Below are 288,358 nucleotides of genomic sequence, written 5' to 3' on the forward strand. Positions count from 1 at the left end.
TTGCAAGAAGCTTTCTCACAGGTACACACACTTTTCAACAACCTCCTTACACATCACTATAAAAGAAATATATCCATATCATCTATGTATATCTTTGAAATAACCATAGGCATACCCTTCTTCTACTCATCACCATTTCTGAACCTACATTTTTGACTCTTTTGCTTCCCAGCCCTTCCAAGTCTCTTCAGAAGAAGAAAAACTGCTTGTCTTGATCTCTCAGCTGGAAAAATGAGAAACATCTGTTCATGTTACATAAGGGAAAAACATCAAGCAGTTGTAAATACAAGACCTTGGTTATTGACTCTACTTCCAGAAGTCAGATAACATATGATATCTTGTTGTAAACTCACAAGTCACTAATTCCCTCTCAAAATATTCTACTTATCACTGGGTGAGTCTAACTCAAGAGCTATTTGTTAGATTAGGCAACTTGTCATGAACTCATGACATCTGATTACTTTTATTAAACCCTGGATCCCATTGTCAAATTGTTATAGTCAAAAGTCAAGATTTGTTTCATCAAAAAGTGTTTTTTCACACCAAAACTGCAGTAATAGTAATTGCATCCATATTGCTCTTTTCAAAAAATAAATCTCTTATGATTCTTATAGTGTCATTATTTATGCAAGTGATTATGTGAGGATTTTAAATCTCATAGGCCTGAAGTAACAAAACAATTATCTTGTGTACAGTTCACAGAACAGAATACTTTAACAGAAAATATACAGTTATTATTTTTATGATTTCAGAAAGAAGAGGAGCTCCCTAAAAGGGGTGTTATCTACGCTTAATAACCTCTTAATTTATTTTGTGAAATCATATCCTTTTTTGAGTATCACTGCAAAGAAACACTGGCAAGTGGATTTGGTAATGAAAGTATTATAGCTGAACCATCTCATCTTCTGGGATACAGTTACTCTATGCCTAAGCCAAGAGAAAATCAGAAGGAAAGTGAGTGGTAAATTCAGGGGAGGGAAAATCTGTCTATTTTCTTAAGGAGAGGCAGATAAAATATCTACTCAAATTTATAATAATTTTCAATTATGACACCAAACACTCACTGAAAAGAGTATTGCAAGTTATGCCCCTATCACCACTCATAGCAAGCAGTATAACATGTGCAAGCTACATAGATTTTTGAGGATTCCTTTCTATAAGTTGTCTACTTCTACACCAGATGTGAAATACAGCTTGATACTGCCAAGGAACCCTTGATAGCAGAGTATGGTAAATTAAAATTAGGAAGAAATAAAGATGTCACATATGGCAACATGTCGGATTCTCAGACAAATTATTTGCTTAAGTTTTCAGTACTGAAGAGTAGAGCTGGGCTTCACATCTTCCAAATCTCAGATTTCACTGTTATGGGGGGAAAAAAAAAATCAAGTAAATTCTTTGCAAGACTTGGCAAGAGCAAGATAAAAAGTTGCAGACACCAGAACAAGTCAAACAGGGTACAAATGTGCATTTTATTATGTATCATCAGTTTAGTTACTATTGTCTGTTCATAATTTGCATGTAGTGTATATTAAACCTTACATTTGCAATGTCATGTTTAAATTAGTTTCTCTAAGACTATAATCATGTGATTTAAACTATGCTTATACACTATGTTTTCATTTATATACTCATATAATGTTAATTCTTTCAAAAAACAAGCAGAAAGCAAGTATTATTTACCTAGCAACACTCCTCTAGATGCCTGAATAACTGAGTGCACTAAAGCATACTGGGGGAAATATTTTCAAAGAACAGCAGATAATTGTTAGAGATAAATTAAAATGCATTAAGATAACAAGATATTAATAAATCCACTATAATAGAAAATTATTTGGTTTCATTGGAATTCGATAATGAAATTAAAAATACTTTATTTTTAATTGCAACTCTTCCTTGAAAAGCAAAATGAAAGCTTTTTTAATTGGTTTCCTTGTTTATTATCTCTCAGCAATTGATTTCCATACTGAGTTCTCATTCCACATACAAAAAGCATGTTTCCACACTTCGAACACTCTCATCATCCAGTCATTTTTTCTGTTCCAAATATTGTCAGTATTAGTACAGATACAGATCAAAGGGCAAACAACACTTGGGAAAATCTCATAAAACTCAATCACAAAATATGTGAATATACAGTTACTAAATGTACAATTGCTTTATACTTACAACATCAGCAGTCATTTCGGTCCCTGTGTAGACAAGGGAAGTATCTAGGTCATAACCTGGAAGAGATTTTTGTTTTCTCTCAAACGTCTATAGCCTCAGGAAACTAGTTTCCTAGTCTAACTTGATTAGACAATGAAAACAATCCAAGTAAACAATCCTGTTGATATGAAAAAAATGTTGAAACCTGGTTCAGTTTCAGCTTTGTTGTTTTAGTTTGTTGGATTTGGTTTGTTTGTTTTTTTAAGTCAAAAGACTAGACATTACTTTCTGACAGATAAAGACCCAATACGGTTTTTTAAATTTATTAAACACGCAAAAAATTTGTTACCATGAAAAGGGTGAGCACATTTAGATTACAATTGCCCTACACTCATTGTCAAGCTGGGTAAGTGGTGACCTTATATTACCTTTGATGCAAAATGGGCTTCTCCTATAAAAAAAAGATTTTTCAGAAACAGCATACGAGAAATTCTATTTCACTACTGCCAGGACTGAATGAAGTTAAAATACTATTTCTTATAGTCAGAATCTGTATTTCTTCAAAAGGCAGAATTTTTATCTAACATATTATTTGGATACTTCATGAGAACAAGACTATCCCTTGTATAATGAAAATGGCAGTAAAAGCCACAATAAATCTTTTTTACCTACATATTTTAAAATATTTATTGAGAGAACTGAAGTTGCAATTGAAGTCAGTCTTGCTCTCATTGAAAAACTGTCAAAACAATGTGTGGACTAGTTAGATAAAAGATAGATTTTTTTTTTAAATTTTGAGATATTACACAAAATATCTAAAAATTAGTAACAACATTTTTTAGTTATATCAATTTTCTCTTCCCTAATACATTTTAAAACCTTTTCTCCTGCTTTTTGTTTAAACAGATTCAGAGAATGGGTTTTGTAAACATATTTCATATCATAGATTAATTTCTCATGCATAATTTAGATGGAAAGCTTCTGGAGTAAAAGAAGGCCAAAGAGGAAGGATAGATTTAATTTGAACTGTAAGTGAAACAGACAGCTGGCCTTTAAAGACAAGAAGGTTGTAAGTGAACTTTTAAACTGAAGAGTGGGGAAAAGCTAAGATGTACAAAAGAGTGTATCTTTTACAGAGAAAGCAAAACAATCTTTTAATTTCCTTATGAAGGATAAGAAAGAGTCATACAAGAAATGCCAGAGTGCCATTCAAATAGGATGATAAGAGGACCAAAATGAATGCTTTAACCTCAGTGCTAAAAATCTAGGAAATGAGAGAACAGAAAAAGAATGTCTAGCAAGAAATACTAGAAACTTGTTGGAAGAAAACCACTGTCACACGGAAATATCAAGCTACAAGAAATGCAAGAAAGAGATTATGTGCTCATGATGAAACACTGCATCTTTAAAGGGCTGGTCTGATTATGACAGGAGCATAGAAAGTATCTTTATGATACTCTATCATCTACTCATACCTGAGGTGAAAATTGAAAGGTTCAGGGCTACAAGGTACAGAATGGCTTCTGGGCAAGGAAGAAGCAAACTGGGACTTTTTAGATCAGACAAGCAAACAAGGAGTTTTGTGGAATCAGAAGCTGCAAGAACTGCCATGCTAAGGTGGGCCAGCTATTTGTGTTCTCTCTGAAGTTAAGAGCTGAGAAGAAGCCAGCAGGAAGGCTCAAATCCTACAGAAGGAGGAAATTCTTCATGCAATAGAATGTTAGAGAGAGAATACACAGGTTCAAGTTCACAGAAGAAAATTATTGAGAGCTACTGAATAGATACAGATAACAATGTCAGCATTGTATTGAAGTATTAAGTATGCCTGCCTAATCTTACTTTTCCTCTACAAAATGCTCATGACCACCATTGGTAACACGGTACTAGGAAAATGATTTTTTCATCCAACTTAGTAGATCTGCTTTTCCAGCTGCAGTTCAAGGAGTGTTTTATTCACAAATAGGTGCTTTTTATCTGTCCTTGATCACTGGCCTCCCAGACTATTACACTTCTGTGTCTCTGATGAGCCCCAAACCTGAAAGAATAAAAACCTAATCCCCACAAAGCCTGCTTCCAAGCTGACATTCAAGTATACATGCAAATACACATGCATATATTATTAGGAATAAATATTATTAGGAATAAATATATTATCAGGAATAAAAATTGCTCCCAGCAGAAACACAAATGCCCACAGTAGGAAGGAAAGAAGACCATGCATCACTGTCATGTGTAATTTTTTTAAACAAAGGCTTATTTCTGTCAAGATTTTGATCTGTTTCTACTCCTCTGAACCTTAGTCCATGAGAGGAAAGAGGATATAAAATACAACCAATCAGGAATAAATGTCACTTTTCTTTTCACCAAGATTAATTTATTATAGCTAGATACAACAAAGCTAGGATATAGAACAAAGTGACTGTTCTTGTCTTCATCCTTCCTCAGTATGTCTAACCTACACCTGATTTCTCAAAATCAGTATTTATTACACTATTGGTTATTCCATGCAATAACTCAAAACTTAGGAGGATGTAGAGCAAATTTTGTTCCCTGAAGACTGTATGAATCACAAGAACGTTGCTACAATTTACTCATTTTTGTTAAACACCATTGTAACATATAAACTTTAAGCTGCATTTGCCTCTTATTTTAGCACTAATACAGACAGCAGCAATACAATTATCCTGTCAGAGATTAAATTTTTAATTTTACTCACTATAAAAGGAACTTGTATTAAGGAGTCACCAAAAGAGAGAGAAAACATGCCTTTTAGTCTTTAGATCACATATATTCAGGCAAACAATAGCTGTACTGTTCGCAGAAGCATTAAAAGGTGATCTAATACCATTATGGTCACCAGTTAGATAAGGAAAATCCAAATGATTCAGCTAGAAGACTGGCAGCTGCACCTATATAGGTCATTGTCTATTTAATTTCCTTTGTGTTACAAAACAGTCTTTGATGTAAGCTTTCTCTCACTTCGTGTATTTCTGATACCTTTCCACTTTTTGCATTTACAATGCCAGCAAAGAATATTTGTTACTGTCCCTGAGACACCCGAGAGGTGTACTAGCATCTCCCGAATAACTGTCGTCAGTATTCCAGTTACTTAACCTTAAACACAAGAATAGGGAAATTAAAAGAAAACTTTCTCAAATCCAACCTCAAAGCTAGGCCACTGAGGTAGCAAACAATCCACTGGTCCACATCATGACTGCAGACATTTCAAGTCAAGCGTCTCAGCTACCTGAAACCACTAGCACAATGCCTTGGTCCAAGACCCACCACAGTTCCTCATTATATGTTTGGGCTGATCTCTTTTATTTTGACTCCACCAATATTTCCTTACTTGCTTATTAGTTTTCCTAAACAGAACTAGACTTCTGTAACCACAGAATCACAGAATGGTTTGGGTTTGAAGGGACCTTAAGATCGTGTGGTTCCAACACCCTGCCATGAGCCAGGACATGTTCCACTAGACCAGGTTGCTCCAAACCCCATCCAGCCTGGCCTTGAACACTGCCAGGGATGGGGCAGCCACAGCTTCTCTGGGCAATCTGTGCCAGTGCCTCATCACCCACCCTCATAGTGAACAAATGCTCCACAGAACCCTTGGGAAGGCAAGGATGAGGAGGGACGATGCAAGTGGTGGATGTGTCCACCAAACAGCATATAATAATAAAATAATTATAAATTATAATAATAACTATAATAATTATATACTGTTATAATAAGAATTTTAATAATTACTATAAGACATATAATAGTAATATAAATAATCATAGAAAAGAAGAGATGCCATATAACAAAATTAGTTTTGCCAGTAAAATTTAATTTTGTGATTACAAACCTATCTTCAACCTCATATTTGTTGTCTTCTTCTTCTTCTTTGCTTCACTGGCCAAGAACCACCCTCCCACTTACTATTTTCCCATATTTTTCCTGAGTTTTTCCTCACAGGCTTCCTAAAATCTCACTTTCATGATGGGAGACAATTATCTCAGATTTATCTTTATTAAGATTTATGCAATTGCAGACCCCTTCTGAATTTCCCAGGAAAAAAATTAAAAAAAAAAATCAAATCCAACAAGGTAAGTGCCAGACTCTCCATCATCTGTATACCCTTGTGTCTGTATGTTCTGATCACCATAAACCATAGTTAGCATTCGTCTAACAACTGTCCCTTAGAAAAATAGTGTATTTCTGAAGACACTGTTAAAATCCAAGAGAAGCTGGTATAACACTATGACTAGGAGGATTAGGAGGGGGCACTGATATATAAACTGTGCTAATAATGCTATAAATCAAAATAATGCAATGCTGACTTCTGGCACAGAGGTATTAAACGGAGCAAATTCTCTCTAAGTCACTATAATGGGGCAAATGCATCAACATAATCTTGCTGTTACTGTACAATCAGCCACAGAAATAACTGCAGACAATTTACTCTTCCAACCCTTCTAACTCCTCAGTACTATAAAAGCTTTGTGTCTTTGCCCTTTTCAGATTCCCGTTCTTGACTACTGTTCTACAGATGACTTATTCTCTTTCTTTCTGTAACACAATCTTTTATTTATATGCAAGACTCTATTACAACAACTTGGAAGAAAGCCTGATTTTGTCAAGTATTTGATTTAAAGGATTAGCATTTCTAAACAATCTGTATGCATTTTAATGCACTTAAATAAGAAAACCATCTGTGCATTTCTTTCTTTATTTGAAACTATGCTTGGCAAATAATCATTACAATTATAAGTAGCAAGCCATTAAGCATATGGTTAAATGACAATATATTTGCTTATTTCAAGATTAATTCACTCAAAAACACTGTTTTGTTTAATATTAAAATTCATAAATCAAAGCTTAATAATAATAAATAGCAGCTACCTATATAATAATGCTGCTTTGCCTCAGGAGAAAATACATGACCAATGTGTCGAGAGGTTTAGAGTTGTACATAAAGTTAAATTCTTGACACAGTTCAACATCCCACTTGGCCTTTTGCTCAAGGAAACATTTGTTAAATTCTGAAAATCTCAGACATTGTGCCTGGAAATATTTACTACTTCTATAGAAACTGACCCCATCTGAGCTGCAATACGTATTACTGCTGCTCTTGCCAGCCCATAATGAATCTCATAGTCCCTAAAAGAAAGATACTGTGTGAATGTACGCAATATCCCACTTTTCTTTTGCTCTCAAAACAAACAAACAAAAAAAAAAAACAAAACAGGCAGGAGGTTAGGACTTATTGTATATATAAAAAAAAAAGAAACTAATTTACAAAATCAAGCCATTTATTCTTAGGTTCCCTTTAACATTTATTCCTTCTCTGTTTCATTATGAAAGATGGTAAAGTCTGCATTTTCTGGGAAGAATGCCCTCCTAAAAAGCATAATTGTGCATTATCTCTTAAATCTACTGCATTTAGAACTAAAAATATGATTCCATTGAGTTGTTTGACCTGCAAACCCGGCCCGGAATCTGATATTTAAATTACATTTTTTCTTGCTGCAAGATCATTCCCAGGTTAATATTTTCTGTTAAAAATTGGATGGGTGATGAACAAGCTGAAAAGTTTCCAACATGTTGTCACAATGATACATTTACTCAGCAGAATCAACAAGAAAACATATGGAAGTAAGAGAGGAAAATGGGTTTGCAACTGGTCTCAAGTACCTGTATAGGATCATAAGTAATTTTCTTAATTACACTCTTCATAAGTAAAAATTAAAATAAATTAACAGAAGTATATGGAGAAACATGTATTCTGGAGAGTGCTGAACAAACTCCTCTATAAAACAGATTATTCCATATTACCAGCAAGGGTGGGTAACAATGAACCACAAGGTTTCAGCTTCAAACAGGCAAGAAAATGTGTACATGAAAATAAAAACATTAGGTGGTCACAAAGGTGAGAGGAAGTGATATATCTGAACTTTTTGGTCCTGAAAATCCAAGTAGAAAGGACACAGCTGCCACAGTCGTGAAAGTTGCAGGAAGACTATGGAGTTTTGAAAGGAACGGCTGGAGACAAAGACTAACAAGGGCAACATGTACTTTTTTTGTATTAGTTACTAGGAATAAGCTACTGGAGGAAAAAGAAATCAAGCCAGATCATGTTCACCTTCTGTATCACTTTTCAAAAGAGACTAATGACATAAAGCAGAGGCAGTGTTTTGTGTATTTAGGATTTAAAATCTAGTGTGGTCAAGGGGAGTTGCAGTTTTCCATAACCGAATGAACAGGAGCAGAGTAGGGCACAAGCAGACCTTTCCTCACAAGGTGTTTCATACATAGAGAGCAAAAGATAATGTTTTGCAAGTTCAATGCATGAGAGTTTGGGCCAGTCAGCTCAATTCATCCAAGCAAATTGATGCAGCTTGTTTCCTTTCACTTATTTTTTCTATGCTCTTTGTTGGAAGAACAAGCCTTTCTTCCCTCTTCACTCTTCTTCTGGTCAATCTTATAAACTTACTAAGCTACAGATCCTAAAAAGGATTTTTTATTCATGCCAGCACGAAACCAAGGTGTTGGCTAAATCAATTTCTTCTCCCTTATTGTTCTCTGAAAATGTATTTATTTTTATTAGTAGTATCATCTCAGTAGCAGAACCTCAGAGAAGCTACCTTCAGGCTTCACTATAAGCCACCATACTAAAGTCCTCTTCTGGCATGCAAAACACAGGTTCAGACATAGCTCAAACCCACTAGACATTTTAGCTCAACCAAAACTCCAATATGATGTTCAATTAGAGATCTACCTTACTAAGAGCTGCAGAAGGACAAGAAATGAGCATCACAATATTTGGCCTGCTTTCACTTTGATCTTGTTTTCTTAACCCACTGTAGCATGACAATTGTTCTATGCTGCTTTTCACTGCCCTGCATATTTCTTCCATAGACTGCTTAACAAAACCTTGGAAGAAGTTCCATCTAGTTCTAGAGACTTGATAGCTTTCATTTGTGCTAAATTACTAAGTGCTTTTGCCTCACTGGTCACAGAATCATTCAGAATACCATATCCACAGACCATGTTAGATGACATATTTTTCCTGATCTCTTAAGTAAATACACTGGAGAAGCACCCATGTAATTGTCTGCTTTATCATTCCCTCCATCTTCTTTTCTAATCCACTCATCTGATATTTTAATTTCTTTCTTCAGTGAATTCTGCTTTGTTACCTAAAAAATCTTGTATGTGTTCCTATAGGTTTAATTTTAGTTCTCTTAGTGCTGCTAATACATTCTTCTTTTTTACAGCATTCAGTATTTTGTTTGAATTCTTTTCATTATTTATGGCCTCTTCTGTTGTTGCTTACACTTTTCACATAGTTGTTAACTTTTATTCTTGTCTAAATTGGTTTAGTGATTTTACACTATGTTTAGTCAGGATCTTTTCTTATGTTGAATAGATATGTATATAAATTAAGATATTTATTGCTGAGTCCTTCATAGTTCAGTCAAGTTCATTTCAGTCCACTGGAACTTTCAGATGCTTGTTTTGTTTGCTGTTACAAATAATTACTGTGTAAAATTTTAAGTCTGAAGTAAAGCAATACTAATAATGCCATGAATCTAAAACGGGATCTAGAGGTCCTATTTCCACCACCCCAACTCTGTTTACTTGGTAGGCATTGATTATTCTTTTTCTATAAAAAAAAATAATTTGAACTTTAATTCAACATCCATTGCTTTATTATCTCCAATAGTGACAAAGTGCAGTACTGTGCCCTCTGGAAGAGTCAGGCAGCACAAGTAACCCTTAAGACTGTCTCTTGACAAATGCCCAACTTCCTAGCCCAACGTGCAGGAAGCAGGAGATTCATGACACACAGCAATGATCCAGAAATTTCTGTTCTGATTTCTGTGCTACAGGAATCATTATGGAAAACTCGGAGACAACAAAGATGCTCCATGTCCAGAATTAAGGTCTCTTCTGCACAGCTAGAAATAGCTACGTTTCTAAATGAACAATGCATCAGTCCTTCAAGGAAGATTTTTTGTAAACTGTAAATTATAATAGTTTAGACTCCTTCAGGGTAATCTTTGATTTTGGCCATTAGTCATGTTTGTAAGCTCTGCTCCGAGCTGCATCCCTGAATCCAAAATACTCTGCAGTGTCTCCAGCATGGGCTTCTTTGATCTGTGCTGCTATAGGAAGACATAGTAGCATGGCAAAAATGTACTACCAAAAGCACTATTTATGCTGATACCAATACCCATGAATAGAACTGCTGCTTTCTTTTAGACAAGGGCTATCTGTTAGGTTAAGGTTGTACCTGGGTTCATATATGACACACAAGAACTCTTTACAAAAGAAAACACGGACTGAAAATTGTAGCAAATCATGATAAAGTAAAATTAAAGAGATGAGGGGAACACCACCCATGGCTTTGAGACACGAGTGTTTATTTACCAGCAAAAATAGTCAGAATTATTGTTCAAAGACAGGTTGGACAGAGCCTTGGGTGACCTGGTTTAGTGGGAGGTGTCCCTGAACATGGTAGGGGGATTGGAACTAGATGACCTTAAGGTCCTTTCCAACCCTAACTATTCTATGGTTCTATGATTCTATAATACCAGGGATTTCCTTACCATCAAATATAATCAGATATTTATAGACAAAGATTTGAGAGCTTGAGATTTAAAAAATGACTAGCTACTCAAGGCTTGTCTACTAAAAGGGAATACAAATACTCAGGAATAACACTATGCCATCAACAAATGACCACAAATATCCCATCATTAGTTAATAATGTCAGGTTGTTCCACATGGTCAATAGCAGCAAACATTGCCCATACAATACAATTGAAGCATATGTTGATACCAATGGCTGGGATCAACTTCTATCCCAAAGCAAGTTTGACTCCAGACTCAAATTAAAACTCAATTCACAGACATCCAGGGAACCAAGGAGTTGAAGAGGCTTCAGGAATTTGCCCAGATAGTTTTATGCAGTGGTCCTCCCCATATGGCATGGGCTGATAAACATCAAGTCTGCTATGAAATAGTGTTTTCAGAAACAGGGAGAGCATTTTACCTACCTTAGGATATGCATGTGCCAAGGCTTTTGTTTCAGTGGCCACACTGCAATGACCTTTCTCAGACAGACCAAGGATTTGACACAGACACCCCAAGAACATCCCAGCTTCAGTGAGTAACACAAGCACCTTATGTTAAGCTGGAATAATGTGTGGCAACAACAGCACTGATACACTGTATTTCTCACAAAAAAATACATGTATATATATTTCCTATATTAAAATATGTAGCTGTACAGACGTCTTTTATTCCGTAATCTCAAATCTGATTTCAAAGTGATTGACGGCAGAGCTGTGTGTTGATTCCTACCACTTACAGTAGGATTAGTACACAAATATATCTCGCCTTTTATACCCACTCATTCCTCTGTAATTTCTTTTCCTGACTGCATAGTAGTACTGGCACTTTCTCATTCAAGATTTCTTGTCAAACACCATTGTCAGATCTCAGTGAAAAAATTCCTTGCAATCTGTGGTGCTGGAGGAGTCACAAGACAGCAATTCTGATATATTTTTAGTGAGTTAAAAACGCTATGTATTGTTTATAATTGTGGGAAGCACAACTACTTTTATAATAAAAATTTTTAAAAAAATCTGTAACTCATAACTTGAAAGCCTGATTGACAGCTGTCCTCAAGAACATAAATCTGGAATTAATTCAGTTTTTATCGGAGCTTTCCACTTAACTTTTATGGCAGATTTTTCAACCAACAGCTAGTGGAAACCTCACTGCACTGTGGAGGCGGTCTGAGTGCTCACAGATGTCACCTACTTGGGGGGGATGTGGAGGGGTTTGTACTGCTTTCAGTTAACGTTGCCTCATATTTAAAGAACATTTTCTTGATTGAGCAGCCTGCTATTAAAACCTTATAAAAAACAACCCACCACAACAATTAATTATCTTGGGAAGAACATTTTAGTTATCTAGAACATTTTTCAATTTTTAGCTGAATCATTTTTTGAAAGTAACAATAAAAGCCTCAGTCTGGATAATTTTTTCAACTTTGTCCACTTTGCATAGAAAAGCCTGCATGACATTACATACTTTTCTGTGCAATATTTTTCAGAACCTGTGTTATACAATTGCAAGTCGCAGTGACTATTTAAGTTTTTCTACTTTTTTGTAATCATATATTGAAGAATCTTTCACTCACAGTTGCCAACAACTCGGTGTTCAGTGTTTATTTTTAGGCCGCTGGTACCTGACATTATACCTGCATTGAGGTACAGCAAGACAGCATGGCTGCTCAAGGAGATAGGAACAAAGTCCTGTGTAGCAGGACAGTAGGTTGAGATGAAACTTTGCTGTCCTTAGTCACACACAGTAAGCATTGGAAATCCTATACTTCCCTATAAAATCTACACCTGCTATATGACAGCCTTCAGAAGCTTTCTTACTTAAATCAATCATCAACCCATAAAGCTGTCCAAAAGGAACAGTATGCAGCCATTACAATGTACTCAATCAATACCGTGAGGAACAAAAGAAATACCAAAGAAGCTTCTCAAATTCTCTTTGCACACTGTGTCCAGTTACAGTCAGACCTGTACATAGAAGACAGAGAATATAATCAAAAACCCAACTAAATCTGTGCAAATTTAGAAATCTTCAGAAGTATAAACCAATATTCCACCAGAATACACAAAAGAGAATCCCAGAGATATGGATGTGCTCAGTTGTACATGGAGTGGCATGCTGTCACTAAAGACAAAATAATGGTGGGAAAAAAGATTAATAGTTACTGAAACATTTTATTGCACAGAAGTCAGATCCAGCTTGATGGAGATGTCAAACCATCCAATTGAAAGAGAAAGGGGTACTTCAATTACAGCAGTCATACTCAGCTGTCAGTTTTTAAGTTCCCCGCGATACCCATGGAATTTTCTTTATGTGCACTCAGGAACTTAGCAATAAACTTGCTGATAGCTGTTGAAGCTCATGTTCTTTCCTATGTAACTCACTTATATAGAAAAAGAGAAAGTGAAATCCATCTGAAAAATTCCTATCTCTTCACAGAGACTTTTTTTTAGATTTAAAAATTGATCTTGTTTACCCATCACAGTTAAAATGAAGATCTCCAAAATCCAAACTGTTCTTTGATATTCTGAAAAACTAACAGTAATATCTGCTCCTCCTCAGAAAAAAAGCTCTCTGGAGCCACAGCCTTTCCCACTGTCTGTAAAGTCTTTGCTGTTAATAATTATCATAATTGCCAACAAGAAAACACAGTGACTATACACTACTGACTTTCAGACTTGCAACTCCTATTTTATGGAAGATTAAGGTGGTTTTCAGACTGTTCTTTTGCAAGTAAGTTATTCCCCCCTTCCTTTTAATTTGGGGGTTTGATTCTCCTTTGCCTTCACAATTTCAAAATCAAGTTTAGAAAAACTCAAGAAACAAGTGGTGTGAGTCTTGAAGGCCATCACCTCCGCAATAAACATTTCCAAAGAGAAAACCTGGAGAAACCTGTAATGGGGTGTTGTATGTGTAATGCCTGCAGTTTGCTGGTGCTCTTTAACTACTTCAGGATCTCACTGCAAGAAGGAAAAATGGCATAAAAATTAAAATTGCCCCTTTCTTGTAGGTTCTGAATGCACTGGCACATCTAATTAAGGCATCAGTTTACAAATCAGATTACCAAAGATTCAGTGAACAAAAAATATCAGTTCATCTAAAGCAAGGTTCAGGAACATAAGCCTGAAATTATTAAAAAGGTTGTTTGAAACAGTCAGACCCATGCTATGCCTGAGTTCAAAGCTCCTTTGGCTCCAGTGTATATTGCTGTGGTATTAAAGCTGTCAGTATATTCAGACATGGGTAAAAATAAACCTCAACAAAACTGTTGAAATTACAAATTGGAAAAAGTATTTGTAACCATGCTCATATAACATCCCCAGTTACATGATCCTGGGAGACATACTAGCCTGAAACTATTTCAGAGGTGGTAATAGCACAAACCCTCATCCTGAGAAACAATTAATAAGAACATCTGATTTATGTTCCACATATCGCTCATTACACCAGATTCTATCACCTGTGGAGAGAGTTTGTTTTCTCTTTAACTGCATGGTTCTAGGATTTTCAATCTTTCTCCACATGCAGTATTTTGTCATGGGTTTTTTTATGTCTATTTTTCAATGCCCTGTATTCCTAATGTTTCTGTTTGGTTCGCTTTCTTTTTCAGGACTGTTACAGGAAGCAGTAGTCACAGGAGGGCATACTATTGATTTATACAATGACAGCCTATCAGTTTGAGTTTGACCTGTTGCTTTACATTACTGACTGCCAGACTCCACAGCTGAGTCTGATTGCCTTGTCTAAAACAAAGTATATACCAACTCAGCTGTCAAAGGTGGGACTGCACTTTGTGTATACACATCTGAACTACTTTTAAATGAGCTACTTCAGGTGAGGAAGGTAGAGTGGTTCAGCACAGGCTATAAATCCCACCTGAGAAGCTGTGTAAATATTCTGGCAATTAACCTGTGTGCTGCTGTGACTATACTGCCAGGAGTACCTGAACTAACTCTTTTTAAAATGAGGTTGGGTAATGGACATGATCTGGAGATGCCACAGCCCTGCTGGGGAGCCCTAATCCTCATTTCAAAAAGGAGCTGCAGAGCAAGGATGAGAGCAACACCTTGTCTTTTGTAACCTCTTCTGTAACACGCAGGTGGAAAATAGGAAGCTTTCACCTGCCAAGTGGGTCCTACACTGATTGAGCTCTCTGGAAAACAGAAGCCTTCATAGAGCAATGAGGGCAGTTTATATGCTCAGCACACAATACAGAGTGTGTGTAGGTGGCATTATACATAAGTGTTACACTTTAAATGCAGTTATCTGAGACCGTGCTGTTGTTTTGAAAATAAAGCCACATCTTTATATGTATAAATAAGGAAATAAATGCTTCATTTTAGCCATCTACTTTTTGTAATATTTTTATTTCAACTGTAGACTACATGACAAATGTCAAATTCCCTAATTCTGACTGCTGCTTTCAGTATGAATTGTTTGCTTATGCTTCTACTGAGATATGTAGCAAGGCTCAAGATAATATCTGAAAAGAGTTTAAAGAAAATGAGCTTAATTATGGGTATATATGTGGAATGCAACATTCAAGATATCCTTCCACAGGATGTATGATGAATTACTTACTGATAGTCCCAGTGAACAAGTTTGTTACCTGCATATCTTTGCCTCAGAAAATAAAAAAAAATACACTTTACACAAGTGTAGCAATCTATTACTCAATGATAGCTTCTGCTTCTGCAGTTTGGGTGTCTACTAGAACATCAGTCTTTGGTGTATACTAGAATATAAACCTTTGGAAGTATTTTTTAAGTAAAGGGAAGGGCACAAAGGTGAATTCTGAGCAAAACAACAAGTTCTGAAACACCAGGTTTAGATCCCAACAGTGAAGAAAAAAGGCCAAATCCAAATTTTTTCAAGTTATTTTTCCTGCATCATATAAAAGGGTCTTGTATTTTAACTATCATGCAGAAGGAACTACTGGATTTATGCTAAGATGTGAGTTGTACAACACAAGTCATAACATCCTTTGTTTTCAAATACTTGAATGAAAATGCTTGCAGAGAGTAACTGAAGTGGACATAGTTCATAACTGCAAAATGAGAGATGATTATGATTGCATATTTGTATCCACAAAGTTGGGGTATTTGTGTAAGGATTCAGGTCAAGGATGAGTAGAAAACAGCCATTAGGGAACTAATCAGCTATCTATGTTGTTAACATGTAACACTGAATTATCCATTCTACCAAGGATAAAAGAACATCATCCTTTTCTGCTAAATTACCTACTTAGTCTGCTTCTATAAATAGAGTAACATGATTACAAATATAAGGTTGGTATCACACCTATTGATATAGGTCTGAATATGACAGTAGTGTCTGGAGACTCCAATTAAGATTCAGGCACAATTATACCTGGATATTGTACAAACTTGCATATTGTACAAAAGTCTGTCTGTAAGACAGTCTTCAGCTGAAGGAGCTCAGCTGTATACAGGAGAGAGAAAAGCTGGGAAGAAGCAAATATTAATGTCCCCATTTTTTGGCACACAAAAACTTAATGAATTGACATGTCCACTGTTTAATGTCAGATGAATTTAGCTCTCAAATAACTGAAACTGCAAACTGAAATGGTGTGCTCTTGTCTGCAGTTAATTAAGGAAACAAATTGTAACCTTCTGAACTTGAGCTGACAAATTCAACTAAAAAACATTTAAATCTACCAAAACTGAGAAAACAAACATTCACATACCTGCCCCCCCAAATAAAACTCAGAAAAAACTCACCATCATTCATATTGCTATTCCACCAGTCATCTCCGTTGTGTTTCAAAAGATAAAACTAATGACATGCTGATTGACATAGTGTATTTTTGCTTGTCTTGAATTCAAGACAGGCAGTAAATGTATGATTTTGTTTTGGTTTTGTACCTTCTGTATTCAAAGAACAAGAACTGTCATTTTCAAGATGATGCACAATGAGGACACATTTTCTATCAAAAAAAATGACGAAAGACACATTTTTTTTTATATCTTTGCTTTGAACTGGTGGTTTAGGAAGCCAGCCTTGATGATGCAAGTATAAACAAATCTTTCAAGATTAAAAGCTGTCTTCATCTTGTGTTGAACAGAGCACAAACTGAATTTTAAAACCTAAGAGATGGGTCTATGCAGTTGTATTGGCAGCAAATCTAATTTTCAAGCTGCCCTCAGGCACCAAGACGAGCAGAATATTTGAAAGGACTGTGTAAAGGATTATTGTTTGATCCCTGTCTCAATCCCAGAATTTGCACTATGCTTCACTCACTGTTGATAAACATCTCTGCTCCCATAGGCAAAGCTAGGCACTTTCACTTCTGACTCCAAATGTCTTCTTTGAGATTAGGTGAGCTCTGTCCCAGGGAGCAGGATGAAGCTCAGAGGATTTGAAGACACAAAAGGAGCACAAAGAACAGTAGGAACACCGTCTTCTCTTTTGTGCTTAGTTAATTATTAATATTGTTTCAACCAGAAACACCATGTAGATGAATATATAGCATGCGAACAAAGCGACTCAGTTTTCTGAACTTACCTACATCTGAAAAGAGGAAAAAATTAATGATGCTGGGAAGGTGTGACTGAAATATAAGGGAAGGATAAGATTTACACCTTACTTCATAAGTTTAAGAGTTATTTAAGAGCTATTTAAGAGCTATATGCTTTCTAGTGTTAAGAATACATCTTTATTGTCTCCATGATACCTTTCATCACCTTTTTGTTATTTCTCAGGGAAATGCAATGTTTCTTCTCTCAAAATCAGTATGAAGGGGAAGAAATAGGTGGCAGCTCATCTTTGCACCATATAACAGTGTTTTTCTGTGATGCACTTCTTTAGTACTTCAAATTCAAATGTTACGAAAGGTAATGGAAAACCTATAGCTTTACTACTCTCAAACCAATCTTGTGACAACAGTTTTCACAGTGCCATTTGTTGCAGAAACAAAACACTAGTGAGACATTAGGCCTGTCTAGATCTTATATTCTTATAGCAATAATTTTTTGTAAACCACAGAAATTCTCTTTCCTTTTTCTTACTTATTTTTACCAGTGCTTTGTTATGTTTGCCCTTTTTATATATTTAATTTTACACATAGTTTTGCTTTACACATATCTGGGACTAGATTAAGACAGTGCTTGTTCCTTGCCCTAAGAAATAAATATAAACAAGAAGAATCAATCAATTAATTGCTTTTTGTTGATGATTATAGCTGTTTCTATAGTTTATACTGGCAATTAATTTGTTGTGGTTTAAGCCCACTTTAACCTCTTTGGCTAGTTTAGGTCAGGTGTCCTGTCTCTGCTTCCTCCCGGTTTTCCTCCTCCCTGGCAGAGCATGAGGCTCAGAAAGGCCTTGGTCAGAGTAAACATTACTTAGCAACAACTAAAAACATCGGTGTTATCAGCATTGTTCTCAGGCTGAGTCAAAATCACAGCACTGCACCAGCTACTAAGAAGAAGAAAAATGACTGCTACTGCTGAACCCAGGACATATTTATACTACAATCTGAGCTCAGAGACCTATGAAAATTAAATCCTGATTTCAGGACATGACAATTATGAAGGATGTGTAGAAAACTCTGCTGAATATTTTCTACCTTTCATGTTACTGCTTATAATGGAAATATGTAAACTGGTCACAGATTACAAATCTTGTCCCTAGCTCCTAAAAATAAGTCTGATTATTAATTGTAGGTTAATAGCACTGTTAATAACTGAAAGATAGAGGGAGAAGAAAAGACTTAAGAATGCTTTCAAGCTTAACTTTAAATAGACAAATTCGGCAGCTGTTGCTATTCATTGAAAAGCAATGTTCACAACAGTCAAAAAATGTGTTGCTCTTCACTGGACATTCAAAATAAATCCTTTGTAGAAAACACAGAATTGGCTTGTGATTAAATGAGAAATCTTACAGTGAGCAAAAATGAAGAAGGAACAAGAAGGATCTCAAGTAGCTTCCAAAGGCTTTGATAACTAAAATCATTTAACGAGGAGAATACTTTTTTCTCCCAAAGTGTTCTAGGTCCATGGTTTCTATGCTTACTGAGAGATTGGGCTTCATATTTTGCCCATGAAAATATAGAGAAGATCTTTATGAGAATTCAGCTTCATGACAAAAACAAAGAAAAAAAATATACTGAACAGAAAAGCTGCCTATATAAAGGACTTTCAAAGTTACCGTAATCCCTTTATAATAGACACAGGCTTCACTGACAGCCTGAAGTGACAGGCACGGTAATTGAAGAGACTTAGGTTAGAATCAATGATTGAACTTTAAAGTGCTAATCAGAGCTATAGTGTTGATCGATTTTGAATAATTTTAAGCCTAGTTATCAAAGATCTGGACTGACAATTAGTAAAACATTAAAATAATGAGTTCAGGAAGAAACAAAGGGTATTGATCAAAAATGGAGAGGGGTAGAAGTGAAGCAAAGAAAGAACACCTGAATTCCAGAGTGAAAAATGTTTCCTAGGTGATGGAAACACAAGTTTATGGCTGCCTAAATGCAGACAGTAAACAAAAGCTTAATTAGAAGAAAACCCTTATTTAGATGACTGCTCCAACAGAAGAGTGGTGGTGGGAATTATCATAGTGAATAACACACTCGAATTAATAAATGTTTCTGGCTGAACATAAATTATGCAAATAATGTACATATCTGCAGATATTATCTGGACTTTTTATAAGCATGTTAGCCTTTGGAGCACTACAAGGCTATTTTCTGTGAGTTTTCTGATGCCACTGACCACCTCATATTCACTGCTTCTATTGGGCAAACACTAAATTTCCAACATATTTCCCTGTGAAAAGGGAACTCTGAGGGCCCAGCACGTGTCCCAGAAAATGTTACCACCCTTTCGCACTATTAAATAGCTCAAAGCAAACACGGATGTAAAGAGGGGGAACTGTCTCAATATCTACTCAAAGAAAAAGATACACGTGTGTTAAGCAAATGTCTATCAGAGACAAGACAACATGAGTAACAGCTTCTGAGTGCAGACAGGAAGAAACTTAGAACCACTGAAACAGTTCAAGTGGTGAATGTGCAGATTAGTCACTTTCAGTCAAACTGAGATATGTCCACTCAACACAATGACCTGACTGATGTTATCCTTTGAAACAAGAATATGCTGTGAATACAAATAACCCCTAAATAGCAGCAGGTCTGAATTCCTGCACAGACTCTGAGCACTTATAAACTGGAGCATGAGGTTTAAAAATACAGCTTTAACTTAACACCAATGAGTCATCCCTATCTGCCCTAGCTAAAAACAGAAGCCAACAATAGCTTTGAGGAAGATTTGCAAAATCTTCAGCAATCACACCAGACTAATGACACCTTCCTGAGAAGATTAATTTTAAACAGCACGAGGTCAGCTTTCTGACAACAAGCACCAATTCAACTACTCTTTTTGCATCATACATATTGGAAAGTAACAGTTCAAAAAGAGAACATCAAATAGTACCCAACAAGTTATACTCTAGATTTCTTCTCGTTGCAGTTTCAGACTATTGACTGCAGACGCACATTGCACTTTTTATCTCTCTGACATGCAAACATGCTCCAAACCACTCAATGCCACTTGCACTTTCAATTATATTTTTTGCTGGCTTTGTAGGACAAAGTTCTTCATGTAAATGACAGAGCTTCTACTACATGCATCATTTATTCTCTGGCTACATCAGTAGAATCATCCCTGACCTACTTTCCTTACTTTTTCCATCTGTACTTTTGATTATGTTCCTATTTACAGGGCTTCCACTCGATGCCTTTCATTTCTTGTTTGAAAATGTCTTATATGTGGAGCATTTCTTTGCTACTGACCTTTCCAGATTCCATCATTTTGAGATGCCCCTACATATTTTTACAAATAATCATTCTGTTTAGGTTACCTAGAATGGGACAGCCTTGTAACATACTATCAAGCAGTAAAGGAAAATGTGAGACTGTCAAGTCTGAAGATTTAGATATCAAGGCACAACTGAAATAGTTCCCCTTACTATCCTATTTCAGAAAAAGAAAGAGGGAGGTTGTAGTTTAACCAAATGGAATTCTGTGAGCAAGAGACCAGCCTTAGCTAAGCTCTTCAGATATTGGGCTGATTGATAGTGCACAATGTTTTGAAGTATCTATAAACAGAAATTATCTAAAGCAACAGGAACAAATGGTGCAGGTTGAGTAGTGTTTTTCATAAACAGATGCTTGTCATGGTTTAACACCAACCAACAGCTAAGTACCATGCAACCACTCACCCATGGGATGGGGAGGAGAACAAGAAAAAGGAGAGTTAAGAACAGTTTAATAATTGAAATAAAATAAAATTAATAATAATAATGGAAAAGTAGATAAGAAGAGAGAGAAAGGAATAAAACCCAAGAAAAGACAAATTATGCACAATACAATTGCTCATCACCCACTGACTGATACACAGCCTGACCTGAACAGCAACTGATTTCTTCCAAGTAACTCCCCCCCAGTTTATATACGAGGCATCATGTGCTGTGGTATGGAATACCCCTTTGGCTACTTTGGATCAGGTGTCCTATTTCCTCCTGGCTTCTTTGTGCCCCTCCTAACTGGCAGAGCACAAGAGATAAAAAGTCTTTGATATAAGGCAAGCACTACTGAGCAATAACTAAAACATCATCTGTACTAGCTACTGGGAAGAAAACTCTCTCTCAGCTGAAACCAGGCCAATGGTACATACTCTTTTAGAGTGCATATCTTCTTTTTCTGCATATCATTGAAATATACAACCACTGAATTCCTTCCTCTGAGTTCAGAAATATCAATGTGTGCTCAGTAAAGGATCATTTCACAAAATCACTGAAAGTAGATAGTCACTACAGGCAGAATATCTTTACCTAAAGTTTCCCCATCCAGTCTAAATTAATCATTTATGCTTTAGAGATGATGGAAACATTCTACACCTTCCCAGAAGATGATTAATCCTGCCTGGTTTATGATGGGAAGCAAATGTCTGGAGAGACAATTTACTACAAAGAAAAAGAACATGACAAAAAGAATGTTAGTCCTAATTTACATATTCTGAAAATAAGGCAAATAATGGAGAAAGATCTATAAATTATACTGGCTGAAACAACAACAAAAAACCCCATGCAACAACACACATGGGGGAAATAAATAAGTTTAAGAGCATTCTTGGGATCTGGCATAGCCAATAGCTACAACCCAATTTTCATTTACATATTTATTTAAGACATAATGCCAAATCCTCAGCTGCTATAAACCATTATTATTCCATTTAAGTCAATAAGACTTCATTAATTTACACCAGTAGGATGTTTGGTCAATAAAATTTACAATCAGAGGAAAAATTAGAACAGATGGAAGACAGAAAGATTAAGGGACTTTGTGAATTTAGCCAAATAGAGAATATAAAAAAACCCCAAGACCTTTATTCTTTGAAAAAGAAACCAATGGACTTTATGCAGAAAATGATGAGGGAACAGGGACAGACACTTCAACATATTTAAACTTCTGTCACATTAAAGAACTCAAGGTACAGACTGAAACTTAAGGAAGCTTTAGGACTTAAAACCAGAAAAGCATACTTTCCTTCAGGGAACCTTTTAAAATATCCATATGCACTCAAGCAAATCTCTTCAGACTTTTCTTCATCTGGTTCCCATAGCCCCTAACCTACCTGTCCTTTTTGAACCCTGACATGATTGTGCTACTGTGCTTTCACAGGACACTGTGGAATTTTACATGCCAGGGACTTTGCTGTTGCTGTTTCAATAAGAGGACTATTCACCCAAGAACATGCCTACAGGGCACTATGACTCACTTTACAACTCAAGGAATTAAAATTCTACATTGTCAAATAATGTTTACAAGCAAATTAGTGTGCAGAATATTTCAGTCTCAACCTGAGTTTATAAAAATGTGTACAGTATGAACTATTTTACTGAAGGAACATGAGAGTGTATGGATTGGAATAACAGAAATATAAATAACTCCAGGCACAACTGTTAGTGCTCATAACTGTATTTGCAAGAATAAAATATTGTCACCTGTATCTAAAACTAGCTATAATTTCATGTACACAAACAAAGCTCCTTGTGAAGATTTGCTTTGAAAGGAGTATAAAAAGTTGAAAGGAGTGTAAGTCCCTCTGGGGACCTAGTCAGCTCCTCTTCCACGTGAGCTTTAATTCAAGCAGTCAACATGTCAAATATTCTTCAGACAAACCAGAAAAGTATTTATACAGCTATGCATATCTGACAAGCAAGAAGTTTGCTTTTCATCAGCATATTTTACCATGCCTTTCCAGGGATCACTGAAACACTAAGGAGTTCTAGTGCTATACATACATACATGTCTGGAACACAGGTCTTAGGACAGTTACACTGTAATTTTCTGGTCTAAGAAAAACTTGGTGTTTTAAATAAATCTCAGGTTTGTTATTTGTTATTATTAAGAAATGTTTCTATGGTCAGATGAACATAGGCAATGCTGTATTTCTCATCCTTTAAATTTAAATCATCATGGATATTTTTGGTAAATTCTGCCACTGTCCAGAAGGTAAGGGTTTATACATATCTATAAATATATTTGTATATTATAACTTCTCTCTCTCATTGCATAAATAATATGTAAGTATACATAAATCTTTATATAACTGCCATATACAAACCTTCTCACTCCCACAAAGAAAAACCCTTAATCTACAGTGCTGCTCACACGAAGATCCCCATACATCAGGAGGAGTGTCCCACCTAAAGAACAGCTGTGGCCTCCCCAGCTCATGAAATGCATCAGGAATGAGCAGCAAAGAGAAACAGCATTCTCATACCTTCCCTTTTACTGATTCCTGAAAACAGTATGCATTCTGTGTTTGTTTTGCTTTAAGCTTTCCCATATTAAACACACCAACATACATCACTCAGAAAGTGCTGCCTTGGGTATCACACTGCTGTGCATTCACAAGCTTTCCTTGGGTCTTCTCCTCCCTCCTATCTGTTCTGTCTTCATGAGTCTTCACTTCTCAGTTTCTTTGTCAAACAAGACAAGACAATACGCTGTTTGTCTCTGCTTACAAGATGAAAGCTTTCCACTTCCCCTTCTAGCCAATGCTGATGTGGCAGCACAAAATATACTTTCAAGATGAAAAACACGTAGAAAGCCAGCACGCACTACAGAATTTCTGTTCTGTTGATGACTACAAAAATCATTAATATGAGGAATTGCGAGCACCCAAGTGCATACAGAAAAGCCGTAGCTACCATGGCAGTTTCCCTTGGGATATCATGTATACAACAGAAGTACTTTATGGATTTGATTAAAAACAGACGATTACTGTGAATCACAGTATTCTGAATGTGCCAACATTTCCATAGTGTATTCTTAAATATTCAGAATTATTTGCCAGTGGTTCTTGCATGTACAAAGGTTTAAACCTACTATTAACCACTTTACGCAAACTATTTTACACTGACAAACAGAAAATCTGGGTGGGGAAAATGTCTCAATACCTAAGAATTATTCATAGGTCTTGCCAAAAAAACTAATACAATAAAACTTGACAATTGAAGAACATGATTGTATACAATATAACAAGGTACTAAAGAAATAGCTTATGAGTAAAGAAAGGCTCCCACCATTTGGAGGAGTTGCCGTTACACTGAAATAAAGAGAATTCCTCTTGGTATCTGTAAGGTTCCTTGAGAGCATATGAAAATACCTAAACTGATAAGAAATCTAGCTGAACATTTGCCAATTTATGCATTTGTCAAAGCAGCTAGCAAGAGCAATGGGTTGTTCATCTATGTTCTACCTTATAATTGTGTGACCTAACCTGATCTGACTGGATGCTCAGAATGGTTCCTTCTTTTTTTTTCCCATGATGGACTTTCACGTGGCATTTTCAGAACCAGATGCTTAGCCAAAAAGGAATCAACCACTCCCATTAATAGGTGCGTACCTCCAAGTCAAAGGAAGCAAAGGAGCAGAAATTCTTCTAGAGCTAAAGTACTGAAAGTATAGAACGATTTTACAAGTAAAACCTAGTCTCTGTAGCATCTCTTTCCTTGCCCTAGTATTTTCAAAGATTTTAAATACACTGACAGCATTATAAGCACTTGAAAGTATTACATTTAAAAATAATAATTTATAAAATGTCATCATATACCAAAAGAAATTAAGTTGCTTCCTCGTCCTGTATCATTTCAACAATATATGCACTATTAGAGCAACTGCGAACCGGCAACACACAGGCAACCTTCAATGCCAGAGGCGCAGTTGTTGCTGTCAGCAGAGTTTTAATGAAAACTCTTCCTTAGATTTTTCGTTCCTTAACATTGAGAGTTTCTTTAACTTCATTTAAATGAATAAATGAGTAAAATACTAGTGTGTGTTAGTGTCTCTTCCTCTCCTAAGTACAGCTGGAGAGAGCAAATAAAGAGCCATGTTTGAAAATTAGCCCAGAGGAAGGATGATTAGCCGAGTGAAAGAATTACTGCAACTAAAGATAAGCTGAACTGGTTCAGTTTAAACCAAGAGACTTTTTTTATCATGTTGTGTTTTATCTGAGACAACTGGTGCACTTTATGAGAAATATTATGCTTTCAAGTAGTACTAGAGAATTTGCTAAAATTTAGATTTTTCAGCTTTATTTTTCCATTCAGATATAAAGGGCTATTAATGCCTCGTGGTAACTACTAGTATCTTACAACTGGAAATATTTTGTGAATAACTGTCCTGTGTGTACTGGGGGACAAGTGTTTGAATCACCTCTTGTGTTTGGGATAAAATAAACATTTGGTTAAGAAGATAATACTGTTGAAAGGGCTGGTTATTGAGTACACTTGCACTCTTGTGAATTCTGATCATTTCTGGATTCTGCAGAGAATCTATGCTTTGTTGTGGATTTTTTTGTCTAAGTAATTCAGAGATATGCAGCAGCAAATAGAGAAACATGTATGATGCTGAATTCACTTGTGTTCCACCAAAGCATAAGGCAGTGCCAGATCCTATACTGTGCTTTAATTTGTCTTTACATGGCAACAGAAGTTACACTATACATAAATATCACAATTAACATTATGGCTTCAACTTAATCTAGCAAGAGGAGAAACGAGGCCATTTTTTGCTTTTGGTGTAACAGTCCCACAAAACAGCACTGTAAATAGCCTACAATATGTTCTTGATCTTTTGAAATTTCATCAATTTCCTTTTGATTTTGGAAGCTCAGCTGATAGGGCATTAGGAGGTTTGGACAGGAGAAAAAAAAAATGGTATTGAATTAGAGAAAAACTAGCTTGTATTAGGTGAGGAATAATTCACTGTTAGGAAGATGCAGCATCTTAGAGTGAAGGCTCAGAGCTAACCTTACAAATTCTCTTCCTGCTTTTCTGAACAGTCACCGTGGGATTTAACATAAACAGTGTAATACCTCTAGAATTGAATGTACAGTCCTAGTTTCAGCCGGGATAGAGTTACTTTTCTTCCTAGTAGCTGGTGCAGTGCTGTTCTGGATTTAACCTGAGAACAATGCTGATAACATACCAATGTTCTCTTTGTTGCTGAGTAGCACTTACCCTTATCAAGGACTTTCGATCATTCATGCACTGCCAATGAGGAGAGGCACAAGAAGCTGGAAGGGAGCAGAGACAGGATACCTGACCCAAACCAGTCAAACGGGTATTCCATACCACAGCACATCATGCCCAGTATATAAACTGAGGGGAGTTACTTGGAAGAGACCAATTGCTGCTCAGGTAGGGCTGGGTGAGCAGGTGGTGAGCAATTGAGTTGTACATCACTTAGGGTTTTTGTTTTTGCTTGCTTTATTCCTCTCTCTTTTTTTCCTTTTATTAGCATTATTATTGTTTATTAATATTATATTTTAAATTATTTTTACTATTAAACTGTTCTCAACCCATGGGTTTTAACTTCTGTTTCAATTCTCCCCATCGCACTGTGGAGTGTTTTGAGCAGCTGCGTGATGCTTAGTTGCCAGCTGGGATTAAGCCATGACAGGTACTTATCATTAGTATCCTGAAAACAGTAGTGCTTCTCTACCTCACAAAGGTATTGGAGCTGAGTGATGGTGATAATGAGTTGAAGACTGGAAACTCTTTTACATCATGAGCTCCTGCTGCCCTTATTGCTACATCTGAGTACACCTTCCCTTCCTGTAACTGCTCTGAAAATATTACCAAGTAACACCCGCAGTCTGCGGTTTACATCACATTTGCACTTCTGCATTGCAGTGAGCATACAATTAAAAAGATGAGAAGACCTGACATAGGCCTGACAGAGAACCAGTTTGTCAGTCCAAGAAAGATTTGCACCTCACCTAAAGCCTTCTTAACTGTAGCTTTACCCTTTAAACCAAACATACTGAATAAAATTTCCAGGACACAAATCCTGTATTTTTCCCTTGCTCAGAGCAGGCTATAAGACATCTTTCTTCTTGTGCAGGTTCTCTCTTGAAGCTTTTGCCTCCAGCTGTACTCAATAGTCTATTATAAGAAACATCTGAATCCTTCCCATCTGTCACTATTTCCCCTATCATCATGGCTCTATAACTAGAAACCTCAAAAAAAGGTCTACCTCTGAATAAACTTCGTTGTCTGAAGAATCAAACTATACCTTAAAATTTCCTGCTGCACTTATAGTGAATTGTTGTCAGGATTTCCATTCAGTTCTGAAGCCCAAAGCAAAGCAACAGGAAGCCAAATGTATGTGCAGAGTCTGGGATGCAGAGGTGGTACCTTGAGAGCTCCTGATATCGGATTCTGGCCAGTCATAGCTGTGCAATAGCTCTTGGTTTTGCATATTTTTGAGGTTTTTGAATATTTAATGACTTCTAGTCAGAAAGTCATTAAAAAAAACAACAGAAAATTAAAATGTTGTCAATGAACTTGTTGCTCATCAAAGCATCTCTTTTCATTTTTGAGAACATACTGAAACAGGAGGGAAACACTCTAAATCATTCAAAGGACTGAAACTAGTTGAAATAATATGTAATTCCCTGTTTGTGACAAAGTTTGTCCAAGATTAAATGAAAACATAGACAAACACACTTACTTCAGTAAGGCACCTCTATAGGTGCCTAAATATCCATAACCCCCCATATTAGCGATGGACAGATAACGAGAGATGGGCTGAATCATTACTGTGATGTGGTTATCTTGTTGTACTGATTGCAAGTCACTCTCAGGTGACTATGCTTCTAACCCAAGTTTTGCAGCTTTGTCAAATTACATTTGACAAATTTAAGCCAAAGTAAGGAAAGGTGTCAAGTTTTTAATACAACCAGATTAGTATGTAGTCCAGAGAAGAATAGAAATCTCTGATGTGTGTGGTCATATGAAGCACAGGGTCTACTCCTGGCAATGTGTCCTTTATGTCAAGAGATTTAAAGCTGAACCAGTTGTGTAACATGGCAGCATGTATAGGAGACAGATATTATTTTCTGAGCACTAAAGACTGCACAAAAATCCTTCATTATGTAGCAAAGAAATCCCTTTTTAGGAATTGTGTTACTATGCAATTTAAATCTAACTTTTAGTAAAGAGAGAATGAAATATAAGCAACAGGGGGAAAAAAACCTAGAGAATAAAAAGGAATGATTACTTTAACAGTCAATAAGACAAAACAATAACTTTCCTTGCTGGTGTGTCTAACTGCCTTTCTCTTTTATATTAGGATATGCAGTCTCAAATTAATTAAGGACTGCAAATTTCAATAAAACAAGAACGATAGAAACACTAAAAATATATAATAATTTCCATATTGCTACTGAAGGTATCCTGAAGGACAGGATAGTTTTTACCCTCGAGCCACCTCCTAACAACTACTGAGTTTGAACCCCTCTTGAATGAGTTTCAAGAAACAGCTATAATCTTAACTATTGTGCACTTATGGCAGGTGCAACTATGATAAAAGAAATATTGTGTGTTCTTTATGATTAGCTCCTAATGCATCCTACTTTATGTGAAACTCAATTCAAAGAGTAGCTGGGGGAAGCAGCTCCCAGAGCAAAATATCATTATCTATTATTGTTTGGGTTATGTCTAAACAAACATACAAATAAACTTGTCCTCAGTCTTAAACTGTGATTAACTTAGAAAGGCCGTATATTAACAAAAGCATTTTTAGTTTATGGGTCTTACTTGTTTCCACTGAAATAACTGCTAAAACTCCTGCTGACATGAAATGTGCAGTGCCTTGACCTTCACAGGAACACAAATGTCACCCAGTTTCACTGACTCTGGGAAAGGCCAGCCTTAGTTTCAAAAGGACAAGTTTCCCTTTTGTCATTAGAGGACACATTTATGTACCCATGAATGAAAAGGTGACTCGGAACAGTCAGCATGGATTTAGTATAAACGATGCCTGACCAGCCTGGTTGCCTTTTATGGTAAAGTGACTGGAGTTGTGGATGAGGAAAGAACTATTTTATTTACCCTGACTTTAGCAAGACTAAACACACACAATATTCTCCCTCAGCAGTCTTGCCTAAACCACGACACCAAGCTATGCATCAATATCCATCCAGTTTTTGTGTCCTCACTCAGTACAATAAAGGCATTGTGAAATAGGCAAGTTCAGGGAAGAACCCCCAGGATGGTTGGAAGCTGAAGCACTTGCCCTTTCAGGAGAGGGTGAGGGACTAGGGCTTGTCTGCAGTGGGGAAGAGATAGCTTCAGTGATGGGGGTACCTGAAAGCAGTACCCCAGTATCTACAGGGAGGTTATCCAAGAAACAAAGCCAGGGTCTTGATGGCAACGCATACTGCAAGTAAGAGACATATCTAATGTAAATTTAAATAAAAAAGGTTCAGACTGCATGTAAGGAAAAGCTTTTCCATCATGAGGACACTCAGGCATTAAAACAAGTTGCCCAGAAAGGCTGTTAGGCCTGTATCTCTGGAGGTTTTCCTGACTAAAATGCCTTAAGTATCCTGTACTGACCTAGCTAGCTCTGCTTTTATCAGGAGACTAGGCTAGAGATGTCCTAGGTCTTTTCCAACCCAAATTAGATTCTGGAATATGAATGCAGAAAAACAAGAATAGACAAAGCAGGATAGGTGGATGTCATGATTTAAACCAAGTCCCCCAACTCCCGGAGAGTTAGGAAGGAAAATCCAAAGAATGTAGCCCCCACGGATTGAGATAAGAACGGTTTAATTGCTAAGGCATAACACAGAATCACCACTGCCGTTACCACTACAAATAATAATGATACAGCAAACAACAAGTGAAGAGAATACAACACCCCACCAGCCACCGACCCATAACTCACTCCACCCTGCCCGGCTGAGCACCATGTGCTCCCTCCTCCATTTTCCTCTAGAGCTCCCAGTATGCATCCTGGGCATCACATGCTATGGTATGGAATACCTCATTGGCTAGCCTGGGTCAGGTGTCCTGTCTCTCCTTCCTTCCAGACTCCCCTCCTCCACCTGGCTGGAAAAAAACCTTGAACAAAAACACCCTCAAAACATGCTCAAACCATGACAGTGGAATTTCATGTAAAAATAGAGTGAACCTGGAACTGTGAAAATGTAACCAAGAAAGTATTTAAACAGACATTCTTTCAAAGTCAGGCACACAAGTATCATCTTCATAGGCCTTGTTTCAAAGTTTTGTCTCTTGCACACATGAAAAGATTCCGCCTGCCAAACCTTCCTTCTATCACTTCATAATCAGACAATTATAGTATGCTTTATAATTATCACACACTTTATAATCAGAGGATTATAGAAAAGTTAGCAGTTGTGATTCTTATTGACACATTGAGTCCTGTTACTGATATGCACAGATCAGTAATTTCACCACAACTTAAGTCTCTCAGACAGCAAGAACTGTCTTTCCAAATATTTCATGACCTCATATTCTATGAGATTCCTGCCTAGGACAGGCAGCTAATCAATTAAACACAAAGCTACTCTAAGATGAAAGATCTTTAAGGCATTAGACCTGAACAGTTTTTCCAGACTTTATCTTGTGGAGGTTTGATCTCCGTTCATTAGCCTGATTCACACATGCAAGTGCTAAATTGCTGTCACAAAGGAACCCTTCTTTAATTCCTCTGTGTTTGGCTTGGTAACCATAAAACTGCTTTGAATGCAGGAGATACATGCAGGGTTGGACTATACTGGAGCCAGTGAAGGTCCCAAGCACATGTCTGATTCACACAATGGAAGACAGACAGCCAATGCTGTCAGATGTAGTCTAGGAAGAACTCACGCAGCATCAGGCTTCATAAAATTGCCTTGATTGCTATCTCTCTTAAAATGCTTTGCTCATACAGAACAGCAAGTACCCTCTTGAAAATGACATGAGAGAGTGTATCCATGCCTGTCAGAATTGGCAATTTTAGAGAGAACAGAAAATTATTCTCTTCTTCATAAGCATGGCCCATCATGGAAGCATGATCCATGAAAATCACTTTGACATGCATAACAGCTTAATAACTTGCATGTATCTTCATGTTGTTTGATCCTTTTTGATATTATTCTGTTCTCCTTTTGATGTACTGAGATGGTTTCATTTTCAGTATTTCAAAAGTTTATTTTTCCTTCTTGAATCACTTGCATGTACAAACTTCTGTAAGGAAACATGATATTCTGCTTGCTCTACAAACAGATAACTTTTGAAATTTAAATCATACTCCTATGTAATGATTCACCCCAAAAAGCTCTTTCGAGCTCCCACTACATCTTTCTTCAATTTCTTCCTTGCTATTTCAATTATTCTCCCTTGAAATTATGAGCAATAAAACCCTAATATAAAAGGTAGAAGTGCACTTCTAAGGTGTTGGGTTTTATTAGATAACAACAAGAAAAATACTCTTTTAAAAGCAGAACTGTTCATTCATTGAATCATCTCTGAAATCAGGGTATTTTCTATGTTACTTGCTCCAATACTGTTCACTTAGTTGTTCCTCGACTATTTCAGTATCATATTTTTGACAAAGATTTTACAAATGCAGCATAAAACCCTCCAGCATTTATACAGCTTCAGTGCTAAACAGATGCCAAACTTCACAGAAGCCAGGTAGCTGTTGCAAAATAAAAAATAATGGAGGATATCCACACCATACACTTTAAATAACTTTGGTGCAGTTCAGAATCCAAAAGCTCTTTTGAAAGTAAAGAATTTAATTTTTTTTGTCACCAAAACTCTTAAGTACAGGCAAGTAAAATTAAGTAAAAGGAAATTCATATCATCTGTGTAGACCTAAATTTTTCATACCACCTACCTGCTGATGCTTAAATGCACTGAAAGTATCAACTATGCAAATCCAGAACAATAACAGTAGGAAGCCACAGAAAGCTTACAGGGGGAGAGCTAGTCAGCCGGTCTTCTAACCTGGGCACTCACTGGCCCTGTACCCTCTTTCAGGTTGACTGAAATCCTGTGGTATATTTAATGCATTCAGAACATGACTCTTGTCAACATCATCAGGGAGGGATTCTCAAATTCAGCACTCCAGACTATCTGAAAAGCCTTTCCAGGGCATCAACTGTAGGCAGTAAGTTGGCTCATGAGGACACACTCGATCATAAAACTTCAGGGTGCTCAGTCCCACAGCTCATTTTAGTAGATGCATATGCACTGCCACTAGCCAATTAAGGAAGACAAGTGTTCCAGGCATCTCTTTACTGAGAAGGCTGTTGTTTAAAATCATGCATTAAAGTATTCAAAAAATCCTTGAAACTTTCGGTTGTCATTTTCATTCACAATCATTAAAGAAAACTAATTTTGAAGCTTTTCACTGCTGTTTAAATGTTATGTCATACTAACCTGATGAAGCTGAGGAATTTTGTGATGAACATTAAAGGTATTGGCAAAGATCAAAGGTATTGGCAACCACCTTTAGCAGAAATATGGAAAAGGGAATATTGATGATTCTGCTAGAACTGAATTTTTTTCTTTAGTAAAAACACTTCAGACTGTGCCTTCTTTTATGCCAAAAGCAAAGTTCAGGAAAAATTGTTACTTGCCTTTATTGTCAAGGTAATAGGTACATATTGTTTACAGAATATTTATCAGTGCTCCCATTGTATAGTGTGCCATCATGACAGAAAGAAAATACAAAATATAATATACATTAGTAGCAATTTCATTTTTTTTCTGTCAGTAGGTAAATAGCAGGCTATTACACAACAGTGAAAATAAGGGTAATGTATCAAAATCCCTGCCTACGCTTAGAAGGCTTCATAGCTACAGGAAAAACACAGCACACTGACTCTCCCAGAGGTTCAGCTGTGGTGGGAAAGCTATTATTTTTCAGCTGAAACACCCCACCCCTACTTTGAAGAAGCTACATCTATAGCATCTGCTTTTCACTGTGGTATATGCATCTGCACTTGGGGCCTTGTACATCTCAGATGGGGTTTCACATCCTTATTCAACTTGGGCATGCTGACAGAGCTCAGTGCTTGAAACATAACCTAAGACACCTGAAGTACGAGGCAAATAAAACCAAAGCTTGACTTTCTATGATGAAGAGTGGAAACCTGCAGTGATGGATGCCACTGATTGCGTCTGAAGGCAAAGGTAATTCTACGCTTTAAATTTTGGATATTGCACAGAGAAAAGGCACTCTCAACAGCTTAAACACTGCAGCCTACACTATCCTGGAATGAGCACATGAGCAACAGGTTTAATTTCCATGAGCTGAGCCAACCAGAGAAGGCTCTGCATTTCAAGCGAACAGCAGTCCTCTCTCCAGGGTGCTGTGTGCTGAACATGTTAGCCTCTCACTCACTTCTATCCACTCTTTTCATATATCAAAGCGGGGCAGCAAAGAAAGTAATATTTTTAAAAGACATACCCAACCATTGTCTCAAACATCAAAGGAGAGCACAAGAATACTTATCTTGTCAAAGAGATGGCCTTCCTTAAGTAAAAAACTAACCATTTCCCAGCCTGTCATAGACAACTGCTACAGGAAGCAAGCACTTCTGACACCAAGTATTCAAGCAGAACTAAAAGGCTGAGCAAGCCTTTTTTGATCATAGATGAATTGCCTGATTTTAATGAGTGCTAAACACTTGCAGCTTTTATACAACTGGAAACTGTGAAGTCTATTTTTTTCCAGGAAAAAATAGGCTAAATTACGCTTTCTGAAAGTTTTTTGACAATAGATGCATAATTATCAAAATAGCAGCTTATCTGGAATATCAATACAATAAGATAAAACATTACCCATTTTTAAGAAGTCACATTCGCTTAATCATTGATCTTTAAGTGTAAGTACATAAAAGGGTTACACAAAACCAGAAGTAGTTTATGCAATAGATGAACCTCATTTATTGCTTCTGTAGCTCCTCAGCACAAGTAGGAAAGCAATAAATTGAGGGCATGAAAGCATGACAATTTTCCCAATTTCCATGACTTTCAATAAACATTCACTACTGTTGTTTTCAGACCTTTCCATTCTTCAATGCTATGTAAATGCAGAATTACTCTGGAGTTTGCAACTGTTATGTGTTCATACCAGGATATTTGAAACCTCTTCTGTTTTTCAATCTGAACATCTGAAAGTAAAATGTGGTTCTTTATTCCTCTGTGAGAAACAGGTAATTAAAAAACATCCTGCACTTATGAAAAAATACTTAAAGTTGTAATGAAAACACATAAAGAAAATGTATTCTCTGGCTTTGAAAAAAAGAATTAGAGCCTGTAAGTACATTCAAGTAGGGAATATTTCATTATAACCCTGGATAATTTACAAATATTAAGACCTATTTCCTCTAAGGCTTTTTGTCCAATGATTTCAATCACATTCGGAAAACTGCAGGGAAGATCTGTTTTATAGAAAAATATATACAGCATACAAGTATTCATAGAAGCTGCCCTCCTAGAATATGTGGAATCCCAGAAGCCCTCAGAAAACAGAAAAGAAACACAAAAGTCTTGAAAAATAAAATTATTCTCATTTTAACTGCATCAAGATTGTGAAAGAATGTAAGACAGCAAAGGAAAAAAAGAAGTATAGCAAAGGTGCTAAAATTATAAACCATCAGAAAAGTTAGTCAATGTTAAGTTTGTACTTTTGACTACAGAAGCTAATAAATGGTTGAGAGAACCTCCCCAAGAGCATGGCTGACCATCTGTCTGCTCCTAAGTGCTAGGTGTTCAGGTGGCTGCTTCTTCCCATGCTCTGCTCTGGCTCAACAAACAGCTACAGGCTTGGTGCAAAAGTTGAGATCTGACCTGCAGGAAGCCAGATTGGAACAGGTTTAAAACAGCCCACAGCCTGTGAACCTGTGACAACAGTGGACTGCATAATTGAAGGGAGTTTGACTTCAGAAAGTATGGAGACTGGTGTAAATGACTCCAGAGTCTTGCATCCACATAAGCACTATCCAAAGTTGAACTTTAAGTCCTTCTCATCTGGGGAAACATTTTAAGAGCATGTTACCTTCCAGGCATGCCATGAACTCCCTTGTTCTCAGTGAAGTTTAAGTACTGTAATTAAATATCTCTCTCAATATTGTCTTCAAGAGGGACATTTTCTTAAATTCAGATCTATAGTGGCTAAATTAATCTTTAGGAGCAATATCATACTCTTAGACTACACTGGGGAGGAATATGCTTCAGTACAAAACTTTCACTGACTAATAGCAGTAGTGTTTCTGGCTTTAACATCTCAGACAAATGCCTGTACTCGAATATCATTGCTTCACCATGTTGTGGAGTGGGCTATACTAAAGTCAGAGGACAGAGTCTTGCCAGCAGTCTCCTTGTTATCATCCTAGGGAATATATCCAAGTTGAATAAATATGCTGCAAGTAAGTGAGAATCTTCTGTCTTGTAATCACGTCATATAATTTCTTCATAGCAACAGTGAACAGGCTGAGAAAGTTGGGGCTGTTCAGCCTGGAGAAGAGAAGGCTGCGTGGAGACCTCATAGCAGCCTTCCAGTATCTGAAGGGGGCCTATAGGGATGCTGGGGAGGGACTCTTCATCAGGGACTGTAGTGACAGGACAAGGAGCAAAGGGTTAAATCATAAACAGGGGAAGTTTAGATATAAGGAAGAAGTTCTTTACTGTGAGCATGGTGAGGCACTGGAATGGGTTGCCCAAAGCAGTGGTGAATGCCCCATCCCTGGAAGTGTTCAAGGCCACGTTGGACAGAGCCTTAGGTGACATGGTCTAGGGTGAGGTGTCCATGACAGAGGATTGGAGCTAGATGATCTTAAGATCCTTTCCAACCCAAACCATTCAATGATTCTATGATGTTTGCTGTGCCACATAAAAAAATAGACTTTTTCAGTACTGAGGAGTTGCATTTGCAATTCATTGTACTGGCAGTGTTTTTCAAAAATCCCAGCAGGATTCAGTCAGTAATACGAAACACAGCTGAGAATATTTCCCCAAATGTCTTTGACTTTCCAAAGCTACTAGCAGATTGTTATTTAGAACATGCAAGTGGGCTAATCCACTCAGGTAAAACAGCTGTTTACAGGCATAGGGTCATTTCTGTGGGTGATAGCAATGAAATAGGAATTTATAATCATGTTCTAGAAATAATTAATATTAATATGAGTGGGCAAGGGAGACACTAGAGAAAATGTTCTCTCATCTGTAATAGCTTCCCAACACGTAACATTTCTTGTCTTGGTTTTTTTTTCCTTAGCACGGAAAGATTTAGGTCAAGAAATGTTGTTCATGGGAAACAGCTAATTCATTTGCAAATCCTCCTTGGAAAGCACATGCTCTTGGCAGGTTAACATTTGCCTACAGGGGTCTGATAAGAAACAATGACTTTGGTTTCCATCACAGTCAGCCCATTATCTTTAGCCCAGATGAACATGCACTTGGCATTCAGAAACGTGAGAACAAAAGTGTCCCCTCAGAATAATAATATACAGTAAAAATACTTCCCTCAAAATAATAATAATAAACAAATAGGGGAGGGAGGAAGAGATGGGAACCAACAACCAAAAAAACATAAAGCATGTAAGAGATTACTTTGATTTTGGGTTTTCTTTTGTTGGATTGGTTTGGTTTGGCTTGGCTTCTAATGGTGTAATAGCCTTTGCTTTTATTACCTGCCTGTTATGGTAAACTGACTGTCTAAGGAGTCAACCTCCAAGGAAGCAGCTGCTCTTTCAAGAACTTTACCTTGTTGCTCCCTCTAGTGTTCCGAGAAATCATGCAGTTTTACCTAGCCCTAACCAGAATATTGCTCTCATTATTTCCTTTCACACCGTGTCCAGCCAAAGTGATTTGATAGGAAAGGACCGAGATTACTTTATAATGGCAATAATTTGAAATGTAAACCTTCACCTGGCATGCAGCTAAGTAATACAAATGCAGCTAAGTAATACAAATTGTTGTAAGGTCTTTCACATTGCTCAAATTAGTATGTCTTTTCTTTTGCAGACAAAGCAATATTTGGACCTGAGAAACAAAACATAAGTATATGCATTACTACAGCTGTTTTTAAGCACACATTTTAATAATACATAGGTGTTATAGACCCAAGCTGTGACCATTTATCAAACTTTACTATATCCAGTGACAAAAAATGTGTCTGCATGTTGCACTCAGTTACTTCTCTGCGCTACAGGGCAAATACATAGAAAATACTATCAGCTTCAAGAAAACAAGTCTCTAAGCTTATAGGAAAAACAAACCTCCACTAGGTGTCTTAATTAACACTTATAGCCTGCTATAAATGGTGGTATTTCTGAATAATGAACACCTGAACTACTTGATTATAGATGAGAAGCAGTACTTTTCCACTCATGCAGGATAACAAGCAGCAAATTCATATTATTCCCCAAACACCACTGCTACTTCATTTTAAAGGCTCATTTCTATTTTCAAAAGGAAAAGTTGCAAAGCTCAGGTCTAAAACATGAACACAGCGTGACACATTGGCTGCCTGTAACTCCAGTCTATCTAAACCAATGCTGCTCCTGGGCACCTCAGTGGAACAAGTTAAAATCAAGTCAGAAACACCAAGCTAGCAAGGCAAGACTGTGTTAATTATTTTTCTGATAACCAGAAGTATTTTCAGTATAAGTATCTGCAGAATCTACTGTGGAAAACATTATGCCGTGATCAAAACATGGGCTGAGCAAGAAAACTAGCACTTGTAGTTTTTCCAGTCTGGCCTGCCAGTGGCAAGCTGGAAGCACCCCCATGGCAATAAAGGGTAAAGGGACCAAATTCTCTTCTACCACATCAGCACGATTCTCCTGCCACTGTCTAAATTAGAGATGTGGGAGAGGAGAGCCCTTGCTTCTTGTAATTTTCAAAGACATTTTTAAAAGCTATTTTTGCAACACACAGGAATATCTGGGATCAGAAAATTATCGAATAAAACTTCTCGTTTTCTGCATCTACAGATTACTGTAACAAGCTTGTCATTGACGACAGTGGTCTTACGATATATTGAATGTCATATATTTTAATGATTACACCAAGAGGGTAAACGTTTTCACTCTTGTACTTTAATTTACATCCTATTTCCTTCACCATGATACATGCCTAAGTTTTGGAAGCCACATGTAAGCCAACTGCTATGTAAAAGGAAAAACTATAAGAAAATGATGCAGAGAAAAGTTTAGTTTCATGTCATTCATGAATGACAGATACAGTGACAGCACCTTTTGATTCACAGATGTACCTTTTGAGACATCAACTCAAAACATTTTAAAAGGTCCACACAATGGTGTCTTAACAGAGTCATATCCTCTTCTTTAGAAAATCAGTTCAATGTGAATCGAGAAAATGAGTCATCCTTATTTTCTTACAGTCTTTCATGTTTGTGGTTGCTCATAGTTTCATTTCAGATCAAAGCAAGATAAAAGTGAATTAAAGAGTTTTCTAATCTGTTATTCATTTCTGACTAAAATACATGTCCTTTTACCTACAGCATAATACTTCATATATTTGATTTTATTGTGTTTGGGTAAAAAAACAGAATACACCGTGTTTGAGGAAATTAAGTTGTGTTTAAATTTGGTATATATCTGCACTTACTTACAAAGTAAATCCACAGAAAATCTCTACACAGATAAGTAAATGAACCTCAACAACCATGAATCTTATCTATTACCAAAAGAAGTGTTTATATGAATTTGGTTGAATTTGTAGGGTAAAAATGCACAGAATTTTCAAAGGCAGACAAGGGACTAATTTTCAGAGTAATTTTCATTTCCTAGATGAAAAGAAAAAAAAAAGTTGAGGCTTAATATTGCTTTAAAAGGTCTTCAATTTTGTTTGAAAATCTTCACAGCCAAATTTATTTTCTTTGTTCACTTCTGCTCAAAATCTTCTACTTTCCTACCCTACACAAAAAAGAACACACTCCACCACAGTCCTTCCAATCCACACTCCCCCCCCCCAGAAGAAAAGAGAAAGAGAAAAAGAAAGAAAAGCACGGGAAGGAGGAATAACAAACAAAAGAACAAGAGAATGGGTTGTATTTTATTAATTTCCTGTCAAAGAATATCTGTTATTCTTTGTAAAAAATATCTGACAATGCTTTTCACTAGATAAATTTCCTTAATTGCAGACCAGGTGACCTTGAAAAACCACATATTGCAATCAGTAGAAAGTCCATTTAAGGACTGTACCTTTCCTCAAACCAAATTACAGGGGAAAAGCACTGTTACATCTGAACAGGCACAGTCCTGTCTTTGCAATGCTGCTAGCTAACATAAACACTTTCTGCTGGAAGAAACTGGATTAAAGAAGAGGTCCTTGGTTCTTAATGCTCACTGGTATACTGCCATTGATTTCAGACATTTCTCCACCTTTTTTATGCCTAGCAGAATGGCTCTTCTAAGGCAGGTATTGTCCTTCTGAGATAGCTCTTGCCATCAGACTTTGCCTTCAAAATATGATTAAGACTTGGACCACTACACCCCCTCTAGACTTCATTAAGGCCAAAGGGCTAGATGCAAACACACTGCTTGCTTTTCATGTAACTCTTTATTACTGTGATCTAAATCAGTGCCATAACTACTTTATATACAGCTTAGCAAGAGAGGCAGAAACTTCAGCAACTGGGCTTACCTATAGCATTTTGTACATTTCTACATTTCCTAATAAGTTCAGAAGGTAAGGACTGACCTGAGGACATCAGTCAAATTGGTAACTGTAGCCCCAGCATTCTGTCTTCAGAAGATTCAAACCTTGAACAGAATTTTCAACAGTAGACTTCCCAAATCTGCTCAAGCCCACTGAAAAAGCCCTAAAACCTGTCCATAACTTTTGAGATACTTTTATTATTTGGGCTCTTGATTTTGTCAATAAGAATCTTTCTATGAGACAGGCACATTTTTCACCACTTCCAAAGTCATGTGAAGAAAGTCCAGTAGTCAAATTGACATTTTTCCCTGGTCAGTGCAATCAACGAAATCTTCTTTGCAGAGCTATCAATGAAAATTAGTTGCCAAAACCCCTCCATAACCTCCTGCAAATATTGAAGCACCGTGTTCAACCCCTAGCACTTAGATCTGATCAGACACATAGGCAATGTACATGAGAGTCATAGAGCAAAACCAGCTCTGGCTCTCACCCTTGAATCTTGAATGGCGTCTGTGATAGACTCAAAATGTGCTTTCTGTGAATGTTATCTAATGTTCATACACAGCTACTACTCTCACGAACACAGCTACTAGGAAACATTCTCCAGAATGGAACTTCATACATGTTTTTTTAAAACCAAAACAAAACAGTGCAGAAGCATCAGTGATTTCTTTCAGGTCTTGCTGAGCAAAGTGTTTTTCATGTGACAGCTACTGATGTACTCACTGATGGAAGACACTAACGAGAACCAAGTGTGAGATCTGGTGCTGGACAGAATAGATGAATGTCTTTGAGCTCTCCAAGAGTTGCAAATCTATTTAGAAAAAAATATCTAATGATTTAGCAGAAGTGAAACATAGTAATGATCCAGAGAAAAAATCCCAGCTCTTTGATATTCCCTGCTAAGAGAGTTTAGGAAAAGCTTTTCACATTCAAGAGCTGGCAACCAGTATAGTGAACAAAAGGCAAAGCAGTTATGAAAGGAAACAGCTCAGTCAGATGATGAGGTTGTTTCAGCTGTGGTGTAACAGTCAGAAAAACCCATGAAGCTGAAGCTTGACAGCAGTGGGTCCTATTAAAAGAATAATAATCATGAGTGAAGCCCTACCAAACACAATCTTGGTGCAGACAAATGCTCACCCTTCCTGAAAAACCTGTGGCATTTCCTGTGCTACATCTATATATGTGTAGTCAATGGTATTTACAAGGAAGTAAGGCTTACAGCAAAGCTTTCCAATTCCTCCCACAGTATGTGCCTTGAACTGTTTTAAAAGAGGGCACTTTCCTCTTGCTAGATACATGCACCCTTCAGGCACAAAGTAACATTAGATGTCTGCTGTCAGACTCCAACCTCGAGTTCAGACATACAGCAAATGTTTGGTTCTCCTGTTACTCTCACCTGAAAGGTACAGAAGTCAAAGAAAACAGAAAGTGCACAAAGGATAGTAAAAATCCAAGATGAATCAATTTACTGAGCAAGTTCAAAGCCATGGTACTCTTACTCTTGCCCTCTCAAACCTTTCTTTTTAAACACTATTGTTGAGAATCTACCTGAGAGAACCCATGTTTTATTGATTTCATGCAGCTAATTCAGTGAACTGTAGTTGCATATGAATAACTGAGGGCTTGTTAGTGTTTGGAGAAACTGAATGTGGCTGGTCTTTTTGCCCTATATTCCTTTTCATTATGTCTTTTTGTATGTATGTTAAAACTAATATCCTCTAGTAAGCTTTTAATAACAGCTGCATAATCAGTTCTTTCCCAAACACTGGACCACATTTCTTTATCCTTTTATGGACAAAAGCCACCTCCCTGTCATCTTATCTGCAGCCAAACCTTCATTAAAAATTTAATTTAAATTTACGGTTTAACATCTAAATTCTTTACATATAAAATTTAACTTAAACAGAGCATACACATAGGAATAAATACAATTCATGATCACACAAGCAGAAGCCAAGGAACAGGGTGTGAGGGAAGCAAGTGAGTAGAAAATTATATAATTTTGTATGAACATAGAGAATCATAGAATGGTTTGGGTTGGAAGGGACCTTAAAGATCATCTAATTCCAACCCCTTTGTCCAGGTTGCTCAAAACCACATCCAACCTGGCCTTGAACACTAACAGGGATAGAGGACCTACAGCTTCTCTAGGCAACCAGCTCCAGTGCCTCACCACCCTCAGAGTAGAATCATTTATGCTAGAAAAGATCAAGTCCAACTGTAAAGAATTTCTTCCTAATATGTAATTTAAATCTGTTCTCTTTCAGTTTAAAACCATGGCTGTTTGTCCTATCACTACACACCCTGAGAAAGAGTTCTGCCTTATCTTTCCCATAGCCCCCTTCAGGTACCAGAAGGTTGCTGTAAAGTCTCCCTGTACTCTTCTCCAGGCTGAACAAACCCAACTCTCTCAACCTGTCTTCATAGGAGAGGTGCTCCAGCCCCCTTATCATCTTTATGGCCATTCTTTGGACTCACTTTGGTAAGTCCATGTCCTTGTGTTGGGGGCCTCAGAGCTAAAGGCAGTATTCCAGGTGAGGTCTCCCTCAATCTTCTGGCCACAGTACTTTTAATGCAGCCCACAATGAAACTGGTTTTCTGGGCTACTAGTGCACATTGATGGCTCATATTCAGTTTTTCATCCATCAACACCCCTACATTTCATCTCCTTTCTCATGGCTGCTCTCAGTTCACTCATCCCCCAGCCTGTATGCATGTTTGAGGTGGCCTCAACACAAGCGCAGGACCTTACACTTGGACTTGTTGAACTTCATAAGGTTTGCACTGGCCCACCTCTCCAGCATGCCAAGGTCCTTCTGGATGGCATCCTTTCCCTCTAGAATAGCAAGCACAACACTCACCTTGGTGTCATCAAAATATATTTTTGAGACCATCTTAAGAACTTGAATGTACACAAGTCCATGGGACCAGATGAAATCCATCCACAGGTCCTGAAGGAGCTGGCGAATGAACTTGCAAAGCCACTGGCCATCATATTTGAAAAATCATGGCAGACAGGTGAAGTTCCCAATTACTGGGAAAAGGGAAATATAACCCCCATTTTCAAGAAGGGGAAAATGGATGACCCAGGGAATTACAGACCAGTCAGTCTCACCTCTGTGCCTGGCAAAATCTTCGAGCAGATTCTTTTGGAAGGCATGCTAGGGCACATGAAAAACAGCAAGGTGTTTGGTGACAGCCAGCATGGCTTTACTAAGGGGAAATCCTGCCTGACCAATTTGGTGGCCTTCTATGATGGGGCTACAGAAATTATGGACAGGGTTGGAGCAGTTGACGTCATCTACCTGGACTTGTGCAAAGCGTTCGACACTGTCCCACACAACGTCCTTGTCTCTAAATTGGAGAGACATCAATTTGATAGGTGGACCACTCGGTGTATAAAGAACTGGCTGGATGGCCGCATTCAAAGAGTTGTGATCAATGGCTCAATGTCCGACTGGAGACCAGTAACGAGTGGTGTCCCTCAGGGATCAGTGTTGGGACTGGTCTTGTTTAATATCTTTGTCGCCGACATGGACAATGGAATTGAGTGTGCCCTCAGCAAGTTTGCCGATGACACCAAGCTGTGTGGTTCAGTTGATACGCTGGAGGGAAGGAATGCCATTCAGAGGGACCTTGACACACTTGTGAGGTGGGCTGATGCCAACCTCATGAAGTTTAACCATGACAAGTGCAAGGTCCTAGACCTGGGTCAGAGCAATCCCAGGCACAGCTACAGATTAGGCAGAGAAGAGATTCAGAGCAGCCCTGTGGAGAAGGACTCGGGGGTGTTGGTCAATGAGAAAATGAACATGAGCCAGCTTCAGTGTGCGCTTAACAGCCCAGAAAGCCAACCGTATCCTGGGCTGCATCAAAAGGAGCGTGACCAGCAGGTCAAAGGAGGTGATCCTGCCCCTCTATTCTGCTCTCATCAGACCTCACTTAGAGTATTGTGTGCAGTTCTGGTGTCCTCAACATACAAAGGACATGGAACTGTTAGAACAAGTCCAGAGGAGGGCCACGAGGATGATCAGGGGACTGGAGCTCCTCCCGTATCAAGACAGGCTGAGAAAGTTGGGTCTGTTCAGCCTGGAGAAGAGAAGGCTGCGTGGAGACCTCATAGCAGCCTTCCAGTTTTTGAAGGGGGCCTATAGGGATGCTGGGGAGGGACTCATCATCCGGGACTGTAGTGACAGGACAAGGAGTAAAGGGTTAAAACTTAAACAGGGGAAGTTTAGATATAAGGAAGAAATTCTTTCCTGTTAGGGTGGTGAGGTACTGGAATGGGTTGCCCAGGGAGGTTGTGAATGCTCCATCCCTGGCAGTGTTCAAGACCAGGTTGGATGAAGCCTTGGGTGATACAGTTTAGTGTGAGGTGTCCCTGCCCATGGCAGGGGGGCTGGAACTAGATTGATCTTAAGGTCCTTTCCAACCCTAACTATTCTATGATTCTGTATGGGTTTTTTTTTTTTCATTATGTCTTCTTGAAGGTTTGAACCAACTCCCAGTTTTGTGGAAGAGGCAATATCAGCTATTCTGCTGAAGTCTTACTAAGTCCTGACTGAAATTTTATGGGAACACTGCAAGTAAAGCTCTTGAGAAAACAGATTTTGACTCATTCTTTGGAAGGATGTGTATGGCAACAAAAAACAGCACAAGAAATAGTGATGAATACATGGGGACAAGCTCTACAAAATGCTAAGTATTGGCTGTCTCTAAGCTCAATAACAAGACTGCATATGTGTTTTACTAATCTTAAAAAAGAAAAAAAAAGGGGCTTATTTTCCTAATTTTTCCACTATCCTCCTTTACAATCTCAGACTGGGATTTAGTTATTCTGTGCTTACCTTCTTGTTTTTTAAAGATGTTTTAACTGTTTATACTGAAAGATTTTGGAATCATGGACTGTCATACCTTCAGGACTCATAAGGTGACTGGATTGTAGTTTTCATTGACCAACCTTAACTACCACATTTGCTGAATATCTGGAAAATCTATATCAAATTTCAATTTGCAAAGACTTGAAAATATACTTTTCTGCATTACCTTTTACTATCAGTTCAACGAAAACATACAGTTAGTAAAAAAGAGACTGATAAAATGGGAGTATATGGTTGTCTCAGTGAGCAGCATGTAAACTATCTCAGCCCTGGGCCATCGATAAGCATTTTCAGTGACTAGTTGACCACTGACAAGTGCCACTTCTAATCATTCAGTTAGCTTTGGAAGTGGAAAAAAACCTCAACAAAACAACACTTCAGAACATTGTGCATGACATCAGTTCTTGCTTTTCATATACTAGAGAATACTCTCTCATCTAGATTCAATCTATTTTTGATTCACACATTGCTAACAGAATTATTCATAATAACAGACATCTAAGAAAACAATTTCAGATCCTTCTTATTAGACAATTATCATTAGCGATAAAGTACTAGATGACTACAACTCCTCAGCTAAATCATTACATGCATATTTGATTTAATTCAGAATAAATATCATGCTATAATTGTTGAAGTCTAAAGAACCAGCTCTGAATAAAATAAGAGAGGAAAAAAAAAAAAAACTAAGTCTCCCAAACTTTCGTATTTTGTAGAAGTTGAATCAAGCTCCATGAGTTTTAAGTCTGAGGGAAGAGCTGAGGGTTTTGGAGGGGGTCTGGTTATTGCATAGTAAGGTATGTAGATGAGGAATTAAGAGTGGTGTCAAAATGTTATGTGTAATAAAGTTTGCAATTTCTCTATTTCAGCACAAACTAAAAGAAAAAGCTTTTAAGAATACTTCTCTTGAATTTTATGCATTACCTTTAATTATAAACTAACATTTATTGACTCAATATGAAGTTGGAAGGATTCCTCTCTGATCTTATCTTATACTACAGCACTTTAGAGGAGCCTATTCTTTTCCTGCTGGGTACCTCATAGTCTGCTGAATCCGAAGACACTTCTTTAAACTACACCTGGCATGCACCAGCAGCCTAACAGGCAGCTAAATTATGTATGTATAGTGTGTTATAGCTGCAATAAATTAGTTGCAGATGGAAACCTTGCCTGTTGACTTAATCATTTTCTTATATAGGTAACATTTCCTTTTTCTCCATTTGCACTTTGAAAGAAAGCAGATATGAACCCTGGTAATTTGATGTTAAAGGTGTGCATACACTTCTACATATGTCTTTGATTAGTGCTTTTACAGAGTCATTGTGAAAGGAGCCAGAATTTACCCCAACGTGTATTTCCATGTAGCAATAGGCATATGGGTACTGCTGGAACAATATTCATTCTGACACAAAAAAGTTAACAAGAAGATAAATGTTTTGATTTCTTTCAGTGATCTGTATCATTATTCAGCATGGAGAATTCATCTGCTGAAACATTCAACTATACCTTGCCTACAGATAGCAGCAGACTGCTGCTATGAGCATGTGAGAACAAAGTAGCTGTGATTTCTGCTTTGTACCTGCTGCCCACTGTCATTACACTTGCAGCATCAGCTTCATTTGTAATGCAAGTATATAGCACACAGCTGAGGAATCATTTGCTATTTAGTTGTTGTAGCTCTCAGGAAAGCTGTCTGACCTAGTCAGCTCTCAGTCACTTAAAGCAAGATCTTTGCACTGCTAGCTTTGATCTCTCTATTCTTTAGAAAGAAAAATTGAATAGTGCTGACATAAAAAGATTAACTCACAATAAACTGAATCAAAGAAAGTGTCAGCTTTACTACCTGCTAAAAAAAAGACCAGGAAGGTAATATTCTTACCTATATTTGTTTTTGACTGATCTAGGAGTTGAGCATTTCCAGGAAGAGTCAGATTCAGCTCCCTAATTTATGAGATTTCAGACCCCAGTGATTCAAATATCACAAGGACAAACAAGCTCAAAAGGTGTCCAGTTTCTCTGCTGGAAATCACATTACACAACCTTCCATAACCCCAGGGGAAATTTGTCATCTTTGGGCATGACTGAACAAAACCAGAGAAATAAGTTCTTTCTTTTCAGGACAAAAATCTATACAGAAATTTAATATGTAGCCAGATTCAAAATGACAATTCATGAGTTTGCCATCCTATGCACTACCACCACCACCCCTCCACCCTCACTAAATTTGTGGTACTTTTACCTAATGTTCAGACCTACAGCTTATTTTTGCCAATCTCATTCTATAATTGCATGCAAACTCAAGTAGGGCCTGAACCAGCCTGCTCTGTTTGGCAGAAGCTCATCTTTTCCACTTAAGTGGAACAGTTGCTTAAAAACATGAAAATCACCTCCGCAGTTTCAGTGTTGAGCATTTCAGATATGCAGTTGATTACCTAATTTTGAGCTTAATTCTAGGTTTTCATTCAAGCTGAAGGGCAAATATTCACAGTAAGAGAAATTTCCTTTTGAAATAACATGAAGCTTTCCTAACAAAAATCTCACAAGAGAAGTTATTGTCTAAAATCCTCGGATGTCTTTCATTCAAAATCCAGAGGTGTTAGAAGAAAAGATATTTCTGCATGATTTACGAATTCAAGGACTCTGTCATAATTAACATAAAAATGACCTTCTCTGAACAGACTTCCAGTTTAGGAATTTATTTTTTTAAAGAAAATAGAAAGAAAAGTCTTCAAAAGTAGGAATGCAGCAAGTCAAGGAGAGGGAAAATATCCTCTGAGACAGAACCCAGGACACTGGAATGCAATTAGATTTTGACCTTCTTCGGCCATAAAGGATTGGTAGACAAGCATTATTTGCTACTTGCCTGAATTAAATTGGGTCTCTTGAGATGCATATGAAGCAATTCTAAAAAAGAAAAGCACTGTTAACTGAATTTACTCAATCATCAATCTGAAGTAAGCTTTATTTACTGTACTCATCTATTAAACTAGTATAATCTTTCACTTTTTAATCAGAAAAAAAAGACATTTAATTAGTGTTACACAGCCAAATCTTGGAAAAGCTCCCCTAGCTAGGCATTTAGCTAAGGTAGTCTTTTTCAGTCTCACCACAGTGAGTCTTGTACATTTTTATGCTTCCCTTGGTCTAAGCAAGCTGCAGGACTCTTTTATTAATTCAGCTCCCCAGCACACTTCCTAAGCAGGAATAAGCACTCTTGTCACAATTTCATACAAATGGGACCTTCTGGCTCAGCTGCCTTATACCCTGAGAACTGGAACTATCTCCTTTCCCAAATTTATCTTCTAAATTTCCTTGTGTGCATTTCCATTTTTTTTTTTTCAAGGACTTGTGATAGTTGAAGCAGAGATACTAGTTTATAAAAATAACTCAAAACCAAAAGAAAACCAATCTATCATAATGTCAGAAACTCACAGATCTAGACATACCAACAGAAAAAGCGAAAAAGCAAAAAAGCAGCACCCTGTGTACACGTTCTTGCCAAACATTCCTTTTTTTTTCATCTAAGAGCTACAGAAATGTTCTGTTAAGTAGTTTCAAATTATGACTCAAAGATGCTTGACCGTGTCTTGTACATTCAGTTTCTTCCATGCTGAGATCCTGAAATTAAGCAGGACACTTATGATAGCATAGCCCTGTTTCTGCCCAAATTTCCTGTGTCTTCCTTCTTTTTCTTTTACCTCTACCACTTCTTTCACATTGTTTTGCAAGACTGACCTTTTTCTGTTCTGACGGGGACCTTAGAAATTTTCCATTCCTGGCCTTGTGCAGAAATTAAGGATAACCAGTTTCACCTTAAACATGGTCATCTCATTGTGCCATGGCATTTCTACCAGGAGGGTGATTGTTGGGGTTTAGTGGCTCTTCAGTACTTTGGATCTTGAGGACTGCTACAGTTGAACCCAGGACAGGAGCATGGCAAAGTTCTGATATTAGGTACAAACTGAATATACCAAACCATTCTTATAATAAAGCAGTTTCATAAACTCAGCCACTGTTGTTCACATGTACATGCAGACCAAGTCTGTAAATCTTCTTTTTATTATTATATTAATCTTGCTTTTTATTATTATTCCAGGATTTAATTTCACCTTTATAGAAATAAGGAACCTGAATTCTGACTTTCAAAAAGCATAAAGGGCCGAAAACACACCAACAAATCAAGCCGCAATAAACAGTCTTGTGCATCAGCTTGCAAAGCCTAAAACTCAAATATAATTTTTTAATATTTCATCATTGCGCAGTAGCAAGTTACAGCAGCAGCACTACAAAATTTTCTATTTAAAATAGTTTTTCCGTCTCAGAGTACATTTCCATTTCCCCTGCCCACCCCCAGTATTAAATTGCAGCAACACAATTCTAAGTCACCATTTCTACAATTTCAACTATCAATCAGACAAGATAGTCCAATAAAAGCGACATCCACTGCTTTTCACAGGAGCCCCAAAGACATTCATTGGAAGAGGCAGAGGTTTACTCAAAAATGCTTTTGTACTTCTTTTCTCCCACCTCAATGTACAAGGAATTGAATGCTCACTCCTATGGGTGTAGAGGGTGAAGGATGTGACATGGTCTAGGCTGAAGTATCTAGCATCATAATATACATTTATTGAAAAGTTAATTGCTCAGTCTCTGAATGTGTATCTTATTTTCTTTTAACATGACCATTAAACAATATTTTGACATTCTTTTGGGACAAATAAGAAACAAAAAACATAAAACCAAAATAGGTCATTAAAAAGATACTTGAGAATTCTCTCAGCAGCAACTTGCAAGTACAAGGGAACACTCATTGTCAGGTATGATTTATGGAACCTTGTTAAATTTACTTAAGACAACTGGGAGGCAAACTAGTACACTAATCACCTCTTTAATATAAAACCTTATATAGCTCCTAATTTATACAATAGAAAGAGTAATTTAACTTGTCACAACACAGAACTGAATTAATACAGAAGTCAAAGGAATTTCATTTTGTGCTATTAAATATAAATATTGGGTGATAGCCTAGCTATTGCTACCATGTAATGGGGTTTTCTCACCTTGCCATGTAAAAGTTAAATATTAAGTGCACATGCAAGAGATTACTGTAGTCAAATGGATGTAGAGTCACCACAAAAATAATCTAATATATACTGTGACATTTCAACATTTCAAATCATTTTTTTTACACAAAGCTGCATTAATGAGGCCTTTATATTATAAAATTTCAGTTAATTAAAAAACTGATTTTTGGTCTGCATGTAACCAGTTTCATGTTTTACTAAGAACTGGCAGCATTTCTTCTGGCCTACAGATGCAAACTAACCTCTGCTTCTACTATTGGTTTCTCATACACAAACTGTTAACAGGTGAAAAATTATTACATATTAAATGTGCATATATATACACATACACACATATATGCTGCTGAAGCTGTATCCTGTTCTAAGTCTAGACTGGCACATGGTCTTGATGAACAACAGGAGATTCTTGTGAAGAATGTGAGACTCCTTGCTGCTGTGTAGCAAAATTAATGAATACCTGCAAGATATGAAAAAGAGTAGGACTTTCAAAATATAGTATTTGAACTGAATCTTTGGAGCCAATCTAATGATAATTTTCAGTTGCTTTCCTAAGCTTTTGTGACACAAAAATTAACTGTTTATGTTGAGAGAACCCCCTTAGAGATATATTTTGTAAACTCTAGAAATTGTCCCACTTCAACTCTCCAGCTATCACAGTGGCTGATGAATTAAAAAAATAATGGTAAAATGAGTTACTAACTTATGTACGAAAGTTATATTTTCTTGCTGCACAAGTTATTGGGAAACAGTTGTTTTAATTTGCATTGAAATGACACACCTAAGGAACTTAAGCCTGCTGTTTCTATCAATAACCATCACAGCTGAGGGTCCAGATATTTTAAGGTGAAAGTATACTTCTGAATATTGTAGAACAATGATTCAAAAAATGATGTGACTCCTTTGTTTGTTGGGTTTTTTTTAATAGATCTTACTACAGAAAGCCATGTTAGCTTTTTAATCACACAATTATTTATTTGACAGCAAGCAGTGTAGAGGGAAAGATGTTTTTTCTTTATTCAAATGATCATATTCAGATGCAAAAGCCAGTATGAATTATAAAGGCATTTGTTATTCAGAAGAGCTATTTTCCTTTTTAGAACTGTCACTCAGTCAGGGAGAGGAAATAATGGTAGGTGAGACTGAGGTGATGGTGAATCACCATGAATAGTGGCAAGGAAGTAAGATTGAGTGAAACATGCCCTGAATAATCAACAGGTTGAAATTACCTTATAGTCAGACATTCAGCGAACAGATCATTCACAAGCAGTTCATAGATCAGTACAGATCAGAATGCATAATTAATGATTTGCACATGGGAAAAAGAAATAAGCTCACACCATCTATCCTAGAGAATTAGTATTTTGACTAGATGCAACTCAGTTTGTAGAATATGTAACAAGAAGTTGCATGTGAAGATGCTGGAACATATAACATCTACACAGAAATACCATCCTTTCCATCAGGTCTGTTCTTCCTTTTGCCCAAATAGGATTTTACAGTCTCTGGTAGTGGGATCTCTTCTGTCTGCTTGTACGTTTCTACTGTTGTCTGATGTGCAGTATGATCAAAAGAAAATTCTCAAAAGAAAATATACTGTAAATCTAAGGTTTGCTGTAATTTACAGAGACTGGTTCACCATTTTCAAGGACACATGTAAGATCCCAACTTTTGAACTGTGGAGGTGGCAGTTCACAGTCCCACATTCTCTTTCCACACAGACTGGGGTGCTTCTAAGCACTGATTATGTTTGCACACAGCACGAATATCTGGCTTACTGTGACATTCCAGTGTAAAAGCAGCAGGGTTCGTGAAATTACTGTATAGACCTGAGATGGCCTGAAAATTATGGTTTATCACATACATTTGGGTAATCCAGCAAATAATCTAGTATTCCATTACAACAATACTTAAGATAAACAGCGTGTTTAGACATAAAAGAGAATAATATATATATATACCTGCTCTAATGTGGTTTGGCTGATGGAGTAGTGTTTGATTTGTAGAAAAGCTTTGTGATTCTCTAGAACTCTGAAGAGCTCTGCCAAGCATCCCTGGCTTCGTGGTACATGGTACTCAAGCAGGTTAAGATGCTGTCCCTTAAAACAAGAAAAAATGGTAAAACCAGAAAAAAATGAATGCACACTGTGATGAAGTTACATTTGCTTATAACCAGTCTATCTTCAATAAGCTCTTATTGCAGATTAACATGAAAAATATGAGCTTTTAAACAAGGATATATTTTGCCTAAACTGTTTTATTACAAAGAAATGTTCATACTCGGGGTACACGTTTTGTGTATGTTCTGAGATAATATTTTGTTAATCTCATTAAAAGATTGCATTAGTTTAAAACAGTTTTATTCTATGGGCTTTTAATCTAACAGACTAGTATTGTTACAATCAGTCTGGGTAAAGGTTGAGCAAGCACACACTTACAGACATATACACAATATGTGTATATGCAGCTTTCCTACGAAGACAGCCTGAAAGAATGGGTTACTCAGTCTCGATAATGGAAAGCTCTGGGAAGACCTTAAAACAGCCTCTCAGTACCTAAAGGAGGACTGAAAGAAAGCTGGAGAGGGACTTTTTACAAGGGCATGTAGTGATAGGACAAAAGGAACAGCTTTGAACTGAAAGAGGGGAGATTTAGATTAGATATAAGGAAGTAATTCTTTACTGTCAGGGTACTAAGGTACCAGAACAGGTTGCCCAGAGAAGCTGTGGCTGTCCCATCCCTTGCAGTATTCAAGGTCAGGCTGGATGGAGATTTGAGCAGGCTGGTCTAGTAGAAGGTGGCCCTGCCTATGGTAGGGGGGTAGGAACTGAGTGATCCCTATGGCCCTTTCAAACCCAAAACAATCTATGATTCTATAAAATAGGTTTGTAACTAAGGTAGCCATAGTTTTACATTATTTTTTTTTCCTAAACTTGGATAAAGTAAAAACCAAACCAAAATAATTAAAGGCCTTTGAGAGTTCTTGGAGTGTAATTACTGTAGGTCTTTTATGAGGCTTCGTATCAAATAAAAGACTCTCAATAAAGACTGAAAATTATCATCTGTGGATAATTTTATCATAAGTTCTTATGAGAAAGCACTCAAATACTCTGTGACTACCCTGCACTCACGCTTCAGGATACCACATACATGAGTTCAGCTTCATCAAGAATAAAAACAAAAAGAAATTTTTGCTCAGAGAAAAGGCCTGTTTACATTGCCTAAATGTTTGAGTTGCTTCAATCAATATCATAACTCAGATTTTTCAGATTTGCTTAATTGGAAAATAAATACACATATATAATTATTCTAAAAAGATCAACATATCCAAATGAGTATATATTGTTCCTACTAGCCCATACTTAATCCTGCCACAAATATATTACTATGATGAAGAGTTTTAACTGTACCTTAAAATGTGTTCCAGGAAAATGTAGCTGCAGACAGTCCAAAATCATTCTTTGATAGCTTATATCTTTACTAAGCCAAACCTTGACAGAATAACCATCTCCAAACCTGAGAGCAACACACAGAAACATAAATCCATTTGTATACACGATGAAGACAGGAAGAACATTTGCTTTGATTGATTTTTGTATGATTATGTCAAGTAATGTCATTTATACCTATTGTATTATCACTATGATTCCAGTATTACGCTATTGAACAACAAAATTTCAATGAGAAAGTTGTGAAATTAATGATAACAAAACAGCAATAAAAAAATGCTTATTTTTTAATTACTTGGGGATTTTTCACTATTTAATGTACCTGAATTTATGTTATCTAAACTATGCTTCACTATATTGCTTTGAATAGTTAACAAAATGCTGTGAAGGTTACAAATACAGAAGAAAAAATAATCCTTTTACTTTTCTAATAAGAAAAATGGGCATAGCTCTATTTTTCAAATCTGCACATTCATATGCATATTTCAGCAATGTGAGTATAACTGTGTTTTACAGATAAGCAGAGGCAAGTACAGGAGTATTTAGGGAGATGGTAAAGTTAATGAATTTTCTTTAGCTCTATGGCCACACAATCTCTCTTGAAATAATTTAGGAAATGAACTTCACTTTCTCAATATACATGTGATAAAAGTTAAGTACAGGCAATCTAACCAACACATTACCTTTTATTACATTTACTCACTGCTAATATTTAGTTGAGGAAATTGCAATAAGCCTATAAACACTGAAATGGCAACCATATTCTTATGCACATTTCTCAAGCAATGGAAGTTAGGCTGCATCAGTTCCCAGAGCAAGGTGCAAGGGCAGAGTTCAGCAGGGAAATAGGGTGACAGGGGGTTACTATGGCACCTCTCCCCTCTCAGCCCTCTTTTGCAGCTATGTGTCCTCTCTTTGGGTTCAACTCCTTGGTTAATTCTAGAAGCCAAGTCAGAAGAGCTTCCTTCTGCTGCCGCTGTTCCCTGTTGCTGGTAAGCAATGGAAAGGCAGATCTGGTAGAGGGATAGGGAGCTCAGACAGTACAGCCCACATCCCCTCAGAAACCAGCCACTTCCTCTGTCTTCCCACAGACCACCACTCCTATATCCTTCACTCTATCATTACTTCCTTTTCACTCTCCAGCTCCACAAGACCTTTACTCCAGTTATTTGGTTTCTAATGTCTATCCTGTGCATGTCTACCCTCCCTCATACCAGTACCCACCTCTCCTGTGTCTTTTCTGTGTATAGCTTGTGATTCAGGGAAGAAGCTGGGTTAATTGGATCTGACAGGAGTGAAGCAGTTTTTCATGTGATCAAAGCAGAAGTACATAACACAGCATACTCTATGATGCTGCCCTTTTCCAGTACAGAAAAATATCTACAGAATTTCAATCAAAATGTAATAAAAATTGGAAAGGACTATTCTAAGACATATATCCAGTTTAACCACTGTCTGAGTGACTTCCAGCAAAATACTTCACATGAAGCACCACATGTTCCTCATCAATAGTACATGTATAGCAATGTACAGCCTTTAACTTTTAATTTGCATTGGATCAGAACCTCTGATGGAATAAACCAATAAAGTCTTCGCTGATTTTAGAGCAGGGCAAGTTTCCAAAATTAAAAATTCTAGACTGCAGATTTTATTTTACTAAGAATTTCACATGAATTCAAGATATAATTTCTCTGTCTAGAATAAAGCCATAGCTGCTACACTTTTGGTATGACAGTGGCAGCTTCTGCCCCATTTCAAATCAATTAATTTAGGGTTTTTTAGTCTTTAGTTGTTTGGGTTTGGGGTTTTTCTGGGGAGGGGCGGGGGTGGTGGGATTTGTTTTATTGAATTCAAATGCAATCCCTGAGCTGCTTGAAATGGAGTAAGAACAAACATTCCTGACGCAGGGTCCTGTTTGTTCGTTCCTGAAGGACATTATATGAATAAAATCCTATTGGGTGCAAGCCACAGGGTACCAAATATACACTATGAAGTGTGACCTGACAGATGAACAGTGCTGTTACACCAAAAAGATCCAGAATAAGGTGGAATCTAAAGCAGTAGCTGGCTGATTGGCTTTGGAGTGATTTACTAAAACATAATATATCCCTAATTAAACGTTTTAAATGCATAGCATCACCTCTGAAACAATACGCGTGACAATGAAAAAAGATGTTACAAAGATAGATATAGTTAACAAGGGTGTTCAGTTTAGTTGACAGACAACCTGAGACAACATTTTAAAAGAGATTGATTCTGATCAGGTTTTTGGCATCTCTACGCAGTCACCATTGAATTATGGTTTGAAAAATGCTGGCTTATGGAGATGCTCAACAGTCTCATAAAATGAAATTGTTGTATGCAATGAAGTTTCCAAAAAAAATGAATCAAAATTCTGATTAGCAAAGACAGGCAGTCTGTGTAACTTGGATTTAATCTAAATTGTGAATGGCATAAACACCAGCATGGTACAAATAGAAAGCTTTGAAAGATTTTTTTCTTTTGACTAGTCAAATTATGATGCTTCTATACCTTGATTTTATAATTTATTTTAGTGTAAAAGCTCCCCATATAGAGTAAGCTGATCAGCAATAAACATTTCCCCTTGCTATGTTCAGGAAGCTACTTTCAAGAGTAAACTAAGGCAATGGAAATTGAGTTGACCATTTTTTTTTCACTCTGTTTTCCTCTCTGACTCAGACAATATAATTAGTTCAGAATCCCAAAGTGGAATTACAGAGAAAAGCACAATCTGGCTTGATTAGCACTTTTAGGATCAAACCTAACACCTGATAGTTCAAGACCTAAGGAGGGAAACATTACCACTAAAATGGTGCAAGTTGAGCCAGCACACCTGCTCAGCAGCCATCTGCTACAAAAGAACTGTCTCTTCAAAGCTATTCAACAAAGATATTTTCCACTGCTAATTTCCACCACATTATTTTAACAATACCTGCATTTCTATGTGTGTATACATACACACAAACCCACATATTCTAACAAAAAGTATTTTTCCTCTCTATCCTTCCTCTTCTCCCTCAAACTACTTGTTTACACTTGACTTTCACCTCATTAGTGGTTCTGAAGGTATTACTTATTGAGTGCTTTACCCACTAAAATGCCACCATGAGACTGAAAATGAAATATAAAACCCTGACTATTCTATGATTCTATGATTCTATAAATTCCCACCCTGATTGTAAACTAATTAACTTGAGCATTAACAACAGCATCAGCTGCAGAAGCATGAGCTTAGTTAGGACTACAAAACACATCCAAGAACTCCACACTTTTAATTGCACAGGTCCTCAAGCAAGCTGAGCAGTTCAGCTAGGTAACAAGGAGGAAAAAGGAACATAAAATGGCACCAAGGAATTCCATATCAGAAATTACAAAATAGATTAGAATTGAAGAAAGACACTGAGGTGGTAGAAAGATGTTTTTACAGAGCCCAGAATCATGACTGACCTAAGGAATGCAACTGAGGAATGATTCCTCACTCTCCTAAACTTCTCATGCAAGAACAGGGGGCATGAAACTAAATTATAAGAAATGCAATGCAAAATTGGTAAGAGGAAGTAATTTTCCTTACAGCACATAAGAAAACTGTACAACTTATTGACACAGGACATGCTGGATGCCAGAACATAATATGAGTTGAATAAGAGATTAGAGAAGTTCATTGGAGGAAGGGGCAGTCCACTAAGATCACCTCTGGTTAGGAAGACTCTAAGCAACAAATTGCCAAAGGGTGGTTAAGTAATGTGGAAAAGTAATTTCATGTGCTTATCTTGTTCCTGTACTTTTCCCTCCTGGCGCTGTCAAAGAGAGGATACTGTGCTAGACAGGTCTTTGAACTGACCTCACAGTTGTTTCAGTGTAAATATCACAGGGAGGAGGTCAGCCCCGGCTAAGCAGGCAAATGGCTCCTCAGTTCTCAAGGGTTTTGCAGCCCGTGATACAGTTTCACAGCCAGTAGTACAAAGACAGATGATACAAAACTACATCGGATAGGTGTCTATGCCACCTGCATTCACACACTAGAATAAAATGTAGCCATATCTATACTGACCAGGAAGTTCCCCTGGCTGCTTTCCTGGTTCTCATTCTAGGCTTGCAATGGAAAGGGAAGTGAATTTAGTTGCTCAAAGGCTGAGAATTCTCATAAATACCAAGTAAAGTTGCTGCTACTTAGGGCAGATCAAGTAATAGTAACTTCTTAATGTTTGGGGCATACAGGAATGCTGGTGAGGGACTGTTCATTAGGGACTGTAGTGATAGGACAAGGGGTAATGGGCTCAAACTTAAACAGCAGAGGTTTAGATTGGATATAAGGAAGAAATTCTTTACTGTTAGGGTGGTGAGGCACTGGAATGGGTTGCCCAGGGAGGTTGTGAATGCTCCATCCCTGGCAGTGCTCAAGGCCAGGTTGGATGAAGCCTTGGATGACATGGTCTAGGGTGAGGTGTTCCTGCCCATGGAAGGGGTTTGGAACTAGATGATCTTAAGGTCCTTTCCAACCCTAACTATTCTATGATTCTAAGATTCCCTTTTACCCATTCTTTAGAGGTCCTCTTCCAGAGATTGGAATAGGGACAAGAATAGTTGCTGAAACACAATGTCTTACAGAGACACAGCTGAACCTACACTTGGCTCCTCACAGGGGGTCCCTAGAAATACTAACCAAGGGTTTTTCTGAAGCTTGATCCATGAAATCCTGTTATCTGTGAAGGGTGAAAAAGAAAGTCTGCAGATGAACAAAACAAAACCTAGAAATCACTGTTCTTACAGCAGAGCCCTCCATGGAATCACACTCTTCCCAAAGCCCATTTACCATGTCTTTTCCACCCCAGCCAAAATTGCTGAGTATAACCTCAGGAAATCAAGAACATGGCTCTATTTCCTAAACCCTGATGAATAAGAAAAGCATCTAATCATCCATATGCTTTTATTCCACTCATCAAAGATTTCATTTCCTGAAGAATGTTGTGCTATATATATACACACACAAAAAAAATGTTGTGCTATATATATACACAGCTCCCGGCAAGTTTACTGGTAGAAATACAAAGTGCATACTTTATGTATGCACTAGTCTGATTGATCAAAAGATTACTTCAAAATTACATTATTGGATAACAAAATAAAAAAAAAAAACAATAAAGAGAACATTGGCACTTAATGTCTGCAAGGAAATGCATCTTTTTCAGAATATATGCCATAAATCAAAGAGGAGGAATAATTTGTTGTGCTGCTGTTTGCCCCTCTGCTTTGGTTTACATTCATTTGCAGACAGATACAGTTCTACTTTCCCTAAGTGAATAAGCCTCATCTAGGCAAGCTCACTTAGTTATTCCAATATGATTGCAGGAGCATGGCATACAGAATCAGGTCATTCTCCTTACAGCCCTAGAAACAAGTACAATTTACAAAGAGAACAAAACTCTAACAACACTGAAAATAAATAACTTTGAAAAACACTGGAAAAAAACCCCAAAATTGAAATAAAATTATTAAAACAAATAAAACAAATCACAGTTTAAGATCATTTTAAATCACTCAATAGATTTATTTTTTGATCTATTAAATAGGAGATAAAGTCAATATCTTGGAAGGAAAAAATGTTATTAAATTTAAAATAGTTGCTTTGGTTTGTTTTTTAAAAACTAAAATCAAATGAGAACATACTGGCACTGCAAAACATAAAGTCCTTCTGCAATTATTCATAACAATATCAGTGTTTCTGAACAGATAAAAATACAATTAGATGCAAACAGACATAAATAAATTATAAAAACTGGCTTTTATATACTACCCATAGTTTTTGTGTCATCATTTTTTAATTGATTATGATTTTTCCACAGTAACAACAGAAACATGAAAATAGTTATTAAAATAACAACTAACACTTGTTCAAGTATATTGTACATGCACTATCTGTTCACACACACACTCCAGGCCTTCATATCAAGCCATCTAAAGTTAATTTCAGTATTTAACATGAATATTGCTATACCAGTGACAGCCTCAGGTTATGAGCAATTTAACTTTGACTTGCTCTCCAAACACAGGCGTCTTGGAGCTTAGGTGTGATTTCCAAATATGTGATAAATCCCTCAGAAAATCTTTCTAACTGATTATACATGTGCACACAAAATCTGTCTGTGTATGATCTTGCATGTCTGCACATACAGGCAAGTATGAGAGATTCTGATACTCTTGTATCAATTATACATTACATTCTCAGAGGTACAGGAACAGCAGCATTGTAATTGTGGGCAAGGCTAATGGTCAGCCTACAAAGAACAAAAATTGCTTCCTCAAAGTACCTTCTTGGCCTCACAAGTGAAAAAAGTGGGAGGAAGTAACGTTATCATTGTGTTGCTGTCCCTGTTTTCTGGCATACTGTTTTTCAAGTGAGTTTCTTAAAAAAATAAGAATCAGGATACTACATACTAAAACATCTATTTTAAGGAGATTATCAACACTTCAATGTGAAATTCTCAAGTGCTAGAATGGAGAGCAACTGTGAAATTAAAATTTAAACCACTGGTATATTTGCATTATGTAATAAGCTTTAATTACATCATAACCTAGGATCTCTTCATGTATGTGGTATCTTCAGGTATGTGCTCAGACAAGCTGCTTTATTTGCCGCAGCATCTAGAAAAAGTTGCAAAGAAGAGAGTAGGTTGATGAGAAAAGGAAAGAAAGTGCTTTATGGTTCCGGTAAGTCCCTGGGAAACAGAATCCTACCCTTCCAGCCCAGTACACCTGTGTGACCTGTGGCAACTAACTCAGATGCATTTTTTACTACTGCTTTCCTATCTTGCTAGGGCTCACTTTGAGATCTAGAGCTCCTTTTTTTCAGAAGTCATTCACAGTATTTTCAGAAACGTCCACAGGTACAGGTGAAGGCAAGAGGCATGGAACTTTGAATGCAGTGTTAAACAGGAAATATTTAGCCATACACTGCTCAGTGTATTTAAAGTTAAAACCCTTTCAACTTTAGCACCATGCTTCAGTCACTCTCCTATAAAATGGGAATAATTATTTTAAACCCAGATTCCCAGAAATATTGTGGAAAACCTAAATATTGGTACTTATGAAGAATACTCCAGTGAATGTTGAAAATACTGTATTTAGAAGCAGGATTGAAAAGTGTTTACGAAAAAACTACAGAGATCACATACTGGACAAAGAAGAGAATATGAAATCTTTGTTAAATTAGCTACTGATCACTGAATGAACATGTACACAGATGTAATACAGCATCCTGTGGAAAACATGCTATAAAATTACCAAAAAAGAAGAGCAATCTAATACACACTCACAGTAGGGTTGAATTAATGTTGCACAAAGTTTTATAAGAGTGCAAAGATACTGCTCATTTCTGAACTTTCAATCTCTGTGTTTTTAAAGCAATAAGAACTCTCCTCTTCAAATTTTCCTCTGGGAAGAGAAACTAATACCTATATTACAAGAATACACATCCACTCCCTTGATACGTTTTTAATGTTCCAAACGAGTTTGTTTTCTAGTTGACAAGAATAAAAATTATATCAATTTCTATATTTTACAGTATGTAAAAAACGGTGACTATATCTGTTAGCATAACACTGTGCCCACTGGAGGCTTAAATACTGATGAGATCTTCAGACATACTCCTCTCTTTTTCACTTAAAAATACCTAAATGTGTGAGTTTGACAAAAGTAATAAAATATTCTCAAGAAACCTTTAAAAAAATGGCAGTGCAAATAGCTTGCGAACAGATTTCTATTCTGACTCTGCTATAACAAATGGATTAATTGTTAGGTAATTTAATCAGATGGCTTGCTGACAAAATTTGAGCAAAGACTTGATGTGTGTCCAGAACTTGACAAATTGGTATGAGTTTTTCAGTTATGATAAGTTTGTCCAGATGGCCCTAGAATGAAGGATAGTATTCAAACTGTTGTTCCCAGAGAACTGGCCAGCTGTATCTGACATGGAAATGCTTCTGTGAATTTTTAAAAAACCATTAAGTATAATGGAGAATACTGGAGAGAGCATTTAAATGCAATCCATTCACAATTTTGAGCAATTGGCTCAGTTGGCAGGAGTCTTCTGAAATTTTAACAGGCACAACTATGGACACATCTATCTCATACAAACTATAGCCAAAACTAAGATGCAAACTCTTTGGAAATTGCCCTTCAGTTCACTCTTTCCAGCTAACACCTTTCTTGGCATTATTCAGACATTTGGCACCTGCAACAGTAGACTTTTCTGGAGAAATCCAACACTTATGATTCTCCCGAGAAACATTTGAGAACACCTTAAATCTGTTTATACATAGATAAATATAGTCAGGGCTCAACAGTTGGGAGGTTGGGAGCTGAAACCCAAACACCTACATTTGTAGTGGGAAGGCATTTTTGGATGAGCATTTTGTAAGAGACACAAGAGCTGGAAAAATGAATCAAGTCTCACACATTAGAAGCTTTGTTACTTTTTATATCCCTATGAAGCTTTAATGTTTCACATTAGCATCTTTCTGGAGCTCGCCCATATCCTTCATCGCAGAATTTTGTACCATCTGACAAAGCTGTATTCAGTCCAAGATTATGGTCCTTCACATCTGCCAAGGGCTGAAAGCATCAGTGAGAGAGAAACCTGAATCCTTGAAATTTCTCACCACAACAAAGAATCAAATTTAACAGGGCCCCAAGGAAGACCCATTAAGCCTTCATCACAGATCCATCAAATAGGTGATCATAATCTAGACTTTACAGGCTGGAATGGTACCAAAGGACAAGCAAATAAAGCAATTCTGAGTATTTCCATCAAGACAGACAGTATTGCCAGGCAGGGAAGAAATAATGTCTTTTTAGTCACTGTAGCTACATTTAAAGGAAGAAAATAATAAAAATAATCTTAAGACATGCTAATGTGATCACATGTAATATCAAAATATGCTCCTGCTGCTAATTCTAATAATACAGGACTCATTCTATCATAAATAAATGCTATATGAAAGTTTTCTTTGGTTTAAGTGTTCATAGAGTGTTTGACTTTCTTTCCTTCTTCCAGTCTTCAAAGATAGATCAGATCACTTGCACTTGATTTTAAAATATTTGTTCAATTTGATTTGTAGAAATAAATTGAAGACAGAGAAGAGGATATCAAGAGCTGCTTATAGGAGAAATTAAAAGAAAAAAAATGAGGTCTAAAATCTAACAAAACCCACATTAATATACAAATATGGCCCCCATTAATCTATTCTAGTACAGTTCTTGCCTGTTATTACAAATATGCATATTACTGGCTTAATTCATTTACATATATAGAACACAAATACATCATAAAAAAAAATACAGTACAAGCAATTTAGATTAAATCAGATGTAGTAAAATCAGTTTTGCTTATGCATTCTTTCACTCACATTGCTTCACGGAACAGTTTTGTTAAGTAAAATGTCAGTTGATGGGGTTTTTACTGTGAGATGGTGCCAGACACAAATACACTAGACAGTGCTAATTGCAGGAAAACACTGAAAAATAGAACTGACTAGTGACTGTATCAATGGAGATGGCTGCTAAGGATAGAATTCTTCTGATGATGTGAGTTACCTAATAGTAGATTTAGAAATCATTATGGTCTCTTGCTTTCAAAGGAACGATGTTTTCCTCTGTATGGCAGCAAGAACAATAGGGCAATTAAATTATAGAGATGAAAGGAAAATGGGAAGGAAGGAGTAACTCAATACTTTTTCAAGTCCTGGAAGTTTTTCATAATGTTCATAGGTAGAGCAGAAAGTGAGAAAATGAAAATATTAAAATAATTTAAAGCTTAATTATTTCAATGGTTTTCTTTGGAATAGTAAGTAGAAGAATTCTGCTTCTCTCCTCCTTTCACATCTCATGTAGATGCAGAAGTCATCCATAAAGAACATGGCAGGTTATTTGGAAATTATCTTCAAAATAGTTTGGAACATGAATTACACAGAGGTACTGGGTTTCTTAATCTACTAAGAATTACTTTATTTATTAGTTGTGTGAACCTGGAGCTTATGGTAGAGTACAGACAGAGCAAATTCAGACAACTGCATGATTTTAATTAAATCCATTAAATCTTTTGATAAAGCTACTGATTATTTTTTCCTAGTAAAAGGTTCTAAAGTTTTAGAAAAAAACAATAGATTCCTGAACAATAAGTGTGAAAATCTGAAGACCAAATCAATCCATAAGAGTTAAAGGGATTTTGGTCCTGCCTTAAATGAAACATCCTAGTGCAGCTTCAGCTACACAGTTTCTATGGAAAGCCTCAGCAATACTGATATCCACTGTACATATTATCCCACATGAATGTCACTGACCTACATTAAAGAACACTCATGGCATTTTACTTTACAATGATTTTAAGCAAATAATTATTATGAATATGACTGTCAAACATTCTTAGCATGACCTTGCTTTGGAGAATGTAAAAGAGATGCTCATACAGCCTTGATGCTTGAATGGTTTATCTATGAATGTCTTGATACCTTCAGAATTAATTGGAAGATATTTCCAGCATGTCATATAGCTTATTCTTCTGCACTGTTTGCTTACTGTGATATGAAACAGGTGTATCTATAGAGACAGTGCAGCAAAATGAGAAATAGCTGTCCTATTTTTATGAGTATGTTGCATACATATGAGTATGCTTACAATGTCTTGCTTCCTAAGAAAGCAGATGAAAAGATGCTGCTAAAGGAAACATCATGAAAGGCAAAACACTGACAAAGTCACTGGGTAGATAAACGCAAAGGTAGCCTTTTTGGAATGTCTGATTTTATCCTCTCAAGGCTCAAGCTAAGAAGACAGAGGTGCATACTCACTCCAGAGGATCTGAAACATAAAAAGTGGAGGCATACATTTAACCCAGTTAACTTTATGTACTCAAGCGAAGTGCCTAAGAAATACAATTTTTCCTTATTAGGGGACATGTACATCTTCAAAAAGCATATTCAGCTGTCCAACATCTGCACTGTCCTCTACAGATATCTATGTCTTACTGTGAAAGTGTCTGAAACCAGGACAGAAAGGAATAAAGGGTATGTGCACTCCAGCTAAAGCACTCCAGCAAGTGGGACAACAGGCCACTCTATGCTATGAAACTTAGGAATAAGAGACAAGATGGCAAAGGCAAAAAGCTAGATACAAAAGAAGCAGAAGCAGTTAAAGAGCAATTGGCTTCTCAAGCCTCCAGAAACTGGAGCAACTACTCTCTCAAATGTACACAAACATGAAAAGAAGGCTATGATCACACAGAACAATCCAAAATAAACCTGCAGAGTTCAGTTTATTTTTTTACCATCTAATTTGTAAGATCGCTAGCTGAAAGTTTGTCTTGATAAAAAAAACAACCACCAAACCCTTGGAAGGAGAGAGCTTATTAAAGTAAATGTGAATCAGGCCTGTCATCCCAATGCAGCTGCAAAACAAGTGCCTAAAGTTCTACCCAAGGGGGAGGACAGAAAGCCAAAAGTTCCCTCAGGGGGCAAGAAGTTGTCTGAGACACAGCTAACTTCTGTCCTATAACCGCAGCAGACAGCAATTCCTAAACGTTTTTGTAGAGCTTGTTTACATTGCCTGCACTTAAAGAGTGCTAAATGCTGAGCTAGTACAAAGCAGTGTAGCATCACTGCTTGTAAATGAGCTGTATAATTTTACACAACTGACTGTCTGGGTGTCATAAAATTCTACTTATTACTGAATGTAAGTGTTATAGCTATAAGTTGCAGCAACTTTTCCCTCAGCTTCTGGTCTTGTTTCCTTTATGGTGGTTTGAGCCCTTCCTCTAAATAAACATCCTCATTAACAGATACTAAACTAATTCATGAACAGAATTCAAGCAGAAGAGAGGTTCATACACACCAGGAAAAGGATGCAGAAAACATAGCATAAATATCTGCAATTGCCAGTGAAATCAACAGAAAACAGAGATGGTTCAAAGCACCTTGTCTTATTGGCTTCTGACCTGTTAAAAGCACTTCTTCCTGTAAGAAGAAATCCTCTCAAGGAGCCAAAGTGTATTTCATCTCAACATGTTGAATTCTCACAACATATTTCTCAGGCTGAGTGCAGAAGTGCTTCATTTTAGATACAGATCTGTCTTTTTCAATTACCAGTTCAGACTACAAAGCATTTTAGCAATACCATATGTCAATTTAGCTTGCTAAGATATCCTAATTGGCTCTTTCTTAACTTCAGTTTATGGCAGGAAAAGAAATATGTGCTTAGTAGTCGTAAGTATTTATGCCTTGGCACTATTAAAGTGTCCAGCCAGCTCTTAAATTGAATGTAGTTGCAGAAGGTTTGATGTTGACATATCATACCTGTTTTTAATGTGCTGGGGAGAACCAAGGCACTTGAAACTTCCATTGACCATAATAGCAAGACGTGTGCAGAGGGCTTCACATTCTTCCATACTACAAAATAAAGTAAAAAAAAAAAAAATTAGAAAACTACAATAGTGAAAACAAGCAATGTTATTTATACCTAGCTTTGATTAAAGTGGGAAGATTCTGTACAGCTGCAAAAATGGGAACATGAAACCTTTGACTTTAAAAACAACAGTCCAAATTGTAACCCTTGTTCAGTACATACCAAAAGTTGTTACCACATGGCAGCTAGAAGAGAGTCCTGAAATGGAATTTATGGTTTTAGTCCAGAACAAGTTGGAGATTCTGGCCAAAATACAAGGTTTTACCACCACAGGCAAATACGTGATAAGCAGTCTCAGAAACACAAGTGAATGTGAGAGCTATGAACTCTATTATTACCTGTAATATCTGTTTGTAGTTATTCTGAGTTAAAGGATAGAGGGAGAAGAATGAAGTAAGCTTGCTTAGCTTGCCACTTGCATAGCATATACTTTAAAAAAGTAGTTACCCTTAGTCTAATGGCTTAAGAAGATGCAAAACACTACAATCCAAACGGAATTTGTGTAAATACAGCTGAATAGAAAAGCAGGATCCTGTTAGATGCAACTGCTGCAGATAATAAATGATAAATTTGACTTATAAAGCTTAGGGCAGGTGGGCTGCCATTCTACATACTGTGAAATATGAGCTCACTCTTCTAATAGATATAGCAGGGTTTTATTGAGGGACAAAGTCAATAAAGCAAAAGCAACAGCGCTGGGCGCATGACCATAGCCAGAGGTGCACTGATTAGTATTTGTTACACGTTTACATACTTTCACTATTGCATTAGCCATATACATATTCATAATTCCTGCATATAGGTGGGGAATATTATAACTAGCTCCAAGAATTTATTATCATAAGTCTCCTCCTTGTGGCATCTGCGCACTGCTCTCCTGTGATTGTGGGCAGGGGTCTTGAGGATGGAGTAAGCAATCTTCCTCTTGTGAGTAGGGGTCTTCAAGATGAAGTAAGCAGTCTTTCTCACTGTGTGCTTTTCACCTTTGGCACAGTTTGATGCCCCAGTAATCACAAAGCTAGCTGAAACCAGCCATATCTGTAATTCTGATAGCTGGCAAAGATTTAGAACAGTTGTGACCTTCCTGCAAAATTTATTGCAGGATGGGCAGAAAAGGAGTATCCAAATCTGGCAGATGTTTGGGAGGCTCTGTCTCTAACTGATAAGTAGAAGGATGGTGTGAAATAACTCATTCATGTTTAGTGGGGCCACTAAATCCTGTCATCTCACCACAGACTTACAACACAGGAATTGTTCTTTAAAGCTAAAGGTACTTTAGAAGAATGGTGTGAAACAATTTACCTCTGATCTTAAGGTCCTTTACAACCCTAACTATTCTGTGATTCTATGATTCTATGTTTAGTGGAGCCACTAAATTCCACAGACTTACAACACAAACATTGTTCTCTTTCTGCAATCTAAGTTAAGCTAAAAAGTACTTTAACCCTATGTTTTCAGGGACTAGCTTTTCTTATATCAAGCCCTCCACACACACACACTTTTTTTTTTACCTTTACAAATTCTTTTGCTATGTGACTCCATTTTATTCAAGAGTTCTGGACATTTTCAACTTGTTGTCTAATCTTGGGTCTTTAGCAAGCTTTGTTTCTGTTATTGTGAACTCATACAGTTATATCTACATAGCAACACCTATGATTTACGAAACCCAATACATTTATGTGTTTATCACAATACTATATAGAATAAGTAGTTCTCCCTAACCATTTCTTTAGACACAGGACATCAGTCAGGATATATCTATCATCTCAAAGAGGAGTCAAAGTTCTTTGTTATTCCTGCGTGCACTTCCCAGCCCCTCTGAGACAGCTGAACAAGGAATTCTGTTGTGTATCTCAGCCATGTGCCAGTCAAAATTCAAGTGTTCTTGCTGAACAAGCATGGCAATTAAGTACCCTCCTAGGAACAACTTCCATAAAATAGGACAGGGATATGGTAAGAATGGCCAAACCATGATATTTGAGAGAGATGGAGAGAAGGCTTGCTAACACATCTTCCCACAGATCAGGAAGTTAGCCAAGTCTCTCTAGGATGCACTAGCTCCTGATGCTCCCTTTGGCATAACACTCCCCAGGGGTACCAAAATGACATTAATTTAGGCCTGTATTGTCAGTTAATAAGATCTCACTTCTGCCTCCTTCACACAACCCTGCCCCATTCCAAACAAAACTGAAGCCTTTTCTCAAAAAATTAGGTAAATACACCCCAAAATCTAAAACCTGTTTTTTTACACAAGAATCCCTCTCTATATCTTATGTGCTTATTTACTGATATGCATGAATTTTCACTTATTCCTTTACTTATACAAATAGCTTTTGAAAGGATCTCAAGTCTCAAATCACCTTCAGCAAGTAATATAAATAGTATAAAATAATTTCTCCTTCCTCCAACCTGGCACAACAATGTCTCATTAATTAGAAATGAAATGTGTACACTATCACTGTACTTATAACTGCTGCAAGTCACTCATCTGTGGAGCTAAATGAGCAATTAGGAACAATTTTATGGATTTTGTTTGTTTGTTTAAAGCATATTAGTAATGAGATCATAGCCCTTTTCTGATTAACTTGTCTTTGACAACTAAGGGCTCTTGATCTGGACTGAATACCATTTCCTGAACATCACTTAATTCACAGTGTGTAACTTGTGCTCACTAACGCTTGCTAGCTCACTCATTTGGCCAAAATGTTACATTGCTGTTTTCACTAATGAATTCTTTCCTCTCCGGGCATGTTTTCATGATCTCTTTCTCATTTAAAACCATTTTATATATAATTATATGTACGATACTATATGCCTCAAGGGAACATTTAATTTATTCCATTTTACCATAGATGTTACAAAACAGAATTGATGTTTGCTCTATTAAACTGATATACCAATGACCATGCCAGAGAACTGACAAGATATTTAACTCAGATAGTCTCTTCTAAGAGGATGGAATCACTCCTACAATTTCTACTACTGCATACAGAAAACAGACGAGGCATGTGTCTATAGGATGCCATGGCATACTCTTTTCATGCACTGATGCATAACAGAATCCTTAATAAAATTAAATGAGGGTTTTTGACTCCCACTTCCATTTGTAAAGATTGTTAGAGTGGGCAGCTGTAAAAGGATATCTTGGTGCTCAATTATAAAGAGACACCACAGCATGGGATAGAAAGAACACGGAAAAGGAAGAATTCATTGCATCAGTTTTTCTGTGTCCACAGCTTCCTTGAGCCACATTAAAATCCTTGAAAATTAAATATAAAAAATATTTAGGATTTACACACATTCAATTTTCACAAGCTGAAGAAATTGACTTAAAATACTAAGATGTATCTGCTCACCCTCGTATTTCACACCAGAATGAGTATGTCTTCAGAACTTCTGCTCCCAGTTGAGTGCAAATGAAGAGAGAACAGGAATACACTGGCCATTAAGATAAGGATCTTACCTGTGGGATGTCAGTACAGCTGCACAGCCATCCTGAACTTCCTTCAGGATGGTTTTCCAAAGGTATCGTTTAGAGCAGGGATCCATCCCAGAGCTGGGTTCATCCTACAGGAAAAATTTAAATACCAATACAGCAGCATGGGAAAAACATACCACAGCTCCAGCCCAGCATGAAGTATTAACAAAGCTCACAATAACAATATATATTTTCTCTATTAAAAAGCTACATTTTCAGGAGGTCACTTAAAACACACTTGATCAGCTTTTTCTTTAACACATATAGTTTAATTTCTAAATATATAGAAGGCACGTTTTCTTAAAGAAATTTTTATATATAAAATATGCTTATAGATTATGTTATAATATTATTTAGAAATATATATATGTTTAATCATATATATTGATTTTTAATAGGAGAGACTTACAGGTGTTTTTCCTCACTTTCTGGGGAGATTTGGTGTCTTTTTCTTCTCGCATGCACATCTGTCACGAGCACAGGCAAGCGGAGAAGTAACTCCCAGCTGCTTGTGCTGCCCATCCCTTAGCAAGATATGGATACTATGTCTGGATCTGACATCCTTTAGCAGTTACTCTCAGAGTCCCTTTGAGAGGAGCTCACTGACAGTGGGGAGAATCAACAGGATTAAACAACAATCCAGTCAGTGCTGCCCAATGCAAACCACCTGGCAAACCAATTTCCCACTCCAGTGGGATAGCACCAAGAGGTTGATAAGGGGGATGGAGCACCTGCCATATGAAGACAGATTGAGAAAGTTGGGGCTGTTTAGCCTGGAGAAGAGAAGGCTACATGGAGACCTCATAGCAGCCTTCCAGTATCTGAAGGGGGCCTGTAAGGATGTTGGAGAGGGACGGTAGTGGTAAGACAAAGGGTAATGGGTTAAAACTAAACAGGGGAAGTTTAGATTGGATATAAGGAAGAAGTTCTTTACTGTAAGGATGGTGAGGCACTGAAACAGGCTGCCCAGAGTAGTGGTGAATGTTCCATCCCTGGCAGTGTTCAAGGCCATGTTGGACAGAGCCTTGGGTGACATGGTCTAGGGTGAGGTGTCCCTGCCCATGGCAGGGGGGTTGGAACTTGATGATCTTAAAGTCCTTTCCAACCCTAAGTATTCGATGATTCTATGATTTTCGTGAAGAAAGAAGTGCAGATACAAAAATTATCTCTCCCTTTTCTATCTAAACCTGCTGTCCTCACTAAATCAGCCTTTGACTACATCTGTTCTTGGAGGCAGGAGGAATGCTATCCAATTGTCAAAAGCCAGTCTCCGTTACTGCAAAACTAGGGAGAAGGAAACTCTTCCAGTTGCTTTTTATACTATGGAATTTTGTGAGGGGTGTCAGCACCTATTGGGGTGGTATAGCCTTTGACCAATATATTTGCAGCAGGGAATCACAGCTGAAACCTGAAAGCAAAGTTCCCAAGAAACAAAGCAAATGAAACATCCAGTTTGAGGATGAGTTTGATGCTTAGCTACCAATGGCAGAGGTGAAAAAGAATTCAGTTCAGTTTCCTGTTATATGTGGATAACTAACAAAAAGCAATAACAATAAAGCAACCCACACTAATCCCTAAATTAATAGCTATGATCCTGGATTCAATCTAAAAGCAGATTCAGTGGTTTATATTGGTGTCTGCTTTCAGACAAAGAAAAAAAAGAGACATTTAAAATACTGAGTAACTGCTTCAAATTCTGCTAGCTTTCTAAAGCCAGCCAAATATTTTAAAGTATTTGACATGTTTAGGTATTTTTCTTTTCTTTTGTCATTACATATGCAATAGTCTGTGCCCTGCAGCAAGAAGTTGAAATGGATACTTTCAGTAGCATGCTGTCATAAAGACATTAAAAAAAACAGTTGAAGCATTTTCTAAGATCAGGAAATAGCACCGACTTAGGATTTTCTCCTCCTTTTACTAACTGAACCAGGGTCAGTTTGAGCATAAAATATAAATAAAATAATTCAGCTCAGAAGCGAGACAATGGTAGGAAGTTAGAAGCAGCAAAATGTGTCTGATCTTCTGAAACATGAACACTAAAGAACACCAGTTTTATCTGGTTCTACTTGGCCTGAGATCTATTACTGGGAGCACTGGTTTCCCCTCCAGCTTTGGGAAGCAATATTCCCTCCCTCTGACAGTTCTGAAAGTTTTGTTCCACTATTGAATGGGTTTATCTTTTCTCAGCCAAGGCTTAAGAAATGGGTATTCAATATTCTCTAGTGAAACAATAGGCAATGACAATAACGAGAACGTGGTGTCATAATGATGCAGTTCCCAAAGCTTTGTAATTCCCTGATCTTCATTACAAAAGGCATTGTTTAAATTGGAAAGGCCAGTTTCAAGCCTAAATGAGGAGTTGGATGCAAGCACTGAAACGTGATAAATAATTCAAATTAATATAATTCAGAAGTATTAGTTTGATTGTGTGGTTTGTGAATCCAACAAAAATGTAAGAACAATGAATCATGAAGCATAACATAGGAAGGAATATGAATATCCCGAAAAACATGGGTCAGTCATTAATAACACTAGCTCCAAATTGCTAGTTAAAATAAGAATCTTCTTAAGAAGCCAGTAGAATGGTTCATATATATTTTTCTCATGTAGTATACAAATCAGAGAATACATAAAGCATTAATATATTTATATTTAAGTTTTTTCTTCTTCTTCGACATAAGGAAATCTTAAAAAAAAATTACATCTCCATTTGGGCCATGGGCCTTCTTTATTTTCCCTGCTAACCCAAATATCCTAAGGAAAAGAAAAAATTAAATGAAATACAACTTCACATTTAATTTTTGGGAGCACTGGAGAATAAGAAATTTTCATGCAGCAGGACAGTTGTACATCAGTGTATCAATTACTTCTTGACTGAACAGAAAACTACACGATTTTCTTTAGGGCAACATACAATACAACAAAACTGAAAGTAAACCATTTACCATAGGCACAGTATTACCTTTACTCACCAGTAAAAGTATTTGGGGTTTACCAACTAAAGCCAGAGCAGCAGAGAGCTTCCTCTTTGTGCCAGCACTGTATGTTCTCACCAGCTGGTCAGCATGGGCATTAAGGTGTAACCTGTTAACAAGGTCATCTGCAACCTGTGTTTTAGAAATTTAAAGGTCAGTAAAGATGAGCCAAATTAAGTCACATTTGTGCTTAGATAGAAGGAACATTCTGCTCATGCATATTAAACAAATGTACATGTTGCTGACTTATTTACCCCTATTTGCTGCATATTACTACTTCTGAATCCCAGACACACAGAAGAAGCTGCTCCAGGACCCTTTAGTTCTCCACACAGAATAAGGGTTTTATTATATAGAAAAGTTTGGTTTATCATTGCTTGTAACATTCGTGTTCATTTTGTGTTGATGGGTAAATGATCTAAAATGTTCCTCATTTCACCTCATTCTCTGGTATTTATTTGAACAAGTGTCTTAGTGACTGAAAATTCAGGAGACAAAATTCTATATGAGCCACAAAAAAAAAAAAAAAGGAAAAGCCAGGAAAGCAATTCACAGGTTGAGGATTTAGAGTTTCTTAAAGACAAAGAGGTATCTTAGGGTTAAATTAATACTCTTTTCTAATAACTGAGAAGGTTAAGTTGACCCTAGCTGGTTTGGTTGCAAGCTTAAATATGTATGTGCAATCTGAGTAAGTTGTACCAGCACATCAGCACAGCTGGAGACAACAGTCATGCTGTCCTCTATGGCCTTTCTTCCTTACCTGTCAGAGACAGTCCTAATGTACAAGGCCCCTTCATATACTGGTGAATTTTAAAAGAGCAAGAGCCTTGCTCCACCTCTATCAGCTATCACTGTTGGACCATCCAAGGAGACCTCATGCAAAAACAGAAGGGACATACCACTGACTTTTCTACTTGCCACTGCCCTGCAAAGCAGCAGGTGTTTAGTGGCATGAGGCTGGGTGGCTCTGTCATCAATGGATGATCAAACCTGTAATAGAGCCATTATACCTTGAACCTGTATGTACCACAGCTGGGAGATTCTTGTAAAATGAGTAGTTGGGTGGTACTCTACTGCCTGAGATAAAGTACCAGAACATCCCCAATACATGGTGCATTTTGCTCCCTCTGCACTACCTTCAGCTAAAAGCAAGGAAGGACTGGAAGGATTAGTCAGATCAGACAGACAGTCTCCAATTAATTCAGAAAATCCAATAAAAAAGAAAATCGATAAACAATACTGTGAATTAGCATTCACTATCCATTTCAAATAAACTGCTATAAGCAAAATGTCTTTAATGAGATGGTTTTATGCAAAATCCTTAGGAAATGATCAAGATATTTGTGATCCTTTTGCAAGATTTTTCAGTGCTACATGTAAAAATAAGAGACACCTCTGAGAGCAGATTCTCTATAAGCATGTACAATGCTGCAGTAATAAGAATATGCAGTATTCTAGTGTGGATACTAGCACTGATATTACTAGTCACTTGTGTTCAGTGTACCTTAATGTATAAACTGACAGCAAATGCATGTTCTCAGACAAAAGGTACATTTTATAAATATTGCTCTGAATACATTCAATCCAGGGAGGTTTGGTTGTTTTTTTGGTTTTGTTTTTTTTTTTTTTCCCTTTTAATCAACAGGCACTAAACCACAAGCAGGTAATCTTACATTGAAAAGTTCAAATTTTCTTCTCTTTCAGTGTTAATTCACAGTAGTTTACTTTCATTTAGACACTATTGCTGTATATCAGTAAAAGTGTTGCAGATTTAAATATTCTGTGGCTTTAGATATGGTCAAATGTCTAAGCTTTATTCTAAGATGTAACTTTCAAACCAAAACAGCCTGTAAAGTGAACAACTCCAAAGCATATGGTAGGCAGCTTATCTACTCTACTAAACTAATTTGCCTTTACCGCCACTGGGAATACATGCATGTTAGTGACAACAGGATTATCCTCCTACAAATCCACTAACAATATACAGAGAATTGTATAGAAAAGTTTACAAAAAATTAAGACCAAAAAGTGAAAAAAGGTGTCATCTATTGTTTTCATCAAATTTAACACATATTACAAACTATAACAGGCTTGAAGAGTTATTAAACAATAAGGAAAAAAGGACTACATATCACATCTGAAACTGTGATATGTAGTACAAACTACAGAGCTCATTCCTCTTTCAGGAGATCACTTCTATCCTCTTTTCTTTAATGTCTATTATATAGGTTTCCAGTAATAATAGACTCACCTTCATTAATCCAACCTAAACAACAACAAAACAATTATCAGAGTGAAATTACAAATATTATATATTAGGTATACTGTAGAGGAGCCTGAACATCTCCATTATAACTTCATTTATCTGTATAACCAGTGGTATCTTGTAGTTTGTATCATAGGACACTATAAAGTAAAAATGAAATCCCTCTTAAACTACTTTAAATAAGATTCAGAATTTAGCTTGTGAAAAATCTTCAAACACATACACATTTATGCAAGATATTTACAATTCTAATGGTTTCCTTCCTTTAGTGAATGTGAGATATATACACAAGCACCTTCTTTTCCTCTTTGTCATATTCATCATGCTGTTCTATGTCTGGTTTCAATTACTTTCAGCAGTGAAGAGTGAGGAGATACATTAATTTACTTAGCAAGCTGGTAACATTGAGACCAAATGAAAATACACAGTTATATGCACTTGAACCTTAAAGATGTTTTACATCTAGTCATGGCTGTAATAATTTATTTAAACTCTTTCCTTCCTCCCCTCTGCTCTTCCACCCCCCCCCCCCCCCCCCCCCCCAATCCAGATTATGACAGTCTTTACATCTACCATATAAGAATTTTCCTATTCTTCAATATTCCTTAAAATTATTTACTTTTCTCTCGTCAATTCTAGCATCTTCAGCAAAAGTTCTTTTTCACAAAATTAATCTGGACTTGTTCCCCTAGCTTGGAATAGGCATTGGAATGAGCCCTTCAATCTGCAAAATCTAACCCAAACCCTCAAAGATTTTGGTGCATTTCCTAAAGACTGCATTCATTCTAGAAGAAGCAGTAAGGTAACATGAATTTTTACACACATGTTAATATTTGTAAGTTAAAGGTTAAAGTAGGCTTGGTGTCCTTTATCCACCAGGGAACCAAGTCATATCCATCACACTGAAAAGCAGCAAGTGATGGTAATTCTGTATCCACTAATGCTGACGATTTTCTACTCTCTTTGAAAGTTACCATTAATATTCAAGTAAGAATTTAAGTGGTACAGAGAATTTTCAGTGTGTCTTCCAGAAGAACTTGGAGTTAGCAAAGACTCAGTCTATTAGAAGACTAGAAATGCAGTAGCAGGTCTAGCCTGACTTGAAAGGCTGCATGTATCAGTGTATAAATTTTGTATAATTTTGGACAAAATACAATGTATGACATCCTGTGATTTTTATTTTGAACAAGCCAAGCCAAATCACAAAGCAAACCTGACCTAGTACTGAAAATGTGTATCATACCTTGTACAAATGATAATGAACATGGAATGAATTCTAAAATCATCTGAGAAATAACTATACACTTCCAAAACAATTGTGCAAAGTGTCGTTCTGAGTAAGTGTACAAAGTACAGTTTCAATATCCTAAATAAGTAATTAATGAATTCCACACCAAGCAGTATTCATTCTGCTTCTGAGTAAACTCAGAACTAGTAAATTACTTACATTAGGAAAGTGTATACTTATGGTCAAATTTCTAGGCAAAACCAGTTCTTTAGCCCTATGTTGTAAAACTGCCCACAATAATTATTAGCGTGCTTGCTAAAAAAAGCAAGCATGCAAAGAATAAATAAATTTACAAATACCAATTTTCAGCAGCTATAGAATACATCCTGTAAGGAAGTCAACGAGATTCCAGAGTCAGCTCAAAAATCTGCTTGGAGAGTTAAAGAGAAATCCCTACTGCTAACCCAAGAGGATGCCTCTGAAGGGCTGATGAAACTTGTGTTGCAAACAAGTTCTAATGCAATTAAGAGGCATAAATGTCATTTAATGTGTTGATATTTCATATTTTTAACAAGTTGTATGCTGTCTTTTGGAACACAATGAGATATTGAAACGTGATCTATTAAAGAAATAAATATAAGAATTAAGACTATGATGTTATATTAATATGTCTAAATAGCACAAAAGCTCAACTTTAACAGTTTTGCAGAAAAAGAAACTTTCAGAACAGATTTGGGAAATAAAGTAAAACTGCACATTACATGAAGTTTAATATTCATAGCGAATGACCCATTTTTCTCCTCCTTTCCCATTCAGTTAATTACTGTTTTGGAACATTAAGTGCACTCAACTTTATGTCAGGCACTTAACTCCTGCTGCTGATGAATCTGTCTAGCAAAGGATTTGATCCTTGAAGTTAGTACTTCAGTAGATAACTTTAGCAGCAACACATCCTGTAAGTAACCTGCCTTCTTGCCAATTTATTAAAACCCAAAGTGAATGTATGCTTCTTTACACATCAAAATCTACTCTGTAGAATATATATTGTGTGTGCATGCTAGCATAAACACTCACCTGGCAAATGTTCAGAGGCAGACTTGGAATGACTTATCATAGGCAAGAGGGAATGAGAAATTAACAGCTTAGATTTCCATACAGATGCTATTCCAAAGCATTCCCAGGCCTTATTTTCTTTATAGACAACTAAAATTCACACTTTCTCTAGGCACCAGCCATCTTTGAGTTGAAACACAGCAGCTGTTCAGCACTCGACAGCAGTACCACAGTTGGAAATGCCCACTGACAAACACATTTATTTTTCTCTGAGATAGCTACATTTCAGTTTTTGATGAAGGTAAACCAGAGTAGGTAAATATTATTTGCAGGAGCCCTTTGATGCCTTGATTGCAAGCATATGGCAACAAAGTCTGCTCTACAATCTATGCAGACAAAAAGTTAAGATAACTGAAAAAACAGTCTCTATATCATAAATGTGAAAATGAGGCACAGAAGGCTGCCTGTAAAAAATAGTCTAAGCCTACACCTAGATCATCTTAGGTGCAGGATAATCAATAAGATTAATATTTATCTTCTCTCACTGCACCACAGTAACATAACTCATCTCTAAATAACGCAGAATCAATTCTATTCACCTGAAGCAGAACTCGTACACTGCCACACTACTTGAGGAACTGTTCCCTAAATGGTTTAGAGAACTGCTATGGCAGTAGCTGCTTACTAATTGCCCAGAGAATAGCTGGTTCTGAACATAAAGTGGAAGCTCTTATGTACACCAATTATTCCTAAATACTTCTGCATTTGAAATGGGTTTTATGCATGCTAGATATTTCAGAAAGCATGCTATTCTCATGTTATCTACAAATAAACTATAGGAATCCAGGTTACTTTTGTGGCTCCTCACCAAATACAGACAGGAGACAGCATTTGCAGTAGTGTTCATTTATATGTGCACGTGCAGAGGGCCACCCTGCAGGCACAGCACAGAAATCTGTTGATATGGTCACGCTTACCACAATGTGGAAAACTTCCTAGGCACCTGAGAAAAGCCCAGTGCTTCATGAGGCAGTTTTGACTATGAAATCCAGGTCCATAAGCACATTACAAATCTCTCTCCATTCTTAAGATTCTACATAGCTCCCAGTCCTGCTCCTCATCCTCCAAAACAGTTGCTGCTTGGAGGCTAGTTAACTTGAAGGAGTTACAAACCAAGTTATGACAGCAGGATTCATGTTCACAAACAAACCCATTCTCCTCTACTACCTGGTGTTGACAGGGCTTGCAGAGTGTAAGATTAAAGCATTACGAGTCCACTGTAACACATAGATCAGTTCACACTTCTCAAAGCTACTGTCTCCATTTGCCTGCAGAAGAGGTATTACCAATAAGAAGGTGTCTGCCAGTGCCACCTGAACAGCTTTTTCTCACAGCTGTGAGTACTAAAATAAAACAATAGCCAAGAGTATGTGGCTCCAGGAGTCAGAAAGGCAGCACAGCACTAAAAGCCCTACTCGTAAAAGCCCTACTCATCTCTCACTCAAAGACACCCTTCTTGGCAAATTCAAGTCAGTTATAAAAGTAAGTCTTCCAGCAAGGCTGAGGCAATTATTTTAACTGTGGGAAAGTCCTTCTTAGCCTACATCATAATCTCATTCCTACTTCATATCTCTCAGAGGATCACCATCTGCCTGGGTTTATGGCTTCAGCTTATTCACAAATGGGGAGTATGCTTATAGTCTGGACTGAGTTTGCTGACAGTAACACTGTATATGACCCAAAGTATGCAAGTTAAGCAAGTCCCACAAAATTTAATTAGAACTATGTACTTCTGTCATTCAGGTGCTTCTGAAATTTCCATTCTTAGGGTGCCTTAGAAACTGCTTCATTTATAGTACATGGTATACCATTTGGACACATGCATTACAAGAATATGTTATCATTTGCTATGATAATGAATAAAAAAGACCAAATAAAAGCTTAAAAACCATGCTTAGAATGCATGAAGAGCACTGCTGCATAATTAAACAATCAAATTTTGATTGCTGTTTTAAATTACACTTATGACCAAAAGCATTCAATAACATCTATGAGATACATAGGTACTTAACAGTATCTTTTTGAATGACTGTAGAGCTTTAGAAGAGGTGTTGCCATCTTTGTGTTTGTTAAAGAGCTATGACAGGTGGTAGTCATGATAAGCTTTTAGTCCAGCTGTTAGAGAGGAGCTGTCAGTTCATGGAGAAAACAGGTAATCAGAATTGAAGGATTTAATGCAATAACAATTATCCCTTAATATATATCTTCTAGAGTGAGAGAACCATATTCAAGTTTTCAGTACTTTGCTATCACAGAGGAGTTACAAAGAGCAAACAACTGAGCAAGAGACTGTATGATGATTTCTAAGCAGCCTGCAAGAAATGTTCTGTTCAGTCAGTCAAAAATCCAGCCAGGCAGGACACTGCCCAAGAGAAGGGACAAAGAGTGGTAAGAATTTTTTATTTCTCCCCAGTCTATCATCCAGAAACACCCAAATGATCAGCTTAACACAGGAAAAATTCAACATGCTGCCTGTCCTGATGCTATTATTGGGGCATGATGGCAGTAATCTCTGAATATTCAATGTCCTATTGCAGGAATCATACCTTTTTCTGGAACAGCACCTAGCTGCTGAGGAAATAAAGCTGCAAAGAATCAGAAGGTGGCCCTCTCAAATACAGACAAGCAGCTGTCTGTAAACCATTTAGTGGACCCTGAGGCAATAGCTAGGAAAATGCTGGATAGGTATTAAAAACAAGCAGTTTTCTTCTAGAAAAAGGAAAAGGAAGACAACAGGTGGCATTCTGGAGGTTATGACAACAATCCTAGAGCCATAGTAACTGCATGGAACTAAATTTTAGAGCAGGAATGACAGACACTCTTTCCATATCACACTCTGGTATTTTTATGTTAATATAGATGCAATTAAGCACAAGAAACTGAGCTGCTCAAGTCCAGATCAGATGAGAAACCTCCATCTGCAGAGACAGAAACCACCACATTTTACACTATATCTATTTGGTACTTAACTTTTGGAATTGACTGGCTGATTGTCTCATTACAGAAAAAGAACACTATTTGCTAGTCAGCACAGCCTACATCTGTATCTGTAAATTCAAAACCTTTCAGTGACATTCCCAGATATTGTCATCACCTGTGCTAGCAAGCTCTTAAAGCATTTTCTGACATGGATTTGGCCTCTTCTCCTTGGACAACCCCAGGCCTTGTATGGTAACTGGAATATTTTAGGGACTGCTTCTAGCAGGTGATTTGAATGCAGCCAGCATCTTGTGATGTTTAAGACATTTACTAGTAGTGTGTTGACAGCTACCACCTCAGTACTCAGATGTTTGGTTTATTTATATAATCATTCAACAATTTTTAATTCCTTCACCTTTAAATCCTATCTCTGAAGAAGAGTTTTTCAGAAGTGATTTAAACCCTTGGTGTTCCCTCCCAGTTCTCCAAGTGTGATAATGAAGGTGCTGAAGAATTCACAAACTCCTTTAGAGTTGGTTTATCATTTGCATTAGTGTTGTTTTACTGTCCTCAGTGATATTACTGTGTTTTGTACCTGGCATAACAGGCAGGGCAGAAGAAACATATCATTTACATAAAGTAGTAGTAATGAAAAATCTTATTACTAAAGCTGTTAAGTTGAAATATTAGATATTCCCTCATGCAAAAAAAAAAAAAAAAAAAAAAACCAAAACCACAAAAACAAAAAACTACAATTGTTTTATAAACTCCACTGCCCAGCCTGACTTCAGCTCCCCCTGAAAATCCATTCTGGGAAAGTACCTTATGGATATCATGTTTTGGAACTCCACGCAGTCTGCAGTAATAATACAGATGTTCCCAACCCGTTAAAAATTCATCCAAGGCATCTTGCTGTGGACAATATCCAGTGAGAATGCCTTCAGAGCTGGCAGACAATATATCAATTTCAGACCTGTTTAAAGAAAAAGCAAAAACGTGAATGGAGTTTAAAAAACACACCCCTCTGGTTTTCAACCTTGGGATTACAGAGACTCCCAAACAAAACCACTTGCCCTCAGACTCTATAGGTGAAGAAGTTTGAATCTCTGCACTGTGATTACTTACCATAGTTCCCCAAACACACAGTGCATGCTTTATGTCCCTTCCAGATTAGCACTGCCACCCATGTGTCACTATTCTAACAGCTTTTGCATGAAGGTGAACAAATCAGTGCAGGATGACAGATCTATGAGAATTAATTCTTACCAGGTTTGCCTCCTCTACCTCTTTGGTAGACCCTGCTCTAAGGAGGCATTTCAAAACCGTACTGCCTGCATCACATTCAGTAATGAAGGGATAAGAGTTGAGAGAGAAGGAAATGTTGTTGTGTATTCTTCGTGTGTCTGTGCACACACATATGAATGCATGCATTCTCTGAACAACAAGAGTAAAATGAAATGCAGAATATTACAAAGTCTAGTACATTAAAAGAGAATACAGGGAAAAATATAAAATGATCCTGATTTAAGAGACTTTGACCATCACTTTGTAGCTCTACAGCATTGCTTGAAATGACATTCATTGCTAAGAAGCAAGCTTGATTGCAAGGGTATCTTATTACCCATAATGACACTAATCTATCCAATTTATTCCAACATCTAATTCCACATTCAATGATGCCGATTTCTATGTACAGAAAAGACCTGTCAAAATTGAGATACTTAATAGAAAATCTGAGCTTTGAAAGAAAAAGGGTTCTAAAAGGTTCTGGGTAACAGAATGGTTTCCCTCTTAGTGGTCTTCTACTTTCCTGGTTAAGATAACTAAATACACGATTAATCATTTAGACATAAAGTAAATATATTAAATGCAGGATCTACAAATAGCAGTACTAGTGAAAATATAAATATGTATCTCCTGTTAACAAGGTTCAGGTGACTGGAGAAGAAAAGAAAACACAGATTCTGCATTTTACATAATCAACTATAGCATCAAAATATATTTTAATGCTATCAAAAGATAAGTCATGATTATGATGAACCTTGCTGGGGACTAATTAGACTTGTTCTCTGTTGTTAATAGCAAAGATATAAAATTTCAGTATGCTTGTAGGTTTGGGTGGTGCCAAGGAAGTTTACTGCCTGTAGACATCTATCTAGACAAAGACTTAGCAAAAAAGAAAATGGGTGCCAGGGGAAAGGTGTTAACAAAGTGTACTTCCTCAGTAATTTCTATCTGCTAATTGGTTATTTGAAATAATGTATATACAGAATTTTACCAGCTCAGTCTCCAGCCACACCTAAATCCAAATAAATTGATTTTTTAAGGTTATCTTTACCATAAAATAGGGATATATGAACGTTGATGTTTTTGCATAACTTGTCAGAAGCAGTGGATTCCTTATTTAATAAACACTAACATAGCAAACACTATCCACAGTGAAAAGTTATTTAGATTCTGCCGCACACAGGGATACGTGTCTGAAGTTTGTTTTGCTAGGAATATTCAGCCATAATAACAAGGTTTCCTTTTAGTGAAGCTGCTGTCTTTAAAGAAACAAGAGACTGGGCTCTTGGTAGTATGCCAGCTTCAGTCACAACAGAACAAATCACACTCAGGGGTAATGTAAGGGATATTCACTCAGCATGAAGCCCGTAGCTGACCCTGTAGCAGGATAGAAACATCTAGTCTGGAATGAGTCCATACCATGAAGAACAAAAAATAAGTATGCATGGCTGCAAAAAATAACAGACATCTAATGTTCTTTAGCTGGAACTATATTAGACAGAAAATTAAAGTACTGTGTCCCCAGTCCTAATTGAACAGATACAATTTTAGTGTTGTGCCTCCAGTGGAGCACACAGCCTTAGATGAACAATATCCCACTCACTGACCTTTAGCTTTCATAAAGGAAGAGTACAGTGAGAATAGATCATTTAATACTCTTCCTCAACTTGGTCCTTATCTTGAAACTCCATCCATTAGTGCTGACCTTGAACACTTAAAGAGTTCCCATTAATAAAGAGATTCTAATGTATTCACTAAAGAACTCATGGCCCTATCTTTTTTTCCATATCTCTTTCTGTCAAAGCAGAAAAACAACAAAAACCAAAACCAAAACAACCAACCAAACAAAAGATAGGAGGATTTCGGACATTTTTGGTATGTATAGTGCAATGCCTGTTCTTCTCTCAGCAATATCACTGAGTAGATTTCAAAATCAAAAAGCTGGAGATTAGCCTTTAGTTTTGTTTATCCAGGTCCTAAGCTTTTTCTGAATACTGAAGGAACAGATGAAAGAAAAAAAACAGCTTGATTTTTAAGGAAATTACATACCTTACAACAGAAAACTGCCCTCATCTCTGAAAACTGATTTTCCTTGAAATTCAGTTAATCTTTCAGATTTCATTTTCATGGGTCTAAACGAAATGAACGTTTCAAGTAGTGATGGCATGATACCAGAAAGCCTTTTCAGTAAATGATATCCTGTAAATGCTTTTCTCTAAATCATACACTGTAAATGTTTTTCCCTTTTAAAAAAATTCTGTTGCCACTCATTAAACCAATTATAATCCTCTTCACCTTCAACAAACACCTTCATGTATGATGTTATCAGAACCAAATTGGAAATATAAGGGGTTTAACATTTTCCGAAATATAGATTAGCATGCAACAAAATGATGATTTTTTTTTTTCTCAAAAAAAGTTTTTGTTTTCTGCACTTTTATTATCATGATTGCATTTCTCACTAGGTCATTCATCTAAAAAACAGGATGAAAAAAACAGGAATCAAAAAACAGCTTGTTTTATAAACAAAGACAGAAAGAACAACGTATATATATACACATTTGAGGGAGGCTGTCAAGGGGATGGGGACAGACTTTTCTTGGTTGTGCCAGGCAATAAGATAAGAAGCAACAGTCATAAACTAAAGCACAAGAAGTTCAACCTGAACATGAGGAAGAGCTTCTTTATTATGAGGATGCCTGAATGTTATAATAGGTTGCCCAGAGGAGCTGAATATCTCCAGGGAAGGAGGCTCCACAAGAGCTGTCTGGAAATCATCCTGCCCAATGTACTCTAGGTGACACTGCTTCATTAGGGACATTGGATTAGATTGGACTAGATGGCCTCTAGGTTAAGGTAGTCCCAACCTTAATTGTTCTGGGAAATAAATAGATATTCCAATCTCTCTCAGCCTTTTGTCCATAGTATAAAAAGACTGAGTAAATGTTATCTTTAAATTGTTAGTAACTTTGGTTTCATACCCTGATAAAGTTAAGACATAGAACTAACATGGAACACAAGTTTTCTCCTTCATAATGAAGACTTCACTTTTAGACTTCATTGTTATGCTCAGTCACTACTTCCAATTGCTATTTATTTTTTCCTTTAAGATGGAACAGCTGCAACAGATGAAACCAACAGAACATGTCCATAAAACTTTATATATTGAACAAAATTTTAAAGTTACAAAATTACATTTCTAATACTTTCAGAAAAGGTCAATAAAATGTATGGCAACCTCAAGAGAAATAGCAGTCTAGCACTTGAAGCATGGAAGGTATTGTATTTCATCCCTTTCTAAGCACTTTGGTCTCTATTTATACAGTGAGATACTTTGGTGCAAATAATACTGGAGGATTCGATTAAGTTTGGTGTGTTCATCTTACAGAGTTTTGTACTATCAATGAAAGAAACTCACCAGACTTGCAAGATACTGGGGATAATAAACTAAACCTTGAGTGAATGAAATTTTTGATTCAAAGTTGTTCCTTCACTGATCATTTTAAGGCCTTTTACATTGATCAATTTCTTTTGTGCATTGAAAGGAACCCTTGAAATCTGATTACAGCCCTGAAAGTAACATTTAGGTGGCACAAGGCACTCCTGTCAGAAAGTCTTTACTAGCACTGAAAAGAAACCAAAACACTGGAACAAGTGAGAATGACCTTGGACAAAAGCTGTTGCCCTCTCCCACTTGAATTGGACCTGTAGTTTCCAGAAGGATAGACTGGTTATTACAGAGATAGATTTGGTTCTTATTGTTACAGTGGATACCAGCAACACAGCTTATAGGTAGCTGTGGGTTGATCTTCAACAGTACACCTCAGTTTCAAGTTTACAAAAACAACTTAGTACTCTCAATATCAGCCTTTTGATTGTTTATGGAAAAATTGTTTCACTATAGACTCCACTGTGCACTTTGCTTCACTTTTGTGTGCTTTTTCTGGAGCATTTGAATGCAGTTAAAATAAAGGCAGTGATATATATGGTTCTTACAATGGCTTCTGTAAAGAGATAAATTCCATTTTAATTAGTCAAAATGAAATATAAATGTACGAATTGCAAAAGCAGCTAGACATTCTATTGTATTCTTAACTACAAACTCAATTCAGTGCATACTAATGCTTAATTAACATTATAAAAAAATCAAGGTTACAATTTAATTAATGTAACTATAGTATAGTTACAATTAAACTAATTAAAATATATACAGTGTAACAACAGCTATCTCAGCCATTGTATTGGTGTAAATTTATTCTGCCTTTCAAGTAAAGCTATTTGAATTACATTTTTAAGTATTTATCAAGCTGAATATCATACCTACCAAGAGTGCAAATTCTAGCTATAAAGATATATTTCAATTTCCCTTCTTTGGAGAGCATTTCTTTGGTCCTATGACTTTGTAATCCAACAGCTAAGATGACTGACACTTCATGAAAACAGGATGTGAGGCTTCTGTCATGGGGAATCTCTCTGTGTTGAAGGAAGATGGAAATTCATGAGAAGACCTCATAGCAGCCTTTCAGTATCTGAAGGGGGCCTACAGGGATGCTGGTGAGTGACTCTTCATTAGGGACTGTAGAGATAGGACAAGGGGTAATGGGTTGAAACTTCAACAGCAGAGGTTTAGCTTGGATATAAGGAAGAAATTCTTTACTGTTAGGGTGGTGAGGTACTGGAATGGGTTGCCCAGGGAGGCTGTGAATGCTCCATCCCTGGCAGTGTTCAAGACCAGGTTGGATGAAGCCTTGGGTGATATGGTTTAGTGTGAGGTGTTCCTGCCCATGGCAGGGGGGTTGGAACTAGATGATCTTAAGGTTCTTTCCAACCCTAACTGTTCTATGATTCTATGATTCTAAGACGATTGCCAAGTGCTTCAAGCCTCAATTGGGCAACTTATAAACAAAATTACACCCAGCTTATCTATTTCTTCCTCTATGCACCCCACAGCAAGTGGGGTTTTGAAGTATGAACTTACAGTGAGCTCTATTCAGCAAACTACTCAATATTCAGTAAAGAATGTGTGTAAAGAGTACAAAGTATGCAGTAAAGACTGCAAAATACAGAGTGCCAAAAGGCACACAAATGGCTAGTCACAGTATTCATTATTTTATGTTGATCTTGACATGATGATTGGAAGGATTTTGACACTCTCTCTTCCAAGCTGTGTTTTGCCCTCCTTGAGGAAGGATTTGTGACACAGAGTTACTGAAGAAGGTTTAGACACAAATATGGAAAGCAAAAGAACACAAAGACTGGCTAATGTACATTCAAAAAACAAACAAACATAAGGAAACAGATATACAATATCTGCTGATAGATAGTCCAGCAGAGATTCAAAGACTATGAGGGCTTGCTTTGTCCTCCTTTATTTTAACACTTTACTGTCATCCTTTTTTAGCACACATTTAATACAAACCTTACTTCTTCAAGCTATTTTAAAGAAAAAATAAAACAGAAAAATGTTTACAGTTTTACACACTTTCATTTAGCCAGCTCATGTACTGGTGGCAATCTATTTATGGCAGTAGAGCTAAGCATAAGCTAATTTGAGTCCATTTGTGCTCTTAAAGAGGAACAGCTGTGTTCCTCTTTAACACAAAAATACCCCTTCTAAATGTCAAGCAGACCATACAGTTAACTAGTATACATATTTAATCTTGACAACTCATTGTATGGGTGTTGTTCAAAAGCCAGTTACAGTGTCATAATGTCTTATAAGACCATACTTCATAAATATAGGCAAGCAAATTTTATTAAAATAGTCTCCTTTCCAGCAATTGTCCTTTCTGTTTTTAGTATTTCTGTCTTTTATGAAAGGGACTACTGGTACTTCAGTATTTTATTTCCACAACTTCCAAAGTAACTGTTTCAATGCTGCTTCTTACTTTAGCATTCTCATATTGGGGTTGCAAATATCCCTAATATGGAGACCCTCTGTATATGATAATTACTTTTATGTTTCATTTGGACAGACATGTCACTGATAATAGCAAATTTTATGAGGTATACGAAATAATTAAAAAAGTGAAGTCCTTTGTAATATCTTCACAAGACTGGATGTGGTTGGTGATAAATTCCTATTATTTCTCTTACTGGACTATCTTTACCACATTGCAGTTACAATCAGAATGGGATTGTAGAGGCCAGAAGTTGCCTAAAAACAGTTGCTGTAGAAGGATATGAAAATTAAAAGGTTTTTTGTAGACTGCCTAGCTTATGCACTACAAATGGGTATTTGCCATGTAAATGGTAAAATAGATAGTTTAAGTAAATAATGTATTTAAAATATCTATTTAATTTGTAGTGTATCAAAAAGGGAAAAGCTTAGTAAAAAGAAATCAGAAGCCTTCCCTTTCCCAAAAGAATGCCCCCATAAGTAGAATGCCAGGAAACCCGAATTTGCAGAATAGGTAAAGCTGGTTCTAGTATTAAATAAATATACTTGTGGAATAACAGCCCATTTTATGAATCTCACTGATACTGAAAAATTGACATAACATCTATATTTTATACATTTTACCAAGCTTTTGTTATGAAAACACTTTTCTCTTGCATTCTTAGGAATAAGGTCCTTTTTGAGGGATTAAGCATTCAAAAAAAAAAACCTAGCAGCCAACAAATTCCTTAGAAGTACTTAAAGATACTATGAATCTGTTCTTCTGCCCTGTTACCAAAGCAGCTGCCACTTAGAAATACATTTTTCTTTTTTTCTTTGAGAATCTAACAGGAATTCCCTGAATACAACTTGATTATCAATAGGTGAGGTTCTTTCTATGTAATCCCACACACTTCCAAGACGTTTTAGGTTTAACTTCCCAAAATTTTACTTTGCAATTCAACATGAGCTTTTTAAGAAGCTCATCTTCCATTTCTAGTCTCTATGTTGTCCAAAGGTGCAAAAACTGTCCTGTAAAATTCAAGGCTGTTTTCAGTGCACTTGTCTCACGGAGACACTTCTGACTTAATTTTAAATTCAGTTAAATAATTACAATAGCAATCAGGAAAATGTACATACGGTTTTGTCTGGGGTTTTCTGGAGTGGTTTTGGGGTCTGGGTTTTTTTTTTTTTTAAACCAGGAACATTCAAGCATACTTATTTAAGGAAACAGGAACTGCTATGAATTAAGGATATTCTGCATGGAGTTACGTCAGTAATGTTCTCCAATATTTATGATAATTTTGCATACTCATTTCATTATATGATCATGAAGAATGCAACAGGAAAAACCCAGCAGATAGTAGTATCTTGTCCTTTCAGGGTCACAGAGAACAAAATTTGTATTCTTTCCAGTCAAATCCAACACTTGCAATCTACATTTAAGCAGCTGCCCAAATTATTCATCAGGAATTACTATCAGAGGTAATGTCTGAATGGAAGATGCTTCATGACATACATTTTAAACAAACAAATCTAGATCTGCTGACCAGAAAATGGTTTGCAGCTGTGACCAGCAGCTGCTTTCTTCAGCTGTCTCTCTTCTCTTCCTATGCCAGGAATACCAGGCTTTTGAGCACACTACTGAAGTAATAAAAGACCTCTTATCATATGATCAGCTTTCCTCCATTTATCTTAGGTGTAAATATAAACCAATTCACTTCAAAGTCCCTGGGATGAGCAACTTTAGTCATTCCTCAACTGTTGAGGGATTCTCTAGACCTGTTATAATATCACCTGTGGAAGAGTCAATGCAGTTGGCCCCTAGTGATTTTCAGTAATTGAGCAACACAGGGCTCTATGATCTGCTTAACAGCAGTTGACAAAATATGAGGTAAGGAAAAAAAGTCAGGAATGACACAGATCTTTTCTCCTATCCTTTAAACTGTTTGCTGCCTCAAGTTTACCTACTGTTTAACTGAAGCTCTTGCTTGAGGTTACCTTCTCAAGTTAGTGATAAATTTTAAGAACTTGGGTATATACGGTTTTACGCCCAATTCAACCACTTCAAAACCATAAAAATCCATAACCTAGATTGACACCACCATAATGCAGGATGATAATTAGTGTTGTCAAGGTTTTTTGACATTTAAATGCTAAGAACTAGAAACCCTACTTCCCCTCCAGTTTTACTACAAAAAATGGTAAAGGTTGGTTACATCTAACCCAGAAAGTCTATTATTCACTTACCACTCCATCAGAATTAGCCTCAATACAGAGCATATTGATCAAGTAATTAATGAGTTTGAAGGACATGAGTGTCAGAAAACATTTTAAAATGATCCACTTGAACCACTGCTCATCAGCCTAAGCCTGGAAACCTTTCCATGCATCACTAATGTGGGGGATTATATGTTCATGCATCTGGACATACTGTATGCTAAGATTTTTGTTACAATTTTAAAAAGCTGTACATTAAGGCTTCCTAAAGCCTATTCATTTCCTCCCAGACAAGCTTATTCTTAATTAACAGACCTGTCAGATGGAATTAAATGATTCTAGAATGCTTTCCAGTAGAGACTTAGCAGCAATAAAGCAATATATATTTAAAAGGGAACCAAACAGGTCCTTAATGTACAGTACAAAGAACTGAAGACATACCAAGTCTTTGATCACCAGTATTATCAATTAGCACTATGCTGATCAAACTCTCTGTTATTTACCCTGTAGGAGTCTTGATAACAGCACGTCCTGCAGATGGGATGATATCTCCAGTCAGCATCTTAAATGTTGTGCTTTTCCCAGCTCCATTTGTTCCCAGGAGTCCAAAACACTAACAGAGATCAGAATTAAATTAAAAAAAATAAAAAATAAAAAATAAAAGGGAGCAAAAACAATCAATCTGCTATGCTGAAAGAAATCAGCAATATTAATTCTTCAGCAGTTTCTACCCTTTTCATATTACTTATCATAAGTCTGTAAGACACTATATATATTGTGTCTGCAAATTCCCTTTCCCATGGAAAACCAGTTTTCAAAAATAATCTCATACATATCAACATTTGATTACCCTCTAAGTCCTAAAAGTGGTTTATTTAGGATACTAGTCCTCCACTTAACAATCTGCCCAGTAACTAAATGCATCATTTATCCGTATTATTAGTTCTAGATTTGAACCTGAGGATCTCAAGTCCTATTTGAGGGCCCAGACTACCAGTCCATAGAGTCAGTATTTTTCATTTTCTCATGAGTGGCATTACTCTATACAAGGAAAAGAACACCAAACGCCCAAGACAGAAACTGACTCTGAACAGTTATTTTAAGCCCCCAGCTGCAATGAATACACGTTTAAAATAGGACAGGATTATATTAAGTCTACATATAGCACTTGGTAACTTTCAAAATAGTTGTTTCATTAACTTTCTTTTTGATAAATAGGCTGTAAACAGCAGTAACATCCTCATGGTTACTCCAGTTAACTAACAACTGGTATCTAACTGGCAGGATGTTACTGGATCTAGGCTGGTTGCCATGCACCAGTATCTCATATCTTTGCAATTAGCAACCATAAAAAAAAAATCTTTCCTTTAATAGTATTTCTGAAATAAATATCTGCAATTCTTAAAAGCATCAAAAGCATGAAAGAAACCCCAACCCAACCTAAACAAGTAAATGCTGTTCCGAAATCTTTGGAATTACCATATTGAGTGCTAAATTTCAGTTTATTAAAATAGCATATTACTATATTGTGCTTAGTTCTGGTTAGGATAGAGTTAATTTTCTTCCTAGTAGCTATATTAAAATATACTGTGATGATGTTTGCCTTAGTGACAAATTCAGGATTCAGTCAACGGTTTACAATTGAGCTAGGTATATTTTGCATTCTCTTTGGATATTGAACTGCTATGCCACATACTTGCTTTTTATGTTAGCCTCTAAAACTATAACTTGGTAAAGATAAGGAAGAAGGAAAATTAAGACTCTGATGAATGTATAACCCCCCCCCCCCAAGTAAGTGAACAGTTGCTTCTTAAACTCCACGAGAGCTTCTGCTTTTAAACAGCTATTGATTTTCAGAAATTGCTACAATCGAAAACGCTCTGCTGCTATCTGCAGATCATTGGTTATAGACACCCTCTGTGTGTGTGAATAATAGCTCAGAATGAAGTGTTATTTTCTGAAAGGAAAAAATAAAACAACCCTCTTTACCTCTCCCCTTGGTATTCCTATGCTTATGCTTTCCACAGCTGTGTTCTTCTTCTTGAAACCTCCATAACACTTCCTGAGGTTGTACAGAAGGAGGATATCATTACCAGTTCTTCCACCAAAGAGTCTCTGTCTCTCCATTTCTACATCAATATCTTCTGAAGGCGTCACCATGCTGTTAGACGGACAATGACCCCTAAAACAGAAGAAGATAACAAATAACTCATGGTAAATTGAATGCTGATGTACTCTGGATAATTCTGGTTTATTTTCCTGTTTGCAACCCATTAAATCCCTCAAATCTCAGCAGAATACAAGGGAGATAGCAACTACCCTGTATCTTTTCTGCAGTTTTCACTAATTTAAGTGATAATGTTATTATCAAAAGTATTTATGTTCAAGTGTGCAAAGTAATCCACTCTTTTCTTTCTTTACAAAACAGTCATTGTCCACTATGGCAGAATTCAACTAGTAACACACCTTGGTTTCTGGAGGAGATCCCAATGAAGAAAAAGTCGTAAAAGAAGGAATAGTGTTCCTTGCAGGGTCATTTCCACAAAAATCCAGCCCAGGAAATTCATCTCAAAGGGGCTCACATATGAATCTATTCCAAAATTGCTGGTCAGGTCAAATTTGATCTGATTGTATGAAAGCTCTATTAAGCCCTGGCCTAAGCAGAATTGTGGGAATACGATGAAGGCCCATTTGAGGATACTGTAGATGTTCTGCAAACTCTGTAGTAAGATTAAACAAGAGACAGGGGGAAGGAAACAAAATCAGTTTTCACCAACAGCATATTGAGCACACTTACAAAGCTGGATACAGAATTCAAATCTCATTCAAGGTGAACTGATTTTGAAGGAGCATATCGTGAACTATTTTGGGTCAAGGTTCATTTATTTCAGACTGCCTAGGGCCAGAGGATTCTAATCTTAGTGAGGTTCACAGATAGTAAAAAAAGTGATCATTTTATTTTCTTAAAATTTTAATATTTGAATACCATTAATTCTAAATTACCAACTTAAACCCAAGTCTTTTCCATCAAATTGCTTAATTACCATTATGAATAATGAAAATTACATACATGGAGTGAAAATGCATATTACTAGTCATACAGGGCATTGCAGATCCTAGGAATCTGCAGCTTCTCTCTTATGTCAATATTATTCAAACACATTTTATAATGCATATAATCTATTTAATGGACCAGAACAGCTCCTATTATATGACAATTACAGCTTAATGGTCTGGAAAATGTCAAGGTTTCAATTAACACTGTTTTTCCATTATTACAGCGTGTTTGGTTTGGGTTTGGTGTTTTGTTGGTTTTTTTGTTTGTTTGTTTTGGGGGGGTTGTTATAAACATGTTAAAATTCAAGATGGCAACAAGCAATACAGTATACACCAGGATAGAAAAATCACAAATTTTTAAAGTACATGTTTTTCTACTGGAAAAATTCTTGTCTGTGCCTATGTATAAACACATATGCGTACACAAACATACAGGCATGAATATGTGTACATACATCTTACTTATGAGTAATGTAAAGCAAAGGGTTTATACTGACCTGCACTCTGGAAATTATAGCTAACAAACGAGGTAAGAGAGTCACAAGCATGGTACACAAGCCAAACACAAAATTTAAGGAGATGTAAGAAATAAAAGCTACATCCGAACTTGAGAAGAATCGGGATACAAGATACATCCATGGCAAAGTTGCATATCTGAAAGGTTAAAGAAACAAAATTATTGCAAATAAGTTATGGGTTTACCTCAAAAAAAGCAGTTCCAACACTAGGGGAAAAAAAGAAATTACTCCTTATTTTTAAAATAAGCAAAACACTTTTTTGACCAAATTAGAAATAAGTACAAATTTGGGTTATGTTTTTTTTTATTAAATTATCTTATGATTCCATAGATGTACACATAGCTGCTGCCATGTGATGGGCAGATATGATCCATTTTTGCATATATTGACTGCATATCTTTATTTTCACTGTTCTAGGAAGATCACAACACAGCTTCGTGAATGACTGCAAAACCAGGCATCTTAACAAGCCTCTACACAGAGACAGATTTAAAACCAAGTATTTGAAGCTTAAATCATGAATGCTGAGGAATCAGCTTTTCTTAGAAGCTTTTTCCTAATAAGAAAAAAGAACCAAACAAGGAAGAAGAGAGTGACAGCGTTACCTGAGAAATTAAATTTTTCGGAGATTATGTAAGCATTTTTGTTACTTAAACCAGGTTATTGACTAGTATAGTAGTAGCCATCAAAAATGAGTGCATAGTAACTTCATAGCACAATGATGATAAGACAGTATTGTTCATGGCTACATAATTTTCAACACAAATCTTTAAAGAAGGGAAGTCATCCTCCATGCCAGCAAGCCAAATGATGCTTGTCCAAAATGGAGTGTTCATATTTTTTATAAAAAGTAAGATATGACTAGCCAGACTAAAAAGAATGCCCAGGCAATTTGATAAGCATGAATGTCACGTAAAGGAAGCTTATTTTCCATTTAACATAACGCAAGACATATATATCTATCAAAAACCAAGTATATAGACTGCAGGACGATAGTCATCAGCATAAACCATTCCATGATGTTGAATATATATGTATTATATATACATATAGTTGTATATATAAATGCTTCTTATATAGTATTAATATATGTATATATAATTCTTTAATAGTGAGCTCAATGCAAGAGAAAATAGACAAAAATCTGTGAATTTACTTCTTCATTGTTATAAACAGTAGATTATGAGCCTTTTAAATTTGGTATTGTGTACTTTGCAGATGATTTTTTTTAATGTAAAAACACCAAAATACTTTTCCTTGAGAAACAAACTTTCAAATCCTGCTGTGAAATAATAATGATGTTATCCTTAGTTTACAGGAAGATAAAGGTTAATTGACTTAGTGTTTGAGTCTCAAACAAAGACGGTAAGTATTCAAGATCACACTATACTTTTCAGAATCCTGTTGCCAGTCTTAATCACACAGTCTTTTCTTCCCTTCAGGCAGATGACAAAATTACTGTTCTAAGTTTTGCTCTGAATTATAATACCATAAATAGAAGACAAGTCCAACTTTGGAAAAAGCACAGGAAAGAGACATGATTTAAAGTGCTGTTACTCTGTGGTAAATGAAAGCAAAATTTGGTTTGTTTGTCTATAGCTGCTAAGAAAAGAGTAAGACTTTCAGAATACTAAAGTTGTATGATGTTCAAATGCAGCCTTTAAAGTAGCTGCCAGTCATGCCTACATTTCTATTGTAACCTTCTTTTCCTTCAGCTTCAGCTGTAAGTTGCTATTTTGTAAGTATCAAAGAGCATTTCAGACAAAACTGCTTAAGCAGTTGCCCTATAAAACACTTCTGCTATCAGCTAAGAGAGGAGACAAATGCAGCTTAGATAAGAGACTATTGTATTTTTAAAGGAAATCAGTTTTAAAGTAGCACACTAGGAAACTGTTGATTATTCTTTTGAGCACACCTTTCTGGAACATAATTTAACTTTTTTGTATAAATGGGCTATTTTTATCTTTATTCCAGATCAGAAATTTTGCACAAGTTCACCCTGATGAGAAAAATAAAATTTTTAAAACAAAAAAAAAATATTATGGAATGCAGATAAGTAAGAATTAAATGTACAGTACTGGGATAGGATAAAATTACCACAACAGGTTTCGTCACATTTACTTAGGCTGAGCAAAGGGTACAATGGGAAGCATGGCAACTCTGAAATTTATGTGTCCATGAGACATTTTAAATTTACTGACTGCTATTGTATCTTTAATACACGTTAATACAGATTGAATACATAGACCTTCTTGTTAAAAATCACTATAATATCTGTTATGTCAGCCACAGCTGAACAGTACAGAAGGGATTATGCTGAGATGATTAAATTGCATCTGCAGTCAACAAAAAAATTCCTGGAAGGCAGTCCAGCTTTTCAGCCAATGCTTCTTTCTTCTGAAACACCCAAACTTTACCTTAACATTTTGATTAAAATAACACCAGCATAACCCTTAGCACCTGGGATTTAGTAGCATGCTGTGGGAAGGCCCAAAAGCTATAGCACACCTCAGAAAGCACATCATGACCTCAGCAGACATACAGCTATATACTGTATGGTTCATTTGCTGTTCAACTAAGATCTTTATAGATATTCTTATGCTAGGGTCACAGCAGTCAGATTACAAGAAGGGCTCAACAATTGTAAAGGTAATAAAAACAAAAATGAGTATTAGTAGGGTGAAGTCTTTCCACAAAACTGGTAATTTCTACCTTTAACTTGCAGGAAACAATTGATAGCAGTGCAAAAGGAAAAGGAAGGTGAGAGTGATATAGAGAGAAAAGTATGAACTTTGAATGTTTCATTTGACTTATTTGTGAGATGCTGGCACCGTGACTTCTAGAATATTACATACAAGTCTGACCACTCATACCCAGGGAAGATGAGCTCAAACTGCAGTTTTAAGGAAAAATAGAATTATCCAGGGAATGGGAAGGGCTTTTTACAAGAGAGGACATAGCTTGTTTGGGCTCACAAAAGATGCTTCATGAGGGAGAGTTATAAGGTATGGTTCCAAGTACGCTTAGGCTGGGATTTCAAATAATACATCTAGCTATGGAGATATTGAAAGAGTTTTTTGGTTTTTGTTTGGGTTTTTTTTTTTTTCAAAAAAAAGAGCTGCTGTTGGTGTGAGATCCTGAAAACGGTTTCAAGATGAAATACAGTAAGTATGGGGTCTTTAAAGTGTTTATCTGGGACTCTTCCTGGAATGGAACATGTTTTGATCTTGCAGAAGTTACTTTCTACTTTTCTTCCCTATCATTCTTTCATGGAGCAGTTGTATTTCATTATCTAAACATCTGTCTTGCAAGATATGCATTTCTTCCCTACAAAGACAACAACATTTAACTGCTTGAGATAAGGGAAAAACTTCTCAGAATGCATATCCTGCAGCTATTCTTTTCTCACATCACCTGGAACTACACACAGGAAGAGTAAAAAGAACAAAGTAGACAATTATTTTTATGGAGCCCAGGGCTTGACATCTCTATCTCTACAGAGAAATAAATCCTCTGTTTAAGCAGTTATTTTAACTTTTTATAACTGTTTTTTTCTTCACCTGAAAAGGTAGAGCGTGGTATGGGAGGATTTTCCTCTCTTACACTATTTGGAGACAAAATCTCCAGACAGCCCAATACTCCACATAGGACAGACTTCTCATTGGAAATATAAATTCCTGGAGCTATGTAAAATTACAGGGTTACAGAAAATGGGTGGAACTGTAATAAAAGACATCCACTTCTTAACTTTTTGATAGTATTCTGCATAGTAAAGCACTGAAATTCTGACCTGCTTATGTTACCATTCCCTCATTTTCTTGAAGATAACATACAACTGATTTCTAACAACAAATGATTGTTATTCAGGCTAAGTACTTTCTGAGACATTTTTAGCCCTTTTTTGTTATTATTATTTTTCTTTTTTTGTTTTTAATTTTGTGAACAAATCTCCCTTCACTTTCCCTGTAGAACTTTCAAACTCGTGTTCCAGCCTGTACTCTCTCTATCTGATGCTGAATCATAATAATTTCAAAGGAGGGAATATCATGCATCCAGCAGCAAGTGCAAACCAAATCTGAAGATTTCTCCTTGTTTCTTATGAGCTATAATTCCATGGTAGCATTTCCAATCACATACCCAAAGAGTATCAGCAGGAGAACAGTGGCTGCCAAGTTCTTTCGGAAAGTGAAGGTTGATAGCTGGAAGGCGCTAATAACACCAACACACAGGGTGACTGGAACCATGTAAACCAGCTAGAAACAGAAGAAAAAAGGCACTTAGCAGGTGAGCATCTCTTACTGGTCTTTTTTAATTAGCATAGAAGTACTCTACAATTTAACAGTTCCAGATTTGTAATATAATTACACTATAAATAAGGAAGAATTAGGCAGAAGAGCTCTGAGATTTCATAGTCTACACTGGCTGTGAAACTGCCTCTTACACATATGCATATGAAACAGCCTGACAAAATAAAATCTGACTACAGAATATTCCTCTTAATTCCATTTCTATTGACCTTTCCAATACATCCATTTAACAAGCTAACTCTTCCAGACAATGAGTCCATACAGGGCTATTGCTCCAAAACATCAAATTATAGTGTGAATAGTCTTGGATTCAGAAGTAGCAGTTTCACTGATTGGTGCTTCAGCCATAGGAGAATAGTAAGGATACAATTTTAAAAGATACTTTTAATGAAGGACCATATCAATCGTGGCATACCACTTGGCTGCCTTTGATTCTAATTCATACTGCAGTTCTAACATGTCTGGCACGGCAGCACTCAATGGCAGTGTGACTTCATCCAGGCCACGATAGTCTACTGTTAGTCTCCACTCTCCGTTAGACTTTCGCACTGGCCATATGGGGCTATTAAAAGGTGAGCGGGTCCTGCTGATCACTCCCTGCCTCTCCAGTCTACGGATCAGATTATGGATGGGAATCAGGGAGTCTCGGTTGGTGCAATATTGCCTCCGGTGCACTGTTGTGGTCGCAATTGGCACTTGTTGTTCTTTGACTTTCAGCAACCCCACAACAGAAGGATCCTCTGAGAGACCAGGCAAGGTGGACAGCTGCTCAATTTCCTCAGTCTCCAAGGCAGCAATACCAAAAGCCCATCAGTACCCTTTTGGGTCTTTGAAGTACCCTCTCCTGAGGTAGTCTATGCCGAGGATGCATGGAGCCTCTGGACAAGTCACAATGGGGTGCTTCTGCCATTTCCTCCCAGTCAGGCTAATTTCAGCCTCCAGTACAGTCAACTCTTGGGACCCTCATGTCACTCCAGAAATATAGATGGGTTCCACCCCTTGATAGTTCGATGGCATCAGGGTACACTGTGCACCGGTATCAACTAGAGCCTTATACTTCTGTGGTGCTGATGTGCCAGGCCATTTGATCCACACAGTCCAGTAAATACGATTGTCCCCTACCTCCACCTGGCTGGAGGCAGGGCCCCTCTAATAGTCATCGTCGTCACAATCCTGGACACCTAAGTCGTGTTGAAAGGGATTATTCTTCTTTATCACAGGAGCTGGAGTAAAATCCGCTCTTCCGCTCCATCTGGGAACCTGTTCACCAGAGACTGAAGCTGCAGCTCTCATGGGACATCAGTCTTGGCCCTTGCTCCTCTCTTCAATTCACCCACACGTTCCTCCAAGGCTGAAGTAGGTTTTCCATCCCACTTTGTCATGTCTTCTCCGTGATCCCACAGGTAAAACCATAGGGTGGCCCGTGGTGTGTATCTTATATATTTTCTCTCTCGAACAATAGGACGCCTTTTGTTAATAGCTGAAACACGTGTTGGCACACGTGAAGAGCTAGATAAATCAGACAGATTATCCCTCAACTGTTTGAGATCCTGTTTGAGATCCTGAGACAGTTTTTCCACAGCTGAGATGATGGAAGGGGTAAGATTGTCTTCGAATTCTCAGAGTTTATGATCCATTTCATCCACTGTTAGTGGTGCTATGTCATTCCAGGTTACCGTTGCCAATGGATGGGCATATGACGACGGTGCGTTTCGTGTAAGCTTTCGCCACATGGGTCGTGTGCATTCGACTTCATCTGGGTCTATGGGTACATCCCCATTATTCGGCTTGATGTGATAGATCATCTCTACGATAGCTGATTCCCTCAGGGACCGGATACCTTTGTCTATAGTAGTCCACTTGGCCAAACGACTCATAACATCATCCTTGTATGGGAACCTTTCTTTCACAGCTGCCAAAAGCCGCCTCCAAAGACTGAGAGACTTTTATTCTCTTTCAATTGCTTTGTCAATTCCCCCTTCTCTAGCAAGTGATCCCAGCTGCTTGGCTTCTGTACCTGCTAGTTCATGACCATCAGCCCCATTATCCCAACATCGGAGCAGCCAGGTGATGATGTGATCCTCTGGTTGACGGGTGAAATTTTTCGCATATTCCGCAGCTCAGTTGAGGTCCGAGATCGAGAAGTCACCTCTTCTTCTTCGTCATGTAATGATGACCCCTGATCAGATACTAGACCAGGTGGTGAATACGTAGTTTCTTCATCCTGCCTCCTCCTTCTTGCCTCTCTTTTGGTTTTTCTCTTGTGTACAGGAGCAACCGATATTGGTACGAATTGGTCCTCTAGTTCAGCTGAAGTGATTATCACTGTAGTTTGAGTAGCAACTGTACTTGTTGCTGGAGTAGCTGCACTGTCTGCCGCAATCGAGGTTTGAATAGCTGCTGTACTTGTTGCTGGGGTAGCTGCACTGTTTGTCGCAGCTGAAGTTTGGGTAGCAACTGTACTTGTTGCTGGGGATGGTGTAGCTGCTGTACTCGGAGCTGGAACAGCTGTGCTGACTTCTGTGTTGCCCTCAGATCCAGGGACATTTTTTTCCTTTTGAAGGTGTTGGATAATGTCGAACAAGGCCCTACAGGCATAGGCCAAGCCCCAGCACGTTGCTGTAATTTGTCCATCTCTGGTATGGCCAGGACGACAGCACACCTCATTTAGGTGTTTTACTAATTCTGCTGGATTCTTCACTTGTTTGGAAGTGAAATTCCAAAGTACTGGAGGGGCCCACTGGCCTAGATGCTTGCCCATACTATCCCACACACCCTGCCACTCATGGCTGTCCAGCCTCTGGGAAAATCTCTTGATCCTCCTACGTCGTCGTTTAACCCCAATAAAGGACCAGACCTAACTCTGCTTAACTCTTGAAATCAGATGAAATAATTGCAGGCAAAACACACTCTGTATGCGTGCTACTATGGTGATCCCCATCACAATCAGCATACAAGTCTCAACAGTATTAAAAGGCCATTCAAAAACTTCAAAACTCTCAAATGATGCTGTAGACCATCTGGAGAGAGCACTGGGAGGATAGAAGAATGTCTCCTTCACAGGTTGACTACACGAGAAGGAGAAAAAAGATGTGAAATTGCTAAGCACTTCTATTATATACCTCCAAAAATATAAAGTTAGTGACCATACCGGGAACATAAACCAGATCAGTTTCATGATGAATGCTTCTATTGTATTACAAGTCATTAATATAAAGAACAATGAGATAAGATACTTAGCCCAAATCCCATGATTGATAAACATGAACACAGCTAATATATACTGAAAGTAATTGGCAAAATCCTGAAACTGTGAGATCAAGAGAAACAACAGCGAGAGCCAATAAATCAGCATTGTGACAAATAACTATAAATCCTGCCAGATTTGTTGTTATCTCAAGCCCTCGTGCCCCACGTTGGGCACCAAAAAGAACTGTCATGGTTTAAAACCCCACCTCAGTCTCCCGCAGTATCATGCACCCCTTTTTCCCCCCCCACCTCCCCACTCCCGGAGGGATGGGGAGGAGAACCAGAGGTATACAACTCCCATGGACTGAGATAAAACCAATCCAGCAATTAAGGTATAACACAAATCACTACTGCTACCACTAATAAATCAATGTTAGAGGAAATAAACAAGGAGAGAGAATACGATACCACCCGCCGAAACGAGCCCAACCCGGAAGAGAGCTAACCCTTCCCCTTACGGCCAACTTCCAGTTACCTCCCCGAGCATGACGTGCTATGGTATGGAATACCTCCTCGACTAGCCCAGGCCAGGCGCCCTATCTCTCACTCCTCCCGGCCTCCCCTCCTCCCTGGCAGAGCATGAGCTTAGAAAAGGCCTTGGACAAAACCAAACATTTAAGCAGTAACTCAAAACGTACGCACCACCAGCAACCGCTCCCAGCCCGAAAGTCAAAACACAGCACTGCACCAGCTACCAAGAAGGAGAAAAAATGACTGCTACTGCTGAACCCATGACACAATTTTTAATGGGAATAGACATAATATTTAGAAAAGTTACAATCATTACACAAGGGAACACAGTTTCCCTGTTTAGTCTCATGACATAATGATAAGCAAATACTTCAGGGAGGCAGATGTGATTTGTACAGGGGATTCATATCCAAGTATTCAAAAGAGATGGGTTCTGCATGCAACCAGCAATGGCAAGATGTGAAAATCTGTGCTCAGTTCAATTCTCAGTGTCTGTCTCCTTGTGCACTGAAGCTGAGCTCATTAAAGCAGTGGCTGCCTCCATTTCTGCTTGTACAATATTTAAACTGATAATAATATAACTAAGATTCTGAGATGCAACTGCAATAGAGGCAAAAAAATCAAGGTGTAGCTAAATACTTAGTGTAGAACAACAACATTCTTACTGTTAATTTGGGCTTTCATACTGAAGTACAATACAAATCTGTTCAATTAAACCAGAAGGCGTCATTACTTTGCCAATCGGAAGACAGAATTTTTCACAAGAGAAAGGCAATGGAATGACATGTAGATAGATGTAATATTCTCATCTTGCTCACAGTGTACCTTATTCGGTACCATACACAAATGTCATACCACTCTGTAAATGTAGGTTTCAGTTATCTTGGAGCTGTTTAAAAAAATATGGCAGAGAAGTCACAAAACATCTGAGTTCATGTATGTTTCATCAGACCAGGATTTTTTTTTCCCAGAAATAAATGGATAATTTTAAACATTAAACTCTATTAGAAATCTTACCTGAAAATGTATTGTGTTATAAAAGTTGGGCTTGCACAGACAAAATAACCTTAATATTGCCCCTTAAGTGACACAAGCTTAATTTGAACAAAACATCTCTGTTTGTCAAGACATTTTCTTGGCACTTATACATCTTCCATTTGTTGGACTATAGCAAAGAATACTATTCACATCTATAAATACAGTAAGAACAGCCTGATCCTCATGACAGCCATTTCATAAATCAAATACTTCTGCAAGTTTAATAAAGATTATGCTACCAATAATACAGCACAAAGCCTGTAATAGTTAAAATATGTAGAGGAATTTCAAATTTGACAGTTCATATATTCATGTGTTAGTGTCCCTAAATGATCAGCAGCACAATTAGCATTTAAAGTAGCATCTGTTCTTTCCTAGATCATGATTGATCATGCAGTACTGTGCTGAATTTGAGAGAACATTTTGAAAGGAAGAGATTGGCAGAAAATAATGAGGAGTTGACTTTGTTGCACAAGGAGACACTGTGTGATGAAGGACTGTTATAAACCAAATCCTCTTATCTGAAATGGCAGAAAAAGGAGTACAAAGATCGACCAGCCAAGTAAATAACATTTGGAGAAATGTGTTCCTACTTTGAGCTTGCTCAAGTGTGAACATCCTGATTTCAAGCATGAATGGGTGGAGCTCTAACGTTTCAGATTTATAACAGTCTGAATGAGAACAGAGTATTCCAGAAATCTCCGTTCTTGATAAGGCTAGTTCATATTTGCACTGCTTGTGCTAGATTCAAGCCCTTACTTCCATGACCGATGTGTGTTAAGCAATGTGCAGAATGTTTATGTCCCTTCACTGGGCCAGAAATCTTTTTACTTTTGAATAATCCAGGTAACTCCAATTGTTCACTACTGCCTCTGAAACCAATCTCTCAATCCAAAACAGTTTGAGACATGAATAATCAACTAATGGCACTCTAGTTCTTTAAAAATAGTAATTCTACCCCTTTCCCAGAAGCAGATGACCTAATCTCAAACTCCTGCCAAACACTCAACTAATACTATAGCTAGCCTCATGACAAACGAATTGTTAAAAAGCCTTTCGGTAAGAGATGTATATGTATGCCTTTTTTATATAGATACACAGAGATTATACATACATAGTGCAGAAAATTTTAATTTTAGTTTTTAAAGAGTCACCTTTGAAAAACATATTTGAAGATAATTTGTGGAATCCATGCTCAAATGGAACTCAAATGAGCTCCATTATATAGATTAAAAATTAGTGACTGGGGACTAGCAGTGAGTCTTGAGAAAGTTAATTCTATTTCACCAACTTTGGTTATTGGCCTGAAGAGAAAGCGACATCTCAGGCACGAGGAAGGTAAGCAAAAATTCCTGTTTCTTTTAACTATGTTGGCCTGAATCTGACCTGCCAAAATCAGGTCTTAGTAGTACTGCTGTCTTTACATTCCATTAAAAGGGTAAAAATTAGTGAAAAATAATAACTTTTATGGCATTTTTAAAAAAGCAGATTTTCAGATTTCTTAACCATATATAGGCAATCCTATTTGCAATGACAACAATTTTAGAACTTACTTGGTGTGAGAAAAATATTCAGGACAGCGACTTCACCCATTTCTGATCTAGGTTATTCTGTGTATGTGAATCCATAAATAATATTTTCTATTGTCTATCATGCCATAAATAAAAGTTACCAGTTAAGAGCACCTGTTATATTACCCACCAACAGACAACATTGTTATGCCTTTAAAGTAGCTAAGCAGTATATTCAGGTCTCTCCAGTAATCTGAAAGATTTTGCCAGTGGCAAATCAAGGCACAGAAACTCCTGTGAACTTCTGTATTGAAGATTCTGTCTGTCTAGGTTGTTTAGCCAGCTTTCTTTTATTTGTAAAATACTGCAGATACCTAAGGGTAGCATATGCTTTACCTAAAAATTCAACTTTGGAAAACAAAGAACACAATCCCTGCCTTCAAGTATTTTATCTAGCAGTACTAAAGTAGTAATTGTGTTCCAATGCTTGTTATCATGGCAGCCAAAAGCTGTGATCTGCATAATTAAAATCTCATTCATGCATCTTGTGACCATATCTCCTTTTCCTCATTTATGACAAACTAGTTAAAAATTCATACCTGAACACGTACTACCCTACATGTTACATACCATATCACAGCAGAAGTTACCAATCCAGTAAGTTTTGTAACCCAGGCCGGTGATGTGCTGCAGGCGCTTTGTGCCAGACACTCTATCTTTCACTATGGCACTTCCAATGGATGCAGTAAGGATAGAGAAACCCAGCATGATACAGAGTGCTACTCCACACTGACGAATGTTCTCCATTCTAGGGTACAAAGTAAAATGGCAAAATGAAAAAAACAATGGGAAGGTGAGGGGGGTGTGTGTATGAACAAACACAATTTTCAAGCCCAGATTCTCATTGAAACAACACCAGACATTAGGACCTTAATCCTGTTTACAAACACCATGTCTGTACACTGTCAACATCTAATTAGAGAACAGGAGCAAGATGATGTGTTAAGAGTTACAGAACATGGCATGTGTTTAAAGTCTGAATAGTAAAGTGAAGCTTTGGCAAATAGAATCATAGAATCACAGAATAGTTAGAGCTGGAAAGGACTTTCAGATCATCAAGTTCCAACCCCCCTGGCATGGGCAGGGACACCTCACACTAAACCATGTCATGTAAGGCTCCATCCAAGCTGGCCTTGAACACTGCCAGGGTTGGAGCATTCACAGTTTCCCTGGGCAAATACTTCCCCCCTTTACAGACAATTAAAATTCAAAAACTTGGCAACCTTTTGAAGCAGTTGAACTGTTTGAAAATGTCATGACCTGTTCACAAACACTGTAAAATGCAGCCAGTGTAAATTCAGTATTTTTCTCTACAAAATAGTGGAATAATATCTGATATAAACACTAGACATGGCATATAAACGCCAGAGTAGAAAAAATGCTTCACTCAGTGGAACTGAATCGCATCTGTCAATCAAGTCACAATATCTATTGCATGCAAAATACATGCTTATTGAATTAATATTTTCGATTGTTCATGCAGCTCTTAGGTATGTTAAGAATTATCTCACATTTTGTCCTCATCCAGCAAGGCTCCTCCATATGGTTGGCTGTAAAGTGTCATCCCTGTGTAAAGAAAAATACATATGAAATTAAAAATTCTCAAAAAAAAAAAAAGGCACACCTTAGATACATTGAAACTGTAACTGTAGAGCTTTAAATAAAAAGATACCCAGTTTGGGAAACCAGGAAAAATCCTTACTAGGCAATGCATTCTTAAGCTTATTTTGGTTCTTGGTACCACCAGCCTGTAACAATCTAGCAATCGGTACTTCAGAATTGGAACATAATTTATGGGTAAAAAAATGTGGCTTTTTTCTTTATTTCTTTTCAAGCAAAGAAAAAAAAATGTGTGTGTAAAATTTTATCAGTGAAAAAGCTGCTGTCAGAGAATCATGGAATGGTTTGGATTGAAGTGATTTTAAAGACCACTGAGTTCCAAACCCCCTGTCACAGGCAGGGGTGCCTTCCACTAGACCAGGTTGCTCCAAGCCCCATCCAGCCTGGCCTTGAGCACTACAAAGGATGGGGCAGCCACAGCTTCCCTGGGCAACCTGTTCCAATCCGTCACCACCCTCACCATGGAGAACTTCATATCTAATCTAAACCTACTCTCTTTCAGTTTACAGACATTACTGTCCAACTGGTCTAGATGCAGTTCCTGATTTATTTCTGCATGTGTACCTGATAGGGGTGTCAGCTGTAATGTTATACTAACCAGAAATTCTTGCTGTAATATCAAACTAGCACTGTCTGATTAGAGTATCTAAATAAATCCATGCTGTTTCAAATTTAAAAATAATTAATTTTAAAAACCCATCCTAGCAGTGTTATAATCTTCCCAGTATCTTTGGCAAAGAAATAAATTGTTGGTAGCCTTAGATGTATTCTGCAGGGTGCCATTTAATTGAACACATTTTATAACACTTTGATGCAGTCCAGTTGCATAAAGACAAAAATTGTCCTCATTCTAGTAAGAAGCACAGTCTGACCAAGTATATCTATACATTCATTTTTACTCCTTTAATTCTTCATTCCTCATCTTAAAGCCAAAGGAATTTAAACATAGAAGCAGAGAGGATCAGTATGTCACTGTGTGGTAAAAATCTGAACAGAAGATGATGATTAACTTGCACACAAAACTAGTACACGGCAAAGATTTTTTTTCAAACAGTTAAAAGCCATACAATGAAGCCCAATAGTAGTTAACAAATCAAAAGAAGATTCAAGCTGATAAAGTTTTGATTCATCACTAGTAGATAGATGTGCTATTTGCAGAAGTCTTTCATGTCATTTGCTTAGAGGGACTGTTTAAAGTTTTCTTTGTTTTTCCTTTGCACCATTTTTTTTAACAATAGCTGCTATTTGTTCTGAAGTAAAAAACAGCATATCAAAGAAAACTGGAACCAAGTATTAGCTGAAATTTGTTTTATGTAAAGGAAAAGTAGCATGATAGAAAAAAGCTTCATTCAGAGAATGTTTTTTCTAAGGTTTATCAAAGGTAGAATGGATGTGTGCATATTAGAAAGAGCGTCTTTAATCTATATATATATGTATATACAGTACCTATTGAATTAGAAATTAATAGCCAAAATTAGAAGCTTTTGGAAAATGGGAATCCTAATAATTTCAGAAGCACTAAAACAATAAGTTAACAATATTAAATGTTCTTATACTCACTAGTGTTCAGCTAAATTATCAAAGAGCAGAAGTATGTCTTGAGCCAAGTTCTAGCTAGAGAGGATCTTCCCACAGCTGTCAAGGTGTCTTCATGATCAAGAATTTGAATGCTCTAACCAAGCTGTCCTACCCAAAGTTTCAGGAGACAGAAATCCTACAGTAAAGTTGCTCCAGCTCAAGAGAGCTGATTTTTACAGATTGCAAATCTTATAATACTGCCCATGATTAGGAAATGCCAAGACTTGGATAACTCTAGATCTTACTGATTCACATCCCTTTTCCCAGAATTTAGACACAGATAAAACTGTCATGTGGACTGTGGTACAGAATTATTGTTCATAAAGTATCCAGGACTGAGACAGTTTACCAGGTACTCAGAAAGGTTCTCCAATATATTCCATTAATTTACCCATGCTGATCTGAATTGTATCCAATTGCTCTACTGTCATCAACTACCTGTTGTATGTAGTGAGAGGAATATGCACTAGCAAAAATGGCCATGCCTTCATGTTTGTGCAATTTTCTGTGCAAGTGAGTTCATGCTCATAAACATAGGTTTGCCCACTCGTACATTTTGGGAATCTGATCAATGAATTTTATAGGAGAGAATCACTGCTGAAACTTTTCAAAAGGAACCACAGGGAATTAATGAAACATGGAAAATATAAGACAAAAATAACATCAAATATTTTATAGCGAATGACATCTGCTCAGGAATATTAACGTGTCTGGATTTTATTTTTTTTTCATAAAATCACCATAGCCTGTCCCTATTAAATGCACAGATCCCAACAGAATACTAACAGAAGTTCCAGATTACTGCAATGCCATTAAAGAGTACAACAGCTGACTTAGGTTCCATACACAGAAATATATTGCTATAAAAATCTATAGTATATAATAAACAGAGACTGAAAAAGTTAATTGCTGGTGAAAATAATAAAAAAAACCCCAACATTAAATAACATAATGCTTATTGCAGTCTTGTATTGTGCAATACTAATCAAAAAGCAAATTGCACTTAACTGATTTAATAGGATCATAGAATAGTTGGGGTTGGAAAGGACCTTAAGATCAATCTAGTTCCAACCCCCCTGCCATGGGCAGGGACACCTCACACTAAACCATATCACTTAAGGCTCTGTCCAAGCCAGCCTTGAACACTGCCAGGGATGGAGCATTCACAACCTCCCTGAGCAACCCATTCCAGTGCCTCACCACCCTCACAGTAAAGATCTTCCTCCTTATATCCAATCTAAACTTCCCCTGTTTAAGTTTTAACCTGGTTCAATTTGTGTCAGTTTTAACCTATTATCCCTTATCCTATCACTACAGTCCCTCGCCAGCATCCCTGTAGGCCCCCTTCAGATACTGGAAGGCTGCTATGAGCTCTCCACGCAGCCTTCTCTTCTCCAGGCTGAACAGACCCAACTTTCTCAGCCTATCTTCATGTAGGAAGTGCTCCAGTCCCCTGATCATCCTCATGGCCCTCCTCTGGACTTGTTCCAACAGTTCCATGTCCTTTTGATGTTGAGGATACCAGAACTGCACACAATATTCCAGGTGAGGTCTGACGAGAGCAGAGTAGAGGGTCAGGATCACCTCCTTTGACCTGCTGGTCGCACTCCTTTTGATGCAGCGCAGGATACAGTTGGCTTTCTGGGCTTTGGGAGCACAGTGAAGCCGGTTCATGTTCATTTTCTCATTGGCCAACACCCCCAAGTCCTTCTCCACAGGGCTGCTCTGAATCTCTTCTCTTGTTCCTACCCAGGTGTAAGACCTTGCACTTGGCATGGTTAAACTTCATGAGGCTGGCATCAGCCCACCTCACAAGTGTGTCAAGGTCCCTCTGAATGGCATTCCTTCCCTCCAGTGTATCAACAGAACCACACAGCTTGGTGTCATCGGCAAACTTGCTGAAGGCACACTCAATCCCACTGTCCATGTCACCGACAAAGATGTTGAACAAGACTGGTCCCAACACCAATCCCTGAGGGACACCACTCGTTACTGGTCTCCAGCCGGACATTGAGCCGTTGACCACAACTCTTTGGGTGCAGCCATCCAGCCAGTTCTTTATCCAGTCAGTGGTCCATGTATCAAATTGATGTCTCTCCAATTTAGAGACAAGGATGTCATGTGTGGCAGTGTCGAAAGCTTTGCACAAGTCCAAGTAGATGATGTCAACTGCTCTATTTCCTTCAGTAGGAGAGTCCCAAAAAGTAATTGCTCTTCTGAAAAGTAGTATTTTCTACACTCAATTTCCATTCAAACCATGTAGATGAAACAGGGAATTGCATTTTTGAAAACTTACACATGTAACTAAGATTAAATTTCCCAGGGTTGTTGAATTACAGTTAAACAAAGTAGAAGCATGTTAAGCCAAGTTCAGTTTTATGTTAGAGCTAAAATTCTAGTAACGTACTAAATATAATACTTTTGCTACATTCTTTTTTTTTTTTTGTTTGCAATTAGTCTGCAGCATGAGGGTCTTCTGTGTTTGCTACCTTTTTTAGCAAATTATTTCTTCCTTCCCCCCATCATAGAAAAATAGATGATGAATTTATGTAAAGCCAGCAATCTGACTTGTGATTCACAGAGGAAAAAAGTCCTTTTGAACCTAAGGAGCAATAAACTATCTTCCAATAAGAAAATAAACCAACACATTTGATATAAGCTATTTTCTAGTGTCTGTATTTCTTTAATAATAATATAAAAGCTAAAAAAAAAATCTGTGTATTTTTATAATCTGTCTCTTTCTAGATTTCTCCTAACTACCTAGACCGTCTTTGTTTACATATATGTCTGTCCCAATATAACAGTTAAAATGATGCAAGATGTACTTATCAATGCTTTCTTGCCTTTATATGCCTTTTTACTATGTAAAGCTGCTATAATGATGCTCATTAAGTTGAAAACTAAACACAGTCTTCGAGGACTTAAAACAAAAACCATAAATGACAGATAAACCAAGAAATTCCAAATGACAAACCTCCTATTAAACAGATATATGTGGTATTTATGCAAGGATTTTTTTAAGGCTTATATTGGTAAGCCTGTATGAACAGCCTTCAAAGCAAATTTTACCAGATCAGTGTTCACAAGGGAAAAATGAGATGGGCCATATCAACTGATATGGTATGATTCAGTCCTAGATCTCTGCTCCTTTTCATAAGTTTTTCAGTATAAAATTTTTTCACATCTACAAATTGCCATTTCATTCTCCTGACTTAAATACAACCAGAATTTTCCCAGTCCTCCTAAAATATCCTTTGTTTATGTTCTTGACATAGAGCTGGTGACATTATTTTTACAGTGACAATTTAGGCTTCTTTGAGATCACAGGTGAAAAATTGTGATTGGCACCAAATCTAATCTTTCGAAAGCCCTGCATAAGCAGTGCAAGAACAGGGAAAACTGTGATGACAGAGATTCTTATACTGTATCAGGATTTTAATGCTGTACTCAGAGTGTAAGTGAACACCATGATGTCAAGACTGCTTTAGACCTTTTAACCTTCTCCAGTATAAAAATTAAGAGCTTGAGAAATGAGAAACACCGTTTCCCTGATTAGAATGATGTCAAAAATAGGGCATCTCAAAGAAAGAAACATGACCGTATACATGTTAATTGATATATGTGTGTGTGTAGTTCTGTAAATGAATGAGGCCAGATGTCAATCCCAACAGAGAACACAACAAATAATTCTGGTAACATATTTTTTTAGCTAGTTTTCAGCTAAAACCCTTTTTTGTTCTTTTGTCAGTTTAACTACATTTTTTGTGTGGGTTTTATTTGGGGGGGGGGGGTGTTTGTTTTTTCCTGGGGTGTGTGGTGGGCTGGGTTTTTTTTTAAGTAAAAGGCTTAGTTACTATCTCTTGGTTTGGTCAGTGGAAGACTTATCTTTACGTTACTGAGAAAAGGCATTTTTACCAGACTTTCAAGTCATATTAGTAAGGAAAAAAGAGGAGAGAAGTAGTCAGAGCATCACAGTTTAACTATAAATAGCACAGATAACCCAATGGGAGAGGTTAGGGAAGTATTTGCATTGGAAGCGTCACCAGGAGCTCCATGCTACATGCTTAATAGTAGAAAATACAATAAACAATTAATTGTACCCTCTTCAGCTTCTCTATGATTTCCCCTTAGTCTTCTCCCATCCAGGCTGAGCAATGTTATTCTTTTTCTAACATTGTTCTCACTTAAACTAATTTTAAATTCTAATGTATTAAAAAAGCATCCCTAAACTTGTGAAAAAAAAATCTTTATGTTATAAGCATTACAACATTCTGTAAAATAAAATACAATTATTTTACATTTTGGATAGGACATTTTACAGGAAAAATGAAAAAGTATTCACATTACAGACATTTGAAATGAACAGTAGCTTGGTTATAGTAGGAAAAATCCTGCCCTGTTACCATTCAAGAGCTGCACAACTCAAGACACCTTTCCCCATGCTGTCTTGCAAATGGTACCTTCAAGAGAAAGCGCTCTAGGTCTTCTATTTCAAATCTAAACCACCTGAGCATTTGTCTGCAAAGAAAGCCACATGCAATTTGGCATAGTCTTAGAAACTTGGCATGTTTCATTCCTATAAGTTATAAAAAAACACAAGTCACTTGTAGACCAGTCCATCCTGCCTGGGTGCAACTTTCTACATAATCACATTTATAAAATCTGTGGTTTTGGAGTAAAAATTATAAGAGTGATGTGAACCAAGCAGCACTTTTTCAGGATAAGGTGGGTGGAGAGAGGGAAAAATCTCAGCAGTCTTCAAGCTTATATGTTGTCACTATAGGCTAATCAGAGCTATCCTTGGGTATATTTCATGGCTCTGCACCTTATTTTGAGGGTGTCTGAGCCCATCTCTTGGCACTCTTTTGTAAACTATCTCTTTTTCCTGTCACATAGCATGCTGGGTGTTGAGTACATGGATCAATTTGTATCTGTACTACTAATTCTAAATATCAGGATTGTTACAGACTTGAATAGGAGACCAATCTAGCTTTTTTTATTCCACACATTTCAGTTCAGATTAGAATAAAACAGCTTAGAATAAAAGAAAATAGTATGTATAATAAATGGAGGTAGCAGGTATATACATTTTTTACAAAGTCTTCATTGTGGGGATTTAAAATTTATGATGAGATTTCTGTTTGTGTAAAACTAAATTGTACTATTTACTGAAAAATACATGAATAATTGAGAATTTCACAGGCAGCACTCTCAGAACTAATTTATAGTTTATTTTCCCCCCACTAACTAGATATGGTTAAGAAGATTGCTACTAAATGCCATTTCAGTTCAGTTTGAAAAAAGTTTTAAAGTTACAATTTGAAAAGCAATCAAGAAACTATACAGTCACTTTCCACCAAAACTCAGCTGAAAATGTGTCTCTTGATCCTTTCAGCTCTTTTGAAGAACTGAATCTGAAATAAAACTGGATGCTATATGAACGCTTACAATGAGCCCTAGGATGAAAGGGTTTTAAAAAAATCAATGACTTCAATAGAAGTCTGAGATGGGGCAGCTGCATCGCACAAGGCCTTTCTATATTGATACATTTCTGTTCTTTGAGCAATGATGTAAGAACTTCCTTTGACTGCCATACTTTACAGACGTCATTATAGATGACTACCACTTCTTTTTCTTTATACAATCTTACCCTAAGAGGAAGGTAATAGTCCTTCCCCTGTATTCAAGCACGATAAACACATTCTGACTCATTTCTACACAATTGTGAAAAATAACATAGGTCTACATGAGTATTTCTATCATAAGCTTAAGCAGAAAACATTGCCTTTTAGTTTTTTAATCTTCTACATTAATCCATTTTTAATTTGTTCACAATTACACTATCTAGTTGTAGGAATGCAGCATTTCAGAAAGAGATTTAAAAACATACAAACATCATTCACATAAGCTTGAAGATCAACCAGGACAGCTATATTGTCAAAATCCCAGTCCATCTTATCTTCTCTGTCAAATAGTCTTTCTCTTTTTTTCAATTGTTTAAAGAGCTTTTTTTTTTCCTTATCTGTCACTGAATTTATAACCACTAGAAAATAAAATGTATCTGGTTTCCTTTCCAATGAGTTAGATTTTTTTTTTCCACAATACAAACAGAGACTTCCATTATTATGAAATAGAGATGACTATCCACATAGTAGAGAAGACGAGGTAATTTTATACAAGTATTCCTGAACTGCTGTTCCAAAATAGACATCTGATCCAATAACTGTGATAAACTGATGTAATTCAATCTGGCTATCTTCTGTTGCTCTATCTACTTACATGCACCTCCAGCTGGCACACACATTTTCTTCAACAACCATTCCACTCATTACATGAAAATTACAAGACACAAACATTGTAATTTTCCAAGGATTCTCATGGAGAAGCTTACTGATAATCCCATATGGCAGGTAAAAGAGAAATTTTTCCACTTGCAAAGAAAGGATTTGAAGATCAGGTTACACAATAATAAAAACAATGTATTTTGATCACCAAACAACTATCACTTTCTGCTCCTGCATGTTCACGATGATCAAGAGTCAGTAACTTGGACTGACATAAGAAGAGAAATCATCTTTTTTTTTTTACAGTTTTTTGAACAGATACGAATCCATCAGGATATAAATCTGTACAAGATATCCTCTCTAATCCTGGGTTACAACTTCTTCCTTCAAACTCTCATACAAAATCCTAAGTCTAGATTCTCTGTATCCTCTTGACTGAACAAAAGACATTAAACAGAAACATTTAGCCGTCTTTTCAGCTTCTTGTCACTAAAAAATGGCACACACTGGGACCAGTGCTACTTGTCTGTGAAAGTTATTAGGTCCGTCCCTACAAGTAAAGCAGGTAGAACTAGGCACACTGTGTGTAATGACTTTCATCCTCCAGAGAACGTGGGAGAACTCCAGCTGGGTTTGTGCTCAAGTAGCCACAGGATATAACTACTAAGTGAAAAGGTTCCTCGGTATTTATATGAGCATTTAAAAAAACTGTTGACCTCTTCCAGAGTTGTTTCAATATCACAGTAGTTGCTACTCTGTTTACATCTTTGGTAATACCATGGTAATGTTACCTCATCAACATGATTTTTGAGCACTTCCAGAGACAGTAATTCCACCACTTCCCTGGGAAACCTGTTCCAATACCTAATAACCATTGCAGTAAAGAAATTTTTCCTAAACCTCTCCTGGTGTAGCTTGAGACTGTTACTTCTTGTCGTATCACTTGTCACTTGGGAGACCAGATGCCTCCTCACTCTATCCTCCTTCCAGATAAGGTCCCCCCAAGCCATCTCTTCTCTATCCAGGGTTTAGCACTGTCTTTCTTATAGTGTATCTATGTTATACAACAGTGTAAAATATAACATTCCACAATCCTTAGAACAACTATAATTTTATCCAACTTTAATCTGGATGGTAAATCCCCACTTCTCCATAACAGGTATAAAAATAAGGGTACCACTGATGGTCCAGAATGAGATATCTAACACTACAAGCCAGCATCAGTACAATTAATGAAGTGCATGTAAACTTGATTAAAAATCTATTTCTACTAAAAATTATAATTAAAATATCTGATTTCATTTAATTCAAAATATCTGCAGAAATATATGACCTTTGATTCATTTTCATAATTAATTTAGAAAGATAAAACCCCAACCATGTTGGAAGCAAATAATTATTCTTATTTCATTGACATTCTGGAAACTTTTCTTAAGAAAATTCTGTTTTCTGATACTTAAGATTCCTTTCCCTTTGCAGTGGCTTTCATCTTTTTACTTCCTTTGCCGTTGTAAACACACTGAAAATCATTTTACCATCACAAACAACTATCCTGCCTTTTAAAAAACTCTTAACCATTGGTCATAAGCTTTCTTTAAATTTCTCTAAACCAAATTAATTCCTGCTAAACAGAACTTTAAGAACAAAACAAATTGAAATGATCAGAAGTAAACCTGAACTACTAAACCCAGATTTCAAACTAGACTTCAACATCCTAAAAGTTCACCTGTGTCTACAGCTGATTCTTGAACTGCAATCAATTTTTTTAAAGTCAATTTGTAAATCTTTTGGTTTTATTAGTTCTCATACAGTTCAGGGGTATGTGAATCAGAGAATTCAGATGTCAAATATATAAATATCTTTTTTTGTTACATACAATAGTAAGATAAACCAGCCTTTCCCATTCCTTGGATAACAGGATGCTATTGAGCATTATGTTGCATGTGAATTTACAGGATACTCCAGGTTTAACCTCAATATTTACATAAGGAGATAAAGTGACAAAGAAGTTATAAATCCATAACCTGATGTCCATTTAAGCAAGCCCTAGCGGTGGTTTCACAGGGACTAACATGCCAAGTGTAGGAAATCAATTTACACTTATTCCACAGGAATGTCCTTTGAAAGAAATTCATATGGCATAATGAGCTATAAATTAAAATTCTACCTTATTGTATACAATGTTCTTCACACATACACAAAACCCTCTTCTGTTTACTTAAAAGTTCCACATTCTTATCTCCCAAGAAATGTTTGGCTCTGCAGTTCTACTTTATACTATGAAACATTTTAATACTTAAAATTATTTTAGTTTATTTCAAAATAATTTTTTAAAAGATATGAAAAAAGACTTAGAGAAGGACTCTTACCATACTGTCTCCAATCTACATCAGGAGGCAAATTCAGCCACAGAATGAAGTTGTTGAGTTCATTCAAGTAGGATGGCAGTGCATGGAAACCTTTTTGGTTGTACCATACCTGGAAGACAGAATGGAAATTATGAACCAAAACTAAGTTGAATCTGTATGCCTAATTAGAAGTTTCCCATATGTTTAAGAATTTCATAAAGATGTCTAATTCTCCTGTTATGACACCTGTTTAAAGGTGAAAGTTAACTAGGCAGAACAGAATCAGTTAATTTGTAGAGGTCTTTCAACAGCATGCAACAGTTTGTTTTCTATTGTTGGAGCTGTGCACCTATGTTAATTATTAAATTGAGATTCTCTGGTTTAATGGAACACTCTGTCCCTTTCTTTACACCCATTTATTTAAATAACTAGGGGAAAAACAAATCAAAAGGAACATTTTCCAATTCGATTGAAACTACAAAAAGATGAGTAAAACTAGTGGTTACAAGCAGAGAACACCTTTGAAATTCCAAAAAAACATATCTAAATAATACCTGCAAGCAACACACAGCATAAAATATCTAGGAAAGTGATATCCTAGAATGTGGGGGAAAAAAGAATCAAGGAGTCACTGGTTACAAATATTCTATAAAAGACAAAGCTGCATCTCTACCTTCAACAATCAATCAGTGATTTATTAGGCACGGATGACATTAATATAGACAAACTTTAAGGCAGACAAGGCAAGCCACTCTTTCTGTGGAGCAGAGGGAAGCAATTATCATGTAACATATAATTTATCCACAAATCATGCAGAATCACCCCAAGCTGATAAATATACCCAAATCCATAATTCTATGTGCTAGAAGAATCATTGCTGAGAGATTGATATGTCCCTAAACTGAAAATACTGAGGTCTGACGTCGGAGTTTTGCTTTGCCTTTGAAAATCGATTCCATGCCTATGCCTCATTGCTGTTAATCACAGTGCCTTTGAACCTGCATTATCCATAATGAAAACTAGGTCAAATTATTATGTATGTTTGTTTTCAGTTTTAGTGACATGTTTAAAATCATCTTTGATTGCTATCCTTTCCTCACTCTAAAGCAGCCTTTCATCTCCCTCTTTTTATGTACAGTCGAATGTCTCTTAACCTTTTCTTAATTGATATGAGCCATTTGCTAATCTGCATTTTGTACATCTGAAGATGATGGTGGGCAATTCTAACTTTGTGTCTGGATTCATACTGAAAAGTGCACAAGGCTTAATATAGTCCTTTCTTCCTTTAACGCACTTCTTCTAGGATTTCAGTTTTCTTAGATCCTTTGCAAAATTATCATATATACACTTACATTTGGAAACTTCCAGACTGGGGGTAGGCTAAGGTGGTGTGTATTTATTTATTTAATTTTTATTTATTTATTTATTTGTTTATTTGTTTGTTTGTTTATTTGCTTGCAGATAATTCTGTTTGTTCTTTCTAGTATCCAGCTACAATCATTACCTGGACACTAGTTCCAGACTTTGACAATTTTTCCTGCTGTGTTTTACTACATATTTCCCAGTGCAGGTTGTCCAATCTTTAGTTGTGTTTCCCTGTCTTAATGATTATTTTCTTCAGATTTATTTTCCTGACTACCTACTTTTTTGGATCTCTACATTGTACTCTACTGTGAGGCAAGGTTTACAACACTAATTGTCTATTCAGTTTCCTCCCATCTATGCTATATCATGCTTTCAAATTCCACGCAGCTCCACGTCATTTCTTCCATAACTCTCACCCTTTAATCTTCTTTGCCATAAGGTCTGTTAGTCATTATTTTTTAAATTAGCAGCTTTGGTCTACCAGTGCTCTTGCTTGCTTTCACATTAGCTACTCTTCTTTATGTGGTCTTCACATCTGCTTGAAATCTCAACAGCATCTTACATCACCACATTTAAAGAAAAAAGAACAAATCCCTAACTCTTTCCCCCTTTGCAAACTCATATGCAACTCCTTTGTTCTTCTCCAGTTCAGTTCCTACTAGATCTCCCATTCTTTAATCAATAAGAGTTTTTTAAAGTGAAATGGAACCTAAATGTCCTGAGGAAAACTACAAATCTGGATTTCCTGTGTAAATAGCAACCAGAACAAAGAAACATAAACAAGTGATCAAGAGTAGACACTCTTTTTCACACTCCCATACAACCATTTCTTACTCTATCTTTCTAAAAAAACATTTGTGCTGAATAGAAAGTTATACATACATAATGAAACTCCGCTGCAATTGTGTTCATTGTATTGAAAAGAAAAAAGGCAATTAAGAAAACAATAAAGCCAAATTCTGATGGCATATCCTCATTCAACTGAAACAGGGGAAAGGTTTCAAGTATTCACAGAACACATTATAAATGCAGTAATGTGACCAATATTCAAATGAAAATATAAAACCACAATAAAGCTTTGTGTGTAACAATACATTTCAATATCCAACATATTAATTAGATTTTTTTCTTTAAGCTGCATTATGCAACTGAATCAAACTACCAGGAAATGACCAAATTGAAGTTGGATATTGAATAGTTTATAATCTGACAAAAGAGGCATTTGATGTTGTTCACTTTATCAGAAAATAAATTGAAGGGATTTTTCCTAAAATCTTGTGGCTTATTCTAAATTGATTGTGAAAGTACAACAAAAAAAAATTAAGAAAAAAAGAAAAGTAGTAGTTCCAGCTGAAATATCTTTCATATTTATTGTGTGCCACACAGGTAATTATTTACAGAGAGCAGACAAGATATGAGGAATGGAAGAATATGTAGGTTAAGATGATAAATTCTTATTTTTATTTCACTATTTTATTTTGCAACTATGGTTGATAAAATTTCTTCCCCAGGAAAACACAATTCCTCACCAAATTAAATATAAATTCTGTAAAGACATGTTTTTCAATACTGCATAACATTTATACTTACTGATAATATTCCATAATAATGCTAGACTAATGTTCTGACTAATCTATGGATTATCAATTAAAAAAGGATGAGGAAGGGTGGAGAAATCACTAAGCATTCTTTGTCCAGATTCATGATGGGGAGATAGAGGCAAGAGGTATTAGGCTGGAAAGAAGTAACTTCCTCTGAACACTTAAACTATTGCTTTACAGTAAAGCATCAAATCCCAGCTTTTGAGATTGAAAAAATGCACACTTCAGAATGCCACATAAATGTAATAAAATGCCTTTGCTATTTCAAATTGCCACATGTTCTTCTTATATTTAATAATGTTATAAACAACAGCAACTATGACATCATTATGGAACAGGTTTTGCCCATATTTTCAAAGAAAAACAAAGAATACACAGTCATGAAGAACAAAAAATTTGAGGAATTGTGCTTCTGTCGCATTGCAGTGCTAATCAATGAAAGTCAATAATCAATGGTTTTAATCAGCCTCATTTAGAATCATAGAATAGTTAGGGTTGGAAAAAAACTTTGACCATCTAGTTCCAACCCCCCTCCCATGGGCAGGGACACCTCAAACTAAACCATGTCATGTAAGGCTCTGTCCAAGCTGGCCTTGAACACTGCCAAGGATGGAGCATTCACAGCTTCCTGGAACAACTCATTCCAGCTCCTCACCACCTTTACAGTAGAGAACTTCTTTATATCCAATCTAAATTTCCCCTGTTTAAGTTTTAAACTGTTACCCCTTGTCCTGTCACTACAGTCCCTAATGAAAAGTCCCTCACCAGAATCCTTGTAGGCCCCCTTCAGATACTGGAAGGCTGCTATGAGGTCTCCACGCAGCCTTCTCTTCTCCAGGCTGAACAGCCCCAACTTTCTCAGCCTGTCTTCATATGGGAGGTGCTCCAGTCCCCTGATCATCCTCATGGCCCTCTTCTGGACTTGTTCCAACAGTTCCATGTCCTTTTGATGTTGAGGACACCAGAACTGCACACAATACTCCAAGTGAGGTCTCACAAGAGCAGAGTAGAGGGTCAGGATCACCTCCCTTGACCTACTGGTCACGCTCCTTTTGATGCAGCCCAGAATACGGTTGGCTTTCTGCGCTGTAAGCGCACACTGAAGCTGGCTCATGTTCATTTTCTCATCGACCAACACCTTTAAGGCTTACTCCGCAGGCCTGCTCTGAATCTCTTTGCCCAATCTGTAGCTGTAATTTTGTCATGTGGTAGGTATATTCTCTCTTGTGCAGGCACAGATGCACATATTCTGTGTACAGGCATATAGTCTGTATAGTGTATATATAGCATGGTATGATTAAGTAAAGTAGAATAGGTATTTGAACAGGTATCTTAAATTTGAATGGATCACTTTTTGAGTGGAGAAGAATAATGCACAAAGGTTCAGAAATTTCTGAAAGTGAAATGAATCATACAGGAAGTCTCTTCAAATGCAAATTTTACATTTTCTTTCATACAAGGCTATGTAAATGGTACATTCACTGTCTCATGAACAAGCCTGAAAGGTCAAAGTAAAAGTCTGGTCATTAATTACTGAAAGGTTAATGCAATAATTTGACATTGCGTCAGTTGAAAGCCACTTCCAGGAGGTACTTTAGATAACACAGTGCCCTTTATAAATCTACTCCACTATTTTCTTTGGATCTGAAATATGAAGCTTACTCACTAACAGTATAACTATAATTTACCCCTGTGCTGATGGCAGGTGGAGCTCTATGCCAAAGACATTTAAAATGAAAGGACTCTGACAAAAACTACAGTGCAAGCATGTCAAAACAAGAGTCTAAAATGATTAAAGACATATAGGACAAAAACGGCAGCCAGAAAGAAACATCTTACTGCAATCCTCTAGGACTTCAAGTTCCTAATGAAAGATTGATGGAACTGGAGTTCAAAGCTATAAGAAATCTGGAGGTAGAAGGGTCACAAATGACCAAAATTAAAATATATCTATAAGGTATGGTGTGTATATGAGAGATTTTTTTAAAAAATACATGGAATGTGCATTGGAAACAAACTGTGATTTTGCAAAACTAAACATGAAATTATATTTGATTGGAAAATATCTGTATGTTATTTTAACACATAGCTAATACTTTATCCCAAAATGGATTTGGAGACAGAGCTGATTTACACTGTTCCTTCTCTTCTTCTATAAAAGTAAAAAAATCTAGTTTCTATACCCCTCCAATACAGTTTAAGGCAGAAGCATCTCTCATATTCTAACCTGGAATACAGAAATTCCAGTTTTCTCTTAACAAATCTGTTTTACTTCAAATAAAATGCTAGAGACTATTCAATGATATTCTTAAATAGTCCACCAAGACTGCTGTTCCTCTACTCACTCCTATTCTACATTTGAATGGATCTCAAAAGAGCCCTTCAAAACATCCCCTAGGAAAATAAAATCCCTTGCACTTATAATTGCCTCTTATGCTCTAGGTCACATCCCAAGTTATTGCAGTATGGAGATACTGTGCCTTTCCAGTGCATACCAAAAGGTCTCAAGGAAAAGCTCTTTATTTCAACTGCACTTAAAATAATCCTGTTTCTGACTTCAGAGGTAGCTCCAGACAGAAAACAATGGCTCTCTGTAGCATTACAAGACAGTACGAGTTGCTGTCAAACAGATTCAGATTTCACAACATGACTCATTTCAACATGGCACACTTCTGTTTCTCTAGGATAGAAATGGAAAGGTACTCATATTTGACAAGGGGTAGCGTATTTGTTATGCAGAAGTAACAAGTCCTGGAAGCTAAATCTTTACTTTGGGGCAAGAGAGGAAAGTATTCCTTGCAGGAATGTAACAAGCATCAATAATTACTAATTTTTTAGAAGTCCAATGAACTTTTGTCAATTCTGATATTGATTTTTTTTGTAAGAAAAAAAAAAAATAAAAAAGAAAGGAATAGCTGGGCTGACTACCTATAAAAAAAAGCTTTGTGGGTAAGCTCATTTAGACTCTGAAATAAGTTCCTAGGAGAAAACAAAAGCAGTATCATCTGATTCACTTAAAACTGCTTCTCAGAACAGCAGACAATACTTCAAGAACTGTGAACAGAGAAGTGAACTAGAATAGACAGAGGGGTTTTCTCCTAACTTCTAAGTGAAGGGATTTTATGTAATGATTTATTATTTGCTCAGTGTTGTGAAGCCTGAAGCTTGAATCAGTAAGCAATACATACATACAAATGAACAGACATACATGCAACTCTCACCTTAACCAGATGCTTAGATTTGGTGTTGTTCAATTTTTTATCTTGAAGTTCAAATGCTTTTCTCCTTCCAAAAGACCAACCACCATATCTGGTAATAAAAATTGAAGTAATAACAAGTTATCTGCCTTAAGATTTCCAGTCTTTTCTTACAGTGATAAAGTGGGAATATCTACATTAATGTTTTATTTTTCAACTGAAAGTAAAACCTCACTTGTCACAAATCCTTCCATGTTAAGAAAAAACAGGACCTCAATATACTCTTGAATAAGGTAAATGGTATTGCCCTTTTCTGGCAAAACAATTCCCTCAGATAAGAATTTTCACTTTCTGAAAACTGAAATGGAAGCAGCAGCTCCATTGTGAGCAAGTGAGGTATTACTGACATTCAGAAACATCTTAAACAGCTTAGCATCTTCTCATTTAGCACGTGGCATCCCTGGAGATATTCAGTACTAAGCTGGATGTGGTTCTGACCTGATCTAATTGAAGATTTCCCTGCTCATTGAAGAAGGGTTGCACTAGATGACCTTTGAAGATCCCTTCCAACCCAAACTAGTTTATGATTCTATGATATTCTAGCTCAAATCTTTCATCCTGAGACTTTTGCCACTATTTTTTTTAAACCCTGCACTTTTTCTGGCAAACACTTCCTTCTCCTTGATAAAAACATACTTGGTCTACTATTTTCACTTGTGTCAAAGGCAGCGGTACAGCTGCAAAGGCACATAGAGTAAAACTCAAAATACAGCATATAGATAACCTCTGCAGCTGGTATCACAGGATATGAAGTCTTTCCAGGGGTATACCAGCCTTTTTTACTTTGAAGAAGTGATTACATGGAGCACATCCACTTCTATTTGATTGAGTCCCTAAGGAATGGAAACTATATTGTTCATCTAATTTGTACGTGCATACAATTTTCTTTCTCAAAGACACTGAAATAACTCACTGTGTGGCAAGAAGAGAGTCAGGGCATGCCTAAAGGCAATTATCATGAAACTGCTGGAGTAAGCTCTGAGAAGTGACCATGGATGGGCTTCCGTGTTACCTTAGCCTGACCGTACGTCTTGATAACAACCAACAGATAAAGCCAATTACACTTTATATTCTCAGTGACATAGGTCTATGCTTTGGATCAGGAAGGATTTATCAGGAGGATAAATAGAGATTAGGTATTTTAAGGTTACCTTGCTCTGTTGGAAGGCCTCACTAAATACTCTTCTACAAGAAACCCTGAGAGATTATACAAAGTATGTCCTTTCTTATTCTTCATATATGGAACAGAGGCATTGAAACTTGGACACACCTGAAAAACAGCAAAAGCACTCCTAAATATCAGTGGCACTACGTTTAGCCATCTTTTTTGAATTTTGCTTAGATTTTACAGCATTATTTTTTAACTTGGCTTGCCTTTCTTACCTTTCATAACTTCTCAATAAATTATGCATGGTTTTATATGGCATCTCAAATAATTGCAAATGTCACCTACATATTAGAATCACCTTTGATTTCTCTTGCTATGCTGCCAGCCAGTTTTGTTCTGAAAACATCAACAATTGTATGCAAGTTTATAAACATTTGCAGCAATGAAAAAGGCAAGACTGCTATTCAGTTGTGCCAAAGAATATATACACACACAAAAAAGCACCAGATGTATATGAGATGAAGCTAAAATTCTAATTAAAGCAATATGCTTCTAAAAATTTAATTGATGGACTGCAGTGAAAAAGAAAGATGTTTTTTTAATGATTCATCAGGGTATTCTCACAACCAGAGAAAAGGAAACAGATATTATGATCTGGTATCTCAGAAGCCTTATAGATTATGCATATCAACTAAAAAATTTTAATCCTTATTTGACATCTCAGCCCTCCACAAATTAAAATTAATTCTCAGAGATTCTGAACATCCATACCCCAGATACAGGTTCTGCCTCCACTGTCAAGTGACTTCTTTCCTTTGAGATTTCATGGTTAATGAGCCTCTCTCTGTGTGAATTCCCATTTCCGTTTTGTTTAAGCTTCTCATAGTTTAAGTACACATCTGAGCAGTATTAGAGGCAAATCTGTTCCTTGCCCAAGCAGAGTAAAAAATTCATTTCCTCTTTCCACTTTTCCCAAAAAGGTCTTCCTATATTTCAGATGCAACTCAGACTAAATATTCATATATTTATGAAGGAGAGAACTTATTTGATAGAATGATACCATCCAGGGTTATGTATTTCTCCCTTCAGACAGTTTCACATTCTTGTTTATTACTCAGCCTCAGAGTAAGTCAGCAGGAAAACTCACTAGTCAAGGTTGTCAGAAATCCATTACCTTTTTAAAAATCCCTTTTTTCCTCAAAGGTTGTTTCATTTTCATATAGGCAATCCCACTCAAAATCAAGCTCCATCAATCAAATCTCATTCACATGTAGATTCCCTGGTACCTTCTATCAGGCAGGATCACTTGACCTTCCCTTTTGAAAGCAACTAGTTTTCCAGATATTATGGAAGTACTATGTTTTAAACTTGCTTTCCATGAGGATTTTTTGGTAACCAAAGTTCTATAACGCCTTTGAAGCAATGCTGTATTTGCTGAGATTAGTTCAGCCATCTCTGATTTCTGTTATTTCAAATCAATTTATAGCCATTTCTAGTGCATATATACACACACACATAAGTACATCAAAATTGTGCAAGATTTCCCTGAAGATTTCAGAACATGTAGCTTAAACATTAAACGAAACAGAAGGAAATCTCCAGTCATAACAAAGTCAGTGTTTTGGGGGTTTATTTCTTCATCCTTTTCTTTAGTCCTTCAAAAAGAAAAGTCAAGTTTTTATATGTAATACACACATATCTAATTTTTGCATACATAAGTAAATATGAAATAACATACCTGTTGTTCAGCCATACATCCACATGAATCCTGGGGTGACATAGATTCCATCTGCCAACATGAATTATTTTCTCTAAGGGGAATAAATATAACAATAGGAACAACCATTAAATAAAGGAAATGTATTACTTAACAGAAGAAATCCAAAGCATAAAAGCAGATCTGGCATTTTAACATTTTCTTTCAAAAAAGCATTTCGTCAAAAGAGCAGCTGTGTCTAAAACTATCTCAATTTTTATCATTTGTACCAAAGTGGATTCATTAAAAATATTTATGAAAGTAAAGCAGCAAAGCTGCATGTCTTGTGTTTGCAGCAATAAGTAATTCATGGCCACCACTCTGCATTCCTGAATTTGGAAATCTGGAATGCTTCCTAACAAATATTGTAATTATTGTCTAATATTCATTCATATGGACACAAGACTTAATCAAAATCCTCCTGAAATTAATCAGGAATTGACTTTTAAGGGATCTGGATCACAACTTTAATAATGAAACCTGCTTTGCCTAGATGCCAGCTCCTTCAACAGAACAGATTTGTCATTAACCTCATGCTGCCAAGAAAAGCTCATCCATGTTACACAGAAATATTGAATTTACAATATTTACAATTCACAATTAAAGAATTGTTACAGTTGTTACAGTTACCCTTGTTTTGAATGCATGCATGTGTGGTCCCAATCAAAGAAATATCTCAGTAGATTCTGGGAAAGGTTTCCTAAATCATCTTCAGTACTGTCCAAAGTGAGCCATGATGAGGAAAAGGCAAAGGAGGAAAGAAAAAAACAAAAACCTCCATGTTAGTATGTCTAGTTCTATTAACTTTCAGGCTCAAGATCCTACATGTTTACCAAGAAATTAAAGAACTATAAAATCCACATATAGGAAACATATCAAAACAGCAAACTGAACTCATTTCAATGACTATATGAAATTAGATACAATCATATTTAAACAAGTCTCAACATCTCCACGTGGTCAACTTTCTCTTTATAAACATGCATTCCTAACGGTTAGCATGCTTAAGTGCTTTTATGTTTCATTTATAAATTCAAACAGCATCATGTTATGTTTATGGCGATACCTACTGGATATTTGTCCAGTAGAGAAAGTGATCTGCATGTGAAATGCACTTGAAAATGGCTAAGCAATTAGTTAAAATGAAGCAGGCAAAGGCTTGTTTAAATACACTTGTGCATTTGCATATAAATGGCCATGGCTGGTTTTGAAACAGAATACCCAGTTCAAACTGCTCCAAAGTATTTGCCCGTTCCTTCAGAAAATCCTTTGCATAATGCTCCTCTAATTTTATTTCTCCCTCATTATAAAAATGTACTAAATATCTGAAAAATAAATAGCTATTGTAAAAAGTAACCTATTGTTCTTCCTAGTAAATGAATAATCTTTAAAAGATGAGAACTCAAGGGTGAAGGTCCCGAAACCCTGGATATTCCTGATGATAGATGAGCTCTTTACCTAAAGAAAGATTCTGCATCATCATAAAGTCTTGGTGTTAGCTTGAGAGAAGGGTAATCAATAGCCAGTGGCTTCACATTAAACAAGGCCATTGCCAGTGCAACAAAGAGGACAGGCAGCAGCACATTTGACAGGGTTCCTCTCCAGTCTCTCCTAGTGTGGTGAAACCTCTTAATCAGAAGTGCAACAATCTGTGCAAGAAAAAGATGGGCTCCATGCACACTTGGGGCCCCTGTAAGTGAGAAATGAGACACACAAAAAAACCACAACCACAACAAACAAGACAAAATCGACAAACAAGAAAAATAAAATTAATTTTAATTTGATATATTTCAAATATAGAACATAATAGTCTTTTTGTTTAAAAAAAATGAAAAAAAGAAAGAGAACACAAAAAATCTCCCACAAAACTACATAAACCAACAATGTTCTCCTGGATGGTATAATATAATCCCCTAAATACAGCTAATCAACTCTTTCCATAAAGGAAAACTGATATGCAGTTAGTTACACATCATCTCTATAGCTCCCTGTACTCAGCTAAAAGAGTACAGAATGCTGATTTACCCTTGGTCCTCATACTGGTGCAACCATTCCTTGTGGATTGCCACCTTTTCTCCTAGATAAATGACTATGATAAACATCATAAGTGCTAGCGACATAGATTCTCATAAAAGCATCCCCTTCGTTTACTCTGCACATACGGAACTGATAACATTTTCTAACATGTTAGTCAATGCAATTTTCACATAATCCCAGCTCATGAGATGTCCCTCATATTCCTATAAGAGTGGGTCCACAGTTTATTAACATCTCACTAACCAGACATTTTGCTGATAGACTTTCTCTTAAGTTTATTTTATTGTTCTTTGTTAGACACTTGTGAATCACTTTGCTTTCATTTTAGAACCTAATGACTTCTAGGAATGTGCAGGCTATTACCAGCTTCCTGTAGCCTTGCCAGATTGAACAAACTTCAGACTTTTTATTTCATTATAGCATGGCAGTGTCTGATAGATTTACTACCACAGGTATTTGTACTCTAGCAAGACTAAATACCTTGTTTATCACAGTGCTCAAAGAGATACCATATTTTACGATCCCTTGGGATTCTCTTGCCACCTCCCCTTCTGTATATTGAGACCACTGTAAGCAGGACTTCCATGTTACATTTTAACAACTACTTGCATGTGAGTTTTCAAGTACCTCAAATTGTCTTTCACATAGCACAGGGAGGTTTTTGTCTCCTCTAGAAAACACCACCCAGGACATGAAAAATTACTTGGAATATACATAGACTTAGTAAGATTGAACTGCATCACCTGAGAGTTTGCCATGAATATAGGACAGCTCAGTGAACGGAGGAAGAGCAGGGGATGCTGTTTATTTTGATTTAACAAAGCCTGTGGCATGGTCTCTCAGTTTCCTTAGAGCAAGTGGGGTGAGAAGGATTATATGACCTGCTGGCCAGGCTGCCAGGCCCCACACTGCAGAATGTGACCAGCAGTACTGGGTCCAACTGAGGAGCTGGTTACCAGGTCTGTCCTTTAGGGGAGATGATGAGGAAAACATTGACTAATAGTACTTGTAAACCTGCACCTGAACGGAATCTGTGCTGCTTGGAGGAGTCTGTAGGTCAGGCACTGAGGATAAAGAGAACCTATTGACCTCAGGAGCAGATCTCTGGCAACACCCAGGGACCGCAGTGGCATCAGGGAGCAAAGTCTCTGTTCATGGAAGGAGCAAGAAGCAGCAGGCACCAGCTGGACCATGGGAAATTTTGACTTAATATATTATAGATAAAATATTTCATTGTGAGAGAACCAAAACTCAAGGTGAGACTGGACAAGACAATGAGTAACCTGCTCTTACTTGACCTGCTTTTCCAACCTTAGTATTCACTGAGTCTATCAGATTCCAGTTAACTCTAATCAATTAATCTTGGTTTATTTCTGGTGAAAAATATTTCCAGTATTCTTTTAATTCTGCAACTGAATGAGTCTTTTTCCCCAGAAAATCACCTAGAATAAAAATTCTGTCCTTAAACAGTTCTGATCACAGCCATATCTTGCTAATTTGACAGCTAAAACAAATAGGATTTAGAATTTTGAATCTCTGGAGAGAAAAAAAGTAGCTGGATCAGCATTCAGGCGCCCCAGTCAAGAATGGTTACCTTCTGGGCTCGGAACCTTTTTTCCTCTATATATTGGACTAGGAGAAGATACCAATCTTAGCAAAAAAAAAGATTTTTTTTAAAGCAAACTTCTTATGAATGTAATAAGGTCTTTGAATTATTATGGCAAGACTTCAGATAGTTGACTCAGTACAGAAACTGAGACAGTTGAAAGCAGAGCAATTTTCAAGGGGTGTTTTTAGAATAAAAGAGGTACTTTAGGTGCTTCCAGATGAACATCACTGAAATTGTAAAATATACCATCTTTCACTCATTAAAGCTATGAAATGCCAGAAAAGGAGCATGGAATGAAGTATTTGCTGTAGTCTTGGACCTGTTCATACATTATAAGCAAGAAATGTGAGTGAAAGATGTTTCAAAATATTTGACCCTTTGAATCTCTGAAAGAGGACTATGACACCTACTTTCTGGGGACAGAGGGAAATCAAAGCTGTCATTCATTCTTTTTTCTTGACAAATAGAAATGATAAAGAATTCATTCAGGTTGCAATAAGAAGAGAAAATGTCATCCTGAATAAAAATAATTTTCCATTTTAACCAATAACCTGACTCTTATTCAATATTTCTTGTGCTGGCCAGCCAAGATACATCACAGGAAGATACAATAAACTGTTATATTAAAAGCATGTGTTTGCTGTAGGCATCACTTCTTTTAATTATTTTTTTCTGAAACCCAATATGATTATTATTTAAAATTCTCATTGACAAAGGTGTCAAATGTCTTTCCGAATCATCTTAAACTTCACTCTTTCTGACCTTGAATTCTGTCATTCCATTGTGTTTCAAATAAAAATTAAAAAAAAATTTTGGTTATCCATTTCAAATTTATTCTTCTTGGTGGTACTGGATATGTTCTTAAATCTTGATTTAAGAGGTAGGTTATAGAAGTTTTCAAGCTATCTTCTGTATAAATAATCTCAACCTTTCAGTCTCCTCTCATAAAAAACTTTATAGTCCAAATCAGCCTCACCACTTGCTTCAAGTCCTCTTATATGACCCACACTATTGGATTCAAGATATATTGTGTTCAACACAACTGTCTATCAGATGTGGAAACACTACAGATTTATACAACAGCATTATGCATTCTTGTACTGATCTGCTTGTCTTTTTTATGCATCACGCCATTTTGCCTGACTGCAGCCATGCTATGGAAAACAGCCTGCATTGGGTTTTCCATAATTGACTCAATATGGCTTTCAAGATTCCCAAGGTATTAAATCACCCTCTTCCCCAGAAAAAAAAAAAAAAAACCAACAAAAAAAACCCCACAAACTATTAAATACTATTCCTGTGTACACTTGCCATTTAACCCTTCATGTTTCTGAATCCTACATGCATAGTCTAGTTTAATTTTAACTAGAAACTACAGAATTTAGTTTTCCTTCATAACACTTCTAAGTAATTCATTACACCTACATTTGGTATGTATGTCAGGAGGCATAAAAGATGCACACATTTATGGCAGAAGAGTTCCTTATTACCACTGATAATCATAAAGGCTAGAAGACAAGACCAGATGACCTCTCTGTTATGAAGTCAATTTTTATGCAGAAAGCTTATGGAAATATTCTCATTAATAATTTAGATCACAAAATTAAAAATCTGACCCAACTGTTAGAAGCTGTCTTGCTTGACTTACGATTGCAATTATCCACAAGAAGTGCAATTATGTTCACAATTAAGCTGTACTTCCCAATTCATCCACTCTCCTTTGTATTATGGAAAAGATTTTTGCCACTTTCCAACTTGTGTAGTTAATACCAGGTACAGGGAAAGAGAGCGTTAAGTTCTAAAATCTGGAAACCAATATTCTAAAAATCCTTACCTACTGACTACTATGGAATTAGGAGCAAAACCAAATACTGTAAGAGTTTAACTGGAGATTACATGGTCCTTTTTGCACTTTTTGAAGTCCTAGAAAATTATGTAATTCTAACTTTTTTTTCCATAGCACAACAAAATAAGGAAAAATGGCCTATGCAATGGCTACGTTAACATCCAGGAGTAGACATTTCCAATTCTACTTCTGTAATTTTCACATTTAGACAAATAATTTAGGGGAGGTCCAGAATTTGGGAAGATAATCCTAGAACTGAAATACCCTGGCAAAAGCAGTTCAGCTAGCTCACACGAAAATGTTTGCATTTGGAAGCAATATATATTGACTAGCTTATTAGAAGTTCTGTGTCAAAAAGTAGTTCTAGACAGAGCTGGTGACCTGACATCATTCTGCATTTAATCACATGCCATACTGGATAAGGCCAGTGCTAGCCAAACAATCTATGCACAACATTCCATTAGGAAGTATATAAATTTCCTTCTTTTCATTACATATTTGTTTATTCATTATAAAATTCAGTGAATATAATATTTATTTTGTTTTCAGGAGGATTTTTAGAACTGATTTTCATGTAAGGCCTTTGAATAAAAGTAATTTTGTGTGTATAAAGGGAATACCTCTAGTCTGTGTTTCATACTATGATTGATTCTTGCTTATATGGAATAAGGTCATGAGCTGTCTCCATACAGGTCAGAAAAAAAATCTATATTTTTGGGTTGTTTTGGGGTTTTGGTTGGTTTTTAGGTGGTAGGTTTTTTTCACAAAACGCTATGATGTAACCTGAACAATGGATTGTGCAACATACAACATATGTCAATTTGTTAATAAATAAATGAGCTGCAGCCTTTCTGTTGTTGCTGGGAGAGAAGGAACAGCTTAAATGATTAATTTTCCAGTCATGCTTTCCTATGAAATACAACTGATAAAAACGCTAAGCACCAATCTAAAATACTCCACTCACACACTGATGTACCTTAACCCTACCTTCCACAGGATAGCTGTGGAATGACTAGCTAGCAAACTAAGAAATAATTAAAAGAAGGACCAATTTGTGGGTACTAAATAATCCAACTGAATAGAATACATTGTAATTATCAAAATAACAAACTGAATAGTATAAAAGATCTAGATTCTCAACAGCTCATTAAATGCAGCAAATGACGACCCCAAAAAGATTTGTTCCTACCTCCTAACATCTCCAACTTCTGTACAAGTCACTTAGTGAACCTGAGCAGAGCCCATCTGAATCTACCTGCTCTTAGAACAGTCCAACAGCAGAGTACAATGCTACAAAGATCTACAAAATACTCAGAACAGGACACTTTTAAAGGAAGCAAGAATCCAACTCAAGGTGTCGACTGATTTTTTTCCAGCCATACCATAGCCTCACTTGCATTACAAATATCATCCTTTAATTTCAAAACCTTGCACTTTTTTTCAAAGTTAGAACATACTATTGTCTGTATTAACAAACAGGTGAGCACCATTGAATGCAAGCAAAATATTTCTTAGCAATTATACTAATTAGACAGATAGAAACTAAAAAAATAGATCCCCACTTTTCCTTTATTTCTTCACAAACATCTGTGTCTGTTTATAGTAGACATTGCAACTCTATCATATGAAGTATTCATTTATATCTAATGCCCATACAAGATACAAAGAAGATAAACCAGCCTCCTGAATTCACATATAACTAAAACTGAAATACACATAGCATTTCCTGGCTGTTTTAACCTTCTATTTAATGCAAGAATACCCAGTCTCATACCACTGCAAAAATCCATTAAGCTTTTTTATCGCTCATATCAAAATAACAGAAAGTCCTCTAAAAGTAAAAATACCACACCATGCACCAGCACCTCATGTATGGTAATAGATAAGAATTTCAGAACAGATGTGCATCACAGACACTCTCTATTTTAAAGGAAGATCTGGGAAGTGAAAGAGTCCAAATGGCATTTAGCAAATAAATATGGCAGTTAGAAAGTCAGTGAACTGAGACCTGTGCTTTTAATTTATGGATATGATTTATAATCTTACCTTCCCAAACCTGTTTGTCAGTTTTATCTACTCATTGCATTCAGCCTTGAAACGACTGCGAGCTGTCAAAGGTACTGAGAAACTGTTTTTTCTTTACCCTTACTATTAGCCCACAGGATGTTGAGACAGGACTTGTCTTTAGGTTGTGTTTCCAACATACTGTGCAAGTATAATAAACAATAATAGCCACCACAACAGCTAGGAAAATAACACCCTAGTTGCCACTGAAGTGTTAGCTGATGTCAAAACACCACTTGTTGTTTTTACTAGTATGAAAATGAGCAGACATGCAGCCAAACAGAAACTTGACTGATTATATATATATATTGTTTGCAACACTTTTAGGGAATGGTACAAGCACTTCCTCTGGGTATAAAAACACTGTCATAATTTTCAATGAAGGGAAATAATTTTCTAGTGCAAAATTGTCAGTTTTCTTGTCTCTTCCAGTAAGAAGCACATAAACAGAGCTCAAGCATAAAGAAATAGGAAACAATGGTGCTGCCTTCCTATCCGTTACCCTACAGACACCAAAGAAAACCAAAAAGAGCTGTTACAATGACAGCCAACCTGATTTGATGACCACCCACCCAAATTAGTCCACCTAAACTAGTCTGGTCCTGATGAAAGGGGATAACACATTGTTGAATGCACTGTTCCCATAATTTATAAAAGTAGGGTTTATAAATATAGCATGTCCATCAGGTCAAAGGAGGTGATCCTGCCCCTCTACTCTGCTCTCAGGAGACCTCACCTGGAGTATTGTGTGCAATTGCGGTGCCCTCAACATAAAAAGGACATGGAACTGTTGGAACACGTCCAACATGTAGTGACAGGACAAGGGGAAATGGGTTTAAACTAAACCAGGGGAAGTTTAGATTGCATATAAGGAGAAGTTCCTTACTGTGAGGGTGGTGAAGCACTGGAATGGGTTGCTCAGGGAGGTAGTGAATGCTCCATCCCTGGCAGTGCTCAAGGTTGGCTTGGACAGAGCCTTGCATGACATGGTTTAATGTGAGTTTTCCCTGCCCATGGCAGGGGGGTTGGAACTAGGTGCTGTTAAGGTCCGTTCCAACCCTAACTATTCTATGATGCTATTATTTATTTATACAGCTGTGACTTTCAGTGTCTAATACAATCTCTGTTGCTACATGTTTTCTTCTGCTTTGTCTTGATTTGTACCTCTTCTCTACAGTTTAGTTGGGGGTTCTACCAGCTTAAACCATACTGAAAGAGAAGTTGGAGTTAAGCACCAAGTATTTTTTAGCTTTGTGTGGCAAACTGTACTGTAGCCGGAACACCTTCAACATGTTAAGATAGAAATATTATTTAAAAACAAACAAAAGACAAATATTCAGCTAGGTGAACACAATCTTATCATGCCCTGAAAAGGAAATTTACTCCAGTTTTGGGACACCTAATTCTCTGAATCTGAACTTCCGCATGATTAACTTGCAATATTACCAAATATGTTAATTTTCATGAGATAATTTTCCAAATAGATATGCTTTTGTTGTAGTACTATCTCCCCTGCAGTGATGCACCTGCAATGAACTGCAACATGGAAGAGGGTGCAAGAAGAGGAACATTTGAAAAATAGGCACAGAATGGTGGATACAAAATGGAAACCTATTTGCACTTTCAATCTGTAGTCTCTAAAAGTGCAAAAGCAGAGAAGTACAATATACCACAATTGCCAAAAAATATCTCAGCTAATTTCATACATAGATATATACATATATATGTATATATCTCAGACTTGGCAGAGAGAATACATTTGTTACCTGCATAGGCAAACAGCCATCAGATACATCACCTGCTCTAGGATATACCCTCTTATAACAATAAGCAGCACATATTTTGAGATCAGTTATTTTTTGTCCTTGGGTCAGCAGTAGCAGTCAATTTTTTCTCCTTCTTAGTAGCTGATGAAGTGCTGTGGTTTTGACTTTCAGCCTGGGAACAGTGTTGATAGCACCAATGTTTTTAGTTGCTGCTCAGTAATGTTTACTCTGACCAAGGACTTTCTGAGTCTCATGCTATTCCAGGGAGGAGGGGAAGCAGGGAGGAAGCAGACAGGACACCTGACCCAAGCTAGCCAAAGAGGTATTCCATATCCCAGCACGTCATGCCCGGGGAGATAACTGAGAGTTACCCAGAGGGTTCATTTCGGCGGGTGGTATCGTATTCTCTTCCCTCGTTATTTCCCTTATCATTATAATTATTGGTGGTAGCAGCAGTGATTTCTGTTATACCTTAGTTACTGGACTGTTCTTATCTCAACCCATGGGAGTTACATTCTTCCGATTTTCTTCCTCATCCCTCGGGGGTTGGGAAGGGGGGGGGGAGAGCAGGGGGAAGGAAAGAAAGAGGGGTGGGCTGAGAGAGACTGTGTGGTTGGGTTTAAACCACAACACTTTTCTCTATAGAAGTGGAAATAAATCCTCAGAAAGCTATTAGAATTCAACCCACTGAATTCAGCCTGTAAATTAAGGTTACAACATTTCAAGAGGCCAGGATGGATGAGGCTTTCAGCAACCTGGTCTAGTGGAAGGTGTCCCTGCCCATGGCAGGCTTGGAACTAGATGATTTTTTAAGGTCCTTCCAACCCAAACCATTCCACAATTCTATGATTCTATGACTGAATTCATAGAATCATAGAATCATAGAATAGTTAGGATTGGAAAGGACCTCAAGATCATCCAGTTCCAACCCCCCCTACCATGGGCAGAGACACCTCACACAAAACTATATCACCCAAGGCTTCATCCAACCTGGTCTTGAACACTGACAGGGATGGAGCATTCACTACCTCCCTGGGCAACCCATTCCAGTACCTCACCACTCAAAGTAGAATATAGAGGTATAACCCACCTTGTTGCAGATTTGGCTATGTCTGCTGAAAATTTGGAGAACGAGCAGGAACGAAATAAAATCTGAATGTTGTCTCTACCACAGTACTTGGGTGTGAGACTTAACGCTAAGTGTTTTAGCAGGTTCAAACTAGATAGATTAAATGTAGTAAGGGCTGAAGAAACTATATATTTGAACCAAGCTTTCTCAAGTACTTTCCATGGGTAACATGCTTTCCAGAAAGGGGACTTTTCAGTTTTTTACTGCAGATTACCTTTGTTATGCAGCTGCTCAGTTCACAGCGAGTAGCCTTTGGAGGCACTGTACAGAGCAATCTGTAACAAGCCTCCCGGAAACCTCCTCTGGAAAAGAGGAAACTGAAAACCTGGAAGCCTCCTCCTATGAGTTTCAGAGGAAACTCAGACAACAAATGGAGCAAACCTCTTCAGCAAGGTCAAGAATTCACCCTGACAGACAAAGACATTCTTAGCCAATTTAACTTTTACAATTTGTGCAAGTATTAATAGGAACAAAGTACTTGAGCTAAAATATTGCAACTTCCATAATCAAGAATATATTTAGACACTGTCTCTACTGGAGTTACTCTGTTAAAAATAAAATCATCTCAGTTTGTTCACAGAAACAGCTCAAAACTGAAAGATGACCAAGTTCTGCACAAGGCATGTTTTATTCAGCCACAGCTGTAGCAAACAATTGAAAAATGTATTTGATGAATAATCTATTTCCTCAGGCATTCTGATATGTCATAAATAGTGATATTAAGCAGCTACAAGGACCTTAACAGAACCAACTGTTCCATTTTTCCTAATGCATCTAATGGATATGGTAACCTAGATAAACTGCAAATTATATCAAGAAACAGCTAGAGAAAAAACGCCATAGGTAAAAATTTATACCTGTAAAAAAGTCCAACACCAGGTATACCTATCATAAGGTCTCACGTAACATTTCAAATGAGGAATTAACTGGCAACAATGTAACACATAAATCTTATCAAGGTATCATCTTGTGACCTATATAAGCTTATTGCAAAACAGCAAAAAGGATTTCAGTTCTGTCTTAAGTTCTGTCTGCTCAACATTCTGCCTTTCTTACTGAATCTGCTTTGGTTGTTGTCCCTGTAACTCCTAAAATAGGTTTTTCTTAGCTTTGAGAAATTAAATGTAACTAGTATTGGGAAAACAAATGTGTGACCATTGATAAGGTGTTTGTGGGCTTTTGTAACACAAATACATATTCTAGTGACAGAGCAGGAACACACTTTCACCAAATGAGATAGTTTTGAGAAGGTACTGGACACATGAAAATCTAGTTTCATGCGGAAGTATCAATCTCAAATACTGCCTTGCTAGGACAACTGTGTACCACACTGTCTACTTACAAATGGCCTTTTCTTACTAGATGATACAAGATGTTAAGAAGACTCCATTAAGCCCTTTCCCTAATCAATGTTCCATTTCAGAATGAAAAGTAAGGATACTTAGCCTTGATAAACATTTCTTAAAAAATTTGACCATTTGCATTACTTACGTAATAGAAGTTAAAGTATCTGTATTTGCTGATGGAAAAATAAAAAAAGCTATATTTTAAAATATTTGTGTGCATGTGTGCACATACACTATATTCTTCTATAAAAAATATATAAATATATACATGGCCAGGAAAACTTGTAAAAAATATTTACAAAATACATCCTCTACCTGTAACCTGAAACAAGGCAAGGAATGAGCAGAGTTTACTTTGTATATAAAACCTAATGACTAGTGATTTGTTAGTATCAAATACAATATTCTGTTCAGAAGACATTATAGATTTATAAAAAACTTATGCATAAAGTCATCAAAAGTTACATGCATATCAGTTCCAGTGACCCTTCAAATAAAAGTCTCTCTGATGATTCTGTTTCTTCTAGGCAGGATATAAAAGGCATCACTTCTTCCATCATAAGATGGAGTGATGCAACAATTTTCTTCATTCATTTTCAATTAGGTAGAAACTGGAAATACTCAATAAACCTCAGATCACAATTTGAAATCTGGACCTATATAGCATAACATATTTCTTCAAGTATACCTTGCAGTCTAAATGAAGTTCTTTCTTACACTTTAAGAACAAAAATTTACTAAATTACACAACCAAGAAAAGCAGCTAAGTCATATGGGTGACCTACTATGGAACCAACTCAATTCCATCTGCATGTTCATGGGCAATTCATACAATTTTCAAAATAGAGATTTCAGAAGGGATTATTGTTTTGTTCTGTGATGCTTTGGCACTTGCAGAAAACTATAGTCTTCAGCTGAGCCCCCTTTTTGGCAGGTACTTTACTGACCAGCTGCTTTAATGACCTTTTTCTTTAGAGCAGAAGGGAACAAAGTGCCTGTAATAGGAAGGCAAGAGGGTTCACTTCTTTAATTTTCTAGCAGTTGAAATGAATAGGAGGACAAAAATGTGGAGAACAGGAAGTGGATCAGCTTCTTGGCATTGTAAGAGTACTTCTCTTTATTAGAAAACAGCACTGATTTTTAATAGCCCTCTGATGTTTAAGCTTTTCTAGCGAAGAGCCCATGAAATCTATACTGTGGATGAAAAGTGGAAAAGGACCAGGCATTAATCACAAGGAAATTAACTGGTAGGGAAAATGTTCAGATGAGAGAAGAAAGTAGTGGATGAAAAAAAGTGAAACACACTTGAGTTAAGTGGAAGAACATGACTGCTTACTTTCAGGAAGACAGGAGTTACAGTTATGCGCTTACTAGGAAACTAAATTAAAGGTAAATGTATTTAAGGTAAACCTTAAAAAAGGTGATATTATTTTTGAGATCAAATGCCTTTTTCTGATTACTTATAGGTAATATAAAGGTGCTTCATCCTCATTCTATGCTTTAGAGAATCCTGAAAGAGGAAAAGGAAAAGGAAAAAAGAAGCAAGGTTGAGGAGTATTAAAACAACAAAGAAAAAGCTGAAGGAAAACATAATGTATCCAAGATAATGGAAGATTGAGATGCTGTATTTTCTCCTTATCAGCAGCTAGCAAAAATTTGAAAATTTTAGTATCAGTCTTCATGTCATCAGCCACTTCTAAACTGGCTAGTAAGTAGCGACTGTTACTTACTGTCCAGTTTTCTACTCAAAAGTCAAGTTACATTTTGCAAGGTGAAACACTGAAATAATTCTTATAACCTTTTAAGAGAATGTTACAGGGAAATAAAAGAAGAGTGTTTCACTTAAAAACTGATGTTATAACTTCAAATATATTATAAAAAAACTGTCAACCTTCATTTTGTAATTATAACAAACTCAATCTGTCATAATGTATTAAAAGCTCCTCTCTAAGAACAGAAGAAACCACTTGATCACGGATCAATAGACAGCAAATTCCACTCACATGCAGAAATCAGTAACAGCTTTTACTGTCGCATATTTTCTGCAAAGGCCCCAGGCATATATCTCTTGATGAGAGGGAACATACTAACTGCAAGGTAGACAAACTGCAACTGTTAACTAACCTACAGGAGAAATGCCTGCCTTTAACTTCCAGATATTTGGTTCTCTTAATCCTTCCTGTGTTCCATTTATCACTTTTGTCCCTGTAAAATTTAGAACTATAACTTAATAGACAGTATTCTCCATGGATTTAAAAAAAAGAATTGTACCTTTTTAAGCAAACCACTTCTTCATCTTTTATTCCATAAACTACATTAACTGACCCCTGACAGTGCCTTTATAAGGAGTTATAAGGACTTCATTTCCAGCCTCCAGTGTTAACTCTTCTCTGTTCAATTTCCAAGTTCTCAACTTTCCTTAAAGACATTCACACTTAAAAACATGCACACAAAAGTTGTACATGCTTATTGTAGCATCAGTCTCATCAATTTTGTTCTGATAGTCAAAATGACCTCTTCTCATCCTTTTGTACATTAAATTGAAACATAAATCATCTCAGCTATACTGTCTTAAAGTGCTTTTTTTCTAGGAATAGTAGGTAACTTTCAAAGTCAATGTTTTCTAGGATATTACTCCTCATTACATAGATTGCCCAGCATTTAGCTTAATTAAACCACACTTTATTTCGAATAGATTTAGCTTTTCAAGTGATCTAAGTCACTCTTCGGAATGACTCATTACCATTCTAGCAATACCTTGCAGCAGCCCTCCTTTTTTTTTCCATAAGCAAGATTATATATACTTCAGTGTCACTGATGATAATAATCCAAAGGCAGAGTTGAAACCCAGTTAAAATTCACTGAAAGCTCTTCAGTGTGATGTTTTACTATTGATGACTGCTTTTTTCAGCTACAGTTGCTGAATTAAATTAGCTTTCAGATGCGCTTTATTAAGTGCTCTATGTTGTTGATCTCTTCAATCCTAATAGAAGTAATGCAATATTTTTCCTCAAATCCTTTAAAATAGCTGACAACAGCTACAGCTGCTTCAGCGAAAGGTGTAAGCAACCATAAAAATTAGTTATGCACCAATCTGCTTCCACTCCAACATTCTCAGTGGCTAACTTATTGAAGAAGTTGATGGACACTTAGCAATGTAATTTTTGACTGTGTGAAAAATATAATTTTATCCATTTTGAATTTTCTACAGCTTAGTTTTCAATATATATCAGGTTCCAACTGCACTTTTTTGCCAGAAGAGATTATAATCAAAGTTGGTAACTTCCAAACATCTCTGAGATGTAGAATGCTACAAAATTTTGTCTCTTTAGCATGATATCTGAATATTCTAATTTTGCAGCATTGGTCCTTTAATGATCCAGTGAGACTATTCTTCTAGCCTATTGCCTGCTTTTGCATATGCTCAGAATACTTTGTTATTTACCCATGGTTAACTAGTCACACCTTAGACTTTTCTCTTAGCTCTCCTGATTATTTGTGTACACAGACTGCTTGCTGTAATTTATGATACTTTTATTGGACTCCATAGGGTTGGCTTCTTCATTTTCTCAAGGCTATTTGGCTCCAATGATCTTGTCATGCAGCTATTGAAGTTTCAGTCCAATCTTTTTCCTGCATGCTCTGTATATATCTACAAAATAATAACCATCAATTTTGTGCCCCAGCAGTGTAGAAATCAATTATGCATGCATTTATTTTAATATATACATGTATTATGCCTGCACTCATAGGCGTTTCCTGACTTAAAATTGTTAACTATTAACACCAAAAGGTGAGTTTTATTCTGTTTTTTTTAATTGGAATAAAGCTAAATATTATGAGTTAACCTTCCACAGAGGAAACTTAAACCTCTAGAAATTACGAAGTGTGCTTTGCATATTAAAATGATCAGTGTTGAAATTGTTATATAATTTAATGAATAGACTACTATTTACCTCTAATATTTGCATTCAGAATGTGTCAAATAATTCTGAATTTATTTTACATGACTGTGGTATGTTGCCCCTGGCCAGCAGCTAAGCACCACAAGGCTGTGAGCTCACTCTTTCTCTGCCAGCAGGATGGGGGAGAGACTAGGAATAAAGCAAGCAAGAAAACTTGCAAAGAAGAAATGAATGGAAATAAAATCAAACAAATGAAAGAAAACAAAAACAACCAAACAAGAACAAAACCACAAGGAATGTAAAGGTAATCACATGAGTCTGGTAGCAATGGCTCAGCTGTCCAGGTCATGTCTCCTCCCAGCTTCTTGCTCAAACTCAGCCTTACTCACCACAGGGAGGAGAGTCAGAATGGGAAAAAGAGCCTTGACACTGCAAGCACTGCTGAGCAATAACCAAAACACTGGTCTATTACTAAGACTGTTTTAGTCAGAAATTTGAAGCACAGCACCATAAGAGCTGTTATGCAGAAATTAACACCATTCCAGCCAGACCCAGTACAATCAGATACTGTAAAACTTAAGCAGAAATTATCAAAACTCCAACTTCAGTGAAATTCTGTCATAATTTGCTGAAGTGATGGCTTTTGCCTGGTTTTGTCACTGGTCATCAGCCTAAATAATTTACTGCTTTTTGTAGATTCATTTAAGATGGCACATGTACACTTCTATTCTCTGGGAAACAAGAGACAACATTTTGGTTTCTACACAATCCTGATGCCTCGAGGGCTGGGTACCAGTAAAGGATAGACAATATCTCTGCTTGTGCTCAGCTCCATGCTTTGTCAAAGCAGCTCTCTATTCCAAATTCCTTTACAAATCAAATAGCAGCATCCTGTGATCTTCTCAATAACCCAGCTGTTTGCTAAAGGGGATTTTGAAAATTCATTTGACTACTTTGACAACAGAAAGTTTGACTGCCTTTGAATCTGCTTTCAAAGACAAAGTTATACAGGTCAAGCTATTGCCCATGGAGTATTCTGTTTAGCTTTGACAATGATGGATACCTTTCATGACCATTTCCCAGATCCCTTATGCCTACACTTCACAACTGTCCTTAATGATGAATGACAGTCATCGGCATGAATGACAATTTTCCACTACACTCAATACACTCATCCCCAAAGAAATGGCATTATCATTACATTTCCTTGCTATAATTTATCAGACTGAAATACTACAGAGTCTCTGATTACTAGATTCTTTATTAATGTAATAACTTGAACAAATAATGTATGTTTTGCAGATGGTGAAAAATAAGAAGTTGTTAGGTATACCATATTCTGTTTTCACTACTTTAGGAACTGTAAATCTTACTCTTTAAGGAAAATGCAATGTGAAGAAGACAGACTGTTTTGATTTGAAATTGGTTTTGATATCCTAGCTGAGCCTTGATGAAATACATAACTGATGGTTATAAAATTAAGGGATATTCAAAACTATATTTTTAATGGAAGTCATCTACTCACCACTCAGTGGGGTTTTTTTTTTTGCTATATAGTTACATCTTCATTGATTCAACAGGGACTGAAGTAGTGTAGCAAAAAGACCCTCTGGAAAAATCATCAAGTCTTTGTACTAAGAAAAGTTCTCAGATCACGGTTCTTGGCATTGATTACTCATTACCGACAGATTCAACTGAATTTATCTTAACAACTAACACAAGCTTTGTTCAAAATTATTATTTCCATTACTGTAACAATGAAGGTCCTCAGTCACAGACCAGAACCTCTCTATACCTGTGTTCTATAGAAACAAATTAAAAAAGACTGTGTATGAAGTTGTGGGCATCCCCGGAAGTGTTCAAGGCCAGGTTGGACAGGGCTTGAAGAAACCTGGTCTAGTGGAAGGTGTCCCTGCCCATGGCAGGGAACTGGAGCTGGATGATCTTCAAGGTCCCTCCAAACCCAAAACATTATATGATTCTATGATATAGAATAAAATGTTTGACATCTAACAGAAGAGTATAACCTAGATGTAATTCATCAAATAAAAAGGAACATGGTAAGTATATAAGCATGAGAATCGCAGAACCAATAAGAAAATATTGATCAGCTTGGTGGGCACTGTTTTTAGAGAACTTCAGTCTTGCATTTGGCAAGATATCACATTAGTGATTTATATAAGAAGCTTCCTAAGGTTTCAGAAATGTGAAAGCTTGCAGGGCAGGAAAACAGAAAGCGTGAAGGAACTTGTTTTAAAACAAACAAGCATGGAAGGGAACCTGAAATAACATGCCACTTGAGAGGACAAATGATCTTTACTCTGGGGGGCAACAGCTTTTATTTATTTTTTTTATTTGCACATAGATGGAGATGAATACACTTTTCTAATAGCTTCCAGATTTTACATCAGTGGTATACCTCAGCAATATTTATCCATTGTCAATATGAGTCAAAGAGGGTAATTTTTTACAGGGTCTAGTAGGAAGCAGTACATTAATGCTGATACCTTGAGAGAATGCTTGTGTTCACATTTATACATGGCAGAAGGGTGGGAAGACAACTCTAACGTGATACAGAGGTGAACTGCAGTGCACATAAAAACTTACTCTCCACGGCAGATCACTTTACACAGACAAAAAAAGAAAAAAAGTATTACTTTGATGCCAGGCAGTATTCTCAATCTGCTTGTGCATTCCTCAACTTTGGGATCTTTGTGCATTTTTACCTTTGTATTTGTGATCTTTATAAATCTGTCTGCTTCAGAAGGTACCTAATTTTATACTTACAAGATGATTCAGCACCACTTGTTTGGTCCAGGTGTGCTGTCCGTGGAACGCAGGGCATCTTCTCTGAGTCCTGTAGTAGCTTCAGAAAAACCTTTAATGAAATAGGAAAAAAATAAATTAGAATCCATTTTCTAAGAAACTACTTTACATATCCCAAACATCCACGTTGTCAGATGTTAGTAGTGGCTGCTGTAACCATATATATGACTATAAAATTAATCAAGCTCTCCAGAGGAGGAATCCTAGGGATAAGGGAAAAGGAAGAAATGGCAATAGATGCAAAAGCACCTACGCAATGTATTGTTGGCCCATGCACACTACTGTCTGCAAAGATTTTTCAATAGACTGGCTGCCCTTGGTTGATATTTTATGCTCCTAAACCATTATATATTTCGGAACTCAGTTACTAGTTTTTACTAAATGCATATTGACAGCTTCAAGTTTTTTCTGATACGTTAGATGGAAATCTGTAGGCACAACTGGAATTGCTATCAAAAAGTTCTACATGTACCAGTACTAAATCAAACATACAGAATTATACAGAACCAAAAATCCACAGGGCTCTAGGAAGGGTCCATACTTTTATGCAAGCATATGTGCAATAACATTATTGTTATTGAAATATATTTAAAGAACAATGCAATCATCAGGCATAGTCAACATTAACAAAGACCTGTCTAATTAATACTGTGGAGAAGACTGGGCAACAATGCGTGTTCTGTAGCAAAACCATCAGCATTCATATCCTGAATTGGAAGAATATAATAGGAACCTGTTACCTAAAATTACTATGGGAAAAACTGAAGTAATTTCTTATAAAAGTATCAATCTAAAAAACTGCACTAAATTGTAAGGGTTGAATCTTCCTAGGCAGGCGGACACACATCAGAAGGGTTTTAAAGTTAACATTAAAAAATCCCAGAAGAATTCATCAACTTTATGGTCATGAGATCTGTTTAAAGGTGTATACACTTTGTCAAATAGATTTGTGTTTGACCTGTTGCTTTTTGCTTAATCCTGTTTCACAGTTCTGTCCACATAACATCCTTTGAATTTCATAAAGCTGTATTTGATTCATCAGTCCCTCAGCCTTGCAGAAGCTTGGAACAGCTTTCATAGGGAGTCAGTTACTAACGCTTACCCCACTTTCTGTAAGCTCAGATGAAAAATAAAATTAACATATTTTTACCTTAACCTTAACTGCAATTTAAACAGTGATCTAGATATTTCAGATAAAAAGAAAAGAAAAATTAACATAATTACCATGAGCATCTCTAATCAAACAGCAAAAGTACAAATAAATTTTTGTTTTCTTTTGATGAAAGCCTTCTCCTTCTTTTTCATATCTGTGTTGAGCTGCAAGACTTAGATTATAACCACAGTGCAAATTTCAGAAATCATTAAGAAACTATTTATTTCTTCCCACAAAAGAACCTGAGAACCTGATAGCAGTTATAACAAAAAAAAAAATCCTTGTTTCCAAGGAGCTTATACAATAGAAAATAAAAACAGTCAATGTGAAGTACTTTATAGTTACAGAAAGATATTTCTTGACTTGCTAAGGTCTGACTGTTACAATAACCATATTTTCTGTAGTCAATGTAATTGCTATTTAACAGTGATTATTGATTGCACTTGTTACCTGCCAACTTTCAGAGAGCACTTTTGGTCATTAACAACTGCAAGGGCAGAAGAAATTAATACCTCCCGACATTTTATTATCGGACTCTGGAGGGAAATCCTAACTGCCCAAAGCCACATTCTAATTTGTTGCCTTGGGCCTGCTTGCTAATGGTTCCTCTGCCCACCAATTCCATCAAGCAAACTGAAGTGAACTCACTAAAACCACAAAGGAATCAACCATCTCTGGCTAGGATGAAGGCTACACTACAAAAGTGTTGCCTGCATATACACAGTTCATATCCAAAACTCCTGCTGAAGCTGCAGACAGACTTTTTCTTCTTTAATCACTTAAAGAAATAATGTAACTATGCCTTAGAAAAGAAACAAAACCACCACATACTTTTCTAATATGGGCTGTGTCCACTGCAGCTTCACTGACACAGCTATTCTGGCAGAGCTCTAAAGACAGAAGGCCAACTGCTCTGCCCAGTCCTCCTCATAGTGTCCAGGCATCTCTCAAACATCCCATTAAACATGTGAATCATTAGGGACTTGGTTGTACAGCAACATGACACATTTTCTAATAGTGCCCAAGATATTGTGGACAGAAGTAGTATTAGCCTAACGAGGTTATTAGCAAAGTACCCTCTAAAACACACAGATCTGGAAAAGTTAGGATTAGACATGATGACAGAGAGACAATGTGTTCTTGCATACCTAAAAGACTGGAAAAATTCAACAAAAGAAGGTGTATCCTAGCCCTCAGCAGAGCATCCTTTTCCCTACACATCTTAGCTATTTCTGCTTAATTTCTGCTCTGGCTTGCAAGTCCACATCTAACAAAGGGTTTTTCCAGATGGCTTTCTGTAGAGGAGAACCCAAGGAAATGCACATTTCCTGTAGCCGAGATGTACTAGGCAGCTACTACTTCATTTCTTTCTGATTCCTTCTTTGGGACAGCCTCATAAAAACAAGCCTGGTCCACTGATACAGTGGCATAGTATCCCTGACACTTCACTGCAATTATCATTCCTAAAATACATTTTGACCTGAAGGGGAAAAGTGCAGAAAACCAAGGTGGCTGAAAGAAAGAGAAAGTGAAGGTGGGAAAAAAAAAAAAACCAAGAGCAACAAAAAAACTAGCCAACATCTATAGACAGTCCTTTATCATCTAAAAGCACTGACTGATATTTTAGCAGCATTTCTGGGCCCTACTGCATTTTCTATTCACATTGGTTTTATATTATCTTCCAGGAAGTACATGCTGAGCATAGCCTTCCATAGCTGTGGGCATGTTTGACTAAGCAGAACAATGCAGAAGCAGTTTTAGAGCCATTCACTGTGCATGACTTAACTGAGGAACTTTTGCAAGCATGTCAATTGTTATCTGCTAAACAGGAACATTTCTGATTGTCAGACTGAGTTACGCACTCAGAGGGAGACAGACACTTGGCACAGTTCAAAGCCACAGGAAGAAACTATGTTTTTGAGGAACGTGATTAAAATAGGTAAGGAGTAGCATGGCTCAATTCTAACATTTGCACTTGCCCCTGCAAGCTTGCCCCATGCCAGACACTGAAGGACCACCTCAGCCACTCTTGGGGATGGAGAGAGCAGGTAGCCATACCGGCTGTTGAGGACTGCCCTACCTGCAAGTAGCAGCCACTGCCCTGGCTACTTCTTTTGAAGCACCAGAGATGTTTAGAACATCCTTCACAAAATAGAATCTCCTTAGAAGCTGCATAGGTTTTAAGACTAAATTATTTCAAGGAGGTATATGGCTTTCCCTGGAAAGTTTTGGAGCAAACTCTCTGGTCATTTCAAGGATGAGAATTGATAGTACAAAATTAGCAGGTATTTAGACACACCTTATTTTGCAAAGATGTTTGAACAGTTTTATTCTCTCCTCAAATCAAAGAAAGAAAGACATAAGCTTTGAAACCTCCAGGGTTGTTCCACTCAATTTAATTAACCACTCTTCCATCCTCCTTTTAGTTCTGCTAACACTCTTTGGATTGCAAGTATTATAAAGTACACAGATACAAATGGCTGGAAAACATATTTAAAACCAAAAATTAAGCAAATACAATATTAACGAGATATAAGGTTTCAAGAACTGATTTTGTTAGAACATCATGATTTTGAAGTATACTTTGAAGTATGAATGGACTTTTAGAGAGTGCAAGTGTCCCTCAGACTGAAAAAGAATAACGGTGAGTGTGTGAGAGAACAAAAAGAAAGGATAAAATGAAAATTGGAACACATTTCTTCCTTTAAAGTAAGAGTTCTTTGTTTCCAGATTGAATTATTTGAATAGACTAAATAGCGCTATTATGTGCTATCCATTTAGTTGCCAATGAAAAGAGGCTTTTGATAAGAAAATGGAGAATAGAGATTGCAACAATAACTAATGATGAGATGCAGAGATGACAGAAATCACCCCAAATTAATGTATTAAGTCCTCAAGCTGAAGAACTATATATCAATATCTAATACCACCTTTAATCCTTTTTTTTAACCTTCCCTGCAGAAAACAGCCAAAAGAAAACTCTCAACTGAATAACAGATACAGCACACTGAGGAAGTTTCCTGTATTCCATGACAACTTCACACTTACTTTACACATGCTGGTTCCACAAAGTCCTATGATATCCCACAGGGACATAATAAAAAAGGTTCTCAATACATACATTAACTCACAATCTATGAAGTTAGGCACTGAAGTGCATTCTTTCTTATAGCATGTTAATCACCCTACATAATTTGAAAGAAAATACTAATTTTTCAAGAAGCTTTTGACTTGTCGCATAGAATTGTGCATCAGGAACGTGATTTATAGCACCATATAACATGTTTATCAAACTTCTGTGATTTATCACCCTGCCACAGCAAATGCTTACTGTGCTAGCTTTGTGCACTGTGGTCATTTATAAGATAAACACTGAAGAGATGCTTTTTTTTTTTTTCCTAAATGACTCAGCCGTATAGAGCTTAGCTTCAAAGGAAAACACATACTTGATAGCAGATGACTCTTTGGACTCAGTTTCCAAACAAGTGTGAAAACAGAGATTGCTTATGCTTGTGAAGGGCCCTAAAAACCTATGCTGCAAATCAACATAGTGCCAAAGACGTCTCCCAGTGGACCACTTCGTGATATAGAAGCTCCACATAGTGGCATATTGGTTCAATAAATTTCATGAACAATTGTCATTTTAGGTTTACTTGCATTATTTGAGTTCTATTTATATCTTTTCCCACAGATATGCAACATGAACAAGTTTAAACTTGCAAAACAAACCCAGAACTACTGATGCAGTTTCAAATATCACAAATTTCACAATAAAGTTATGCATTATGGAAGATATAATTAAGAGTAGCTGCAAGCTAATACAGGTTTATCTAAACAAGAAAATGCCATTACGCAGAAAAACTTAAAGTACCTCTTCCAAGGTGGTGTCAGAAATGCCATAGCCAGTCACATGTAGACGATGCAGGCTTTGATCTAAAGCTTGAAAAAGACTTTTAAAGGAAGCCTTATCTGCCGTTTCTGGAATCACATAGGTCAGCTCAGTCCCACTATTCTCTTTCAAGAAGGCTTCTGGGATGTGGGTCTGTACAAGAGATGTGATCTGAACAGTATGTTTAGGATCCTGGATTTCAAACACAGAGGGCTATGAGAAAGAACGATAATAATGCACAAAAAACAATTAATATCACCAGAAGTATCAGACTTGGTAATAAAATTCATAGAGGAAAATTTCCACTGATGAAATTGCTTCAAGCCTGGGACACAGAGACTACTTCCCAAGAATAAAAAACACCGAGACAAGGCACTTTTCAGCTAAATATTGAAATTCATAAATTTCAAAGATGACATTGTGATCTTCTAAATAATAACAGTAATAATAATAATAATAGTGCCACCCACAAAAAAACTACCAAGAAAGCTAATAAAAACATATTTTCAGGCTTTCTAATAATCTGTATCACATATTACTTCCTTTCAGGGACATACACCTACTTTAGAATATACACAGCCATTACTTGGCAAGCACTGTGAAATTCCCCACAGTGCCTTTTTAACATACCTTTTTTGTCAGTGTTAGACTGTGTCCCTGGCCATATGTTTCTCTCAAATAAGAGGGAGAACCCCAGCACTTCAGCTGGCCACGCTGCAGGATAGCAATGTGATCACTGAGCACCTCTGCCTCATCGAGATGGTGAGTGGTAAAGATCAATGTGCAACCTGCATCAGAAAGAATGGTACATGTCTACAAAACATGGCTTCTAGAGAAACACATCTTGCTTTCACGAGGCTCCTTTAATTAAGGGAACATGTTTTAGCTCTCTTCGAAACATAAATGCAAGACACAAACAAAATCTCCATTCAGATTTACAGTCTGTGTTAGAGTCAAGTCTAAGCGTGCACTGCCTTCTATTATACATGTAAGCAATATTAAGCATTACAACTTCAAGCTGTTTTAAGAGTGTAAGAGATGCCTTAAAATCACATAAAAGCTGTGTCTGTTTTATAAATCATTCACTGTGAGTTATTACAGCTAATTGAGTCCTCACTAGCTGAAAAGTTTGCTTCCCACAATCAGTTTTTTACCCTATGGAACTTAAAAATTAATGTAGCAAACCAACTGATGATTCTATTTTCATTAGAAGTATATATGCATCTCTACACAGATACGTAAAAAATGGGAAATGAAAACCAGAAAATGAAGCTCAAAATTCTGTCTGAACAGGCATCCTTATGTGAGATAACAGGTAATTTTTGTAAGTTCGTTTGGCTGCTTTGAAGTTTCTCAAGTTTCTCAAGTTTCTCAAGATTAAATGTTACCTCTGAAATGAATGTATTTAGTTACTGAATGGTACTAGTAATATTCTGAATAAATCAATTGAAACAGAATTACAGAAAGGAAAGTAAGCAGCAAATATGTGTATAGGTTTTGTACCAGCTTTATACTTCAGAAGAATGTCCCAGATGCTACGTCGAGAGCATGGATCTATTCCACTGGTGGGCTCATCTAGAACAACTGTCTTTGAGTTTCCAATGAATGAGATAGCAATTGACAGCCTCCTTTTCATTCCCCCAGAAAGAGCTCCAACTGGTTTGTACTGGTGCTGGGATAAATCCACATCTTCCAGAGCTCTGAAGTTCAGAAATATGAAACATTTTGGAAAAGTTTACCTCCAGTCATACCATGTGCTCTCACAGCTGAATTACTGAAAAGTCATTGTAAATAGACAGTGAAAAAAACACTGCCTCTGACATTACACTTTTTGGTGGCAAGAAAAATAGGGGGAAAAATTATTTCACTACCTTTGCAGTATAAACACTCATCACCACCTGAAATACAAATTCTGGATAAATATTGTGCAGGAAAGTATTGTGCAGGATAAGAACAGACAATTTTGAAATTAATTCCAATGAAATAAATGCCAATTTGTCTAACAATTTCAGCAGACTTTAGAGTATAGCCTGTGAAGCCCTGGTAAAGATTGTTATTTCATAACTCAAACAGTGCTTTAGTTTTTGTAGCTACATATCAAATCTTAAAAGTTGCCTGAGGTTTTAGGAAATGTATAGTCATCTAAAGTAAATAAGGTAGCACTGCTGGTTTTGGGGTTGTTTTGTTTTTTTTTTTTTTGAAGACATGCTTCTGTGATCTAAGCAAATTAGTGATCTCTACGTAGAGTAATACTACCTAATCCAACCTAATGTGATTCCTGTGTTAAGGACTTAGAGATACCTCACGGACATTGCCTTTTCAGCCCCTCCCCTCTGACGAACTTGCCTCTGAGCAGTGTGCAGAAACACAGTCAACAAAGGCAGCACTGAAAGACCACTGATTTATTTTTCATCACATGAACATCCACACATTGACCTAAAAGGTTTCAGTTTCTATTAGCCTGACAAGCAAGACAGAAAAGATTCAACAATCCTAAGCTAATTCCCTGAATCATCTGAATGCATATGCAGTCTGTAAACCATGCCAATTAACCTGAGAGAATTCTTCATTTTAAAGAAAACAGATTCCTATAATTATTGTATAGGTATATATCCAGAAAAATTCTTAATCCCTTTGGAGTCCTTTTTTTTGCTTAACGAAAAGCAAATTTTTTTCATTGTTTTGCTGCATTCCTAGTTTGTCTGAAATATTTTAAAGAACTCAATGCCTTCAAAATAAATTACTTTTTTCTTAGTAGCAAGGCCTGTAGAGTTCAGAATATTCTTGTATGTCATTAGTATGACAGACTGCTGCTGAAACAGCAATTCAGAAGTCTAAGTACAATAAAATACAGGATAGTATTTTGCAGAAATTTTAAACCAAAAACTATGTTTGAGTTGGCTTTATTGTCCTACAGAGTTGGTTCTGCTTTTCTAGAGAGAATGCAATGTCCCACACCAGAAATTTTTCAGATCAGACAGAATTCAGATCAGAATAATGGGTTTTTCCGATAGCTACTAAAAAGGAAAGCCACTTTGCCACAAATGTGCCTACATATGCCTAATTGTACATTCAAAGAAAAGTCCCATGAGCTTGGCATTCTTTTCTGTTAAAGCATGGAAGTGCCCAGTCCTTCACACAGTCTAGCATGATTTAGAAGGTAAACAGAAACTATTTACACTGCCACACTATTAGAAAAGCATATATTTTATTCCTAAAGTCCAGTGTCGTGATTTAAACCAAGCCACACCGCTTGTTCATTCACTCCCCCACTTTCTCCCCCAACCCCTGGAGAGTTGGGGAGTAGAATCCAAAGAATGTAGCTCCCACGGGTTGAGATAAGAACAGTTTAATAACTAAGGTATGACACAATCACTACTGCTACCACCAATAATAATAATAATGATAAAAGAAATAACAACTGAAGAGAATACAACACCTCGTCAGCCACCAACCCATAACTCACCCCACCCTGCCCGACCGAGCACTGACCAATCCCTCCTCCATCCCCCCAGAGCTCTAGCCCTTCTGGGTAACTCTCGGTTACATCTTCGACATGATGTGCTGTGGTATGGAATACTTCTTTGGCTAGCCCAGGTCAGGTGTTCTGTCTCTCCTTCCTCCCGGCATCCCCTCCTCCCTGGCAGAGCATGAGACTCAGAAAGTCCTTGGACAAACCAAACATTTGAGCAGTAACTACAAGCATAGGTGCTATCAGCAACCGTTCTCAGCCCAGAAGTCAAAACACAGCACTGCACCAGCTACCAAGAAGGAGAAAAAAAAAAAAAAAAGACTGCTACTGCTGAACCCAGGACATCCAGAAAATGAACCAGTTTGCTACTGGTGAACAAGATCTCACTTTGTATGGTCTACTAGCTGTTTAATATACATGATGCAAAAATGATGAAGATCTACTCCTATATCAACAAGTATAGACCCACTAGGAAACATTCTCTGCCTGACAAGTGTCAAATCCTCTGAGGTGATGTCAGAGCTCTGTTCGTTTTTTTTTTTCCTATTGTTTGTTCTCAGAGCCCTTCACTTGTTAAACACATTTAAAATCTGAATTCAACAAAGGAAAAAGGTGATGGCTTATTTAAAAAGATTATAACAAGTACTGCCTTTACCTGCCTTTTCTGGTTTTCCAATCTTCCCTTTATTGTAGGTGATTGAAAACAGGATAATAAACACACAGTCAGTGTTGACTTATCTGAAAACACAGGGTGAAGTCACAGCAGTTTATACTTTCTATCTGCCTCTCCAGCATGGAGGGAGGTAAGGCAGACAGTATGAGGCAGGAACCACTACAGCTGCTACCAGGCTTGCCATCTCCACTCCAGTTGGAGTGTTTATTTGATGGTTCTTTATATCAGGATATCAAATATTGACAGTTTCACTACAAGCACATTCAAGTAAAGGTTGGAAACTAGTAAATCTATTTTCTAAAACTCATATAAAACCTGCAGTTTCTGTTTACTTCTACTTGCAATTTTGCTTTAGCACTTTCTTGTTTGACGGGCTTGCAAGAAACACTACCAATCTACTTGACAGTTTTCAACAAATGAAGGAAAAACTTACCCACTGACTTTCTGATTCAACTGTTCTTTTGTCCAGCCAGGTGCCTTCACTGATCCATAAAACAGCAGATGTTCTCGCACAGTTAGTACGTTGAACAGGACATCATACTGTGGGCAAACGCCCAGCTCTGTCCTGATGGCAGCCAGATCACTATGTATGTCCTTTCCATTAATAATAATAGTACCAGAGCTTGGTGGATACAGACCAGTCAACAATGACCTGACACAAGGAAACAAAAAATTCAGCAAGATCACGTGTAATGACTGTATTACATAGCTCACACTTGGATTTCCTGAGGCATTCAGCTGAGAACAGATGCAGAAACACTGCTTTGAGCTTTTTTTGATTTTTTTCTGAGTTTTGAACATTTTTCTTTAAAATCTCAACAATCCTTCTTTTTATTAATTCCAGAACAAAATAACAGAATCCATTTTTTCCCAACCAAATATAACAGACCATTGTTTGCTTTTTCACATGTGTATTCTAGCTGAGGACTAATTCCAGACTGGGTCACATTCTGCGTCACTGGTTTTATTAAAGCTGATAATAGTTAACATAAAGGTAAAAATATATAGAGTCCTTATATCGGAAATTTTTAAATGTCATTTTCATTTCGTTATTTTTGTTTCTGGATAACTGCCAAGAAAGAAGTCCCTTGCAACCTCTAATAACAAAGCACAAAACCCCATAAAACTTCATACTCTGTGTGTGATAGGAGTACACATGGAATGCCAGAAAAGGATGCCAAAAAAATACTTTCCTGAGGTGTGTTTAACTCCACAACTAAACATGTTCAGCTCCTACTTAAGCTGCTCCTAAACTATTACATCATGTTTCTGTGGCACAGAGGACTCAGTTCTTTATTCATTACATTGTTTTTGTCTTAGATATATAGCCTTCACTTCCCATGTGCTTTGGAGAATTTATTAAATATTTATTTGGGGAGGAAAAGAAAAAAAAGACATAGGAAAGAATTCACAAATATTTTGAAGTGAGAAAGCATAGCAGAGATCAGAGAGGAGTGTAATAGCACTGAACAGCAGACTTACTTACATAATTGTTGTCTTGCCAGCTCCATTAGGTCCCAAGAGTGCTGTTATCTGACCTCTGTGGAAAGTGAGGCTGAGATCTTTAATCGCAGCCTTCTGCCCGTCCATGTGCTCTTTGGTGAGAGACAGTAGCATGACGCCAATAGCAGCTTCTTCGATGCAAGGGCCTTTCCAAACTGGAGGTGCCAGGTCTGTATGGGAAAGAGCAGCAGATCAAGAGGGCTGCTGAACCTAAAGATATGAGTATGTGTATATATGAAATAACAAATTAGCTTAATCCCTGTTAACATTTACCAAAACATGCAATAGATGTTCAGATGGTCTAAATGGACATAAACCCACTGAAATCAAAGATACTATGCCAGTTAATATTTGCTAAGAATTTGGCCTATTTACAGTTTTAAAAAGCAACCAAAACCAGCTATACTATATTATACACATGTCCACATATGTCTCTATCGAGTCATAAAATAGTTATCTTTTATTTCTAGTAGATGAGAAAATGGAAATGAACCGGCAGCTTGCACTCACAGCCCAGAAAGCCAACCGTCTCCTAGGTTGCATCAAAAGGAGCATGACCAACAGGTCGAAGGAGGTGATCCTGTCCCTCTACTCTGCTCTGAGGAGACCTCACCTGGAGTATTGTGTGCAGTTCTGGTGTCCTCAACATAAAAAGAACATGAAACTATTAGAACATGTCCAGAGGAGGGCCACGAGGATGATTAGGGGACTGGAGCACCTCCTGTATGAAGATAGGCTGGGAAAGTTGGGTCTGTTTAGTCTGGAGAAGAGAAGGCTGCGTGGAGACCTCATAGCAGCCTTCCAGTATTTGAAGGGGGCCTACAAGGATTCTGGTGAGGGACTTTTCATTAGGGACTGTAGTGACAGGACAAGGGGTAACGGGTTCAAACTTAAACACGGGAAATTTAGATTGGATATAAAGAAGAAGTTCTCTACTGTAAAGGTGGTGAGGAGCTGGAATGAGTTGTTCCAGGAAGCTGTGAATGCTCCATCCTTGGCAGTGCTCAAGGCCATGTTGGACAGAGCCTTGAGTGAGCTGGTTTAGTGTAAGGTGTCCCTGCCTGTGGCAGGGGGGGGGTTGGAACTAGGTGCACTTAAGGTCCTTTCCAACCCTAGCTATTCTATGATACTGTGAATAAACTCTTATAATAACATTGCTTGAATCATTGTCTTATGCCCTTAAATATGCAAACTACTCCATATATTCCATCTGTTTTCAGGCACATTAGTTAACAGGCATAGCCAGTTAATCCTATTTAATTGCCCTCAGTCAATAAAAGAAACCAGATCTCTTTGCAAAATGATTTAGAGCAGCAATCTAATCTAAACATCATTCAAGGTCTTCAATGCAGGTACATATCCATCATTTCTCTAACTGTGTGGTAACAAGCTCAGTAACCTGAGATGACCATATGACACAGATTAAGCTGACTTCCTTTCTGTTTCAGGATGAAAGGTTGGAACTGTTTTCCAAACATGAGCACAGTCAATCACCAGCCCCATAAATATATTATTAATATGTAATATTTTAACCTATTGCAAATATGAAATCTTTTGAGATGAAAATACTCGATATAATGTATCAAAATACATAAATTACATATTAATTTATGATTTTTATAATTTATGATTCTAATATATGTATAAAATCATATATCATTAAATAAGATAAAAGTAAATGTTACCAAGAAAGAGACATGCTTTATATAAAAATACATAAAAATATATAATCAAATTATAAGTTAAAATATTTCAAGGATTGGTTTGTTTATGAATATGGGTTTGCCCCTTTAAAAATCAATTTTAAGTTTAGAAAACAGTAAAGGAAGAGAATCAAACTGGAGGAGAGATTTAATAAAGTACACTTTTCAGATTCAGTAAGAGTATGAAAGGGTCCAAAGAACTTCAGAAGATCCTAAGGCAAAGAGGCAATGCACTGCAACAGGAGGAACTTTAGAGATACTTATTTTACATTCTTCAAAGAGTTTTATTAAATAGTTGTGTACAGTAGTTCTCATTCAATGAATCAAGCATTACAGGTGGCAGCTCAATTAACATTTAGTATATAATATTCATATATATATATATATACTAATATAACATATACTACATAATGGAGGATAGAAAGGGACAAGATCTAAACACAAAATACAATATATGTACCAAGCAATGACAAAAGCAGGTTGATAAAAATCAGCACACCATTTGAAAAAGAGCTGTTGTTAAAATTGTTATGACCACAAACCTTTGTCTTGGAAGTTTTCATTGAAGTAAAACATATTAGAATTCAAAAAATGTCTCTTCCTCCTCTCTGCACAACACAGGTTCTTCCAGTAGGAAACAGTAAAGGGAAAATACCATCGATTCTTTAATCCAGATTTTCCTAGATGATAATTATAATAGAAGCTGTTGCAAAATTTGTAGTGATTTCATATTTGTTTGTAGACTACTGACGTCCTATCATTACTTAAAAGAGCTAGTTAGGCCATTTAATCAGCTCAACCTCTCTACTGCACTTAACAAATGTTAGTGAAGTTAAAAAAAAGGCATTTGGCCAAAACACCAGATCCTGCCATAAAATAATCAATCCTCAGTGATACTGTGCTTTACCTTATCTCCAGATCAGCCTTAAACTGCAACAGAATCATAGACTTAACAATATATAGGCACAGCCTAATATATTCCTGTAACTTAGAGGAATGAAAACGCATCAAATGGCCTGCCAAAGCAAGCATCTTTATTTTTTATTATAACAATAATCTATTGCAACAATAATTAAAGATTATTCTCTCACTACTACCTACACAATTTAAGCAAATCAGCCAGCATAAGAAACATTTATTGTAGCATGGAAACAGAAAGGGCAAAAATATGCTCCTACACACAACCTAAATTGCATTGCCCAGTCTTCCAGGCTTCACTTACCAATCACACAATACACTCTTGTGTGTTTGGAGTTGCATTTCATTGACACTGAATGACAGGTGCCAATTTAAGCCAAAGTTTGTAAAATTCAGCTGTATGGTCCACATACTCCTCTCTTTCAAGGCAAAATTATATTTTTATATTTTAAAACAAATGCAGAGGAGCTGGAAGAAAAGGTGACTTGCAAAATCAAAAGAAAATGAAATTTCAAATAGCTAGTGAGGCATTAGGCTATGACTAAAAATTCATCAACCGACTCAATAATACTCACTTGGTTAATGGCAAAAATCTAACTACTTGCTGAAAACATATTTCTTAATATTCTAAGTTAGTTTTCTTTATGCATTTGTCTGTGGACTGACAGAGAGTAAGATATAGTCAGCAGGCAGTTCGAAGTCTTTGTGATCTGAAGACACATTGTTCTTCATGGGTTTCAGCCTAAGCAGTGAGTTACCCTTTTCACAGTAAGTTTTGCTACTAGACTGAGCTCTGTCACTGTGAGGTACCAGCAAATCACTGTCTTTCAAATATTAGTCATCCCTGCAAGCTAACAGAAGGTATTTTATGCCTGGCTATAAATTCTAGTCCATGTGTTAGCACTACTCAACATTTATGTATGTAGGAAGACTCACCAAGTCCCTAAAGGTAATCACCCAGTTTTGCCCATCAGAAACTTAATTCATGAAAAGGTCAGGTTTTGGTTTGATTTCATACAATGAAAGAAGCCCATTTTATAAATCCATTCAATAACTTCTTCAAAAACATGAAATAAAAATCACACCATAATCTTACCAGTAATGATATTGCTGAAATACCAGCCACCTACAGAATATAAAATGGAGTCGAAGAGCATCATCCAGCACAGCCATCCAAAGGTCATGCCTCCTCCTTGTGCCACTGCCTGGTGCATATTATTCCACTGAATTCCTGGTAGTAAGAGTAACAATAACGATTTTTTAAAGGTCAAAGCTAAATCAGCAGAGCATTAAAGATCACAAACACATCAACATCACACATTTCTGGGTATTTAAATGCTGACACAAAAAAGACCATAGTTAATCATAGCAATCCTAATGAATAGAAATGAATTGCTATGCCTTTTCAAGCTGCTGTTTAGAACAGCAGGTGACACTGCTGCTGGGAAAACACAGAGAAGTTGTTGTAGAAAGGGCTGTTTATGAAGTTTTAGCTGGCCCTTAATTTGGCAAAATTAAAAACAACTGATAAAATGGAACACTGATCTCTTCAATGAATCAGGCTTTACACCACTGTGCTGATATTATCAGGAAATGGGTTACACAAAGTTTAAAGTAATTTCTACTGTGCTAAATTTGAAAATATAAATCTGAATTCTAACTAAGGAAGTATTTGTGTGCATTGACCATATTCAGAGGTAAACGGAAACAAACTCAATGAGAAATTGCGTCATAAAATTGTTACGTTGCAGAAGACATGAAAGGAAGAAAGGAGGTGCAAAACACTAGCACTACAGAAAGCTATCATATTGCTAAATGGAAAAGTAACCAAATTGTAAACAACCAAAACAAAATAAAGCACATTTTGCTCTTTCTCCAATAAAGATGACTAATTTTGATGAAGAGTCTGGTGGGAAATTTAAGTAATATTTTCTGCAACTTTTCTTCTGCAATATTTTCTTAACAACTCTTGTATCATTATACCTTTTCAATGCCTACTGGTTTGGAGCATCCACTCTCTCAATATTGATCTTCCCAAAGTAGTAAAAAAAGGATTGCATCTCTTTATATATTTAGATATATAAATGACACCCTTCGTAGATAGTTATCAAGGGCCCAGACATTCACCTGTTACTTTTCTAAAAGCAGCTACAATAGGGACAGCACTTAGCTTGGAGATAGTAGTGATCACAGTGTTAAAACATTTAACAAACTGTTAGAACATTTAGCCAGTTTCCAAACATGTTTCTCTTCCTGACATTTAAAAATAATAGAGTGTTCTCGTGCATTTCTACATCTGCACAGTAGCTCAGCTGGGATTTTTCTACTGCACCCAAGCTTGCAGAAATCCCTGGTCCCAGAAACCAAGGATGATGTATCTTTGGTGAAAGAGGATCAGATTAGGGAATATTTAGGCAAAATGTGCATACATAAGTCTCTGAACCCTGATGGGATGTACCCAAAAGCACTAAGGGACCTGGCAGATATCATTGCAAGGCCACTCTGAATCTTTGGTTGATCATGGCAACTGGGATACATGGCTGAAGAAACAAATATCACTTGAAGAACAAGGACTCAGGGAACTACTGGCCAGTCAGCCTCACCCCAATCCTTGGGAAGGTGATGGAGCAACTAAACTTGGAAAAGATTTCCAGGCATATTAAGGACAAGAATATCATCAGGAAAACTCAGCATAGCTTCACTGAGAGGAAGTCATGCTTGACCAACGTCATTAAACTTCTATGATGAAAGGGCTGGGCTGCTAGAGAGGAAACTACTGGGTCTTGTCTGCCTAGAGCTTTTCTTCTAACCAAAGAGCTTACCTGTCTCTTGGCCCTCAAAGAATGTAATGAAAAATACTCCGTGCCCAAAGGCAGTTGTAGAGAGAAGACACTACAACAACAGAGAAAGAGGATGCAAACATCAATAAAACACATCATTAACAAGCTCCATGAAATAAAGTATTTTCTGACACAAAAAGCAAGCACAAAATATATAGAGGTTGCTTTCACATGAGCAAATGGTCATTGTTTTATATTTTAGCAATACTCCCCCACATACTGTAGCAGTATTTGCTCAATTTTAAAGAGCTCCGTCACCTAGCTATTAAAATTGGAAAGCATTGTTTAACTCTGTAGCAGGTTGTAGATCATCATAAATCTATCACATACTAAAAGCATGCAATGTCTAACACTGTAAAAGTATACAAAGGAATGTACATTCTGTGAAAACAGCAGTCATCCTACTCATTTTTGTAAGACGAGAACTCAAAGGGAGACAGCAGCAGAAAGAACACGTGCACTGAGTACTATATGCTTTGACAGCAATTTGTGCAAGAGAATAACATTGGACTTCCAAAAATGCAACACAGTCATGCTGTATTGCAAAAGTACATATAGAAAATTAGCAAGTTAGTGATGTAGTACAAGGAAATGCAACTGATAGTCAGTGTAAAAACACTGGTAAGCTCATGAAGACTAATGGGGAGATCCAAAACATTACTAAAATTGATAACCATAACTCAGTGATAAAATTCTGCAGTCTGAAAGTGATCTGAAATTGTTCTTTTTATCTCTTATTTTAATTAAAGAAATTAAGTAAAGTTTCTGACAAAAAAGTAATATATCCTGCCAGCTCTCTGAAGAAGGAACTGCGACACAGGCTGCTACTAAAAAAAAAATAATTCAAAATCATTAATGGTATGGATTATGTTTTTGTACAGAAAAGTTTGTGTTAATTCCCATCAACTAAATCCCTGTGTCTTAAGTTCCTAAGATTTCACCACATCACTTAGTGGCATGTCCCTTCTCCAAAATTATTGCCCTTTTTACATGCTGTTGCATCTGATTTCCAGTAAATGTAGGATATCTGAAGAGTTATTTTGAAATAACTGATTTTGAAGTGTGACGGGTTTCTGATGCATACTTTTCCCCCTCTGTAGCCCAGAGGAACAGAAAAAAAGCAACAACAACAAATTCCACCCTGCTTATTTATTCCTAAAATCTACAATCTTATGCAAAGAATCAAGATATTTTATTTAACCTACTGACACTGAAAAGGTGTCTTTTTTTTAATAGCATATGAATTATTCCACCAGCTTAATTTGGCAGTTGAGTTATTTTGAAAGAGTGAAGCCATAACATGTGAAATATGGTTTTCATTGCATGATGGTGGTATCTGATATCCCAGTTGTAGATATAGTGTAAGATAGCACAAAGACATTAAACAGCCTATGGCATTCATTAAACAGGAAATGGCATGGAAGAGAAACATATACTGCAGACTGTATAGCTAGATAAGCACTCGACAAACGTCTGATCTAATCTCCAGCTATACTTAACAGAGAAACAATTACTATTTTTCCTTCAAACAAACAATGACTTTCAGGAGAGGCATATCATCAGGTGAGCTTGAAGGTACATTACCATTACAAATATTTTTAAGCCAAAACATAAAGAGAAACCATGAGCATGAGAAATGCATCTTCCTTGGGGTTGGGGTTTTTTTCCCAGTTTCACAAAATTTCCCTGAAAATTTATTTTTTATTCCTTTCTACATTCAAAACACTTTCTTCATAGGATAGCTATTCATGTAACGTGTTTCCAGTGAAACAAAAGCAGATATAAACCTGGGAAAAATAAGCAAATTATAACATATGGTTTCAAAACTGTGGAAATCTACAGGATGTTTGGAGAAGAAAAATTGGAAAAGGAAAAGAAATATTTACCATTATAATCTGGTTGGCGAAACTCAGCTGGTTCTGCAAGACCAATAAAACTATGTAGGGTAAAAAACTGATCACATACACAAGGCTGGCGCACAGAGCTGCTGTATCGGCACTGCTAAAAAATACTCCCCAAAAATAGCTTAACATAATAACTGTAACTCCAAAGTCCAGGAGAAAAAGGAAGATGAGGAAGCCATTGCTATAAGAAAAGATACCACTTGTTTTTAAAATGATGGCCAGAGTACAGCTGCTTATTGTGAGCACAATTACATTCTCCAGAAACCAAGCAAAGAAATGAATGGCTGGATGTACACCCATTGTCTTCATATACTGCAAGACAATATAGCAAAGAGAGTTAAAGTTAGGAAACAAATTTTCTCTGTGTATATTTGTTTTTTTTTTTTTTAATTTCAGCAAAACATGTTGCCAAAAAGAAAATCCCATCTCCCCAAAGGATGTAATCTTCTCCTTAAATGATTCTTCTCTTTTACCTTTTCTGTGCTACCCCTTCTGCTCCTCTTCTTAAAAAATATATATATATATATATATATATATAAAATGCTTTTGGAAACAAGCTAATACTATTTCTGAAGCTTTGTTTCATAAGATGAACAAAATTAATAAAGTTGATTTTATACTTTGGAGCATTAAAAAGGCCTATCTTACAACAGAAAGTTTATAGAAATTAGATAATTTCCCAAATTAAATAAGGCTTACTCCAGCAAACAACCAGTATAATTCCTCCAAAAAGAGTATATTTAGCCATACAGAAAATGTATCATAAAATCTCATCCTTCCATATGTTCAGCATCTCCTAAGACTAGCTGGAAATATAAGCAAATAATTATGGGTTTTTTTCTATGTCATCCTGTCTTATACTTCTGACACACAGTATGCGGCATTTTTTTTATCTGGTTTAGGAAGTTTTATCATTGTAGACCACACATAGCAAATCAATCCAATATAAAAAAACATTCTAATCACAAGGGCTTTTCCCAAACCTTTTCCAGCTTCAACTTTTATGAATCTTTTGCTCCTTGCTTTTTGTCCTAGGGACAATGTTTGCATACCAAGAGGATTGATGCTCAAATAATGTTGCGAATCTGTATTGGCAGCTAGAACTAGAACCTACAGCCCAGAGGAAACAAACAAAAGCAAAGCCAGCTGGAATGCAAGTACATAAAAGTACCTCAAAGTTTACATTTTGTATTTCAGTAGGCTTTAATAAATAAATTTTATTTTCAGACAGTAATCTGCCTCTTACCTCCTCAAGATGAATTTCTCTTTCATAAACCAGTCTGCGAACCATGCCAGCAACTGAAACCATCCATGTTAACATCATCATAAGTGGGAAAAAAAATCCTATATTGTTCAAGAATCTATGAAATTAAAATATTTTTTAGCAGAATGTTAACATGTGAAAACTGGGACTATTCTCAAAGTATGCACAAAAGAACGTCTGACATGAGCAATAAGACTTGTTCTGGTTTTTCATGTAACAAGTCAAACATATGTATTGTTACTATAATATTATAACAGTATTTGTCAACAATACAACTAATGCAATCACTCTGTAGGGCTCCAAAATCAAACAGAATTCAGATTTGTGTCTATGGTAAAGTAATATATTTGGACAGTAAAGAGTACCATGAGCCAGTCGACATTAGCTCCACTTTAACAGAAATATTATCACCAATTAATTTTAAATTCTAATCCTCAGGATGTTTTGATTGTTTTACAAAGAACAGTCCTACACTTTTTCTTTCACCAATTTTATGTTGTATTTCAAGACATACCAGGCACCAATTCAGTTTGTATATAGGGAAATTTAAGATGGAAAGTGGGTTTCTTAGCATAATCTAAGTTAGTTGCACAATATGTTGACAGAATCTCTGCGCAGCAGACTACTACATAGTATAGCTGCAAACAGCTCTTAAGGGGTCATTTGCCAGACAGATGTTGTATAATGTGTTGTGGTCACAACTGTTAAAAAACATTTGCTATGCTGTGATATTCTGGTATTGGTTCAATCCTGTACTGAGATATACAGTCACCCACTACAAAGACCTAGTGGTTTCCAAAGTCCTCTAGCATTAATTTAATAAAGATAATATACTGAAATAAAAAGCTGAGGGTTTACTTACAGATCACTGGTATGACAAGGGTAAGGCATGGCTTGCACCTGGATAGCTGGCTCTGAGGTATCTGTCCCAGTCTGTGCTGAAACAATCGCCCTTTCAATCATGTCTTGAAGAGGGATAAAGATATGGTTGTATTTAAACCCATCAGCTGGTAACTTCTGGGGATGGGATTTCCACACTGGGTTTTTAATCAAATCCGTCCTCATGCTATAGAGAATACTGGTTCTAATTGTATATGAAATGTGTCGTGGTAGGAGATTGCTAGAATCTTGCATCTTATTCTTTGGTGCATCAAAGATAATACCTGACACAAGAAGAAAAGGAACTTCGTATCCAAGCTTATATGATATATGCTATTTACATAGCTAACTCATGGCCAATTCTCATGCAATAGTAGGCTATGCTCACCTGCAGGGCAGATTTCATGACCTTGCAACACAAAAAATGGTAGGTTTCTTAGAAATTTACATTTATATAACATTCATGATTATGAAATGTAAAAAAAAATAAATAAATTCACATTATAAATGAGTTTGCAATAATCATTCTTAACAGAGAAAATTGCTTCTGTGATTTGTTTAGGGTTTTTATTGCAGTTTATTCTCTTTGTATTCAGATTTAACCCCTTTTTTGAGGACCAATCTCAATTCCACAGTGAAAGCAGCAGCCATAAAATTCGTTGATGAGAGGATAACAGCTCAAGGAAGTGGGTGACAAATGAAACAGTACCAAATCACTAAAATTCCCTCTTATTTTTAATTTCTGAGCCAATAATAATACTTTTGTTTTAACATAGCAGAATTTGTATGTCTATATTTCTAGCTCTGTATGAAATTAAGAAAACAAAAAAAAGGCAGATGAAAGCTTTATCTGTAATTGGGAAAATTATGTTGAATACAGCAAAATGTTTGTATATTTTTTTGTGATGACCCAGACTTTTTAGGACTCTGATGAATGTGAAATGTTGACCTTTTTCCCTTAGAAAGGGGAGAGATGTTTTAATCAGCACCAGGCTCTCTGGAAGATAATACGATATAGAATACTTTGCTATAAAGATTTTATCTTTTTTCACTGGAAAAAAAATCTCATTTTCTCACTTATGCAAACATTTAATTTCCTAAGACATTTCAAGAGGTTATGAAGGCTTTAAAGACTACAAACAAAGCAAGCAAGAAAAAATCCACTTTAGTTTCATATCTTAGTCTGTAAACGAATGTATGCTTATATGTGAACATATAATATTGATGTGTTGGACACATTTGATTCCTTAAAATGCCATCTTCCTTCTTCAAGCATATGAAGAGACTGTAAGGCCACAGTAATGAAAAAAATACCAAAATATATCTTGGCTTATGCCAGCATATGAACCTTCTCTATGCAAGCAGAAACAAAATAGACTTAGAATTTGACAATTTGATTTTCTGAGGGCCAGCAGGCATCTGTTTGTTTCTTCTCTTGAAGTGGAAATTTCACTCCCTACCAAGTAGTCCTGAGAAATTTCCCTTATCTCATGTTATGGCTTTCTGGTTTTACATGGGTGGAGGGCTGTCATACCCAGATTGTGCAACAAACATGATTCCAGACTGAGTAGTTTCATTCTCTAGAACTGCTTTGACATGCCTCCTGTTGTGTACTTACAGGAGTCTAAGAAAATAAAACACAAAACAACAGGGGAAAAAAGGGGAAAAATATGTGGCACACTTTATATAGGCTTAAATTGGGCTCTCATTTGGAGAGGCTACAAGCAACTTAAAGCATTTTATGCAAAAGGAGAAAGTGTGCGTAATAAGAAAAACAGTCTTGCTTTTGGAACTATTTGAAACTTAATTAATTCTCAGTAATAAGGATACAATGCAGAAAAAGGGTAGAGAGTGTAATCCAAAGGAAGAAAATAAATACATCCATAGTTTAAGAACTTATTTACTTTGAATAAACAAGCTAATTTCTCTAAGATGTTGGTTTAAGAGTAAACCTTACCAAAAAAATCCTTTTCTCCTTTTTGTAAAGCAAAAAATATAAATGTTAAAATTCAAAAGTATGTAAATTAGATTATTTTGTCATAATAAGTAGTCAAATTTACTCAGTATCCTGCATATTTCAGATTTTTTTATTCTACTTTAAACATTTTTGGCTTTTTTTTTTTAATTTATTTTTGCTGGAAATTACTGACCACAAGGATTCACTTAGCAGCTTGACCATTAAAACAACATAATGAGCCTTTATAACATATATTACAGTATTCTAATACTGGGGAGTAGCCCTAAGGTAAATGTGCTTTATGTTTTATGTACTGTATGTGGTTTACTAAATACTCTGAAATAGATAAAACTCAACCTACCTTATCATACACACAGACAACAGTTGAAAAGTCTGACATTTTCCATCAATATACATTTTAACTAAGGCACTTACTAGCCAATAAATTATTTTGCTGCATGAGCTCATGAGCCTTCTCCTCCAATTTCTCAACAGATTCAAAAGGCTGGAAGCGGTCCAGTAGCACACAGGAAGATATATTTACTAGAAGCTGTGACAACAGGTCAATCTGTTTACTTGCTGAGCTGTTAAGCATCTTGTTCATCATAGTTTCTAAGATAAGGAAACAAATTGGACTTCCTCAGTTTTAATGAGCAGACCAGAAAGGTTTGTTCTCACTTGCGCATCCTATAAGAGTAAATAACTTTTTTATTTAAAAAAGGAAGAAATTTTTGAAACATAAGAATTGTAATGTGAACTTGTGGAGCTGTAGCTTATGTTTCAATAGCTTTTGGAAGTCCTCAGCTACATTTTCCTTCAATTTCAGAGCAACAAAAGTGTAACAAATTCTAGAAAAGTTCTAGAAAGAGGCCATGCCCGTGAAGCTGTAGGACTTTTAACATTTCCTTATCTTTCCATAACTACTTCCACAAATACCAGTGAGTTACTGTACTTTGATCATCACAATAGTGATCCATTTCTTTCATTTAGTAATGTATTGGCCAGTTATTCTGTCATTGGCATAGTAAATATTTCTAGCACTCTGCTTGCATATAAGGCATAAACATTTTGATACAAGCCCTGCATTTAAAAAGCATCCAAGAAATGCCTACAGCTCCTCCATTCAGACTTTGATCTTATCTGTGGATCCAGGATGAATGTGTACCTCAACCAAAGCATGACTTCCAAAAACATTGAACCCTTGGAGAAATTCAGATCTTCATCCATTGACAGAAAATGTAAAGATAGTTCTATATAATTGTTTGAGAGAATAACCAGAATAGCATAATCTAGAAACAATCTTAACTCATTTTGATTTAATGGAAATATCTGATTTTCTCAAGTAAAATACAATGTTAGAAAACATCCACCACAAGTTTCCATCTTAAATTTTTTAAGACTCACTTGAAGATATTGGATTTAAAAAGGATGGGTGATGACGGCATTTAATTACAGTGGTGACAGACAAACCCTGGATCATAGGTGTTATTAAGCATCAGCACAGGAAATATTACAATAGGAAGGCAGAGAAACGGAAAAATATATGGAGCAGTCTGAAGACAAGATTGTGGGAATTCTTAAAGAGCCAAGGCCACGTAGTGAGCGATCCCGATACCCTGAGCCTTGTTACTGTAAAGTAAGAAGATTTTTGGCAGGCATAAGCAAGATCAATTGTCTTGTTAGGCCTCTGTAATTTTCCACTGAAAACGTGCAGAGAATGATCCCTGCCAAGGCTGTAGTTTCCCACTGTATTTTTAGAGTAAGATATTTAATCACAATTATAACAAATTGTAAACATTAGCTCTGTAAATGATAGTAAACTCTAGACTAACCAATTAGAGCTCAGTATCCAAGGCTGTTACATAAGGGAGTAAGGGTATAAGAAGAGCACTGTATCTAATAAAGTTTGGCAATCGTTTGATCACATTGATCGTCTCCACGTTGTCCGAGACTCCTGCGTCAACACAAGATTAACAGTGAGAAAGGATTAAGATCGTAAGAAGAAAAAGTAGAGGAACTGATAGCTGGAAAGCTAGACTAGATAGCCTAGACAGGCAAGCAATGACAGGGTGAATTCATGGGTTGAAGGAAAACAGCTCCAAATATTGACTCCGTATGTCTTATTTTCTGCTATCAATCCCTCTGTGTTCACAAGACTCTAGCAGGAGCAAATAGGGTGAATAGCATGTTTCTAAGACTCTTAGCAATTTATAAAATCATAGAGAAGTAAAAAACATACAAACATAAGCACCTTGGATTTCAGCATAATTGGAAATCAGCTTAATGCAAGTGTAGATGGAATAAACCAAGGGAAAATTTGCTTTAATTAGTTAGAAGACAAAATACATAATCACACAGATCACATGATTTTAGAAAATTTGAGCTTTGGATGGAATTAATCAGATTGTGTGTGGTAAAACCAATAACATATATGAATACATTTAAGACTTTAATTGGATCCAAGCAAAATAATTACAGGACTAAGAACCTGATGCAATATGAGAGTAATGAAATTTTAAAAAACATAAGAGTTTTATAGTAACAGCTGTACATGATTATAGACTAATAAAATGAACAAAACCCATACAAAATGAATATAATAAAAGGACTTAGCCATTTTTTTTCAAAAAGCAAAATGACAAAGCAAATCTATAAAAAGAAGTGTAATCAAAGTGTAACTGTAGAAGAGTGCTCTGGCATTTTGGACAGATCAGCTTCGCAAAGGCATAAATGTTATTGTGATCTATAGCTCACATTGATTTTTACTTTTTATATGATGTTAGTTTTATTGACTGTGTTCCATTAAAATAAAGAAATTCTAGTTTCATTGCCATTGTACTTAAATGATATCCTGTATTCACCACCAAAACTATTAACCATTTATTATACATTTTTTAAAGTTCTTAGCTCTGTCAATGAGCTGCAGCTTCAGAAACCCATACACAGATTTCTCTGATGATGTCTGCAACATGGAATAAGTACCTGGTAACTCCAGAGATCTTGATATCTATTTAATGACATATTGTTTGCCATAACCCATGAAGTTCACAGCGTTAGATCTAAACAAATAAAATTAATCTATTACTCAACTAATATAGGGACAGCTATTTTTCTAGCAGACATAGCAGGTTAAGAGACTTGCTCTTTCCTCCCTCTTTTCCAAATGTGTAATTCTGTGGAGCTTTTTTAGTTGTATTGTAAACCAGCTTTACCATGAGGGGTGAGCTATGACTGACCCAGATACAGCAACAGTTCAGTGTTTAAGTAAATCTTCCAGAGAGACAGAAGATTCAAGCTTGAGTCCCTTGCCTAAGGACAATACTGAGCCCAGATTCTTACTTTCTGGATTGAATTTGGGATATCATTTGCCATGTTTCTTATTGAAAGTGTGAGCAGCTTTCAAACTGCTAAACTATGTTTAGCCTTCAAACATAGCATTCAAATCAAGACCAGTTTCAATTAAAGCTTCCTTTGTACATGATGCCACACCCTCCCTTATTACATTTTTCCCACCTTTCTTTCTGGTCCTCAAAATCACGAGGATTTCTTAAATTACTTCAGACTCTGCTTTTATATGGACAGCTCCTTCTGGCACATACTAGCAACCATTTTAATTATCATGCACCTACCCTACTGGCAGCAGGCATACTGGAGTTTTTCAATTATTAAAATCTCATAAAAACTCTAAGTAACTTACATTTCCAGCATAATCCCCTTTCCCATCAGAGCTACACAGAGCTTTGGCTGGACCTTCCCCAGGCTCTAGTTCTCATCACATAGCAGCCTGGCTGTGGATCTGTCCATGGTCCTGCTGATCTGGGCCCAGACCCCTACCTGTCCTGGCCCCAGTATCACCCTAATAGTCCCACCTGGCCACTCCCAGGGCTGCATCTGACTCTGGTTATTCTCTAACCTGAGCCAAATCTTGGTGCTCCCTGATTATAACTGTATCTCAGGCTTTACTGAGGCTCAAGGTTACCACACACAACTAATTCTCAATAAAAGAAGAAAAAACAATACAGACAGCTTTTGATTAAATGTGTATCCAGATTATTTTTCTATTTACTTCCATTTAAAGTATATATATTCCTTTCAAAATTTACTACTACCTAATGGAACTGTTGCTACATGAGTTTACTTCTCCTCCCTGCTTTTAAGTATGGCTCCTATGTTTATAACTCTCCCATGACAGTTTGCCACTTCTAGATTGTTACCAGATTTTTCAAGTCTTTCATTTTGAAATTAAAATTATCCAATCACTCACAAGAAAAAAAAGAGCTAGAAATATTTGATATTAACTCAACAAGATAATTTAAAGTCTGTTACTTTAGTATCATTTAAGTAGGCAAAACATTCAATTTCAACTGTACATAGTTCTAAGTTCAAGTTTAATGAAGGTAATCAGTACATGTACTTTTATGTACATACCATATACTTGCATTTTTTTAAAGAGTTTTTCCATGTCAATATCCAAATTACTTTCTACGAAGTGCTTTACGAAATTGCTTTGCAGTGCTTCCTAAAATGAAAAGTGTTAGATATTACATCAGGTTTGTCTTCTTTAAAGAAATATAAAATATATGTATGCATTCATGTTCAATTCCATTACCGAGATTTCCTGCATAAAACTGGAAAAGTCACTTAGCTGCTCCATGTCTTCTCTTCTTAAAAGGCTAACTCCACACATTTCAAGTAAACAGCAGAATATATACTCCCAATTGTTTACATCCCTGTCCTCCTTTACTGCCAATACTTTAACTGTGAGTTCATTTTAATGTCCTTGCAAGTCTGCTAGGACAGGAACCCATTTTCTTTTCCTGAAAGACTTTTGGCCCTTTATACTATTATCTTTAACAGTAGTAAAAAAACACCTTTAAAAACTGGCATTTGAGAGTTCCTTTTACATTACTTTATCTTCTTTACCTCTTTTGTCAAGTTCTAAGTGGAAAAAAATCATTAGCTCTACAAGAGCATCCTGGCATCTGCAAGTCTAATGCATGATTACTAGCATCATCCCTTAATCTAACTTAAAAGTAACAGTTCGATTGATATGTATGGACAATGACAGGATTGCTCTTATTTTCCCAAAGTGTTCCCATGCATGTTTTCACGAGTCAAACATGGTAAAACTAAATTTTATTAGGGGAAAAAAGGACACAAACATGTAGGATTGGAAAAATCCCAGTAACAAAACTACTCTTTTGGTTTTTTAGTCAATATTTTTCTCACATTTTTTTTATCAGTTACACACACTTTTTTGGAAAAAAACAAGTGATAAACAAACAACTTCCATAAATAACTGTGTAAAGCTTGTAGGTGTACATATTTGTTTTATTTCCCGTTGCCTGGTAATACTGGACATAGTGAGGTAATGTAGGTCTTGACTATTTTCGCCTCAGAATTTTCTCAGTACCGCATTGTAGGCTCATAACCTAAAGCTAAACTGCCTCCTTTTCAGCAATTTCTAAACCTGGAGCCAATTAGATGGGCAGTTTTACATGCATAGAAAATCTGTCTACATTGCATAGAAAATAACCAAAAAATAGGAAGCCACCCCAGTTCACCAACCTGCAGGTGTGAGACTGTAAGGACATTTCCACTGGTTCTAAAAACCTCAGACATCCTAAGCCATGTCTCAGAATAAGTCTTCAAGTTTTCCACAAAACTAAAAGTGAAATTAGCCTGGAAAAACAATACGTAAAGACCAATGAAGTAAAAACTGTGCATAACAAATCTTAAGAAAAAAGAAAAACTGGCACACTTCAGATCTTCTGCAACTCTTTCCATTTAACTTTGATAATCATCAGTAAGGATATCTATGTTTTCTTTTTCCTACTTAAGAAAAGTATTTGCTGCAGTCTCTGAATTCAAAGCAAATTAAAGTCTTCCTGCAGCATGGATACTTCCTACCTAAAGTATTATAAAGACCTCTATTTTATAATATCTCTTTCATACAACCACAGACATGTTTCAGAAAGATAGGAAAACAAACAAACAAAAAAAAACAAAACAGTTAGGACATACTCAAAAGAAAGCACTTGCAGACCCTGTGGACCTTTCCTTCAAACTACTGTGACTAAATATGTAACAAAAGTGAAAGTTGGAAGCATGGTCTGAACAATGAATTGTAAACTTCAATTTGGACCACACTTTGCAGTAAGTCCTATTGAAATTACACCATTTTTTGCCTTAGCATTATAATTCACTCTTGCAAAATAGTAGTCCTAGCACAACATCATAAAACAATTTGTGGTGATTATTTCTTCTTGTTTGCAGCATAGAAGGTCTCAAAGGGACTTTTGCAAATATTTTCATTTTCCTGAAAGAATTTATGCATTTAACTTCTATGAGATTCCCCATTCCTGTTCCCTCTAAAAAAAAAATCCAAATAACAGAAGAAAGACTCAGACGAAAGGGAATTGTTTAAATTTTTTCTGCTTTCCTATTCACCATGGTGGGCCTGGAGGTTCTTGTATCAGAAGCCTTCTACATAGAGAGGACTTCAGAGAATGTCTCAAATTGAAGCTTAGTTAAAAAAGGTCATAAAGTTTAACAAAATAGACAATAAGTAGTTTCCAGGAAAAGATAATACCTGGCCAAGAACTCTAGGAGCACTCAAGGATTAAATGTTTGAAGAATTCCTTGTAGTGTAACCTCCTGACTAAAAATAATCTGTTATCGGGGACGTGGAAAATTACAAATGCAATGCTATTCATAGGAAAGATGTTAGGAGAACCAGAGGAATACAGACTAATCATACTGAAATCCATACTAAGCAAATTTTAAATTTGCTATAATAATAATAAATTACAATAAAGAGTAGTAGTGGAAGTAAAGAAAAGAAATAAACATAGTTGGGAGACTGAAACAGGATTTTAAAAAATAAGTTGCCTCTGCTGAAGTTGAACAAGTGAGGAAGAGGCAGTTGACACGGAAAACCTCATCAAAGACACTGTGAATACTTAAAGTTTATATAAGCTGAAAATGCAAATGGACAAATTATAACAATACACTCCTGGCAAGCCTGAACCTTAAGGTTTGGGAAGCTGGGACAATTTCTGGGGGAATATCACTTTACTGATTCTCCAGTTCTTCTCTATACAACCTTTACAGATTACAGCATTAATCAGAACCTAAGGCAAAAAGAATGTTTAATCTTACATGGTAAAGAAACTCCTGTGAGTTTGTATGCTAATGACTAGCTGGACTTTGATGTTTAATAGAAATTCTCATCAAGTTCTCTCTAATCAATGAAGATCCATTAAAATAAATATTCTTCATAACATCTAGGCTGAATATTGCCTTTGATTAAATTAGAGTATCAACTTTGGTCATGGATTGAATATGTCTAAGCCTCCTCATGATGTAAGAATAAATAAAATTGTATCTTAAGCTTATTGAACTGCTTTTATAATGACATCTTTTAAGAGGCTTACAAGTCAAGTGTGTTTACGATGAGCCAGACAGGATATGTAAGGTTAGAATAAGGAATTACTCAATTCACTATCAATTTTTATAATTATACTAGACAAAAGCCAGGAAACTGAAATTAATGAATTTGCTAGTTTTTTTTCATTCTCATTTGTCTTGCCGCTTACATATTTTCTTATATATATATATTCTTTGACTGTTTCAATTACAAAGAAATAGCACGAAGTTGTTCTAATGTGATTGCCTGAATATAAGATCAACTCTGAGACTCTTTTGAAATAAGAAATGCTTTCATAAGATCAGCTCAGTGGCAAAAAGTTCAGTAGTAAAAGCAAGGATCAAAGACATCACACACTGTCTTTGAACTCCTGGATGCCAGTTGGCAGTGAACTTTTTTGCCCTGTTAGCACTACAGGCTCTATCTGTGATGGTCAGTTACTCCACACATTAGAACTGTTGACTTCCCAGCAGGTAAAACCAGCAACCTCACAAGTTATTGAAGAATGATCAATTACACAGTCTTGATATAAAATAGTCCATGTGAAAAACTTGAAGAATATATCCTCTTATACAAGCATCAATGTTCATTTTAGCTTTACTCTTTTAATTCTTTCTTTTAGGAAATAGCTGCCATGTGGTCACATAGTATAAAAGCAATTAGTACTTCTGTTCCAATTCCAGCAGAATATTTGGTTTTGTAAGGGCTACATGGTCATTTTTAGGAGCTATTTTTTTTAGTAGGTGTGTTCAAGACACTTGGGACAATATTTTGTGTTTAAATTTTGTTTTTGTTCAAGCAATAGCAGATAGACTTCCGTAATAAATGATAAATTTGTTGAAGAAGCTCTCCTATTACTCGCATATTTACACATAAACAGATACACATCCATATACTTGCTTGTTAGATCTACATGTCTGGGGGAAGGGTGAGAGTATATTAACACAGATTCCTGAATAGGATGGTGGAAATTTTGTGAGCTCAAGAACACACAAAGCAAATTAAAAACTCTGCTAGAGGTACCTACCAGAATCTTTGTACTTGTCCAGAGCACTAAAATAAAACCATCAACCAAACAACAACAACAAAAAAAAAAACCAAGGAAAGAACACAAGCAAACTTCATTCTGAACTGTATTACTGAGCCTAGATTTCACTAGATCCATAGGAGAACACAGTGTATGTCAGGACATTTATCTTTCTTACAGATGCTTTAGGAACAGGGTTTTGGCATATTAATTGGCAAAATAATGTGGAAATATCTAAAGTGCCTTATTTTAAATGTAATTGTAACATAGAATATAATTACCATTTCTCACATCTCTTTCCTTATAGAATTTCCATCTACAAACATCAACTACAGCTCCATTTCTAGCTGACTTAAAATTTAAAATTAATTATACTCAACTCTAGGGAGATGGCCTGTTGCACAAATTAACGTTATTTAACAGCAAAATATGGAAGCACTGAAACCTTATTTCCGATTCACAGCAGAAACCATAAAGTTACCTAGTATCTGCTATCTAGCATGTGGGGTTTGGCTTAGTTGTGTTTAGGGTTTTTTTACTAACTTTTTAAAACAGAAGCCCAAATACTACAATATGATCCATTTGCATGGAAAATAGTTACCATCATATTCAAAGTAACTACAGTGTTTTGTTGTACCACTTACAAGCAGTAATGTTTTTTCTACAGTTTAAACTAACCTAATTACCATTCTTGCAATTGGTAATATTCAGAGTAAAAAACATACAGATGCAAGATAAATGCAAAATTTACACAGAACTATACTTAAAACAATTTACAATCCCTCCTCTTAGAGAAGCCTTAAAGCTAGTCATGAACAATTCTTTCATTGTGGATAATCATGCTAAAGACAGAACAGCTACCATATCAAAACTGAAAAGACAGTAAAACTGTTGAATAATATCAAGTCATCAGCATCCACACATATAGCAGCTCATTAATATTGCTGGTGTTAGAAACATAATGAGAAAGGATGTACTGCAGATTTTTTGGTTGGTTGGGTGGGGGTTTTTAAATGCAGCTCAGTGACTCCCTCATAACAGACTTTCGTTCCTGGAGCCTTCCTTCCCCACAGCTCTTTATTCTCCCCCACTAGAGTTCACATCATAAGAAATGTTTGTTGAGGGCAAAAGCTCACTTGGAATATATATATCCTACACCTCACTAGAACATGATTCACATGCTGCTTCTGCTAATGTTCTCATTTTAATCTATCTATTCAAGATTTAAGGGACTTTGAAAAAAAATCTGCTTTTCACACTGAGGTGAAACCACTATAACAAGTAGGATAAAAGATAAGATATATTAAGCTGACAGCAAGAGCCAGGTGAGAACTCAGGGGTCAGAGTTGATCCAGTTTTCTGAAAAGCAATTATCCAATTGCTTCTACCTATCCTTAAAGAAGTGGACATTTAAAATGAAGTACAAAGACAAAAACTCAATAAACAGAAATAGTGTTTCTTTTGATACTCACCTTCTTCATCACCAGGTCAATCATGTTGATGTTTGAATTGTACAGTATCTTCCCATGCAATAAAGGTTTTAGGAGAGTCCAGAGCAAAGCCCCATTAGAAGACTGCAAAATCTCTTGATAAAGCTTCAAGCAAAATGGAGCTGCAAAAGCAGAGATTCACTCACATTTAAGACATAAAACAATAGCAAAGTTGGATTATTATTATTACTATTATTAATTTCAAAGAAAAGCTTGAGTCTTAATTTAGCATCTGCTACAGCACCATGCCAAATATCATTGAATTGCCACTAAGCAATCAGTACAGGTCCCTGAGTAGGAATTATTTAACCACAGTCTGTGATAGTGTTGAGGATGCAGAACTCTGAACATGAGTGTCCTGGGCTCAGCAGTAGCAGTCATTTTTTCTCCATCTTAGTAGCTGGTGCAGTGCTGTGGTTTTGACTTTCAGCCTGGGAACAGCGCTGATAACACCAATGATTTTAGTTGTTGCTCAGTAATGTTTATTCTGACCAAGAACTTTGTGAGTCTCATGCTCTGCCAGGGAGGAGGGGAAGCCGGGAGAAAGCAGAGACAGGACGCCTGTCGCAGACTAGACAAAGAGGTATTCCATACCACAGCATATCATGCCCAGTATATAAACTGGGGGCAGTTACCTGAAAGGATTAGATCACTGCTTGGTCAGGCTGGGTATCGTTTGGCAGGGGGTGAGCGGTTGCATTCTCTCCCCTTGTTATTTCCCTTATCATTATTATTATCAGTGGTAGCAGCAGTGGTTTGTGTTATACCTTAGTTACTGGACTGTTGTTACCTCAGCCCATGGGAGTTACATTCTTTCGATTCTCCTCCCCATCCCTCCAGGAGCAGGGGGAGGAAGGGGAGGGGAGTGAGCGAACAGCTGCATGGTTCTGGGTTGCTGGCTAGGCTTAAATCACAACAATGAGACAAGCAAAAAAGAATTGCAATCTGAAGAGGTTCTCACATTTGTGAAAACCAGCCTATGAACCCCATCTATCCTAAAAGTTATGTTAGTGAATTTTAGAGTGAAAGGACGCACAAAACATCTGCCCAGAAAATGAATGCTGAGGGAAGAATGACTTTGAAACATTCAGACTTACTCCCCACCCTTGGATGTCTGTAGTTTTCTATTCTTACTTAAGAAAGTAAGTATACAGGAATTCCTTCACAAATACAATTTTTTTTATTTGTATGATTTTGCGAGAACCTACTAAAAGCACAAAAGAAAAATAGCATGGCACAACTTCTTGATTTGAAAAATCTAATCAGTTCATTTTTCCATTCCTTAATGAAAAACACATGTTCCTACATTAGATGGGGTTTATAATGCTTTAGAATGTATGTCCTTCATAACTGGGATGCAAAGAATATCCCACTACATGACACAAGATATCCAACTGCACTTGCACTCATGTAAAGACATTGAGTTTACTATCAGAAACATTTAGATTTTTATGTCCAACTTATGTGTTTTGGGGTAGAGTTTTTTATTATTTATTATGAGTGGATTTAGAAATATCACATTTCCAGTGCTGTGAAGAAATATTAAGTAATGTCATTAACTCCTCAAGGAAGACAAATTATTGTACATAATCGAAAACTAGGACAAAACCATGTAAACTCCTGCCAAAAGTTAAAGAAACAAGTGTTTCTTTGTTCAATTTTTTACTTTCCTCAAGGAAACAATCATTACTAAACACAATCATTGCTAAATGAACAAATTAAGAGGCTTCAAGCTGGTCAGTCAGAAATATCAATACGCTAAAGACACAGAAGTCTGGCTAATTTGAGTCTGATTTTCAGAAAGTCATTGACAAATGTCTAGTACACAAAATAAGTGCAAGTTAATCACTGTGAAGGAAGACAGACTAAGTTTCTGTGGCCACCTAGAATTGTTTCTACTTTGATTTTACAATGTCTCATTTACCAATTTTTTAAAATAAAAGAAACAGGATTCATTCACTGGAACTAACACGCTGTAAAGGTATTTCAAGGTCCTGAGGTAAAATGGCTTACAATACTCCAATTGTGGCAATATTCAAATAAATAAATAAAGAAATAATCAAGAAACAGATAGCGCTTCTAACCTAAACAGCTTTGAAAGAGGCTAAGTCACAAACAATCTCCCTAATCAGTCATCCTGCTAACTCCATTCTTCAAATAGAAAAGAAAAGCAGAGCTGCCTGATTACTGCTGTCCCCCACACATAAGTGAAGAAGGCTAGGGCAGAGCTCTGGCTCCCTCCCCAGGGTACCAATCAAACCAGAATCATTTTCTGGCTGTAGAAACTGATAGATGAGAGAGTCGTGATCCGCAGTCACAGATCCTTCCCTAGTGACACTCTATCACTGTATTCTCTCACAGGGCCACTGAGGCACTAACAAGGTTGTTAACATTACTAAAATTAATCAGGGCAAGTCAAATGTACTGAGGAAAGGGAGCAAAGGTGAAATTATGAAAGAGCCAGGAGATTTTCTAGGCACTTGACAAAGAGAATAGGAGTATCAACTATTAAAAACATTTTGTCCAGAGGGCTTGCATATTTTACTGCACAATCATACCACAGTTTTGTGCTCACAGAAGAAAGGCATGCAGCAGTAAATTCTCAATCTTGTATCTGAGAGATACCTTTTTAATACCAAGTACTCTAAAATGCCTAATAAATATGTCTCTAAGACAGGAATATACTTATTTATTATTTGTAAAGATAGAAAACAAACAGAATCACTTATGTCTCATCCACAATTATCTCACAGCCATAAAACTTCTATTGATTAACCCTTGTGCTCAGAATTACAGAGTCAGCTGAGATATAAGCATTTCCATTTAGAAGGGAAAAACTTCTCTAAACTCTGAATGCATACATACAATTTCTGATAGTTTTTCTTACTTGAGTTATCAGGAATGCCATATTTTGCCATATCATCCTCCAATAGTCTCTTGATTCTGGGCATGTCAATGAACAGGTTTGCATTGCTGAAAAATGAAGATTCTTCTTTACACACTGCCTTGATTACAGACTCTAGGGACCCAACAGCTGAACTTCTGAACTGCCCACCTTGCAAGAACTAGAAAAAACACAAACAGAAATACAAATGAATTAAAGTTGCTTTTAGTAGCTTCAGGGAGAAGCCCTGGTGTTCTCTCAGTATTGGTATCCAAGGAGATTGACAAAATTAGATTGCTGTAACTGCCTACAAGAATGAGGGCCTGCTGTGTTCTTTTCTGTTTTTCTGATCACCTTTATCATGGGGGGGGGATGAGAAGAGGGTAATGCAGTTTTAATTGCCAGAATACTTGATGAAAGGCAGTAGCATAATGTACTACATTAAACTTTGAAAAATACTGTGTATCAGGCAGAAAAAGAATGAAATTATCAAGGCAACTGCTCTACAGTTTCCTTGACTATCATGTCACTTTTCACGAAGTCTACTTTTCTGGTAGATTAGACTTGTGTCAAAGACAGCAGAAACAACCAAAACTGTATTGCATATGAATGTTTGCAGTGAAAAGAGTTGCAAATAAAAAAAAAAACAAAAACAAGAGCCCATGCCCTAAAAACCTATTTTTCAACTATATTTTCTAACTTGTTAGATATGTTTCCAGTTTTTGCACATCTTGACTCATACCAGCATTTATTATTGCCATTTGCTCATGACTAGAGTACATCTAATGAGCACCATCATTCACCACATTAAAACAAACAAAAAACCAAACCAAACCAAAAAAACAGCCTCCTTTGTGCAGCTTCATTTTTCAAACAACATCCTCAGTTGTAACCAGTATCATGGAAGGCTGTACAGATGCAGTTCTAAGAGAGGATACAATTGCAAGACAAGATGCTGCTAGAGTATAACTGAAGGTTGCATTGGACCACATGTTCCTCATTACTGTTGCAGATGCCTGTCAAGAAAAGCATGATTAGACTATCAGATATCATTTGAAGACTGCACAACTGGCAAATAGTAAAAAGACTGTGATATGTCAACCAAATAATTTTCACACTGGAATAAATTATCATTTTATCACTGATTTGTTTTGTTTCATTTTGTTTGTTGTTTTGTTTGTTTTGTTTTGTTTTTTTTAATAGAAGAGTCAATTTTCAAAATAGTGCAGCACTTTATATAAAGAATAAATCACAGTCAGTTTAGAGATTGTGCTGTTAGAAACAGTTTATCCTGATCAATGCATTTACTGAAGTGCCAGGTGCTTCTTTAGTAATCATGAAGGAATATTAGGAAGTGTTATTTACAACTCAGTGTTGGCTACAAAAATCTGAGGTTTTGCATAGTTTCAACATACAGCATAGTAAATAAATAATATCCAGATTTTGTAATACCATTATTTACAGCTCTTGAATGAATCTGTTGGCACGGACTTCACAGGGGGAATAAAGTTTATTTATGCCCAATGCTGAATAAAAGTGGGCTTGAATCCTTATTAGTCACTATTTGCACTAGAAGAATAAATGAGGCTTATTTCAGTCAAAGAGTACAAACTTGCCAATTAATTCCAATTCCAATCCCAATCAAAAATAACTTGAAATTTAAATATTGAATATTTATGCAGTAAGCTGCCAGCAACAGACTGAATCTACTTACTGTCTTTCGACTAAATATCCACTGACTCAGTAAGATGTTACCTAAAATTTGGCTTTGATAAAGTGGGAGAACTATCTTGGATGGATGTCCACAAAAACATCGTCTTTGATCCTGTTGTTCTAGTTTAAACTAAATGAAGTAGGTTTGTAATCAAAGCTGATGACTCCAAACAAGCAGCTTCCTACAAAGAAAACAATTCGTCAAGTCAGTTGCTCCAACAGATTCATGGCAGAGGAAGGCTGCCACTGACGATTAAAAAAGCTATCTGGAACTGGATTCTCAAATGGAGAAAAAACCCTCATAGTATAGAGGCTTCTGATCTAATTGGACAGCTGTGTGCTTTAAAAAAAAGCATTATTAGTAAAACCAAATTCATGTGGAGTAGAAATATCAACTATTCAAAAAAAGAAACCTAAAAAATCAAGCCAGGCTACAGCTCGAACATAAAACTAAAATAAATTCAGAATCATTACATTAAGAGAGAGAGAAGAAAAAGGCAATTTTCCTGCAAAGCTACAAGGTGGTTAAAGATAATTCAAAATCTGGTGAAACTAAAGGGATAAAAGTAAGAAATACAGAGAAATAGATATTCCTACTTCTGAGTAGAGCCATAAACAAAACAAGGTCTTTATTGTAGAATCAGGTTAAGAAATGACAAAATTGCTGATGTGGTTGAATTGTTTTTCATGTCCATCAAATTTAGATGGCAATAATTAAATGAAAAGTAGAAAATCCAACCGTACTCATAATGCTCCAGGAAATAATGGATATCTTGTTGTGATGTTTCATAAGGCAAGATATACAATAAATTTTAAAGTAGAGAGCAATTAAAGAAAGAAAGTACGTGAGGAGTAGAGTTTAACGCATCATAGAATCATTCCAGACTAAAACAGTATATTTATGCATTAAGGCGAGTGCTTTTTCCTAAAAAAGACATATACTATCTCTAAACTAGGTGAACTCTAATAACTAACTAGCGTTCTTGTCCTTGAAAATATTAATCAGAATTAATCCAATATCTATGTTTTGGGTGAAAAATGGCATTAAGAAGATATTGCAGGGATGCCCTTAAAAGGAAAGAAAATACTTGGTCATAGAGAAGTTGACAGTGTTAGTCCTGTGAGACTGAACTTAGTGATCAATTATTGTGATGTTTTTTAGCCCTGAAAGAAGCAAATAACTGAAATTTGCCCATAATTTAATAGCAGAAGGCATTTCAGGAGAAAAGATGATCAGAACACAACATGACAAGAAACCAATTACCTAATTTAAAGTAAATCAAGTGTAAAAACAGAGACTGCAAAACATTATTTATCAACTCAAATCATGAGATGCCATTATAAAATGGAGCTTACCTGGGTATATTGTTGATCCTTGATTAATTAAGAGACAAAAACATATGCAGATTACAAAAAAGGTGAATACAAGATTAAGAAAGTCATTTTATGAGATATAGACATGAATGAGCAGAACTACCAGTCATCAGCCATAATTCCCTTCAAAGATTGTACACATTTCTTGCCCCAGCATTCTACATAATCTTAACACAGTGGATGAAGATGACACTAGGATGTTTGAGACAACTGAGAGCCTGTTACAAAAGGAAATAAAACTAAACCAAACAAAATAAATATAAAAATAAATCTATTTAACTTATCAGAACAGAGAAGGTCTATGACTGGCCTTACACAAACACACAGGCAAGTCGAAGTTATAAAAGCTACAGAACATTTTTGATACAAGAGTAAACATACTAGTAATGGATAAACTGAAGTCAGAATTTTATACATTTAAAACACCTTTTCAGTAATGACACCTTCAACAGAAAACTTGTTCAAATTAGTGGAGGGATTACAGAATGAGGCCACATTTCACAACTGACAGCATTCAGCAAATCAGCAAGTCCCATCCAGCATGTCCGTTCATGACTGACATATCAAAAATTAGCTATGGAAATATAAGGGAATAATTTCAAATAGCAAACAAGCAAACAAAAATCATGATTGAAATCAGCAGTGCTTTTCCTCAGGGAGTTATCCATTCACTCAGGGTTGTTAACAGTTGAATGCAGTTCTGTATTCCAATTACCACTGACTGGTAGATATTGAGGTTTTTTACATAATCTTTTATTGCACAATATGTAACATGGCAATTCAACTTCACATTTTACAGATATTTTAAAGGTATTTTAGCTTTGTCTTTAAGATAAAAACCCATGTACATAATTGAAAATTATTACCTCTTTTATCATAGAGGTTTTGGTGTTTTTTTAATCAACTTCAAAATAACTTTTTCAGTTAAAAGTTAATGAAGGAGACAATCTGTCTTTCCCTATGCTGAATATCCACATATTTTTACCTTAAAGAATCTTTGCATACATTATTTGATAGTCTTTCTAGGTCTCTGAACTACTTTGCTTCAAGATATCATGAAAATAAAAATCCAGAGGGATAGATTTCTTTGGAAATAGAAAAAAAATATTTAAGAAGGGAAGTGTATAAGCAATATTTTCACTTTAGTAGCACACTTACTCGTAGCACAAGTTTGGCCACTACAGAAAAAGAAGCAAAAAAAATAATTAATAATCAATGGTATTATTAGAAAGTAATAAAAACATCCAGTTAAACCTGAAAAGGAAAGGATACTTTATAAGGATACTTATAAGGGTAAAAGATAAAAAGGAACAAAAATTCCAAGGTTAAATAGTTGCTATAGCTATAGAATATGGATTGCCATGGAGCAAGCACTATAATCGTAACCAGAAGGCCCTCTACTGTTCGATTTGTTCCTTTGCAAACTCTTTTTGAACAGGACAGCAGGACCTTTTAAGAGATTCTGCAGTCAAATAAGCAACTTTGAGATTTCACTCCAAAAAAAAAATACTTAATTTGTCCAGGAAAAATGTCTGACACATACAGAACTAGTTTCAGAAAAGCAGAAAAGCAGTAAGTATCTGATGAAAAACTCCTTTTATTACTTAATCCAAAGAGCTACCCCAAAAGGGAGGCTCCAAACCCAAACTAATATGTACAGAAGAGCATTTAACAACATGCCTCTGGCAGATCAGAAGATCTTGAAAAAGATTTATATCACTAAAGAAAATATTATTTAAGGCAGTGTTTACTCTGTACTGCAGTCATAAACCTGTCTGTATCATCTAACATAGAATCATAGAATTGATTCTGAGGAATCTCTTACAGATTTGCAATTTTAGAACCAGATAAGGTCCTACACTTTCCACAAAGAATAGCAAATCCAGAAGGTAAGGTATGCTATCAGGTTCAGCAGGTCTTCTTAAAGGATTGAACTTATTTAATGTTAGATCCACCACTATGCTAGCTGCATAGATGTTCATACAGCAACTGTAATTAAAGGCAGCAACAAATGAAATATGCTCACTCTCACCTCATGCCACATTCAAGTGCCAAGCAGAACTATCACACAAAAACCTGAAGTGACACAAACAGAAACCCATGGCAGATACAACTGCACATCCTACCTTGAAATCTTAGGCCTTAAAAAAGCAAAGCTATTTCTGATAAACAGAATAACAATCTGTTTATTAAAACCCTAACCCTTTATTAAAACAAAGAAACAAACAAAAAACTACAGCATTAGCAGAAAAGGCATGGCTATCTCCAAATCACAGATAATACATGCTATTATTATTAATCAGTAACCTAATAGCCTATTAATTTAGGCTATGATCTCCTAAGCTTAAAAAAATAAATAAAACTTAAGAGATGACAGAAAAAACACCTCAATAATCAATAGTCTCTAAATTACCAGATGAATCTTCATAGGATCTGTGGACTGCTCTCTTCTCTCCAAGTTCCTGACTTTCTAGGACACAATTTCTACTAGTCTTGTTACTGAGCACACATCCCTAACAAAGTACATCATAATAGGAACTAAGTTTGTATATAGAAACCATACACATACCTGCTGTAATGAAGAGATGTCGAGCACACCAATATTTTGAATTCTTTGGAGGAACACTGGAAGGTTTTCCATGACATAATGAGCTTTATTGAGAAGAGAGCTGATACTAGAAACCACATCCAGTAGCATGTTTAGCACATTGCCTACTTCAGATGGTATCTTAATCTTCGAAAAGAAGGGGAAAAAATTACAATAACTTTCCTTTAGAAACACTCAAAATTATCCAGTCTTTTACAAAATTGATTTTAAAATGTTCTTGCAAACCATGTTCAACAAAACTCCTTTTAGCATAACTCCCCAGTTACTCTCAAATTCAGCTAAAGACAAATTTTTTGTAATGTTAGAACTGACCTATGACAAATCAGGAATTAAAATCCAGATAACATGTTTGTACCTACTGAGCTGAAAAGAGCTCTCCTGCCCAAAATGTCAATGTTTTTTTTATTCTTTGCTAGGAATTCATTGTGCTACAGTGAGACTTCAGTAGAAAAAAAACATAAGAATAAACATTGGGTCTTTTCTCACTCTCCACCTCCTACCTGCCCTTCCCCCTCCGACCTCACCCCCCCACACACACATTCCTCCTCTAGGCTGGTAGATAATTCAGAAAGCAGAAATCTTTTCTTCTTCCTCTGGTATCTTAACATATTCTGGGAAACTGTCTTGTTTTTTAAAGTGTGTGGTCAACCTGTTTACCTGCACATGCAGCAACCGGAATATGGATGAACAAAATATTCTTCCTCACAATGTTATAACTGGTTTTCAACTATTTGTACTTACAACATTTTATGTTCTGTCAATCCATTACCCCAGAAGAACTGAAATAAATGTCTGCTAACTGTCAGAAATCTCATCTGATAATTTTGTTCTTACAAGCAAAAATATTATCTCACTGAAAACCCACACTAGCTCCCAGTTTATCAGCAGTTGCACAGATAATACCATTTTGCTACAGACTTCTACATCCCCTTCATTATAGTTTTGGCACTCTATTATTTTTGTCAAAGTCTTTTGACTTGGGTCATATAAAATACAGGAGGCTTGTGCATATGGAGAGGTTTATCTTGAGAGTTGGAAAACTCCTTCCTGAAGGAGCTACCTGAATTTCCAACATGATTTCTACAGCAAATAAAGTGCATTTCGGAATGCTATGATTTTTTCTCCAAAAAACAATTTTGTAATTCTTGTAATGGAAATGCCTATGCTTATTTATATCCAATGATGTCACATCAGTCTTTCACACTTTCACATTAAGAAGTTATTAACTGCAGGAATTGCAAACTCTGCTAAAGATTAATAAAACTCTGTCTTCTATCTCTTGTGTTTTCTCTAAAGCTTTCATAATTAATTCCCTAGTGATAATTTTCCTGAGGAAGAAAGAAATGGAATACAGTATCATCTACCAATCCCATTCTTCAACTGTTGTGTTTATTTTGTGGAGTTAAATGAAGACAGAAAAAAAATGCCGTACATTCAGTGTTTGTTTCACAGAGAAAGAACATCTGAAGAGATAATAGAACCATTTAATTTATCTAGCTGCATGTTTTAAACCACCTTCAAAAGAAAATTATAGGAACTGCATGCTGGTTTTCCCAATCTTACCTTGTAAAAAATATGACGTACGTTCAAATTCTGTATAATCAGTACAAACATGGTATACAAGTCCAGTGCTGGTAAAGAACATAATTCTTCCACTACCAGGGAAGTTTTACTGTTTTCAGGTAGCTTTAGCAGCAGGCTAAGTACTTCTTCATCGCATTTTCCAGTTAAAGCTACCACTAAGGCACTGTAAGAAACCTATCATAATATATATGTATTAAAAATGTTTCTCCCTGAAATGCATCGCCTTCTTCTATAGCCAATAATTTGTGTCACAGTAACATGATAATTTACAGTCATCCACAGACCTGAATTAACTATACAGCTCTATATCAGACTGGTATGTTCTTACTTTGTATTCTAGATACATATAAAGAAATTAAGCATATATCTTACAAAGATTTACTTTCATTTGTGAACAGGTTGATTGTTTATTCTATGAGCATTCATACCATAAGCAGGCACATGTGCAATGCTGAACATATCCATTCTAGCAGATACATATAGGGGTTTGTTGCAGAAACATTTATGGATAAAAATCCAGATGTACAAGTCACTAAAATAAAAAATATATGGACCTTCCTTCTTTCAAATGACACACAGATGTAAGACTTGGGATTCCTATATGGTACAATGCTCAGTCTGAGCTAGCTCACACTTCTTAGTTCAATGCTCATTTGAAGTGTTATTTACCAGTGGATAAAGGGACAAATGCCTAAGCAGACCTAGGGTGAGACCACAATAAAACCTCCTAGGGTAACGCTAGTTTGTTTCTTCCTATGAAAATGTCCATCAAAAGACAAATGCTTGAAGTCCAGATATCTCGGGAGTTCTTAGCTACCCCTTCTCCTGAAATGTCTGAAAGGCAAATGGCAGCAAATCCAGAAAAAATAGAAGTTCAGAAGAGCCAAAGTACTGTACTCAGGGCTCCACCATACTCCTTAGGAAAGGATCTATCTGTACTGCCTCTAGAGCAGTACATGCATCTGTAACTAGTGACAGTACCCAGTGAGGAAGAGGATCCCCAAGAAAATTAAATTAGGAGCCAAAGTTGGTCAAGATATCCAATTTAACTTTTTAATTCCTATGAGCATTTTAATTTCCAGCTTATTAATTTGACATTTAGATTTAGTTCCCAGGCCTTTGTGATTCCAAAGAATTTCTTATATATTTAAATATTCACTTTTTTGTGCCTGTGCAAGAAGCACAGTATGAATATAAATACAATTCTGTTATCAGCATAAAGGAATACTGATTTGGACTACTTTTTGTGGAAGAAATTTGACACTAGGATAAAATTTTATATTTATTCCCCCATGTCCCCCATGAATATCATAATTCCAGTAGGGTTTTAACCCATTCAGTATATTATCCACTAAATTAAATTCCTCTGAACCTGCCTGGCAGATTTGCAAATACCAGAGCTAACCCAAACTCCTATGTTCAGTAAATGAATGCTTATAGTTTAAAGTTTAAAAACATTTACTCACATGGCAATGGGCATGGCAAAAGCATGATATTGTGGTAGAAATTAAGGATAAGTGAAGTAAGCACAATCAACTCACAGATGTACCATTCCAGAGGCAAGCACAGTAGTAGCATGGAATCACAGAAATATAGGGCTGCAGTGGGCCTGCAGCTATCGTTAGGGTTATCAGACGGTGGCTATACATACAATAAATGTAATAGGTATGCCTAAACTCCAGCTTTAAAGAGTACTTGTACATCTTGCATAATCAGTAAGAGGCATAAGCTTTAATTTTCCAGTTGGACTGAGGGAGGATTTAAGCACTTAAGTAAACAAAAAATACACTTCTGTATAGATAAGCAAACTTGAGATGTGTATATCTATCTAAACTCTACATAGGGCTCTGGCAAAAAATAAGAATAGAAAGTCACTTGAAAATACAGTTAATCAGCATTATAATTCGAGAAAATCGAAGGTGCACCAAATCCCATTTAACTGAATCACTTCCAGATGACTTCTCTCATTACCATTTACTGGTATCCAAACAAGCTAACAACAAAGGCAGTCACGCTGCCAGAGATGCAACAGAATAAATCACCTAGAAGTAGTTATGATGGTCTGAACTGCCTTTTTAATAGCCATACTTTTCATGAGTGTCTTACAACTGTTTCTGCAACTTAAAGAGGGGAAGTTTAGATTGGTTATTAGGAAGAAATACTTTACTGCAAGGGTGGTGAGGCACTGGAATGGGTTGCCCAAGGAAGTTGTGAATGCTCCATCCCTGGCAGTGCTCAAGTCCAGGTTGGACAGAGCCTTGGGTGACATGGTTTAGTGTGAGGTGTCCCTGCCCATGGCAGGGTGGTTGTAACTAGATGATTTTAAGGTCCTTTCCAACCCTAAATATTCTATGATTCTACGATTCTAAGTGGAGCATCAGTGACACCCAGTGGCTGCTTGGTTGTCCTGATCAGTTTATATCAAATGTGCCCCAACTCTTTTCAGTCACACAAATATTAACAGGATAGAGAACACATAAGTTAGCATCTTTCATTATTTTTACTAATTACTGGGACCACAGGAAACAGAAGTAGTCATAACACACCCAGTCCTTTACTCAGAAAACTTACACAATCCACCCTTTAGACAATAGTCAAGGGAGATCAGATAAAGTGGAGTTAAGGCAAGATACTGGTAAGATAATGTGAGAACACCAAGAAGCACATGAAGGAATTTTAAAAAATATAAAATCAGAGAACTCCATACTGCAAAGATCAAAACTGGGAAGATACAAAAGGTTTTCTAAAAAAAAACTTCACTTTTTCTACAGTACCAAGATAGCAAAGCTCAAATTCCATGTCAGCACACAGGGTAGAACACTGCTGAAAGTAGTGAATCAGTACTGTTTAGACCAAAAGATGTGCTGCTATTAATTGATCTCTTAATGCTTCAAATTACTATTTTGAAGGCATAAATCTTACAAAATGTCCTGCATATAAGTGAAAAGCTGTAAGATTCCACACAAACAAAGTGGTTTGTTTTGTTTCAGTTGACACATCAGGCCATATATAGGTTGACCTGTTAGCATAATACCTTTTTCTGATATTTTACCTTTGAATGAGAGATACTGGTTTCCAAGATGGCACTGATAGTTTCCTCAGAAATATTCACAGAAGAACCAATATCCAGCCTCAGCTGAGTAAGATTCTGCACACAGTCTTTGACTTTCATACCTGAAGAGAAGAAAAATAGTGCCAACAGTACCAATCTGCTTAATTTAATTGCCTACAGACTGTATCCTTTTCATTAGATTTATTTTAAGAGGTGATAAAGGACACAAAAACTTCATATCATGTAATTCACTTTCACTTCAAAAGTAAAGGTCACTCTCCTGGAAGACTGAAGGGCTTATGTATCCATTTGCATTATCCTGTAGGAGCATGGGTTATCTCGCATCGCTGCATTTTGAGAACATCTGAAATTAATTAAGTAGCCTTTAGTCCTTTAAGATTTTCTTCTTCCACTAAGTTCCCTCTTCTTTCTAACAAATCTGTGCATCTTATTGGACAAGATCTGACAGAGTAACCTATGCTGTCCTGTGTCAACACCAGCATATGTATGTATGGGCACACACATACCATGAAAATACATTGCATTAAGTCAGTAGTCTTCAGAAGCTGCATCCCTTGAAAGTCTGAGGAACAGACTTCTCGTACAAAATTACACAGTAGTGACTTGTAAAAAAAGAGAAGAAAACTTGAACCTACCATTCAAAAGATTAAAATTGCTGAGAAACGCTGCTGCAGGATTTTCTGACAAATGTAGCTCCAAATTTTCAGCCACCCTGAAATGATAGCCTTAGTTTCATAGTTTATCAGAAATTATTGACATTACTCTATATAATAATGTGAATAATGAAACAGTCACTAAATGAGGCAAAAGGGTCACATTAGGCTCTATGTGCACACACTGTGCATGCAACCTTACAGACCTTCTCAGGCTGTATTTATATGGTGTAGGGATCATCATCTTTCATGCCTAAGTGAGATTGCGAATATAGATTTCTCCCTGTGATGGCTTGGTGTTTCTGACTGAACTGATCTGAATGTTTAATGTTTTGCAAGAGATATACAGCTGCTGAGAGGTCAAGACCATAGAAAACCACCTTTAAGTAAAAAATTAAGATATCAAAATTTTGATTCAACTGAGGTCATGGAAGACTCAAATTTTTCTTATTTGTGATCCAAAGCATTCTACTTGTGGAGCAGCAAACAAAAAGTATACGGGCTTTTAGAAATATCCAGAATTTTGCTCAGTTACTTAAATAATTTGTGCAATGCATTCATTTCATTTTTAGTTAAATGAACAAAGCTTAAGAAGACTTTAATAAACAGCATTTCTCCTGTAACTGCATAATTTAGGACACAGATGTATGCACAACATAACACCTCTAACAAGAAATGTTTAGGGTACCAAAATATAAAAGGTTTTACATTTGCAGTTGTCTCTGTACATTCCCCAAAGTTAGTTGACATTCACAGTTGCCATTGCTGGTATTCCACATGGTTCTCAGGAAGCTCTCCAAAATAGTGGAAAGTTTTTGGTTCATATATGCCATACTCTCACAATCCCCCTTGCTAAAAGCAGGCCACATTCTTTCAATATCCTGCAAAACACAGTGATCATAGGGTTAGCAAATCCCTGAGATGGTATTATTGTTTGAAGTAGCAGGTCTTGGTGACTAGATGATGCATATTTTCAAATGAGAATATGGGCAAGGTAATACTCTTTTACTCACTGTATTTGTAATTGAAAGTGGGCAAGAGATTTTCAAGAATGAAGGAATATTCAAAGATTTAAGTTTTGGAAGCAACCAAAAATATTTGTGAACATGACTTAGCCTGTCAAGGAGATTCATGCCTTAACATAAATGCCCACATTTTAATTTAAAATTTAATTTCAACATTAAATAAGCTTTGCTTTTTGTTTATTTGTTTGGTTCAGGCTGACCATCTTATCTTTTTTTTTTTTAAAAAAAAAAAGAAAACAAAAGTTCTAAACAACATCAGCTTCCATTCAGCAAACAAAAATATCTGGACACCCATACCAAAGTCTTTCTTGCGTTATGTTTTGTGTAGTATTCACCTTTACCTTTCCTCTTGCACATTTACATTTTTGATTTTGCAAGATTTTTTTAATATTTGCAGAAGCAGATCATAGAACTGTGGTGACTTCAGAAATACATTTGTTCAGCAAAAGTTTACTTTGAGATATGTGATGCCTTTGACATCTGTTTACATCAAAACATTGCTATTCACATTGGCAAAATGTCCAGGTAGACAAAATTGAAGAGCTATTTCCTAAAGAAGAGGTAAATTCTATAATGAAAGTATAATTTTAGTATTTTGTCTCTGTGTGCATGCATATATGCTCTATCCACAGGCATGCCTCCAACTCTGGATGAGTCTCAAAATGCCAAATGTTACTCTCTCCTGCTGGTAACTTCACACGCTGTTAAAGACAAACAGACTAACCCCAACTGGTGACCACAATTGCTATTTTAGCTTGAATAACTCTGATCAAGAAGTTTATTTGTATCTAACTTGATTTCACAGCTGTTCTTGTGAAGTTTTCAAAGTATAAATGTCATCTGATTTATGAAATTAGCAGGATCACAACATTTAAAGTAACAGGCTGCTGCTTGGTTTTTAATGGCAATTTCACTATTCAAGTTACAGGAATTCCAGTAATTCTAGTTATATTTACAGCTTTCAAAGCTCACTAATATTTACATTGAGGAATTCCTTCTGGGTGTCACTAGCAAAAGCATTAGAGCTATACACATACAAACCTCATCTTCGTATAGCTATTGTCAGAACTCATCAGTTAAACAGCAGAAAAAAATAAAATACAAAAAAAAATTTATCAGTTTCCAATGTTTAATGCATGTTGTAAAGAATGCTTTTTCGTCTAGAATCTACTCAAACCTGATAATGATCTTGAACCAGAGTGATTCCTTCCATGACAGAGAGGAGTAAGTGACCCATTAACCCATCTTTACATTTTGTAACAACACAGAAAAGGTTGCTAGTGACAGCTGGTTCTTCTGTAAGAGAAAATGTCCAGGCTTATTATTCTACAAAAAAAATAATAAATTACTGTAATCATATGAAAAGTTAACCAAATAATAAGGGACAAAAATAATTTAAAAGCAAAGAAAGCCATGTGTTAAGGCACTGAGACATATTTCTGGATAGATTTATCATTTTAGGGAGCAAGAAGGGCTAGTTTGATTCAATCTCCATTACTCTTCTCCATTACATTTTTCTGATCAATAAGAACAACAATACTTGCTACAGAACCAAAGAAGAAAACTTCATTTTTGTTTTGTGAGCAAGAAGCATAACTCTGAGAAGCTGCACATATTAACCACATTTAAACTCTTTCTCAGGCAGACTGTCCTGATCCTATTTCCCTGTGGAGACATCAGGTTGTTATTAACTCTCCAGTGAGTAGCAAACTTTGTTGGTTTAATTTTCAGGCATGAGCATGCTTGCCTTGATTGGCATCACTCAACTTACTTTTACAAAAGGTTGCTCATACTAAAGCCTCACCATTACCGTACAAACACGTACGGTAACCCATACTGTTACTGCTTTGGTAACCAACCTGAAAAGATTTTAAGAACATTCAAAATGGTAAACTGTAATTTCTGTAAGAGTAGGACACTAGGAGGGCTTAAATGTTCCTGAAGAATCTCGCAGATTTTAGATGCTCTGTAGAAAGATTAATAAGAAAACATTATTTCCATGACAAGGGTACCACAGAAAATTTCTAACAAGTGATTATGAAAGGTTGCAATATTCAGTGGACCATATGAGGATTTCAGCATTAACAGTTTTTACATTTGTCTGAACTATTTAAAAATCAAAACATACTTTCTTTTAAAACAAACAGGTTTTCTTCATGATAGCAAGTCATCAGCTTTCTTAAGACCTTAGAAGTGCTAGAAACTGCTTTTCAAAATAAATGAAATCATAATAGCTTCAGAAATACTGAAAACTCACAGCATATACTGACTTGATGTCAAACAGAAAAATACCCAAACTCTCTGATAATCAGCGTTTGAGGGAGAGAAACCACTTTTCTAGTATTTGCTTTCAATTTTTCAACAGATTTGGCTAATACCTGGCTCTTCTGACTATTGTTTCTGCATATTTGCATAAAATTAATTATAAAGATCTAAATAACACATCAGAGTCATGCATCAGCTTCAGTATGCCATTTCTCAGCTGGTCTACAGCAGTAGAATCAGTAGGTCCACCAGCAAGACATCCTAAAGCCGTTTGGAGCAACCGTCCTGTGGATTCATTCAGTGAATATTACCCCAGTCTAGCAGTATTTTTATTTAAGAAGTTGTCAGTAAACATTTTCCTGAAGCAGAGTTTCATCTCCTGGTGGTTATGTTTGATCTGAGCAATCTGGCATAAAAGATCTTTGGCTCAAGATTCCTTCAGAAATTGCATTTGTTAAAATGAACAACTTAGCCTTATAAGCATAGACCTAAAAGGGTCATCTTGTTTGCATAAGTAATTAACACATTATTTAATCTGAATACACTTCAAATACAGTATATCTACATCTGGATATAGAAAGAAAGAAAAATCAAAATAAAACAAACAAACAAAAAAAAAACAAAGAAATGCACAAAGAATTAATCCCAAGCATTTCTTAATACTCAGCTCCATAGCCAAAATGACTGTTGTCCACTAATAACTGTTGGTTCAATGTTCATGCCTGCAAGGATTTTAAAACACTAATATCTTCAAATATTTTTTTCTGTAGTAGTTCCAAAGAAACCACCTTGAATATCAATACAGATGAATTATCACATCTGTAACCTGGCCCACAAAATATAACATCATGTCAAATATGTCTGGTCTGAACAATGTAAGTTCATACAAAATGCTGTTTTACCCAAAGACATAAATCTGAAATTAAACTGTAATTAACTTTAAAGTTTTGATTGAGCTATTTACAAACAAGGACCACTTCTGTCATAGTCAGTACACTGTCAGAGTACATAGAAAACACTCACCTAATTTCTGCCATATCCTTATGAAAATCTTTTATCAGGAAGGTTATTTTGTTCCTGTCATGTCCTGCAGTAGACTGATATATCATTTGCAAGATCTCTTGCATAAACTCCAGAGTTCTGTTTTGGGACTGAAGAAAGAGCTCCCTATGCTGTGTGTTACCAAAAAATGAATCAATGATGTCAACTGCCTGAAGCTCAATATTGTTTGCATGGAGAAATTCTTCTATAGCAGCAAGATCAGCAATTATATGAAGGAGACCCTTGAGCAAAACTGAATTAGCAGTATGAGTATAATTCATTTTTTCTCTGCTAAGATGACCATCAGCAAACAACATACTAGTGTAATCTTCCTTAGACTCATTTTGGAATATCTCTAGAAAGTCAATAATATCTTTCACAGCCAGCAGTAGGTCATTCGATGAATTTTCGTTAGTCATGAAGAGAATTAGAGAATGTATTATTTTAGAATAATTTTTACTGTTACACTCACATACAAAGCTGTTCACAATCTTTTGTAAGTCTTCAAAATTTCTTAACATAGGAGTTACAGATGATGTGTTAAACTGCTGTATTAAAACATCAAGATCCATTGAAGAGGACTGTCCAGTGACTAACCTTAATAATTGAAACTCTTGGTTTATCACTGCAAGTAAGTGTCTAATATTAAAATTCTCCAATAAATCTTCTATGCTTGTAAATATAGGAAACCAGAAGTTCTCAAAATTATCAGTCATATTACTGTTTCCATTTAAAGCTGATAATACCATAAGTGTTGAGTATGTCTGGTTCCCAACAGAAGACAGCGTCATGAAAGGCTGAATTAGAGAAAGAAAAGAAAGGGCAGCTTCTGTATCCAGAAGCCCAGAAACTTCACTGGTCATATTCTTAACATCAGTAAGAATAGTCTTTATAAGTGATGTTCTTGAATGTCTGTTCCAACTTAGACCACCATAAAGATCATCTAGCTGTTCAGTAACACTTTTGGCCATCTCCATTTCTGCCACTGCCATACTGCCCAGTGTTTCTATAATTTGTAAAGCCACTTGTCTCTTTGGTGTAGAAGAACAGTTGACTGAATATGTATTGTTCACCTGCAGTGGCACAGCATAGAGGGACAGCTCATTCCAAAAATCTAGAAGCTCTTTGAGAACTGACCCATTTACATGATGAAGCTCAGAAAACTTCAAAAGAATAGAGTTCCATTCTTTGATCTGATGAAAAAAGCAAGTCAGATTCCGAGTGATATCCATCTGAAAGTCTTCCATAGTGCATGAGGAACTGTCTTCCAGAGTGATAAGTTTCAGCTCCTTAATTACTTCAATGACTGCATTGTAATTAAGGGTATAATTGGTATGCACTAAGTCACAAGGTGTAAAAGTGGGAGGTGTAGCTGTTGTGAGACTCCAGCAGAATGCTGCAGAAAAACAAACTGAGGCTTCTGCAGGTTCATCAGACATATCTGTCAGTGTCTCCAGTAACATCAGAAGACTTTCTACTTGATTAGAGAACTCCTCTTCAGCAAACATTGGCATTTTTTCTTCCTGAGTCAGTACAAAAGCATAGATTTCAGTTAGAGCTTCTGTGATGTTTCCATGAGCTACTTTTTCTGTAAGATTGATGACATCAAGGAGAAAATGGAACATTTCTTCTACATCATAGAGCTCATCTTGTTCAAAGAGTGCTGTTATTTGCCATAAGCCAGTCAGGTTCCAATTACATGAATTGTTCTCAAATGCATCCCACCAGTCTCTTAACATTCTTAACTCAGAGTTCTCAATATACAAAGGTTTGATATTTTTAAAGAAGTTATCCAGGCTCCTCTGGACTTGTTTGAATTGACTTATCAAGAACTCAACATCCATGTTCTTTGTGTTTTGCACCAAGGCTACCATATGCTTTAGAAACTCTTTATCACCTCTTAATGGAAAGCCAGTAAAACTAGAAGACTTGAATATTTTAAGTGCCTTATTTACCAGTTCAATATTTAGAGCTGCTGATTCTATCAGTTCCTGGAGAAACGTTTTGTATTCACGCTTTGAGTCAAGTTTACTAATCATATATTGAAAGAACTCCATCAACAAAGTGGTATTTTTCTGATGCAAGAAAGGTTCAATCTCAATATCTAAATGAGAGGAGCTGTTTTGTTGGACTTCAAAAGTTTTATTTTTCAGAAAAGTTTGTATTTCTGCCAAAAGATCTACTGATGAAAGCTGATCATGGTGAAAAGAATTAGGGAACATCCCCAAAGTCCTGTTAAATCCATTAATTGACTGAATAAAGTGGGTCTTATTTGAAGTATACCATGAGTGTCCCACTAAATCATTGACAGACATCTGCCCTCCAGAGTTATTTAAAAGCATAAAAATAAATTCAAGCACACTAATGTAATCTTTTACATAAAATTCAGGGCGAATATCTTTTAAAGTTTTTGCTATAATACTGAAATAAACGTTTAGGCAAATCACATCAGAACCAGTTACAGAACATTCAGGGAATATCAAATTAAAAATCAAATCAACAATGTCCATCACATTCATTAACTTAATATCTGTCTCATTGCTTCCTAGAGATTTCAGCAAAAATAAAATATGTTTTACACTTTCAAGGTGGGAAGGCGACTTGTAATTTTCACTGAGATTACGGAATCCATGTATCCATCTGTTACAATCCTCTGCTTCATCCACTGTACTATAAAAGTTAAGTAAGAAATTGAGATGAGATGAAAAATTTGTTTGCAAATGGCTTACGTCTTTCAGAGTATTGTCCAAAATTAGTTTGGTAATATTCTGGAAAACGCTGATGCAGACTATATATTTTCCTTGAAGTACACTTTTAAAGAAAGCAGATGTGTCTTTTATCTCAGTGAGAATAATTCCAAGTTCCTTTTGGGAAAGCTTGAGAGCAGTAGAAAGGGAATTTCCAATGGAAAATACACCAGAACCCCTATCTTCTACCTCAGATTCTCCTGATCCCTCTGAAATTAAAGTATCAAGCCAAGAATTCAAAATCTCTCCATTAACAACCTTTAGTACAGATTTCTGCAATTCAGTTATCATGACTCCCATCATTTCTAAAACACTTTCTAAACTGTTACCTTTAAGTGAGTTTGTGACATCAACTGCATCATTAAATAAATTTTGAAGATTGGCAAGGAAAGCTTCAAAATCTTTCCAGTCATTTAAATCACCACCTCCTTCAAATATTATATTTAATAGATTCATTGTCGCTCTTGTCGCTTCAACAGTAACCATAGCTGTACTATTGCAGAGTTTATCATGAGTTGCATTTAAAAGACTTTCAGAGAGATTTGCTAAATCATCTCTTAGACAGACAAAGAAGGTCGAATTCAAATTTAAGATTTTGGATGCTTCTTCAAAAATCTCTGTCCAGGTTTGAAGCCATGTGAAAGTGCAATGCAAAGCATAAGGCACACTTACCTTACCTCCCAAGTTTGTCATATTAGACAGAACACTGTCCAATGAAAGCAGAAGTAAGCTGTAAACCTCTGCTGAATGATCATCAGAAGTAATGTTTGAGAGATAAAAATCAATGCAGTCATGTGACAGGCATTCTGGGGAGATATCAAGAAATTGTTCCAAATAACAAAAGGCATCTCTTTGGAGCTCTTCATCTATAAACAAAGTTTTAAGGCTGCTCAGAGTGCTATAGACAACATGCATATCTTTTTTTCCTTTCTGTGCAAGAGACTGGGCCTGAAATTCTGTGTAGTTGTAAATGTTTAGTAACTTTTCACAGAGAGATTTACTAGTGAAGTTCCAGAGAACATCAAAAGTTTCAGACAGCAAATCAAAAACTTGATCCCTATCTTGGAAATCATGCCATACTTGAAAAGATGATATATCTTTCAAACTCTCATAAAGAACTGTTAACAGAGTGTTATTGCTTTCAAAGTTTAAGATGAGATCTTCATTCTGATACAGAGAGAAAAGCATTGTAACAAGTGAGGCCACAGTACTGCTGTTTAGTTTTTTAATGTTTTTGAAGAAATCGTGCACAATTTCTCCGAATTCTTGTACTTTGTATATAAAAGTTGCATTTGAGAGTAATAAAGAGGAGGCATTACTAACCCCATGAATTCTGCTGAAAGAAACATTGACATGATCATCAGCCAACAATCCAACCTCATAGAGATTCCTTCGGAAGTTTTCACTTAACTGTTTTTGATGGTTCAAAGCAGCAATATTTAACTGTGGCCAACCAGTCAGGATATTTTGGAGCAACAGTATACTTCTATTATGGATTTTATTTTCTGTAATGGAAAACATAATTCTAGATAAGGCCTCCAATACCTCCTCTTCTTCCACTTGCCTCAAATGAAAGAGCCTAGTGAATACAACTTTCACTATATGCCAAAAAACTTCTGTCTTTTCTTTCATCCAGGATTGCTGAAGAGGCTGGAAATTTTCTTGCAGCTCATTAAGAAATTCAGAAACTGCAGATTCCTTCCCCTCACCAAAAGTTTTCATCCATGTAATTGTATTATTCAAGACATTTTTGATTAGAGACTGGCTTGAAGCTGAGAAATCAAGCATTATAATATCTTCCATGACTTCTACCAGATAAAAAAGATGATCTATTTTCTTTTCACCAGAAATAGTTAAGTTTTCTTCTCTCTTCAAGAACTCTTTGAAAGATGTCAAAATCCTGAAAAGTTAAGCACAAGATTTTTCTTATAATTTATGTAGCAGGCAGACAAGAATTGGTTAATTAGACACTACATAATTTTAGAGTATAGTTTTATTCACTTAAAAGTTCAAATATCATTTAATTAGCAGTTATGAAACAATCAACACAAAAACTAAAACAGCACAAATGACAATTACTTTGTTTTACAAAAGTGTAAGAGGACTCACTGAAAAGTCACAGACACATTCAAATCAAAACCTCAATGTAGGCAGCTAGGTTAAAGAAGCGTGCACTGGTTAGTAATGTTAATCTACCTTATAAGCCATGAGAGTCAAACATCTTTAATTTAAATATGTCACATTTTCAGCTGCTGAAAAGAGCAAAGCTTTTATGCTTCACAGAATAATTATTTTAAAGAAAGGAACTATCAATAAAATCAAACAAACCCTCTAATTTTCCATGAATTCAGAATGAAATTTTGGGGTTGGTTTTGGTTTTTTTGCTTTATCATAGATATTGGAAGATGAAACATTCCAGTTGACTGATTGATAGCTGAACAGTGTTATTTTAAAATTGGGGAATGGGAGATGAGACACACCAAACAACCAACAAGAAAAAAAAACACATGAAATTGCAGAGAAAATTCTAATGATGTTTCCATTGTCTCAATACCGTCTATCAAAAAAAAAAATTTTACTAGTTCTGTCAGACTGGTGACGATTTGGGTGTAAGGAGAAGGAGCATTCCAATGCAAGAGCTCAAGATGAAAATACCTTCTGAAATATGTTTTCTTTTAATTGCTAAAATGCAGAACACCACACATGACTAAAAAGCTTTGTGATGGAATTTCTGTGTCGCTTACTGGTATGGCTTCTACAAGAGAGAAACCAAGATGCCAATAAGTTTAAAAAAGTATTCCCCAAATAGAATCTCTCTCCTAGACCCATCCAAATAAAAGAAATACCTCTGCATGTATAGCAAAAAAAAATCCAAACAAGTCAGGTGATTTTGTTAAGCACTACTGTGTAAAGAAAATAGCACATACTTTCGAAACAGTGTTTAAGACCATATCCAAATCCTGGTCCTAGCAAATGTGGCTGTATTTCTAAGAAAGTTGAGAAAGAGCACAAAAGTGATTGAACATTAGAATCATAGAATCATAGAAAGGTTAGGATTGGAAAGGACCTTAAGATCATCTAGTTACAACCTCCCTGCCATAGCCAGGGACACCTCACACTAAACCAAATCACCCAAGGTTCTGTCCAATATGGCCTTGAACACCACCAGGGATGGAGCATTAACAACTTCCTTGGGCAACCCATTCCAGTGCGTCACCACCCTCACAGTAATTAACTTCTTCCTAATATGCAATCTAAACCTCCCCTGTTTAAGTTGGAACCCATTACCCCTTGTCTTACCACTATAGTCCCTAATGAAGAGTTCCTCACCAGCATCCCTGTAGGCCCCTTTTAGTTACTGGAAGGCTGCTATGAGGTCTCCACCCAGCCTTCCCTTCTCCAGGCTGAACAGCCCCAACTTTCTCAGCCTGACTTCATATGGGAGGTGCTCCAGTCCCCTGATCATCCTCGTGGCCCTCCTCTGGACTTGTTCCAACAGTTCCATGTCCTTTTTATGTTGAGGACATCAGAACTGCACACAATACTCCAAGCGAGGTCGCACGAGAGCAGAGTAGAGGGGCAGGATCACCTCCTTTGACCTGCTGGTCACGCTTCTTTTGATGCAGCCCAGAATACGGTTGGCTTTCTGGGCCTGCGAGAGCACACTGAAGCTGGCTCATGCTCATTTTCTCATCGACCAACACCCCCAAGTCCTTCTCTGCAGGGTTGCTCTGAATCTTTTCTCTGTCCAACCTGTAGTTGTGCCTGGGATTGCTCCCACCCAGGTGTAGGACCTTGCACTTGGCAAGGTTAAACATCATAAGGTGGGTTTCAGCCCACCTCACAAGCATGTCAGGGTCCCTCTGGATGGCATTCCTTCCCTCCAGCATATCAACGGAGCCACGCAGGTTGGTGTCATTGCCAAACTTGCTGAGGGTGCACTCAATCCCACTGTCCGTGTCACCAACAAAGATGTTGAACAGAACCGGTCCCAACACTGATCCCTGAGGGACACCACTCATTACTGGTCTCGAGATGGACATTGAACCATTGACTACAACTCTTTGTGAGTGGCCATCCAGCCAGTTCTTTATCCACCGAGTGGCCCGTCTATCAAATTGATGTCTCTCCAATTTAGAGACAAGGATGTCATGTGGGACAGTGTTGAATGCTTTGCACAAGTCCAGGTAGATTACATCAACTGCTCTACCCCTGCCCATCAGTTCTGTAGCCCCATCATAGAAGGCCACCAGATTGGTCAGGCAGGATTTCCCCTTAGTGAAGCCATGCTGGCTGTCACCAAGCACCTTGTTGTTTTTCATGTGCCTCAGTATGCCTTTCAGGAGAATCTGCTCCAAGATTTTGCCAGGCACAGAGGTTAAACTGACTGCTCTGTAATTCCCTGGGTCATCCATTTTCCCCTTCTTGAAAATGGGGGTTATATTTCCCTTTTTCCAGTCATCAGGAACTTCACCTGACTTCAATGATTGTTCAGATATAAGGGACAGTGGCTTAGCAACTTAAATATACATTATAAGAAGTGTATTTAACTCAACATTGTAGTTAGCAATTTGCATTCTGCAACCTGTGGGTTTTTTTACAGTAGATATCAAGAACATGTAAACTTTTGATTCTTCATCTTTCACTGCATTGATAGTGGCTATTTCCATTTGATAAGTTAAAGAAGGAATTGGATCAGCAAAGAGCTGAAATATCAGCACAATGAAAAATAAAGTTCAAAGTCCAGAAATTTAATTTAGAAAGTATTCTTATCTATTAACAGCTGTGATCACCAGCATAGCATGGTAAATAGTTACTAGCACTTAGCAGCAGAGGCAACACTCAACAATTAGTCTAAGGTTGTTCAACTAGGAATATTTTAGTTCTTTTTTTTAACAGAGTGATGATTAAATGTCTCTGGTTTCACTGTTCATTCAAGCATTAGGAGGGCTATAATGCAAGTAACTCAGTGACAAGAAGGCCTTGTTACACTACATTAGAACTGCCAGGAGTATACCACTTTGATAACACACCAAAGATGGAGATGTCTTTTTTAATGCTTTTGAACGACAGCCACAAAATCGTAACTTTCTTCATAGGATTCTGTTTCTTCACAGTAATACTGAAAATCACCAGTCATTTGGTGAAAAGAGGCAGGGTAACTACTTTCAACAATTACAAAAGTCCAAAGTGGGGGTAGGATAAAGGATTTCTTGAAAACAGTTAAATAAAGAAATTAAATTGGACCTTACCGTGCCCAGGAAATAAATGAGGAATAATCTGGTAAGTTTTGTAGAAATGATAAGTAATGGCTTAAGATGGTCACCAAATTGAGCTTTTGTCTAGAACATAAAGATGCTTCTAGTCCATCTGCAGAAAACAATAAAAATGTCAACATCAAGAGACAGGTTAAAAAAAGTAGACACTCCACAGGTTCAACCAGTTGGAATTTTCCCAGTAGAAATAGACAATCCAAAAATTTTCTATCTGTCACTAAAACCACAGCTGTTTACCAGAGTTAGGCTCTGTATATTATAACTTTTCCTTGCTAAAGTTTCAGTGAGCTCATGAATCCTAAGATTGATGGAAACACAAGCAAGCTTACAAATATAAAAATCATCATTTCTCTTTCCAAGGAATACAGTACCTTACAACAGACAGGAAACCGTCAGAATAAAACCTATGATATGCAGTAGCTCTTTCTTTACCTGACTGACCTTCCATGCTGTCTTCTGCTTTTTCATTCATGTATTGAGCTACCTCACACATCCAACTGACAAAAGCTGCTAAATCCTCCCAGTATGGGTTATCCTCAAAAGCAAACAAAAATTCTTCAAGTGTATTATTAATTCTGAAATGACACAAAAAATCAAAGGTACCATTATTAAACCAGTGATTTCTTTTGAAGTCAAATTACCTTGTGAACACATGCCGTTTCTCTCCAAAATCTCTAGCTAAATTCTGTTGCTACTTTCTGGGTACAGACAGTCCTACTGACTTAAGTGGGAACTCAAGCAGGCAGTCCAATAGCAGGGTCCTTTGCTAAAGAAATCTGCAGCACAGGTATTACATCATTCTAACCCCAAACCAGAAACCAGTCAGTCAAACACCACAACAACAAAACATAAAAATAGCACTGAGTTTTTCTTGGTCTTCAATGTTACTTAAACACAAGCATCTATTCCCAGAGACCTTCACTAGTCCTTCTGGTCATTTTGTAGTCTTTTAGTAACAAGGAGAGAGAAAGAAGGCAATCAGTCATTGACCAACAGTAAGAGACAAGAAAAATGACAACAATTTTCTAACGTCTGGGATGTTATTAATATCTGTGGATTTAATCCCTGCTGCCAAAGCAGCTTGTGGAATTTCTGATAGATGCTTGAATGATTAGAGCTAATAGTTTTACTGCTATAGCAGGAAACTCTTCTGTCAAGTATCTCATGCACAGAAGAAATGTAGATATTTGTCTTCTATAAGTTTGTGACACAGAACATGTGTCCAATATAAATGCAATTTCACATTAAATGTATTATTCTCATGCTTTACATTGCCAAGCAGGAATAGTAAAACACTACCTTATTATAAAGTCCTTTATTGATATAGGGATTTGTCTCTAATATAGTTTGATTTAGCACCATTAAAATTCAAACCAGTAGAATTACTGTGTCACTGAAAATGACGATCAACTTAATAAAAAGATTAATGGATTTTCTGCCAAAATAGAGGAACAGCGACCACTTGATGTGTTGAGAAAGCAACTTGAAGCTTCAATACTCCTCTTATTGTGCTTTCCTAACTACCCTCTTTTTGATATTTCCCTGCATCTCCCAAGAGCCTTTCAGGTCCAAGTTGCTAAGCACCCCTGAGCAGCCCAGTGCCAGAGAGCAATACCAGGAAACAGGCTGAAATGCAGCAGAAAATATGTGGACGTGAGAAGGAAAGAAGAATAGATTTTTAGAATCCTAGATACCTGCCCATCCTCAACCTGTTTCCACCCTTACTATTCCCCAATACTACTGCTGACTAAAAAAAAAAAAAAAAAAAAAAAAAATCATCCTCTACCTTCCTATTTGTGATTCTAGGGAATTGCTAACACTTGGTGGCAAGTAAAAGCAAAAAGCAGGATTTTAACATTTTTATCTATTCACTTACTGGTTATAATACCTAATTCCAGGCTGGTACCAGTCAGAACATTTATGTATTAAAAGGTACACAAGATACATACAGTGATAAGAGCAGCTGTTCCTGACAGGAGCTGAAATGGACATCCTCTTCAGATGGTGCCTCTGTGCTCAGCAATTGATTAATTTCACAGTAATAGGCATAATTTTTGGTTAGCTGTTCTTCTATTTCTTGCCACCCCAAAGAGTCATCCATTACTGGATCTGGCAGGCTCTGTAGTCCCTGAGTTACTTTCTGCAGAAGCAGGACCTTTCACAGTAAAGAAAGTAATATTTGAAAGCAGTAAAAAGGAAATTCACCTTTGGTCCTGCTTCTTATATTTGTAATCTTAATGATATTGAAATACAATGCAAAATAGATTAAATTAGCAGTCTTTCAAACATTCAATTTCTTTTTCTGCAAGCCACAGCTACTTAGCAGGTCTAAAATGTCACATCCACTCAAGAGACATACCAAGACCACTTGTGCCTAACCACCAAGCACATTTTGATCAGTTTAAATGATCAGTTACCCATCCACCTATTATTAGCAAACAGGAAGTAATAAGCTACAACACCTGCTAATTCATTTTATTTTGTAATAGTATTATAAGTAAGGCACTGAAAGCTTTAAACACAAGAATAATCAGAACTACTTACAGATTCCTTTAGTGACTGGAGCTGGTTACCTAGCTTAAAGGTCACCTCTGAGCCATTGCCAGGGCATGTGTATATTGCTAAAACGCCAATGCCATCTGAGCCCTGTGGAAGTCTTAGGGTCTTCTCAAACACTGCAAGCAGGTCATTGCAAACATAGGAAGCATTGCTCATCAACATCTAAAATTTAATTAATATACTGTCAATTTAAAAATTAATTCAGGATGAAGGAACAGATTTTATTCACACTCCATATTAATTCTTAAAATGAAATGTCAAAAGACAAAAGAGTACAAAGTAAAGTTGGACCAAAATGATGCCGAATAAAAAGTGAAATACTTAACAACTTCTTTTTATCCCCCATAATAAGCCTCTGGAGCTTTACGCAAATTAACATACAAACATCAAATAACAGCATACCTGTTTTAGCTCCACAAAGAGCTTTCTGATGTCAAGATGAATGAGTCCATCTCTTTGGGCAAAGGGAATCAGTTTTTCCAGGCTACATAAAGCGTCTGTAAGACATTTTTCCCACATACCCCATAAAGAAAATATTTAACCTGCACAGTAATTTTGGGACATCACAGTAGGAAACATCCTTATGTGTAAAAAAACTGTGCATGATAGAGTTTAAAAATACAGCAGTTAGAGAGGTATAAAGGTTCAATTTGTTTAGATGACATCCCTGCCCCGAGCTCTCCATTTTGCACAAAAGATGTACGCAGTTGTACTCTGCGCTTCTGGGCAGCAAAGACAGCTCCCCTCATGCACCACCACTGAAAAAGGCTCATGCAGCCAAGGCAGGAAGAAGAGACAAGTCTTCTTACACCAGCAAAAGCATGATCCTATCCGCTTTCATAGTTATATCAGAGTAGCTCAAATAACTTCAGTGATCTTTTGTGATTTCCAGGAAGTAAATGAGGTCCTGTGTGGGCTTCTAGCTATGAATGTTATAAATAAACTCTTCCCATGTGTAACTGTTGATTTAACCAGCAAAATTTTGTGGAACACAGAAAGGTTGCCTAATTCCTTAAGCTCCCAAGCAAAACTAATCTCTCTCTTCTCAAACGAAAGACAACCACAGAAATGTTACCAGGTCATTTTATTGAGTTGTGAAATTCAGTAGCCCTACAAAGATCAAGCTGTCACAGCTCCATGTCCCCTGGTCCAATGAGCAGCAAGGCTGGGAGGCACACAAGCCAACGCATGCACAGTAGATGCACATGGCCATCCACGCAGATCAACATAGACCAACACACACAGCACTTGCATGCCCAACAAACAGCACCAAAGGCCTCATCCTGTTAACCTCCCTGGCTAGTCAGGGTGAAGGTCTGCTAGAGACACAGGGATATATATATACACACACAGTGTCAATCCCCCCTAGCAGTTGGGCTCCGACAACCAGACTGCCCAGCACATGCCCCTGGCTCTCAGTCTCCCTCCACAGTTGCTAACATCTGGGCATATGAGCCCAGAACAGAGACCTCACCCAGGAAAACAATTAGAAATGCAGTTTAGAGAGAAAGCAGGACAGACCTACAATGGTCAGGGGCACGGCCAGGCAAGCAGCCTGTTTATTATGACAAAACCCTCTTTTGTCACCTTATTGCTATATTCCCATCCTAGTTACTCCCCAAACCACCTAAATAATCTCATCTCCCCACTTTTGGTTCCCCTTCCAAACCTCCCATACTGTCTTGAGCAACCCCAAAACACTCTTTCCCTGCTTCCCCTAATGAGTCCAATACCCCCAGGCAGTAATACTCTTCAGTCTGTAAGGTGGCCATTTTGATTCACTTGCAATGACCAGCCAGAAAAGCCAAGCTACACCTAAATCTAAAACCAAGACTTCTTGTTCATACCTATATGGCTGGATAGTCAACACTCAAAAGGTTGTGGTCAATGGCTCAACGACCAAGTGACCAAGTACTACCAGTGAAGAGTGACATTCCTTGGGGGCTAGTATTAGCACCAGCACTAACATGTTTGTGGGAGACATGAACTTGGGAATCATCAGCTGGCAGTGTGAGCTTGCAGCTCAGAAAGCCAGCTGTATCCTGGGCTACATCAACAGGAGTGTGACCAGCAGGTCGAAGGAGGTAATCCTGCCCCTTTATACCACTCTGGTGAAACCCCAACCTTGAGTACTGTGTCTAGTTCTGGGGCCCCCAGCATAAGGCCAGGTTGGATGGGGTTTTGAGAAACCTGATCTAGCAGAAGGTGCCCATGGCAGGGGGTTGGAACAAGATGACCTTTAATATCCCTTCCAATCCTAACCCAGGGCACATGTATTACAGAGCCCAAATGCCTTCCTAGAGGTAGAATGTTATCAATTTTACATGTTATTCTGTGGAAGTCATTTGAGTGACAGTAACACGTAACCACCATGCAGCTTTACCTTCAGTGAAGTATAAATACTGTGCTATTACATTCCTCATGGCTCCATCTACCAGAAGCAATCTCTTTGAAACAGGCCATTGAGGTACATCCTGAAGTACAGACTTCATTCTCTCCAGATGTCGGATTCTGCAATCAAAAGAGGTGGAGTACAGTGGCATTGTGTACTACAAACAAAAACATAAAGTTGCTAAAAAGCTAGGGGACAATTTTTTTGTTGTGCAGTCATTATATCATCTACTTTGTAGTTTCTTATAACAGCAGCAGTATAGCAGTTTCCTTGTATAAAAGAAGAACCAAATTACAAAATGCACAAATAAATTATTGAACAATTTGGCTGCAGGCTCTCCCTTAACAGTAGATAGTGGATTCTATCTTTCAGATTAATCCTCAGGTGTTGATTTGTATAGTATAGATCATCTCTCCTCTAATGAAGAACAGGTTTTGATATGAACAATTTATTACAAATATATAGCCAAACAAATGCCAAATTGAGGCCAATGTTATAACTCCCAGAAGGGATATAAATCATCCAATATGCAGTTTGAAAGAGAATTATCAGTTTCTGTGTTCTGCCACAGTCTTTTCATAAGCCTCTGACAAACATTAGCTCCCTGTGCCTACAGCTTAAGTCCTGTGTAGAGTCTTTCAATTCATTTATAAATCAGAAAACAGTGAAGTGTAATGTCAAAGTAAATATTCAGTTGATCTGAATTTTATAAGACAAGTTGCAGAAAGATAACTTACAGATCATGAGGTGCAGTATATCCTTCTGAAAAGTAGGCATCTGATTTCTCATTCCATTGCTGGATCAGGGTACTTATCTCTGCAAAAACTTTCCCGACTTCCCTGTCATCTAGAAACTGAGATATTAAATCATCTATGATTCTTTCAAGTTCCAAAAGGAGTTTCTGAGAGAACCTGTTGTTGCTGAACCATTGCTCAGATACCTAGAAGATTGAATACAAAACAGAATGCACCTTGTTAGAAAAACAAAGCTTTATTATTTAGAAAATACACTGAGCTTGCATGTCTAAAAAAACCCCAAGCACACACACACAATTAATAATGATAGCAAATTTTCTCCCTAACAGTGTGTCTAGACTCTGAAATTACTGGCCTCACAAAGGTTGATTTACAATACAGTTTTGACTGACCTGCAAGTTGGCCATATAGTGTGCTACATCATATGGAGAATGTTGTGCTGTCAGTGCCCAAAGACCCAGGAATGGTTAAAAAAAAATGGCCTGAGGCTGAAACCAGTTAAAAGCAGGTCTCCAGTCAAAAGCTTGCTTTCCCTTACAGGGCTTCTGCCTACACTAACAAGAAAATGGAAGGCAGCAGCTTCAACGTTTTTGGTGTCCCATTACACAAAGAGATAAAAAAAGGGCATGCATGCTCCTGTTGTGTACTGTGGAATAAATAAGGCATAATAAGGCCTGGCCAAACCTACTGACTACTCTCTTTTTTCCACCATTAATTTATTTAATGCCAAGTGGTCATAACAGAATTTTACTATGAGAGATGTTCTGTTCCCCAAGGGAATTCCTAGTGGCCAGCAGCTTACAATACTTCAAGTTGCCAGCATAAGGATGTCAGCTCTTCTGAAAGGTTTTTAAATCATGGCTGAAATTATCAATGGATTTTCCTACAGCTAATAGAAATTAGGGCATTAGTTTTGGTAATCATATTATTACTTCAAGTCATACATCAGTGAAACCTTTATCAAGAGAGAAATCAAAAGCTCAATTTTTGAGGAAACACACAGTAAGCTCTACATGCTTTCTTCAGATACTACAAACATCTCCACAGCAGCTTGATACACAACTTCTATTATTTCATTTTAAAAAAAATCTCATATTTCAGTGAAAAAACAAATACCAGCGTTAAGACAGCTGGGGAAGTTTTTTCATTCAGAAACATCTGAATGGTTTATCCTTTTCTCTATGAACTACACATATGTCATCATAGAGACTGCATGCCAAGTTGTTCTGCCAGACCAGAATTTTGAGATGCTAGAGATGTACTCATGCCCTGCAACATGCTTCAGCTACTATTGCCAGAGATAGTGGAGGAAAAGTAAAAATAAATGAATTGCATACTATATCAGTGAGTCCTGTAGTCTGATTTCAGTTTTGCCCTTAATTTAGGCTCAGGTCAAACAGTAAACTTCTTTCTGCTAGGCCTCTGCATCATATTATATTTCACCATATTCCCTACTAGATTTCAAATCTGTATTTGAGTTAATGACAGAATCTGATTAAGTGGACACATGGTGATAGATTAGACTTCCATTGCAATAATTCTTCCTATGAATTAATTTGTCTTATTAACAAGATGAAAATTTCACGAAAGTAACATTTAATAGATAACTCAGAGCTTTATACTGAGTTACTGTTGACAACTACATGCAAAAATTAGGAATTTAATCTATTAACTCATTAGTGTACATGTGCATAGAGTCTGAGCTTGCTGACAGCATGAACAAGATATATTTTGGCCTCGTGCCATGTATAAATACAATTGTCTTCATTATTCTCTTTATTTGCTTCATCTTTTGGCACTCTGGACAGAGCAAAGCACACAAACTGCTCCAGTGTCTCTTCTGTGGGAATCTGGCAGGGATATAAGAAATTGATGAGTATTTCAAGATAGTTGTTGAGTGTTATCTCTGCTATCAACTTACTCATCTGGTGACGAAAAGAATATAGCCTCCTTCAGTGAGAACAAAGCCCACTTAATCCAGCCTCATATTCTAGGGCACATACTTCAAAGTATTCCAGGTGAAGAGTGCTGTATAATATACCAGTGGCCTATTAGGGTACTTGTAGGCCTGGCAGAACAATGAGACTAGTATATGCAAGGAATTTTCACCATGTAGATATGGCAGCATTACTACTTCTACAGTCGTTTGCAGGCTGATGTTGAACAAACTTGACAATGATACAGTACCCCTATACTAGAATAACTGTATCGAAGCAACTTCACCAGTATTAAAATTACTGATGTAGAAAGCACTCAGCACAGTGATACATTTGAACCAATGACTGCATGCAGCAGACCAATTTTAAATTGAAGTTGGCAGGTTTCAGCAATGTGGCCAAGAGGCCAGAATTTTTTCCTCACAGACTGACTTCTAGATTTTGTGTTGAAAGACTTATTATTCCCAATCACATAAATGTCATTAAGGTATACAAAAATAATATAGCTCATTTTAATTCTTCTTGTTAATGTCTTTCTAAGGCACTTTACACCCTCACTCCTCTTGACTGTGACTAGAAAATTTATTAAAAGTTTTGCAGAAGTTTTGCCCCAAAGTACCTGGGGCTTCAGATACAGAATTAAAGTGTTCAGAACAGATATTTCCAGGTTTCTATATTTCCTTTCATACTTTCTGAAGGTCTTCAATGCCATCACACAAATCAAGATATTAGCTTAAGTAGCTAGCAAGTTGCCTGCAATTACACAGCCAACAATATTTACCAGGCTGCAGTCAAAACCCATTCAGTTGATCAAACTGTCCATCATTGATATTTCATTAAAAGGCCATTCAAAAGTGAATAATTTCTTAATAATTCATTCTTTTGTGTAAATAAACTATTCTTATACTGAGCTCTTCTGGAGTACAACTCCAGACTGCACTGGCAAAGAACAAACAGATTTCAGATAAATATCAACATGTTCTATTCAATCACTGTGGACTTCAGCTGAAATCCCAAATGTTTCAAGTGTTTTGCAGTCAAACCATCACAACAGGTCACTTTGATCTAGAAGGTTAGAAAATCTCTTTCCTCAGAGAGGGCTTTCTTCAAAATTTGATACATCACTGGTATATTTGAATAGTCCCACTGAGAGACTCATCAGTCAAGTATATTGATATCAAGACTGCGCAACTGAGAAGAAAGGAGTCTTCATGGGCCTTAATTTACACACAGAAGACACAAGCATTCTTTGTCCAGCAAACCAGATGAAAAACACTACCTGACAAATTAATCCAGGCATCTTCAAGTCTAGGAATTAGTTTGAAAGCTTAGTGAAGCAAACACCAGAATTCTCTACAGGATTTGGTAATAACCTCAGGACCTTGCTATACTCAGTAACAACTTCATAGAAGCATAAATTCATTAATGGATACAACTACACTTATCAATATCTTCATATGCAGAAATTTCAGCTGAAGCTAAATACATTTCTGTTTTGGTGGGGGTGAAACCAGGCTATTTAGCAGAGTTATAGCCTCCTCATGAATGTAAGATATGACTATAGCTACTATAAAGCATTAAAAAAAAACCTTCAGGGTAGAAACAAAAACAAAGATGAAAAAGAGCGACACTGAAATTTCCAAGTGATTTACCTTTTTTAATTGTGCTGTATAACTTAGTAACTTCTCAATGTGAAGATCATCAAAACCAAATCTGGATTCAAGTTCTGCTCTCACTGCATGTGGATTCCACAAAACATCCCAGAGAGAAAGATTGTAGTGAAAACCTGAAAGAAAGAAAACCTTCTGCTTACATCATTCCTGCTTTTTGTTCATGTTGTTTCTTGATGACATCCAAGTACCATGCTCTTTTCAAAAAAAAAAGAAAAGAAAAGAAAAAAGAAAAGAAAAAAGAAAAAGAAAAGAAAAAGAAAGGAAAAAAAAAAGTGTGGTGCGTACCTGAACACTAGTTTCACTAGGATAAAATTCATTAGTGCATTAGTATTATGGCAAGGCCTGTAAATCTGACAGTTGATATGACAGTGGTGAGATGCCCCTCTACAGTGATTGGCAGCAGACCAAGCAGTGTCCCATTCGAAACTGTGCATCAAATTCTGCAACTAGTCATGAAAATGTGTGTGCATGGGCTGGATACGGATCATTGCTGAGAGAGCACATCAGAAGAATGCCAGAAGACCCAAGGAATTCAAGTTCACTCTCTGTCCAAGGGCTCCAACATAAACACTTTTCTACTTCAGTCTTCATTTTGGCAGGTGAAGTGGGATTTAGACCACATATAATTCTTAGCCTGACCTTACATGTAGAGCAGACAGCCATACCTAGAATCTCATCACATGTTACCAGACAGTTTGCCAATGAAACTTGTTCCTGACCTTTTCTTGAGGAGTTGTTCTAGGGCCAGCCTACCTTCTCTAATTAAACTCATCTCCTATAAACAGATGGGGAAACATAGTGCTTCAGGTGAGACCAGAATTTATAGCAACAGAAAAGCTTGAAGAAAACAATAGAAGCTTAAAGAAAAACATCCACAATGCTTAACACACATGTCCAAACCAAGAGGCTATCCTATCAAATGGAAGAAATTGTCCTTTGCAGTGACTTAATCACTTTCCAAAATTTGTCACTGAAAGATCATTCTAAACTGAATATATGAGACTAAGGTGTTTTAGTTAGCAAATAGTTGCCAGAGTTTGATGCACTTCAGTTTTTAGTATTTAAAACACAAATCAATAAAGAAATGGGTGAACACTACAGCAATATAGCTCATTCTTAGACCTTGTACTTCAAGAATTTAACAGAAGCTTGGATAGTTACTTCTATCGAGTATTCCCAGCATGTTTGATGTACTTCAATGAAAACTGAAGTAAATTACTTACCTTCTAAGCTCCTATCCTGTACTGCTGCAGCAGTTAAATTCAATGCTGTTTTCACCACTTCATAGAAACTTTGGCCCAACGGCACCATAGCTAAATCCTTCAATGATGCTAAGATACTGGAAGTGAAAGATAAAACAAAACTCAAGATCTCTCTACACCTGAAGAACCAGAAAGGGCTTGGAGGAAGAAGATGATGCTCCAGCATTTGAATATTAAGATACTTTTTTTTATCGTTGAAAAACTGATGTCAAATTAGACTTTTCATGCAAAGAAATACCATAAATTGAGATTTTACTGTTAGAGTCTAACTCAATTTTAAACAAAAATAAGGAAACGTTTCCTGAGAGGACCAATGTCTTCTAAAAAAAAAAAAAAAAGGGAAGGGAAGGGAAGGGAAGGGAAGGGAAGGGAAGGGAAGGGAAGGGAAGGGAAGGGAAGGGAAGGGAAGGGAAGGGAAGGGAAGGGAAGGGAAGGGAAGGGAAGGGAAGGGAAGGGAAGGGAAGGGAAGGGAAGGGAAGGGAAGGGAAGGGAAGGGAAGGGAAGGGAAGGGAAGGGAAGGGAAGGGAAGGGAAGGGAAGGGAAGGGAAGGGAAGGGAAGGGAAGGGAAGGGAAGGGAAGGGAAGGGAAGGGAAGGGAAGGGAAGGGAAGGGAAGGGAAGGGAAGGGAAGGGAAGGGAAGGGAAGGGAAGGGAAGGGAAGGGAAGGGAAGGGAAGGGAAGGGAAGGGAAGGGAAGGGAAGGGAAGGGAAGGGAAGGGAAGGGAAGGGAAGGGAAGGGAAGGAAAGGAAAGGAAAGGAAAGGAAAGGAAAGGAAAGGAAAGGAAAGGAAAGGAAAGGAAAGGAAAGGAAAGGAAAGGAAAGGAAAGGAAAGGAAAGGAAAGGAAAGGAAAGGAAAGGAAAGGAAAGGAAAGGAAAGGAAAGGAAAGGAAAGGAAAGGAAAGGAAAGGAAAGGAAAGGAAAGGAAAGGAAAGGAAAGGAAAGGAAAGGAAAGGAAAGGAAAGGAAAGGAAAGGAAAGGAAAGGAAAGGAAAGGAAAGGAAAGGAAAGGAAAGGAAAGGAAAGGAAAGGAAAGGAAAGGAAAGGAAAGGAAAGGAAAAGGAAAAGAAAAGAAAAGAAAAGAAAAGAAAAGAAAAGAAAAGAAAAGAAAAGAAAAGAAAAGAAAAGAAAAGAAAAGAAAAGAAAAGAAAAGAAAAGAAAAGAAAAGAAAAGAAAAAAGAAAAGAAAAGAAAAGAAAAGAAAAGAAAAGTTTAAAGTGAGAGCAAAAAATGAGAGCAAAACCACAACCATTATCCCCACTACAAGGCAGGATGGACACAGAATGCATCTATTTTATTTCTACAGAATCCTCAGAGAAAAAATGAAACTTTTAAGCAACAGAACACTTTCTCTCAAATTAAAGCATATTACAGAATGCATTGATAAAATTATATTGAATTTCTTAGAAGTCTCAGTCACACTAGCTGTGAAACAAACTTCTTTGTTAATATAGCTGTAATTTGCTGTTAAAGGTTTATGTTAACTTATCAGTGATTGCCTTTATTACTATGCAAATAATCCAATTTTGTTAGAGTGGATCAGCAATTTCCAACATATGTGAGAAGAAGAGAAGCACTACTTAACTTCACCAAGTGGGTGTGAAAAGTCTCTATTAAGTATCTCCGGGAGACACAGCAAACAGTACAGTCCAGGAAGTGGGAGAAGTAAATTTAGGAACCTTTTTGCTGCCTAAATTCTGCCCAAGATAAGACCTCAATGTATGTTAGTACTACAAAGCTAGTCAAGATTAAGCACTGGGTTTTGTGGCTGTCTTTCCAAATTGCATTAATTATGACAAATTTGGTCACTGAAGGACACCAAAGTCTTTAAAAAACTCAAACCCCAAGTCTCCCTTTACTAATCACACCCAAGCTGTCAGCCAAGCATTTATGCAGCTGCGCACTCACTCTCTTCTCCCACAGGGCAGGAAGAAAATAAAACTAATGTGAGAAAACTCATAGATCAAAAGACAGTTTAATAGGTGAAGCAAAAGTTGTGCATGCAAGCAAAACAAAACAAGGACTTTCTTTACTACTTGCCCTCAACATGCAGATACCCAGACACTTCCTGGAAAGCAGGGTCTCAGCATGCAAAATAGTTGCATGGGAAGACAAACACCACCACCACAGACATTCTCGTTTTATCCCATTCTCACTCCATCTATGCCTATGAGCTTAGAGGAATCACTGCTGAGAGCACATTAACAGATTAGTAACTTGACCCAGCACAGCAGCCAGTAGTTACTACTATATTTGCTTACTGCTGCTGAACAATAAAGCAATAATCATAAACTTATGATCAAGTTCCACTTTTACCTCAGGAACACACAGAACCTTTCAGAAACGACTACTGCTTTTGGGATATAAGCACCACAAGCACAGCTAATACATCTTTGCATGCTAATAGTTCAGAGAACAAGTTGGAATGAGGTTACGCATGACTCATGCATGGGCCAAGGGGATCAAGCCCCAACACAGTTGCAGCCCACATATTGTAAGAGATTTATTTCCCAATTTCAAAAAATATATGCCATCATATACTCATATCTTTTTTTTTTTCCTTAGGAAAAAGACAGTGGGATGCTAAAGGGTGACAGAATCAGCACAGTAATTCTCCATTCAAAGACTATGGACCCCTGCCTCCCTATGCAGTAAGGCTGGTGAAGATGATGCAGTCTTGCACAGGCAGCCAGGTTCAGTGGCCTCCTCTAATCTTATAAATATGTTGATCGACTACAATGACAATTTACCTATCAACTGATTACAACCAGCTATCAACAAATACATTTCTGATTTTTTTTCCTAATAATTCTATTGTTTTACTGAAAATTCCTGTAGATCATGGTCAGTCTGTGCTTTTGACACCATGCCTTCCTCTGGATCCAGCTGTCCTGTACCTGAGGCAGAACACCTCCATATTCAGAATAGTCTCTGTGGGTTTTTTCTTACTGCTTCATTTCTTGCAAGAGAACAGTCTAAGCTATTTGGATAGCAAGAGGCTTGAGAAAACAAAATGGAGACATTTTCCTGATATGGACTAAGTGGTACATACATATTAAGTTAATAAGAATCAAAAATATCATTTTATTCTAGTCTTATGTAAATATTCTGTCTTTCAAAGCACATTACAATATTTAAAGCCATATTATATGATGGGCAAATTTCAGACATTGCTAACATGAAGATACTTCTTGAAGACTCCCAGGGAATCTTTGCTGAGTTTGAGAGACAAAAAAAGTATAGTTATAAAGGAATGAGAATGGGCAAAAACTCTTACCACACTTCTACAAAAGCAGAATCTGGTAAACAGAAGAAAATTTCATCCTCTTTACACTGATAAGGATGCTTATTTTATTAAATAGTCAAGAAGAATAACAAGAATTGCATGTAAAACATTAAAACAAAGCACTTTCAAGAATGTAAAAGTACTTACTTTTGAATAGCTTCTAGAAATTGTGTTACAGCAGCTACCTCATCTTCTGTATAAAAGCTGTTTGATTCAAGGTGAGGGAGTGAATGCAAAAATTTCCAGAAGTATGGTTGCTTGTACAGGTTTTCTGCTCTAGAAATCATCTCCTCTGCTTCATTCAAATCCATCTTTATGTGAAGAAAACACATTTACATGGAACTCTTCCATTAACAGAAAAGAAACAAACAAAAAAAAGCAGGTGCCTGTTATTCTCCCTACCCCTGCCCTTCCCCTTCTATATTTTAAACCATTTAACTTTTTTTTTTTTTTTTTTTCCCAAGGGGAAATATACCTCTAGCTTTGGTAATTTGCCACATCATTTTAGTGGCACTTTGGATTTATGTCAGCTTTGTTTCAGATGTCTTTTTCTGCTCTGATGGAAAATGGAACTGGGAAAAAAGCTGAGCAATCTCTTCTTGCTCAGAAGCATTGACTCTTTCCTAATGACAAGGATCATCTTTGAGATCTCAAGCACAAAGAAGTTCTTTGGCCCTGAAATAAATTTCTAAGTCTAAAGACCAGGGGACCTCCAGGAACATGCCATATTTGCCTCAATGCTCCTTGCAGCGAGTGTGAAATGATAAAAATGGCTCTTTAAAGATGAACTGACTGGGGTAAAATTACCTCTTTTATAGGACTACACTGTCAGATGCCTATGCAAAACATAGCATCTCTCACATTTGGGTTTTATTCAATCTTTGTTTCTCTAAATTAATGTTTCACTAGGGCACCTTTGGAATATGATAACATGAGCAGTGTTTACACAAAAGGAGGCTTATGTGTACAAGCTCTGTTATTAATAATGATAAGCTACATTCATCTAAATATTTTCCTAATGTTAATACATTCTTTCTATTCTATGTTTCATTCCTGATATTAAATTTATATTGATACAGCTCCTTTCAATCATCTCATGAGCAATTTGAAAATGTTCCTATAAAAATGCCATCTAATTTCAAGTTACAGATTGGAAGCCTAGGCTTCATAAAGTAGCAGTTACCACCAAATATAGAGAAAATTAATTTGAAAATATTTTTAAACTGAAACCAGTGATCTGTAAAAGGTACAAAAATGATAGTAATGGAGATCTACTACTGTGCCCATTCAGCCTTCCTCTTTTGTTGAGAATGCAGGAGTGAAAGACTAATGCATTAGGGACAGCACAAAGACTAAATTCATTTCACAAACTGCCAAAGAGATTCTGGGGATAATTTACCACATCTTGCAAGTCTGTCTTCCCTCATCCCCAATTGAGCATGCTTTCCATATTTACTGGATCAGAAATCTGAATTCAAACTAATCTAATCCAAGCAAAAGCCTCACCTTTTCAGTCTCACTGTCCTTTTTTTAAGTGCTGGGCTGTTGAGGGAGGATGATTAATAATAAGCAGACACTAGGATAAGAGTTCCTTGCAAGACATTTTGTAATATGTTATACAGCTACATGGGGTCTGGCAGATGCACTTTTAAATTGCTCCTAATGAATGACTAGCCTTCAAACAGCTGAGGATTTTAGTTACTAAAAACCTAGCCTGGTTTAAATCAGTGATCTAGAAAGCACTGAGCCACTGTCAAATTTACATGCCATCATTTTTTCTTTCAACAGCATACCAATTTTCTTCTTAAGATAGTTTACTAAAACTTGACAGGATACAAATTTCTAACCATTATAATAAAGATGCCTCAAAATCCAGAACTGCAATTTAGAAACAGACTATAAATATACTTACATTAAGAAAGGTGGTGATGTTACGGAGACCTGTAAAATCAAATATTTTCCTTTACACAAAAGCCTTATTAACTTCAGGCAAATCAGTTTTATAAGGAATAGCAAGTAGTGCACAAAGGGCATTTCTACAGGACTAAAGGCATATGAAACAATAATAACCTACAAAGATAGCAATCTGCCTGATTTTCTATGCTTTCCAATACTTTACTATTATCAGAAAACAAAAAAAAAAATCAAATCCCAATTTAAAAGAAATTGCTTACCATTCACTTCTCAGTAAAACAAAATCATCACATCAACACTAGATGAACATACTAGCTCCCAGACAGCCAGGCATGAAAATTACTTTTGCCTAAACCTTTCAGCTTGAAAACTATCCAGAATGGCAGGATAGTAGTAGGTCTTAAATGCCCACCTGCTACAGCAGCAAGACTGCACAGCATGGGTGAGAACATAGCAGGAGCATCAGACCTTGATGTTTTCAGTCTCTTTTAGTGTCAGACTGAATTGTTTGTCTAGTAGGGAGCTACTGAGGTTTTCCCACCCCTATACTCTCTAGTGCAACAGAAAAACCTGGGGAAAAAGACTTAACTACTGATAAGTTACTTTGGAATGTATCTTTCACCAAGTAACTATGTATCCAGGCTATTAATCCTTACCTTTAAGCTTTCCTTTCATAGTATTTTGTTAACTATCAAATAGTAAAGCAAGTGTATAGTTTCAGAAAATGAGCTTTTATTTCTGATAATTTTGTGATGGCCACAGTAACAGCAATCATAAAAGCCCTTCTTTCCATTCTTTTAGATGGGCTAAAAATTTAGGTTTTACATTTTATTTTCAATCTAAGAATATTGCTTTATTTGCTGGTTGTCATTACCTGGTAGACAAAGAAATTCAGTATTAGAAAGACCACAGCTTACCTGAGAACTTTGAGTTTTCTTCCCATAGCTTTTCTAAAGCCACAGCTTTCTCTGTGGTCTCAATAAATTCCTCTGCAAGTTCCTCTATCTCTTTCATGAAATCTAGATCAGGTCCTGTGAATCTCTCTGGACCCGTCTGGATGCCTGCAGTACTTTTCACAAAAAGGAACAGGGCAGGAGAGGTAATTACAAACTGGAAGTAAAGAGCTGAAAATGTGTATAGGCTCACAGTAGTATTCTGATATTTTATTTTTTTAAGCTATTATGCATTTACCAACCTTTACTTAGTTCAGTTCATCAGTGTGCAATCTGCAACACCAAGCCTCAGAACCTCAGGAAAGAGAGCAATTAAAAATTGCTGAGCTGGAGCTGCTCAGCTGCACCAGGAATCCAGTTCTGGCAGCAGCCAAGGACAGACACATCCAAAAAAGTCTTTTATGTCTCTAAACATATATACATCTAAGCAACAAGAACAGGTGAGTTGGTCAATGTCACTAGATGAAATATAGGTAAATTCCTCTTTCTGGGCCGTGAAGAAAGTTGGTGCTTGCTCTCTAGTCAGTTTACTAAGCAACAGAAATGTGATAACAATTCCACCACCTTAACAAAATAGTATCCACATTAATGAACATACACTGATTCCAGATGGCATGCTCCTCAAGATACCCTTCTACTTGAAAAGTGAGAAAAATTGACTGTCTGCCTACATATTTCTGCCTCATGCTGACCCACACACAAAGTGTCGGTCATTAGGAAAACCTATATAGTTTATATTCGGGATATGACAGCTTATTTTCTTTCAAAACACATGCAACAACCTATAAACAGATCATATTCTCACTACTGACTTTCCCCTGATTCCAGCTAAACTCGTGGTATATGTTATTATCTCTATCATGCTACCATCTGGTGGCTACTCAATAGCACAATGGTTTTCTATCAAGATGAAATCAGTTAAATATCTCTTTACAGGACAAAATACTTAGACCCTCCTAAGATACCATAAACACTGGAATAATTACTTTTAGCATGTTACTAGGCAATTGAATTCTGTTTTATCTTATAGTAAGTCCAAGTGATCTTAAGTGAAATCCTAGGTAGCAAAAATACAGTTATTTTTCATTAGAAGCACAATTAACTGCCACTTAAGCCCCACTTACAAAAGCATAATAAAGATTTGCATTTCTTTCTTGCCAAACTTGTAGTTTGACTTGTTTTCGGAACAGTACTTACTTATTGGTAAAGGAAAACCTAATGAGATAAGAGAGATGAAGCAAACAATAAATCAAAGCAAAAACATCAGCCACTGCTTTCAGGTTCTCTCATTTCTCTTTCTCTCCCTCCCTGATCCTTGTTTGTTCAGACACTCATAGAGCTGCCTGTAACTTTAGACTAGGGTATGAGAAGAAAGTCTAACGTTAATCAATTTCTTGATTGTTTCAGTGCAGCTTATTTTGATCCCAACTTGGTCACCAGCCAGTAGGATTTTGAAAACTCTTTCAACAACCTAAAACTTCAATGGATTAAAGGCAGGACAATTCCTCACTATTTTTTATTTTAAGGGAGTTTTAAAAAGCAGGCTTCTGTTGTTCAGAGGGAGGCTTTTAGGGTGATTAATTGCTGCAGTTTACCTGTTGTTCTTGAAAACGTCCATATAAGTTCCAAATTTACTGCCTGAAATTCCAGGCAGCTAGAAACACTGGAATATGGCAAAGAACATGAATAATAACTGCATACTGAAAACTTTCAAGTACTGTGCTTTTTAAGCATGAACAAATAGGAAGCACTTGGCCAGAATAACAACCCCTACATTGGTTAAGACACAAATCCAGTCAGAACTGTAAAATAACAGTATTCTGGCTCATTTTTCACAGACTTTTCATCAATATAAAGGATATAAAGCTTTGATATAAAGCTTCCTTTGAACTAAGATGACCAGCAAAAGGCCTTCAGGTCATGCTGCCCTAGGCACTGTGTGAGGTGTCTCCAGGCTTGAAGGCTGGGAAGACAAGCCATGGTCCTGCAAGGGGTCTCACATAGAACATGAGGGGGAAACACAACTGGGAAAGGTACACAGACTAGAAACATTAAAGAAAAAAGCTGGCAGCACTTGGAGCATGGTGGCTCTGAATTGCTCCATGGAGAAGTGCAGGGAAAAGCTAGTTGATGGTGAAACTCCCAAGCACAAGGATAAGAGCAGGATGAGAGCAGCCATTTTGACCTGCTGTTCCTGAACCATTAGCTTTATGGGGATTTCCAGGGCAGAAGCGATGTCAGCCAGCTGCCACTGTGCCCTTTTTCTTGCCATCATTGCCACAGTCCTTCATCTGGTCACTCATGGAGCTGAGTGCAAACTCCTTTGGAAGAGGAAATGGCAATGGGCATGTTAGTTATCAGGCTGTTTTGTGAAACAGATGGAAATATTTCAGAGCTTCTATCTGCTGAATATCCATGCTAAGTTTGAAAGGATTTTATATCTTTTCAACATGGTAATAGGGAACCACAGTTATCTCCTAATAACAATATCACGAGATACTACTAGTTTCTTAGCTCAGCACAAACTACACAAAATTGCAGGAAGATGTCATTATTTTGCCAAAGAGATAAGAAACTAGACTTCAAAACCAGGTGCAGCAACACTCAAGACAAGCGATTTTCAGAAAGTGTGCCAAAAAAACTATTTAATTGTTGCACTGTTACTTTCCCAAAGAGCCTTCAATGCATGCTTTCTGGAACAGAAGATGTTGTGCATGTGTAAAGGAAGTCAGCAGCAGGGGTTGCTAGGAACAATAAAGAGGATAAGCAAGGGATGACAAAAAGGACAAAAGGAGGAAGCCAGTAATTTGTAGGAGAGTATGTACTTACTTAGAATTGGGGTGTTAGGAGAAACTATGTGTGTATGTGTGCATATGTAAATGATATTATTATCATCCATGGTAATTCTTACTTTAATTGTGCATTTCCAGAAGTGCTTTCATGAGGGCAGAAATGAAACTGAAGACATATATTCATACAAGTCCTGACTATAACAAAACACTGTTAAAAGGCAAAAAGACTGCATCTCTCTGAGCACGTAAAAGCAACCGTCATTTCCTAAAGTCGTGACTCAGAAACAATAACTCTGTCCAAATTACCCAGTTACTCAGGATGACAATAAGAACATTTCAGAGTTGATCTGAGATCTCAGCTCTGATGTGCAATGCCATTTAGACTGGTGATTTTCATAAGCCTCTCAGGAAACTCTTCTCTCAGCCTCACCCGTCACCACATTAAAAATTAGTCTCTAAAATTGCCAAGCCCCAGCTGCTCTGGCTCCCATTCTGCAGCATCTCAGGACCGCCTGGAGACATGACATCTCCATCAACACCAATACACATGCTGGATAACAGCTTACTGTGTGTTTGTCCCAGAAAGATCTTTCCCCTCCTTGGGTACATACTATTATAACCCTTGCAAAATGCAAGGAACCACAAAAATATAAAGAACCATAAAAGTGTTGTTCCTAACTGGCTATCAAATGGAGAAAACTCATGTTTAAAATTCCTTTTCTCCCCAGCTCTCTGGCAATCTATAAGCAAGATCACAAAAATTGCTCAGGTTTCTGTTTTCCAGCTACACAGCACAAGACTACAAAAATCGGCCCAGACCACACAGGGTTATTGTTCCAGTAAACTGCTGTAGAAATGCAGCTATCTTGCAGAATTATTACTTTTTTCATTTGAAGATACACATCATTATAGAAAAAACTGACCCACTAATCAATTCTCATGCAAGTGCATATCACTGTTGCTTGGACCTTCCTTGATTTTGTTTTTCCACACCTGCTCTTGTACATGAGCTTTTCTGATACTACTCCACTAGAGGAGGCCCAAGTATCAACAAAACCAGTAACAAGAAAGGGACCAGAATGAGTGGGGCTGGTCCAGGAGGGGGGACTAAGCTAGATGCTGAGTCCACCCTGGAGGAGGCCATGCCCTCACTAATGGGCACTGTCCCTCAGCATCCTAGCCAGCAGGCAGACCCAGGGGTGGGTCACAGGTTCCAGTGATAGCCCCTACACAGAAGGATGAGGGGTTTTTTTCCAAAGACAACTGTATTTCAAACTGAGAGCAACAATATGGCACATACTATGAAAACAAATGGGCTAAGTGTCCATGCAAACTATGCAAAGTCTCTGATTTACCATTAATAAACACAACATTGTTAATGCAAAAATATCCCTGAAAATTACTATAAAGAACCACCTATGATTTGATATACATCCTCAAAGGGAAGATAATCGGTACTACTGTTCCTGTGCCACCCCTTCTCTCTCGTAAACACAGGGACATTGTAGGATTCGGTTATGCTTGGCTGATCAAGCTGACAGTCTGTAGTCCTAAGGCTCCTGGCAGCCAGCATAAGTCAGAGCAACCCTGAGGTTGATTTAATTTATACTGATGGACCTGCTAGAATAGACTGACCTTAGAATGAGCTTCATCCTACCTTTTTATCCCTTTTCCTTACCTAAACTGTATATTATTCAGTGTAGCTTATTGAGCATACAAATGTGCATACATACATGCATTTTATTTTTCAGTTGAAAAAATTAAAGCCATTGAAAAACTTCCCTAATTCTTAAGCTGGTCTAAGACTGCCTCCAGGAAAATCTTTTCTGCTTTTCTTTTAAGCTGAAATATGATTCGGGCAGTTCAGTTATAGCAGTGTAAATAATCATGCAGAGAAGTCCATATAGTTCATAATTTCTAGAGGTTTAACACACTTAGATGGCAATTGGGCTAGTGATATAAATAAAAACTATCCTTTTAGGAAACCGTTTGTAAAAAGATCAACAGCTATTGTAATTCTATAACCCAGTAATACAGTATTGCCACTGCAAGTGACAGGCTACAGGCTTTGTACTGAGTGCAAGACCATGGCACAGAGGCTTGACACCTTTGCTTTGTCTGAACTTCTGAACTTGTCTTAATGTACTTGGAGTTCTGTTTTGCCTTGGTTTACTTTTAACTTTTTTCTTCCTGGCCAGATGGCTATTTGCTTTACTTTCACTGTCACTGTACAACACCACCACAGTTTTATACCAATTAACAAGTGTTCATCTAGCGCAAAGTGAGATATTTATGATTAACATAGCAAAGCAACACAGAGGAACACAGGCCCAGTATAACAGTAATGACCTTGAGAAGTGAGGACACAAGATGCACTATACTGAAATACAAGTTAATAAGGGATGAGGCAAAGGCTGGTCCTTAGAACCCCATGGCTATAAACAACTCACAAATGGTCAGTTGAAATGCAGAACTATAGTCAGACAAAACCAATTCATAAGTATCAGGAAAATAGAACAGATATCTAACATATGTGAAAGATATCACATACATTCAAATGTACCACATAAATTCAGAAATACCAGATACAAACCAACAGAGAAGAAGGGTAAAAAGCACACTAGCAAACATAAGTGATCCCAAGTGCACTTTAGAGTGGAAAAGAAGCCAACACCCCCACATTTCTCCAGGTAAAGGGCTCCAGATCATGACTTGCCATAACAACCTCACCAGCACCAGATTGCAGCTACAGACCCTATGACCCAGAGCAGCAGAAGAAAGGTGAGCATAACCACAGAAAAAGGAGGAGAAATCAAGTGGTTGTATAACAACTTTAACTATATTATTTTTTACTAGGAGAATTATTGTTTAGGGCTGCATCAAAAGGAGCGTGACCAGCAGGTCAAAGGAGGTGATCCTGCCCCTCTACTCTGCTCTCAGGAGACCCCACTTGGAGTATTGTGTGCAGTTCTGGTGTCCTCAACATCAAAAGGACATGGAACTGTTGGAACAAGTCCAGAGGAGGGCCACGAGGATGATCAGGGGACTGGAGCACCTCCCATATGAAGACAGGCTGAGAAAGTTGGGGCTGTTCAGCCTGGAGAAGAGAAAGCTGCATGAAGACCTCATAGCAGCCTTCCAGTATCTGAAAGGGGACTACAGGGATGCTGGGGAGGGACTATTCATTAGGGACTGTAGTAATAGGACAAGGGGTAATGGGTTCCAACTTAAACAGGGGAAGTTTAGATTGGATATAAGGAAGAAATTCTTTACTGTTAGGGTGGTGAGGCACCAGAACTGGTTGCCCAAAGAAGTGGTAAATGCTCCATCCCTTGCAGTTCTCAAGGCCAGGTTCAACGGAGCCCTTGGTCAACATGGTCTAGTTTGAGGTGTCCCTGCCCATGGCAGGGGGGTTGTAACTAGATGAACTTAAGGTCCTTTCCAATCCTAGCTATACTATGGTTCTGTGACTAATACTGTTATTTCTGTATAGAAGCATGTTGTTTAACAATAGACCTGGACTAATAATGATTTGTGACTTAAACTGTTAAGATTTCAATTCAGCTAACAAATTATTACTTCATGTTGAACATGTTTGCCTGGCATGGTGTTATGCTCAATCAACACTTCTCTAAGTGTACAAATAACTAGAACAGACTGTCTAGATCAAACAGAAAGTATTACGGCCTATTACTGTGATACTGAAGTTTTTCAACTTGCTACAGGCTGAATTTATTACTACCTATAAACTTTTGCAATAATAAACCATAAAACTTGTTGCCTTTATACACTTACTTGACTCAAACCAAGATCTTTTTTTCATAGATATTCACAATTTTCTAAGAATAAGCGTTCATGTATATACACACATATATTCTGGTTAGCTCATCTTGCTATATATTTATTTAAGACTAGATCCTTTAGACAATTTACATAAGTATCTTTGCATCTCCATTCTTCTCAACATTTTTAAATAGATGAAAATGCTACATTTCTTAAGAAAAAGCCCAAATTCATCCTTCTTCTCTCTACAGTCTGGGATTCTGTAACAAGGCCTTCTTACAGACTACTTTTTCAAGTTCTTTTTATTACAGATCTTCCGCTACTCCTTTTTGGTTCTTTGTGGGGTTTACTCAGGAGTTATTCTTGTGTTGCTTTACTATGTTTACTTCTCCCTCCATGTATGCTCCCAAAGTATTCAAAGTTTAAATCGATGAATTATATACTTTTTTTGCTCAATTTTACCCTCATGTAATAAAAGACTTTCTAGTGAAAGATAAAAGCATGTTTTCACATGGCAGAAGTGAAAGGCAAGGATATCACAAGGTACCTCCCCAATATTTTCCCCCAAAGAGTTTTCAGTATCTAGTAACAACATGAAATGCCTAAGAACAGCAAGCAAAAATTAGGAAGAGGCATGAGTAAGGCTCTACATCTTTTGCACTCATAAGGACACTGAAGGAAACCTTAGCAAAGAGTAACAAAGCTCTTATTCTACCTGTCTACAAGACAATAAGAATCTTTGCTGTAGAAAAAGATGCACTGTGATACAACAGCTCTGTCAAATTCATGCAACTTACCGTAAGCGTTTGTTTTCCTGTGTTACATAGCTAGTATTTTTGCATTTTGAGCCAACATTACAGAAAAGGGTCCGCATGAAAGGATAAAGGCCCCCACTTGGTAAATCCCGAGCTTCCAAGTAACCTAAAAACAAGTAGCAGCAGAATTAAAACCAGTGACATTGCAGTTACAAACCTGTACCATCACATTGTGTTCCCTTCTCCTAGAAAGCAGCTTTGTCACCTGCAAACAATATAATTGTATCCATGGCAGGTGTCATAGAACCATAGACTGGTTTGGGTTGGAAGTGACATTAGAAATCATCTAGTTCCAACCCCCCTGCTATGGGCAGGAACACCTCCCACTAGACCAGGTTGCCCAAAGCCCCATCCAACCTGGCCTTGAACACTGCCAGGGATGGGGCAGCCACAGCTTCTCTGGGAGATCTGTTCTAGTGCCTCAAACCCTCACAGTGAAGAATTTTGTTTCGTTTAAGAACAACTAATTCAGCACAGAAAATTAATAACTTCTGTGTCAGACTGTGACATCAGGGTATAACATTTGAGAGAAGTCATTGAAAAGCTGATTTTCACAGTAGTAACACCACTGCAACATCATATGCTGCTAGCCTCTCTGCCCAAAATTACTTGTGACCTAGATTAGGGTACAGACTTTTTCACTAACTAGTATTTCCTCTTTTTTCCCAGGCTTTCATGAGGTAAAGGAACTGGTATTCAGCTATATTCATTCTAAATCCCATGAAATGAGTAGGGGTAAGATTTATTTTGCTTAACTTAATATCTACTGTAGAATTACCTACCTCTGAGCCAGTGGTCTGTACTCCATTACTTAATAGAAGGAAATAAGTACAACTGTAACTTTAATAATCCACTTTACTCTTAAGTAGATGTCTCAAGTCTCAATCAGACTTTAAACTTAATATCCCCTACCCACCTAAATATAACTTGGTTAGACCCACATTTAGACAAAACTGAATCCTACTGTAGGATTCTTTCCATTGACTCCACTACATTTCAGTCTGCCCTTCTAGGATAAATGCAATACTTCCTAAACACTTCTCAAGCAGAGGGAACCAGAATAGAACACAGGTGAAACAAAACATACAGTTTTCCTTGTATTTTGGAGGCTCCTGGAGGCGGATTGCAGCCAGAATCAAGAAAAGCACACATGGCCAGAGTATTTCAGTGAGAGACAGGACCTGAAAAGGGAAATCAAAACATCATCAGTACTATAGAAAACACGATTTGAGAACAAATAATTTCAATTCATATACCTTTTAATAAGAAAATAAAGAAAAATAAATATCCCCTCTACAACTACTTCAGGGAAAATAACATAATTACAAGTAAATTAGCAATTAAGGCTTCTATTTAAAACCCTTATAGCTTTGCCAAATACAGAGTATTCAAAGTTTAAAAGCAGTTCTCGCTTCTATTTCTAGTGTTTGTAGATATTTCGCTCTGGTCAACGCAGTGACTGGTGATGTGATGACAGTGACATCCAGCTTTCCAATTCCTGAACCCCTGAAGAAGCCAGCATTACTCTGCACCTTGCTGCAACTCTTCATGCTCCCCTGAAGCCTACTGCCTTGAACCTTGCCCAGTGGCGTACCTCCTTGTCATGCCTTGCTCCCTGACTGGGAAACTCAATGGATCCCTGACATCCTTTCTTTCACCTCTTTCCAAAATCCATCACCTCCAGTAGCACAGTGTTGTAAGACCAAGCAAATGGGCCTGATGCTGCCCACTGACACTCTTTGTCTTCTTACCTTCCCATTTCCAAGAACACAACAAAAAGACACCCAAACTAGTGCATTGCAGGACTCTCAGATTTTGAGTACGTCTGTCAAGCAAAATTAATGTAGTCTATGCTTGTATATGAGGAGAGAGAAGATGCAAACCTCCAAATGGATTGCAAAGAGAAAGAAAACAATTTTCAGTGGCAAAAAGGAAGAAACCTGCATTCAGCAAACTTTCAAAAGACTTCTAGATTCACTGATAAAAAGTGCTACAGAAGTGTGAACACCAAACTCAGTAACAGAAATGTAGCACAAATGTAGCACAAAGAGCCACACTACATATTCCCCATTAGAGGTTATTAGCTTCTCCAAAGTGTATTAAGGATTTTTATTTCTAAACTAGTAGAGCTGAATCAAGTTCCACTGGGGAGTGATTCCTAAACTTGGGTATGTTAGAAAAATACCTGAGAAAAGCAACTTAATGCTTAGAAGAACAAAACCCAGTGAGAAAGCCTTCCCTGTGGAAAAGGCCTTCCCTGCTGAACACAAGGCAAGGAAATAAAGGCTTTCTGAAATTTAGGAAAGTTAACTGACCACACTCCAAATTCAAAAATAGCCAACCAAAAAGAGATTGAGGCCAGGTACTTTCAAACATATAGGGAGCAGCAAGTGTCAGCTGCTTCCTAAGGCACAAGGAGCCATGCATAGTGGTAACACTCGCAGCGCAGCAAGGCCCCATAACCTAGGAACCACTTCCTCAGGACCCCACAGGGTGAACAGGGCAGGCCCAGCCATCACAGCCAGGAACCCAGATCCTCAGACTAGGTCATGGTGATGAGGCAGGACCATGGTCAAGGCAGAAAGACAGTGGCCAAGCACAAGAGAGCTGGAGAGCAGTGTACCTCTGACTTCACCCAGACAGGAGCTGAACCCCCAGAGGCCTCACTTCAGTTGGGCCCTGGGGCCAGGTGGGGCTGGTCAGGGCAATTAAGGCTTATCAGTGCCTCCAGGGTGCTGGCAAGTCTCTACTCCTTCGCATGTTCATCCCCACACGTCCTATTTTGGATTGGAAGTGGAGTAGTGCTGTTGCTGCAGGGTACCAGTGGGCTAGTTCGGCTGGTGCGGGTTGTGGACCAGGTACAGCAGATGAGGAAAGGGAAACTACAGGAGAGACTTTGAGGAGGTGTCACCAGCCTGCCCATGAGGGGCTGGGAATGGTCAAGGCTGCCCCTGGAGACACACACATTGTCACCACCAGACTAGTGCTGGGGAAAAGTGTTGGAAGGTCCCACAAGAAGCTCAAGCAGGGGGTCAGGGCTGTGGGAGGCCAGAGCTCAGAGGGAGGTTTATAGGGGAAGGCCCTGGGCAGCCACAGGTTGGGCTTCCTGTTACTCACCATAGGGCTTGAGGCAACCTAAGCTGGCAGTCAGGGCACAGTATGAGCCAGCTTCTCTGTAAAGGGCAGGGAGCCAAAGGGGATACTCCCAATCTAGGGATCAAAACAGTGTACAATGCCATGTTGGCACTGGGAGAGAAAGGCATCTAATGAAATTATTAGAGCTGTAAACAATGGTTACTTTCTTCTTGGACTGCATTCTCCTTGGTAGTTGCAGTTTTTGCCATTCACCTGGGAAACCTCCCTGCACCTGAAGAATAGGGCAAATAGCAATAATTTTGTTGAATTTATAAAATTCAACAAATATATCAGCAAATATACCAAAATAATAACTGGATAATACCAGAAAGCCAAGTAAGTCTAGGCCTATTAAAATAACTTCCGTTGTTTAGAAGGTTTTAGGAAAACAAATAATTTCCTCATTTTCCATTCATGTCCAGAATTAATTAATGGCTTATCAGAGGTAGACTTCTCAGTCTTAACATGTTTATGCCTTTCTGTGTTACAGTACCATGAATCTAAATGCTGATAATAGCAATTGCAGAGAACCTAGGCATATTAATGCTCTTCACTGTGAAATATCAACTAATGCCATATGACACTCATGACGCATCATTAGCTCAACAGACCACACTTTTCTTCTAGCCCTAACTGCTGATAAACAGCCATGAGAGGAAAATTGCCTTCTACAAATAGATCTACACAATATCACGCAAAAGAGAAGCACATCAAATCTTTCTCTCTTCAGATTCACAAAGGTCTACCCTTTATATAGGTAGATGATCCACATGGATTTCTCCTTACATAACTGCAAGAGCGCCTTCCCGGCTCAGCGTTTGCACAACACAAAGAGATTTTGCAAATTCCCCAGGGCAGCTTCTGTCTCTGAACAGTCAGAATTAAATTTGCTTTGGGTCATTGATTGTAATTTCTGGTTTGGTGAAGCCTGTATCTCAGCAAACTCTCCATTCAGGGAAGCTACCAATTAGGCAAACTTAAAATTTACATGAAGTAAGATTTTTCCTTTGAAAATATACAAGAGGGAAAACTAGACAGAGCAAGAAGAGAAATAGATCAGCATGGAGAACAGGAGATATGGAGAAGACAAGGCACAGTTACTGAAGCCTGAGGAACAGGTAGCATACAGAAGTGTCCGGGAATGGAGAAGAATATAAACAACAGCATGCCTCCCCCAGAACTGTCTTTCATATTAAAAAAACCTAATTTGAAATCACTTGGAGAAGAAATTCTCTTTCTAAATCACAGTTTTATTTAAGTGAACTACTTCTGAAATGAAATGCTATATGTTTATCTAATTCAGGTAATCCTATCCAAAGCAGCCAACATGCCTCATTGTAAATCCACAGATCATCACAGACAAGGGAAATCAATGAGAAAGTACTAAGTGACATTTTTTTCCACAGAAATATTCTCTTACTTCAAAAAATTACTTCTTTCTGTCTTAAGTTGAAAAATCACATCAGTCACATTAAAAGCAACCAATGATATTTCATCTTATATTTATTTTAATTTTGACTGCTGTTGAAGTAGCTGCATATTGATATTTGGAAGGTTAAATTAGGCTTTGTAGAATTGATAAGAAAGGAAATTTAGAAGTATATAAGATTTTAATATATAATCTTAATATACAATCCTCTCATTTCCAATATCTAGATTTTGATCACAATAATGCAGGATTTCTTACATTACCACTTAAGTACCTATAATGTGAAAAAAACTGATTTTCATCCTCTCCACTGCTACAAGTACTGGTAGTATCTAACGATAATTAAAAGATAATCTGTGACTCTTCAGAACTTTATGAGATTTACTATCTCATTTACAAACTAGAGAGCATTGCTGTATTCAGCCATTTTAGAATTAAAACACACTGCTGTTCTCTACTTGTGTTTTCAATGATTAGGAGACCAAAACCAAAACAGGAATCACTTGCAGCTAGCCTATCTTTAACAATCTGCAGTGAAAAGGAAAAATTGATAGATACACACTTTCCAATGGATATTAAAATAAGATTTAAGGTATTCCTTTTCCATCATTTCAAAAAACTCACCGGCTGCCTCACACGACAGAGCCAGTTCTTCCAAAAGACAGCCTTGAACTGCTGTACAGCACGCCCCATATCGTCCTTTCTTTCCTTCATCCGCTTGCAGAGTGGCTTCTTAAGGACTTTCTAACTGAGAGTCATGTCACCAAGCAGTCCAAAGGTATTATTCCAAAGCTGATTAATTTCAGCACTAGAGAATAGTGCAAGAGATTTTTCCTTGCCTGCTGAGAAAAGATGAGATTATGTTTCTGCCTGTTGTTTTGCATTCGTTGAGCAATCTCATCTTTCCATTCGCTTCTCAGTGCAATGAACAGTGAGGGGATGGGTTTGTATGAATGCCTTCAGGGTGCTCTACTCCACAGCACATATTCTGCACTTGTTTCCACTTTACTACAATAAAAAATAATGCAAACAACAGGAAAAAAAAAAAAAGAATATGTAACACACATTTGTCTTTTTCCAGTCTGGTGACTTTCTGTCACTGCAGTGTTAATGAAATTTTGCATGCATATACTTACATTCTTGGTGACAAAAAAAAAATTTGTAAAACTGTTTATCTGTGTAGCCCTGTAAACTCCTGTATACTTTTACAGCACCCATAGAAGTACACATTTAGCACTGCAATGGCCCCATTGCATCATCATACGGCTGTTTAGGTTTACCTTACGAAGGCTGTGCATTTGACATTTCATTCTTCTTCAGTGTACGCTAGCTACGTAAAGGCAGAATATTCTGACAAGTCAGAAAAGTGTTAATTAATTGCCACATGCTACCCAGGATGACAATAAGTCTTCTAGCATTTCCTTCAGCTTACAGGAGAGAGGACAACTCATGGAGCAGTGCAGGGAGATCTTCAGGAGGGGACTCTGCACATGGCAGCAAAGCCACCCGGAGACACAGCAGGTATCTGGTGGTGCAGAGCTGTGCTATTTTATTGGGGGGGGGGGGGGGGGGGGGGGGAGGGGGAGGATGACTGCCCTACCAATTGGGAATAATACCTTGAGAAGAGAAGTAAACTTTCTGTATGATTTTTTCTGCCCAAGTGAATTGCCAAACGTAGAACCTGATCCCCCAAAGCTCTCTGTGATCAGTGGAAACATAGTAACACAGCCATTATAGAAGGTGATTCAAACCACATATACTTTGAATCATGAATCACGCATACAGAAACATTAGGATAGTGCAATGCCTGAACAAATATTCTCTATTTCACATTATTGCTAAGTAAATAGTACCATTACGCTTTCTGCAAAATGTATTGCTATTGAATGAAAGAAGCATCTTAATATTCACAGCTATTTTTCCACATTACAAATAAAACCCCAGAAAATAGAAAAGCTTTTTGGATACAGAAGTCACCACTGAGGTAGCTGACTTCCTCTAAATTGGAGATAAGGTGGCAATCTAAAAAATTAGTAAGCCTGATATTTCTGCAATGAGCAGCTCTGCATCTGTAGGTCCACTGAGCTCTGCCAGTCTTGATGGGAGGAGGTTCAGCTGGTGTCTTATATCCAGTGCCTGAGTTTCCCTTTCCTAAGCTTTGGATTTGGGTCACTCATCAACAGGTTTTGGTCTCCAGAGCACCTTATGAAGCTTAGTTACTTCATTTCACGTTAAATTGACTGATTAATCTGCTAAAATCTTTGCATTTGAAATGGTGCAAAACTCTGTTTTAATTTTTATGTTTTTCAAGGGTTCAAGGAGTAGAGAAAACCAGATTATATAGGTATGATGAATTCACAAACTTTTATATACTGGTAAAAATCACCTCCCAGCAAAGCAGAAATCTCAGATGCAATCATGGCAGAATGAGTAGTTGAATGCCTTTAATTCCTCAAATATGGTGGGATTTCCTTTAATTTTGCTGTCCTCTGAGCCTGAAAAAATACTGAAGTAATCATTTAGCAATAGAAATGTGAAAGTCCTCAGGACGTATTAAAAAGCTATGTAGTTCAGCCTGGATGACATTAAGCACATTTGTACTTAACTTGATTGCAGGATTAATTAAATTGCATATGAATTTTGGTCTATTGAGCACATCTTCTGTTCTTCCATTAACGCCTATTTCCCAGTCCGTTCCTCCATCGTCATAGTGCACACACAGCAGTCACCAACAAGCATCTTCCTGCTTCCTCCCATGCAAAAGAGCAGCTTGCATATTGTGCAACAGAGCCCCACCTCTCCCCTAATTCTCATCATCATCGCCCTGCTCTGGGGCTCTCCTCTTGGCATGCCCTGTGATAGCAAAGTAGCTGGGCAAACAACCAAGAACGAAGAACATAGCTCACCAAGGAGCTCCACTTCACAACTGGCTGACATTTGCATAAGGTATGTTTCTGCTTTTAGCCCAGCCATGCTAAAATCCCTGCTATTTCAGAGGGAGTACAGTAAATTTGCTCACTAGGAAAAAGGTGAAATTCTGAGATAGCTGAGATGAAAATTCTGTGCACAGTACAAGTATGCATTTTTAAACAAATATTTGCTAATAATTGAGTATTGTGAATATATGTATGGGTTTAAAGAGCCATTTCAGAAAGCCAGGGAGCAGAATCTATAGTGTGTGATTTGTAGGAAATTCTAAACTAATCAGTCAGCATAATGAACTACAAGCATTTATCAAAGCAGCTGATACAGAAGACAGTTCCTGACTAAGTATGTAAGTTAAACAGCTCACAAAACATTTGCCAAATTATTTTGAACAGTAATTCTGCAAAATCTCTGCTCATCCAACTGTGATGTGCATAATTCATTATGTGCTATATAATTACATACTCATAAATGCTGCATTCTATATTTTAAATGCTAAACAGCTTTTCATGGTTACAGGAAGCAACTACTTTGTATGCAATTAGTATTCAGTACTAATGAACTACTGACTCCTCATTTTACCATTTAAGACATGCAACAGACAAACACCTTTCACCAGTGAGTTCTGTTAATTTCATTTGCCCTCATACATCATTGTCCTTTCCGAAAGAAATTCATTCTTGCCTAGTACGGTGTTCTCATATAGTAGACTTGTTTTTTCTAGAAAAAAAATGTGAAAGTAAAAGACACCTCATAAAACATTCAACCAAGAATAATCTCTGCAGTGGCATGCTGGGAAATCACTTCTAGAAGTAGGTTTAGAGGAAACAGGATGTATTAGCTTGACTGTATTATTTGCAATGTTATAGAAATATGAGAAATAGGAAATCAAAGCACCACTCCCTACCCCCCAAAACAAACCCCTGGCACAACAGACACAATAATATTAGAAATTAATCACACAAGTAGGAAAAGCAGATCAGTTCTGAATATTTTTTGAAAGATGTCTCATCTATACTGCTGCCACCCTGAAGCTCTTCTGAATGATCTAGCTTTCCTCAGTACAGTGCCAAGCAGTATCCTGTGTAAGTACCAGCCTTAAATAGCAACTTTGTTTAGGAGTTGCATGAACAAAGAGCTTGAAAGGGTTCAAATCACGCAGCATAGTTGCTGGTAGGCCAAATAAATTATCTGCTTCCAGGTCTCCTTAACAGAGTGGCTGTAGTCAACAACATCTTTAATACTGCACGTCTTAGAAGACTGTATTTTTTATTATAATGGGCTCTACTCTTTCATAGAATCATAGAATCCAGATTGGAAGGAACCTCAAGGATCATCTGGTCCAACCTTTCTAGACAAAGCATGACCTAACTGGATGTCAAAACACCCTGTCCAGCCAAACCAGCACACTGTCAGCTGAATCAGAAAAAGAAATATTCTCAGACTCAAGTCTCCAAGTGAGGACAAGCCAGTGACTTGCCCTTTCCTGCTCCTGCTTAGCTTTAGCAGGCTTTGTCTCAATTTTAACAGAAAAGTTTACACTTAAAAACGCAAGATATCTAAAAACAATGGGGCAGAAAAGACAGAGAACTTTCTGCCAACATCCATGTCTGGTTTTAAACCTTGACTGCTTTATAATATGACACCATCAACATGCCATGTCTAGCCTACAGTTTTAATTTTGGCCAATTAGACTTGGTTAGCAAACACATTCAAAGAAACAGTTTTATATGTTAAATAGGTTAAAGCCCAGGAGCCAAAAACACTATTTGGCAGACAGGAATGCATATGAGAATATGGCTGGGAATATGGTAAACTAGCATATTTTCCTATCACCACCCACAATTTCTTTCACAAGGTTTACTGTGTGATCACAAGGCTTTCCTTTTAGTATTATTAAGGGTACTACTTATAAATATTCACACAGCACAAACCTGTTTTGTAGACAAAATGCCTGCAGGATGACATCAATTAATAGCATTTTTTCCTGGAAGACACTTTCTGTGGCCAAAGCTAGGATATGATGAAAAATGTTAATTGTGGGTAAGGTCAAATGACAGGATTATTATTATTAATAAAATGGAGCTACACGCTGAACAAATAAGCAGACCCAATCTCACAAGCAGGTCTGTGGGTTTTTTGAGTTTCTGGGCAGCTCTAGGAATTTTATTCTTGCAATATGACAGACTGACAGTAAACTGAAAATTTTCTCACAGTTACAAGCTCAGCATCAACAAGAAGCATCTGGAATCAGGTTTCTGTGTCATGTTAAACCGTCTCTGTCTTTTTTCTGCTGCTGGATTTTGTCTGTAGCCTGAGCAAAAGCATTGCCCCTGTCAGCACTACTTTTCTGCTATTGTACCATAGAGTTTCAGCTTTAATGTCGCTCTGTTCAGTGACCTCCTTTCTCTTCAGGTAGAAGACTTTTTAAACTTCAACTCATACTCTGGAGTATAATACCAACTAGTAATTATTTTAGAAAGAGGAAGCATGCATTAAAGTCATTCCAGCTTAAAGACTGAGAAACTTTCAGTAAAGCAAACCTCAACATCTTGTAGCAAACCATAACAGTGTCATCAAATCACACTACTGTGTTTTTTTGTATTCAGTGTTGCATGCATCCAGTCCCCAACGTTCAGTTTACTGCTTGCATTACTGAGTGCTCCATTCAGAACATAACTGGCTGAGAATGGGCAAATCTAAAAACATTCACACTTCAGTTTCACTTTCTTGTCAATGGGAATTAAATACATCCCTGACTCAACTGTATAAACATTTTATTTAGGATATATTGAGATCTGAACTTGAGAAGAAAATCCAGTTCTGTTACACAGTGCACTGAAGATCCTTTGCACGGACTTAGGAAGCACATTAAAAAAGATACTGCATATTAGGCGTGTATATTTTCACAAAATACTGAAATTAATGAATTATTTAGTTTGTTTTTTAAATGACAGATAACAACGATTATACTCAGATTACTTCTAGCAACAGGTCATGCCAAAAATATTTATTTTCAGGATTTCTAATACCTTCCATTAAAGAAAACTTCTGAAGTATATCATGATGCCAAAAATAAAAATCCGCTCTTTCAAGTCACTAGTCAAATTATTGCACATTTTCAGTTTCTTGCATACGTGAAACAAATGCATTCTACCTATCTTCATTATGGTCTCAACCATTTCTGTAACAAAAAGGAAGGAACAGGCCAGAAGAACACCGTGAATCACAGAACAAACTATTGGTGGAACCACTGTTTTTTCCCTTCACATTTCTATCCTATTTCTATCAACTTCCTTTCTGCTTTGCTTTTCTCTGGGGTAAACTGATTCTGTACTGTACTTCTAGGTACAGGGTGGCACAGAGAACCAGAGTAGGCCTCTGACTGGAAATTGAGGTTTCCAGGGTTTGCAGGATTTGTAGACCTATCAGGAGACACTGCACTGTGTAATAGCAAACATATATGTAATATCATATATGCTTTTTAAAATATTACCACTCCAAATCCTGATTCATGTTCTACAGAAAGAATGTGAATGGCTAATATTAAAGAACTGATATATAAATCAATTGAACCAGCATATAAGAGCCACTCCAGTATTATATAATTCTGTATGGTCTTACAGGTCTTTGTAAAACCTACAGGAAGGCAACCTCACTGCCGGATGCACAGAGCTGATTCATTTCTTTATCTCTCTGTCCAGTTGCAGTCACAAGGGAAAATACAATTGTTCTTATCAGGGTAACATTCTGACTAGTTTCCTCTGAAACTAAGAAAAGTATTTCATTGCACGTAAGATGTGTCAATAGAGCACCCTCTTGCATTAGCAACGCAGCATTACAGGATAGTGACCAGTATAAACAGAATACTTTGTCTCCCTTGAATTCTAATTTTACATTGTCACAGAATCATAGAATACTTAGGATTGGAAAGGACCTCAAGATCATCTAGTTCCAACCCCCCTGCCATGGACAGGGACACCTCACACTAAACCGTATCACCCAAGGCTTCATCCAACCTGGTCTTGAACACTGCCAGGGATGGAGCATTTACAACCTCCCTGGGCAACCCATTCCATACATCCCTTTACTCAATCTGTTAGGAAACACAGATGAAAAACATTTCAGCAGTTAGAAAAGTACTTTTTACTCAGTTTCCAGATTTTTGCTCTCCTTCCTTTAAAAGGACGAACCACACCATTTCAGATTCATATCTCCAGGACAGCTGCCATAATACATTTCCCCAAAGTTTCACAGAACCACATTAGGTGGTGTTTTTTGTGTTCTTGATAACATTTTTTTATCCTTTTTATTTTATTTACAACAGTAAACTGTCTCCATACTGGCCAATTTGGTAAAAGCTGTTCTTCCGCCTAGAGTGCAGCAAGCAGCTTATTAAGTGATCTCATTGCTTCTGTTCTGGGAACAGGAGATAGTAGAGATAGGATGTCCTTTGCTGCATGTTTCCTAAGGGACTTCACAGGACTTTTTACAATGCCAAAGAAAGCACCAGGCATAGTTAAGTACATATTAACTTTTTTTTTAAATTAGAAATAAGGGAGAAACAGTTTTGTTCAAATTTTGTTTAAATGTGGAGCCATTCCCACCTGACTCCTTCTCTTTAGTTTATAGAGAAAAAAAAGGTGCTCTCTGAAGACTTACCTTCATTGTATATCCTGAGTATAAATGAGAAAACATGTTTCTAAAATTAAAGGAAGACTAAACTAGTAAATTAAAAAAAAAAAAAAAAAAAAACAAAAAAAAAAACAAACCCCAGGCAAACAACTATTATTTTTAGCTGTTCTCCAGTTGAAAATCAAACAAATTTATGGAGACTAATTCTCATTGCCAGCTTCCTATTCACAAGTCATCCCTTCCCTTTTTTAATGTTTTCATTATATTGCCTCCATTTTCTGCCACTTCTTGGTGAATGTGCTTACAACTACATCACCCCCTCTCAGATCTAATTCTCATGCTTGTTCACAGATTATTGCAGACTTTTTCTCAAAAAGAAAAAACTCTTTTAGCTGGGTCAGTGACAGCTGTTCTGAAAGTTTATTCAGATCCTTTTGACCTGCGACTCCTGCTAGAACTGGACCCTCCACTGCAATAGAAATTTAAAAAGAGAGAGAGAGAGAGTGACAAATGTCTTTTTCTTTAGCTGACTATGTATTTTTCTAGAACAGGTTGCCCAAAGAAGTAGTAAATGCTCCATCCTTGACAGTGTTCAAGGGCAGGTCGGACAGAGCCTTGATCTAGTGTGAGACGTCCCTGCAGGGAATTTAAAAAGAAACAGAGTAAAATTAAAAAAAGGGAACTACCATAATGCAATCCTGCAAATATGCTGTGCATCTCCTGAATGCCTCTGGTTCCTCTTCAGTAAGCAGGAGCCTTGTTTCAGCAAAAGATCTCAAGTTCTTTAATGGAAAGTTACTTAACACATAAATGTTTCCTGGGTATTGATACAATCATGTAGTTAAAATGGGGTATGAATGACCTTGTTGGATCAGTATTTAGGAAACACAGATATTCAGCAGCCCAGTGTCAAGATTAGAAAATTCAGTCCCACACTTTCATTAAATTTTAATATATGAAAATAAAATTGTTTATTTGTCAAAGCTTGCAAAAAAATAAACTGCATTCGCTTTAATTTTTCTTTAGAAGTGAATCAAGAAAGACAATTAAAATTTATATATATTTTTTTTACAACAACCAGAAAGGAATTAGCATTCTTAAGTTAATTTTAATTTTGTGGTTTGCAAGTAATTGGCAATAAAGTTTATTTCCTAGTTTTTCTTTCACAGCAGAGACAAAACTTTTTCATATATTATAGCAGGCTTGTCCTTCACAACAGATCCACTTTCCAGGTCACAGAAAAGTGAGTCTTAAATCCAGCAATGCATAACTAAGCAAAACTTAACTGAAGTCCATTCCCAAAAAACACTGACAAATGATTAACTTCGACACAAGGAATGCTGCAAGGTGTTCTGAGGCAAAATACCTTTAATGCACAGAAGATGTGACCATGACTTCAGCTGTGCAAAAGCCTTCTGCTTCTATAAAACAAAGATGGGTATTTCATACTTTCCCAAGACTTTTCTTAATGAAATATCCCACTAGCTTCTGTGGTCTTTTCTGATACTCCACAAGTACATCATGTGAGCTACTAATCTGATCCCCTTCAAGCCGATCCAGAAGAGTGACACACACTACAGCGGCTAGAAATTAAAAGAGAGCATTAATTAGAATAACATTCTGGGATTTTTACAGTCCAAGACCATGAGCATTTGAACAAACAGCTAGAATATTTGGAATGTGAGAGAACAAACCCAAAACACAGCACAGAGTACCATAAAACGCTTGGGGACTAGCATGCTTTGGGTGATATAAAAAAGTTACAGAAAGTTTAAGACAACTGATTGCTACACTAGTAAAGCAAGAGCTCGCGGGCAGCTGCAGATACTTATATCATGATTCTTACATTTTCCTAGGTAGAAATTATATTTCACAAGTACCCAGGACTTGACTGGTAGAAAGTAATCAGTGACACTGTTCTAGCTGGTGTAGTTACAAGCCTCTGCTATCTACCAGATCCCTGCACTGTAGATGCCACTCCTCAGGAGTCAGCAGGTGAGCCACTTTGACATTTGTAGATGGGGAGCACTGCAAGTATGCAAGGATCTAATGGATCATCTCAAGCTCATCTGCTGCCTTTTGGTGATCAGAGCCCCAAAGGTACAATCCCTCCTTTTACTCAACCTGAGCTCTACTGTCACCCTTCTGTACCTGGGATTTCTTCTAGTGGCAATTTACAGAGCACCAGCAGTAATACATATTGAAGACTTGCAAAGCAGAGACAATAAAAAGGACCAAGCTCCCTAACGGCTCAATAATAGCATGGGTTGGGTTTTTTTTGTCACTCTCAAGTCAGGAAGAGCCAAGGGTGCTTGAAATAACTGTTTGCCTTTTTGCTTCTTTTTCTTGTCATCCTCCTTGAGTTTAAGGAAGTTTAAGAAACATCGATGTTTTAAACTGGGAGATTCCTTGCCAAGAAAAGTGAATTCTTTGCCAAGGAAAGTGAGAGACTACCGCTAACACGGTAAGTAGAAAGGCATTGCATTACATTACTTGCAATTGCTAGTTTGGTAATTTTTTTTTTTTCCCATAATCTTTCCTGAAAATTAGTTAGTTCATATAAAAATATTAAAATCTCTGTTTATGATCAGGAATGGTTTATTCAGGATGCTGCTGAAAGTCTTCAACTGTTTAAGAATTAAAACTGTAAGTCTACACAAAATACTGACATTTTCAATTGTCTTATTAAATTATAGGAAGTGATATTAGTGTTATGTATATGAGAATCACCCAATTGCTTAAATTAACCAGTTGCTTCCTCTGAACTTCAACAGCTAACTGAAGAAAATGAATTAATACTACAGGATAATTAGGTACTTTAATTGTGTGCTTGCCTTTGGCTGGAATAACAAATGACAGAACTAAACTGTGTAAGAACTATGTGAGAAAGTTTGCATAAATTGTGAATACATATGGTACAGATGAAACAATCATAGCAACAAAACTATAACCAGGATTGATTTTTTTATATGTAGAAGGTACATTAACACCTCATTCACAGTTTTTACCACAACCCCCTGCAATGCAAAAAACTTCCCATAACTTGAATAAAGTGACTTTAAGTTAGTTTACCTTTGACACCACTGAGATTACACATAGCAGCAAATACAGAAGACTCCATCTCTATGTTCCTGACACCAGAATCATAAGCTTCCTTCAAATATTGCAGTTTCTCTTCTTCACTGTATAAGCAGATTGCACCATCCAACCTGCCTTGTCCTACAAAGTAATTTTGTAGAAATTTTTTGTGTGATGACGTCACAGCAATTTGTTTCTAAAACACATAATTATTGCAGTTTCCCCTAAACATTGTCCAGCTTTTACTAGCACTCTCCATTTTAATGCTCAAGACAAACAGGACAAAGAGATTCTCAGCTATTGCTAGAGCTTCTACATATTACTTGTATTTCTTTGTAATGTGAATAATAACAATTTAATTGGTCTTCTCCAGTTTAAATTCTCAAATTCATAAATGGGAAAATGGAAGTAGTGGATTCCCACACTTTCAACATGAATCAAAATTCATCAACAAACTTTAAGCTATATGAAAGCTATATGCACTTTTTCTATGTTTGTTCATTGTTTAGAAAAGCCATCAGGCTTGAAAATGCTTTCCTGATGCTACCTTAAAAGCCGACCATTTTATTAGTTTCAGACTCTCTAAGGTAAGAGATGAAGAAAATCTTAAGCTAATTAGCTAATACTATTACAGGTTTTTTGAGAAAAATTATTAAAATTATTCAAGAATAACTTCAGAGAAAAGAGCAGCAGCATATACACAGTAAAGTTAAATTACAGTGTTTTACCTCATACCTTCTTGTTTTCAGGAGATGTACTCCTAAATTAATGCCTGTGAGCTTGCCCTCAGTTTTTGCTGTATGAGCTAAAAACATTCCTGACATCATATTTTTAGCATCAATTGCAGCTGTGACTGGTGCTTAAGAAGATACACAAACTGACTGGCTCTGCTTCTGAATAAGCCTGAGAACTATTATGACAACCATGCGTTCCCTCTGCATTGCACCTTTTGTCACCTACTCAGTAACAGCTAGAGATAGAAGTACCAGGTGCCATCTACACTCTGTTCTCATAAAGTTTGAAAAATGTTTGTGAATAGACTTGGGAAATCAGAAAAGCACCTGAATATCTCCATGTTTACCCAAAGTAAGCCTTGGAGGTTTGCCTCCCTACATGGAAGCACTGACACAACTCCACAAAATATTGTCTTCAGCTGTCTGATCATCACTTTTCTCAAAATGCACAATGTGAAACAAGTCCCAACACTTCTTTTAGAAATATTGACTTTAGATACCTAACCAGTGTGAAACAAATGAACAAAAACCCCCAAAACACTACCATTCTCCCCCCAAATAAAACAAGCCCAAAACAGCCACAGATAACTCTCACTTCTCTAATCCTCCTAGGATGCCTTGGTAAGCCACAGAAATTTTGTGGAAAACACACCTAACTACCAAGTACATGAAAAGCATGTAGTAGACTATATGTATTTCAGAGGATCTATTAGAGGTGGGAAGAATCTGATACAGCCAACGGTATGTATGTCAATGCTTGATCTTAGGTGTAGGAAAAATAGGTTCATTGTGGTTAACAAGTCAGCTCAAAGTAGAGAATGTGTTCTGCTCAGTGAACTGGACCCTTAATGTTAAACATTATTCAATATTTAAAGTAATACTGAAAATACTATTTGATATTAATCTGTTACTGCTTATCATTATACTCCTGTTAGTCTGTTATCAGTCTTACCTTCATAGAAATCCAAAGTACACATTGTGTTTCCAATGACTGTATGGAATTGACCAATTTCTATACTGCACTGCATCAGTTCCTTAGTTAGCTGTTCATCTAGGTTTGTACTGCGAATTACAGTCTTTCCCAGAACAACCTGTTCAAACTGAGGCTTGAAGGTGGCATCTACAGACTCTCTAGTTATAACCACTGAGCCTGGGTCCAGACCTGCAGTAAAAATAAATAGATATAGCTTCATAGCGTAGTTAATGCTTTGTTTCCACACACATAGAACACAGTTACTTGAGTCAATCCTGCTTTCTTTAAAGGCAGCAACTTTGCCCTTGAATTCACTAAGAGACTTTTTATGCATGCTTAGCTGCTTCATTGCATTATTACAAATAATTTCTGAAATAATTAAATTTTTTCTTTTTCACTATATATTCTTTCTTATCTCATCTTTTTCATACAGGACAGAAATTCCCTCCTCACATTGTCGGGCCTCTTAAGTGTGTTTTGTCCAGAGGCAGATATTTCTTTTTCTTTCAAAATTATGGAAGAAAAACGGTTCATCACCTGCAGAAAACTGTTTTGACCATCAACTACTTACTTGCAGTGAGATGCTTTACTCTCCTACACAAATGATTTAGTCTTAAGAAAGAAAGAAGTCAAGAAGGGAAATACCTATTCCACCAGATGTGCCAATGCGAAAAATGGTTACGTTGGAACACTTGGCATGATACAGCAGCTTGATCAGCTCATGCAACATGATCGCAATAGAAGGAATGCCCATTCCATGCTGAAATGAAAGCAAAAATTTATATTCAACATACACACAGACAACACAAAATACATATGCAAGAAGGAGAGGGATGGTATTCTCCTTCCTGATCACTTTTGCTCAGATGTTTCCTAACTCACTCTGACAAAACCTCTGTGCTCTGGGTCTACTAAACAGAAAGACTCACAGTGGCTTTGGTAGACTCAGGTGAAGCATAATATTTCTAAAAATCATGAATTATAGAATAGTTAAATTCTCAAAAGTATTATCAGAGTCCTTTCCTAATAGCTGAAAAATGCACTTTATCACAGAATTGTTCTTAGACACCAAAAACCTGAACCTCAAGTGCTAGTGAATAGCTAGTTAAGCTATTTATTTTTTCAAAGCACATTGTGGTTTAGTCACAAAGTTCAGCAAATATAAGTTCACTTTAACTTGCATGGTAAAGAAATAATTACAACTCAAAAGAGAGGGTGGCAGATGATACTACAGTTATGCAATTGAAGTATGCACATATATACACAAATTAAAGGTGTGAGGTTTTAAAATGCATACTTGAGTTGGCAGCTCATGAATGCATTCCAAGTCCCATGGAATGCTACTCTTAAGATATGTTAGCACACTGAACAATGACACTGGATGTGATACAGCCAATTCTTCCAATATCCCACATGCATCAAGTGACTTTTTTTTCCCCATATTATTCAGGACACAGAACAGGGACGAGGCAACAGGAAGTCTACTCAAAAAATTTACAAGGTCACTCCCATAACACTTCTGTGGTACAAGGGGGGAAAAGGAGGCAAGAAATGAATTCTTGAAGTCTCAGAGATTTGCCTTCTCACAAAAAAAAAGGCTAAAAAAGAAATCCTAATTAGTTGAGTGCACTATTTTGAGCATGGCTGGTAGAAACATAAAAACATGGCTCCATCCACTAAGTGCTTAAAAGAAATATGCCTTCATACTTTCTACTTTGACCAGTATCACTGAACTCTCCATCAGGGACTGTAGAGATAGGACAAGGGGTGATGAGTTTAAACTTAAATACAGGAAGCTCAGGTTAGATATAAGGAAGAAGTTCTTTACTGTGAGGGTGGTGAGGCACTGGAATGGGTTGCCCAAAGAAGTAAATGCTCCATCCCTGGCAGTGTTCAAGGCCAGGTTGAATGAAGCCTTGGGTGACATGGTTTAGGGTGAGGTGTCCCCGCCCATGGCAGGGGGGTTGGAACTTGATGATCTTAAGGTCCTTTCCAACCCTAACTATTCTATGATTCTATGATATGTGTCCCATAAGCAAGTGAGGTACTTACACTGACAGACAAAACAGGTCCCACTTTGTACATTGCATAACGGTCAGTTCCTGCACAGATATTAGGATAGTCACAGCCAGGGCTCCCAAGCCCCAGTTCTTCAGCTATGTAGGTGATAAAAGCTTTCATCCGAGAAGGGCTACCTCCAACACATACAAACTGGGGTGGAGAGTATTAAACAAAACAAAATCAATTGCATGATTCACTGTATCAAAGAACATACAAAGATCAATATGAGGATGCAAACACCTTCAGCTAACAGAACTAGATGTAATTCTTCTCATAAAAATTCTAAAAGGCCACAAAGAAAAACTGGCAAAAAAAAATCCCACTTATCTATACCACTCAAACACCTTCATCCTGTTTAAACTAGTAAAAGACAGCTACTGATTTGAAGGCCCCCACAAAAGGAAGTAATAAACAATTATCTCAGATTTGGTTTGATATTGAAAGTGACAAGAACCCATAAAATCTTATCCTCTTTCTAGTCCCTCCTCAGCTGGTGGCATATTGACACATTTAGTCTTATTTTGAAGACAGCCACACTTCCACCTTCTATGAAAAAGCACTGGCTGGCTGAATGAAGCAAACTGCCTTACCTTTACGTCTCCAAATAATGCTGGAAAATCATGGGTACCAGTCCCAAGAGCAAAATGGTACAGGATGTCTTCTTTCATTTTCTCCAGGTGAGGGTTGCAGAGATGGACAAAATTCTCTCTGCCAGGACAACAGCATAGTGAAACATATAGAGTATATACAAACCCTTGCATTGAACAGATGCTAATTTTGTGAAGTCAAGCAGTAAAAGTAGGGACATGCCGCACCCAAGTATGCCTGCACTGCCTTATTTTAGTTCCTGATGCATTACTTCAAGGAAATCCTAAATTTTATGACCAACTTGCATCTCATAATAAATCACATACAATATTTAAAATTGCATTCATTACATAGGATGAAATTGCTGAAGAAAAGCCCAAATGGTAGGATCCATTTGCAACAGTGCAACCAGGGTTGGTATTTATGAAGAGCAGAACAATAGGGAGCTGGACCAGGGAAAATGCAGTAAGACACCTTTCTACATAGGCAATCCTTAGCATTGTCTAATGCTAAGGATCTGGAAGAGGTAAAAAGAATTTACTTCCTCTTAAGTTGTTTCCTGTAAGTAAGTGAGACAGCTTAAAATAAAACTGAACCTTTCTGAAGATCCAGGAAACAGCAAGGCAAGGAGGGAAAACTTAACTCCTCAGTGTATGTGATTGCCTTCATGGAAAATTTGGTAGTAGACTAACTAAGCAAGCTGAAATATTCATAAAATGTCTGCCTTCTGTGCTTGGTGTTTTAAATTCAGTGGAAACAGGGAGGAAAGACTAGTCAATAATCATAAGCTTAAGCAAAATACTGGCCAATACTTCGAAGTAGTTTCTCAGACACAGAATCAAGCAATAAACATCTTTCACACACAGGAAGAACACTTAACAGCTTAATGAAGGCTCACTACAGTCACAACTTGGCTCAGGAAATTCAAACTGCTTTGTCAGAGGAGACAAACAAAAGAGTTCATCTGTAGTTTATGCAAAAACTTGATGGGACTTTGCAGGAACAACTCTGAACCCTAAACAGAGGTGTTCAGCACTATCTGGTCTGTCTTCTAATGCCTCTCCAGAAAGGCAGGGTTTTTCTGTAGGTCCTATGTTTTATCTGTCAGCCTTGTGCAGGATGGATGGGTTACATTAAGAAGCCTAAAATGGCCTAGATGCCCATACTGGGGTCACTGAACTGTTCTCAGAAAGCAAAGAAAATAGCTACAACACCAATATTGTCAGTATAACACTTGTTTCTGTTCTTGAAATTCCCTCCCCAGTGTCACTCACTATGGCGCAGCAGCTGCACAACCAAAGGAGAAGTTATCATCCCAATCCACCTTATTTGTCTCAGCCCACCACTACCACCTTCATCACAGAAAAAGCAGCCCAACAAAGCGAGCGGGCTGTTAGTTCCTTTGGTAGCAATTCCTCTCCATCTTTCACATGCCTCATTTACTTCTCTCAAATCCTGCCTGAGGTGGAACCAAAGGCTTCAGTTGTCTGTGTTCTTCCCTCTGAGAGACCTGTTTGACTACAGAAGAAATAAAGAACAGGTTTGTGGCTCTCTGGAAAGGCACAGACAGCCCAAGAGTTTGCCAGCTCACACAAACAGAATTCCCAGGCTGCTTCTCTGAAATATTCTCCTCTTTGGTTTTGTGGGATTCTTTACCCATATTAAATGGGTCACTCACTAATGCAGAATCTAATAGCTGGCTGTGATGTTTATTGCAATAGTTTTTACTTACAAATAGGATATGATTTAAAATCACTTTACAATTTGTTCTCAGTCAAGAAAAAGAAATATTTCCTTCTTTATGAGAATACCAGCATCAAAGCTTCTCTCCAGGAAATAAATTAGGAAAAGGTGAGGCCTTTGTTAAAAGTACAGGGAAATTCATGTAGTATGTGCCAACAACACCATCCTCATGCCTGGCCTAAATACAGCTTCCTTCCTCAGCAGAGTCTGTATTTCACCTTTTTCATCTCATACCTTACCAGCAATGCTCTCCAACCCACGGCCTTGCTGCACCTAGAGGCTGTTACTAACTTGCACTGGTTATCTGCCCATCCAGATCTAATTGCAGACTTCGACCCTGGGGTAAAATGGGCATATCAATGTTTGCACATAGGACCAATACCATGAATTAACAGTAAAGGCAAAGTTTGACTGATAAAAATCTTTGGCCTGTAACTCTAAGGAGCAGACAATTCATTTCCCTTATGCTGTTATAAAGCTGGTGTTTGAAACAAAGCGCAAATACATGAGTGCTAAACATGCAAGTACGGTTTTACTAAAAGCAGCTTAAAATAAGGTTTAGAGAAACAGGTTTCAATATTCGACTAAACTCCTGCAGCAGGTAGGTCTGGCCGTATGCAGCAATCAAAGTCAACATTTCAACAGCTCACTGCATTAAAAATAAATAAATAATAAAACCAAACATCACCTATGTTTGGAAAAAATCACTGTCATGATAAGTGAAAATAGCTAGCCAGCAAAGCCCCCTGTGTGGGCATTTGTGGTTAAATCAGATAAAGACTCCATTTGTTAGAACAGCTTCTACTAAATACTTGATGTTATAATCAATATTTGTACCATAAAATTTATCTTAAACTAAATGAGTAATGAGTTTGGGGAGGAAGGTAAATATGAACATGGACAATTCATTTCCGAATCTTACTTTGAAGACTGGTCATCATCAGTTTTCTTCTTGTTTGGGATATCAGGAGCCATGTATGCTTATACCTAGAATTATATTTAAAAAATCAGATATAAAGTGCATCAGAGTAGTCCCATACGTAAAGTTAGCATCATTAACAGTGAGACAAACCCTCTATATACATGATGCTGTCATGAGTATTAAACCCCCAAAATAACCCAGCCCCATGGCAGCAAAATGAGTATCACCACCTTCAAACCACTAAATCCTTTGCTAAGGTAGCCCCCATCTCACCACTACTTCTGTTCCATAGTATAAGCAACACCTGGCTCATAGGCCAAAGAGGTAAATCTCACAGCTAACTAAACAACCCTCTTTCTTCTGTAGCTCCCACGATGACAGTGACTGCTGACCTAGCCTTAGCCCCTCTTCCACCTCAGCCTCCAGAAGGCCTCTGAAGCTCATCTCTAATTGCCATATGCCTGAAACCTGAGTCCAGGAAGCACCTTACTCATAATATACTTTCCATTAAACTCCTCATACTGACCATAAGAGATTTTTATCTGCTCCAGTCTAAGGGCAAGGAAGGTTAAAACAAACCATGACTGCAAAAAGTCACAGCCCTTTATCATCTTTTTTCCTAATCCATTAACCTATACTGTAAATCTTCTATCTGCATACAAATAGACAAATATATCACTGAAGCTTTGGTGACAATGCAATGAGAGAATTATAGAATGATTCATTTGTTGTTATTTTCAGAAGTGACTACAGCTACGTGCCAAAGTTGGTCCTTTCTGGGAATGCCCTTAGAGAAAGCATTGAATCACAAGTTCTGTTCTGCCTTCCCTTATAAAAGGCCTGACAGCACATACACTGTAATAGAGACAGGACTGTAATCCTTAAAAACCCCAGGATTACGCTACAAGGAAATAGAAAGAAATCAATCTTGCAACAGAATTACATAATAAGTGACTTTTGAAAGAACTGAAATCCAAACAAGATTAACCTGAAGTCTGTGTGTTAAAAGCCACTGAATAATGGGAATGTATTAAAACTTTCAAGGACATTTTCTTCATTTAAAATGTAACCTTTATTAAACAGACCTAAACGTCACATGTACTACACATGCTAAACATACACTAGATTCCATGCTCAAGGAGGTAAACTATAAAAGTCACATTTAGAATCATTATGCATCCTCGTGGCCATAGGATTAATCAGTTCCCACAGGGTATCAATATACCACGTGCATTATAGGAAAAATGCATAATTTGTTCCAAGAAAAGTACAGTACCGGAAGTGCTAATAACAAGGAGTTATCAGATAAGAAGAGCAAAATGCTTTTTATGTACCTAGATGACAATTGGCTGCAAATGAACCAAGGACATTCATTCAGTTGCTGTTCACAGCATTAAGCAACCATATAATTTTTAACAGTGTTCTTGGTTCTGCGATGCTCTAAATAATAATGTACTTCAAGAAAGTCTGACAGCAAAGTTCTGACAGTGCACAGGTGCAGAGTACCCTCTCCAGTAGCATCCAACCGCAGATGCCTTGGCAGGAACAGCAGAGAGGAGTAAGCCGGACTGTTTTATCACGGCAGGCCCTTCCGGCCATCACACAGAGGCCAACAGGCACACGATTACCATAAAGCTGTAAAACTCTCACACTGTCTATACACATGGAGATTTTTATAGCCACCTCAAAACTTTCAGCAGCCATCCTCCACCAGACTGATGCTCAAGAATAATGTGCTCCCAGCAGGACGCAGCACAAGAAAAGAACATGGCCTGCTTCAACATGTGTGCGAATCCTCTGCCCAGCGGTTCAAAACCGGGCAGAAACCATTAGATCTCATTACACACACACTATTTTTTTGTTTCATGGTGGTGGTTTTGGTTTTTGTTTTGTTTGTTGGTTTTGTCCGGTTGCTTTTTTTCTTTAGGAAAACCTCAGTTGGTAGTATCTTTAAGGAAAAGCTCCAGGTTAGCGTTGATCCAACATTAGAAAACCTGAAGAGCCACCGCAAAAATGTTTTCTGCCCTGAGCGTCCCCCATCGAGGCTACGCACGCTCGCTCCCGACGCCCATCACTTACTTCCAGCCGGCTTCCTGCCCCGCGGCCAGCTCCCATCCACCCAAGCTCGGACATAACGGCACCACCGACCCTCCCACCCGACCAGACCTCTGTCACTACCGCCCTCAGCCACCGCTCCCCCGGCACCGGTCGTATGCTCCTCGCAGAACGGCACCCAGGGTTACACAGCTGTCCGCCTGCGGGAGCTCCGGTGACCGGTGGGGCTCGGCTCAGCTCTCACCTGGGGCAGCGGGGCCACCGCTGTGAACCGCAGCTCTCTCTCAGTGCACCTGGTCGGGCTGCGGGGTGCTCTGACCGACCCACTTTCTAGCAGCTGCAGGCGGAACGGCACAGTACAGAACAGAACGGCACGGCACAGCACCTCCCCGCCCCGGCCCGGGCGGGGCTCGCAGCACCGGGCGCGGTTAACTCTCAGCGCGCCGGCCGCCCGCGGCGGAGCACGGCCCGGACATCGGTAAGGGCTGGCTGTGAGAGCCGGTCTGCCGCAGCTCCACGGCACATCTGCTTCGAGGCGGCGAGGATGATGTGCTAATACATATGTATGTACGATAAACACGTGCTGGCAACCCCGAGGAGCACAGTCAGGTTGTGTGGATGTCGGTGTCTATACCCGTCTTTCTATATGTACATTCATACAGCATGTCTGTAAGGGCACTTCTTTTACTAGCACTTTGGTGTGGCAAAAAAACACGTGGTGAGAAAAGAATGCAGACTTCTGCTAGCAGACTAGACTCTTTCAGCTGGAAGGGACCTACAATGAGCATCTAATCCAGTGCCTGAACAGCGGTGACAAAGTTGAAGCATGTTATTAAGGACATTGTCCAAATGCCTCTGAAACACTGACAAGCTTGGGGCACTCAACTCCCCTCAAGCATAGCTTGTTCCAGTGTTTGACCACTCAGTAAAGAAATGCTTCCTAATGTCCAATCTGAACCTCTCCTGGTGTATCTTTGAAGTATTCCTGCATGTCTTCACACTGGATCCCCAGGCAGAAGAGCTCAGCACCTCCCTCTCCACTCTCCCTCCTCAGGGAGCTGCAGAGAGCCACAATGTCACCCCTCAGCCCCTTTTCTCCACACTAGACAAGCTCAAAGTCCTTAGCTGCTCCTCACAGGACATGCCTTACAGCCTTTCCACCAGCTCTGTTGCCCTCCTCTGGATGCCTTCAAGGACCTTCATAACCTTCTTAAATTGTGGGGCCCAGAACTGCTCCCAGCACTCAAGGTGAGGTTGCACCAACACTGAATACAACAGGATCATCACCTCCCTTGACCAGCTGGTCATGCTGTGTTGGATGCACCCCAGGGTGCAGTTTGCCCTCTGCACTGCCAGGACTCACTGCTGACTCACCTTGTGTGAGCCTGCTGCTGACCAGCACCCCCAGATCCCTTTCTGTGCACTGCTCTCCAGCCATTTCTCTCCCCATTTATACCGGTGCCCACTGTTACTCTGCCCTAAGTGCAGAACCCAGCATTCCAACTTGTTAAATTTCACCCCATAAATCATTGCCCAATGCTCTGATCCATCTAGATCCCTCTGCAATGCCTCTTGTCCCTCAAGAGAGTCAACAGCACCTCACAGTTGGTGTCATCAGCAGACTTGGCAATGGTGCATTCAACTCCTGCATCCAGAGCACTGATAAATGTATTGAACATCTCTGGTAACAGCCACCAGCCAGGTGTAGCCACATTCACTACAACTCTTGGTGCTCTGCCCTTCAGCCTTCCATCCCCACATTCCAGCCATGGGACTCATTCCACCAAGTCTCTAACACCAATGATATCATAGCTCTGGGAGCTGACCAACACTTCCAGTTCATCCTGTTTTTTTCCTCATATTGCAAACGCTGGTGGGAACATATCTTGAATATGTGTACAAGCCCGCCATGCTCCCAGAAGCAGTGTAAATATTCCCACTAGCATTGCCATCCTCAGGCAATACCATGTCAACCTTTGGCTTACCTTCAGCAATCCTGTTGATATCCCTTCTGCCACTGATTCTAGTTTAAAGCCCTCTCAATCAGTCCCACCAGCTTATGTCCAAAGGCACATTTTTCCCATTGAGAGAGGTGGATTCCATCAGGTTCCAGCATGGCAACATTTTCCTCTATTTGAGGAGTACAAGTGCTAATACAAAGCACTATGTGAGTCCGGAAAATTTCACTAGAAACAGAACCTGAGTTACCTGACCAGTAGTTTACTTGGCCATTGCACCAGCCAATAACAGTGTAGTATTTAAAATAAGTATACCCCTTCCTGCTCACCATTTACCATCTTTATTGTCAAATAATTCAGTGCAGCTGCCTGGACACTTACCTACTCAATTTTGGTTCTTGTCATTCTGGATGTTTATTATCATTAATATTATTAATAGGAGGACAAAACATGCTAAGACTGAACTTCTGTATTTCTATTTTTAGGTTATTTTCCAGGCTATAGCATAACATAGAACTACATTCTGAAAAATGATCTGCAGAGAACTGCAAAAGCAGAACATTACACTCTTCACAGAAAAAAACTGGCTTCATCCTGCATCTTTTACAACTAAGTGTGCATTACTCAGTACAGATACAAGTATTTAAGAAGTAGATACACTGAACCAATGAAATTTTAGATGCTTAAGAAATGCATGGGGAATCTATACAAAGAAAGTTAATGCATATGTAACCTTGATCTCTGAAAACATGTTTACATTCAAGTCTAGTCTAAGAAGACGTAAGTGGTAAGAATGAAGTATATATTCGGTCACATTAAAATGAAAACAGCCATTAGACTCTGCTATGGAAATATAGTTGCATGTAAAAAGAAAGTTACTCTTTGGTACCTAAACTGTCAAGTTATTTTAAAATCTGTATCTGGAATTCTCTCTTGAAAATATTCACATATTCAGTATACTTGGGTTCAATTCATAAAATGCAACTGCACTTTTGTTTTATCTTTGGGCTTGCAAATCAATCAGTATTCAAAAGTAAGAAGTGAGATAATTTCTTACTTAAAGGCATTCAAGTCAAAAATGGAGCACAATGCAACCAAATAAACATTTCAGCATTTAAAACAATACAGTTGGATTCTGTAAGAAACTACCCAGCTTTCAACTTTGGCATCTCTCTGGAAAACAAACACTGAAAACCCTTCCAGACCCAGAAGCTTCCACTGCTGTCACATGGAACTACTGATGACTTTTAAAACTGCCAGCAGCATGACTGCATTGACTCACCATTAAATAACAAACATAATTACTGAAGCAAGGTGAACTCAAGCAACACATTTCCATCCTCCAGTTGGGACTTTGTGATTTGTTACACTACTTTAATTTCACATCTCTTGGAGACCTGGCAAGTTATGCTTCTGCTGCAGCTCTGCACTATCCCAAATTCACAAACAGGAATTCCAGGGTCTTCCAGCTGCTCTTACAAAGAGAAATCTTAGGCTGTTAATATTCTATCTTATAGTAGTCAAACTGTGATCCATGAAGACTCAGTTGACTGACAGCGCAGATCAAATATCTCCTTGGCTTAACTAAGGAAAGCTGAGTGTACATTAATGGCACATAAGTAAACTTTTAAGACTATAAGAATGTCATGTGGATATTACTTAATAGTTACTAAGGTTTAATTTTTACAATAGGATAGGGTGTAGACTTCTAAAATATCTGAAAACCAACAATATAAACACTTCTATGACCACAAGTACCACAAGTACAGTACAAAAAATAACAGTGCTGAGTGACCATGCTGGGATCTCAGTTGTCTTTCTGTCTCTGCCTTCAACAATTGCCTAAAAATCTGACAGTTTTGGACAAGAACTCCAGTACTGATAAAGAACTGTTCAAAAGCAAAGAAGACCTAGAAATCTAAAAACTCAATGTAATAAATTTGCTTTAGGAAGATTCGTATACATCTCAATGAGAAAAGGAGACCATAATATAGAAAATAAATATTAGAATTCTTCTTTGCAGGTCAGCAGTATTGTAACCACACAGGAACTCTTATGTTATGGAATAGATTTTGAGGGCTTCAGCACAGCAAGCACTTTCAAGTCTGTGTGAACAGGTGATCTATAAATTTGTATATATTTTTACCCATGTGAGCTGAGACTGTTTGGGTTTTTTTTGGTGATAACAACTGTCTCCAACTTCTTCAGTACATTTGATTTGTACTAAACACCTTTCAGAAAGCTTTCTACAAAAGAGACTGAAATGGACTTAACATATGCTGAAGAACAAAATACCTCTTACCCCTTATGAGCATAACCTGCACACACACACACACACACACTTGGCTGCCTTACCATGAAGCAATTTAACTCCAAAGAGTTTCATCATCACCTCTTATTTCCCCTTTCTTTCATGTTTTGGCCAGTAAATCATGTAAATGCAAACAGTATTTGCAAAAGAAGTTTTTCCTATAATTGAAGTCAAAACATAAAAGTGAGACTGTAAAGTAGCGCTATTGCTGATAGTTATACCCTTAAAGTATGCTATAAAGGCTGTCATACAAAGACATTATTTTACTGTTGCAGTTTACCACTGATGGGCACAACAAACCCAGCCCTCTATTACACTTTTCTTACAGATGATAAAAGTAAAAATTATACCCATATCCAAAGACTATCAAATAAAGATAGCTGAATTCCCAGATAAGGTATGCCCATATGACTGAGTAATACTGAAATAAAATCATAAAATGGTACTTTTATTTTTGGAAAATATCATGCAGCTCTGGTGATTAGATGTGAAGTTTGTAGTTGAAAACCTAAGGGTATCAACAATCTTCCTGTTTGTTTTTAAGCATTACTTAGGAACAATTAAAAACATTGGTGTGTTATCAGCATTGTTCTCAGACTAAAGTCAAAAACACAGCACTGCACCAGCTAATAAGGAGAAAAATAACTGTTACAACTGAACCCAGAACACCATTATACGTACAGAACTTCACACAAGCTTATTCTTCAGTGCTTCACTACAATGGCAAGTTTTTCTACTGGTAGATTTCAGTACTATAAGCTCTAGGTCTGGCATCCACTGGTACTCTAGCCTAGAACAGCAGATTTCACCAAAAGCTCCACTTTCACAACAAAATTAATGGTTTCAATGTGTCTGAACATTATCCACACTACAAATTGTAAGTGAAAACAGATTTAAGGTAGTAATTCCCTCCTCCCCTCCAGATACAGCTTGTTGTAAGCTTTTTGTATAGTTGGAAAACTGATGATTAACCAATAACTGTACTTTCAGGTTTTTTCATATGTTTTTAACTTTTATTTTTGTAAATACAACTAAGTTGAATTGTTGGTTAGAATGAACAGCAAAGATGGACTCAGATGCTGGGTCTAACAACAGCAAAACTTTCACAAAGTTGCACTGAAAATTTTGAGAGTTCAGATTAGCAACAAATACCTATTTCTAATCAATTTTCATATCAAGGTTCTAAAGAAAAGCAATATTAAGGCAAATCCACTCAAGATTCCATTCAAATAAATATATTTTCAGTTACACATTTTTAAATCTTCAGCTCTTAGATTCAAAGGTGTACAACGTACTGAGTGCACTCTGAAAAGGATACTAAAAATTACCTTTTACTTATTAAAAATTTCACTTTTCATAGTATTAGCAAAAAATATATTGAAATTGCATCCACTTTCTAATGAGCTTTATAATAAATATTCAATTATTCATAGGATTTTAAGGATACATCCTAACTCAGCAGTGACTTTGACTCATTGCTTGTAGGTGCTGATTCAGACTCTGATGGCTCTGCATCTGCAATACAAAAAAAATAAAGTTCTTTGGATATCTTCAACTGTAACAATAAAAAGGTCAACTAAAATTTTCAGTTTCTCTCTCACATCAGAATGCATAAAAATTCCAATACTTTTACATTTTAGCTAATAAGATAGAGAAGCTACCTACAAGGTTTGCACATACGATGTAAATCTGTAACCCAGCATACATGGGTTACAGATTTACATACCGAAGGGGATATATCTCCTGTCTGATGTCCTGAACTTATCCTGTGCAAGACACAACCGAGAAAGCTCCATCTCAAAAGGGAGCTGCAAGGTGCTCATGCTGCTAATTGCTTTGGATGCAGACAAAATTACCTAAGTGGGAAAATACAAGCACTACCTTCAGTGCGTACCTGAAAGAATGAAAAGGTCAAAAACTGAATCAAAGCACGTATCTGAATTAAATCACACTCTTAAGAACATTTAAAAAACAAAAATCTCCTTTTACATTGAGATACAGAGTCTTTCGCAATCTGAATATAGCTATGATCGACAAAGGAGGGCAATAAAAGCAAAGCAGGAGGTATTATCTAAGAATTTGTAAAAGAAAAGCATTTAAAAATAAGATATATAGATACATCTTATTTTTGAAGATACCTCAAACTATGCAGCATACTGGGTTTGCAGCAGTCTTTACAGTATACCCATCATTTTGGTCTTTATGCATAGGTGGTATAACCAAACCAATATGATTACTCCGAAAAAACCTTCAGCTTCCTTCAAATTCAAATGTCCCATTAGAGGCACATTTCACATTAAAGAAATCAACTATCACTAAATGAATGAATTTGAGGTTACAAAAACCAAAACTCCTTTCATGTTACAGTAATGCAAAAGAAGAATGTCAGTGCACAAGAAAGTTCAACAGAATCTGAAAACAAAAGAATAATGAAGATTTTCTTTCATGCTAAGGAAGAGCCTTTTTAGGCTCCACAGCTGAACCGTTAAGTCATTGCAACTGCTAAGGCAGCATCTCTGTATGACGAGTTTGGATACTTAACCTGAGAAGCCACTCTTCAAAGTCATGCACCCTCTTTCAGATCCAGACTGAGATCTGCTTTCATCCCTTACTTTTATATCAGTTTTATCTCTGAATAATAACACACAACTTCTAGTTTTGTTTGCCTGATTTCTTCTGATACTCACCTGGAAGAAAAGGCTCAGCACCCACATACACCCACACCCACACACAAACAATTACTGTAGCTGTATTGATAGAAGGAAGACACGATGAATTCAAGCAGTGCTAAGGTGTCACGTAAAGTAAATTAACTGTCCTCTAAGACTTTCACACATTGATATACCAAGATCAAAGGAGACATGGCAATCCCCCCTGTATACAAAAGCGTTCAGTGATACAAATAAAACAATAAATAAAATTCTGTGAACTTGTAACCTCTGTGCTCAATCGCATTTTAAAAGGTTGCTACAGGAAACTGACATACCCTCTATGGTTACCAAGCTATTGTAAAAAGCCTGAGCAAAAGGGCTTTGACATAAGGAAGGTGAATTTTCCACCCTTTAACCCTTCTTCCTAAGTGTTTTCAAATTACGTCTTTCATAACTATTGCAATGGTGCATGACAAAGAAAGGCCTGAAATCACAGGTAAACATCAAATAACATTTTTTTTTCTCTCTAATAAAACTGTTGCAATGCCACCGTCTTTACAACGCACATACATCTATTTTGACAAAGTCTTATGAATAGTGCTCTATTTCCTAAGCATGAGTATCGATGACATTTGCCAAAGCAGTTTTCAGAAAAATATTAGTGGCCAAAGACAATTCACAACAAATATTTTATTTTGCTTAAATTTAGGCAGAAGGACAGCTGTGCCTTTGTAACATTTCACAAAAACACAGAAGTGCCTGGATTAGAACCGAGTATACTTCTGCAGTTATAAAGATGGGGAAAAAATGCATTAAATCCCTGCCTTCACTGACTACAAACAGAAACACTCTTTTCTTTAGCTGCTCATAGGGAATTGTAAACGAAGCAGAGTAATTTGGTTAAGTCTCGCCGTATCTAAAGACAAATGATTCAGGCTGCCCTCTGCTGTTCCCTTGAGATCCCAACTGACTTGAAAGAAACAGCTTTCAAAAATGTTACCTTTGGACTGATAACTATTTTCTGATGTTTCTTTAATGTTTCTGTTCCTTCCGGTATACTGCTGAAGCCAGTCAGTCCCATAACCATTGCTAATTAATTTGCTAAAGTTTACTGCTTCATTTTTTCTCTGAGCAGATCTGTAGATCCAGATATATTAAGGAAAACAATAGCATAAGTAAACAATCATGGGGATTAGGGGGTAAAATTTTATTTTGCACAGAAAGGGAATTAGCCTTATAATTTATTTCTAAATAACTAAACATATATTCCACATGTAATAATCTAAGAATTGAAGACTATTGGAATTTTATATGTGTAACAGTTACACAGCTCTGGTCTTAAGAGGAAAAAAGTGAAAAATGAAAATCAAGCAAGAACGTGTAAGCAAAAAAGGCTGATGATATTCTGAGCTGCACAAAGGTGCAATTTTGTTACAGATTTGCTCATTAAGCAGTTTACTAATTTATTCTGCATCATTAATATATTCCTAAACCATACTCGGATTACTGATGACTGCGCAATAAATTTTTAAGACAAAGTACACAGAAACAATTCAGTTTAGCACACAGCTGATGATACATCACAACATGGGTGATACAATGATTTGTTTAAAAGACTTATCCTCCATGTTCATTGCAGTATTTTTGCTGTGACTGATCTTATATAGGCTACACTTTGTGTTTTCTTAAAATAGCAGTTCCACTTGTGTCTTTGTAACCTATGTTTTCAGAACTAATAATATACATTATTATTTGAATCTGTACACTGGCATTGAGGACAAAACCAAGACAATTTAGAATACAATAAAAGCGTGCTACATGAAGACATGCAACTCTATGCTTAGCTTTCGCTAAAGCAAAGTTAAACTGAATAGCTTTCCTGTATGACTTAAAGTGCTATTATTAAAACAGTTTTACAAACAACTAAAATACCACAGATAATAGCAAGTTTAGTACCAGTAAAGGATCCATAAAGCCCATACACATAGCCACTAATCTGCACTTTCACAAATAGTAATATTACTTGCATAGGAGTTTAATAAATTTCATAAGCATACTACTTACATGGGTGGGAAGGAAAGTTTATTTTTCCCACTAAATTCCTTGCTCATAGAAACATCTGGCACTCTGCTTGGATATTTAGGCTTTATAGCTGGGAGCTTTACCTGTGTTAGAGAAATCTTAACTTAATAAAAGGAGCTATGATAAAAATAACCAAGAAGTTTGTATGATACTATAACCTTCAAAAGTGAAGAATATATTAAAGGCCCCAAGTCTTGTCAGACTTCATTATCTTATCTATATTATTTCCATAAGTAAGAGTAGAGGACCATAAAGAAATAGCAAAAGATAAAGCAGAACCTTAGTCAGTCATTCTAGATGAGATCAGCTGTTTGTTCAATATGTCAATAAAGCAAAATGTGCTCTCCACAAGCTGTTCCCCTCACAGTACACCTCTACTCTAAGTTAAGCTTCCAATTCAAACTTACCTATTGCAGCCTCTTATCTTGGCTCATTTCTCTGTCTGCTGTGTATGAAAACATCCCAGTCAGATTAGTTATTACTTGCAAGTTATTTTTAAAAAATCAGGACAGAGAAACTGGAAGTGAAGTGTATTGCTCTGTAGATTGAAAAGTACATTAAGGATAAATATACTTTCCTCCTATGTGGATACCTACTGTGATACAGTTAACAGAGCAAAAAACTATGAACAGAATGCAAAAATTAGATGCACCACCATCAGACACTACAAAACAACTCCCATGATAACATCCATGAGAAGATTCCAAAGTAGATGTAAACACACCACAGACTGCTCAAGGAGCCTGTGCACGTTTAAAAAGAAAGAGCAAAGAAAAGTATAATGATATTTGAATACATCTAATCAGTGAGATAGTTAACAAGCCACTAAAAGAAGCAGACCTGGATGTTCAGAGAGTACAAGTTTTATTATTTTCTGAAAGAAAGTGAAGCCTAAGACAGACAGTTCTACTGATTCTGAAACAGGACATCAATGCAAACCAATGTGTTAAGTCAGTGCTGAAATCCCTACAGAATTCAATGGAATCAGAGTTTCACCAGAAGAAAAAATTCAGAATCTGGTAAAGAATAAGTGGATGGGCTATTAGATTTCAGCCTGTGTTGAAGCTTAAAAAGACTAAAAAATTGGACCTTTGTCAAAGAAGAAGAGATGCTACTAGCAAGAGCATGCAGTGATGCTGAAAGCAGTGATGTTGGAGAAAGAGTTTGTTATCCAACCTAGAGATTAAAATATGCTTTAGTTATTCAGAATTGCATTTCAAACCCACCAACACTACTCTCTGCTGAAGCAGCATACTCGTGCTTTGAATTTCACAAATCGTATCCTATTGTGCAAAAAATGATAGTACTGTCTTCCATCTACCATTAAAATGCACCATTTCAGATCTGACATACCATGGAAGTTTCAGATCCAGCCCAGCTACTTAATAGTGTCAACTGACAAAAGCAATTTAGTAAGACAAGTAGAAATCACCAAACTCTAGTAAACTTTTGTCACATGTTGAAGGCATAATGGCACACAGGGCAATGTGGAAAAACTGACAGGCAAGATACAAATGGTAGATGGAAAGTTGAGACTCCTCTTAGCATTGAAGCGAAGCACTAGAAAAGGAAGTCTAATAATTAAAAAGTTAATTAAATGGCAGGAAGAGGGGGAAACCCTTGAGAGATTTTTGACTAGAGATAGACCAAGACTACACCTTCAAACTAAAGTGAAAGAAAAAAAGAAAGATTAAAAAAAGGCAATGAGAAAAGATTTGAAGGCTGCTACCAAGTCTGTCATATTGTTTAACCTGTTTTGTTTCTTTTCTTGGTATTAAATGAGATACCTAGCATAAACTGCAGGTATCAAAACATTCCCTACTGTTCAAATGAGCTGATGAGTAACAAAAGGAGCAAGGAAACGTATCAGAATTTGGCCTTGGAGGGCACCTGCAATCTGCCAGGTGCTGTTTGTTACTTTGCTTTGTTTACAAATTCATCATTAAAAGCAGACCTTTGTCCCACCATACCCCAACGATTATAGCTGGGGAGGCATTTTCACTTTGACAATCCTCTATTTTACAGCCAACAACTTACCCAGATAAAGCAAAATATGTAGGACATTTTTTGCATGCTCTCAGTTTAAAGTGATTTTTCTCTTTGTGAAGAGATAGCAAAAACATACCCTAAAAATTACTACCTACATTTATTATACATATACATTTATCAGTCTCAGATTCAACAAACATGAAATGTGGTAAGTATTGTGCCTGGCTAGTATACTAAGAACAATGGATACCTGCTCCCAACATGGAAAGCTAAAAGCCCCTGAATTAAGTCCTGGCTCCCCTGCAATCAAGGGAAAATTTGATTACCTTCCAAATCCTGACCTCAAACAAGTAATCCTTTTACTACAGCACATACACACGGATGTATGTATGCATATATATATATATATACACATATATACACACATTTCAGGCAAGTGACTAAAAGGGATTTCTTCAGAAATGAAGTAATAATCTTGCTGATGATGCAGGAAGACTGCCTAATGCTGATGCTAACCATTATACAACCCTGAAACAGATCTCTCACTCATACACATGGCTGCCTCTTTCTTAAGAGTCATAGCATTTTCAACCCAACCCAGCTGGTCCATATGCTGCATAACCAAAATACGCATACTTAGGTTCATAGACCATCATGTTGACATGAGCATAGAGGCTAAATCCTTCATGCACTAACACATCTTTGCAGCATTTTGCTGCAAAATTCCCAGAAGAATGAGAATTATCCCTGTGATTAAGGCATTAAGGAGGAACTAGAGGATCCATTCCAAGGCACAGAGAACCATGTAATGGTCCTCCTGATCTCCAGTCCTCTACACATTGACAATCATAATATGACGAACAGTGGAGATTCTAATACTTCAGAACAAAGTGGCATAAAGGCTTAATGTTCTAGCGAAAGGGCCCACCTGGGAAACAATGTTTTCCAAACAGAGTTGAAGAGGTACCCTTAGAAGTCAGAATGTTTTTGCACTCGTCCCTAAGGCAGCCCTAAGGGATTTATCTCCATGACTGCATCATGAGTGTCTTCTGAGCAACTGCTTAGTCAGACTGGACTGAAAAACATTTTCAGTATGTTCAGTCTCAATAGTTGAGGTAGCTTGCTGCTGCAATATAATCACACAGTTGAACTAATTGAATATTGCTTAGAAATTTGCTTGTGGTGCTTTGGAATATATCTCTTACACTTCAGCATGCAAGATGTACAGTGAGAAAAATAAAGTCAAGACCATTCAGCAGGTCTAGTTCCATTGTCTCACTTGAAGACTCTTCAGAAAGGTAGTCTGTAAGCACAGGACAGAAACCTCCTGTAAGAGGAGATAAAAAGAAGCAGCCGTGAAAGAAGCATCATGCAAAGCTTCAAGATATACAGGGCACTTTTCAGGGTACAAGAAAGGTACTATGAAGGACAACTATTCCAGAGATGGTAGTGTGGAGGTAAAGCTAAAGCTAGAGACACAGAATCTGCCTTGTCAGGCACCTAATCCTAAAGAAAAAGATTTTATAGACTTAGCACCTCAGACAAAACTCAACTTCAACTTCCAAAAGAGCAGTGTAGATTATCTTTCAGGGCCTCAGCAGACTTTGAAACTGAGATGAATATATAACATATTCACTTTATATTTGGTGCTAAATAAAACATACGGAAACTTTCATTCACACGACTGAATGAAACTGTGTCTCTAGCAAACTTCACACAAACAGAAATGGGCCTCAGTCTTACTTCACCAGTCACCATATAGACTTGCATTATTTACTGTTAGCAAAGTTTGACTTTTAGAGTACTGAAAACCCTAGTTCAAACTTTCAAGAGACCCCATGGAAAGCCAAGTTTCCATTTTCAGTCTTTGTATCTCTGAGAAAAAGATTCACCTACAAGCACCAGGCAAATTATAGTGTAAGCATACATTGCTTGTTTGCCTCTTTCCACAGATTAAGTAAACATTCCGTAACCTATTCAGTAATGAGGTGTTCCCATCTGCACATGTCATCATTCTGAATCTGCACTAGTTACTCATCTCAGTAAAGGCTAAGAATTTTTTTTCCTAAACCATCCAACTTCCTCCCCTCTGTTCAAGTACATCAAACACCTTTCCATGGATACTCCAAAGACCTACAGTAAATTAGGCAACCAAGATTACAGAGAATATCAATAAAACCATAAGGCTTCAACTTCTAAAACAGGCAAGGGTGTGGAAGATGAAAGAGGGAGGACAGAAGAGAGGCTTCCTGGACAAAATGTCAAGATGACTACAGAAAGGTTTGTTCTGGACATAGCTTGTGCTATACTTATTTTGTCTTGGATACATCTTCTGTTCAAAGACAGCTACTTCAGTACCTTTAGAGACTCTCTTGCATCTTAAACTAAACACTCCTTTTTTGGATCAGTCCTCTGTTCCTTTCTCCTTCTCACTTCTTCTTCCCCGAAAATTACTAAATAAGAATTCTCTTCACCAAAACTGAACTACAGGGGAAATAAAGCATAAGGAGACAGAAACTAACTACTGTCCTTCTTTCACACTTCAGTATATGCACTATATAATCTGACTGGAAACTGCATTTCTGTTTCTTATGCTATACCTAATGCACTTGAGAAACACAGCTTTCATCTCAGTTAACTGCAATATAAAGATTGTTTCTGGAACACAGAAGCTTGGGTGGACTACAGCTTCCCTTCTATAACAGGCCCAGCTACAAGTATCTTCACAAGCTCTACAAACCAAGAAAGTGACAGAGTGCCCCTCCACCATACCTTCTTTTTCTCTGCCTTTTCTTTGTTCTCAGCATCCCGCTGCCAAACAGTTTTCGTATCAAAATCAAAAGGGCCTCTTCTTATCTCATAATGATTACCACAATGTTCATCAGCCTTAAACTCTCTATGAATTATATAATCTGGTAGAGAGGAAACATAGTTCCTGCAGGCAAAGATTTAACACTTGTTTATTATACAAGGGATACACATCTTCTACTTCGGTACAACAGCATTTTAAACACTAACAAGTGAAGAACAGAAGTTATGTAAGGTCTCAGCAGACTTACCGTGGCTTATTGGTCGCTGGAGAATTGGAGCAGTGCAAGTACCAGTCAGGTGCAGCATATGCTGCTGGAGAGGACTTACTTGTCACAGCAGTGTAGTGCTTCAGTAGGTCTTGAGAGAAAAAGACAAAAGCTACTACTTTTCTGACTTTAATCTGGTTGCAAAAGCATTATCTTTTTTTTCAGGTTGCTGTTTTATCAGGAAAAAGTGCTTGATTTATTTAGTAAGGACCATTTGTTTCCCTTCATAAAATGGATATTCAGAACCCTGCAGCATTATGCTCCACTTGTGCTTTATCTTGCTCTAAATGCTTTGAAATGTTTCTACTGCTCTGTTAATTCTTATTTCTTGATTTGTCACCTTGCTCTGAGCATGCATGCTCAAGTTCCTCAAGCTTCCTTCTTAGATAAAGGAAAAAACAAAACCACAGATCACCTTCATACAAGAACGAATATGTACAGCACTGTAACAAACTGAATGTCATCACAAAAACAAAACAAAAAAACTTTATAAACCTCTATCAGTTCTCTGATGAAGCTTTGTTGTGACATCATTTTCACCACACTGCTACTTAAACAGCCCAAGCATAAATGGTAAAGACCTCACTGAAACACAGCTAAATTGTCATCCTCTACTTAGATCAGATACAGTGCAAGACTACACATTTTGACAAAAGGTACCTGTACACAACCGACTACAAGGATGGCTTGACAAGGTGACATCGCTCATTAACTTTTCTTTTAACTTCAAAATTCCAGAGGATTCTTCTGTAGTATCTACAGGCACTTCCTACCACCACACGCAAGCAAAGCCAAAGAAAACACAGGAAAACCAAATGAACAAGACAGACACTCACCAGGTTGGCCTCCTTGCTTTGCCAGCCTGACATAAGCTGAATCCATCTCTTTGATCCGCCTCCTGCGGCACCTGGACGGCATTTCATGTGGAGCATTTGCAAGGTCACCAAGACCTGGAATCTGGGATGTTGGAGGAAGTGGGCTCTTCGGGGTTACTGACTTCTCTGGCCCTGTTAGTGGCATGTGGTATTACTGCCCTGTGATAATGGAAAAGAAAATACTTATGGTAAAACCCTCTTCCAGGCAACTAACAAATCGAGCCCACCTGGAACTTGAGCAACATGCTGTGTTGTTCAGCTTGGAGACAGAAGACCAGGCTTGGTTATTCTGGGGAATATAGTAAACACATCATCTAGAGGATCAGATGCAACAAGGGAACTTCAGTTTCAGTTTTGAAACAACATTCAAGTTTCATACACTGTGTTCTAATACAGGGGATCATGCATCTTCATGAAGAAAATTATCTCCAAGAACACCAAGAATAGTAAGAGGCACGGACAGCAAGAAACACTTAAGCTTTTGTTTCCACTTCCTCCTCACACATTAACAAAAGCAAAGACAGTACTACCTGTCTGTTTGCAGGTCTTTATTTGCAAAACAAGCAAACTAAGTCCCTGCCTCCCCAAAAACATCGGAACACCACCCAACCTCTAGACACATTACTTTCTCTACTTCTAGTGAACAAAAAGAAAATGTAAACAAATCTTCATTAATCAGAAAAGGGAGTGGCAGACAAGGAAGAAAAAGATGGTCTAAGGAATTATGTCAAAGGACACTCGCCAAGTTACTCCAAGTGCATCAAATGCCATTTCATGGTTGTAAGTAAACTACCTTAAGGCAGGCAGCCTATTGAAAAGCTCTTAGATACACATAAATGTTAAGTATGCTGCAAATCATGTCCAAGAATGATACCTCAAAGCACTTACTCTTCCTTGTATCAGGAGCAAAAAACCGTAGACTATGTTTGCTGTCACTTCACTAACTGGTCCATGAGAAACTGCACAGCCCAAGCATCCCAAAGGCTCTCTCCTTTTGCAGTTTCCTGGGTTGCCACTCTCCTGAATCTCTCCTGCACATCGTGGTTTAAGATTATGAAATAAAATCAAAACTTCCCTAAAAGGGGATCAGGAACCCCAGTCAAACAGGCTGAGCAGTACTAGGCTTCACCTAGAGGGCAAAGTGTTTCAGAGTGCTTTTTGCCACCTGACATCTTCTGTAAGAGCCCTGCAGAAGGAGGAAATGCCTTCATGCAGCATGCAAGAGGACACTAGGTGGAATGACTATGGGATGGTGAACATACTTAGAGCTCAGCAAGTACTTGCCAAAAGTCAGGCAGGAACTGGCTGTCAAAGAAACCGCAACAATGGCACTCTCCTTTGCTGGCCTTTGCAGAGCTATGCAAAGGCCAGCAATTAGCTCCACATTCCCCAACAGGATCTTCTTAGTAACCATCCAAACAGCACGCTCTTCACCTGACACAGAAAAATACCTCCTTCTCTCCAACTTGGCTTCGGCAACAGTCTGAAGCCCTGGAGATAGCCTGGCACCCATGCACAGGCACCTCCAGCACAGGCACAGGGCCAGGCAGGGGACAAACGGCTTGGGCTCTGCGAGAATCCCCTTGGTTGGCTGCGCCGCACCGCGCCGTTAGCTTCAACGCTACAGTAACGGGCCCTCCGCAAAGCCACACCTCTCCTTGCCGCGGGGCACGGGGAGACCCTGGGGTAGAAAAGCCTGAGAAAGAAAGACCCAGCGAAACGGAAACAGCCACCGACAGCTCCTCCACTCGCCCACCGGGAATCCCGAGCTCCTCCGGAGGGAAAAGGCCTACGCGGAAGGCAGAGCGGCACTGACCCCGCTGACACCGGTCCCACCGCACCAGCCGCACGCAGCACCGCTCCGACCGGCTCCCACCCCGCACAACCGGAGCCTCGCTAGTGGAGAGGTGCGGCCTCACCTGCCCACCGGCTCCACCCGCGGGGCGCAGCTGCGAGCGGACCGCGCTGCCCAATGCAGTGGCGGCGGGGTGGGGTCTGTCCTGAGTAAGGGGGTCCGGGGGTGTCCACGGAAGGCTTGAGGTGTTCTCTTTTTCCCATCCATGCAATGTGTTTGCAGGAGCTGGCGTGGGTGTGCAGGGGAGGAGCGCAAGGGCACCCTGATTGCTTCTGAAGGTGATGGAAAGCAGCAGCAGCAGTTTGTGTGGTCTTTTCATGAATGGCAGAACGAGGTCTTTTGTCTCTGCAAAATTAGGGACAAGACAGTTTTTAGTGTCATAAGGGGAGTCCAAAGCAGTTGCCTAGGTTTTAGTAATTTATAGAGCTTAAAACATTTGTGTGTTTTGCTCTGCTGCATGGGTTGTGACCCTGAGATATCTGGGTTTTCCTTTTGATCCAAACTAGAAGGACACAGGTGTTTCCTCTCTTGGCAGTTGCCATGGTTTAACCCCAGCTGGCAACTAAGCACTACTTGCTCACTCATCCCTCGTGGGATGAGGGGGAGAATCAGAAAACTGAGAGAACTCATGGGTTGAGATAAAGACAGTTTAATAGGTAAAACAAGAGCCACGTATACAAGCAAAGAGAATTTATTCATCATTTCCCATTGGCAGGTAGGTGTTCAGGTATCCCTGAGAAAGCAGGCCTCCATCATGTGTAATTGGAAAGACAAACACCATCACTCTGAATGTCCTCCCTTCCTTCTTCTTCCCCTAGCTTTATATGCTGAACATGACACAGAATCATAGAATCAGTTTGGCTGGAAAAGACCTTTGAGATCATCAAGCCCAACCTTTATGCCAGGACTGCCAAAGCCACCACTACACCGTGTCACTGAGGGCCTCATCTACATGATTTGTGAACACTTCCAGGGATGGTGATTCTACCAGTTCCTTGGGCAGCCTGTTCCAATGCCTCTCTGTGAAGAAATTGTTCCTAACATCCAATCTAAACCTTCCCTGGCACAGCCTGAGGCCTCTTGTCCTATCAATTGTTACTTTGGAGAAGAAACTGACACCTATCAATGCAGAAGTTCAGTATAAAACTCCAATTTGAATTTGTCAACCCCAATTAAAGATACCCAGTTCTTTATGTTAGAGGTTGTAAGACCTTGCTGGCACCAGTTACTAGTATGCATTTTTTACACATCAGGTAAGCTGCTTTCCTCTCAATGGACATCATATGGTATGGAATATCCCTTTGGTCAGTTGGGGTCAGCTGTCCCAGCTGTGGCTCATCCCAACTCCTTGTGTACCCCTAGCCTAGAAGAGCAGAAAAGGTCTTGTCTCTGTGTAAGCACTGCTCAGCAATAACTAAAATATATCTGTGTTATCAACACTGTTTTCAGCACAAATCCAGAACACTGGACTACTAGCTACTATGAAGAAAATGAACTCTATCCCAGCCTAAACCAGCACATTCTCCACCCTTTACTCCATACTGCTTACATCATGCTCATGTCCCACATTGTCCAGTTATTAACCACCACTACTCACTAACCACCACTCCTCATCCTTTGGTATAGTTCAAAGATACCATTCCTAGGTCTGTGGAACACACCTGTAAAATGTCCTTAAAGTGCTCTTAAATGTATACAAAAAGTCCACTGAGTTCATGTAGGCCGTGACTTTGGGCTCCATTATGGTGGTCACTCAGGATATGCAACGTGGTGTGTTGTGTGGAGTGACTGGTTACCAAAGCCAGCTCAGGCCAGGTCGCTGCACTTGCACTGGTTCTTGTAAGACTTGTCCTCCAAGAAGATGATCCTTGAGGTGCCTTCCAACCTGGTGTTCTACAACTCTATGATATGTATCAGATGCAGGTGGAGCAACCCCGCTACGTACATTTACTCCTTTAATGCAAGTTTTGAACAGTCCGACATCATCCATGGGGTATTGTCTAAATAACTAGAAACATCAAAATTACCACAGGAGGTCACTGTCGTGCAGTATATGTGTTTATCTGGCGCTCATTCCACTTTTGATGGTACGCTGTCAGCAGCTTACAAAGGAGAGGCAGTGACTGAACACTTGACCTAGGAAAGGAGCATATACCATTGCCAGTAACAATTTTTAAACCCATGCTTGCTGGCATGCTAGCACCTTTAGGTGTAGCATGTAAGGCCACTGTACAAAGGTGAGTAATGTATGTCTGTCCATGAAATTGTATCTGGCTTAACTGAGGAGAATAAAATTACTGAAGTTGTGGCCCATATAGAAATGCCCATCAAATATATGAAGCCTCCTTGTTCTTCTAGCCAGGATGCCTGAATTCAGCCCATCAACCAGATGGTCTCTGGTTTACTAACAGGAGTGCTCAAAAAATACAGTGTAGATGACAAGGAATGGCTGCTACTGTATTTGTAGCCAAAGAACCTGTAATAATTGAGCAAATAAGAGGTTCTAGTCAATCACCAGAGCTCTGTGCCATGGTATTAGCTCTTAGAAATAGGGCACAGGCCATGTATGCTGATTCCTATGCTGTACGGCATAATGCTACACAATAGCTAGAAAATTGGGCAAATTCCCCATATATCTCATATATAGAGAAGCAAATATTGGGATCAAATATAAGATATTGCCAACTGTCATCTTGTTACTATAGCGCATATAGCAGCACACCAGGAAATGATGGTATTTGCCTAATCATTCAGGACTCAAGGCTTTTTTTCTTCCTTGATTGCTGAATGGCTGCATGAATGATTTGGACATAATGGAGCATGTGACTTGCATCAACATGCCAGAAGGTAAGGTTGTTTAATTACAAAGAAACAAGCAGATAATATAGTGATAACCAGTGCATTTGATCATTAAAAAAAAAGGATTCTCTTGTCTAAAATCAACAACAAGCAAACCTTAGGGTGGGGAAAGTCCTTTGACATGTACCTCTGAAGGGTGGAAATTTATTATGAACACAGCTGAAGTAATGAGTGGTTTGGATAACATTTACCTTGCGCACACTACATCCAGACTGCAAACTGTAAAACCTGCATAGTTAGGGATCTTTACAGAGCATTAAGAACAGTTGGATTGGGCACAGGAACATTGGATTCTATCAACTTAGAAACTGCTAGTGATAAAGTGTCCAGGCTAGGACCATTAAGCAAACAAGCTAAAATTGTCAGACTATAGACATAATAAATGGAAAGGATGCAACTACCAATACCTTGACTATTAGCTTAACCACCTGGAAAAAACTCCAGAAGATTTTCAAGGATATGTATGCTGGTGTTTACAAATTTTTTTCCAATATCAGCAGTGCCATTGCTTCTGTTACCATGCAATCTTTATTATAAATGAAGATGAAAAACAAACCAATTGGATCAATAGTGGGTATTCTGCTATCTTAGGGACTCATTTTATTTGTGCCAGTATTGTAAACTCCATTTTATCAAAGCTTAGGGGCAGCAAGTGAAAGTAGTCTGTTAATTGGATCGATTTATCATTGCACCATAAATAGGGAAAGTAAAGAAAAAATCCATTTACCAGTATGGTCCACTCATTATTTTAGCTAATAGAATATGGATAGCTACCTGTTCAAGGGACCAAATGCATGAATAACAAAGGTAACCTAATCTGTGCTCATGGATGTAAAATGGGGAAGCCATGAACGTTTAGTAATACAAGACACCTGTAAGAATAATATGACCTCAGGTACCTGCTGTTTAGGCTAAGCGTATGATAACTGCATGGTTGTACTTCAGTGAAAATTGGGTTGTATATGTATTGGTTTTGTTTTGTGATCTGTGTAATGACAGAATGACTTCAGAGAAACCAAAAAAAACTAATTCATATTGCTACTGGAGGAATATTGGCCTACAACTTAGACAAGACCCTTAGGACCAATATGGAACATGGTACATTCTCAAACTGAAGAACTTGAAATTTTAATCACCAACTATAAAAAAGCTTATAAAATCAGGTTACTATTCCTATCAGGTATGATACTGACCAGATTGTCAAGACTGCAACAGGATTTGAACGAACTTCTAGACATCATTAATATGACATTTTTATGAGTTATGCACCATCTGCAACTTGCATAATACATCTTATGTTGCAACTTACACTCATTGTATTGTTCTGTATTTTGCTGATTTTTTATTAGTATGTTTATATATCCAGATTTATTGCTGACATCACCATGCTGAAAGTATGTTACCTAGGAACAAACCATAATGCTAGATTTACGTGAGAGTGCTCAAAGGTTTTCCTTATGCTCACCCTCAGTGAGGCAAGAGTAACAGTACCTTCTCTCACAGAAGCATGGGATTTACGTGTCATACAGAATCTTGTACATGACATTGCTGGTAGTCCATTGACTATTATTTCGTTTAGTAACGGATAGGTTTTCATTCAACTGTTCCTGTCCTCTAAGTATGGCTTACCTATAATAGGACACAAGTATTTATAGGGAGCTGACACCTGTAATAGTTCTATGAAAATTGTCATTGTATGTTGACAATAAAAGAGAACTTCTGGTTTTGTCAAATTTGGATGACAAGCTATAGCTTGTTTTCTCTTCTGTAAAATCCCATAACATTAAACATAATAACTTATTAGTGCAAAGAGAAAAGATGAGAGGAATGGAAGAACTTTACATTTCTTAACTTCATTTCCTATTTTTGTACTGGGTGGCTTACAGAGATATCAGCTTTCACTGAACAAAAAAAATTTCCTTCCTTTGAGAGACTGGAGTCATGTCATCATACTGTTTCTTGCTTGACAAGTGTATATTAACTTAAATGGTTTGTTTCATCTGCTCCTTCTGGTGCCTTTGTGTTAACACCAAGTGATGATTAAGAAAGGTCTCTTTTGTATTTTCTTCCAGCTTTAGAAGTCACGATCACAGACATACTGTATGGTAATAAGGTATATGATTTCAACACTTTTTTTTTCCAACAAAAAAGAATGAGAGAGTTAGTCATATGCTAACCACCATAATTAATCTCAATAGAAACACTACAGAAAAGCATAGTCAAACTCTCAATTTCCCATGCTTGTGTCTATTTTCTGTGGTGGCTTAAGCCATTCATTATTCAAGTTTCTCTTTTTTATATGGTATATTTTTAATGCAGTCAGGTGAAGGAAAGCATGTCAGTTTTCTGTGCTGCATAATATTCCCAAGAGAAATTATATAACTTATCAAATTATTTGCAACAAGCACATTTTCCTTAGATTTAAGTCTACAGTGTCATTGGGGTTTATGCCAGGAAGTGATCACTCCAGAGCCAGTTACTTTGTGCCAGTTTTAATTCATACTATTCATTGCCAGAGTAAGTAGCATAGCCTTACTGAATATCACTGGGAGTGAACGATGGTATGGTATCTCTGCAACAGCCCTTATGGCTGTACTGATATGAGCAAACTAAAAGAAAGAGTGACCCTGGAACCTAACTGGCATTACTTTGGTCCACACTCTGTGCTACCTGTAACTAGCATTAGCTCTTTATTAATGTGGTATTTCCCTTCCTACAGCTTGGAAGTTATCAAGTGTGGCAAGTTATTAGGACAGGCTTCCCAAGGAAGTGGTGTAATCACCGTCCCTGAAAGTGTTAAAAAACATGTAGATGAGGACCTTGGTGACATGGTTTAGTGGTGGACTTGGCAGTGCTGCGGTAAAGGTTGGACTTGATGATCTCCCAAGCTTAGGGTCTGAACTGGGTCATGTGGAGCCTACTGGGAGGGGAGAGTTGCCCCTGAGGATTGGTGGGTGGGTGTTTGACTCAAGCATCATCAGCAGTTGAGTCAGCAGGGAGTGACATCATGTGCCCAACATCAGCTATGGCAGGTGAGAGAGACTTGCAGGTACATCTGTAACCAGCATGGGGTTACATTCTGTGAACGCCAACTTGCAGGTGGGGTGTAGCTGTCTTGTTGGGAGTCTGTGGCAGTGAATTTACCAGCAGAGGCATCTCACACCAAGTTGACTTTTGGGTTTAACAAAGGTCTCAGCCATGTTTAATTTATCAGCATAGACAGTTACTCACATGACTCTAACACAAACTGCATCTCTCTCTCACTGCTTATCTGCTCAGTTCATAGCATGTAACTGTGCCAAGGAGATGTGACTGTGCCACTCCATGCTGTAAAAGAGAGCTCTGAGCCACGCATGACTATCTCAGTTAAACACTCTTTGTGAGGACACATCTGAACACCCACACTATACAACTTTGTTGGATAGTGTGGATGTTGAAATTAAGCTGATGCACAGCAGAGACAGCTTTTGCTGGGTGAGCTCCCTGACAGCAGGAGCTTGTAAAGAGGTTATCACCTACATTTTGGTGTCTGAGAAGAGATGGCAGGTAGTGCCTGGGACACTATATGTTTATTGTCATTCAGATTGTACCTTAATCACATTTTTTGTGATCTAAGATTAAACATTTTCTGCTTCAGTTTTTCCTTTTAAATGAAGTTGCTCAATCACTCCTTTGTTTCAGCTGCTGCAGATTTTGACTGGTGCAACATATAATAATCTCAAAGAGGTTTACTGTTCTTCTGGTTGAGTGAGATTCAGGCAGAAAAGCTTCAGCAGTCATAGCAAAATGATCAAGTGTAAATATGCTTATTTTTGGTTTGCACAGGAGGAAGAACTCAACTTTCTGTTAAGCTTTAAAATTTGTTCCTTCTGCTCCATACACAAATAACAATTTCTGGATTAAGATTTTCCTATTTTTTTTCTATCCATTCAAGTTAGTCTAATAAAAAACATACTACCCTCTCGTAGTTCTCAAGAACTTTTCTGATCTGTGTCTAGGTTGCATCTACAAAAAACATACAGTGTTTATTTGCCAGTTCTAAAAGCCTACATGGATATAAATCCAAACTTTCTTGAGACTATCTCATATGAAAGTAGAAATTTCAGAGACTATAAACCTTGTTTGAAGCTGCTGTAGCCCACTTTTGGTTTGGGTGAAACAGTATGCCCACACTGGAAGATATGAACTACAGGGTTCTCTCCAGGAAACACATTTCTAAAGCTTTAATGATAAATGCTGTCAGAGTTTTGAAATATTTGTAATGAATCATTCAGTGCTACATATTGGCCTCCTCTTTCCGACTGAGTCATAATTTTCAGTAGGAGGAAGTATGGGCAAAATTAAATCTTATGAGCCCCTTTTGCCTTTCTCCGATGATTGGTCTACTGATTATCAGAATTAATTAAAAGCCTCCTAGCAGGAATTGAATTTGGCAATCAGAAAAGGGCAGCTATCATCAACTTCAGTGGTAATTGCAATAATGAGAACATACAGAAGAGGCCCTTGGTGCCAGGTACAATACATAGATGAATCTCAGGTGTCAAGCTTCAAAATTACAAATGAGGAAACATCTGCTTAGTTGCTAACTGAACTTAAAAACATCTGAAATTCACCAGTCAACTCCCAGAGAAGTTGCAGGTTTTATGTATGCTACAGCTGAAGTTCTGCATCTGCTAAACTATCTCCTGGCTAAGCTGAGTTGGGATGCTGAAACTAGAAAGAGTAGTAGCAAAATCCCAAGCTATGCCCAGTTTAAGACACACTAAGACAGTGGTGTCTGTGGTGAAACAAGGGGAACACAAAATCACAAAATGGAATTTATAAACCTTTAGAATTAGTTTTAAGCAATGTTAAGTTCAATGGCTTTGTAACAGTAGCAGTGGAAAATTACTGAGGTGCATAATACATAGAAAAAAATAGAGTACAGATAGAGAACATACTGGCACAAGATAAATCGTTATAGTTGATGTGGTCTTAAGAAAAACAGTCTAGAAAAACAGGACACAGGGATAAGGAGTATCTGGGAATAGCAGGTGTCCAGGATAGGCTGTGGGTAAACTAACTGATAAGTAGGAGGATAGGGGGATTATTATGTCTCTGGTGCTAGTGAACCAATTAAACTGGTATAAGCATCTACTGCGCGTGCTTCAAAGGCTGCCAGAAGTGATGAAGATTGTTGGAAGAAGTAAACGACCCTCAGAGACCACCACCACAATTCTGTACGCATGCAGGGAGCTTTCTGGAAAATTATGTAATCCATACGTAGCCTCATGAATATGTATGTGTGCCCAGGGACTATATGAGGATGGCTTGTGTAGCAATAGAGAGACACACGTTATCCCCCGTGTCTCCTGGTGCCGCAATAAAGAATACCTGCTTGTCAGCTTGGAAACTTTGTTGGCAAGTTTGTTCCTGGGGTTTTCTCTGAATCAGTGGGCATCCTTCTGTCATGAACCTGTGGCTTGCACACTCGTTAGAGATGCTGAGAGTACCCTTTGCCCATAAAATCAACAAAGTCTCACAGCTGCAAAGACGAGCTATTTCCATATGTACATATGTATTACCAGAAGATAATGCAAAATTTGTGGAGCCATCAGAACAAGCAAGAATAGCCCTAGGTCTGTAATCTCTAAGACAAGCATATGCTATACAGCTTGAGAGTCAGCAGAGAACAGAGAAGCTTTAGCAGAGATGAGAATCCAGAAGTCTCACTGCTCAGCAAATGATTTAGGGGAGTGAGTCCCACGATTTCAGCCTTCCTTGTCTCAGAATCACTGAATCAGTGCTTGAACTGTGTCTATCGGAGAGGTATTCAGGAGCAGTGCTGACACTTTTAGCAATCCCTCTTGAAAAAGAAAAAAAAGAGGGAAAATAATGGAGAGGGAAAAATGCACTGCTCTTCTGCAGACCGTCAGGTGCCTTATGCTGTGGAGAAAGACATTGTGTTCACTCTGTTACTAACTTTAAACAGTTCCCTGGTCAACAAGCTGGATTTTGGGATATTTTCTGAATTGCCTAATTCTCCTTGTGCAATGCACAGGGATCACAAGTACATAACTGATTACTTATATTTCTATTATTGCATCTAAATCCAAATTCCCACAGCTGTAGCTTCATTTCATTGCTGCTTTGTAATCTTCAGAGTATAGAAGGCATCATTTAGTAGCATGAAAGATCTGAGTATATCGCATCCCTGTATTATCTTCAAAATATTTGTGTACTCTCAGGCAAACAGAAGTTATACACCAAAAAAAAACCTGCAGGGAAAAAAATCACACTGTAAAATGTCCAACTGCTTCTGAAATAACATCCTGTAAGAGCTCATATAAACACTAGAGAACAATGACACCACTAAATTCTATGTGGTGGCTCAAAATTGGGAAGGCTTTAGAAGTTCTTCAGATCTTGTTTTTAGTTGATCATGTTCAAATACAATCCTTTCAATAAAATGGTTGCAATAACTCAAAAAATGCTTCAAGGAATCTTATTTCTGTCGTTCATTTTTTGCATCTTTTGTTAATGTGGCCTATACTTTTATTTTTACGTTCCTGATGAATATTCTTTTCCCCCATAGCAGATAAATCTAGAGAATTTGATAGAGAAAAAGATAGAAAAATTCTACTAAATTTCCAGAAAGCAAATTTTTATTTGCCTAGAACGATATTGCTACACAACGTGTGCCTTTTCTGTGATTCAGAAGCTCATGTGAATCATCCATGATTTCAAAGGCAGTCCCAAGAGCAAAGTCAAGGAAATATTTTGGCACCATTTAGCACTGCTCTGTCCTTTGAGTCCTAGATGAGACGAAAAGGTAAAAAGGAACACAGCAAATGAATGCCCTTGAAATGAATAAAATGGCATGCATTTATGTCTTTTTTTTAATATCTTGAATTTTAATGATACTACTGAGAATGAGATTCCCTTTACTTTTGTAATTATAAAGGAGAGCAGATGGTGAAGGCTTAGATTAAAGTGTTAATTAAAACAGCTTACACAGCCAAGCCTCTGCTTGAATCAAGTACATCAGGAAGATATAAGACATGAGTGAGTGCCCAATTCTAGTGAATTATTCTTAAATAAAGCTATCTTGAAGCAAATTCATCAGAGATACTTAACATCATGTCAGTGAAATATCTTCGTCCTGAACTCATGAAACAAGCAGTAGACTACATGTTCTAAATGTATGTTTCTAGAAGTGAAAACAAGTCTGAAAGTAAGTCTAGAAGTGAAAAGAAGTCTAGATTCACTAGGAGGTTTTGTATAACTGACTGTCTTAGTAAGCATTTGAGTAAAACAAATGGACCTTCAAAACCTGGAGCTTCCTAGACATTTGTGGGCAGGCACATAGAATCATAGAATAGTTAGGGTTGGAAAGGACCTGAAGATCATCTAGTTCCAGCACCCCTGCCATGGGCAGGGACACCTCACACTAAACCATGTCACCCAAGGCCATGTCCAATGCAGGATAACTTCTGTGTGGGCTATGTGGAACTGAAGAAATGCCAATAAACCTTTGGGATTCATACCATTAATTCATACAGGTGACTCAACACAAATGAATTGGTTCAGAGATAGTACCTAAGCCTCCCATCTTCATAAAAAGTAGTCTGAATGTAGCAACTGTCAGTCTGCTGTACTCAGCTGTTGGAAGAATCCAGACTGATTACAGAAGACCCAGTCTTAATGCATTTTTTGCTTGATTTGAGACATAGCTCCTTAATTCCTCAGTAGTACATCATAGCCACCTACATATTTTATAATCAGGTATGAAGCTGTTCACTGGAGCAAGGGCTAGAACCCAGTTGCCCATATAGCCTTTTAACTGATCAGTGGACTTCTGTCTCATTTCCTCCTCTGAGCCAGTACAGTTTCAGTTGAGCTGTAAAAAAAATGAAAGGCAAACAAAGAGAGGAATAACAGGTATCTTTTTAATATTTGGTTTAATTTATTTAACCTGATAATATCCATTTTGCTTTTTAAGATGTCAGCAAATGAAACTAAACAATAGCAATAAAACGGTTTATGGCCTTTCCTTGCACCCAGGTACAGTCATTTGATGCTTGTTTTAAACATAAATTTGGTCCAGGGGAGCCTCACCTCTCATATTCTGTGCTTCCACAGTTTTTCAACTTACCAAAATGCATTGCCTGGAACTTTAGTCCAACATCTGATACTTGCAAAAACTGAGACACATCTTATTCACTTTCTCATATGCCCAAGACTGTGTTAAATATTAAGTATAGCTGAAAATGAAAAATTCAGCATAAGCATGGTATCAGTCAAACTATGTGAGAAATTGACTTAAAATATGCTTGACACCTCTTTCTAATATGAAGTTGAGAAAGTTTTCACTAAATAGAGGTGTATGTAAAAGAAACCTTTTATTTTTACTTGCTATGGAGAATTTAATCTTTTCATTGGAACTTTTTGGCAAAACTATTTCCAAACGTATTTACTAACTCCTAATAGGATGAAGTGGTCAGAAAATCCTAATCTGTCTGTATATCTGCTCTTGGAGAACATGACAGATGGGTGAAAATGTTGCTGATGAAATATCATATGGCCATCCTCAGAAGACTTTGGGAACAAAATAATGGGCTGGGAATCATATAGAGAAATATATCTCCTCTCCCTCAAACTCCTACTGTGTTCTACTGAGTCATCTTTGTCCTAAAATCTCTCCCTCATTTGAAAATAATGTCCCCTCTACATCAGTTGCTGTTTCCCCTCCTCTCTGCTCCTCCACTGGCATTCCAAACTGCTGTAGTGGTGACATCAGAAGCAATGAAAATTCTGTCTTCCTTTCCAACAGGAAAATGACTGTCCTCTGCAGTTCATTTTTGTGCTCTAAGCAATTTTGAGCTTTGGGTTAAGAGTATAAGAAAAATATATAGTAACATTGATGGTGCCATCTTCAGAGCATCAGCATAAGGAATTTTTTTTTCCCTGACAAGGTACTGTAAACATATGTATAGAGCTCTGCTTTTTAAATAGCCTTTATTAATACAAAAAAGGTGGGGAAGAGCAATATCTCTCTCAGTCGGGTACATCACATATATTTGGTAGGTCTTGGCAGTGAGAAAATGCTAAAGATCACCTTGTAAGAAAGATGTCAAATGCTTTGACTGCCTTTCCTTAAGTGCTCAAGTTTTCAGAACTTTTTCTGAAAGGTTATTGAATTATGCGTGTGTTAATAGGTCACGGTTTGTCCTTCCAGTTAGAACTGTTCGTGTACCTTGGCTTGCTTAAAATTGGGTACAGTTTGGAAACATAGCCAGTCAATTAGCCTCATAAATGTAGGCATTTGCTGATCAAAATGTGAGACAGATATGCGCTTCTTTGTTTTTTCCCTGTTTCTCATTGTTTGCATATAAGATCTCTGTTATTCTTACTAAATCACTGAGAGAGATTCATATGTCAAGGAGATTACTCCTTTTTGAGCAGCATTCTCCCATCATCTGCCCTTTTTACTTGATGTCATTGAATCCTCATTCATCTTGAAGTGCTGAAAAATTCCGGATGAATTCTGGATGGATTGGAAGTTGAGCTATGCTTAATGCTTACATTTGATGCCTCAGCACAATGATACCTAGGAGTTAACAAACTCCAGGCTGGAAGCTTCAGTGTGGAGGCTATGATAGATCCTGAATGCATCTCAGCCTAATAGAAACAGGAAGGTGATGGGGAGGAGGTGGCTGTGTTTCACAGTGGAGGGCAACTGAGAGAAGCACAGGAGAGGAAGCATTCTTTCTGATTAAGAACTTCAAAACAATTTCATTGTTTGAAAACAACCTACCTGGATCTTTTTGTGAAAGAATACAGTTCAGACCATGTGTAAGATGGAGAGCTGCATTTTCCCTGCAAGCTGTTTTCTTTTCCCCCATGTCCTTTGATCAAGTGCTCTGATGTTATTTTCTTACAGCATTCACCCTCCTGTAACAAGCTACAGTTATGAGTAACTCATGCTGGATTTTGCCTGAGCATTAGGAATGCTTTTTAAATGCTACAATTATTGTCAAAAAGTAGCTGGATTCCAGATTTTAATGGGGGTTTATAATGAATGAGTACAAATTGGAAGCCCCTTCTATTTAAAAAATGCAAAAAATTCAACATGTTTTTGCAATAACATCAAATATCCATGTGAAACAGAATAGTCTACCTTCTACATGTTAGAAATTTTGAAGCAGGCTGTTTATGCTACTACATCCTTTCATTCCCAAAAGAAGTTCCTACTGTCCCTTTCAGACTGTAAGCAAAGAATTTGACTATTATGATTTCAGTAACTTCTAAACAAATTTCTGCTACCTAATGTTCTGTTCATTCAAGGCTGCTCAGAGCAAATAAAGTGCTGCAAGTAAAAAATCTGAGATATTACCGGATAACTTGATATGAAGACTTTTTGTACTGTAAACTGTGTGATCTTTTTTCTCTTCTTTTTTCTACAGAGCTAAGCAAGATCACAAAAAGCCACTTTGGACCAGTATTACTTCAGACCGTTATCACAGGGAAAAATCGATGTATGTGCACCCAAAAGTAAAAAGGCAAGGAATCGCAAGTGCATTTCAGCCACAAAACATCAGCTGTTAAACCTGATAAACCTAAATCTCACCTGATGATTCTATTTCACCTTATAATGGGAAGAAATATAATATTGAAAGATTATAAGTTAAAGATTTATTGCAGTTCATTCAACCATTGCTTCATGCAGTTCTTTAGCATTCAGTGATAATGATTCATGCAGGTTTAGCATGTAAAGGATGTTCTTTCTCTTTCTTTGTTTATTGAGAACCAAAAGCTGTACAGTACTTTGACCTTCTACCTGATCTCTACAACATCATCTGCAAGTCTGAGATGACATAACAAAGTCCCCTCCATAGCCTTTGTCTCCTCACTTTGTCAAAAGCAGGTATCAGAGTCAAGTCACCTTGTTGGTGATGAAACTATGAATGAATTACAGTAAAAATTAAAATCTGATTGTTAGAGTTTGGTTTCAATCCACATTGCCTACAAAGAAATTGCCTCCATTAAAACAAAAAGTTGATTCTTCTTTAATGAATAAAACCTTAGAAGTAGGAATCTAAAAAAAACCTAACTTGAGCCATATTTTAAGTACAGGTTTGCGAAATAAATTCTTGACACGAATATTCTTCACAGAAAGCTAAAGAAGACTTACAGAAAGCATGGAAAGTAGTGAGTATGAAGGAAATTAGAAGTTTACGAGCAGGGATCTTCGAAGAGTATTCTATTTTCATAATGATCTTCATCCTGGTCAACCAGAGAGGAGAGCAGAATGAGGCTATTGGTTGTGTTTGCATGTGTGCTGGGTGTGTTTGCCTGTACTGATCTTTGAGGACAGCCATGTGTATATGTACATAAGTACCCTATGAATGTGTGTACATGTGTGCATGCTTACTGGGAATCCATGCTGAGCCTCACTACAGGTTGGACCTGGGGCATGGCACTGCAAGAGCCCCACCTTGCTGAAGCTGCTGGATTCAGCCACTCCAAATTCTGAATTCCCAGTGGAATTTGGAAAAATTTATTTGTTCAGATTACATGACAGAATACCAAAGGGATAATACCACACATCATGTCCCATGAAAAAGCTGATCAGAGAGGATCAGAAGATCAAGGCTTAGCTGGTTTAGATAGGTAACTGCGTACACAGGCTCTTCCAAAATACACCAGAACAGGCTATTACCTCAGAAGGAAGAGAGAAGAAAAGAAAAAAAACAATGGTGACAAAAAAGTAAACCAGTTTGAACAGGTCACACAAGTCATTTTGGACCAAACCTTCAACCTAAGTCCCAAATAGATTTAATTCCTATGTAGCTTAAAGAGACTATCTGGTGGGCACATCCTTTACAGTCATGTGTTGAGAAATACCTATGTTAGACAGAAGGAGTAAGTATAATATGCACATCTTGAGCAAATCCTACTTTTAGTCATAAAGGAAATGTGGAATATGAACCCACCAAATGAGTGTGTTTCTAGAATGAGATTGCTTGTGCTAACATTATAAAGCCAGGGATACCTGGTATGATGCTCTTTTTTCCATTAGAAGACATGCTATGGGCAAGTATAATACTCTTTCCTCATTTGTATTAAAATCATGCCACCTTTTAATGATCTCTGTGTTATTATTAGCATGGATTGTCATCACTTCATGGTCTTTGATTGGGTAGAATGTGAACTGATCAATGCTTTGCAATAAAATTAGGCAATGCTTGCAGAATTTCATTACATCCTCTGATTAACTTTTATTACAGTAATTTTGCAACACCAACACAAAATGTTACACAGTTTGATAGGTCTCCTTTCCTTTCCATGATAAGTGTACCAGTGAATGCTTTGAGGACTTACAGGATCACACTTCTCAAGGGATTTTAAAGATTGTTTTGCTTCCTCTGATCTCAGAAAATGTTTGCTAAAAGTAGCAGTTGTGCATATAACCAGCACTTCTTCTATCTTATCTACAGTACTAATTTAAGTTTAATACCATTACAGGAAATTTATGCTTTTGAAACTCCTATCTCCAATGTATAGAGTCATTACAAAACTTGCATATTCCATATGTTAATTGCTTTCAGTAAGCCACAAAATGCTTGCTCCTTGCTCACTGAGATACTTCAACACCTGCCAAAAGCTTGAACATGAATACAGTAGTTTTTAACTGGTTAGCATTTTGGGTTCTAAATTTACCCACTGTGTTTCTGTCAATATATTTCAGTACAGCGTTTCAACAGAATATATTGACTGTAATATGTACATTCAAACACATTGATCTCTGATTCTTCTGCAGTTAAGATTTTCTCATCCCTCTAGCTGGTCTTAGTGTTTCTTATACCTGTATTCTCTAGGGCATGGTTAGAAACCCTTCATCTGTAATATTTTAACAGGAAATTCCTTTTCCAAATCTGTAGTCTATAAAGCTTATAGTCAGCAAGTTGAGCTCAGATTCAGATATCTATGTAGCTGCTGGTGAAACTATTCTATCAGAATTTTATATTCAAAATATTATGGATATCGAGACTTCTTTCCCTAATTTACATTCCTTTTTTTTTGCCTGAGATCAACAGTGATAAGGAGAAGGGTGGAAGTGGCTCTTCTCACTAGAAGGTTTCTCTCAAGTAGATCAGGAATCTGTCTGGTGGGGAGGGGGAACTAGATGATCTTTAAGGTCCCTTCCAACACAAATCAGTCTATGATTCCATGATTCTGTGATTATTTTCATTAGCTAAGTGTTCATAGATTCTTAGTCAGCTAGACATAAACTTTGGACTTTCAGTCTGTGCACACATGATTTTGATATCTGTGTTATGCTTTCCATTGTCCCTTATTGGCATTTATACCTTGGACTGAATCTATAACATAATGGTTAGGGACAGAGCTAAAAAAGGGGAAGTGTGAGCTTCTGTTTGATTAGTAAACCCAAGGTCAAAAAGGACTTTCTGCCTAGAATGTGTGTGACGTGAATGTGATGGATTCCTAACTATTCTATGATTCAAGAAATAATGGACTATTCTATGATTCAAGAAATAATGGACTTTAAGAGGGGATAAAAAGCACTCTGCTTTGTTAATCTTCAGTGTGTGTCTGATGACTAGGCTTCTGAGGCCTTTATCCACTAGGATCTGTCACCCTCCTCAGGAGTCCTTGCTACTCCTTTTGGGGGGGTGGGGGTATACTTTGCATTCCATTCCAAACAAGTTATTTGTGATTATCCTTTTGATGATGACTACTTTTTAAATCAGTTCAGTAATCTATACAACTCCTCCTGAATTCCTCAGTAATCTATACAATTCCTCCTGAAGTATGCATGCAAGTGCCTGAATGAAAGTAACTGAACATGATAAACAGCTGATTAGGGTATGAGAAATTTATGGACGTAACAAGAATCATGGTGGGAAGGAGATGTTATGGTTTAGACCAAAAGCTACAAGAGCACTGTAAAGGGGTGACTGGTTTTCACCAGGCAGGTAGGGGGAAGTTATGTGAAAGGGTTTAGGATTCCTAGGGGACTCTGTGTGTATATTGAGAACATGCACACAATTTCACTGCAAGCTCCAGGGAGCCACCCCAGGCCATCACTATCACCCAAGGCTGGAGGTATACCCAGGGCCCCTGCCCTCATAAGCTGAGAGGGAGGATTGGCCTTCATACCATATGTGCAAAATAGTTGTTTTTCCCTTTCTGTTTCCTATAGCAAACACATGCAGATACAATAGGCATGCAATTAAAGAACACGGGCTGTAGGTGCACAGTTATAACTTCAGGTGTGAATGATACAGGCAATAATCTGTTCTGCAGTTGACTTCATGTGCACTGGGGATTGCATAGATGTAAAACTCTTAACAGGTGCAAAAACCAAGGTAAGATGGTCTGATTAAAAAGGCAAAATAATATGCTGGTTTTTGAAAAACTTTTGTTATTACTCAGGCAGTAAGAAAAGGTCTGGATATGTTGAAAACACACAACGCTCCAGTGCATTCAGATGTGTTTTGCTGTGCTACAGGTTGACAGTTACCATGGTGTTCTGGATGTGAATAACTTGCCCAAGAAAGTGATTTCTGGCTGGACATCAGGTGGTTATAGCCCTGTTGCTGATTTTTGTTTTGTTTATTTGAGAGCAATATGTGCAGACAACTTCGGGTGCATGGTCTTTGAATTGGCCTAATTGTAGTATATTTGTCCAAAAAGCACTTAAACACATATGCAGCTGTAGATCAGTAAGAACAATGCTGAGTGCCAATTTAAAACTCAGTGTGCCACTCTTATATGGGGAGGAATCACAAAGGCAAAAGAAAGCAAGGTAATGAGTGTTATTTTCTGCTCTTTGGTATGAATAATCATTTGTGTGTTATGTCTCCAAATTGCAGACCTGAAAGACTGAACAAAATAACTTTTATCATGATTCTGAATGCATGTTTGAGACAGGAAGACACGTAACCAAACAGAACTCTGGGATGAGCCTGGAGCTGGAGATACCTTGAGAATTTAAGAGTAAAGAACAGCCTCTGTTAAGAGACCTATGGACACAAAATGTGGGGACGCAGGAAACAGTTTCAAAGGTTGCAAGGACTATTTTCTAACAAGTAGCGCTGAAGGAAAAGTAAATCTCATCATTCAGGATCTGAGTGTTAAAAGTAAGCTTCTGGATTAATAGTTTTTTTGCATTTTTGTTTAGCATAACATTTAACAAACTCCACCAGGCTATGGGGATTAAATGCTCCAAAGAGTATTTCCTCACTCCACACCTCCCTTTTTATACATTGTGCTTAAAAATATGCATTTTATTGAACTTGATTTTGGTAGAATGAAATTCAGGGACAAGCTGAAGTTCTATTCAAAACTCTTCAGAACCTGACTAACATTTTTACTTTCAGAAGAAATTATTTTGCTCATTGATGATGAGGTACTAAAATGTTAAGGTCAACCTCAAATATCTATGAGAAAGAGATGGCGAAGCAGCCCACTGTCACAAAGAGGGAATAGAACTGAGAAAGCAAAATGGTGTACAGGTCTTTCCAGTTTGTAACCCTGCCAGCTGCATGGCTATGTACAGGTCTGTGTTATTAAGGCACAAAACACAGTGTTTCTCCCTCCAGGAAGCTACTATAGTCAAAGAGATGTCTAGTCCAATTGATACAGTGGTAGACGGATACCTTGCGAAAGAAACCTTGAGGTCTGTCATAGATCATGGAAGGGGGATTAGAGGGCTCTTACTCTTCTGATGTTACACAGTAATGACTGTTTTTCCAAGTTTTTTGCTCTGGTTATTATGAAACATAGTGACGTGCCTAATAAGAAGAAAGATACCATTTTCTTTATTACCAGATACAGAACAAGAGTAAGTATCTTAATTAGAGAGAAGTTCACTGCAGGACCAGTTGGGGATATGACAGAAAAGCTGTACTGGAGCTGGATAGAGAGCTTCGTTAAATGTATCTCAGCTCTCACAGCTATGTCCCTCTGTGCTGCTCACATAGGGAAAGCTGACAGGAAGAGATGTACAGCCACACTGACTGGAGAGGCTTAGTGCACTGGGAAAAACATCATGCTGTGTATAAAGGGGGAGAAGTGTGATCATCATCAGCACTGCTTGTCGCTTTAGAGAGAAAGCTATCCTTCCTTTTTCTGACTAGGTAAAATTACATCTTAGGCAGGAAAAAGAGAGCTTGGGATTTCCTATATGGTACAGTGTTTGAGATGATAGGGGGGAAAGAGAAGCTCTACCAGAAATGAGATGTGCATTTACATGGCACAGGACAAGTGCACTTACATGGCACATAGTACAGCAACAATTCTTTTCTTATCCTTATTTACCACATAGAACTGGATGAACTTCACCTGATGAGGGAATTGCAAGGATATTATTAAATCCGTGCAGTAAACTTAGTCAAAGAACCAATCTTTATCATCTCAGTGCTGTGAGACATCCTGAATACTTTTTTTTTGTTTTACTGTCTCTTTATCTCACAGAACAACTCGTGTCCTCTCTGATTTATTCAGTGGTGAAATGGCACGCATCTTAGAAGCATGCCAAAGACCATTTCACATTTGTCAGAAATACATGTGCTTTAGGAAGCCATTTTCTACTGCTTATATTTGTTTAGAATTACACAAACCTGGATCAGCTTGTGGTATTTCTGAATCAGAGGGTTAGTGGAACCTTCCTCAGATCTGTGTTTTAAAAAGACACCCCTGTGCTAGCACCTGGCATCACCTGCACATCACAGTTGCATTCATACGACCAAAAGTTTGCAGCTTGTTGGAGGGGCAGGAGGCCTGGATGAGAGTCGAAGTGATTATTCTGAATGCAACAAACTGAAGGGGTAAAGAAATCTGTTTTGACTGTATAAAAAGGGCTGGCTGCCCCCACCTGTACTGCAGCTAGGGTAAATGATCTTAGGAAAAGAGAGGCAGAAGAAAAAACGGGGAAATGTGGAAAATAGCCTTTAAATACCTAACCAGAAAGGCTGGATACCACAGCAGATATACATTAGAAAACCTGCTCTCTGTTTTACTTTTGAAAATTAAAAAGGGTGGTAACAGTGAGCTTCAAAACTAAGGAAAGGAAGAAAGAAAAAAGAAAGAAAGAAAGAAGGATGTGATGTCATGTTGTCTGCTTGCAACTTTTGAGCAATGGATTGCTTGGCAGTTCGTGGTTTCAGTTTTTCTGTGTAAGGGTATCTTTTTGCTGATTTCCAGGCATCAGAAAATATGGTTATTTTAGATGATGTGATAAACTCTGCTATCAAATGGGAAGAAGATTAAAAGCCATGAGTAAGTGTGGAAAATATGAATCTGAGGATCACAGTAATCTTGGTGTCATGCAGACAGCCCAAGATTTCTTCCATTGTGGAAAAGCACCATCCGTCTTGAACACCAAGCATGCGTTAACCAACCCCCTACACACCCACCATGCAGAAGCTGTCAACTACAGCTTTTGCAAAGCAGATATCTCAGGCCAGCTGAAATTATTCCTAGGACTTTTTAAGTCCCACATCAAAATGTCTTGCGGATTTCTGGAGATTTCTATATTTATTTATTTGCTTGTTTGTTTCACCTAGAGGTACAATGTGGCTCTCCCTTACCATTTCTCATGTAGAAATTAATGTAATTAATTTCAAGATGAGTTCATATGGAAGAGGAAAATAATTCTGGTTTTATTTAGATTTCTAAGTATCGACTTCATCATACTATTACACCAATGTGCAAGCACAAAGACTTGTGTCTAAGGGGTCTGGCCAGGATCACTTTTCTATCCTCTTTACCCTTTACCTAGCTCTTTAGTTTCCAGATTCTGAAATATTAGTGATTCCTGCAGTTCCTCAGGAGATTTTTCTATTTTCTTCTTCTCTCCTTCTGTATAAGGTTTCTGACATACAGACATGCAATGGAATGAGAAAAGCTCCCTGATGTTTGCATGTCTTCAAATCAGGCTACCACTAGGCTAACAACACATGCTTCCTTAAGGATGTGAGTACAATCTTTGTTCCCATACTGGTTTAGAGTAAGTATAGAGATCAAGAAGTAACCAAGCAGGGCAAAGGATGACACAATGAGCCTGAGCAAGCCCCTGTCCTAGCCAATTGCCCTGCGTGAGTTGGGACATGTTGGGAAGTCTGGAGCTAAACAGTAAGGAGAAGAAGAAATGAAAAATGGAGTGTGAATAGAGGAACTGGCAAATTAAAAATGGGGCAACAGATTAACAGAAGATACTAGGTGGACATAAAACTCAGATATAAAAAATTACATTATTAACTTTAATCAATATTATTTGTCCTACCTCTTCACCTGTGTTTGTCCTGAGGACATGGGAAAGATGATGGTATGAACCATGTGAAGACTTGAGCTCTTCATCTGAAAAATCTCACACTACAGCATAAAGAGTTAAATGGTTTATGATAATAGGATCAATAAAGACTATGTACATTCACAAGGGAGGAAATGCTAGGACTTGAATGACATATCACTGTAGTCCATGTGGATAGCTACATAAAATTTTAATAGCTGAAGATTGAAAGGAGCAAATCCTTTCCTTTGCACTGTCTAATATAATGATTTTAAGTTATAATTTGTGTATTCAAAATGCTACAATCAGTGTCAGTCAGCAAGGACTCAGTGCTTATATGCAGCAGTGATTCATCAGATTGCACAGCACCATAGCAGCTGTAGGAGTTGTCCAAATTCTATCATTCCAAATCAAATGGTGAACACTCAGCCCAATGTTCTAGAAAGTCCTACAGCCATGCCTCTAAGGAAAGCACTATTTCTGCTCTTGTCTTCTCCTTCAGTGGTTTGGCACCTTTTCTTCTTTTTTCTTGAACTTCTTCAAGAGGTATAACTTTATATACCTGTATCAATTTAATGCAACTTCAAGGTTGGTCCCATTCCCATTAACCATAGAATCATTTTAGCTCATGACTATGAGGTATCTGTGCTCAAATTACACTGGAGCAAGCACTCCCTGCATTTTGTTTGTTTCTATTTGCTGCACTAAACACTCTCTTTTCTCTCTACGAGGCCTTTTTTTCCCAGTCTTACCTTCTTTACAAGTAATGCCAAAAAGTAAACTACAATACTGCACCTCCTGCATGGAACTCCCTTTTACAGAGCTACATTTTGGATAACTTTTCCACCATAGAATCCGCATGGGAAAATCTGCCTAAGACTGAGAGGTACAAGATACCAACAGACCTCAAAGATATTCAAGAAAGAATTCTCTGGGACTAGAGTTGAAAACACTCAAGATGAT

General features: G+C 37.2%; 3 protein-coding genes across 4 annotated transcripts; all 3 read right to left on the bottom strand.

Annotated features, from left to right (window-relative positions):
- Window positions 1-48,818: 48,818 nt before the first annotated feature.
- ABCA13 (ATP binding cassette subfamily A member 13) lies at window positions 48,819-230,419 on the bottom strand. The gene is made up of 61 exons (XM_034060311.1): window positions 230,351-230,419; window positions 226,250-226,343; window positions 225,145-225,268; window positions 217,737-217,888; window positions 216,818-216,846; window positions 215,053-215,216; window positions 211,589-211,704; window positions 210,345-210,478; window positions 208,441-208,605; window positions 206,738-206,940; window positions 205,992-206,119; window positions 204,011-204,105; window positions 203,594-203,770; window positions 202,999-203,204; window positions 201,482-201,624; window positions 201,026-201,143; window positions 193,009-197,673; window positions 191,580-191,686; window positions 190,898-191,016; window positions 189,404-189,576; window positions 188,678-188,754; window positions 188,022-188,143; window positions 184,949-185,143; window positions 183,347-183,511; window positions 177,694-177,871; window positions 174,789-174,928; window positions 170,429-170,542; window positions 169,289-169,379; window positions 165,296-165,472; window positions 162,887-163,187; window positions 162,007-162,121; window positions 160,743-161,072; window positions 158,839-158,908; window positions 157,113-157,247; window positions 155,641-155,778; window positions 153,379-153,565; window positions 152,326-152,544; window positions 149,251-149,447; window positions 148,378-148,535; window positions 147,730-147,960; window positions 142,667-142,757; window positions 125,636-125,867; window positions 124,808-124,894; window positions 124,172-124,232; window positions 122,465-122,583; window positions 121,278-121,365; window positions 115,112-115,220; window positions 104,772-104,826; window positions 103,831-104,008; window positions 96,762-96,877; window positions 92,604-92,760; window positions 91,516-91,769; window positions 91,039-91,231; window positions 89,553-89,662; window positions 80,487-80,637; window positions 72,136-72,270; window positions 69,149-69,252; window positions 65,577-65,669; window positions 53,176-53,281; window positions 51,727-51,864; window positions 48,819-50,225 (listed from the first exon to the last, which is right to left on the bottom strand). The coding sequence occupies exons 1-61, from the start codon at window positions 230,417-230,419 to the stop codon at window positions 50,136-50,138; spliced, it is 13,188 nt and encodes a 4,395-aa protein (XP_033916202.1). The 3' UTR covers window positions 48,819-50,135.
- Window positions 230,420-238,366: 7,947 nt separating this feature from the next.
- On the bottom strand, window positions 238,367-249,816 carry UPP1 (uridine phosphorylase 1). 2 transcript variants are annotated; one of them, XM_031052981.2, is made up of 8 exons: window positions 249,685-249,816; window positions 247,386-247,450; window positions 244,723-244,840; window positions 244,124-244,282; window positions 242,717-242,831; window positions 242,051-242,260; window positions 240,359-240,505; window positions 238,367-238,869 (listed from the first exon to the last, which is right to left on the bottom strand). In XM_031052981.2, exons 2-8 carry the CDS (start codon window positions 247,436-247,438, stop codon window positions 238,730-238,732), a joined length of 942 nt encoding a protein of 313 aa, XP_030908841.2. In that variant the 5' UTR covers window positions 247,439-247,450; window positions 249,685-249,816; the 3' UTR covers window positions 238,367-238,729. The 2 variants fall into 2 exon arrangements, with proteins under 2 accessions (XP_030908841.2, XP_030908842.2); XM_031052982.2 differs by lacking the exons at window positions 247,386-247,450; window positions 249,685-249,816 and adding an exon at window positions 246,698-246,827.
- Window positions 249,817-255,159: 5,343 nt separating this feature from the next.
- C1H7orf57 (chromosome 1 C7orf57 homolog) lies at window positions 255,160-264,528 on the bottom strand. The gene is made up of 6 exons (XM_005153567.3): window positions 264,345-264,528; window positions 263,491-263,599; window positions 263,204-263,366; window positions 258,425-258,525; window positions 257,361-257,497; window positions 255,160-255,224 (listed from the first exon to the last, which is right to left on the bottom strand). The coding sequence occupies exons 1-6, from the start codon at window positions 264,526-264,528 to the stop codon at window positions 255,160-255,162; spliced, it is 759 nt and encodes a 252-aa protein (XP_005153624.3).
- Between the last annotated feature and the right edge of the window lie 23,830 nt (window positions 264,529-288,358).

Source organism: Melopsittacus undulatus, chromosome 1 (assembly GCF_012275295.1).
Source record: "Melopsittacus undulatus isolate bMelUnd1 chromosome 1, bMelUnd1.mat.Z, whole genome shotgun sequence".
NCBI classification, from domain to species: domain Eukaryota; kingdom Metazoa; phylum Chordata; class Aves; order Psittaciformes; family Psittaculidae; genus Melopsittacus; species Melopsittacus undulatus.

What these genes read in the sequence shown, in the direction of transcription:
- ABCA13 (XM_034060311.1), bottom strand. Translation starts at nt 230,419, where the DNA reads ATGGGGCGTGCTGTACAGCAGTTCAAGGCTGTCTTTTGGAAGAACTGG. An exon ending in TCATTTATTTCCTGGGCACG is followed by an intron (nt 197,674 to 201,025) that starts GTAAGGTCCAAT and finishes TTAACTTTTCAG; the next exon opens with GATTTTGACATCTTTCAAAG. An exon ending in TAGGAATACCAAGGGGAGAG is followed by an intron (nt 89,663 to 91,038) that starts GTAAAGAGGGTT and finishes GATCTCTGTTAG; the next exon opens with TGTTTTGGACTCCTGGGAAC.
- UPP1 (XM_031052981.2), bottom strand. Translation starts at nt 247,438, where the DNA reads ATGGCTCCTGATATCCCAAACAAGAAGAAAACTGATGATGACCAGTCT. An exon ending in TGGCACATCTGGTGGAATAG is followed by an intron (nt 242,261 to 242,716) that starts GTATTTCCCTTC and finishes TTTTTACTGCAG; the next exon opens with GTCTGGACCCAGGCTCAGTG. An exon ending in TACTTTGGATTTCTATGAAG is followed by an intron (nt 240,506 to 242,050) that starts GTAAGACTGATA and finishes ATTACTTTGTAG; the next exon opens with GACAAGGCAGGTTGGATGGT.
- C1H7orf57 (XM_005153567.3), bottom strand. Translation starts at nt 264,528, where the DNA reads ATGCCACTAACAGGGCCAGAGAAGTCAGTAACCCCGAAGAGCCCACTT. An exon ending in CCAGCGACCAATAAGCCACG is followed by an intron (nt 263,367 to 263,490) that starts GTAAGTCTGCTG and finishes CTTTGCCTGCAG; the next exon opens with GAACTATGTTTCCTCTCTAC. An exon ending in AAAAGGCAGAGAAAAAGAAG is followed by an intron (nt 258,526 to 263,203) that starts GTATGGTGGAGG and finishes TCTCTAACACAG; the next exon opens with GTAAAGCTCCCAGCTATAAA.